Here is a 276,895-nt window from a genome sequence, read left to right as displayed (position 1 = left end):
TCTGGGGGAAAATAGACAATTTTTGTAACATGAATGTTTACTGATCAGCAAGTCAAAATGGTATAAACCAAAGGCAAAATTAAGGGGCTGTACAGAGAAGGCAATGGCACCCCACTCCAGTACTCTTGCCTGGAAAATCCCATGGACGGAGGAGCCTGGTGGGCTGCATTCCATGGGGTCGCCAAGAGTGGGACACAACTGAGCGACTTCACTTTCACTTTTCACTTTCATGCATTGGAGAAGGAAATGGCAACCCACTCCAGTTGTTCTTGCCTGGAGAATCCCAGGGACGGGGGAGCCTGGTGGGAGGCCGTCTCTGGGGTCGCACAGAGTCGGACACGACTGAAGTGACTTAGCAGCAGCAGCACAGGAAGGTTAGGGAGGCTAGGACCTCAGGGACATGAGGCCCCTGGCATCTGGGAGTCTGGCCAAGGCCCTTCAGAGGGTCTCTGGAATCCCTGGCCTCCTACCAGATGAGAACAGGGTCAGGTGTGTGAGTGAGCTGTGGCTCTGTGGGTGGGTCCAAGTCTGGGTGTCAGTTTCCTCATCTGTAAAACGGGTGACATTTCTTCCTACACTATAGGATTGCTATGAAGACTACAAGGGATAGTAGAAAAGTACGGGGGCTAGAGGAACAGCCTATGGAGCCAGGCCGCCTGGAGCCAGATCCCAGCACCTCCACGAGCTTTCGCAAGTGACTCTACCTCTGGGTCTCATGGAGACAAGGACGGACGGTATCCACCTCAGGATGCTGGTGTAGGAGTAAATGAAATAATCCACATAACAGCACTTAAAGTAGGGCCCTTGCTATGTGCCATATGAGTGTTTGCCTATTTTTTTTTAATATGTATTTATTTGGCTGCGCTGGTCCCAGTTGCGGCACATGAGATCTACTCTCTTAGTTGCAGCATACTGAATCCTGAGCTGCAGCTTGTGGGATCTAGTTCCCTGACCAGGGGCTGAACCTGGGCCCCCTGCTTTGGAAGTTCAGAGTCCTTAGCCTCTCGCCCACCAGGGAAGTCCTTGCCATATTCTTATTATGAAAGCCCTTAGCATGATGCCTGGCACACGACAAAGCTCAACAAACATACACCAGCACTCCACCACACTGACAACAATCTGCTGTTATCCACAGTCACTCGGCTAACCCTGCTCCCTCCTGTTCTCCTAGACACCGTCTTCTGCCTTGCCCGGGGTAGTGTAGGAGTTAAAAGCCAAAGGCTGGAAACACTAAGAACTAGGTTCAAATTTTGACTGTCACCTTACTGAATGACCTTGGGCAAGTGAACCCATCTCCCTGAATGTTTCCTCCTATCTTCCATAAGATAATACAAAATGATGATAGAAACAGAAAATGACAATAGATTTACTATATAAAGTAATTTATAGCCAATAAAATACTATTTAAAATATTAGGAGCAATTCACATAATTATTTATAAATATAATATATGTACCTAATTGTGATGGTGAATAAATACAATAGTATAAATATAAATATGTTGTTGTTTAGTCGATAAATTGGGTCTGACTCTTTTGTGACCCCATGGACTGTAGCCCACCAGGCTTCTCTGCCCATGGGATTTCCCAGGCAAGAATAGTGGAGTGGGTTGCCATTTCCTTCTCCAGGTATTTTCCCTACCCAGGATCAAACCCACATCTCCTGCATTGACAGGTGGATTCTTTACCACTGAGCCACCTGGGAAGCCCCAAATATAAATATATTTATAAATTACAGTATAAATATAATATAAAAAAGTACAAATATAAGTACAAAGTACAGTGCCTGGCACACGGTAAATGCACAATTAACAGAAGCTGTTAGGATTATTCTTACAATGATTCTGAGACCCTGTACCCTGGCCTGACCCGGCCCCAAATCAAACCTGCATCCTTCTCCCTCCTTTCCTCTCGTGACTACGAAATCTAATCTCCAGCTGCTAACTTCCCACACAGAGTCCCTACCCTCCCAGCTCTGCGAGGGTTGGACTTGGGGACAGACACAGTTACCTAGAGCCCCAGCCACCCAGGAGGGCCATGAACTTCAGACACAGAGAGCAACATGGGATGGTGAGGAGACCCTGACAGGGACAGGAACGCAGGACCCTCTGGGGCACAGCGGACAGCCAGAGGCAGAGAGAATCCATGGAGACCCAGGGCATGGGCACAGCATCCCCAATCCAGGGACACACACACGAGTTGAGGGAAGGTAGGGACACCCCTTCACGCATCAGTATCACTGATGGTCACTGATACTCACTGGTGAATCTAGGATTAAGTGTAGACATATGCTTGATACACAGTGCCAGAGAAACACGGCCTCGGACAATGACTTGCCGACAGAATCACACGCCCACAATCATTGACAAAGCCCCAGTTCTCAACTACTCCCACCCTATGCTCTATGAAATCTCAAAATCACAAAACTCCATGCAAACATCTAACATGCCCACGTGAGCACTCACTAGGCATCTTCCTCTGGAAACAATTTCCTTGCTGTTAGTAACATAAACTGGACAAATGGTAGAAAAATAAACATCTCTTTACTGCACGTTTTTTTTTTTTTTTCCTTCAAATGAAAGAATGTCCTGCCCTTGAGGAGCCCATGAGCCCTTGAGAAAGTTAGATGGTAAATCAATAATTCAAACACAATGAAAAGAGCTATTACAGGGGCGTTGCAAAGGACTCCGGGAATGCAGTGGGAAGAACAGTAGGGTTTTTTTTTTAAATCCACTGATATATTTTTATTTGAACAATGTGAAAAAAATTCCGTTTTTACATCTCATGTCTTGATTTGACATTTTTCATCAGACTATAAAAAATAGATGGGTATACATGTGAAAGTGCTAATAGAAGAAAAAAGAAAGTTTTGTCTCAATCTGGGTAGAATCTGAACATAAATAACATTATGAAAATGCTAAATCTGCTACATGAATACAGGAAAACATTCAAATCAGTACTTAAACTTGCACTGGATCACTGGAATGAATCATTTTTTTAATGACAGATCACAGACAGGGGTTCAGATCAGATCAGATCAGTCACTCAGTCGTGTCCGACTCTTTGCGACCCCATGAATCACAGCACGCCAGGCCTCCCTGTCCATCACCAACTCCCAGAGTTCACTCAGACTCACGTCCATCGAGTCAGTGATGCCATCCAGCCATCTCATCCTCTGTCCTCCCCTTCTCCTCCTGCCCCCAATCCCTCCCAGCATCAGAGTCTTTTCCAATGAGTCAACTCTTCGAATGAGGTGGCCAAAGTACTGGAGTTTCAGCTTTAGCATCATTCCTTCCAAAGAAATCCCAGGGCTGATCTCCTTCAGAATGGACTGGTTGGATCTCCTTGCAGTCCAAGGGACTCTCAAGAGTTTAAAAGCATCAATTCTTCGGCGCTCAGCCTTCTTCACAGTCCAACTCTCACATCCATACATGACCACAGGAAAAACCATAGCCTTGACTAGACGAACCTTTGTTGACAAAGTAATGTCTCTGCTTTTCAATATGCTATCTAGGTTGGTCATAACTTTCCTTCCAAGGAGTAAGCGTCTTTTAATTTCATGGCTGCAATCACCATCTGCAGTGATTTTGGATCCCAGAAAAATAAAGTCTGACACTGTTTCCACTGTTTCCCCATCTATTTCCCATAAAGTGATGGGACCAGATGCCATGATCTTCATTTTCTGAATGTTGAGCTTTAAGCCAACTTTTTCACTCTCCACTTTTACTTTCATCAAGAGGCTTTTTAGTTCCTCTTCACTTTCTGCCATAAGGGTGGTGTCATCTGCATATCTGAGGTTATTGATCTTTCTCCCAGCAATGTTGATTCCAGCTTGTGTTTCTTTCAGTCCAGCGTTTCTCATGATGTACTCTGCATATAAGTTAAATAAGCAGGGTGACAATATACAGCCTTGATGTACTCCTTTTCCTATTTGGAACCAGTCTATTGTTCCATGTCCAGTTCTAACTGTTGCTTCCTGACCTGCATACAGATTTTTCAAGAGGCAGGTCAGGTGGTCTGGTATTCCCATCTCTTGAAGAATTTTCCACAGTTTATTGTGATCCACACAGTCAAAGGCTTTGGCATAGTCAAGAAAGCAGAAATATATGTTTTTCTGGAACTCTCTTGCTTTTTCCATGATCCAGCGGATGTTGGCAATTTGATCTCTGGTTCCTCTGCCTTTTCTAAAACCAGCTTGGACGTCAGGAAGTTCACGGTTCATGTATTGCTGAAGCCTGACTTGGAGAATTTTGAGCATTACTTTACTAGCATTTGAGATGAGTGTAATTGTGCGGTAGTTTGAGCATTCTTTGGCATTGCCTTTCTTTGGGATTGGAATGAAAACTGACCTTTTCCAGTCCTGTGGCCACTGCTGAGTTTTCCAAATTTGCTGGTGTGTTTCTATATAATTCTCAAGGGCTGATATAACCCTCCAAACCAACCCTGACTGTTTGGTTTGGAAGCAGCAATTCTCAAAAAGTGATCTCTGGACCAACAGCATCCATCAGCATTCCCTGGAAACTAGTGAGAAATGTAGATTCTCAGCTCCGCCCCAGTTCTACGAATCAGAAACTCTAGGGATGGGGCCCAACAGTCTGAGCTTGTTTGTTTGTGGCTTTGTTTTGAGGGGGTGTTGTCCAGGCTGGCTTGAGGGATCTTAGTTCCCAACACACACCCTGGACTATAAAAGCACAGAGTCCTAACCACTAGACCCCCAGGAATTCCCAACACTCGGAGATTGTTTGTTTGTTTAAGATTTATTTATTCATTTATGACTCTGCTAGATCTTCACTGCTGCACTCCGGCTTTTCTGCAGTTGCAGTGAGCGGGGCTACTCTCTAGTTGTAGAGGCTTCCGTAGTAGCAGCTCCCAGGCTCTAGAGCACAGGCTCAGTGGTTGTAGCAAACAGGCTTAGTTGCTCTGAAGCATGTGGGATCTTCCCGGAGCAGGGATCAAACTTGTGTCCCTTGTGTTGGTAGGTGGATTCCCAACCACTGAACCACCAAGGATACCCTCCAACAATCTGAGTTTTAAAAGCCCTCCTGGTGACTTGATGCTGGAGTTTGAGAACACTGGGTCAGGGCTTTGGTCTTCGAAGACTTCACATGTCACTGTTTATTATATCTAGAATTTTCCATATTAATAGCTCAATTTGCTCAACTCCTAGAAAGTTTATTTCATATATTTTCCCAAACAAATTAAGCCAAATTCCAGTAGCAATAGAAAAGGGAACATCTCTTGGGCTCCATGATGGAGTCTCATTAGACCACACCTGGAAGCCAAATTTCTGGAATGTACTTGAACCTTCTCCATTGCAGACAAAAGGTCACTCATCATCTAACTTCAAGACACACAGGTGAAGACCATTTTCTCAGCTACGCCTGCTTCAGGTGAGGCACCTATCTGGAAGGCTCCCTGGGTCCCATGATCCCCTGGTGCTGTAGGCCAGGGCTACTCAAACTGCCTGATGTGTGCATCCCCAGTCACTTCAGTTGTGTCCAACTCTTTGTGGCCCTATGAACTGTAGCCCACCAGGCTCCTCTGTCCATTCTCCAGGCAAGAATCCTGGTGTGGGTTTCCGTGCCCTCATCCAGGGGATCTTCCTCTGCCAGGGATCGAACCTGCATCTCTTAGGTCTCTGGCATTGGCAGGTGGGTTCTTTACCACTAGGGCCACCTGGGACGCCTCACTCAGGCTTTACTGTGCCCCAGATTACCTGGGGGTGAGGTGGGTGGAGAGGGTCCTGTTAAGATACTGATCCGATTCGGCAGGTCTGGGGTAGGATTTCAGTTCCGTGTTTTCTACCAGCTCCCAGTGCTGGGGACCATTAAGCAAGCCTGACACTCCCATCTGAGATAGATAGAGCCAAGAATTTGGCTCCAGACAGGCAACTTGCCACCAGGAGGGTATGGAGGAATTCAGAGGCCATCAAGGCTGAGGAGGAGCAGTAGGAGGCCCGGGGGCACCATAGGGGAGTAGTTGAAACTGAGAGAGAAAATCTAATGAAATTTCAGGGCAACCTGTGGAGGAAGCAGAGTCTGAAACTCCCAAGGGCTGTAACACTTTTGACCTAGAGACCGCCCCCCCGACCCCAGTGAAAACCCTAAACCAAATCTGGGGAGGGGGTGGAGTTTCGCGGGCTGCGGGCAGGGCGTGGGAAGGCTGGGCGCACCCGCGAGGTGGCGCCGAAGCACGGAGATTCCTGGAGCCGGCTGGGGAGAGCTGGAGCCTTGGGTTCAAACCCCGGCTCTGCCATTTACGGGGAAATTTACGGCTCTGCCTGAACTTGGGAAGCCACTCAGCATCTGTGAGCTTCAGTTTCCTCTCGTGTGAAGTCGAGACAATACACACAAAAGCTAGTTCCCTCTTCTAGTTCTGAGACTTGTAAGGAGCCTTTCCTTTTGTTTTATTTTTTGTACAATTGTTAAAGGTTACACTCCATTTACAGCTGTCATAAAATACTGGCTATATTCCCCGTTCTGTATATCCTTGAGCCTATCTTACACCAGCGGTTTGTGTCTCTCCCTCCCCGACCCCTATGTTGCCTTTCCCGCTTCCCCACACTGGTGACCACTAGTTTCTTCTCTGTGTCTCCCTTTTTCTTTGACACCTCAGCTGTGAGATCTTCCTGACTACTGGCCGCCTAAGGAATTCCCTGTTTCTTTTTGTGTGTGTGTTATCCTCACTAGTTTGTTGTATTTTTTAGATTCCACATATAAGTAATACCGTACAGCAGTTGTCTTTCTCTTGTCTTATTTTGCTTAGCCTAAGATACCCTCTAGGTTCACCCTTGTGGCTGCAAACGGCAAAACTTCAGGTTTCCTTCTCTGTTGCTTATATTGGTCATCGGTACATTCTCTGTCTCTTTTCTTCTCATTTCTCGTTTTACTGAGATATAATTGACACGAAAGTGAAAGTGTTAACTGCTCAGTCCTGTCCGACTGTTTGTCGCCCCATGGGCTGTCGCTCCCCCACCCACATCCATGAGGCTCTTCTGTCCATGGGATTCTTCAGGCAAGAATACTAGAATGGGTAGCCATTCCCTTCTCCAGGGGATTTTCCCCACCCAGGGATCGAACCCAGGTCTCCTGCATTGCAGGCAGATTCTTTACCGTCTAAGCCACCAGGAAAGCCCATAATTGACATATAGTATTGTATATGTTTTTCATGGCTGCAGTCACCATCTGCAGTGATTTTGGAGCCCAGAAAAATAAAGTCTGACACTGTTTCCACTGTTTCCCCATCTATTTCCCATGGAGTGATGGGACCAGATGCCATGATCTTCGTTTTCTGAATGTTGAGTTTTAAGCCAACTTTTTCACTCTCCTCTTTCACCTTCATCAAGAGGCTTTTTAGTTCCTCTTCACTTTCTGCCATAAGGGTGGTGTCATCTGCATATCTGAGGTTATTGATCTTTCTCCTGGCAATCTTGATTCCAGCTTGTGCTTCTTCCAGCCCAGTGTTTCTCACGATGTACTCTGCATATAAGTTAAATAAGCAGGGTGACAATATACAGCCTTGACGTACTCCTTTTCCTATTTGGAACCAGTCTGTTGTTCCATGTCCAGTTCTAACTTTTGCTTCCTGACCTGCATAAAAAGCAGAGACATTACTTTGCCAACAAAGGTCCGTCTAGTCAAGGCTATGGTTTTTCCTGTGGTCATGTATGGATGTGAGAGTTGGACTGTGAAGACGGCTGAGCGCCAAAGAATTGATGCTTTTGAACTGTGATGTTGGAGAAAACTCTTGAGAGTCCCTTGGACTGCAAGGAGATCCAACCAGTCCATTCTGAAGGAGATCAGCCCTGGAATTTCTTTGGAAGGAATGATGCTAAAGCTGAAACTCCAGTACTTTGGCCACCTCCTGCGAAGAGTTGACTCATTGGAAAAGACTCTGATGCTGGGAGGGATTGGGGGCAGGAGGAGAAGGGGAGGACAGAGGATGAGATGGCTGGATGGCATCACTGACTCGATGGACGTGAGTCTGAGTGAACTCTGGGAGTTGGTGATGGACAGGGAGGCCTGGCGTGCTGCGATTCATGGGGTCGAGAAGAATCGGACACGACTGAGCAACTGAACTGAACTGAACTGATTGTATATGTTTAAGGTCTACAACTTAATGGTATATGTATATATTGTGAAATGATTACCACAGTAAGTTTAGTTAACATCCATACCCTCAAATAATTACATTTTTTCCCTTGTGGTCAGAACTGTTAAGATCTCCTCTCTTAACTTTTTATTTGTTTATTTATCTATTTTGGCTGTGCTGGGTCTTCGTTGCCCCAGCTTTTCTCTAGTTGTGTCAAGCAGGGGCTACTCTCTAGTTACTTCTCTTGCTTCGGAACGTAGGCTCTTTCCAGGGCACTCTGGTATCAGTTGTTGCACTTGCAGGCTCTAGATCACAGGCTCAATCACTGTGGCCCACGAGTATAGTTGCTCTGAGGCATGTGGGATCTTCTCGGATGAGGGATTGAACCTGTGTCTTGTGCATTGGCAGGTGGATTCTTTACCACTGAGCCACCAGGGAATCCAGCAACTTTTAAATATACAATACAGTATTGTTAACCATAGTCACCATGCTCTACGTTACATCCCTGCTGCTGCTGCTGCTAAGTCACTTCAGTCATGTCCAACTCTGTGCGACCCCATAGACGGCAGCCCACCAGGCTCCCCCATCCCTGGGATTCTCCAAGCAAGAACACTGGAGTGGGTTGCCATTTCCTTCTCCAATGCATAAAAGTAAAAAGTGAAACTGAAGTCGCTCAGTCATGTCCGACTCTTAGCGACCCCATGGACTGCAGCCTACCAGGCTCCTCCGTCCAAGGGATTTTCCAGGCAGGAGTACTGGAGTGGGGTGCCATTGCCTTCTCCTGTTACATCCCTAGGATTTACCTATTTTATAACTAGAACTGTGTCCCTTGTGACCACCTTCATTCATCCATCAATCTGTTCTTGGTTTCTGTATGAGTTCAGCTTTCTGTTTGTTTTTTAGATTCCACATAAAAGTGAGATCAGGCAGTCCAATGGTTAAAACTCTGCACTCCCAATACAGGGGAACTAGGATCCCACATGCCTCACAGTGCAGAAAAAAAAAGGTGAAATCACACAGTGTTTGTCTTTCTCTGTCTGACTTACTTCACTTAGCATAATGCCATCCATGCTATTTTGAATGGAAAGATTTCCTTCCTTTTTTATGGCTGAATTTTTTTCATTAGCTTTGAGATGTAATTGCAATTTTTTTTCAAATTACTAGTGATAACCAACACTTAGCTTTATAGATCCTCTGTATTGTATATTTGGGGTTTTTCTTTAATTTGATCTTACTTCATTAATAATAACACATAACATTTGTTTCTATTGTGCACTTGGTTTTTACTCTTTTTTTTTAAATGTATTGTGCTGTTCTTATCCTAACGTTTGAGATTGATGTTTAGCTTGCTAATTTTCAGCCTTTTTTTCTTTTCCCACATTTGTATTTAACGCTTCTTACTTCCTCTGTGAGATTGTTGCGAAGCTTACATAAGATAATGTGTTGTGTGCCAAGATTATATCAGGCATACAAAAATTCTGTTTGTTGACTATTAATGTTGATGCTGGTTTTGATTATCATTATTAATGAGATAATTATTATTTTCTCCCTTAAAAACAGAGAAAGATTCAGGAGAAGAAAACTGGATCAATTATGTGTTAGTTTTCTATTGATGCCAAAACAAATGATTACAAACTTAGTGGTTTAAAGCCATACAGGGACTTCCCTTGTGGTCTAGTGGCTAAAACTCTGCACTCCCAATGCAGGGGGCCTGGATTCGATTCCTGGTCAGGGAACTAGATCCTACATGCAGCAACTAAAGATCCCACATGCTGCAAGGAAGACCGAAGATCCCACGTGTAAGACCTGGTGCAACCGAAAATAAATAAATAAATACTTAAAAAAAAAAAAAGAAGCCATTTTCAAGAAGTAAACTTAATAGTTAAATAAAATACAGATTTATTATCTGACAGATATGGAGATCAGAAATCTAAAATGGATCTCCCTGTGCTAAAATCAATGGATCTCACTGGGCTAAAATCAAGCCTCCTTCTAGAGGTTCTAGAAAACAATCTGTTTCTTTGCATTTTCTAGTTTCTAGAGGCCACCTACATTCCTTAGCCTGTGGCCCCTTCCTTCTTCAAAACCAGCAACATAGCATCTTCAAACCTCTCCCTGACTTTGAAGGATCTTTGTGATCACATTGAACTCACCCAGATAATGCAGGATAATTTCATTATTTTAATGTCAGCTGATTAGCAGCTTTTATTCTATCTGCCACTATATCACCCCTGTTCCGTGTAATATAACATATCCACAGGGACTAGGGACTGGGAAAGGGCATCTTTGGCGGTGGTGTTATGCTGTCTATCACAAATTAGTATTAGATTTTCCTGAAAATAAGTTTTATTCTCTTTTACGTGAAGATAGGTGCTACTCAAGCTGTCCAGGGCTCCACAGTGCGAAGACCCAAGCTTCTTCTATCTTGTTGCTCCATCATCAATATGTGGCTTCCTCTTCATGGTCCAAGATGATTTCTTGAACTCCATCTTTGCATCCTTACTCCAGACAACAGATGAAGAATAAGAGGGAGGGAAGAAGAGAATGTTCCATTCTTTTTTTTTAATATAAATTTATTTATTTTAATTGGAGGCTAATTACTTTACAATATTGTATTGGTTTTGCCATACATCAACATGAATCCGCCACGGGTGTACACGTGTTCCCCATCCTGAACCCACCTCCCACCTGCCTCCCCATACCATCCCTCTGGGTCATCCCAGTGTACCAGCCCCGAGCATCCTGTATCCTGCATCGAACCTGGACTGGCGATTCGTATCACATATGATATTATACATGTTTCAATACCATTCTCCCAAATCATCCCACCCTCTCCCTCTCCCAGAGTCCAAAAGACTGTTCTATAGAATGCTCTATTCTTTAAGAGCTCTTTCTAGAGTGACACATGATACACCTATCTCCACCCTACCGTCAGAACTTAGTTATAGGTGAGCATATGATGCCATGAGAAGTTGAGTCGTGGACTTCCCTCGTGGTCCAATGTTGAAGAATCTGCCTGTCATTGCAGGGAACGCTGGTTTGATCACTGGTTTGGTCCAGGAAGGTTCCACGTGCTATGAAGCAATTAAGCCCACACACCACAACTACTGAGCCTGCGTGCCCTAGAACCCAAGCTCTGCAATGAGAGAAGCCACCGCCATGAGAAGCCTGTGCACTGAAGCTAGAGACTAACCCCCACTCACTGCAACCAGAGAAAGCCCATGTGTAGCTATGAAGACCCAACACAGCTTATTAATTAAAATTTTTAAAAAGATTAGCCATATGCCTGGTGGGAAGTCAAGTTTCCTGTTCCTGAAGAAAGATTAGATATTGATGTATTAGATACTGATTAGATATTGAGGTATTGTCACATTGCTTGGGTAAGAGGCAGGTTGAGGGATGAGAGACAGTCACACAGGACCCAAGTCTCCAGGGGGGAAAAGGGAATGCAGCCTTTACACCACCTGGGTATGGTAGGGAATTTTGACTGTGGTGGGCTGCTCAGTATCAGTATCAGTTCAGTCACTCAGTCTCGTCCGACTCTTTGTGACCCCATGAACTGCAGCACGCCAGGCTTCCCTGTCCATCACCAACTCCCGGAGTTTCCTCAAACTCATGTCCATTGAGTCGGTGATGCCATCGGACCATCTCATCCTCAGTCATCCCCTTTTCCTCCTGCCTTCAATCTTTCCCAGCATCAGGGTCCCACCTGTGTACAGCAGAGGGAATTCTGACTCTGGCAAGCTGATAATGGCCTCCAAGGATATCCAGGTCCTCATCCTGGAACCTGTGAGTATGACCTTTTTGTGGCAAAAAAAAAACTGTACATGTAATTGAATTAAGGATCTTGAGATGAGAAGATTGTCCTGGATTATCTGTATGCCTGCTAAGTCAGAGACTGGAGTGATGTTTTGAGGATAGGTAAGGGGCCACAAGCCCAGGAATATAGGTGGCCACTAGAAGTTGAAATAGGCAAGGAATCGAATTTTTCCCAGAATTCTCCCTAAGGAGTCAGCCCTATTGACACCTTGATTTTGGCCCTCTAAGACTCGTTTCAGGGACTTTCATGGTGGCCCAGTGGTTAAGGCGAATTCCCCTTGCAATGCAGGGGACGTGGATTCAATCCCTGGTCCAAGAACTAAGATACGACATGCTGTGGAGCAACTAAGCCCGCACACCACAATTACTGGGCCCCAGTGCTGCAACTAGAGAGTCCATGCACTTCAACAAAAGGTCCCACATGGTACAACGAAGATCTGCGTGCTGTAGCTAAGACCTGATGCAGCCAAATAAGTCAAACATCTTTAAAAGACTCATTTTTATGCAAATGACCAATAAGCACGTGTGAAGATGGCCACTAATCATTAGGGTAATGCAAATCCATTTGGTTTTTTTTTTAGATTGATTTTACTTCCGCATATATATCATTACTTGGTTTATTTATTCACTGGTCAATGAACACACTAAGTGAGATGGAAGAGTTTTCTGGGTAGGGGAGGGGCCTGACTTGACTCAGGTATTTACAGATCTCCTCTGGCTTCATGTGGGGATCAGACTAAGGGTCCACAGCAGGACTGGGGAGCACAGGGAAGAGGTTGCTGCCATGGTCCAGCTGAGAGAGGGTGGACAGGAGCAGGGTGGGGCCAGTGAGGGAGTAAGCAAGGGCCCAGTGCAGCATATTCTTACAAGTAGCATCAATTGGACTTACTAACTGGATGTGGGAGATGGGAGAAAGAGAGGAACCAATGATGATTCGAAGGTCTTTGGCTTGGGGATCTGGAAACATGGAGCTTCCATTTTCTAGGATAAGAAAGATTGCAGAAGAAACAGGTTTAGGGTAGGGAAGAGCAGGAGTTACATTTCTGGCATGATAAGTTTGAGAAGCCCATTAGATATCCAAATGAAATTGTTCAGTAGTGAGTTTGATGTATAAGCCTGGAGTTCAGGAGTGAGGTCTGGAAAGCTAAGTTTGGGAGGTGTATCAGTCAGTGTGTGCTGTGTAATAAACAACCAAAAAAATCTCAAAAACACAGTAACCATTGACTTAGCTCAGCTCTCTGCAGATGAGCTGGGGATGGCTCTGCTGACCTCTGGGGTTCGACGATTCCAATCAGGTTCAGTTGGGTGGCTCTGATTCAAGCTGAGGGTCTGGATGGCTCAGGTCTAAGGCCAGGCTAAAGGACAGCAGCAAGCCAGGAGAGCTCTTCTCATCATCAGAGCAAAACCCCAGGAAATAACAGGAAACCCATGAGGCTTCTTGAGGACTGGACTGAGAATAGGCACATTGTTGTACATCATTGCATATATATATATCACTGGCTTTAAAAAGTCACATGCTGGGTCCAAAATCAAGGGACAGAGAAGTAAACTCTGCCTTCAGTGAGGCCATGGGAAGGGTGTAAATGCAGGAAAGGGGAAGAATGTGTACCAAGAATTCAATCTGCCACAAGAGCCATGACTATAGAGATGGGATTGGGTTCTAAGCCATGAGAATAAATACATACATCACAGACAGATGAGAGATAAGCACTGTGATGAGCTCTGGATGTTCCAGGAGATGGAAAATCAGAAAAGGAACTGAGAAGGAACCACCAGAGAGAGAAGGAAAACCAGGAAAGTGGGAACCAGGGAAGAATGTGTTTCATAGATCAGAGAATGAGTGCCCATGTCAATTACTGCTGAAACATCAGGAAACATTGGTCTGAGTATCAACCATTGGGTTTGGGAATGGAAGGTGGATTCTTAACCACTGGACCACCAGGGAATTCCCTAGACAATTCTTTTGACAAACATTGCTGAAAACGGCATGTGATGGTCAGCTTTATATGTTAACTTGATTGTGCCATGGGGTCCCCAGACATTTGGCCAAATGTTGTTCAAGTTATGTCTGTGAGTGTGTTTCTGGATTAGATTACATTTGAACTGGTAGAGTAAGTCAAGTATATTGCCCTCCCTACGGTGGGTGGACCTCATCTAATTAATGGCAGACCTGAATAGAAGGGAAAGGTTGAGTAAGAGAGAACTCCATTTGCTTGACTGCACTGAGCTGAGATTGTGCTCTTTTCTGGCTTTCAGACTCTAGATGAACACTGGCTCTTCCTGAGTCGCGAGCATCCTGGTTTTGGGACTGAAACTTACGCTATAGGCTCTCCTGGTTCTCAGGGCTTTGGACTTAGCCTGGAACTACACATCAGCTCTCCTGGGTCTCCAGGCAGCCAATGGAAGACCCTGGGACTTAGCCTCCATAATGCATAAGCCAACTCCTTATAATAAATATATATGTATATATATATAGGGCTTCTCTGGTGGTTCAGCTGTAAAGAATCTGCCTGCCAATGCAGGGGACATGGGTTTAATTCCTGGGTCAGAAAGATCCCCTGGAGATGGAAATGGCAACCCACTCCATTATTTTTGCCTGGGAAATCCCATGGAAAGAGGAGCCTGGTGGACTACCATCCATGGGGTCACAAAAGAGTTGGACATGACTTAGTGCTGCAGCTGCTACTGCTGCTAAGTCTCTTCAGTCGTGTCTGACTCTGTGCGACCCCATAGATGGCAGCCCACCAGGCTCCCCCGTCCCTGGGATTCTCCAGGCAAGAATACTGAAGTGGGTTGCCATTTCCTTCTCCATGACTTAGTGACTAAACAACTATATATGTATAGTCTATATCTGTATCTGTATCCAGTCAGAGTTCTGTTTCTCTGAAGAATCCTGACTAATACAAGGAGGCAGAGAAGTGTGGTAGCTGGAGTGGGTATAGGATTGAGCTGGAATTTATTTTAATTTTTAAGATATTTATTTTAATTATTTGGCTGTGCATGGAGTCTTCAATCTTCATCTCAGCATGGGAGATCTTTAGCTGCAGCGTCTGAGATCTAGTTCCCTGACCAGGGATTGAACTTGAATCCCCTACACTGGGAGCATGGTGTTCCAGCCACTGGACCACCAGGGAAATCCCTATTTTTATTATTATTATTATTATTTTTGACCACATTATGGCAAGTGGAATTTTAGTTCCCCAACCAGGGATCGAACCCATGCCCCCTGAAGTGGAAGCTCAAAGTCTTAACCACTGGACTGCCAGGGAAGTTCCAGTAAGTAAGCACATTTATGATATGTTAGAAGGAGATATTTGCTGGGGGGAGAGGTGGAAAGTTGAGCACTGGGACATCAGGACCACTGGTGCTTCCCTGGTGGCTCAGGCAGTAAAGAATCTGCCTGCAATACAGGAGACCCTGATTTGATCCCTGAGTTGGGAAGATCCCCCCGGAGGGGGACATGGCAACCCACTCCAGTGTTCTTGCCTGGAGAATCCCCATGGACAGAGGAGCCTGGTGGGCTACAGGCCGTGGGGTCACAAAGAGTCAGACACAACTGAGAGACTAAGCACAGCATGGAAGATTGCAAATTTTAAAAAACATTTACATATTTGGCTATGTCAGGTCTTAGTTTTGGCCCACAGGATCTTTTGTTGCAGTGCATGAGCTCTCTATCTGTGACTCGAAAACTCAGCAGTGGCATCACACAAGGTCTGAGATATGTCGGATCTTAGTTCCCCAAACAGGGATTGAACCCACATCCCTTGCATTGCAAAACAGATTGTTAATCACTGAACCACCAGGGAAGTCCTGGGATTTGCTATTTTTAATGAATTGTTGGTGTGGGGTTAAAAGGAAGTCTGCTAGGGGGCTTCTGGGAAAGGTTTTCCTTAGTGATAAGCAGGACACATGGATATTCTTTCCTTTTTCTGCCCAAAGGATTTAATGTCTGGAACTGTGGTAGCCACCTTATGACCTGAGATGATCAAACCTGAGGGTGCAGCTGAAATGCAAGTCTGAAAGATGGGAAGAATTTGAATTATTAATAACATTAGTGTGATTTTCTGAATTAGCCAACTCCTGATCTATCTTACAAAGTCCTGATTGTTTAAGCAAGTTGAGTTGAAGTTTTCTGTTATTTAAGGGGGAAAAAAAATCCCTGTAAACATATTTACATTTCATACACAGTAGGATTCTTCCGTTTGTTCTCCAACCACAGGTGATGTGACAACATTCCATTTAAAAACTCTGTAAGTGCTGAAGAAGTTAACAGGCATTCACCAAGCTCCCGGCAATGGAAGAAACCACCCTCTTCTAGCTATCAGTGGTGTTCAGAACCATGGAGAGTGGACACTGATCCTGCCTTCTCAGCCCTGTGGGATTAGCTCTTCTTATGGGAGTTTTCACCAGTCAGTCCCTTTCTAAGGACCATTATTCAGAAGATGGCAAGGGAAATTTTAGGGACAGAGTCTTTGTTGCTATTGGCTTATCAGCTGGTCCAGTTTGGATCTGAACTTGAGCTGATTTCTATGCAAAATAATAACGCTAATTTATCCTATCTTTAAAGTCAGAGTTGGAGATGAGAACTTAAGGTGTTTTATATTGCCTTATCATTCAAAATATCTTCTTCCTGGGGACTTCCCTGGTGGTCCAATGGTTAAGAACTCACCTACCAATGCAGCAGATGCGGTTTTGATCTCTGGTCTGGGAACTAAGATCCCACATGCCTTGTGGCAAGTAAGCCTGCACTCTCCAAAAGAAGAGCCCCTGCACCACTAAGACCAGACACTGTCAAAAATAAAGAAATATATCTTCTCACCTTCCCAAGAGAGGAATCCATTTCTGTGGGAAATTATTAATCTCTACCCTATCGACCTCAGGCATGGCTGTGTCACTTGTTTGGGTCAATGAAATGGGGATGGAAGTGAAGTGATCTGTATCATTTCTGAGCAGAAGTTCTAAGAGCCAGTGATTAGTCCATCGTGTACTCTTGTCTCTCTACTCTCTCTAAGACCATCAAAGTCCAAGATAGAACTGCACCTTCATCTTGGATCCCAGTGACGAGCTGAGAGTCAACTTACTCAAGATGGTTGTGTTGCATGAGTAAGCAATAAACCTTTGTTGTTATAAGCCTCTGGTTTGAGGGTCATTTGTTACTGAAGCATAACCCAGCTTAAGCAGACTGATACAAAAGTAGTCAATGAGAATATAGTTGGTGAATCCATGGGGATTTGTGAGAAGACCCCAGAGAGAGTATAGGGAAGAGAAATGAGGATCTAGGACAGGCCCCTGAGACACTCCAGTATTCGAGAGATAGGAAGAAGAAAGAGAACCAGAAAATGTGACTGAGAAGAAGCAGGCAGACATGGAAGGAAGAGGAGAGGGTGGTATCCCAAAGGTCAAAGTAGAAGAGAGTTACAAGAAGGAGTTACTGAGGAATGGGTTAGATGCTGCTGAGAAGTCTTCTAGGGTGAGAACTGGAGAAGCAATGCAGGATTTAGCTGTAAGGAGATTGTTGTTGGGGAGTGCATATCTGGGAACAGAAGCCAACTGTAGGGGTTACAGAGACTTGGAGTCTAGAAGGAAGTGGAGCCAGTAAAGGGAAATGGAGAAATAGCTGCAGAAAAAAGGACAGATTAAGAAAGGGATTTAATAAAAGAGGAGACTACCGATGGGCAGGTACTTGTAGAAAGGAAGTTATAGAAAATGGAGGCTAAGAGAAGAATAATTTATGGAGGAAGGACATAAGAGGGACCAGGGTCAGGCACTGGTCCAAGTTAGGAAGAAATGTGGCTCACTGATCTTGATGGGGAAGCAAGAGGAGGGTGGGGACAGGTAGAGTGTGGTATAGATGATGTGGAATTTCTACCTGGTAGCTTCTGTGAGGAAGAGAGCAAAGTAACCTGTTTGGAGAGAGAGAAAAGACATGACAAAGTCACTGATAAGAGGAAGCAGAGAAGACTTGAAAGAGTTGGAGTGAAACTTTCAAGAAACAGAGGTTTGAAGGAAGAGTGATGTCATAGAGACTGGGGTAGGCAGGAGAGCCTGTTTACCTGGATTGTAGCTCCAGGTTATTCATCTTCCTGCCCCGCTTCCATGGATACTGATTATGAGGACTCTTTGTATCAATGACAGTCTTGGGTATGGTGGGGGCATAACAATCCCATGCAGCCAGAATTCATCAGCTCTGTGGGAAACCTGCCTTTCATTTCCGTGTGTATCATTAAGGATGCTTTTGGCTGCAAGTAACAGTAAGTTTTGGGCTTACCTGGTGGCTCAACAATAAAGAATTCTCCTGCAGTGCAGGAGACACAGGAGATGTGGGTTCAATCCCAGAGCTGGGAAGATCCCCTGGAGGAGGGCATGGCAACCTACTCCAGTATTCTTGACTGTAGAATCCTATGGACGGAGGAGCCTGGTGGGCTATAGTCCATAGGGTCGCAGAGTCAGACATGACTGAAGTGACAGCACAGCACAGCACAACAGTAAGTTTTGACTCGACTGGCTTAAAAAATAATTTGAATTTGTTATCTTGCATAAAGTAAAGTAATGCATATAGACACAAAAATCCTTAACAAAATGTTGGCACACAGAATTCAGCAGTACATCAAAAGAATTATACCCTACCACCTAAGGGATTCATTCTAAGCATATGAGATTGGTTCAACATTTGAAAACCAATCAATACAATTCACCAAGACAGGCTAAAGAAAAAAAAAAATCACATGATCATATCAATGAAGAAGAAACATTTACCAAACACAAGCATTCATTTATGATTTTTGAAAACTCTTAGAAAAAATAGGAATGAAAAGGAACTTCCTCAACTTGAAAGAAAGCATCTTGGGACTTCCCTGGTGGCCCAGTGGCTAAGACTCCATGCTCCCAATACTGGGGACCAGGGTTTGATCCCTGGTCAAGAAACTAGATCCCACATGCAGCAATTAAGACCTGGCACAGCCAAATCAATATATACATTTTAAAAAAAGAAAGAAAGAAAAGAAGCATCTACAAAAAAAAAAAAAAAAAAACCCCACAGCTGACATTTACACTTAATGGTGAAACTGAATGCTTTCCCCCTAAGATCAGGAGGAAGGCAAACATGTCCTCTCTCACCCTTCTTACTCAACATAGTAGTACTGCACTTCTATCCATTCCAATCAGGCAAGAAGGGAAATAAAAGACACATAGATCAGAAACAAAAATGATTTGTAGCCAACACAGTTGTCTACATAGAACGATGCTCACAGTGGAACTAAGTAGTTTTTGGTGATAACTTCCTCTGTGATATTTCTCCCAGCAAATCTCCAATCTGACAAGCCATCCCAGGTTCAGAACCACAGGCAGTTGGGGTGAATGGACCATAAACACAATTTTAACACATATGCTTAGACCTACTCACAGATACAGACTGTAGGTCCATGATAAAGACATTGTCCCACTGATCTGACCCAGACCCAGCCACCTCTAGACATCTTATTTCTTAATGTAATGACAGCTTGTGGTGCAATAAAATCTTCCCTTGTTGTGGTTGGAAAAATCCTTAGTGATTCTTTCACTCCTTGCTCATTCATTCTTTAATATTCTCTTTTTTAAAATTACCTACTTCTTTATTTTTGGCTGTGCTGGGCCTTTACTGCTGCATGCAGGATTTCTCTAGTTGCAGAAAACAGGGGCTACTCTTGTTTCAGCGCATGGGCCTTTCCTTGCAGTGGTCTGTCTGTTGCTAAGCACAGGCCCTGCCTGCGTGTACTTCAGTAGCTGCACCTCAAGGGCCTACAGCACGTGAGCTGTAGAGTGCTACCTCAGTAGCTGTGTCCCACAGGCTTCACTGCTCCGTGGCACGTGGAACTCTCCCCCACCAGGAACTGAACCACATTCCCTGCACTAGCAGGCAGGTTCTTTTCCACTGAGCCACCGGGCAAGTCCACATTCTTTCCTATTCTCTTCATTTCTCTCTTCCCATTCCCCCTGCCACATATGCAGTCACATATTCAGACACATATAAGCAAGGTCAATGTCATGAACAAATAGTTTATTTTCACACATTGTATAAAAAGTACAAGAATAAATATAATTTAGGGGCTTCGTAAAAAAATAGGAATCTAGAACCAATAATCCAGTGGAGGTAGTTGGTGCATAAACAATATCTAAAAAGGTGGGACAGGTTGCAGGCAGGTCTCCGGGGTCAGACACACTGGTCTCCGCTGGCAACACATTTCAGGTCCCGGGTGAGGAGGCGGAGGAGGTTGAACATCACAGAGGCTTCGAGGCAGTCCTGGGACTCCTGAGGGAAGAGGGGGATGGCTCAGTATCTCCCATGCCTGGGATCCCAGCTGCCCCGGACAACAGTTTGCCATCTCTGCTCACTCACCTTCCGGGCCTCCTGGAGGCGGTGCAGCCAGTGGTGGAGGCGGCCCCGGGGCCTGGAGCTTGCTGTGGGCTGAGCTGGGACCTGTGGGCAGAGGAGAGAGGGGTGAGGCTGTGAGGCAGAGCCGGGGACCGAGGGGGACGTCCAGGCAGTCAGAGCCCAGACCCAGCCTGGGGCCCCAACACTCACACAGGCCTGGAGCTTGGAGTGGATGTTCTGCAGCGTGAGAAGGGGCTGCTCCAGGCTGTGGCCCAGGGATGAGTTAGCCATGGCCTCCAGGACCGTCAGTGTCAGGGCCAGCTCTGCCTCCAGAGCCACAGGGCGCTCCCACACCTGAGGAAGAGACAGAAGACACGTGAGAGCTGCAAGTGAGAGGGACCAGGTGAGGGGGCAGGTGAGGGGGGCAGGTGAGGGGGGCAAGTGAAGGGACAGGTGAGGGGGGCAGGTGAGGGGGACAGGGGGAGGGACAGAGGGAGGGGAAGCAGGGTCAGGTGAGAGACACAGTCCACGTGGTTGGCTGAGCGGAAGCTGTGGGAGAGGACTGGGGAGGGCAGGGAGAGAAGGACACGTGAGAAGGAGGAGGTGAGGGGGCACCTGCGGAGCCAGAGCAGGTGGGGCTGACTCTCCCAACTCACCTGCAGGTGCTTCAGGTCCCGGGTCCTGGGGAAAAGGTGGGTGCTGCAGTCCCAGTCCTTTGGCAAGAACGAGTCTTCCTAGAGAGCAAGGGCAAGGTCGGATCACAGCTGGAGGGACGGAGGGGGGACCCCAGGGAGACCGGAGGATGGCCAGCAACAGAGGAGGGGAGGTTATCTTCCCAAAGGATGGTAGAGGCTCATCCAGTGCAGGACAGGAGATCGCCCACTGTGGGGAGTGGGGAGGTCAGCCCCATCGGGGTTGGGGGGGCAGACCTGCCTGCAGCCCAGGTAGTCTAGGAACCCACAGGAGGGGGCTGGGGGCTCACCCACTGCCGGAGGGGTGGGGAGACTCACAAAGGCATCCCTGGCCGTCTTGAAGGCCTGTAGCTCTTGAGGGGACAGAGACTTGAACTGGGCCATGTGGCAGCCCCTGGCAGGTGGGAGGGCCCTGGGGGCAGAGGGCACAGGAACTGCTCCTGTCCTGCTCAGCGCCACGGTCGTCAGCATCAGCACCAGCACCAGCGTGCAGCCCGGGGCCATGTCTGGTTAAGGAAGCATAGAAAGGTGAGGGGAGGGAGGGCGTCAGGGAGTGAGGGTGCAGGCTCTGGGGAGGCAAGGGTCCCAGACACTGGTGCGGGGGCTCACCCAGCTTCATTCCTGCTCTCTGGTCTCTGTCAGAATGGGGGATCAAGTGTCCACTCTGAGGCTGTTGCCTGGGATCTCAGTCTTGTCTGGCGTCTCTGACTTCAGTCTCCTCTTCTGGATCTCGGCTCGTTCGTTGCTCCGTTCGTGTCTCTGAACTTGCAGCTCTGTCTGGTCTGAGGTGTAACTGCTGCCTGAGCTCCATGGTGCAGCTTTTAGCCTGTGCAGCTGGGCAATCCCAGCTGATGTAGGAAAAGTGAAAACGCAGGTAAAGGCTGACAGTGGCCACCAGGGGAGGCCCGGGCTGGGAAAGCCCAGAGCAGGGCGGAGCCAGTGAGCCAGGTGAGCAACTGAGTGAAAGATAAAATGACATCAATTCATGCTTACCTCGAATGAGTAATGAAGTAATGAGTGAGTAATGAAGACAAAATCAGGATGGGGAGAGCTTCAGCCCCACAAGGGGTGTGGGGGGTTCTTCTGCAGGGACCAGGCTGATTTAAGACTGGGTGAGGAGGGGACAGAGGGATTTTCTCTTTTGCAGCTGCCCCAGTGCAGGAAGAGGAAGGAAAAGGCACCTGTAGGTGTTACCTTGAACAACCTGGACCTTCCAAGAGGGCGGCTGCTCAGAGGATGGAGAAGATCCAGGGGTGCTGTTGAGGGTGAGGAGAGGGGTCAGAAAGGCAGAAACACTCTGTAACTAAGAGAGACCAGCCCCTCCCCACCTGGTACTGATCGTGACAGAATGGGGGAGGGGCAGAGCCTGCACTAACCTGTACTCTGATTGTCAGGCACAGGAATAGGAGGATCTGCTATGAAATCAGGGTGTGACCAAGACTTCTGGGAAATCAACTGGGTTTGAGAAAAATGACTTCATTCATTCACTAAGTAATTACTCACCCCCTCCCTCACTTTGGGTCAGACCCTTTTAAGGTGCAAGGAAGAGATCACTAAAAAAAATAAAAGGCATAAAACAATCCTTCGTGAAGTTTTTTTTTTTTTTTTTTTTTTAACAAAAAAAAAGGTACCAGACAGTATGGGATGGGGGGATTAGGCATGTGGAATGTATTATGGTAGATAACATCAGATAATGAAAATGAAAGAAATGAACCAGGGTTGAGAGCAGAGTGGAAAAGAAAGTTTGCATTAAATGCGGTAATGAAATGACACTTGAGGGCAGCCCTAAAGGAAGTGAGGGAGGCAGTTCTGTGGAGATCTGAGAGGGAGCCTTCTAAGAAAAGGGAACAGTCAGTGCACAAGGAAAAGAGAGAGAACCTCCTCCTTTTGTGAGCCTGTCTATGTCTCTGCTGCAGTGTGGTCTTGAATCTTCACAATAGCACCAAGTCATCCATGCTTTAATCTACATTTCAAATACAGAAGACAGGGGGTGGGGGTGGGGGACCCAGAGAACTTAAGAAAGTTGTTCATGGTCACACAGCAAATAATCAGTGAAGGCAGGATGTGAACTGAATTTTGTCTGAAACCAGAAAATAGCCACTGCGCTCAGCAGCCCCAGTATGGTTAGCGCTCCTGGACTTGGATGGAGTTGGATTTTTCCAGTAGAAGGTGTGGAGTCCTTTTGACTATTCCTCCCACCCCCTCTTTCCTTCATTCGTAATTCCAGGGAGAGGGTGGACCAAAGTCTTCAGCTGGGAATATCTTTGAACACTAATGCATAACAATGTTTCCAAAGCAACAGCAGGGATGTGCCCAAGGCACCTACCAGTGTTCTGGTCAGTTCTGTCAATTGCAGGGACGTTATATCAGGGGACGGAGAAGGCAATGGCACCCACTCCAGTACTCTTGCCTGGAAAACCCCATGGACGGAGGAGCCTGGTAGGCTGCAGTCCATGGGGTCGCTAAGAGTCAGACACAACTGAGTGACTTAACTTTCACTTTTCACTTTCATGCATTGGAGAGGGAAATGGAAACCCAGTCCAGTGTTCTTGCCTGGAGAATCCCAGGGATGGGGAGCCTGGTGGGCTGCCGTCTATGGGGTTGCACAGAGTCAGACACGACTGAAGTGACTTAGCAGTAGCAGTATATCAGGGGAGGAGACATTGCTAAAAGGAATCCTGAAAATTGACAAAATACCTCAAAATTCTTAAACATCATAGTGCTTCTCTTACAAAAGAAGTTCAAGGCAGTGGTTAAGAGCTTGGGAAGAAAGTGAAAGTGTTACTGTAGTCACTTCGGACTCTTTTTGAACTCTTGAACTGTAGCCTGCCAGGCTCCTCTGTCCATGGGATTCTCCAGGCAACAATACTGGAGTGGGTTGCCATTTCCTCCTCCAGGGGATCTTCCTGATTTAGGGATTGAATCTGGGTTTCTTCCGTTGCAGGCAGATTCTTTACTCTCTGAGATACCAGGTAGGAGCTGGGAGCTGGAGTTAAAGATTCCGGGGTTCAAACCAGGCTCTGACCATCACTAGTTGTGTGACCTTGGGAAACAGGCCTTGTAGCTGTCCATAAAGATTGTTCATCCACAGATTCAGACTTTTTTTTTTGCCCCACAGTGGGACAAATAGGATCTTAATTCTCCAACCAGGGATCCATCTCAAGCCCCATGCACTGGAAGCCCAGCATCTTAACCACTGGAACACCAAGGAAGTCCGTTGACAAGTTTTTAAAGTCCAATTGTTTTGTATTTATATGTGTGATGATTTAATGGAGATCAATTATTACTGCCATTCCATGACTTCAGCTGGAAGTTTCAGAAACATTATTTCAATGTATATTACTCACTGCAAGAGAAGTGCAATAATGCCATGGCATGGATGAGAAAACTGAAGCTCAAAGAGAATTTGTCCAGAGACACGATTATGAAGTGGCAGGGACAGAATCGAAACTCAAGTCACCTGATTTCCCTGTCTCAGCATTCTGTGCTCAACAGCCCTCCTCACAAGGATTACAGGAGAAACAACCAATAAAAATGCAAAAAATATTTAATCATTGGCAATAAATTAACAACAGAAGACAGGATAGCAAATACACAGAAACTTCATCAATACAAAACACACAAGTTAGGGAATTAAAAAAAAAACCAAACTGCTTCTCAGAAGGACTTTTGGCCCTCCACTACCCAGTCCCTCAGGGAATGAGGCCTCTCCAGTGGGGAGCTACAAGAGTCACAGATTCATGGACTCTCAAGGTGACCACTGAGGGTTCAAAGCTGGGATCGGAACCTGTCATGGGACAGGGTTCCTGTAACTACAGAAGTAGAAACTGGTCCAAGAGTCACAGATTTATGGACTCTCAAGGCAACCACTGAAGGTTCAAAGCTGGGATTGGAACCTGTCATGGGACAGGGTTCCTGTAACTACAGAAGTAGAAACCGGTCCATGGTCTGTGGTGGTGGTCAGCGACCAAGGCAGACACGGACTCCAGTCTTTTCCTGGGAGGTTCTTAGGGCAACGCATCCCACGGGAATACCGCTGGTTCCCGGGGACTCTTCCTGGTCTTTGGGGAAAGAGCGCCTCAGGCACCAGCGCATACGGGTCGAGGCTGAGAGACCCCCTGGTTCAGTGAGACCACGGAGGAGGGCGGCGCCCGCAGCCCGGCGCTCTGAGCGCTCCGGGTCCAGACGGAGCGGCGGCGGCATCACAGACAAGGCCCCGCGTGCGCCACCAGCCGCAGGTCCCACGCGAGCAGGCGCAGGAGGTGGAAGATGACGGTGGCTTCGTGGCATCGAGGCGACTCCTGCAGCCCGGGAAGGAGGCAGGGCGGGGCTGAGTCAGGACTCTTCTTCCCATGAGACCCCCCCCCACTCCAGACCCTCAGGGCTGCAAGCCCGACCCCCGCCCCGTCTCCACCTCCCGCGGTCCTCCCTGCGGTCCAGCCGCGCTCGCGCCGGCTCCACTCACAGCTCGGCGAGTCTTGGGACGCCTCCCGGGCCGCCGCGGGGACCTCCTCCAGGAGCCTGGCCGGGCCAGCTCGAGCTGGAGCGGGGAAGGAGGTCAGCGAAGGCGGTGGAGACCCGAGCCTCCCGTCCCCTCCCCGGTGACTCGGACCCTCATCCTTCCGGCCGCAGAGCAAAGCCGGGAGGATGCCATTCGTGTCCGTGCCCGTTTCCGGGCTCAGTGGGACAGCTTCGCGGTGCGGGTCGTGGCCCTGAGACCAGGGGCGCAGAGCGAGCCGGGAGCGGCGCGGGGCCAGGCCGCCGAGCACTCACGCAGGCCGCCACGTCCCGCCCCGCGGCCGCCAGCAGCTCCAGGGTCTGCCCGACGCCGGGGAAGAGCTCGGGGCTCGGCAGGCTGCTCAGCACGGCCTGGGCGTCGGCGAGGTCGCGGGCCACCCGGCGGAGCATCGCACAGGACTGCGGGAACCGGGCTGGAGTTAGACGGGACGGCGCCCGAGTCGCCCCCCACCGCACACACAATCCCGCCGGCCTCGGGCCTCACCGACGGCCGGGGAGGGCTCCTCTTCGGGCGGATCGAGCAGTTTTGGGGCCCCCAGCTCAGCGTCTCTTCTTCCTGCGGGAAAAGCGCTGGGGTGACGCAGGGCATCTTGACCAGGGCCCCCGCAGCACTGGGCACGTCGAGGATTCCTGGACGTGGATCAGGACTGGTCGGGACGGTGGTGTTTTTCGTGTCCCAAACCAGGCTGCGCTCTGATGCGTGAGCTGAAATGCACCCGCACACTGTGTGCGGAGCCTGCGCCTTGATGTCGAGCCGAGTCCGCCTGGAGGGGGCCCCCCATCTGTGATGCGCCTCAAGTTCTTGTATGACCGACCACCAGAGCCTCAGGGAAGGGGTCGGGGTTGACAGTTCTCCATTCTGAGATCTGCCATGCACCTACTAGACTCTAGTTCGCCAGGGCCCCTTGGGACAAAGACTGGCATATCTGAGCCCGGGGGTGCGAGGGGCGGAGGGGTGGGGGCCTCTGAGCATCACTCACATAGTGGTCCCTCAGCGCCTTGACAGCCAGCAGCACCCGGGGGTCCAAGGAGCGATAGTGTGAGAGGAGGCAGCGCTGAGGCTCAGTCACGTTGGGGTTGGCAGCTACACCCACAGTCACCAAGACCCACAATCCCACGACCGCTGCGGCTGTGCCACTCTGCCCCATCTCTGCTCCTGCTGGAGGCGACAGATATCAGGGAGCCTAAAGAGAAGGCCCTGAGTCCAAGCCCCTGCCTCTGGTTAGACTGGCACAAGGACTGTCACTCACAGCGTGGATGCTGATCACACCCAGGGGAAGAGGCAGGAGGTGTCCTGACACCCCTCCTACCCTCAGCCTCTCTTCCCTCACTCCTCACCTGCACTGTGGCTTGGGTGCCTGGCACTGCAGCAGGGCCTGTCTTCCACTGGCCTCTGGGTGGTGTCCAGAGTGGTGCCCACTTGGGTCGGCGGTGCCTGCACCCTCCATGGTGGCTTTTAAGTGTTTCAACTGGGACCAGCGAGCAACCGGGCTTCCCCGGTGCAGGGTAAGCTTTCCCAACGTCAGTGCTGGCCATTGATCGGCCCAGAGGGTTGTAGGCAGGGATGTGAGGACTTTAACCCACAGTGAGGCAATGCCAGCAATGATGCCACCCCAGCTGACTGCCAACACTTCCAGGCCCTTTCTGTATCCTTTCACTTTCATCACCCTGGGTGTCGTTATCTCCTTTCTATAATGCCGATTAGCTCTTACACAGTTACTAGGCCCTGTTCCAAGGTATTGATATGTACTCATCTCATTTAACGGAGAAGGCAATGGCACCCCACTCCAGTACTCTTGCCTGGAAAATCCCATGGATGGAGGAGCCTGGTAGGCTGCAGTCCATGGGGTCGATAAGAGTTGGGCACGACTGAATGACTTCACTTTCACTTTCCACTTTCATGCATTGGAGAAGGAAATGGCAACCCACTCCTGTGTTCTTGCCTGGAGAATCCCAGGGACGGGGGAGCCTGGTGGGCTGCCGTCTGTGGGGTCGCACGGAGTCGGACACGACTGAAGCGACTTAGCAGCAGCAGCAGCATCTCATTTAATGTTCCAAAAATGACACTGCAAGAATAGTTCTATTATACCTCCAATTTGCAGATGGGAAAACCGTGGCACAGTAAGAGGAAGGAGCTTCTCCAAGATACGCAGCTTATAATCGGCAGAGGCAGAATTTGAGCCTGTACTCAAACCAGCTTCAAAGCTTGATCTCTAAGCCATAACTACCCCCCACGCCGTATCTGATTTAGTGCCACCTCTCTTTCCTCTTCTGTCCTCATTTCATTCTATTTCTCTTTCTTTCCTCTCTATTCGGCTCCCCTTTTGTCTCCACCTCTTTGGTCCTGTTTTTGTCTCTGTCAGTAACTTCGTTTGTTTCTTATTCCTTTTTCTCACTGAGAAATGGAGTATTTCCTGCCATATCAATAGACAAGGATGTCACAGCCATCAGTGATTCCAGCCCTCCAAAGGTGAATTTCTGAGCCCAGGAAGGAGAACCACATCCGGCAGCCGTCAAGCTGTAACCACTCCCTATGCTGAATGCTGGGGGACTCAGGATACTGGGCCCAGATAGCGGAGATGCATATGAAAGGAGTGATTTCAGTGAGTCCAGACTCTTCCATCTTTGCATACAAGGAAAAGAGCTAAATTCCTTAACTGTGGTATCTGATTTTCTTTAATTCACGACAATACTTCTGACGTTCAGACTACCTACCCCTTGATGCAAATTTCAATGTAACCTGACTCCCTCCCCCTCCCACCTCCTCTGAGTAGTTCTCCCAGGACCTCTTGAGATGCTGCCTCCTGGACTTAAGTCCTGAAAATTTCCACCAAATAAAATGTAACTCAACTTTTAGGCTGTGACTATTTTTTTAGTCAACATTGCAAACATTCAAGCGTCTCTGTCTCTGTGTGTCTCAGTCAGTCTCTGTTTTGGTTTAAAAATAAAATCTACTGGACTTCCCTGGTGGCTCAGTGGTAAAGAATCGCCTGCCAATGCAAGGGACATGGGTTCCATCCCTGGTCTGGAAAGATTCCATGTGCTGAGGGACAACAGAGCCCATGCACCGCAACTACTGAGCCAGTGCTCTAGGGCCCTTGCTCCCCAACAAAAGAAACTATTGCAATGAGAAGTCTGCACATCGTAACTAGAGAGTAGCCCTCACTCGCTGCAACTGAAGAAGGCCTGCAACAAAAACCCAACAGAGCCAAAATAAAAATAAATAAAAGGGACTTCCCTGGTAGTCCAGTGGCTAATACTCTGGGCTCCCAATGCAGGGGGCCTGGGTTCAATCCCTGGTCAGGGAACTAGGTCTCACATGCCACAGCTAAGACCCTGGTGCAGCCAAATAAATAAATAAAAATATTAAATAAATAAATAATAAAACCTACTACTTTTCCCGATAAAATTAGTAATGCAGGGCCATTGGATAATGCCTGAAAAATAGAGACATGCGTAAGGGAGAAAAAGAAAATCTGTCAATTCACCACCCACCTCACCCTGTCTCGCCTCACCCCAGCTCTGGAACAGTTTTTCCAATGTGTAGAAACGTACATAGACTGATTTGTGTGTATGTTTTCTGATTATTGAAGTAACACATTTGTTATAAAGATTCAGCCAATTAAAAAAACATACAACTTGGAGAGTTAAACAAGTCTTTAATCCCACTTCCTGGAGGTAATCTTTTTAGCAGTTAGTTGCTAATCCTCCTTTTTTTCTTTTTCCCTCTATGAACAATTTCTGCCAAGTTGGAGCTTGTCTGTATACAGTTTGGTAGCCTGATTTTTGTGTCTTACCATTATCTCTCCTTTGCATTCCTCCACATCTTTAATCATACTGTATCAGTGAGGTCCCCTGCAGGAAAGATGCCCTAATCAATTTAGGATAATTTGAAGTGGTTTAATACCAGGAGTGTTTACCAAGGGATTGGATGGTAAAGGGAGCAGAGGAGGAGTAGTTCAAGGTCTTGGGCCCAGCCGGTGTATATCTGTCATCCCTAAACCTGAAGAAAGCAGATAGGGGAGGGAGGGGTTCCCTGACCTGGGACGAAGAGAGTCATACACACAGGTGGAGGGAAAGAGAAGTAAATACACTGCCTGTATTCTACTTTCCCTCTCTCGGGGCCTATTACTAGGCTCCCCATTGGCTGCACTCAACAGAAGCCAAAGGCCAGCTTCTGGGGCCCAGAGGAGCCTAGAGAAGTGGGAAGAATGAACTTGGAGGGGCAGATGGAAGACAATTTGCATGTACCACTAGTAAGGCTTCCAATCTAATGGGATTATTGAATAACCAATTCCAAACTCCTATTGGTAGGCATTGATATTCTTTCCAGTCTTTTGTTAAAATCATGCTTTTTAAGACTAGGGGAGAGAAAGGGAGTAACTTTTTCATTCTTTTAATGGTGTCTGTCATCTGAAATTTTAAATTTTTCTAATTCATCAATTTTTTTTTCTTCCATGTTTTGTGCTTTCAGCGTATACAAAAAATCATCACCACAGTTCCCTAGATTTTCTCCTATACTACATTATAGGAGTTTTATAGTTCTGCACTTTACATTTAGGTCTATGATATATTTTAAGTTAATTTTTGTGAAAATGTGCAAAGTCTGCATCTAGGTTGATTTATTTATATTTATTTTTGGCCACACCCTAAGGCATGCAGGATTTAGTTCCCAGACCAGGGACTGAAACTTCGCCCCCTGTAGTGGGAGCTCGGAGTCTAAACCACTGGGCCACCAGGGAATTCCCTATCCAGTTGTTTCAATACCATTTTTGGGAAGACTATCCTTTCTTTACTGAACTGCCTTTGGTCCTTTCTCAAAAATCAATCAACTGCATTTGTGTGGGTCTATTCCTGGGCACTCTCTTCTGTTACATTGATTTATTTATCTTTTCACTAATAGCAGAGTCTTGATTATTGTAGTTTTATAGTAAGTCTTAACGTGAGAGTGTCAGTCCTTCAACATTGTTCTTCTCCTTTAATACTGTGAAAGCTACTCAGGGTCTTTTGAATTTCTGTTTAACTTTCACTTTGTCAATATCCACAAATTAACTTGCTGGAACTTTGGATTGCATTGATTCTATAGATTAAGTTAGGAAGAACTGACATCTTGACAATATCGACTCTTCTTATCCATATTCATAGAAGAGTTCTATTTTTAGATGTTCTTTTACTTCTCTCATCAGAGTTTCATAGTGTTTCTCACACAGATTTTGTTTATATTTTGTTAGATTTGTATTAATACTTAAGTATTTCATTTTTGGGGATGCTGAATGTAAATGGTATTTTTAATTTCAAATTCAAATTGTTCATTGAAAGCAATAGGCTTTTGTGTATTAACCTTTTATCCTGCCACCTTGCTGTAATCACTTATTGATTCAGAAATGTGTTTTTTTTTTTTCCAGAAACATGTTTTTAAAGACATAAAATTAAATACACAGGACTATTAAGAAAACTGATTGTATTGAAACAGTTACCAAAACATTAGAGTAACTTTGCAATAAGTGATACATATGCCTCTTTATAATCATAAGGGATTTGATTTAGGTCATACCTGAATGGTCTAGTGGTTTTCCCTACTTTCTTCAATTTAAGTCTGAATTTGGCAAGGAGTTCATGATCTGAGCCACAGTCAGCTCCTGGTCTTGTTTTTGTTGACTGTATAGAGCTTCTCCATCTTTGGCTGCAAAGAATATAATCAATCTGATTTCGGTGTTGACCATCTGGTGATGTCCATGTGTAGAGTCTTCTCTTGTGTTGTTGGAAGAGGGTGTTTGCTATGACCAGTGGGTTTTATTGACAAAACTCTATTAGTCTTTGCCCTGCTTCATTCCATATTCCAGGCCAAATTTGCCTGTTACTCCAGGTGTTTCTTAACTTCCTACTTTTGCATTCCAGTCCCCTATAATGAAAAGGACATCTTTTTTGGGTGTTAGTTCTAAACGGTCTTGTAGGTCTTCATAGAACCATTCAACTTCAGCTTCTTCAGCATTACTGGTTGGGGCATAGACTTGGATTACTGTGATATTGAATGGTTTGCCTTGGAAACGAACAGAGATCATTCTGTCATTTTTGAGATTGCATCCAAGTACTGCATTTCGAACTCTTTTGTTGACCATGATGGCTACTCCATTTCTTCTGAGGGATTCCTGCCCACAGTAGTAGATATAATGGTCATCTGAGTTAAAGTCACCCATTTCAGTCCATTTTAGTTTGCTGATTCCTAGAATGTTGACGTTCACTCTTGCCATTTCTTGTTTGACCGCTTCCAATTTGCCTTGATTCATGGACCTGACATTCCAGGTTCCTATGCAATATTACTCTTTACAGCATCGGACCTTGCTTCTATCACCAGTCACATCCACAGCTGGGTATTGTTTTTGCTTTGACTCCATCCCTTCCTTCTTTCTGGAGTTATTTCTCCACTGATCTCCAGTAGCATATTGGGCACCTACTGACCTGGGGAGTTCCTCTTTCAGTATCCTATCATTTTGCCTTTTCATACTGTTCATGGGGTTCTCAAGGCAAGAATACTGAAGTGGTTTGCCATTCCGTTCTCCAGTGGACCACATTCTGTCAGACCTCTCTATCATGAGCCACCCATCTTGGGTGGCCCCAAGGGCATGGCTTAGTTTCATTGAGTTAGACAAGGCTGTGGTCCTAGTGTGATTAGATTGACTAGTTTTCTGTGAGTATGGTTTCAGTGTGTCTGCCCTCTAATGCCCTCTTGCAACACCTGCCATCTTACTTGGGTTTCTTTTACCTTGGACGTGGGGTATCTCTTCACGGCTGCTCCAGCAAAGCGCAGCCACCGCTCCTTACCTTGGACGAGGGGTATCTCCTCACCACCGCCCCTTCTGACCTTGAATGTGGAATAGCTCCTCTAGGCCCTCCTGCGCCCGCGCAGTCACTGCTCCTTGGAGGTGGGGTTGCTCCTCCCAGCCGCCGCCCCTGGCCTCCGGCATGGGGTAGCTCCTCTCGGCTGCCACCCCTGACCTCGGACGCGGGGTAGCTCCTCTTGGCCGTTCCTGCGCCGTTGCAGCCTGGCACTCTCGACCGCTGCCCCTGACCTCAGACGTGGGGTAATTCCTCTTGGCCGCCTCCTCTCAGGCGTGGGGTCCTCCCGGCTTCTGCCTCTGACCTCGGACGTGGGGCAGCCGCCCGCGCTAAATGCGCCGGTCGCAGCCGCCCGCGCTAAATGCGCCGGTCGCAGCCGCCCGCGCTAAATGCGCCGGTCGCAGCCGCCCGCGCTAAATGCTATGGACTGAGGTTTGTGACATTGTACAGGAGACAGGGATCAAGACCATCCCCATGGAAAAGAAATGCAAAAAAGCAAAATGGCTGTCTGGGGAGGCCTTACAAATAGCTGTGAAAAGAAGAGAAGCGAAAAGCAAAGGAGAAAAGGAAAGATATAAACACCTGAATGCAGAGTTCCAAAGAATAGCAAGAAGAGATAAGAAAGCCTTCCTCAGCAATCAATGCAAAGAAATAGAGGAAAACAACAGAATGGGAAAGACTAGAGATCTCTTCAAGAAAATTAGAGATACCAAGGGAACATTTCAGCAAAAGATGGGCTCGATAAAGGACAGAAATGGTATGGACCTAACAGAAGCAGAAGATATTAAGAAGAGGTGGCAAGAATACACAGAAGAACTGTACAAAAAAGAGCTTCACGACCCAGATAATCATGATGGTGTGATTACTGACCTAGAGCCAGACATCCTGGAATGTGAAGTCAAGTGGGCCTTAGAAAGCATCACTACAAACAAAGCTAGTGGAGGTGATGGAATTCCAGTTGAGCTATTTCAAATCCTGAAAGACGATGCTGTGAAAGTACTACACTCGATAGCAGTGGCCACAGGACTGGAAAAGGTCAGTTTTCATTCCAATCCCAAAGAAAGGCAATGCCAAAGAATGCTCAAACTACTGCACAATTGCACTCATCTCACACGCTAGTAAAGTAATGCTCAAAATTCTCCAAGCCAGGCTTCAGCAATACGTGAAGCATGAACTTCCAATTGTTCAAGCTGGTTTTAGAAAAGGCAGAGGAACCAGAGACCAAATTGCCAACATCCGTTGGATCATCGAAAAAACAAGAGAGTTCCAGAAAAACATCTACTTCTGCTTTCTTGATTATGCCAAAGCCTTTGACTGTGTGGATCACAATAAACTGTGGAAAATTCTTCAAGAGATGGGAATACCAGACCACCTGATCTGCCTCTTGAGAAATTTGTATGCAGGTCAGGAAGCAACAGTTAGAACTGGACATGGAACAACAGACTGGTTCCAAATAGGAAAAGGAGTACGTCAAGGCTGTATATTGTCACCCTGTTTATTTAACTTCTATGCAGAGTACATCATGAGAAACGCTGGGCTGGAAGAAGCAAAAGCTAGAATCAAGATTGCTGGGAGAAAGATCAATAACCTCAGATATGCAGATGACACCACCCTTATGGCAGAAAGTGAAGAGGAACCAAAAAGCCTCTTAATGAAAGTAAAAGTGGAGAGTGAAAAAGTTGGCTTAAAGCTCAACATTCAGAAAACGAAGATCATGGCATCTGGTCCCATCACTTCATGGGAAATAGATGGGGAAACAGTGGAAACAGTGTCAGACTTTATTTTTGGGGCTCCAAATCACTGCAGATGGTGATTGCAGCCATGAAATTAAAAGACGCTTACTCCTGGGAAGAAAAGTTATGACCAACCTAGATAGCATATTGAAAAGCAGAGACATTACTTTGCCAAGAAAGGTTCGTCTAGTCAAGGCTATGGTTTTTCCTGTGGTCATGTATGGATGTGAGAGTTGGACTGTGAAGAAGGCTGAGTGCTGAAGAATTGATGCTTTTAAACTGTGGTGTTGGAGAAGACTCTTGAGAGTCCCTTGGACTGCAAGGAGATCCAACCAGTCCATTCTGAAGGAGATCAGCCCTGGGATTTCTTTGGAAGGAATGATGCTAAAGCTGAAACTCCAGTACTTTGGCCACCTCATTCGAGGAGTTGACTCATTGGAAAAGACTCTGATGCTGAGAGGGGCTGGGGGCAGGAGGAGAAGGGGACAACAGAGGATGAGATGGCTGGATGGCATCACTGACTCGATGGACGTGAGTCTGAGTGAACTCCGGGAGTTGGTGATGGATAGGGAGGCCTGGCATGCTGTGATTCATGGGGTCGCAAAGAGTCGGACACGACTGAGTGACTGAACTGAACTGATGCCTCTTTATTAATGATCTAAGTACAAGATAGAGCAGTAGGTTTAACTTTTGAGGTACTAATAGGAGTAAATGATATTGCAAGATATGTGCCATGTCTGTAATATGCTATGAAATATCTGTGTCTTCTTTTATGGCAAAGTCACAACTTCTGCTAATATTATTGTAGCTTGTTGCTTACATTCATAAGGGAAAGAAATGCTAAATTTCAGTTAGAGGTTAATGAAGAAGGAGATGTAACTTTCTCCCATGCAAGTTCACCCTCCCCTGAATCCTACTGTAGGGGTGGTTCATGAACCCCAGATTAAGCTGGACTTTAAATAGAATGAAGTAGATCTATATGTATTGACGTGGAAAAATCTTCAAGACATAGAGTGAAAAAAGGAAATTGTTGAGAACAATACACATGTTGTGACACTCCTTGTGTTTAGAAATACTCATACATGCAAAAGCAATTCACTGGAAAAAAAAAATAGCCCTTTCAAAAACAATACTGGGCTTCCTTAGTGGCTTAGTGGTGAAGAATCTGCCTGCCAATGCAGGAGACACCTGGTTCAATCCCTGGTCTGGGAAGATTCCACATGACCCGAGCCAACTAAGCCTGTGCACAATTATTGAGCCTGTGCTCTGGAGCCCAGGAACTGCAACTTTTGAAGCCCCCACTGAAGCACCCTAGAGCCCCTGCTCCGCAGCAAGAGAAGCCACCACTATAAGAAGCCCACGCACTGAGATGAAGAGTAGATCTCACTTGCTGCAACTAGAGAAAGTCCGTGAAGTAATGAAGACCAGACCCAGGTAAGAAGAAGTAAGTTAATTAACTAAAAAAACAATGCTGGAGTAATTGGACATCCATAGGCCAAACAATGAACGTTGACATAAAACTCACATGAAAATAAAAATTAACTCAATATGGATCACTGACTTAAATGTAAAACATAAAGCTATAGAAGCTAGAAAAATTTAGGAAGACCATCTTCAAGGTCTAGAGGTGGACAAAGGGATTAATCCATAAAAGGAAAATTGATCAACTGAACTTGATCAAAAATTTTTGCTCTGTGAAAGATCATGTTAAGAAGACAGGACTTCTCTCATGGTACAGTGGATAACAATCCACCTGCCAATCCAGGGGGCATGGGTTCGATCCTGGATCCAGGATGATCCCACATGCCTGGGAGCAACTAAGCCTGTGCTCCACAACTACTGAGCCCATGCTCTAGATCCAGTGAGCCACAACTACTGAGCCCAAGTCCTGCGACTACTAAAGCCCACGTGCCTAGAGCCTGTGCTCTACAACAAGCCACCACAATGAGAAGCCAGAGCACTGCAACCAGAGAGAGCCCTCGTGAAGCAATGAAGACCCAGCACAACCAGAAATAATTAATTAATTTAAAAAGAAGATAGAAAGATGAGCTAAAGACTGGAAGAAAATACTTGCAAACCACCCGTCTGATGAAGGACTAGTATCTTGAATAGATAAAGAACTCTCCAAACTCAACAGTAGGAAAATTAAACAATCCATTTGGGAAATGAACAAAAGACATTAAGAGACATTTCACCAAAGAGTGAAAGTTGGGACATAAGTATATGAAAAGATGTTGGACATTGTTAGCCACTAGAGAGATGCAAATTAAAACCACAATGAGATACCATTATACGACTATCAGAATGCCTAAAAAAAAATAGTGACAACATCAAACGCTAGTGAGGATACAGGAAATTGATCACTCATTGCTGGTGTAAATGCAAAATGGTACAGCCCCTCTGGAAAAACAGGGTTGGTCGTTTCTTAAAAAACTAAACATGCGGGGCTTCGCTGGTGGTTCAGTGGTAAAGAATCTGTCTCCCAGTTCAGGAGACATGGGTTCAATCCCTGGCCTGGGAAGATCCTACATACTGTGGAGCAACTAAGTCTGTTAGTTGGTAATTGGTAAAGGACTACATATTATTTAATAGAGTGTTATTAAATGATATTTATTCATTTACTAATTATAAAACTATTGTTCATTTGCTGTTGAAAATTGGAATTGCAGACATGTTTTTCTCAACCATTGTTAACAATAATTATAGCTGATACATGCTGAGCACTTCCTGAATGAAGAATCCCATGGACAGAGGAACCAGGCGGACTACAGTCAGTCAGATATGATTGAAACAACTTAACATGCACACACATGAAATAATACTCTAAGGAAGACAGAATTTTTCTAAGACCCAGATGAGGAAAAAAGCTGAAAAACAGAAGGGAGGGATGTTTGTGCAAGGAAAGAGAAAGAAAAAGACAGGGAGAGAAGACAGGATGTAATGACAAAAGAGCGTGATGGAAGAGCAAGCATTAGAAACCCTAGTATGAGCTCCTGGAGGGCAGGCACTTGTATTGGTACCTCTGCCAAGCTTGCCACTTCCAATTGAAGGCAGTGGTGTGTTTTCAGTTCATCACTAGAGAGCGAAAGAAAGATCAACGCACAGAAAATACAGAGTCCAGAAAGCAAACAGTAGCAATTGGCTCAGGAGCGAGGGTCAGGTAGAGTCATCGCTGGCACTGGCCCAAGGTGGGTAAAGTCCACACACGCTGGCCACTGGCCAGCACTGACGTTGGGAAAGCTTACCCTGCACCGGGAAGCCCGGTTGCTCACTGGTCCCGGTTGAAACACTTAGAAGCCACCTTGGAGGGTGCAGGCACTGCCGACCCAGGTGGGCACCACTCTGGACACCACTCAGAGGCCAGTGGAAGACAGGCCCTGCTGCAGTGCCAGGCACCCAAGCCACAGTGCAGGTGAGGAGTGAGGGAGGAGAGGCTGAGGGTAGGAGGGGTGTCAGGACCCCCCTTGTGTGATCAGCGTCCATTCTGTGAGTGACAGTCCTTGTGCCAGTCTAACCAGAGGCAGGGGCTTGGACTCAGGGCCTTCTCTTTGGGCCGCCTGACATCTGTCGCCTCCAGCAGGAGCAGAGATGGGGCGGAGTGGCACAGCCGCCGCGGCCATCGGGCTGTGGGTTTTGGTGAGCCCGGCACTGCCTCCTCTCACGTTATCGCTCCTTGGACCCCTTGGCGCTGCTGGCTGTCAAGGCGCTGAGGGACCACTATGTGAATGATGCTCAGAGGCCCTGGTCCCCCCCCTGCCCGACCCCCAGACCCTCCGGCCCTGGGCCCTCCAGGCTCAGAGACACTAGTCTTTGGCCCGAGGGGCGCTCATGTTCTAGCGTCCAGCAGGCACATCTCTGATTTCAGGGTCCACAACTGTGACTCTGACGTCTTCCTGGGTGTCCCGTGGTCGGCTCATATACGGCCTTGGTGAGGGTCACGGAGGGGCGCCCACTCCAGGCGGACTTAGCTCCACATCGAAGTGCCGGCTCCGCACCGGGAAGGCGGGAGCATTACAGCTCCGCACACTCATCAGAGCGCAGCCTGGTTCGGGACACGAAAAACACCACCGTCCCGACCAGTCCTGATCCACGTCCAGGAATCCTCGACGTGCCCAGTGCTCCAGGGGCCCTGGCCAGGAGGCCCTGCGTCACCCCAGCTCTTGTCCCGCAGGAAGAAGAGACGCTGAGCTGGGGGCCTCGCAAAGGCTCTATCCGCCCGAAGAGGAACCCTCCCCGGCCGTCGGTGAGGCCCGAGGCCGGCGGGATTGTGTGTGCGGTGGGGGGCGACTCGGGCGCCGTCCCGTCTAACTCCAGCCCGGTTCCCGCAGTCCTGTGCGATGCTCCGCCGGGTGGCCCGCGACCTCGCCGACGCCCAGGCCGTGCTGAGCAGCCTGCCGAGCCCCGAGCTCTTCCCCGGCGTCGGGCAGACCCTGGAGCTGCTGGCGGCCGCGGGGCGGGACGTGGCGGCCTGCGTGAGTGCTCGGCGGCCTGGCCCCGCGCCGCTCCCGGCTCGCTCTGCGCCCCTGGTCTCAGGGCCACGACCCGCACCGCGAAGCTGTCCCACTGAGCCCGGAAACGGGCACGGACACGAATGGCATCCTCCCGGCTTTGCTCTGCGGCCGGAAGGATGAGGGTCCGAGTCACCGGGGAGGGGACGGGAGGCTCGGGTCTCCACCGCCTTCGCTGACCTCCTTCCCCGCTCCAGCTCGAGCTGGCCCGGCCAGGCTCCTGGAGGAGGTCCCCGCGGCGGCCCGGGAGGCGTCCCAAGACTCGCCGAGCTGTGAGTGGAGCTGGCGCGAGCGCGGCTGGACCGCAGGGAGGACCGCGGGAGGTGGAGACGGGGCGGGGGTCGGGCTTGCAGCCCTGAGGGTCTGGAGTGGGGTGGGTCTCACGGGAAGGAGAGTCTCGACTCAACCCCGCCCTGCCTCCTTCCCGGGCTGCAGGAGTCGCCTCGATGCCACGAAGCCACCGTCATCTTCCACCTCCTGCGCCTGCTCGCGTGGGACCTGCGGCTGGTGGCGCACGCGGGGCCTTGTCTGTGATGCCGCCGCCGCTCCGTCTGGACCCGGAGCGCTCAGAGCGCCGGGCTGCGGGCGCCGCCCTCCTCCGTGGTCTCACTGAACCAGGGGGTCTCTCAGCCTCGACCCGTATGCGCTGGTGCCTGAGGCGCTCTTTCCCCAAAGACCAGGAAGAGTCCCCGGGAACCAGCGGTATTCCCGTGGGATGCGTTGCCCTAAGAACCTCCCAGGAAAAGACTGGAGTCCGTGTCTGCCTTGGTCGCTGACCACCACCACAGACCATGGACCGGTTTCTACTTCTGTAGTTACAGGAACCCTGTCCCATGACAGGTTCCGATCCCAGCTTTGAACCTTCAGTGGTTGCCTTGAGAGTCCATAAATCTGTGACTCTTGGACCAGTTTCTACTTCTGTAGTTACAGGAACCCCTGTCCCATGACAAATTCCAATCCCAGCTTTGAACCTTCAGTGGTCACCTTGAGAGTCCTTGAATCTGTGACTTTTGGAGCTCCCAGCTGGGGAGGCTTCATTCCCTGAGGGAATGGGTAGTGAAGGGACCAAAAGTCCTGAGAAGCAGTTGTTTTTTTTCTTTTAATTCCGTAACTTGTGTGCTTTGTATTAATGAAGTTTCTGTGTGTATTTGCTATTTTGTCTTCTGTTGTCAGTTTATTGCCAATTATTAAATATTTTTTTTTTTTTTTGCATTTCTGTTGGTTATTTCTCCTGTGATCATTGTGAGGGGGGCTGTTGATCACAAAATGCTGAGACAGGGAAATCAGGTGACCTGAGTTTCAGTTCTGTCGTTGCCACTTCATAGCTGTGTGTCTGGACAAATTGCTTCTCTTTGAGCTCCAGGTTTTCCATCTATGCCATGACATTATTACACGTCCACTGCAGTGAGTAATATATATTGAGATAGTGTTTCCGAAGCTTCCAGCTGAAGTCACAGAATGGCCTTAATAACTGGTCTCCGTTAAACCACCACGCACATAATACACAAGAACCCTACTTCCTCCATTTGTCCTGACCTGCGGATGGGCAACCATTGTCGTGTCCGACTCTTTGCGACCCCATGGACTGTAGCCCCACGGGCTCCTCCATCCATGGAATTTTCTAGGCAAGAGAACTAGAGTAGGGTGCCATTTCCTTCTCCAGGGCAACCATTGTAGCCAAGTGCAAAGATTGTTTCCCAGGGTCTCATAGGTAGTGATCAGAACTAGGTTTGAACCCAGAATATTTTCCTCCAGCTCCAATGCTCCTAACCACTCCCCTGAACTTCCTTTCTAAGAGAAACAGTATTTAGGAATTTTCAGATAAACAGTCAATTTTCATGATTCATTGTTGTAGGGATATCTTTTCCCCTGATATGCTGCTGCTGCTGCTCCTAAGTCGCTTCAGTCGTGTCCGACTCTGTGTGACCCCACAGACAGCAGCCCACCAGGCTCCCCTGTCCCTGGGATTCTCCAGGCAAGAGCACTGGAGTGGGTTGCCATTTCCTTCTCCAATGCATGAAAGTGAAAAGTGAAAGTGAAGTCGCTCAGTCGTGTCCGACTCTTCTCGAGTCCATGGACTGCAGCCTACCAGGCTCCTCCATCCATGGGATTTTCCAGGCAAGAGTACTGGAGTGGGGTGCCATTGCCTTCTCCAGGGGATCTTCCTGACCCAGGGATCGAACCCAGGTCTCCTGCATTGCAGGCAGACGCTTTACCCTCTGAGCCACCAGGGAAGCCCTAAAAGCAGAGGATGACCCTGATCTTTTCCCTTGATATAAGGTGCGTGCAATTGACAGAATCTGACCAGAACACTTGTAGATGCCCAAGGCACATTCCTGCGGTTGCTTTGGAAACATGATTATGCAATGGAGCTCATAGATATTCCCAGATGAGGACTGTGGGCCACCCTTTCCAGGCCTCCATACTTTCTGTTGGAGAAATCCATTCCCTCTAAGTCCAGATCTAGCCACACTGGGGCTGTTGAGTGCAGTAGTTACTTGTCTGCTGTCAGATAAAACTCAGTTCACATCCTGCCCTCACTAGTTATATGCTGTGTGGCCTTGAACAACTTTCTTAACCTCTCTGAGTCCCTGCAATATCTTCTGTGTTTGAAATGTAGGTAAGCATGGATGTCTTTGGTGCTATCATGAGTATTCAAGACCACACTGCAGCAGAGACATAGACAGGCTCACAAAAGGAGGAGGTTCTCTCTCTTTTCCTTGTGCACTGACTGTTCCCTTTTCTTAGAAGGCTCCCTCTCAGATCTCCACGGAGCTGCCTCCCTCACTTCCTTTAGGGCTGCCCTCAAGTGTCATTTCATTACCTTATTTAGTGCAACTTTCTCTTCCATTCTACTCTCAACCCTGGTTCATTTCTTTCATTTTCCATTATCTGATGTTATCTAACATAATACATCCCACATGCCTAACCCCCCCATCCCATACTCTCTGGTACCTTTTTCTTGTAAATGGCTCCATGAAGGATTATTTTATGTCTTTCATTTTCTTCCAATACTGTTTTCTTGGCACCTTAAAAAGAATCTGACCCAAAGTGGGGAGTAAATAATTACTTAGTGAATGAAGGCATTTTTCTCAAGCCCATCTGATTTCTCTGAAGTCTTAGTCACACCCCAGTTTCATAGCAGATCCTCCTATTCCTGGGTCCCTCTGTACCTGACAATCAGAGAACAGGTTAATGCAGACTCCACCCCTCCCCTATTCTGTCACTATCCATAGGTGGGGAGGGGCTGGTCTCCTCTCTTAATTCTAGAGTGTTTGTGCCTTTCTGACCCACTCTCCCCACCCTCAACAGCACCTCTGGATCTTCTCTCATCCTCTGAACAGCCTCCCTCTTGGAAGGTCCATGTTGTTCAAGGTAACACCTTCTACAAGTGCCTTTTCCTTCTATTCCCCGCACTGGGGCATCTGCAAAAAAGAAACTTCCTCTGTCCCCTCCCCACCCAGTCCTAAATCAGCCTGGTCTCTATAGGAGACCCGCCCTTGTGGGGCTGAAGCTACTCCAGTCCTGATTTTGTCTTCATTACTCACTTCCTCCGAGGTGAGCACCAATCAATGTCAGTTTCTCTTTCGCTCAGTTGCTCACCTGGCTCACTGGCTCCGCCCTGCTCTGGGCTTTCCAGTGTTAGCCTGTAGCTGTGTTTTCATTTTTCCTACATCAGCTGGGATTGCCCGGCTGCACAGGCTAAAAGCTGCACCATGGAGCTCAGGCAGCAGTTACACCTCAGACCAGACAGAGCTGCAAGTTCAGAGACACGAACGGAGCAACGAGCTGAGATCCAGAAGAGGAGGCTGAAGTCAGAGACGCCAGACAAGACTGAGATCCCAGGCAACAGCCTCAGAGTGGACACTTGATCCCCCATTCTGACAGAGACCAGAGAGCAGGAATGAAGCTGGGTGAGCCCCCGCACCAGTGTCTGGGACCCTTGCCTCCCCAGAGCCTGCACCCTCACTCCCTGACGCCCTCCCTCCCCTCACCTTCCTATGCTTCCTTAACCAGACATGGCCCCGGGCTGCACGCTGGTGCTGGTGCTGATGCTGACGACCGTGGCGCTGAGCAGGACAGGAGCAGTTCCTGTGCCCTCTGCCCCCAGGGCCCTCCCACCTGCCAGGGGCTGCCACATGGCCCAGTTCAAGTCTCTGTCCCCTCAAGAGCTGCAGGCCTTCAAGACGGCCAGGGATGCCTTTGTGAGTCTCCCCACCCCTCCGGCAGTGGGTGAGCCCCCAGCCCCCTCCTGTGGGTTCCTAGACTACCTGGGCTGCAGGCAGGTCTGCCCCCCCTCCACGGGGCTGACCTCCCCCCTCCCCACAGTGGGCGATCTCCTATCCTGCACTGGATGAGCCTCTACCATCTTTGGGAAGATAACCTCCCCTCCTCTGTTGCTGGCCATCCTCCAGTCTCCCTGGGGTCCCCCCTCCGTCCCTCCGGCTGTGATCCGACCTTGCCCTTGCTCTCTAGGAAGACTCGTTCTTGCCAAAGGACTGGGACTGCAGCACCCACCTTTTCCCCAGGACCCGGGACCTGAAGCACCTGCAGGTGAATTGGGAGAGTCAGCCCCACCTGCTCTGGCTCCGCAGGTGCCCCCTCACCTCCTCCTTCTCACGTGTCCTTCTCTCCCTGCCCTCCCCAGTCCTCTCCCACAGCTTCCGCTCAGCCAACCACGTGGACTGTGTCTCTCACCTGACCCTGCTTCCCCTCCCTCTGTCCCTCCCCTGTCCCCCACCTGCCCCCACCTGTCACCTGCCCCCCCACCTGCCCCCCTCACCTGGTCCCTCTCACTTGCAGCTCTCACGTGTCTTCTGTCTCTTCCTCAGGTGTGGGAGCGCCCTGTAGCTCTGGAGGCAGAGCTGGCCCTGACACTGACGGTCCTGGAGGCCATGGCTAACTCATCCCTGGGCCACAGCCTGGAGCAGCCCCTTCTCACGCTGCAGAACATCCACTCCAAGCTCCAGGCCTGTGTGAGTGTTGGGGCCCCAGGCTGGGTCTGGGCTCTGACTGCCTGGACGTCCCCCTCGGTCCCCGGCTCTGCCTCACAGCCTCACCCCTCTGTCCTCTGCCCACAGGTCCCAGCTCAGCCCACAGCAAGCTCCAGGCCCCGGGGCCGCCTCCACCACTGGCTGCACCGCCTCCAGGAGGCCTGGAAGAAGGTGAGTGAGTGGAGAAGAGAAACTGATGCCCGGGGCAGCTGGGATCCCAGGCATGGGAGATACTGAGCCATCCCCCTCTTCCCTCAGGAGTCCCAGGACTGCCTCGAAGCCTCTGTGATGTTCAACCTCCTCCGCCTTCTCACCCGGGACCTGAAATGTGTTGCCAGCGGAGACCAGTGTGTCTGACCCCAGAGACCTGCCTGCAACCTGTCCTACCTTTTTAGATATTTTTTTATGCATCAAAATCAGTTTTTTTTTTATTTATTGCCTCCAAATAATTATTTATTTATAGATGACATTTCTCAAACTCAGACCCAGTATGTTTATTTTTCTACTTTTTATAAAAAACGTACAAATAAACAATGAGAAAATGATACTTCCTTTGGTGTGGGTCTCTGTACTTATGTATGTGAATTTTGGGGGGAGGGTGCCACAACAAATTCTCACAAACTGAATGACTCCACAGAACACAAATTCATTATCTCACACTTACACAGGTCAGGAATCTGGGTGGGCTTGGGTAGTTTCTCTGCTGTGAGTCTTACAGGCTAAGTCAAAGTGTGGCTGGCTGGATAGTTTCAGAGGCTCAGGAAAGGATTCCCTTTCAAACTCATTTAAGTTGTCAGCAGGATTCTGTTCCTTATGGTTGTCAGACTAAGGTTCCATTTCCTTTGCCGTGATGGCCCATCCTTAGCTCTTGGTCCGTTAACGAGGACCCTAGATCTCAGAGTCAGCAATCATGAGTCAAATCCTTCTTACGCTTGCAGTCTCTCTCATTTCTCCCTTTGCCACATTTCTCTTCTACCTTCAGCCTGGGAAATTTCTCTGCTTTTAAGAACGTGTGAGGTACCATTTCACGCCAGTCAGAATGGCTGCTATCCAAAAGTCTACAAGCAATAAACACTGGAGAGGGTGTGGAGAAAAGGGAACTCTCTTACACTATTGGTGGGAATGCAAACTAGTACAGCCACTATGGAAAACAGTGTGGAGATTCCTTAAAAAACTGGAAATATGACCCAGCAATACCACTGCTGGGCATACACACTGAGGAAACCAGAATTGGAAGAGACACGTGTACCCCAATATTCATCGCAGCACTGTTTATAATAGCCAGGGCATGGAAGCAACCTAGATGTCCATCAGCAGACAAATGGATAAGAAAGCTGTGGTACATGTACACAATGGAGTGTTACTCACATTAAAAAGAATACATTTGAATCAGTTCTAATGAGGTGGGTGAAACTGGAGCCTATTATACAGAGTGAAGTAAGCCAGAAAGAAAAATACCAATACAGTATACTAATGCATATATATGGAATTTAGAAAGACGGTAACAATAACCCTGTATGCGAGACAGCAAAAGAGACACAGATGTATTAACAGTCTTTTGGACTCTGTGGGAGAGGGCGAGGGTGGGATGATTTGGGAGAATGGCATTGAAACATGTATAATATCATATGTGAAATGAATTGCCAGTCCAGGTTCGATGCATGATACAGGGTGCTCGGGGCTGGTACACTGTGATGACCCAGAGGGATGGGATAGGGAGGGAGGTGGGAGGGGGTTCAGGATGGGGAACACATGTACACCCATGGCAGATTCATGTCAATGTATGGCAAAACCAATACAATATTATAAAGTTAAATAAATAAATTTTTAAAAAATAAATTAAAAAAGAACGTGTGTACAGATTGAGCCTACTCAGGGAATCCAGGATAATCTCTCTATTTCAAAGTCCATAAATCTTAATTACATCTTCAGATCCTTTAATTACACCTGCATGTGTAATAGGATTTATTCATAGGTCAGGGATGGGGGGTTGGCGTCTTTGGGGGCCATTATTGATCCCCCCCGGAGAAGGCAATGGTACCCCATTCCAGTACTCTTGCCTGGAAAGTCCCATGGACGGAGGAGCCTGGTGGGCTGAAGTCCATGGGGTCGCTAAGAGTCGGACATGACTGAGCGACTTCACTTTCACTTTTCACTTTCATGCATTGGAGGAGGACATGGCAACCACTCCACTGTTCTTGCCTGGAGAATCCCAGGGACGGGGGAGCCTGGTGGGCTGCCGTCTATAGGGTCGCACAGAGTTGGACACGACTGAAGCGACTTAGCAGCAGCAGCAGCAGTAGCATTGATCCTCCCACAGTACCTATGTGATGGTGTGACAGTCTCACTAGAAAGCATTCTTTTTTAAACCCCTTCTTTTTAATTTATTTAAAAATTTTATCATTATTAGGTTTTGTTTTTTTTTTAGCCATGACTGGGCGTATGGGATCTTAGTTCCCTGACCAGGGATCAAACTCGCACCCTTTACATTGGATACACAGAGTCTTAACCACTGAACCACCAGGGAATTTCCTAGAATGCATTCTAAGTAAAGTAATATTAACTAAAAATGCCTTAATAATGAGAACATTGATTACTATATAGGATGAGAAATCTTGAACAGTGGGGTCCATTGAAGATGAGCTGTTCAGTATGGTCTCCAGATCCCATGTAGCTACCATGTACTTGAGAGGTAGCCAGTACAAGCAGAGCTGTGTTCTAAGTATAAGATATCATCCAGAATTCAACAACTCCTTGTTTTTCTTATTTCTGTTTTTTCAGATGGTGCCTGCCAAGTTTCTCTACTGTACAGTTACTATTTTTCTCTTTGGAGTAAATAAGGGTGTGGGGAGACTTTGATACCACGTAAATCCCTATTACTTCTCAAATTCTGCCCCATTTGTTTTAGCATCTATGAATGGAGTTTGCCTCACTGTTGCTGTGCTGATAAGTCGATTCAGTTGTGTCTGACTCTTTGCAACCCCATGGACTGTAGCCCGCCAGGCTCCTCTGTCCATGGGATTCTCCAGGCAACAACTCTGGAGTGGGTTGCCATGCCCTCCTCCAGGGGATCTTCCTGACCCAGTGATTGAACCCACATCTTTTAAATCTCCTGCATTGGCAGGTGGGTTCTTTACCACCAGTGCCACATGGAAAGCCCCAAATAAGTGCTAGTTACTCAGTTGTGTCCAACTCTTTGCGACCCCATGGTCTGTAGCCCGCCAGGCTCCTCTGTACTGGAATTTTCCAAGCAAGAATATTGGAGTGGGTAGAACACCAGCAGATGGCTTCTCTGCCACCATCGACTGAACCTTCACCCACTCACAGTGAGTGCAAGAGACACTAGTTCTTCCCCAAGACTAGAACACATTCCCTGGATGCATCCATTTCTGCGGGATGCACGGCCACAGACTATCATCTCGGGTGGTCAGTAGAAGACTTGATTCCTGGGTCACTTTGGTCACTGACCCCACATACCAGGAACCAGTCTTACTTACATAATTGCGTGGGTTCCTCTAACCATTACAGGGCTGGTCCTCTGATTTGAACCTTCAATGCCTTTGGGGGATTCTATGAATCTGTCACACTTGGCTCTCCCCCACCCAAGCAAGTCTCATTCCCTGAGGGATCTGGGGATCACAGATGTCAAAGTTCACAGTTATAATACTCTGGGTCCTGCTATTTATGTGTCCCCATGTTTGCAAATCCCATGTCCCTGGTGGTATTCTTTTCTTCTGGTGTCAGTTCATTTTCACTTATTAAGTGGTGTTACACTTACTAGTGAGAGCAATCATTCTGAGACAGAGTGGAGGAAGCCTGACTTTGAACTTGGACCTGAATTTGATACCCAGATGGGACATTTACAAGTCACTCTGCTGAGTGACTTGTCGTAATATATTTACCTTTCCTGGCCTTTAGATTTCTTCATCTGAAAATAACTTAAGGGGACTTCCTTGGTGGTCCAGTGACTAAGACTCCTTGCTCCCAATGCAGGGGGTCCAGGTTTGATCCCTGGTCAGGGAACTGGATCCCACATACTGCAACAAGAGTTCGAATGCCACATCTAAAGACCCTGTATGCCCCAACAAGGATAGAAGATCCGTGTGCTTCAACTAACACCCAGCACAATAAATAAATAAATAATAAAAATTGTTAAAAAAATTTTTTTTAAAAAACAACTTAGGAATTCCTCACTTTGAAAGTTTCATTTATTCATCCCTGCAGCCATTCACTCATTCTACACAGATAGTGTTTCCTAGTTGCCTGCTATTTGCCAGTATTGTGGGTACAGAGCCACAGGTCCCTATCCTCCCAGGAACTTCTGTCTGGGGAGGACTCTGGTCATTAAAGTTTGAGAAACAGAAAGAAGGCCAGTGTGCTGGAGTCCAGAACTCCTCAGAGGGATGGCTGGGAGTGAGGTTAGACAGGCAGATCGGGACCAGGGCCTTTGGTGTCTGTGAAATCTTTAAGCATTTGGATTTTTCAGTAAGATACACAGGGAGTCATTGCAGAGTTTTAATCAAAGATACAACTGCTCAGGTTTATGTTTCTAAAAGTTCAGGCCTCGGAAGAGGAGAGCTCCCTGTAGTACCTAAGAGTAGATGAGGGAGTTTGGGTGAGGTGATGGTGACATGTATTCAAGAAAAGAGGTTCTTCCATAGATTAGAAACAATATATGCCAAGAGATTAGCATCTCATCTGATGGGCAGAAGTATCTCAAATCTGAGAAAGGATGGTGGTCATGGTTGAAAATGTGAGCTCTGAGGTCAGAGAGATCTTGCAATCTCAACCAATGCTCACTTAGTTACTGCTCGACCTGGGGCATGTCAGTTAAGCTTTTAGTTTCCAATCAGTAAAATAAATTATAATATCCTGCCCACATTGGGAGGTAGTGGGAATTAAATGTGTTAAATCATGTCAAGTACCAAGACACAATCCCTGGCATAACATAAGGACTCGTTATTAAATCAATTTATCATCATTAAAAAATTTTTTTCTAACATGTGAACTGTTGAATAAGAGAGGAAGCTCTATCTTAAGGCCCTATCACTAAAATGGTTAAAGGAGACACGGTTGTGGGCAGCCCAGCAAAATTTCTCAGGTCATTCTTTTCAGCACAGCCCCTTCCCCAATTATTCTTTTCTTTAAAAATAATTTGTATATTTTTTGTTTTTGGCCGTGAAATGTAGCTTGCTGGGAACTGGATCAGGGATCAGGGATTGAACCTGTGACCCACACAATGGAAACACGGAGTCCTAACTACTGAACTGCCAGGGAATTCTTCTTCCCCCTCCCCTCCATCAGCGTCATTCTTGATTGACCTAAACCAGCTTGCACTGGTGCTCTTGCTGGGGACTATCGTAGGCTTGACCAGGTGACTGTATCAGCCACGATCCTCTCGATCCTCTGCTGCTGCTGCTGCTAAGTCGCTTCAGTCGTGTCCGACTCTGTGCGACCCCATAGATGGCAGCCCACTAGGCTCCCCCGTCCCTGGGATTCTCCAGGCAAGAACACTGGAGTGGGTTGCCATTTCCTTCTCCAATGCATGAAAGTGAAAAGTGAAAGTGAAGTCGCTCAGTCGTGTCCGACTCTTAGCGACCCCATGGGCTGCAGCCTACCAGGCTCCTCCACCCATGATATTTTCCAGGCAAGAGTACTGGAGTGGGGTGCCATTGCTGTCCCCACTCGATTCTCTAGGGAGACCAAATGATCAGATAGAGCAAGAAATTTATTGGAGCAACAACTGTACAAGATGCGGGTGCATAGCTAAGAGAAAACAACAGAGGGCAGCACCCCCGGCCCAGCCAACAGCCGGAGGCTACCACCATTCCTAAACCAGAAGGGACCTGGGAGGGAGTGATTCCCAGTCCCCGGACACAGATTCTTGCAACATCACTGCTGCCAACCCAGCCGGGAGCTAGTCAGGAGAGTCAATATGCACCTGCTCTCTTTTCCTCCCTCCTGTTTTCTAACACCTCCCATGGCTGAACCCAGCTGGAAGGCAGAAGGCAAGGGAGTCCCAACGGATGTAATTCCACACACTCCCACCTAGAGCAGAGCGGAGAGTGAATCTAGAGGGAAAAGAGAGGATGTGTTTTGGGACTTCGCTGGCGGTACAGTGGTTAGGAGTCTGCGTTTCCACTGCAGGAGGACGGAATTTGATCCCTGGTCGAGAAACTAAGATCCCATCATGCCATAAAGCGCGCCAAAAAAAAGAAGAAGAGAGACAGGAAACTTTTCACAGGGGTCGGATTCTGACCCATGCTGAAGGGAATTTGGCTTGAGAGGAGGTGACTGCTCTAAGAAAGATTTTATGATCTCTCTTGTGGTAGGCTGAAAAGCGACTGTCCCAGAGATATCCACAGCCCAACCCTGGGACCTATAAAAGTGACCTTACTTGTGGAAGGGGAAAAAAAGATTTTTTAAGGATGTGATGATTAAATTAAGTATTTTGAGATGAAATTATCTTGAATTATCAGGCTGAGATGGAAATGCTCAGGCAAGCATCATCATAAGAGAGATATAAAGGGAGAACCCCCAGGAGAGATGGTCCAATTGCTCTGGGACCCCAGAAGTCATCAAAAAATGTCCTCCCAAATAATTTTGTCCACTTAATAAATATCTGTTCTGTGCCAGGCCCTGAACTGGGTGATGAGGGGACATTGTGATGACAAAGAGAGCCCAGGTCCTGCCCTCACAGAGTTCGCAGTCCGGTTACTCTCAAACTCTCCAGCACTTGATTTTCGTTAGTTTCTTTATTTTGTTTTGTTTGTTTGTTTGTTTGGGGTTGTGTTGGGTCTTTGTCATGGTGTGCTGGCTTCCCTATTTCAGAGCATGCCTGGCATGTGAGATTTTAGTTCCCTAACCAGGAATCAAATCTACATCCACTGCATTGGAAGGTGGAGTCTTAACCACTGGACTGCTAGAGAAGTCTCAGCACTTGCTTCTTTATATCCTTCTGTTTAAAGTTATTCAGGTGGATGAATAATGGTGTCTTATTGTGATTTTGTTGTTGTTGTTTTCACTCACTAAGTCATGTCCAACTCTTTGTTACCCCATGGACTATAGCACCCTAGGCTCCTCTGTCCTCCACTATCTCCTGGAGTTTGCTCAAACTCATGTCCATCGAGTTGGTGATGCCATCCAACCATCTTATCCTCTGATGTCCCCTTCTCCTCCAGCCTTCAATCTTTCCCAGCATCTGGGTCTTTTCAAATAAGTCAGCTTTTCGCATCAGGCGGCCAAAGTTTTGGAGCTTCAGCTTCAGCATCAGCATCAGTCCTTCCAATGAATATTCTGGGTTAATTCCCTTTAGGATTGACTGGTTGGATCTCCTTGCAGTCCAAGGGACTCTCAAGAGTCTTCTCCAACACCACAGTGCGAAAGCACCAATTCTTCGATTTTAAATTACATTTCCCTAATGACTAACAACGATGAGCATGCTTTCCTATTGTTATCTGCAATCCATATATCTTCATTGGTGAAGTGTCTGTTCAAATGTTTTTTTCTCAGTTTTATTGGGTTCTTTGGCTTATTACTAAGTTGCAAGTTTTCAAAAACATATTCTGGATAAAACACCTTTATTCAAAAATAGTTTTGCAAGTATCTTCTCCCCCTCCATGGCTTGTCTTTTCATGTCTTCACCGTGTCTATTTTTTATGTATAGTTTATACGTATTCTTGAGATACAAATGACATATAGTAAATGGCACATATTTAAATTTACAACTTGATCACTTTTGATATATGAACTCATCTGTGGAACCACCACCACAATCAAGATAATAGCCATATCACTAACCTCTACAGTATTGTCCTGCTACTTTGTAATTCTTCCCTTCCTTGCTAATTTTTAAAAATAATTAATTGACTTTATTTTTGGTTGCACTGGGTCTTCATTGCTGCACATGGGCTTTCTCCAGATGCTGCGAGCAGGGCCACTCTGCGCTGAGATGCGTGGGCTTCTCATTGTGATTCATCTTGTTGTGGAGCACAGGCTCTAGGCGCACAGGCTTCAGTAGTTACGGCTTGTGGGTTCTAGGGTGCGGGCTCAGTAGTCGCGGCCCACAGGCTTAGTTGTTCTGCAGCATATGGAATCTCCCCAGCCAGGGATCAGACCCATGTCTCCCTGCATTGGCAGGTAGATTCTTATCCACTGTACCACCAGGGAAGGACCTGCGCCGCCTTGCTCATTAACCCACTTCTGAATAAGTCAGGAAAGTATCACAAACTGGGTGACTCATTTATATGATTAGGACTCGGGCCCCAGAAACCGCTCACACTGGGCCAAGCCTTCCTCTGCAGGCTGAGGCAGCGCACATGGACATCATTAGGCAGACAGACTGTTCATCTGGGGCTTTTTCTCTCTTATTTTATTTTTTTATGTTTTTGTGGCTTCCATGATACATTACCACACATCTAGCTATTTAAAACAACACATGTTTATTATTTTACTGTTTCTGTAGATGGGAATTTTGAGAGGGCTCCACTGGGTCCTCTGCTTAGGGTCTGTCACCAGGCCAAAATCAAGGTGTTACCAGGGCTGCCTTCCTTCCCGGAGGCTCAGGGGAAGAATCTGTTTCTAAGCTCAAACACGTTGCTGGCAGAATTGTCCCCACAACTGTAGGACTGAGGTCTTGCTTCCTCCCTAGGTGTCCAGCAGGAATCGGTCTTACTCTTAGAGGCTGCCTACATTCCTTCTGGTGGTTTCTATGTGGGCCTCTTCCAGCAACCCTAGCTGGAATCCTTCTCACACTTTGAACCTCTCTGATGTCTCCTTCAGGATTGATTCTCTGACCCCAGCCACAGAAAGTCCTCTGCTTTTATAGGGTTCATGGGATTAGACTGAGCCCACTCATATAAGCTCCCTGGTGGCTCAGACAGTAAAGAATCTGCCCGCAATGTGGCAGACCTGGGTTCGATCCCTAGGTTGGGAAAATTCCCTGGAGAAGGGAATGGCAACCCACTCCAGTATTCTTGCCTAGGAAATTCCATGGACAGAGGAGCCTGATGGGCTATAGTCCATGGGATCACAAAGAGTCAGACACAACTGAGTGATTAACACTTTCGCTCAGATAACCCAGAATAATCTCTCTATTTTATTGCCTGAAACATCAATTACATGTGCAAAGTCCTTTTTGCCATGTAACATACTGCTGTCGCTTTTTTTATATTTGGCCATGCCACTCGGCTTGCAGTTTCTTAGTTCCTCCACTAGGGATTAAACCCAGGCCCTCAGCGGTGAAAGCGTGAATTTCCCTGTCATTCACTTCTGTCTTATCCATCCAACAACTGTCTCAGGTCCTGTTATCTCTTCCAATCGACCTGGATTTGCTCAAACTACCCCAGCTTCTCAGTCTTCTAGATTCACCCCAATTCTTCACTCAACCCCTACAATCTGGCCCCCAGCCTCACCTGCCTACCATGACTGCCAGTGATAAAGTTTTGGGGCAGCCTTTTGTAGATGGGGCCAGAAGGGTTAACTGATCAAGAGGCATCCTTTCCAACCTCCCTCCACTGTGTCATCATGAAGCTGGAAACCAAAAAACCTTTCTCAGACCCCTTTCCAGTTAAGCTCTGGATGCAAGTTAGTTTTGGCCAATGAGGTGTAGTCTAAGAGATTCAAAAGGGAGGAGTGAGACATAGACCTTCTCCCACTGTCTTGATTTTGTTCTGCAGCAGGATCCCAGTTGGGCTTCCCAGGTGGCACTAGTGGTAAAGAATCTGCCTGTCAAAGCAGGAGACACAAAAGACTTGGGTTCCATCCCTGGGTTGGGAAAATCCCCTGGAGTAGGAAATGGACCCCACTCCCGAAATCTTGCCTGGGAGATCCCGTGGGCAGAGGAGCCTGGGGAGCTATAGTCCACGGGGCCACAAAGAGTCAAGTAAGACTGACCACACACATGCACACACACACACACACACACAGCATTCCAGTGAATTCCTACCCATTCACAAGTGTCAAGAATCAGTAGGACAGGACTTGCCTGGTGGTCCAGTGATTAAGACTCTGTGCTCCCAATTCAGGGGGTACGGGCTCAATCCCCAGTCAGGGTTAGATCTCAATGCCAAGTGGCTCGACCAAACAAGAAGTGGTAGAACAACCTCATAATTGCTGAGCCCAACACAGGATGTACTGGTAAAGTCGTCAGTTTCAATGATAACCTTGTGATCTTCCATCTCCACCTATTTGTGGCAGAGGGATCAGTCAGGGTCCAGTCGGGAAAATGGAACCACTCTAGGTTATTTTAGGCAAGAGGGTTTTAAATTCAGATATTTGTGCAACTGGAGACGATCACTTGACTACTAAGCGAGGTAAGTCTAAACATGAAAGACAAATACCATATCACTTACATGTGGAATCTAAAATGTGATACAAATGAACTTACCTGTGGAGCAGAATCGGGGCCATAGGGAGCAGACTGGTGCTTGCCAAGGGGAGAGGATGGGACTGGGAGTTTGGGATTGGCAGATGCAACCTTGTATATATAGAATGGATAAATAAGATCCTCGTATATGCACAGGGAACTATATTCAACATCCTGTGATAAACCATAATGGAAAAGAATATGAAAAAGACTATATATATGTGTGTGTGTGTTTTGTGTTCTTTTTTGTATTCTTGTATATGTATAGATATATACATGTATATATATATACATGCACGCTAAGTTGAACCTACATCATATATATAAATCCAACCAGTCCATTCTGAAGGAGATCAGCCCTGGGATTTCTTTGGAAGGAATGATGCTAAAACTGAAACTCCAGTACTTTGGCCACCTCATGCGAAGAGTTGACTCATTGGAAAAGACTCTGATGCTGGGAGGGATTGGGGGCAGGAGGAGAAGGGGATGACAGAGGATGAGATGGCTGGATGGCATCACTGACTCGATGGACGTGAGTCTGAGTGAACTCCGGGAGTTGGTGATGGACAGGGAGGCCTGGTGTGCTGCGATTCATGGGGTCGCAAAGAGTTGGACACGACTGAGCGACAGATCTGATCTGATATATTAATAACTAAGTCACTTTGCTGTACAGCAGTAATTAATATAACATTGTAATTCAACTATACTTCAATAAAAAATAAAACTTTAAATACATCAGTTCAGTTCAGTTCAGTTCAGTAGCTCAATCGTGTCCGACTCTTTGCAACCCCATGAACTGCAGCATGCCAGGCCTCCCTGTCCGTCACCAACTCCCAGAGTTTACCCAAACTCATATCCATTGAGTGGGTGGTGCCATTCAACCATCCCATCCTCTGTCGTCCCCTTCTCCTCCTGCCCTCAATCTTTCCCAGCATCTGGGTCTTTTCAAATGAGTCAGCTCTTCACAGCAGGTGGCCAAAGTATTGGAGTTTCAGCTTTAACATCAGTCCTTCCAATGAACACCCAGGACTGATCTCCTTTAGGATGGACTGGTTGGATCTCCTTGCAGTCCAAGGGACTCTCAAGAGTCTTCTCCAACACCACAGTTCAAAAGCATCGATTCTTCAGCGCTCAGCTTTCTTTATAGTCAGATTAATTGGTTGCATAGGTGTTAGAAGCCTGGAAGAGCAAAACAAAAGATGTCAGGGTAACCCAAAGATGGTAATGAAATAAACCCGCTATCACCTCTGGGTCTGAAGGAGCAAAGGAAGTCAGGTGGTACTCCCAGAATCCAGGGTCTTAGAGATGAGACCCCATTTGGTGGATTCCAAGATTACCAAGAGCTGGGGCTGGGATCTCCAAGGAGGCACCAAGGCAGTTCAGCTCCAGCCTCTGAAGGGAGCCCCTGCAATAGGTGCCCAAGCTCCAAAAGGAGAACTGTGAAGCTGGTTTTCTGATATTCGAACGCAGATTCCCTGCAGCTGGTTCTTTGATCATCCAGGGTGCCTGAGATATTATCCTGCTGGTATATTTGTAGGGGGAGGAAATGTACAAAGTAGCTAGGACTGGGAACACAGCAGTATTCCAGCTGAAACTAGAGCTATCCATTGTGTAGTAGATGCCATGATACACGATCCAAACTCCCATTCAGGAATGACGAACTTACTTCTCCAGGTGTTGGGAATGCTTAGCCGTCAGCTCTCTTTAGGAATTGCCTAGGCTGAATAAAACTGCTTTGCCTAAATTCACACCTCACTCCAGTGTAGCCAATGACTGATGAACAGGAGATGTAAAGACCCAGGAGTCCAACAGGAGTCCAACTCAATACAGGAGTGTGATTCAAGAGAATTTGAAGAGCCATCCAGAGCCCCTGGAAGGTCAGGAGAGGTCTTTATTGGGAATACATCACAGCTCAACTTCTCTGCCCAAGCCTCATTCAATGCCCTCACTTTCACAGGTGTTGATCTCAAGAACCCTCCCTAGTGTTCTCCTCAGGGACCCCAGCCATGATACACAGAGACTGAGAGGATGCGGAGCTGGAGGAAGTTCCTGCTTTCTTCTCTCATTGGCAGAAATTAATCATAAGATGGCAAAGGAGTCTAGGCAAATGTAGTTTGTAAGCTTTCAACCCTATAATCACAGAGCAGAGACAAACGAGCTTGAGGCTGAGACTACAGATGAATAAACAGTCTTCCCAATATGCTCTTGAATTCAACAGTCCTGCAATAGTCTCTTGAGTCCCATCTTCCATCTGTGGCAGAAATAGCAATTTCTGGTTCAGTTCTGCAGCATTGTTTGAGAATCATTTCTGGAGGCCAAGCCTACAGCTTTCTCCTCTGAGCCTTTAAATGACTTTATAAGTGTATTAAGGTTCTCCAGAAAGCAGAACCAATAAGAAATATAGATACAGATTTAGATATAGATACAGATTCAGAAAGAGGAAGAGATTTATTTTAGGGAATTGGCTCACGTGACTATGGAAGTTGGAAAGTCCAAAATCTGTAGGGTGCACTGAAAACCTGGATATCCTGGAAAGAGGGGATGTTGCAGTTCAAGTCCAAAGCCATTCTGCTGGCAGAACTTCCTCTTGCTCAGAGAAGGTCAGTTCTTTGTTCTATCAGGCCTTCAACTGATCGGATGAGGCCCACCCTCATGGCAGAGGACAATCTGCTTTACTCAAAGTCCACTGATTTAAATGTTAACTTCATCCAAAAACACCCTCACAGAAACATCCAGAATAATGTTTGACCAAATACCTGGGCATCATGGCCCATGCAAATATACACATAAAATTAACTACCTAATTTTTACTATTACACTCCTTTCTGTCTAGAACAGCTAGACTGGTTTATTCCTTCTAGAAGTGAACCCTGACTGATATCAGTATCCGTCTTTTCACAAGACACTTGTTAACTGCTTCAAAGTCTTTCTCTTTACAAAGTCTCTTTGTTAAGGGCTGAGGTGAGTCAGATGGATAATCTCAGGTGAGATCACTGGATTCAGGACCCAGATCTGCCACTGACTAGGTCTGTGCCTTTGATCAAATCATCTAACCTCTCTGTACCTTGCTTTCCTCTGAAATAAAGGCAAAAATAACACCTAACTCATAAGGTTGTTGAAAAAAATCTATGGTTATTTAACACATCTAAATCACAGAATAATTCTCCGCACATCATCTCTGCTCAATAAATGTTAGTTATCATGATCACGAGCATCATCACCTATCCGTGTTCCTGAAGCTTTATTGCCCGCTTGAGTTTAATGTTTTCTCCACAAACACTGGCATATAAGGACTCTTGGCCAGTCTTTCCAAGAAGTTCTGAATCAGAAGAGGGGAAAATTCAATAAGGACGGGAACAGGGACAGACAGATAAATAGATTCAGGCTAGGAGCAATCCAACTTCAAAAAGACTTCAAGAAAAAAGCAAGAGCAACTTGTTTCTGTGGAAAATCTGCACTGTTTAAGCTAGAACAAAGATGGATATTTCAAAATCTTCAAGGCAGTTTGTAACCACCAATGGAATAATTGATTCAGAAGAGGATCAGCAATGAACACTAAAACCTTTGGGTGAAAAGTTGTTGGATGGGAGTTCTCTGGTGGTCCAGTGATTAGGACTCTGACCTTTTACTGCAGGGAGCATGGGTTCAATCCCTGGTTGGGGAACTGAGATCCCACAAGCTGGGTGGTATGGCAAAAAAGTAAACTAAATAAAATATTTTTAAATTTATTTTTTAATTGGAGGAAAATTGGTTTACAATGTTGTATTCCTTTCTGCCATACAACAATGTGAATCAGTCAAGAGGGAGGGGAAGGAATCCCTCCCTCTCCTCCCTCCATCCCATCCCTCTGGGTCATAAAATATTTTTTAAAAAAGAAATAAAAATTGTTGGAGCACAGGATATTCACACAATCTCCAGTATAATCCCACAGATGACTCATTAACTAGAAGGAAGGGAAGAAGTCTTTGCAATGGAGAAATCTGGCAGACTCCACCTTAACCCAAGGACTTCCCAGGTGGCGCAGTGGTAAAGAATACACTTGCCAATACAGGAGACACAAGAGATGCAGGTTCAATCCTTGGGTCAGGAAGATCCCAGGGAGATCCCTCAGATCCCTGAGGAGGACATGGCAACCCATTCCAGTATTCTTGCCTGAAAATTCCATGGATAGAGGAGCCTGGCGGGTTGCAGTTCATGGGGTCACAAAGAGTCGGTTGAGATCGAGCACACACACACGCATGCACGCACGCACGCACGCACACACACACACACGCACACACACACACCTTAACCAAATCAGCAAAAAAGGAGATAAACTGACAGCATGTCCCTCGAGATGTGATACGCCGAGGACACAACATCACTTCTGAATTATTCTTGGCCAAAACGATTAACTTTAACTGAATCATGAATAAAGAATTAAACAAACCCAAGCCAAAATACCTTACACAACAACTAGCTTGGAGTCTTCAAAAATGTCAATGTCATAAAAGAAAAAAAAAAAAAAAGGCTTGTGGAACTGCTCCAGATCAAAGGATGGCAAGAGAGATGACATTCACATCAAAATGCAATGCACGGTCCTTGACTGGATAGGATCCTGAATTTGAAAAAATATGAAGAACAAAGCTATTGTTGATATAACTGGATACATTTTAACATGGAGTGCATATTAGGTAATACACAGTTGATCCTGTTACTCTAATGTTAAAATTGTGGAGTATTGTGAGTTAGGTAGGAGATGTCCTTGTTTCTAGGAGCTTCGAAGACAGTGTTTAGGTGGGAAGTACTGTAATGTCTGCAACTTCCTTTCAAGTGGAAGAGAGAAGTGAAATTAACAGTGGTGAATCAAGGTAAAGGGTATATGAGTGCTCATTGTACTACTCCTGTAACTTTTCTATAAGAGTGAAAGTTTTCAAAATAAAAAACTGGAGGCAAGTCATCAAGTATATTTTTTTAAAACTTCTTCCACATTCCAAATGATTTTAAGCTTTATTCCTGCTCCTTTGGAGTGTTAGCCAGAAGCACATTCATTCAATTCTTATTGAGAGCCTATTGTGTGCTTGGCATTATTCTAAGGCACTGGGGAAGCAGTGGTAAACAGAACACCTAAAAATCCTTGCTGTGGCAGTCTAGTGGGAAATGCTTCTCAAGCTGACATATCTGGCATTCTCCACACCAGCACATTCACCACCTGCCTACAGGTGTGTGGCAAAGACTGCTTCTGGCCTAGGCTATATCCAACCTCCACTTCTTTAATAACAGAACCCTGATTTAATGGCAGATGGCAATGGTCCAGGCTAAAAGATGTTTACCATCCTCCCTTGCAGCTAAGACAAAAAAAATCCCTCAAGTCAAGGTATTCCCTGGTGGTCCGGTGGTTAGGACTCTGAGCTTTCACTGCCAAGGGTGCCAGTTCAATCCTTGGTCCAGGAACTAAGATTCCACAAGCCTTGTGGTGCAGCAAAACAAACAAAAAACTCTCAGGTCATTGGATGGGGCTTCCAGGAAAATTTCTTAAAGGGAATAGGCAGCTGGCAGATACCCTTTATGTCCTTTATCCTTCCATGTAATATGTACTTTGAATATAGCTTGGGCTCCAGCAAATACAATGAATGAAGAAATTATTTTTTTAATATTTTTATATTTAGCTGCCTTGGGTCTTAATTGTGGCTTGCAGGCTCAGGGATCACTAATTGCAGTACATGGGCTTAGTTGCTTCTAGGCATGTGGGATCTTAGTTCCCCAACCAGGGATCAAACCCACATCCCCTGCATTGCAAGGCAGATGCTTTACCACTGGACTACCAGGGAAGTCCCAAGAAATGATCTTAAGATTGGAACACATTGCTGAGACTGGCAGAGCAGAAGGCTGAAAGGAGCCTGGATCCCTAATGTGGAGTTGAAATACTAGTCCTGCCTCCGGATTTGTTTTGCATGGGACAGAAATAAACTTCTATCTTGCATAAGTGACCTCTGTTCTAACAGTCAAATATAATTAATTCACAACTGACACAAGAGCCCTTAGGAACGCCTACAAACCAACCAGAGCTGAAGGGGAAAAGTGTTAATGATGACACTGTTTATTGAGTGCTATCTACATGCCAGGCATGGATTTAAGTATTTTGCACGCACTAATTTTTCTAATCTTCACATCAACCTACAAAATTGTTGTTCAGTCATTAAGTCATGTCCCACTCTTTGTGACCCCATGGACTGAAGCATGCCAGGCTCCCCTGTCCACCACCATCTCCTGGAGTTTGTTCATATTCACGTCCATTGAGTCGACAATGCTATCTAACCATCTCATCCTCTGCTGCCCCCTTCTCCTTTTGACTTCCATCTGTCCCAGCATCAGGGTATTTTCCAGTGAGCTGGCGGTTCATATCAGGTGGCCAAAGTATTGGAGCTTCAGTTTCAGCCTTCTTTATGGTCTCTCACCTCTGTACATGACTATCAGTTTAGTGCAGTTCAGTCATTCAGTCATGTCCGACTCTTTGCAACCCCATGGACTGCAGCACGCCAGGCTTCCCTGTCCATCACCAACTCCTGGAGCTTATTCAAACTCATGTCCATTGAGCTGGTGATGCCATCCAACCATCTCATTCTCTGTCATCCCCTTCTCCTCCTGCCTTCAATCTTTCCCAGCATCAGGGGCTTTTCAAATGAGTCAGTTCTTTGCATCAGGTGGCCAAAGTACTGGAGTTTCAGCTTCAGCATCAGTCCTTCCAATGAATATTCAGGACTGAGTTCCTTTAGGATGGACTAGTTATATCTCCTTACAGTCCAAGGAGCTTTGACTATATGGACCTTTGTCAGCAAAGTGATGTCTCTGCTTTTTAATACACTGTCTAACTTTGTCAGAGCTTTCCATCCAAGGAGCAAGCATCTTTTAATCTCATGGTTGCAATCACTGTACACAGTGATTTGGGAGTCCAAGAAAATAAAATCTGTCACGCTTCCACTTTTTCTCCATCTATTTGCCCTGAAGTGATGGTACAGGATGCCATGATCTTAGTTTTTTTTAATGTTGAAACAACGTTGAAACAAGCCAGCTTTTTCACTCTCCTCTTTCACATTTATCAAGAGGCTCTTTAGTTCCTCTTCATTTTCTGCCAAGTGGTATCATCTCCATATCTAAGGTTGTTGATATTTCTTCCAGAAATATTGATTCCACCTTGCGATTCATCCAGCCTGGCACTTTGCATGTTGTACTCTGCATGTAAGTTTAATAAGCAGGGTGACAATATACAATCTTGTTGTATTCCTTTCCCAATTTGGAACCAGTCATTTGCTCCATGTAAGGGTCTAACTATTGCTTCTTGACCCTCATACAGGTTTCTCAGGAGACAGGTAAGGTAGTCTGGTAATCCCATCTCTTTAATAACTTTCCATAGTTTCTTATGATCCACACAGTCAAAGGCTTTAGTATAGTCAATAAAGCAGAAGTAGATGTTTTTCTGGAAATCCTTTGATTTCTCTATGATCCAGCAAATGTTGGCAATTGATCCCTGGTTCCTCTGACTCTTCAAAACCCAGCTTGTACATTTGGAAGTTCTCTGATGCCTAACTTGAAGGATTTTGAGCATAACCTTGCTAGCATGTGAAATGAGCACAATTGTACAGTAGCTGAAACATTCTTTAGCATTGCCCTTCTTTGGGATTGGAATGAAAACTGACCTTTTCCAGTCCTGTGGCTACTGGTGAATTTTCCAAATTTGCTGTCATATTGAGTGCAACACTTTTACAGCATCATCTTTTAGGATTTGAAATAGCTCAGCTGGAATTCCATCACCTCTACTAACTTTGTTTGTAGTAATGCTTCCTAGGCCCACTTGACGTCATACTCCAAGATGTCTGGCTCTAGGTGAGTGATCATTCCATCATGGTTATCCGGGTCATTAAAATCTGTTTTGTATAGTTCTTCTGTGTATTCTTGCCACCTCTTCTTAATATCTTCTGATTCTCTTAGGTCCTTTCCTTTTCTGTCCTTTGTAATGCCCATGAAAAAACTTGTACATAAATGTTTATAGCAGCCTGATTCATAATAGCCAAAGAGTGGAAAACACCCCAGAGGTCCACCAACTGATAAATGAATAATAAATGAATGAATAATAAAAGATAATAAATAATAAATAAATAATAAATGAATGATAAATGAATAAACAAAACACGGTATATCCATACCATGGAATATTATCAGCCATAAATAGAAAAGAAGAACTGATCCATGCTACAATATGGATGACCCTTGAAAACATCATACTAAGTAAAAGAAGCCAGACACAAAAGATCATATGCTATATAATTCTATTTGTATGAAATGGCTAGAATAGGCAAATCCATAGAGACAGAAAGAGATTGAAAGTGTGTAGTCACTCAGTTGTGTTCATCTCTTCGCAACTCCATGGACTATAGTCCATCAGGCTCCTCTGTCTGTGGGATTCTCCAGGCAAGAATACTTGGGTTGGCTGCTGTTCCCTTCTCCGGGGATCTTCCAACCCAGGAATACAAATGGGATCTCCTGCATTGCAGGCAGATTCCTTACCATCTGAACCACCAGGGAAGCCCTAGAAAGTAGACCAGTGGTTGTCTAGGGCACAAAGAGTCAGAAACAACTTAGCAACTAAACCATCACCACCAGGGCTGTATGTGAGGGGAAGAGATTGAGAGGAAATGGAGAGTGACTGATAAAACATACAGGATTTCTTCTGAGGGTGTTGAAAAGGTTCCAAAATTGATTGTGGTGATGGCTTTGCAACTCTGTGAATCTATAAGAACCATTGAATTGTACTCTTGTTTTACATTGAAATATAGTTAATTTACAATGTTGTGTTAGTTTTGTTTTCTTTTTTAAGAATTTTTATTTTCCCAATTATACTGACAACAGCAAGATTGCTTTGGGGAGAGAGGAACAGCCTCCTGAGATGTTTCCACTGGCCAGGAAGACTAGGTTGAGGTGATGTAGTTGCTGTTTAAAGGGCCCTTTTATTATTTTTTTTATTTTCTTTTTTAATCTGACCAGGCTGCACAGCATATGTGATTGAACCTGAGCCCCCTACATAGGAAGCATGGAGTCTTAACCACTGGACTGCCAGGGAAATCCTAATGTTGTGTTAGTATTAAACTGTACACTTTAAATAGGTGAATTACATGGTGTGTGAATTATATCTTGATAAAGCTGTTACCAAAAATATATGTAATATAATGTTAGGTAGAGATACAGACTCCTTGCCACACCATCTGCCAGGCTCCTCTGTCCATGGAATTTTCCAGACAAGAATATTCTAGTGGGTGGGCATTTCCTGCTCCAGGGAATCTTCTCAAACCAGGGATCGACCTGTGTCTCCTGCATCTCCTACACTAGCAGGCAGATTCTTTGCCACCGAGAATCTCTAGTTTGAAGTACATAAGACAGACTTGAATATAAACTCTGAAGCCACGTAATAATTGCTGGAGTAGGTTGCTTCACCCTGCTGACCCTCAGTTTCCTCATCTATATAACTAGAATAATAATAATATGTACTTCATGTACTTGTTGTGAGAATTAAATGAAGAAGATAACAATATCTGGGAGATAAAATGTGTTCAATAAATCTTGGGTTTTGTTGTTTAAAAAAGGAGAGGGAGAGAGCTACAGTAGGTGGCCACAAAAATGGGAAGCAGTCATTCAGTGGCTTTTACAATAAAATGCCTCTGGGAAAAGAATCTATGGAACTTCCCTGGTGGTTCAATGGTTAAGACCCTGCACTTTCAATGCAGAAGGCATGGGTTCGATCCCTGATGAGGGAACTAAGATCCCACATGCTTCCTAGCATGGTCAAAGAAAAAAAAAAAAAAGACTAAAAAAGAGTGGATATATGTATATATGGGCTTCCCAGGTGGCGCTAGTAGTAAAGAATCTGCCTGCAATGCAGGAGACACAGGAGATGCAGTTTCAATCCCTGGGTCAGGAAGATCCCCTGGAGGAGGGCATGGCAACCCACTCCAGTAGTAAAGAATCTGCCTGCAATGCAGGAGACACAGGAGATGCAGTTTCAATCCCTGGGTCAGGAAGATCCCCTGGAGGAGGGCATGGCAACCCACTCCAGTATCCTTGCCTGGAGGACAGAGGAGCCTGGTGGTCTCCAGTCCATGGGATCACAAAGAGTCAGACACGACTAAGCGACTAAGCACAGCATAGCATACTTCAATAAAAATCTGTTTAAAGCCTCCGGTTCTTTCGGGGAGGTTGTGAAGGACGTTCATGGAGGCTAATCCTGTCCTTTAGCAATTCTAAGCAACAGGTATAGGGTTTTTCTCCCCAGAGAGGCCCTCATGGTGTGGTTGGAGATTAGTCCAGGCTTTTGGCTTCCCTGATAGCTCAGTTGGTAAAGAATTGAGACCCCGGTTGGATTCCTGGGTCTGGAAGATCCCCTGGAGAAGGGAAAGGGTACCCACTCCAGTATTCTAGTCTAGAGAATTCCATGGACTGTATAGTCCATGGGGTCGCAAAGACTCAGACACGACTGAGTGACTTTCACTTTCACTTTGGCTTCATAAGCTGCCACTCTACCCTCTATGATAATCTACAAGCTTCCCAAAGTCTTTACCTGAATGTCTCTACTGCTCTAGCCAGTGTGGATTCTGTTGTTTGCAACTAAGAGCCTTGACAGATCTAGACAGGAAGGGGTTTATTCAAGGGACAGTAGTAAGGACATTTGTAGAGGAGAGAGGGGCGATGAGGAAGATGAGGTTAGAAGACTGGAGGGCCAGCCCTCAAAGGGTTCTGTAAAACACGGTAGGGGCTTGGATTTGATTCTGAGTGAAATGGGAGTCATGAGAGGCTCCTGAATAGAAGGAGGACGCAATCTCTGTGTGTGGGAGACAGACCAGGGTGGGAGTGAGCACCAGGGAGGAGGCTGCTGTGATTCAGCAGGAGGTGAGCATATCACCACCAGGATGGGGGCTGTGGAGAGGATGAGAAATGGGTAAATTTGGAAGCACTTTGAAAGTACCAGCCAGCAGGATTTGCTGATAAATTGAAAACAGTATGGGCTAGGTGTGAGAAAGAGACAGACAGACAGAGGGAGAAAGAGGAAAATCAAGGATGACTTGATGGATACAAAGGAAAGCAACATTGCATACGTTCATCTCAGGGAATCTCTCTAATGATGAGCACTTTCATATACCACCATCATCATCATTTATTATGGGAGGTGTTTGAGACAACTCATCTAAACCCATCTTCTTTATTCTGGCAACCCCCTCAAACCCTACATATGTCCCCTGGGATTCCAATAAAGCCCTCTGCCATGCTCCAATTTATTCAAAAACATCTGCTCCCTTATTTGGTGCTCCTCACAAGGAAAATAGGGGAGACTCAGGGCAATGTCCTTCCCTCCCACCCATTCCATGGATTCTAAGGATTTGCCTGTCCAGGGTTCTCTTGGAAGGATCCCAGGATCCCTATTCTAGCCTCCTTTCCTTTTTATTTATTTATTTGGTTGCTCCAGGTCTTAGTTGCAACACAGGGGACCTTCAATCTTCCTTGCAGCATGCGGGATCTTTAGTTGCAACATGAGGAATCTAGTTCCCCAACCACAGATCGAACCCTTGTTCCCTGCACTGGAAGCATGGAGTCTTAGCCCCTGGTCCAACAGGGAAGTCCTTAGCCTCCCAAATTCAGTTTTTCTGATACTCTCCCAAATTCAGTATTTCATCTGTCATCTCCTGGCCGTGCCCACCGAGACCTCCCTAGGCCGGACCAAACCCTGACAGCAAATTCCAATTCAGCTAGCGTGTTTGTTTACTTACATAAACTAAGATTGTCCCTCCAGCCAATCTAGTGGTTCAGGGTCTTTGCTTGCTTTACAATCACTTGGGGAACTGTAAAGACACCAGTGTCTGGGCTGCAGTCCCAGAGATTTGATTGGTCTTAATTGTTACACTCGATCAGTGGTGCTCTCAAGCTTTAATGTGCATCAAAATCAGCTGGAGTTCTTGCTGAAGCCTAGGAGACTGGACTCCACGACCAGAATTTCTGATTCACTGTAGCTCAGAGAATTTGCATTTCTAAGAAGTTCCCAGTGGACTTCCCTGGTGGTTCAGTGGCTAAGAAGCCACCTGCCAATGCAGGGGATATGGGTTCAATCCTGGTCTGGGAAGATGCCACATGCCAAGGGCTAACTAAGTCTGTATGCCACAACTGCTGAGCCCACGTGCCCTAGAGCCCGTGCTCTGCAACAAGAGAAACCACCGCAATGAGAAGCCCACGCACCACAACTGGAGAGTAACCCCCGCTCGCCGCAACTAGAGAAAGACTTTGCAAAGCAATGAAGACCCAGCGCAGCCAAAAATAAATAAGTAAATAAAAAAATATTTTAATTAAAAAAAAAAGAAGAAGTTCCAGGTGAAGCTGATGCTGCTGGCGCAAGGACCACACTTTGAGAACCACTACACTATACCAGGGCTTCCCTGATAGCTTAGATGGTAAAGCATCTGCCTACAATGCAGGACACCCGGGTTCGATCCCTGGGTCGGGAAGATCCCCTGGAGAAGGAAATGGCAACCCACTCCAGTATTCTTGCCTGGAGATTCTCATGGATGGAGGAGCCTGGTGGGCTACAATCCGTGGGTTCGCAAAGAGTCAGACACGACTGAGCGACTTCACTTTAACTTTTAACTTCACTTTAATGCTATACCAAGAGGTGGTAACTTATAATAGTTAAAACTCTTGCTCCTCAAGTGTGATCCACAGACCATCAGCATCACCTTGGGAGAGTGTTAGAAATGCAGGATCTCAGGCCCAACCCCCCACCTACTGAATCAGAAATCTGCATTTTAACAATATCCCCAGGTGATTCATACATATGTTAAAATTAAGGGAGTACTAGGTTCAATCCCAGTGCCGCCTATTATTAACTATGAGATTAGGAAGTGGTTTCTTGAGGTCTCAGTTTCCTCACCTGTAAAATGAGAGTAATAATAATACCTACCTTATAAGGACATAACCAGGATTCAATGAGTTAATCTAACTATAGCAGTGCCTAGCATCAAATATGTACCCAGCAAACATTTGCTATATTTGCTATATTATCACCTTCCCAGATGTTTCTAATGTGCAGCTGAGGCTAAAAAACACAGAGCAAGGCTAAAAGCAGGGCCCTCCCCTGGGGGCCTCAGGAGCCATGAAGATATTGATAAAATATGAAAACAGGCTGAAATGGAGATGCACACACCCAGATAGAGGCCAGAGCCGGAAAACAGACAGCAGCAAAGAGCCAGAGTCTGAAACCCAAGTCAAAAGCTGAAGTGAGGGACTTCCCTGGTGGTCCAGTGGTTAAGAATCCACCTTCCAATGTAGGGTACACGGGGTTCGATCCCCAGTCTGATTGGGGAACTAAGATCCCACATGCTGAGGTGCAGCTAAGCCTGAGAGCCGCAATGAAGACCCAGTGCTGTGAAAAAAAAAAAAAAAAAAAGCTAAAGCCCAACCCAGGCTCACCCAAAGAGGGAGACAGAGATTCCAGGAGAAATACACCCATAGAGAAGAAGTACCAACCCTTTCCACACACAGAAGTTAAAGGCAAAGCTGGGTGAGGCCAACCTCCCTCCCCTGATCAACATCTGTCTGTCTATCCATCTATCCCTCTGCCCAGTCCATGGCCCAGCCATGACTCCCCTCTCCCTGCCGGGTCCTTATCCCTTCAGCCTGTCCATCCAGCAGGTACGGCCACAGGTCCAGCCATGATCCACGTGGCACATTTAGGGGCACACAGCTGGGAGATACGGCTGTGCTGCAAGGTTAGAGTCCCCAGGCGTTCAAGAGAACAGCTCAAGCTCACCATCTTTGTGAGCCTCCCCCATGAATGTTCCCAGGTGGCGCTAGTGGTAAAGAACCTGCCTGTCAATGCAGGAGACTTAAGAGACCAGTTTGATCCCTGGGTCAGAAGGAGAGCATGTTAACCCACTCCAGTATTCTTGCCTGGAGAATCCCATGGACAGAGGAGCCTGGCATGCTTCAGTCCATAAAGTCACATAGAGTCGGACACAACTGAAGTGATATAGCATGCATGCACCCATGAGTGTTAAGTGGTTCTCAAGTCAGGCACACCTAGAATTGAATCTGACTCCACCACTTATTAGCTGTGTGGCCTAGGGCAGATTGCTTGACTTCTCTGTGTCTTGATTTCCTCATCTGGGAAATAGAAATAATATGTCTGACTTAGGTCCTGAGGATTTAGGGGGATAACACAAGGGATGCATTTAGAACAGGGCCTAGTATAGGGTAAGCAGTCAAATGTCACCACCGGGGTTTATGACCTCCTTCTTGTCCTGCTGAAGGCTTACCTCCAGGGCTCCCACTCTCAGCATGCCGCTCTCAGGTCCTCTGTGGACTCAGGCTCTCCTTCACTGGGAGATAACAGAGAGAGCTCTTACTATTGAGGTCTATCCCCCTTACCCAGCCCTCATGTTGTGGGCGGAGACCCCCTCCCACTCTGCTGCTACTCTCAGACCCACTCCCCGCTGAGGGACTAAGGCAGTAGACAACTGATCATCTGGCCCACGGTACGGGCTCATTAGCATATGATGAGAGAGGGACTTCCCTGGCGGTCCAGTGATTAAGAATCCCCCTTACAGGGGAAGGGATGGTTAGGGACTTTGGGAAGGTCATATACACACTTCTATATTTAAAATGGATAAACAACAAAGACCTGTTATATAGCACATGGAACTCTACTCAATGTTATGTACCAGCCTGAATGGGAGGCGGACTTGGGGGAGAATGGATAACTGTATATGTATGGCTGAGTTCCTTCGCTGTTCACTGAAAGTATCACAACATTGTTAATTGGCTATACCCCAATACAAGGGGCTTCCCTGATAGCTCAGTTGGTAAAGAATCCACCTGCAATGTAGGAGATCCCGGTTCAATTCCTGGGTCGGGAAGATCCCCTGGAGAAGCGGTAGGCTACCCACTCCAGTATTCTTGGGCTTCCCTTGTGGCTCAGTTGGTAAAGAATCAGCCCGCAATGTGGGAGACCTGGGTTTGATCCCTGGGTTGGGAAGATCCCCTTGGAGAAGGGAATGGCTACCCACTCCAATATTCTGGCCTGGAGAATTTCATGGACTGTATAGTCCTTGGGGTCACAAAAAGTCGGACATGACTGAGCGACTTTCACTTTCACCCCAATACAAAATCTTTTTGATGTTAAAAATAAAGAATCCCCATTGCAAGGGGTGTAGGTTCAATCGTTGATCAGGGAACTATGATCCCACATACCATGGAGTAACTAAGCCTGAGCTCCACAACTAGAGAAGCCTGCACTCTGCAAGGGAAGAACGAGCACAGCCAAAATAAACAAACTATATCTACAGTGTCAGACTTTATTTTTCTAGGCTCCAAAATCACTGCAGATGGTGACTGCAGCCATGAAATTGAAAGATGCTTACTCCTTGGAAGGAAAGTTATGACCAACCTAGATAGCATGTTCAAAAGCAGAGACATTACTTTGCCAACAAAGGTTCGTCTAGTCAAGGCTATGGTTTTTCCTGTGGTCATGTATGGATGTGAGAGTTGGACTGTGAAGAAGGCTGAGCGCCAAAGAATTGATGCTTTTGAACTGTGGTGTTGGAGAAGACTCTTGAAGTCCCTTGGACTGCAAGGAGATCCAACCAGTCCATTCTGATCCAACCAGCCCTGGGATTTCTTTGGAAGGAATGATGCTAAAGCTGAAACTCCAGTACTTTGGCCACCTCATGCGAAGAGTTGACTCATTGGAAAAGACTCTGATGCTGGGAGGGATTGGGGGCAGGAGGAGAAGGGGAAGACAGAGGATGAGATGGCTGGATGGCATCACTGACTCGATGGACGTGAGTCTGAGTGAACTCCGGGAGTTGGTGAGGGACACGGAGGCCTGGCATGCTGCAATTCATGGGGTCTCGAAGAGTCGGACACGACTGAGCGACTGATCTGATCTGATCTGATATCTATCTATCTATATAATGAAAGACTCCTCAGGGAGTTGGTGGGCATAGCTCCTGCCCACCCCCCAATAGGATGGGAAAATTGAGGCCTGCCACAGCAAGCAAGGAGTTGGGGGAGCCTAAAGATGGGTATATGTGAGGGTCAAAGCTGAGCAGGACAGCGGGGTCAGGTTAAGGGGGACAGGAGACTGTCAAAGTCAGGTTGAAGACAGAGAGGTGAGGAGACACACTTGAGTGGCACAGGTGGCGGGTGCAGGTGGTGGGCACAAGCACGGAGCAAGTCAGAGAGGAGACCCCAATGCAGGTCCGAACTCTCCTGCCTATCCGTGGCCTCACCTGGCCCTCTCATCTGGCTCCTCTCCCCAGCCTCTCTTACCTGTCTCTCCTCACTTTTCTCCCTCCCCTAACTTCCCCTCAACTCTCTCACGGTCCCAGCCCTGCCCCTTTCACTCCGCCTTCTCACAGGTTCTTATCCAGTTGTGGCTCCCCTCCCCTGCCTTGTCCACCTGTCCCCTCTCAGTCACTCCTTACAGATTTACACTTAGCCTCTTCACCTTGATCCTTCCGCCTCCATCTTTTTCCTCTGTCCCCTTTCACTTGTTCTCCACTTGTCCCCTCTTCTGTATCCTTTTTGCTAACAGGGGCTTCCTGTTTCCCATACGGGGGTCCCCTCAACGCCCTCAGGGCTTCTGGGCACCCTGGGCAGGGCTGAGCAGGGGTGGGGACCTCTGGGCACAGAAGGGATGTGGGGTCAGCGGGTCTTCTCAGACCTGCGAGTGAGCGGTTGGCGAGAGGTGGGGAGGAGCGGCTGCCTAGGAAATGGGGGCCCCGGGGGCGGCGTGGGATCCGAGGTTCTTCAGGGCAAGTAGGTGGAGCCAGTCTACCTCCCTTACCCAAGCTGACCCGAAGTGCCCCTTCCTGCCATCTCCCAGTCTCTGCCCTTGGAAACGCTCCCCTGTATTTGCCTCTTGGGTCCCCCCGCCCCGCCTGCCCCGTCCAGCCTGCAGTGGGGCTCCTGAGAGACTCACCAGATTTCAAGGCGGCTCCGCGGGCACCGAGGGAGGGGTGGGCAGTGTGAGGTGAGCTGAGACCACAAGAAAGGTGCGCGGACTCAGCTCTTCCCACCCCCACCTGGAAAGCCGTGCCTTCCCCTTCCTGCTTCCCAACCCTGACCACCCAGGACAAAGTTGGCCAGTTTCAGGAGCACCGTGAAAGGAGAAAAGCAAACTGCAGAGAAATATGTGACCGATGCCACTTTTGTAAAATCAAAGGAGAATATGTGCGTGAGTCTGCATTTCATATAAGTATATAGAAAAAGCTGTGAGTTAATGGTTATCTAAGGCGGTTGGAGTGGGGCAGGGAGGGGCGGAAAGGGAAGTAAGGAAGAAAGGGGAAGCTGAACGGAAAAATACTTATGCAATCTCTTGTTCTCCTTTTAGTACATTTATTGCGTAAAAAAATTAAAATTTCTAAAATTTTACGATACTGTGGACTTACAAGAAGTTGCAAAAATACTATAGAGAAGCTCCTTGGATCCACTATTACATAATTGTAGCACTTTTCCAAAACTAGGAAACTGACATTGTCACAATGCAATTAACTAGACCACAGACCTTACTGGCACTTCCCCAGTTTTCCAATGCACATTTTTTTTTTAACTTGTATATAATTTGGTGACATTTATATCACATGTATAAGATGCGTAAGTACAACAATCAAGATACAGATTTATTCTGAATTTCCTGGCAATCCAGTGGTTAGGACATTGCACTCTTACTGCCAAGGGACCAGGTTGGATCCGTGGTGAGGAAACTAAGATCCCACAAGCCCCGAGACGTGGCCAAAAAAAAGATCATTATACAGTCACACCGTCCCTGCTCTTCTGTTACCCTTGACAACTACTAATCTTTTCTCTATCTCTATAATTTGTCATTTCAAGAATGTTATATAAATTGAATCCTATAGCATGTAACCTTTGGAAATTGGCTTTTTTCATTCGGCATAGCGCCCTTAAAATCCATTCAATTTGTGTATCACTAGTTCTTTTCTTTTTATTGCTGAGTACTGTTCCATTGAACGGATGTGCTGACAACGGACTCTTAACCATTCACCAGTTGAAGGACATAGGGATTGTTTCTAGTTTGGGGCTACTACAAACTAATACTATTAACTAGTTTAGCGAATATTAAAAGAGCATAATGAGCTTCCCTGGTGGCTAAATGGTAAAGAACCTTCTTGCCAATGCAAGAGAGGAGGATTTGAAAAGATCCCTTGGAGAAGGAAATGGGAACTTTCTCCAGTATTCTTGCCAGGAAAATCCCATGGACAGAGTATCCTGGTGGACTACAGTCCATGGGGTTACAAAAGAGTCAGACACGACTTAGCAACTAAACAACAACTGTTTAATGAGCTATTGAAGCTGCCATGAACATTCATATCAGATTTTTATGTGAACATGCACTTTCATTTCTCTAGGATAAATGCCCAGGATCGTGACTGCTGAGTAATGCAATGTAAGTGTATGCTTACTTTTTAAGAAATCTCCAACTGTTTTCGAGAGTGGCCGTACCATTTTACATTCCCATCAGCAATATATGAGTTATAGTTTCTTCTAATTCTCACCAGCATTTGGTTCTCTTATTGTTATTATTATGATTAGCCAGGCTAGTTAGGTGTGTACTGCATGATGGATCATCACTTTATCATGACTTTAATTTGTACAATTTTAATTTGCATCTTCCTAATGACAGAGCTTCCCAGGTGGCTCAGTGGGTAAAAAATCTGCTTGCAATGCAGGAGATGAGGATTTGATCCCTATGTCGGAAGATCTCCTGGAGGAGGGCATGGCAACCCACTCCAGTATTCTTGCCTGGGGAATCCCATGGACAGAGGAGCCTGGTGAGCTACAGTCCCTAGGGTTGCAAAGAGTCAGACACAACTGAAGGGACTGAGCATGCACAACAGCAAGTGATGCTGACATCTTTTCTATGTTCGTTTGTCAACTGAATACACCATTCAGTGAAATGTCAATGTTTTCTGCCCATTTTCTAATTGGATTTTTGTCTAATTGATAAGTTTTAAGGGTTCTACAATGTATTCTAGACCCTAGTCCTTGTCAGATATGTGGTTTGCAAATATTTTCTTTCAGTCGCTTATTTTCTCATCATTTTAACAGAGCCTTTCTCAGAGTAAAAGTTTTTAATTTTGATCCTTTTTAGTTTTTCAAGGATTGTGCTTTTGGTGTTCAGTCTAACCCCAGATCATGAAGATGGTCTTCTGTGTTCTCTTCTAAGTTTACAGTTTTACATTTTACATGAAGATCTATGACCTGTGCTTGTTTTTTAATGAGATGCCTTTTGATTTTTAAATTTTATTTATTTATTTTTGGCTGTGCTCAGTCTTCGCTGCGGCACAGGTTTCTCTCTAGTTGTGGTGCACAGGCTTCTCACTGCAGTGGTTTCTCTGTTTCCCGAGCACAGGCTCTAGGGCACACGGGCTCCAGTAGTTGTGGCACGTGGGCTCGGTAGTTGCAGCTCGAGGCTCTAGAGCACGGGCTCAATAGCTGTGATGTTTGGGCTTAGTTGCTTCATGGCATGCGGGATCTTCCCTGATCAGGGATTGAACACCTCCTGCACTGGCAGGCAAATTCTTTACCACTGAGCCACCTGGGAAGGCCTGACCTATTTTTTAAAATTAATTTTTATTGGAGTATGGTTGCTTTACAATGGTATGTCAGTTCTGCTGTACAGCAAAGTGGATCAGCTATAAATATATATATGTGCTGTGCTCGGCTGTGTCTGACTCTGTGTGACCCTATGGACCATAGCCTGCCAGGCTCCTCTGTCCATGGGATTCTCCAGGCAAGAATACTATACTGGGTTGCCATTTCCTCCTCCAGGACATCTTCCCAATGCAGGGATCAAATCCTCATTTCCTGCCTTGGCAAGCGGATTCTTTACCGCTGAGACACCAGGGCAGCCCTGTATATATGTATATGTGTATATGTGTATACAGCCATATGTGTATATAGATATATGTATACATACATACTGGAGAAGGAAATGGCAACCCACTCCAGTGTTCTTGCCTGGAGAATCCCAGGGACGGGGGAGCCTGGTGGGCTGCCATCTATGGGGTTGCACAGAGTCGGACACGACTGAAGCGACTTAGCAGCAGCAGCAGCATACATACATACATACGTACATATATATATATATACCCTCATTTTTGGATTATCTTCCCATTTAGGTCACAGAGCATTAAATGGGGCTTCCCAGGTGGTGCTAACATTGAACAGAGTTCCCGGTGCTATACAGCAGGTTCTCATTAGTTATCTATTTTATACATAGTCATGCATATGTGTCAATCCCATTCTTTCATTGCATTCCACCCTGCTTCCCCTCCTTGGTGTCCACACACCCATTCTCTATGATTTGTCTCTATTTCTGCTTTGCAGTATGACCTGTTTTGAGTTAACCTTTGTATGGGGTATGAAGTTTAGGTCCAGGTTCATGTATTTGCCTACTAATGTCCAGTTGTTCCAGCACCATTTGTTAAAAAGACTATCCTTCCTTTATTGGATTGTTTTTCAGTTTTTGTCAAAATTTCATTTGGGCATACTTATGTGGCCCCATTTTTGGGTTCTCTATTCTGTTGCATTGATTAATGTGTCTGTGCTTCCCCCAGGACCACGCTGTCTTGATTACTGTCACTGTCTAATAAGTCTTGAGATTAGGTAGGGTGAAGTCTCTAATACTTTTTCTTTTTTAATACTGTTTTAGTTGTTCTAGTTCTTTTTCTTTTCCATGTAAATTTAAACATAATAATCCATATAAATTTTAAGATAAGTATGTGTGTATATACCAAAAAAAAAATCTTGTTGGCATTTTGAGAGGAGTTACATTGAATTATAGATCACTCTGGGGAGAACTGACATCTCTACTACATTGAGTATTCCAGTTCATTAACACCATATGTCTCTACCTTTATTTATTTCTCCTTTGATATCTGTCTGTAAAAAAGAGAACAAGCTTGATTCCAATTGGATTTATTCCTTTAATGCTAACCCTTTGTATTATGTTGCCACCGCTTCCTGATTCTGGATCCGCACCTTTGTAAAAGAATGTTGCCTCTAGCCTGAAATGGAGATGACAGGCCATTCTCAAGCCTCTGACCATTAAAGATATAATCCTTTCCCTTTCATATAGAGATTAAACGTTGCAAAAACAGAAAAACATTTGTCTTGTTGGAGATTTACAGGATTGTTGTAATTAAACCTACAGTTAACAACTGCAAGAACAAAGGATTGCCATACCAAGAAGTTTATAACAACCAACCGTACTCAGCTCCTCTTTTTAGTATAAAAGGAGCTTGAATTCTAACTCAGGTTTGGGACAGTACTCCACCATCTTTATGGTCTGCTGGCTTTCCGATTAAAGTCACTATTCCTTGACCCAACAACTCATTTCTCAATCTGTCTGCCTATGGTGCAGCAAGCATCATGCACATCGTCAAATTCATGAGAATTTTGTAACTTTTAACATACAGATTCTATTCATATTTTATTGATTTATAGCTAAGTGGAGTTTTTTAAGCAATTATAAGGGGTGTTGTATTTTTAATTTTGGTTTTCAATTTTTTTTTTTAGGCATACTGTTCTATTAACATTTAAACCAATGTTATGATCACTGAAATAAAATAGGCAGAACTTTTAATGGAGCAACATATGGAACATGGCAGATTACATAGACAAAACCCTGGAATTGGAAGTAAAACCCACCATTGACTAAACAGAAGTCCTTGGTTGCTGACAGAATCTCCAACTTAAGATAAAGCTGAGGGAGTCAGTAATGAAGTCCAGGATCAGTAAACAGGAGCAGATATCACAGATTCCAACCCTTAGATGGGTTGCAAGTGGGGTTTCAAATGTTTTCAACTGTTTCATACAGCCATGAAATTAAAAGACACTTGCTCCTTGGAAGAAAGGCTATGACTAACCTAGCTGCTGCTGCTGCTGCTGCTGCGAAGTCGCTTCAGTCATGTCTGACTCTGTGCAACCCCATAGATGGCAGCCCACCAGACTCCCCTGCCCCTGGGATTCTCAAGGCAAGAACACTGCAGTGGGTTGCCATCTCCTTCTCCAATGCATGAAAGTGAAAAGTGAAAGTGAAGTCGCTCAGTCATGTCCGACTCTTAGCGACCCCATGGACTGCAGCCTACCAGGCTCCTCCACCCATGGGATTTTCCAGGCAAGAGTACTGGAGTAGGGTGCCATTGCCTTCTCACAGCATATTAAAAAGCAGAGATATTACTTTGCCAACAAAGGTCTATCTAGTCAAAGCTATGGTTTTTCCAGTAGTCATGTATGGATGTGAGAGTTGGACTATAAAGAAAGCTGGGCACCCAAGAATTGATGCTTCTGAACTGTGGTGTTGGAGAAGACTCTTGAGAGTCCCTTGGACTGCAAGGAGATCCAACCAGTCAATCTTAAAGGAAATCGGTCCTGAATATTCATTGGAAGGACTGATGTTGAAGCTGAAACTCCAATACTTTGGCCTCCTGATGGGAAGAACTGACTCATTGGAAAAGACCCTGATGCTGGGAAAGATTGAAGGCAGGAGGAGAAGGGGATGACAGGATGAGATGGTTGGATGGCATCACCGACTTGATGGACATGAATTTGAGTAAGCTCCAGGAGTTGGTGATGGACAGGGAAGCCTGCTGTGCTGCAGTCCATGGGGTCACAGAGTCAGACATGACTGAGTGACTGAACTGACTGATCGTTTTGAATTAGTGTTTTGGGCTTTTTTTGAATATATACCCAGGAATGGAATTGCCAGGTTATATGAATGATAATTTTATTTTTAATTTTTTGAGAAATCTCTTTACTGTTTTACACAGTGGCTGCACCAATTTATACTTCCACCAACAGTGTAGAAGTCCCTTTTCTCTACATCCTCTCCAGCATTTATTTGTGTCTTTTTGATGATAGTCATTCTGACAGGTTTGAGGCCATATCTTATTATGATTTTGATTTGCATTTCTCAAATGGTTAGCAATGTTGTGTATCTTATCATGTGCCTGTTGGTCATCTGCAGTTCCTCTTTGGACAGTGTCCATTCAGTTCTCCTGCCCATTTTAAAACTGGATTGTTTGTTTTCTGTGATGTTGAGTTATGAGCTATTTATATATGTTGGGTATTAATCCCTCATAGGTCACATCATTTGCAAATATTTTTTTCCCATTCAGTAGGTCATCTTTTGGTTTGTCAGTGCTTTCCTTTGCTGTGCAAAAGCTTTTATGACCACATAATTTTTTTTTCTTTAGTCTGTTAAAATGGTGTATTCCATTGATAGATTTTCAAATATTGAATCTGCATTCAGTTCTTCAGGAAACTGACTCATTGGAAAAGATCCTGATGCTGGGAAAGATTAAAGGCAGGAGGAGAAGGGGACTACAGAGGATGAGATGGTTGGATGGCATCACTAACTCGATGGACATGAGTTTGAGTAAGCTCTGGGAGTTGGTGATGGACAGGGAAGCCTGGCATGCTGCAGTCCATGGGGTCCCAAAGAGTCGGACATGACTGAATGACTGAACTGAACTGAACTGAACTGAACTTGCATTCATGGAATAAATCTCCACTTGGTCATTGTATATGTTTTTAAAAAAAAAATATAGAACATTGGAATTCCATTCTTCCAGTAAGGTTACCTTTTTAAACCTCATTAATTGTGGTAATATATATACACATAGTAAAATTTTCCAGTTTAAACCTTTTTTTGTCCGTACCTTGTGGCCTGTAGATCTTAGTTCCCTGACCAGAGATCAAGCCTAAGCCCACTGCAGTGGACATGTGAGGTCCTAACCACGGGACTGCCATGGAATTCCTAACATATAAACCATTTTTAACTGTATAATTCAGTGGCATTAAGTAAATTCACTGTATTGTAAATCATCACCACTGTTTCCAAAGCTTTTTCAACATACAAACAGAAACTCTCTACATATTAAGCAATAACCCCTTTTCCCATGCTCCCAGTCCTGGGTATCTGCTAAACTATTTTCTGTTTCTATAAACTGCCTATCCTAGATATTTTCTATAAGGAGAACCACACAATATTTGTCCTTTTGTTGTTGTTGTTGTTGTTTAGTTGCTAAGTCATGTCCAACTCTCTGCGATCCCATGGACTGTAGCCCACCAGGATCCTCTGTCCATGGAATTTTCCAGGCAAGAATACTAGAGCGGGTTGCCATTTCCTTTTCCAGGGGATCTTCCTGGCCCAGGGATCAAACCTGTGTCTCCTGCATTGTCAGGCAGGCTCTTTACCACTGAGACCAGGGAAGCCAAGTATAGGGCTTGCATGTCTGCAAGGTACAACCCAACAAAGGTCAACTCAGATTGAAGGAAGAAAGACAGACCCACTTCCCGGTGGGTAAAGGGTCAAAAATCTTGAAGACATGTTTCAAAACTACTACAATCTGCTTTCTGGCCATCAAATATTTACATCCCTTCCACATGCAAAATTCACTCATCTCTTTCCTCAACCTCAAAAGTCTCATCTATTTTGCATCAAGCTCATAGTCAAAGACTAGGACCTCATCATCTAAGTCAGAGCCAGGTGCTGGAGTCCACCCTCTTACAGGGATACAGGGTCTCTCAAGCATCTCTGAAGAGAATGAAGCAGGTGCAACTGTTTGGGAGAACAAGATGAGTATTTAGAACTGCACTGCCCATTATGGTAGCCACCAGGCACGTGTAGGAATTAGATTTAAATTAAAGAAAAATGAAAGAAACTGAAATTTCAGTTCCTCTGTTGCACTAGCCAAATTGTAAGCACTCAACAGCCACATGTGGCCAGTAACTACCATATTGGACAATGCAAATACAGGACACTTCCATCATTGCAAAAAACTCTATTGAATGGTGCTAAATAGACAATATAAGCACAGATGTGCCCTGTAGTGACTCAGAAATTCTGCTCCTGAATAGGGATCGGGATTTAGTTTGGGGTCTCCCAAGGGCATGCCCTGAACCAAGGGTACAGGTAATCTATCTGGGAGGTATCCCCAGGAAATTCAAGGGAGTGGGAAAATTGGGATTCAAGAGGAAAAAGCTATGAGTTCCCTAGTGGCCTAGTAGTTGATATTTGCTATTACTGCTGGGTTCAATCCATGGTCAAGGGGTGAAGGTCCCACAAGCTGTGTGGTGCAGCGAAAATATTTTTTTAATTTTTAAGAAAAGAAAGAAGAAAAAAAGGCAATAAATGGTACAGAGTGAGGCACTTTGGGTGACCCCTTAAATTTTGCATCCTGGCTATCTTGCTTCCTCACACTAGTCCCAACCCCAAAGGGTGACCACCATGAACACCTAGAGGTCATTCCTACCAGGGACCCTCTAAGGAGCTTAGGAATCATGTAGAGCACACCTCAGAACTGACTCACCAAAGAAAAGGAAACAGAAATACTTCATCCGAGGCTCCTGATCCTCATTGGTTGAAGACTGACCCTGGGGAATTAATCTTAGCACTTCCTGTCCTGCATGCAGACAGGAGAAAGACCTCAGATGGAGAAGCAGAAAGATACGGGGCACATGAAGTGGGAGATTGTCAATGTGTGTGGCAACCCACTGGATGTACAAGTGAGGGAGAAAATGAGCTGAAGGGATACAGTGGGGACACCAGGTCAGGGCTACCGTTGTTCCTATTCATTCTCTAAGTCATGTCCGACTCTTTGCAACCCCATGGACTGCAGCACATCAGGATTCCCTGTCCTTTACCATCTCCTGGAGCTTGTGCAAACTCATGTCTGTTGAGTCAGTGATGCCATCCAACCATCTCATCCTCTGTCATCCCCTTCTCCTCCTGCCCTCAATCTTTCCCAGCATCAGGGTCTTTTCCAATGAGTCAGCTCTTTGCATCGGGTGGCCAAAGTATTGGAGCTTCAGCATCAGCCCTTCCAATGAATATTCAGGGTTGATTTCCTTTAGGATTGACTGATTGGATCTCCTTTCAGTCCAAGGGACTCTCAGGAGTCTTCTCCAACACCACAGTTCAGAAGCATCAATTCTTCAGCACTCAGCTTTCTTTATAGTCCAACTCTCACATCCATACATGACTACCGGAAAAACCATAGCTTTGACTAGACTGTCCTTTCTCAGCAAAGTGATGTCTCTGCTTTTAATATGCTGTCTAGATTTGTCATAGCTTTCCTTCCAAGGAGCAAGCATCTTTTCATTTCATGGCTGCAGTCACCATCCGCAGTGATTTTGGAGCCCAAGAAAATAAAATCTACCACTGTTTCCATTGTTTCCCCATCTATTTGCCATGAAGTGATGGGACTGGATGCCATGATCTTAGTTTTTTGAATGTTGAGTTTTAAGCCAGCTTTTTCACTCTCTTCTTTCCCCCTCATCAAGAGGCTCTTTAGTTCCTTTTCACTTTCTGCCATTAGAATAACATCATCTACATATTTGAGGTTGTTGATATTTCTTCTGGCAATCTTGATTCCAGTTTGTGATTCATCCAGCCAAGCATGTACTCAGTACATCCTAGAAAATCTCCAATAGAGAGGATGTGTGTGAGCCTCATGGTGATGGATAGCTGAAGGCAACCTAAGCGTCCATCACTGGGGGGATAAATAAGCGACAGACTGCTTCGGGCACACCATGGAACACAATGCAGCAGTTAGAAGCAGAGAGCTTGAAGTACACCCCTATACGGAGAGATCTCAGAAACATACTGTTAAGCTAATAAACATAAAAAATAAAAGAGAGGGAAGAAACAGAAGATTTATAGCCCAATCCCATTTATGTAAATTGGAAACATATACACACACAAAATCACAAAGTATAAAGCTACATCCTTGCAGCTATATATCAAGGGCATTAAAATGGGTGTCTGTGAAGAGGGGGGAGGGTAGGGATTGGGCATGAGGCCAGGGGTAAAACCTAAGAGGGTCTTTCATGGACCAATGGCAATTCTATATTAGGATCTGAAGAGTATGGTTAATATCTTTCTGCACCTAAAGGCCAAGAAAAAAAAATAAGGGAATGAAAAATATGAAGTTCCTGTACATCAGAGCAATTCCCTCCTCGCTGCACAATGTTTATTACCGCAGGGGATGATGACAGCAGAGCAACCAGACTCTGCCTGTGTCCTGAAAGCCCTCCTTACTGCCTGCTTTCCAGGTAGCCCCAGCAAGTGCTCTTACCCCACAAACAAGGAGCCCCCTACCCTTTCATGCTACCCAGAGGGAGAGAAAGGAAAGTTAGGTATATTGAGCCCCAGAGGTTTCCATCTTATACTTTGGCTGTACACAGAGTAGGGAGTAAGTGCATGGAACTCCATTCAAACCCCTCTGCCGTTAAACACCTGTGGAACCTAAGGTTAAATCATCTTACCCTCCTGTGCCCTCGTTTCCTCACTGGTAAAATGGGAGTGATCATACAAATAACTACCCATGGGAATGTTCAGAGCATAAAATGAATGGGTTTGTGGAAAACACTTAAACCAATGGAGGAAGCTTCCTCTCTGCCACTCCAGCAGCCTCACCCACATGCACCCCACCCCAGCCCCTGCCCTGTTGTGACATCTTCCCACTTATCCTGCCTCAGCCTCCGTCAGGGGCTCCCCAACATCCCAGGGATTCATAGGAACATCTCCGGAGCTCTCCTGGGATTTCAGATTCTCTTTCCTTCTGGGCATAGGACTGAGCTCACCTTGCCCCACCGACACCCATCAACTCACCTGGTTCAGCCAGCTGGCCCTACCCACTCATGCCTTTCAAGTCAAAGCCATTTGCCTTTTCGCTTCACAAACCTCAGCCAGGATGGCTCATTTAGCTTGGCTAAAAAGCTGAGCTATGCAGCTGGGGAAGCAGTGGAAATTTGGCCATGGCTGCAACATGGACGCTGGTTCTGGTGGTCATGGGGCTGGGCTTGGCCAGAGCACGTGCTGTCCCCACCACAACCAGAAAAGGCTGTAACACTGGCATGTTCAAATCTCTGCTGCCAGGTGAGCTGGTGGCCTTCAAGAAAGAAAAGGATCGGAATTCCTTAGTGATCCAGTGGCTTCCCAGGTGATGCTAGTGGAGACTTGAGACGCAGTTTCGATCCCTGGGTCAGGAAGATCACCTGGAAAAGGGAATAGCAACCCACTGCAGTATTCTTGCCTGGGAAATCCCATGTACAAAGGAGCCTGGTGGGCTACAGTCCATGGGGTCGCAAAGAGTCAGACATGACTGAGCAACTAACACAACACAACCAATGGTTAGGACTTTGTGTTCTTACTACTAAGGGCCCAGATTTGATCCTTGGTTGGGGAGCTAAGATCCCACAAGGCATGTGGCACAACCCAACACAGATTGTGGCACAAGCAAACACACACACACACACACACACACAACCATTAAGTCCCTATTATCGTGGGCTAACCTCTACCCTTTCTGCAATAGCCAAGCTGCTGCCCTGCTACTGATGGCTTAACCTCTCTCCTCCTGCTACAGGCTGCGTCTAGCTTTTTGTCTACAACTAATCTCTAATCTCTTCAGTTCAGTTCAGTCACTCAGTCATGTCCAACTCTTTGTGACCCCATGGACTGTAGCACACCAGGCCTCCCTGTCCATCACCAACTCTTGGAGTTTACTCAAACTCATGTCCATTGAGTCAGAGATGCCATCCAACCATCCTATCCTCTGTCTCTAGCTATTCCAAAGAACACCAAGGAGAGATAAGAAGCCTTCCTCAGTGATCAATGCAAAGAAATAGAGGAAAACAATAGAATAGGAAAGACTAGAGATCTCTTCAAGAAAATTAGAGATACCAAGGGAACATTTCATGCAAAGATGGGCACAATAAAGGACAGAAATGGTATGGACTTAACAGAAGCAGAAGATATTAAGAAGAGGTGGCAAGAATACACAGGAAAACTGTACAAAAAAGATCTTCATGACCCAGATAACCATGATAGTGTGATCACTCACCTAGAGCGAGACATCCTGGAATGTGAAGTCAAGTGGGCCTTAGGAAGCATCACTACGAACAAAGCTAGTGGAGGTGATGGAATTCCAGGTGAGCTGTTCCAAATCCTAAAAGATGATGCTGTGAAAGTGCTGCACTCAATATGCCAGCAAATTTGGAAAACTCAGCAGTGGCCACAGGACTGGAAAAGGTCAGTTTTCATTCCAATCCCAAAGAAAGGCAATGCCAAAGAATATTCAAACTACCACACAATTGCACTCATCTCACACACTAGCAAAATAATGCTCAAAATTCTGCGTGCCAGGCTTCAACAGTACGTGAACCATGAACTTCCAGATGTTCAAGCTGGATTTAGAAAAGGCAAAGGAACCAGAAATCAAATTGCCAACATCTACTGGATCATTGACAAAGCAAGAGAGTTCCAGAAAAACATCTACTTCTGCTTTATTGACTATACCAAAGCCTTTGACTGTGTAGATCACAACAAACTGTGGAAAATTCTTCAAGAGATGGGAATACCAGACCACCTGACCTGCCTCCTGAGAAATATGTATGTAGGTCAAGAAGCAACAGGTAGAACCAGAAATGGAACAACAGACTGGTTCCAAATTGGGAAAGGAATAAGTCAATATGATATATTGTCACCCTGCTTATTTAACTTCTATGCAGAGTACATCATGTGAAATGCTGGACTGGATGAAGCACAAGCTGGAATCAAGATTTCTGGGAGAAATATCAATAACCTTAGATATGCAGATGACACCACCCTAATGGCAGAAAGTGAAGAGAACTAAAGAGCCTCTTGATGAAAGTGAAAGAGGAGAGTGAGAAAGTTGGCTTAAAACTCAACATTCAGAAAACTAAGATCATGGCATCCAGTCCCATCACTTCATGGCAAATAGATGGGGAAACAGTGGAAACAGTGACAGACTTTATTTTGGGGGTTCCAAAATCACTGCAGCCATGAAATTAAAAGATGCTTACTCCTTGGAAGAAAAGCTAAGAGCAACCTAGGCAGCATATTAAAAAGCAGAGACATTACTTTGCCAACGAAGGTCTATCTAGTCAAAGCTATGGTTTTTCCAGTAGTCATGTATGGATGTGAGAGTTGGACTATAAAGAAAGCTGAGCTCTGAAGAATTGATGCTTTTGAACTGTGGTGTTGGAGAAGACTCTTGAGAGTCCCTTGGACTGGAAGGAGAACCAACCAGTCCATACTAAAGGAAATCAGTCCTGAATACTCATTGGAAGGACTGATGCTGAAGCTGAAAGTCCAATACTTTGGCCACCTGATGGGAAGAACTGACTCACTGGTAAAGACCTTGATGCTGGGAAAGATGGAAGATGGGAGAAGAAGGGGATAACAGAGGATGAGATGGTTGGATGGCATCACCAACTCAATGGTCATGAGTTTGAGCAAGCTCCAGGAGTTGGTGATGGACAGGGAAGCCTGGCATGCTGCAGTCCATGGGGTCGCAAAGAGTCAGACACGACAGCAACTAAACCAAACTGATTGAATCTCTCGACTCCGGCTTTCCTGGTGGTAAAGAACCCACCTGCCAGTGCAGGAGACTTAAGAGACTCAGGTTCGATCCCTGGGTCAGGAAGATCCTCTGAAGAAGAGCATAGCAACCCACTCTAGTATTCTTGCCTGTAGAATCCCATGGACAGAGAAGCCTGGTGGGCTACAGTCCATGGGGTCACAGAGAGTCGGAAACGGCTGAAGCAACTTGGCACGGCACAACCCCTTTCCTCTCGTCTATGGGTTAAACTCAAGCCCTCCTGCTAGACCTTCATCCTTGCTGTTAGCCTCCAACCCTCCCGCTGTGATCCGACCTTGTCCTTGCTCTGTAGGAAGACTCGCTCTTGCAGAAGGACTGGGACTGCATCTCCCACCTGTTCCCCAGGACCCGGGATCTGAAGCACCTCCAGGTGAATTGGGAGAGTCAGGCCCACCTGCCCTCACCTGGCCCCGCCTTACCCTCTAGCTCTAGCTCTGCGGGTGGCCTCTCACCTCCTTTATCTCATCTGTACTTCCTCCCCTCCTCTGGTCTTTCCTCATCTGTCCTGCGCCCCTGTCCCTCTTCAAATGCTCCCCTGACCCTGTCCCTGTTCCTCCTAGGGGTCCACTTTCCTGTCTCCCTCACCTGTCCCTCTCACCTGCCCTCTTACCTATTTCCTTCTCATTTCTCCTTTCCTCTCCCAGCTCTGTGCCCAACCTGTGCCCCTTGCCCTGCACCCCCATCACCATCGACTCTCAACACTGACTCCCTCTTCCCCTCACCACTGACTCCCACCTCAGTCCCTCTCCATCCCCGCCTCTTCAGACCTCTGTGACCCCTCCCATGGGTCACTTTTCATTTGTCCCTATTTCAGTTTTTCACCTGTCTCTTCCCCTGTCTCTTCCCCTGTCGTTCTGCCTCACCTGTATCCCCTTCAACAGTCTCCTTCCATGTGTCCCCTCTACTCACTCCCGTGTAAGCTGTCCCATCACCTGTCCCCATCGTGTGTCTCATATCACCTGCCCTCCTCCCCTGGATTCCCTGTCTCCACTTCACTGAGCGTTCTTGCCTACCCTTCCTCACCATTCCACCTCAGCTGTTTTCTCTCACCTCTCAGGTGTGGGAGTGCCCCATACCTTAGGGGCAAGGCTGGTCCTGACCCTGAAGGGTCCTGGGGGCCGTGATTACCTCATCCCTGGACCACACCCTGGGGCAGCCCCTTCTGACGACACTCCAACCACTGCGAGCTCCAGGCCTGTGTGAGTGCTCGGGGCACCTGGGCTGGGTCTGTGGGTTCTGGGAAGATGGGACCTCATCCTCTGTCCCAAGTCCTGTCTCACACACCACCCTTTTCTGTGCTCGGGTCTGGGCTCAGCCCACAGCAGGCTGCAGGCCCCAGGGCCTCTTCCAGCACTGGCTGCCACAGCTCCAGGAGGCCCCAGAGAAGAGTGACCCTGGAAAAGGATGAATGTGTGGGCCCTGGGTAAGGTGGAGGCTTATGCCTGGGTAATGGGAAACTGGGCATCAGCGGGAAACTTCTCCTCTCTCCCACAGGAGTCTCAAGACAGCCTCAAGGCCTGCCCCATTCAACCTCTTCCACCTTCTCACTTGGGATGTGAATTGTGTCACCAGAAGAGACATGTGCATCTGAGAACCAGGACCTACTCTCAGCCCATCTGAGACCCCAGACCTTCTTTATGCATTAACCCCAGTCCTGCCTGAAGATATTTCTTCTCATCCCCTTTTTAAAAAATATGTATTTATTTGGCTGCACTGGTCTTAGCTTCAGCACATAGGATCTTCCATCTTCACTGCAGCATGCAGGGCCTTTAGTTATAGCATCCACACTCTCAGTTATGGCATTTGAACTCCTAGTTGTGGCATGTGGGATCTAGTTCCCTGACCAGGGATCGAACCTGGGCCCCCTGCATTGGGAGTGCAGAGGCTTAGCCACTAGAACACCAGGGAAGTCCCTCACCCCTTATTTATAGAGCTGCAGAAATAAACTGTAAGGAGTTGGAGCCTTCTGCAATAAGTGAATCCTTGAGTGTGTGTGTGTGTGTGTGTGTTACTGTGGGTGTGTGACTGAGTATGGATGTCTGTGTGGTGCAAGCAGAATTCATTACAGGGTGCATATACTTGTGTGTGCCTGCCTTCTGTGACTGTGTGTATATGCGTCCAAGCGAGTATCTGCCCAAACCGGAGTCTGAAGACGCATAACAGTGTATTCATGCCCACATGTGTGTAAGTGCATGTGTATTTGTGCACATGTTTATAAGTCTTTCCCTGTCTGTGTGAAATGTGTATCTCTGTTTTGCATGTGTACCTAGGACAAATAGAAATCTATATCAGGGTTCTTTATCCTATAATAGGTGTCAGAAACCCAACTCAAAAGGGTAGAACAGAAATGAATGTATTATCACACATAATAAAAAGTGAGTTGGCAGGGCAGTTCTAGGACTCATTCATTCATTCACTTAATAATGTCACTGGGAAACCAGATTCTTTCCATCTCTGTTGACCGACTCTTACTCTGGCTACCTCATGATCTCAAAATGGCAGCCATGGCTCCAGCTTTCATACAAACAATATCCTCCAAGTTATAACAAACACCCTAAACATAATAGAGTGAAATAACAAATATCTTATTATGCTCACAGATCCTGTGGACTATGAAATCAGAGAAGGTCCAGTGTGGACCACCTGCCTCTGCAGTGGAAGGGCCATGAAATAAACTAATTTATGTAAATAATTGAAAACAATTGGCAGAGGTTAAGCCCCATACCTGCATTTATTGCTGTTATTTTTTTAATTTTAGGATTTTTTCTTCCCCAGCAGAAAGAAATTTCTTCCATTTGTTCCTTTCCTTCCTGCTTAGTTCATTCATATGAGGATGAAAGACTTGAAGCTGTGGTGGCCATTTTGTGACCATAAGGCAGCAAGCCTAGATTGTGAAACTGTTCTTCTAAGGAAGTTGGAACAAAGGAGTAGGAAAATGGGTCATGAGATAAGAAAACGTCTTGAGTCATGTTAATTAGGTTTTGTTTCTTGCAGCCTAATGTATCCTCAAAAGTCCATCTCTGTATGCCCAGCCAAAACCCAGAAAAAGTGACCAATTATTATTTGACAATAAAAATTTGAATGATGTAAGACAAGTCTGAGTTCAGACATGAGTGGTATAATTGAAATAAGATTGCAAACCTCTGCTTGGAGATGCCAAGGCTTAAAAAAGAATTTTTGAACTGGATATATTTTGGTCTTGCCTGCCCAGAATCCCTGTCTCCTGGTAAAGCTTCTCAATTTTCCTTTGGGGCATGAGCCCCCTTCCTCACTCCCTCATTGGTTGGACACATGACTCAGGTTTGCCCAATCACAGCACTCCATCTCCAGAGTACAATGACAAGTCTCCACTTGTAACTCCCTTATGACAGCCTTTGCATAAGCTGTTCCATCTGCTTGGGACATGTCCCCCCTACTCTCCCATCACCATTATGTCTTCATCTAATTTCTACTCATTCCCTATGTCTCAATAATATCACTTCCTCCTCCAAAAATTCTTCTGAGTAGTACCCTGGGGTTTCTATTGCTTTTATATACCCAACAAGTTTCACCATCCTACTTTTCTGGTGACTATTTTGTTTCAATCCATGAAATTGCCAGTATTCTGCCATTTCTAACCTACAGGACTGGCAGTTTCATATGGTTCAACCTAATATTTTTAGCTCTCCCCTCTTTTCCCAGACCCACACATCTGAACATGTGACTGCGATCTGGCCAATCAAATTCCATTCCCAATTGCATTCCCTTGGATGGCCCAATCAATGCAAGGTTGGCATGTGACCCTAGTCAAACCAACCACAGCCCTTCCCTGGGATTCACTTTTATTTAGGACTGGAGGAGATTCTGCCATTTTACCTCTGGGCTATGGTGCTAGAAGGATTGAGTCTGTGTCTGTAAATAGCCATTTTCCCCACTACATGCAGTGGAAGGGGACACATCTGAGCTGAGACAAGTAGAGAAGAGAAATGAATGGGAAGAGTGTCCTGATGGAGTTGAGTCTCAGTTCCAGTCTCTAAGGTCAAATTCCTTATAGTTTTGCCCTTAATTGCCTTCTTCCTAGCTCTGCTGCTGCTGCTGCTGCTGCTGCTAAGTCCCTTCAGTCGTGTCCAATTCTGTGCGACCCCATAGACGGCAGCCCACCAGGCTCCCCCGTCCCTGGGATTCTTCAGGCAAGAACACTGGAGTGGGTTGCCATTTCCTTCTCCAATGCATGAACATGAAAAGTGAAAGGGAAATCGCTCAGTCGTATCCGACCCTTAGCGACCCCATGGACTGCAGCCTACCAGGCTTCTCCATCTATGGGATTTTCCAGGCAAGAGTACTGGAGTGGGGTGCCATTGCTTTCTCCACCCTCCTAGCTCTACGAGCCAACAAATGCACACTTTTTTTACACCTAATCAAGTTAAGCTGACTTCCTTTCACTTGTAGCCAAGACTCTGGCTAATACACTTCCCTGAACCTCTGGGCAGGGTCAGGCAACTCTTCTGTGCTCTGATAGGCTCTATGTTTCTCACATCACAGCCCTATTGCCATCTGTCTGTCTGAGCTTCAGGAGGGCAAGGACTGGAGCTGCCTGGGTCACTTTTGGATCTTCAGTGTTCAGCACAAGGCCAGGCACAGAGGAGATGCTCCAACACTCCCCTTGAATGATATGCACTGTCTCACCTAATGTACCTATTCCTTGGGTTTAAAGCTCTTAGTTTGGGCAGGGGGGTGGGGGGGGGGGTGTCACTGCCATTGATAAATACTTCTCTGTTAAATGAAAGGCCTGATATTACAGAGGAAGGTGGGGGGCTATCATTCAAAGGGCTGACCTAGGGACCATGTGGACCCCAAATATGTCAAAGGGTGCATGCCAAGTTCTGAGGTGGCAATTCCCAATTTTGCTGTGAAGACAGGCACACCTCAGTCAAAGCTGAGTTCTTCATAGACGTCAAGCCAAATACTGCCCCAGCTGAAACCCACAGCTGAGAATAAAATCTTGATTCTTGACCACAGCCCACAAGGCTCAGCAGAAGCTGCTCCCTGCTTGCCTCTTCCACTTGCTCTCCTCTCACTCTCCCCCTTACTCCAGTCCAGACACACTGCCTCCAGCACACTAAGCACACTCCTGCCTCAGGGCCTTTGCACATGCTATTCTCTTTGCCAGGAATGCTCTTCCCTGGCTCTTTCCACAGTGGATTTTTCTCAGCTCCCATATCACCTTCCTTGACCTTCCAGTCTAAAGTAAGTCTCTCACCCAGATGTGAAGAATGGACATGCGGACACGGGGGCTTGATTGTGGGGAGGGTGAATTGGGAGACTGGGATTGACACATAAGCACAACCATGTATAAAAGAGATAGCTAGTGGGCTCTTGCCATATAGTGCAGGGAGCTCAGCTTAGTGCTCTGTGGTGACCTAGATGGGTGGGATGGGGTGGTGGGAGGTCCAAGAGGAAGAGGATGTATGTGTACCTGTAGTTCATTCCCTTTGAAATGAGACTAACAGCAGAGACTAACACAATATTGTAAAGCAACTATAATAAAATAAACCTCTCAGTCATTCCATCCCATCACCCTGGTTTTTTTATTTTTCTGCTGCACCTGCAGCCTACAGGTTGATATCTTTGACAAGGGATCAAACCCTGGCCCCCTGCATTGGGAGTGGGGAAGTCTTAACCACTGGTCCATCAGGGAAGTCCCCCATCAAAATAAGAATGTTTTCATTCTCCATGTGACACTTATTCACTACCAGACACTCATAATTTACTCACTTGATTACTGTCTCCTGCCTCTAGAATATAAGCTGCATGGGGCAGGGGTCTCTTGTTTCATCTGTTTTGTTCACTGCGGTATCCCCTGCACAGAGCCAGGCACATAGCACATGCTCAGTAAAGCTTTATCAGGTGGAGCAAAGACAGTACAGTCAGACAGTTAGGTGTGCAGGATAAGAAGGCAGTAAATTCTCCAATCATGGCTCTGCCGTTTACACACTGCATCATCTTGGGCAAGCTGCTTACCTGTCTGAACTTGTTTCCTTGTCTAGAAAAGGGGGTGCAAAGGCCTCTCACCTTCTGAGATGGCCCACACTCTGTGGCGTGTGTTTCCCTCTAAATAAATCAACTCACCTAGTCTAAAATAAATAAGAGAGTGCACACACTGCACACATCTGTTTTGGAGTATAGATGTGATCACGCTTCCTCTCTGAGTAAGTCCATTTTGTGCTCTGTGCCAGGGGCTGAGCTGCACACTCTATTCATGCTTCAGGGAGGGTTTGTGAGCACCACGGCTGGTGTGTGGGAAGCCCCCGGTACCCAGGAGTCGTGATGACTGAGACAGACAAGTGCAGCTGGGCCACTGGGTGATGCCGGCCTGTGATTCTCTGGTGCTCTGTCCTTGCTGCCTCCCACCCTGTCTGCCCAGATCCATCCCCCTCCCTCCTGCTCCGTTTCTATTTCTGTCTTTCTCTCCTCCTCCCCAGGCCTCAGGAGGCTCCTGGCTGGCATGAAGCCTTCTTCCTTCTTCCCCAGGATCAGAAAAGTTTTCACTGCAGGACCCATCCACCACCCCCCCTAAAAAAACTTCCCTCCTTCCCCAGCCACAGCCCCCACCCTTGTCTGAGAAACTGCGCCCCCACCCCAAGCCAGCCTCTGTGCCCTCAAGTAGACCCTTCTCTACCTCCTAAGATCCCTCAGGTTCCAAACAGTGTGACCCGTGAGCCCTTTCCCATGTCCCCTCTCCCACCAGGCTGGCTTTTGATACCCAGGCTCAACTAATTAAGGTCCTTGGGGGACCATTCCCCAGCCTCCAGACACAGACATCAGAGGTTACATTTTGTAGTAGAGTGGAACAGATACTGAGGTCAAACTGCCAACTGTCCTATTTCTTCACCAGGGGAGTATTGGGCAAGTGACTTCACTTCTCCCTGGTGTAGATTCCTATCTGTAAAATGGGGCCAAGTGTATCGACCTCCAACAGCTGTCGGACCTCAGAGAGATGAGCTGTGCTTAGCACAATGCCTATGTGGAAAATGAACACTCCCTAGTTGCTGGGCACTAAAGACTCAGAAGGCTGCCTGCCGTTTTAAATCCCAATTTTGTTACCTTCTGGTTATGCGACCTGGAGCAAGTCGCTTTACTTCTGGACCCCAGTTTTCTCATCTATAAAATGGGGTCATGGTACTGATGTCCTAGAGTTGTGACGATTAAACGATTTAAGTGCTTGGCAATAGTAAGCACTCATTAAACCTTAGCTATTGTTTTTGTTTTTATATATTATTCCCCACCTCGAAGTCTCTCAAAGGGTAGGAAACTGCAGATCTCCCTGGTCGCAGTCAGCCGGCCTACCTTTAGTCTCACTTAATAGTCCTAGAGCTGTAATCTAGGCCACGCCCCCCCAACCTCCCAAGACACAGAAACACACACGGAGGTCAGCAGAGCGGCCTCAGACACAGAAAAAAAGTTTAATTCTCCTGCGGCGGAGGGTCCCGGCTCCGGTAGCGAGGGGGATTTGGTTTTGGATTTTGTTCCTGTGGGGATTCACTTGGGAGTAACAGGAAGGAGTCGGGGAGAGTCTGGTCCTTCCGGTGGGACCTGCCCGGGAGAATTGTGTACTGGGGGAGATATCTGGTGAGACAAGGAGGCTGGACGCCATACGGGAGGGCAGAGGGAGAACAGACGACGGGGCAGAGAAAAGAGAGACGAACAGGGAAGGACATAAGACAGAGATGACAGAGGGCGGGACAGAGACAAACGAGGGGAACAGAGAAAAGGGGACCCCAAGCCAGACCCGACGACGGGACCAGGGAATTGAATGGGGTTGCGGGGTGGGGGGGTGCTTTGGAGGCCGCCGCGGGACAGAATAGGATCTAGTCCAGCCAGATACATGAAATGGGCCCCTCGCCCCTGCCCCGGGTCCCGGGTGGGGGGAGGGGGCTCGTGTCTCAGTGCTGCAGTGTCGGGGGGGCCCTGCCCCTCCCCGCGCTTCGCTGTGTAAGGCACCGGCTCCAGCGAGGTCCGCGAGCGCGCGGGGGGAGGGGCAAGAGGGGGGCTTGGAGTCCACGGGGGAGGGGAGCCCGGCGGCCCGCCCTCAAACCCCCCTGAGCGCGGGGGCGTGGCCTCGAGCCACAGCCCAGGCAGCCCGCCCCCGTCCCCTCCAGGGAGAAGGGTGCTTCTCCCCTCCAGTCCGGCGACGTGTTGGCTCGGCGCTTTCACCCCCGAATCCTGCCCTAAACGTCAGGGCGGCTGGGCGTTTGTCCGCGGCACCCAGGCGTCTCGGCGCCCGCCCGCCCGCCGCTCACACGGTACTTTCCAGCATCCACTCGGTGCTGGTAAAGGCCAGGCGCGCCCTGGCGGAGCCCAGCCCCAGGTCTCCGTCCTCCCCGGCCGCGCCCCCTCCGGCCCCGTCCAGGTGCGGCGTGGACCGGTGGCGCTTTGTCCGCCGGGCGCGGCGCGGGTAACTGTGGCTCTGGAAGAGCGCCCCGTAGTCCCCGTCGAACGAATAACGCTGCTGAGGCCTCGGCCGGGCCGGGGCTCCCCCAGGAACCAGAGCTAAAGTAGGGGGCGGTGAAGCCGACGGTCCCAGAGCCCCGGAACGGCTCCTCCGAGGGCCCACCGCGGCCCGGGACTCCTCCCCGGAGGTTTCCTCGGATGGCAGTAGGCACAGCGAGGTGGCCGAGCCGCCCAGGGAACGTCCAAGGACCGCCTCCGTTTCCGCGGAAGCCACGTCGGCCGCCGCAGCCTTCGCCTCGACAGCCGCCGCCGCAGCCGCGGGAGCCGCCACCTCTCGCAGCGCCTCGTAGCGGTCGGGCGCCGGCGGGGGTGGGGCCTGCGTTGCGCCTGCGCCGTTGGTTTGCGAGCACACGTGGCTGACCCGCGGAGGCGACCTGGAGGTGCCCTTGACTCGGCGGCCATCCCCATCGCCGTAGACCTTGTAGCGGATCATGAGCAGAACGATGAAAACGAGGACGGAGGCGACAATGACACCCCCGATGGCGATGATCATGGTGCCGCCCAAGAAATGGGCCCTCAGCGGGCGGCAGGGTGCGGGATCCCCAGCGGTGGTAAACTGCACACAGCCCACCACTCGGGTGGCCGGCAGCGCCGTGGCCCCATCGTCGTAGACGGCCAGCACGCACAGGTCGTAGGCGCGGCCTGCTGCCAGATCATTCACCAGGAAGGTCTGGCTGGTGGATGGGATCATCCTGCAGGAGGGGGCGGGATCAGCGCGGGGTTAGCTCCACTCTGAACCAGGCTGCTTCACTTGCATGTCCCCACCACCCGTGCAGACCTATCCATGCCTCCCTACCAGTGTCTCACCCTCTCTGGGACAACAGCAGCCACTCAAGCAACAAATTCCCACCCTCTCAGGACCTTGGGTATAGGCCACGCCCCTTATCTGCATGCCCCACCGTCAGACCCACTCCCCACCCGTGTTTCACGGCAAATTTCAGCCATTCGTCTCCCCTCATCTATACATCCTGGCCCCCAGGGAGGAATGCTACAGCTTTTATGCCCTGCTCTCAAGGGGCTTGCTCCCTAGCAGTGTCTCATTCCTACTGGGACAAATGCCACTCAAGCGCTCACATATTCCCACCCTTTAAGGGGATGGATGCTACAGGCCATGCCCCGTTACCTGCAAACCTCACTCTCGCTGGGGTGGACTAGCAGGTTACCTCATACTCCCAGGCTTACTCCTACTGGGACAATGGATGCTCTTCTAGTTCCTCTCTTCCACATGTTCCTACCCCTCGAAGGAAACCATGATACAGACCACACCCCCTCATCTGCATATCCTACCCTTGAGTATACCTACACCTCTCCTAGCAACATCTATCTTATCCCCTCCACTACATATTCCCGCCCACCAAGGGGCCAGGGCTAAAGGCCACTTCCCTTCTGATTGACAAGTGCCTTCCAAGCCACACCCCACAATGGCTCAGGGCAGATGGTTCACCTACCCGGCCTAGGACCATGTCCACTCTTTGCATGTCATGCACTGTACCCAGATATCAGAGGCAACCACTTTATGTGCACACCCTGCCCTATACTACCTGAAGTCACTACACCATGCCCCCAGGTAAGTTTCATCCATAATTGGGGTAAATGTAGCCAAGAAAACATGCCCCTTTCTTGCCATGGACCCCTGCTCTCAAACAAGCGGCAGTGTAGAGAAGTGGTTAAGCTGACAAAGTCTGAGAGCCACGATCCCAAGAGTTTGAGTTTCTCTTCTGCTGCTTGCTAGCTCTGTGACCTCAGGCAAGTTTCTTAACCTCTCTGTGTCTCATTTCCCCCACTGAGGTTATTAAGAATTCCTACCCCATAGAGATGGTGTGAAGTATGATGAGTTAACATCCCCAAAGCCTGGCACTTAATAATTTCATTAACAATTGGCATCCCACACGATGCTGGCTTTGCTGTGGCTCACACTCTCCTACCAGTTGCTTTCCTCCCCATCTATAAGAATCATTCCCCCTGGGTCTTGCCACTCTTCTGTTGGGCACATCCCTTCCATGTTCAATGTTGGCTAAGCTGGGACTGCCACACCCACACAGATTTGCATGCACTCAATCTCACAGGCTCTCCTCTCCCACAAAGCTCTTAGTGGGTCATCAGAGACATGAACCACCTCTTCATCTGCGTGGGGGCCATGCTGCGGGAGCACCACCTCCTCTAAAGGCCATGCCCCCACCTCCTCAGGCCTCTTACCTCTCAGAAGCATCACCTTCCCTCCAGCCACACCACCTTCTGGTCCTGAAACCCACCTCAGTTCCTCCACCTCCAGAAGTTTCCACCATCACCAAGAGCCATCCTCCCCCCAAAAGACTACACGTCAGGGGCCCACCACCTCTCCGACTCTCTCCTTGCCTGCCATTTCCCAGACCACTGCCCCACCACCAACTCCATCCAACCTTGGGCCCCTGGCTGTAAGTCTTCCTCTTCCTCTCATCTTCCCTCTCAAAGAGTCTTGGGCTCCTTTTGCTCCTTCCCCTAAAATAACCAGTTGCTAGGGACTCCCCCCTTTTCAAGGACAGAGGCTGGCTCCTTAAGAAAGCTTGAGGCCATGTGTCTCTAATTGGCTATAAGGCTCAAGCAAGCTGCAGAGCAGGCTTCTGGTTGGTTGTCACCTCCTCCCATGGCAGCAGTGAGGGAGTTAACCCCTGCAGTGCTGTAGCACTGGTGCTTGCAATGAGGGACAGAGGACTGGGACTATGTAGCCCTGAGGGGAAGGGAAGAGTCCTAGGGTCTGTTGCCCCATTGGAGACAGAGGGCCATCAACATCTGCAGAAATGCTGGGTCTGGGGGCCCATGAACCTCCCTCTATCCCACCATGTAGTGACCATGGGTTAGAGAGAGGAGGAAAAAAGAGAGATGGAGAATCACAGAAACCAGGAGCTGTTTACACAAATCTATTATCCCTCTCCCCTAATCTCTGCCTGGCAAACAGCAGTCACCTGATAAACAAGTGTTCGATGTAAAAAGGGCAGAATTGGGAGTTAGAACAGTAAGAGCTGGAATCTTGGTTCTATCTCTTTCTGTGTGACCTTGAACAAGTGACTTCTCCCCCTGAGCCTCAGTTTTCCTGTCTATAAAATGGGAGGGGGAATCATAGCTGTCTCACAGTGAAGTTGGGAAGGTCAAATGGAGTAGTATCCTTTGGCAGTACCTTATAAAAGTTTTTGTTTGGTCCATTTGTTTGCCCTAACGTTTTTAAGACTGGGCCAGTGTCTTATCCATCTCAGTAGGCCCAGGGCCCAGCATGGAACTGGCACACAGTAGGCATTTATTCAGTGTTTGGTGACCAAATTCAAAATGAAAAGAAAATGAGCATGACAAAGACAAGAGAAAGGGAAGGCATCACCTCATTCAACCAATGACAGAAAAGTGCCTACTGTGTGCCAGGACCATGGCCAAGAGAACACTGGGTGAGGTGAAGATGGAAGCCAAGAGGCAGGCTTCTTGGTGTGGGTCTAAGCACCCACAGGATCAGGAGCTGCCCACAGGTGGGGAAATGGTTCCACCCCCTCTGGAGCATCCAAGGTATGTCATACAAAGGATGAAACATTCAGCAAGCACTCTGCAATGTGCCTAAGGGAGGCAGAGCCAGGACAAAGCAGAGATGTGCATAGAGCCCACAGCCACCGAGCAAACGCCCACTGTGTGCCAGGCCGATTGCTGTGAGCCACACTACCGAGATGGAGAGACAAGGCAAAGCCAAGACTGAAATTCATCATATACTCTCTGCCTCCTTCCTCTGGGCTGTGAGCTCCCTAGGGCAGGGCTTGGCTCTTGGTCTCCTTGTATCTCTCCTGCCCAGCTGAGGGTCTGGCACATAGTAGGCGCTTAGTTCCTCATGAGAGCAGGAGGGAGACAAGGTACAGACAGACAGAAGTGAGAGCAAGAGAAAATCAGAGATGATGGGGGGAAAGTACCTCTTTAACGTTGGTCTACACCACAGGGATCTGTCCACGCCAGGGCAACTTACAGACTTTTCTGTTTCTATATTGTACCCAATGTATTGATACAGTAGCCTTGTATGTGATTTCTAAATATAAATGCAACTGTAACTATATATGTGTGAGTATATTTTCTGCTCTAAGAATGTCTAACTGACAAGGTAGATGATCAAACACCTTTGGTGAGCAGTGATGTAGACCCTGGGCCCCATGAGAGCAGGGACCATGCTGGGTGCATTCATGGTGATAAATGGCTCATGTGGGTGCTCCAGGAGGATTTGCAAGATGTGTGAAAAACAAAGAAAAGAAATAGAAAGAGAAGGAAATAGGGCAAATGGGAGCCAGAGACCACTCTACAAGCCCATCTAGAACCCCAGCTGAGCAAGAAGGCCTAGGGAGGCGGAGGGAGGGCCCCTGAGGCAGGAGGAGGTCCAGGGACTCTAACACCCACCTGTAGACAAGGGAGTCGTCTGCGGAGCTGTTGTACTGCACCTGGTACATGCGGATGCCAGGCACGGGCCTCTGGGCCGGCCAGCGGATGAGCACAGAGCTGGAAGTGAGCTCTGCCGCCACAAGCCGGCGCTCAGCCACCGACTCATTGGCTCCAGGTCGGCCAGGCGTGGCGATGTCCGAGGAGCCAGGCTCCGTGAGAGGTGGCGGGGCAGCAGGTGGGGGCGCCATCAGAGGCAGAGGCACCACGCACACCTCCACGGGTGCGGTGGCTTCCCCGGCGGCGTTAGAGGCGATGCAAGTGAAGGTGCCGCTGTCCCGCAAGGTGGTGATGGTTACATCCAGGGTCCCATCCCCCCGGACCCGGGTCCGGCTCGAGTTCCCCAGCAGGCGCCCGTCGGGTGCCACCCAGTGCACCACGGGCTCAGGGTCCCCCACGGCGCGGCACCGCAGGCTGACCGCCTGGCCCTCCACCACCAGGGCCCGGCCGCCCGCCTGCCGCGTGATCAGCGGAGGCTCACACAGAAACTCCTCCTCGGGGATAGACCAGAAGTAGCGGTCGGTGAGGTGCTCCGGCGTGGCACACGTCTCCAGGTCGTCCTCCCTGGTCAGCCGCCGCAGCCACAGCAGCTCACAGTTGCAGTGCAGGGGGTTGCCGCCGAAGCTGACCGTGAGCGGCGTGGGCGGCTTGGGTCCCGGACCTTGGGACCTCAGGAAGAGCCCATCAGGGGGCAGTTTATGCAGGCGGTTGGAGGTCATGTCCAGGCGAACCAGTTTGTGAAGCTGCACAAAGGTCCCTTCGGCGATGTGATCGATGAGGTTGTGGTCCAGCGTGAGGGTGTTCAGGTTCACCATCTGGCCCACGGCCTCCCAGGGCAGGGCCTCCAGGTTGTTGTAGGACAGATCCAGGTCCTCCACGGTGGACAGGAAGGCGTCGAAAGCAGCCGACTCCACCCGACGGATCTGGTTGTTGCCCAGGATCAGGTGGCGGAGGTTGCCCAAACCCCGGAGCTGGTCGCCTCGGACCTCCGCCAGCCGGTTGCTATCGAGGTGCAGGGCGCGGAGGGCACGCAGGTCCGCAAAGGCGCCGGCCGCCACCTGGCCAATGGTGTTCCGGGAGAGGGTGAGGTGTACCAGGCTGGTCATGTTGGCGAAGTCTCGGCGGCGGATGGCCGCGATAAAGTTGTCGGTGAGCCGCAGCTCCACCACGCGCCGGTCGATAGCCGGCGGCACGAAGAGCAAGCCGGTCTTGGCGCACAGCATGGTCAGCGTGGGCGCCACGTTCTGGCAGATGCAACGGCCAGGGCAGGGCTGGCCCCGTGATGCCCCTGCCCAGAGGAGCAGCAGAAAGGGCAGGGCAGTAGGCGGCAGCGAGAGGAGCGCTGAGGAGAAGGGGCCCGGAGCCATGGTGCAGGGGGGAGGCAGGAGGAGCGGGAGGTGAGATCTGCAAGGAAGGAGAAGGGTCAGCCAGGCGTAGGGCTTGACCACCTGCCTGGCCACCCTGGGATGTCCCGCTCGGAGCCTGACCCACATCTGTCCCTTCCTGACAATGGGGTCCTCTAGGACAGTAACAGGACTGACCATCAACTGGCATGCCCTCATGAACAGATCACATCACTTCCATGCTGCTTGGTAAATTACCACTGCCCCACCTCTGAGTGTCTAACCCCCACTTCTGCCCCTCTTCCAGGAGCTCCCAGACCTCTCATGACCTCTCAACCAGAGGGATGACATCTGGCCTGGCCTGCACCTTCTAGTACCCACTAAATATTTTGAAAAATCACTGCTGACTAGGGTTTAAAGTCATGAATTTCAAAGCCATACTCCCTGGGTTCAAATCCCAGCTCTGATACTTACTAGCTGTGTGATCTCGGACAAGTGTCTGAACCTCTCTGAATCTCGGTTTCTTCATCTGTAAAATGGAGACAAAAACAGGCCTTACCTCTGTGAGGATGAACTGGATTAATGAGCATGGTATACTCAGAACAGTGGCTGGCACATAAAATGTGTTCAATACATGTTAGTGTATAACTATTATTATCATCATCATTGAGTGTCTTGTAGGTGCCATGCATATAAATGTGGGCTATTATTAAGAGCAAGGGCTTTGAAATCAAATAGACTCGGGTTCAAGTCCTGGCTCCCCTGACTTACTAACTCTGTGACCCCAAACCAATGATTTTCCCGAACTAGGCCATAATTTCCTGATTTGTAAAGTGGTCTGATAATTGTACTATCGCCATTGGATTGTTGCAAGAGTTCATAGAGCTCATTCATAGGGGTCACGGAGCATAGGGCCAGGCACACAGTACATATTCAATAAGTATTAAGGGTAACACCCCCCCCACACCTTTGGCAGTGGGGATGGGGGATTGTACTGAAGGTGGGAGGGGCTGAGAAAACAGCAGTCTCCCTGCTCAGTCTTGGGAAGTCCTTCTCTGAGCCCGGTTTCCTTCTGGCCTCTGCTGAGGGCCCAAGCAGGGGGCAGACTTTCATGCTCACATTAATAGGCACAACACAAGGTCCTATACATGCCTACACACACACACACACACACACACACACACACACACACACATACAGTCAGGCTGTGCCTCTGCTCCAGGCAAAACCTTCCGGCTGGGATTCCCCCTGCGGCAGCTGCAGCCCACGACATGCCAGCTCCCATCACAACACGGGGTGGGTGGGGGGTGAAGAGGAAAGGATGGGAAGGGGGTGTCCCTGACACTGTTTTCACCCCACCCCATGCCCCAGTCCCTGCTGGCCCACCTCCCAGGAATCTGCAGTTTGGGGGCTGTGGCCTCATGTGGCCCTGATCCTTCAGCCCACGGGCAAAGGGGGACTGTGGACACAGAGACAGATTCGGAGAGCAACAGAGAAAGAGAGAGACAAAGAGACAACAAGAGAAAGAATCTGAAAGACAGGTGAAGAGACAGGGAGCAAGTCGGAGGCAAAGAGAGAAAAATTGAGTGGAGGAGACCCACACAGAAAAGAGAGACTGAGACACTGAGATGGAGAGAGGGAGAGACAAGAAGAGGAAACAAGAGTGTTACACAGACGAAGACCAGAAGAAAGAGACTGAAGAAGACAGTGACGGGGCTGCAAAAAGAAAAAGAGGCAAAGTCAGAGCATCGCTTCATCTCTGAGCGACGCCCCCCCTCCCCCCGCCCCACTAATTGTTGTGCACTCCCTCTGGACACGGCTCTACCTCCAACAGAAAATCCTGGCCTGGGAGGTGGTGCTCCTGAAGTAGGAGACGCAGCTCTGCACCTGCGTGGCTGTAAGCTCTCTGGGGCTCAGAACCACTATCTATGAAACCAGAAGGCCCACAGCCAGGGTGGGACTCAAGTTGAAACAATGTAATACTAATAATGAAAACAGCTAACATTTATTGAGAGGCACCATGGCATTGAGGGACAGAATCTGGCCCACAACTGCCCAGGTTCACACCCAAATTCCTGCCATGTGACTTCCTTTCTTTGGGCCTCAGTGTGTTCATCTGTCAAATGGGGATGATAGCATAAGATTATTGTGAGGATTAAATGAGATAATCTGCCGTAACATGCTTAGAGTAGTTGCTGATGGAGTAAACACTATATAAATGTTAGCTGCTGTTAGCGTTAAATGATCATTTGCTCTGGCTCTCTCTCAGCCACCAGTAGGTCTGATTATCAGGAGATGTCCCCACATACATGCACATACACACACAAAATGGTAAACCATATCCATGCCACCATCCAAATGCAGGGTCATTTCATGTCAGGAAACTCTTGCCTCCTTTTCTGACCACTTTACTCAGCCTAAAAGGGGCTACCTCCAGGCCTGAGAGCCCACCTACCACACCATCGTTCTATGAAGCTCTTACCGAAACAAGACATTCCTGATCTTGTCACCAACCCCAGCCTGGAGGGCACCTGGCCCTCAGGACACTACCATACTTGCCACTAAAATTCATACAAGGCATCACTCCAAGCCTCTGGCTCTCTCAGAGTAAACCCAATCACTTCACATCTCTATCCCCAGCCGGAGGGACCCCACTCACCTCTCTTCAGGCAGTCAGGGCCTGGGCCAGTACCTGCAAAGGAACAAAAGCACACGGTTAGTATTCTTCTGGCTCCTCTCCCGAGACCCTCCTCAGAGACCACCTCAGCCCAGGAAGCCCCTGCCGTGATCACTCTCTCAGCCCTCCTGCTGTAGGTTCTACAGGGTCTCAGGTGGACCCAGGAAGTCACCTCTGGAAATCAAGGAGTCTGAGCCCCAGACTGTTCACCCTCCAAATCCCAAGAGTCTAGGACTTTAGTCCTTTGTCCTCTGGGGGCTCAAGAGACTGAGATCCCCACACTCCCCCTCCCTTAGACCCAACAGTCCAGGTCTCAGTTTCCTCCTTTCCCAAGATCCAAGAGTCTGGTCCCTCAGCTCTCTGTCTCCTTCAAACCCAGGATGCTAGGCTCCCAGCCTCCTCCTTCCAGAATCCACATCCCAGTCCCCCAACTTCAAAGACCTGGACAGTAGCAGGAGCTGGGGGAGGATCAGAAGTTCCCATCTTCGCCATCAGACCACGGTCACCCCAGCACATGTGGACATGCCAAAACCCACACGGGCCCACAACCCATGACTCTGTATCTGAATTCCCATGGACAGAGTAGCATGATCTATGTGCCCCCGCCCTCTGGAGGCTCTTGGTCCAGGATGTGGACACGCTTGTGTCCATGGATCCCAGCATACCACAGGTCTTGCCACATGGGCCCCCATCTCACTGGGCTCATAAGTGGGGTCAACCTATGTCAAGGACACAGGCACATGTACACATATCATCCTGCATGTACGTATTTGAACATACACAACCCCACTCTTCAGATACCAACACAAATGCACAAATGGACTCAGAGTACAGACACAGATCCTCGAGGTGGACACACCTGCACACAACCACACGTACAACATTGCCTTTTCCCTTGCACACTCACACACAGAGGCACACACACAACTGTGAAACCCATGTGTCCCCTGGTGCATGCATCTATAACAAAGCTACCCTTGCACACTCACCAACACACATGTAACAGATGCTCACTCACACAAAGATACACAGGTGCACACTCTTAAATACCCAACACACTCATGCAACTTCATGTACCCCCAGTATGCACGGTCACAAAGCTGGTACATTCCCACGCCAACAGATGCACAAATGCACACACTAGCCTGTACACACCTCACACACATGCACAGAACCATAACGGGAACAGACACTGACGAGGCTGATACACACTCAAACAAGCACATAGGTACAAAAAGATCCACCTTTGCACAGACACTCAGAGATGTTCACTCATAACAGGCACATGCTCACATAACTGCCCTATGAGGGATTTACACACTTAACAAATACACACAAAACATTGAACCCCACTGGCAGAGTCAACAGATAGGCAGAGAATCGCACTCACACACAGTCTGGACACACATCGCTCCCACCCCTGAGGCACCCCCGCCCCACCTACTTCCTAGGCCAGGGAAATCCTAACACCCCTCCCTCCCAGCGCACCCCCTTCCCCAGCCAGGTCAGAGTTCAGAGGGTTGGGGGCCTGAGCTGAAGAGCACCTGGTCAGAGGCAATCCTCCCAGCAAAGGTCCCCCAGCCTGGCCATCTGGATGTGGGCACCTCCGGCCTCATCTGCAGAGATCTGGCCGGCAGGGGACTGGGGTGGGATGGGTGGGAGAGGGCCGGGTCTGCGTCCCTCCCTCGGGCCCATCTGTCCACCCCTCGGCCTCTCATCCCTCCATCTGTCCACCTACCGGCTGCCCATCCCCCCCACCCAGCCACCAGGAAGGGGAAGACATGGCCGTCTCCCCCAAGGACCGCCGAGGACCACCCCCCCACAGTTGACATGGACCGAGGGAGCGGCAAACTCCCCTCCCCCAAACCCACACAGAAGCCCCACAAGGCGCTGAGCCCCAGGCCCCCCCCTCCTCCCGCCCGGAACCTGACATGGACGCACAGATACACACCCTTGGAGACATACAACCCGCAGACACACACACATACACACACACAAATGGACACCCGAGCGGGCACACCCGGCTACACAGACCCTGGGATGGACATCCAATCCGGACACAAACACCCAACGCAGCTAACCGCGCGAACACACTCACGCGGGGCGGGGGGAGGGGGGAGAACCCACACCTGGGCACACAACCCACGCACACACACCTGCACACAGCCCCTCCGTTGGGCGCGCGACAGCCCCCCAGACACACAGCCGAAGGGGCAGCCACCCGGGGGGACACACACGCACGGCCGGACACAGCACCTCGGCTCGACACCCGGCACACACCCGGATGGCCACACAAGCAGGGCGCCGCACACGCCGGCGCCGGGCACACACAGGGCCGCGCGAGCGCACGCCGGGCCCGCCGCAGCGCCGCGGACACACACTCACACGCTCGCACGCTCACACCCGCGCTCACACCGGCGCCCCCGCCCGCCGCCTCCCCGGCCGCTGCGGGCCGCGCTCACCCAGCCCGGGGGGGCCCCGGGCCCGGCCCCGCCGCCGCCGCCTCGCGCCGCGCCATGGTGGGGGGAGGGCCGGGGGAGGGGGCGCGGTGCCGCGGGGCCGCCTCCCTCCCGCCTCCCGCCCTCCCTCCCGAGCCGCCGCGAGCTCCGCCCTCCGCGCCGCCCGCCGCCGGAGCCCCGCCGCCGCCGCCGCCGCAAGGGGGGAGGGGGCGCAGACCCGAGGGGCCGGGCGCGGCGGCCGCAAGCCCCCGCCCCCCGCCCCGGGGTCCGCCGCAGACCCCTCTCCACTGCGGAGCCGCCGGCCCGCCCCCAACCCCTCCCCAGCCCCACCTCCAGCCCTGCCGGCTTCCCCAGAGACCACCAGACCACGCCCCGACTGGCATGGGGACACTTGCAGCCCCAGTGAAGACCTCGGATCTTGTCCCGATACCCAGGGGGACTCCAGATCACGTCTTACCGCATTTGAGAACCAAGACCATGTTTCTCAGCCACCCAGGACCACAAACCACGTCCTGCTCTCCTTGGCGACCTCAGACTGGGCCCCACACCCATCAGGGACCCTAGACCAGACCTCCCAATCTAGCGGGGCCCAGGACCGTATCTCAGCATCCAAGAGGGTCCACAGCACCCCTACCAGGGACCCTAAAAAGGTGGACCCCCAGACCACACCTCATCCCTCAGGGACCCCAGATCACCCCAACATCCACAGTGGATCCAGACCATATGTCAACATCTGGGGAGACCCCAGATCATGCCTCATTCCCTTGGGGGAGCCAAACCATGTTCTATAGCCACTCAGGACCACAGACCATATCCCACTCCTTCCTGAGGACCCTCTATGCCCCTCTACCCTCTTGACCTCAAACAATTCTCTGCCCCCTAGTAGAGCCTCTAGACCATGTCTAACTTCTAGGGGTGCCAAATATAACTCTTTTCCTCATGGGAGACTCTAGACTTTTCCAATTACCCTCATTAGATCCCAGAACGTCCTCCCCTCCAAGGCAGTCCTTGATTTCCAGAATGCCCAATTTGCCCCAAATTCTTGATCATCTTCCCCACCCATGCTGCCCTCCTGAGGACCCTGCCTCACCCCTGTTCTTATTCTCTCTCTTGAACCCTCCAGGCCCTTCCTCCACCCTGTGACTTCCGAGGAACTGAGAATTCCTGTTCCTTTCTTGTTCAGATCCCTTTGCCCAACTCCTATGGAACAGCTAACCCCCCAGAAGGGGACTACAGGGGATGAGATGGTTGGATGGCATCACCGACTCAATGGACATGAGTTTCAGCAAGCTCCGGGAGTTGGTGATGGACAGGGAAGCCTGGCAAGCTGCAGTCCGTGGGGTTGCAGAGAGTCGGACATGACTGAGCGACTGAACTGAGCCCCTCTCCCACTGGGTATCTCTCAGACCACTCTCCATCTCTTTTTGAGATATTCTGGCCTCTAAACCCAGCAAGCTCTCCCCTCAAAATCTGTCTTATTTCATGAGACTTCCCTGGTGGTCCAGTGGCTAAAACTCTAGGCTTCCAATGTAGGGGGCCAAGTTCGACCCCTGGTCAGGGAACTAGATCCCACATGCTGTAACATATGCGTGTAAGGATCCCACACGCCACAACTAAGACCCAGTGCACCCAAATAAAAATAAAGGGGAAAATCCTAACTTAAAAAAAAAAATCTGTCTTATTGCAATCCCCTAGGTCCCTGGTGGCCCAAATCCCTCCCATTTTGGATCCCATTTGGATTCCAAGGTCTTCCCCTAAACCCCTTCTCTAAATTCTTCCTACTCATATCATCACATGGAGCCTGCCCCACACCCCCCAGATCCAGCACATCTCTGCAGAGCTTCCCTCTGGGGAACCTCACTTTAGTGAACCACTCACAACCCTTAGATCGCCCTGAGGACACTCAAAGCCCCACTCCCCACTCCCGAGTCTCTAGATTTCACCCTCCCCACCACCATCACTGGCTTCCCTTGTGGCTCAGTGGTAAAGAATCCACCTGCCAGTGCAGGAGACTTGAGTTCCATCCCTGATCCAGGAAGATCCCCTGGAAAAGGAAATGGCAATCCACTCCAGTATTGTTGCCTGGAAAATCCCATGAACAGAGGAGCCTGGCGGGCTACAGTCCATACAGTCCATAGCATCGCAAGAAGTCAGACTTAGTGACTAAACAACACCACCACCACCATCACCACCACCACCCAGCCACCATTCCCACCTCTCACCCTGATACTGGGTGCTCGCTGCCAGGACATGGAGGACTAGGGCTGGAAGGACAGATGTGGGAGAACAATAACAATAATAGCAAAATTTGACACATGTCCAACCCTACTGTGTACCAGGATTGGATCTAGGGGCTTCACATATACAACTCCACTCACTTCTGGTTTTTGTTAAGTTGCACACTTTATTTTTTAAATAATTAATTTTTGGTTGCATTGGCTCTCCTTTGTTGTGCATGGACTTTCTTTAGATGCAGCGAGCAGTAGCTACTCTCTAGGTGTGGTGCACAGGCTTCTCAATGATGTGGCTTCTCTTGTTGCAAAGCACAGACTCAAAACACGCTGAGGGCTTCCATAGTTGTGGTGCACAGGCTTAGTCACCCTGAGCCATGTGGGATCTTCCCCGACCAGGGATCAAACCCATGTCCGTCGCCCCACCCCTCACATTAGCAGGCAGACTCCCAACTCCATTCACTCTTCACAGAAGCCAAATGAGGAGGTCAAATGACTATGCCCATTTTACAAATGAGGAAAATTGAGCTACAGAGAGGTTAGGTCACTTGCCTAAGATCACACAGATAGAAAGTGGCAGAACAAGGTGGAGGCAAAGAGGAAAGAGGATAGGGCAGGTCTGGGATGGATGGGTGTGGAAAAGGGGGGTGGGGTGAGAAGATAATAAAAACAGAGACAGGGACGTACCTGGTGGTCCAGTGGTTAAGAATCTGCCTTGCAATGCAGGGCACACTGGTTCAATCCCTGGTCTGGGAAGATCCCACATGCCACAGTGCAACTAAGCCCAAGCACCACAACTACTGAACCAGCACTCTAGAGCCGAGAGCCACGAACCGAAACTACTGAACCCCTAGAGCCTGTGCTCCACAACGAGAAGCCACCACAATGACAAGCCCACTCTCAGGAACTGAAGAAAGCCCTTGCACAGCAACCAAGACCCAGCACAGCCGAAAAAGAAGATGCCAAATGCCTCGAAGCAACTAAACCTCTGCGCCACAACTAGAAAACCCATGTGCTGCACAAAAGATCCCGCATGGTGCAACTAAGAACTGTTGTTGTTCAGTTGCTAAGTTGTGTCTGACTCTTTGCGACCCATGAACTGCAGCACGCCAGGCTTCCCTGTCCTTCATTATCTCCCTGAGTTTGCTCAAACTCATGTTCATTGAGTCAGTGATGCCATCCAATCATCTCATTCTCTGTTGCCCCCTTCTTGTCCTGCCCTCAATTTTTCCCAGCATCAGGGTCTTTTCCAATGAGTCAGCTCTTCGCATCAGGTGGCCAAAGTATTGGAGCTTCAGCTTCAGAATCAGTACTTTCAATGAATATTCAGGGTTGATTTCCTTTAGGATGGACTGGTTTGAGGAGTTGCTGTCCAAGGAACTCTCAAGAGTCTTCTCCAGCACCACCGTTCAAAAGTAGCAATTCTTTGGCACTCAGCCTTCATGGTCCAACTCCCACATCCGTATGTGACTACTGGAAAAACTGTAACTTTAACAATACAGACCTTTGTCGGCAAAATAATGTCTCTGCTTTTTAATAGGCTGTCTAGGTTTGCCATAGCTTTTCTTCCAAGGAGCAAATGAATATGATAATAATAATAGAGACAGAGATAGAGAAATAAAAAGCCTGAGCCCAGGCAGAGATAGCCTCACTCACAGAGTGTGTCTGGCCCTGTGATCTCTGGCTCCTGCCTACCTTTTGACCTCATCCTTGACCGCTGTTGTCTTCCAGCCTCAGTAATGAATTTTCTCTTTCTCCAACACATCATGTCATTCCAACCCCTGGGCCTTTGCACTCTTTTCCCCTTCCATGGCTGATTTCTTCTTTTCATTCTTTTTTTTTTTTTTTTACAGGAAATAGCATTTATTGGTGAGCATGATTAAGGAGGGGACAGTGCTGATCCTCACAAGTGTGGGGCCCGCCATTTGTCCAGGGGACTGCGATTTGTATCTGACCCTACAGCCGTCCGGGATGAGTTGCTTTTCTTCCGCCATGTTTTCAAATTCATCCACGTTGAACTTGGTAAATCCCCACTTCTTGGAGATGTGGATCTTCTGGCGGCCAGGGAACTTGAACTTGGCCCGGCGGAGGGCTTCAATCACATGCTCCTTGTTCTGCAGCTTGGTGCAGATGGACATTATGACCTGGCCAATGTGGACCCTGGCCACTGTGCCCTGGGGCTTTCCAAAGGCACTGTGCATACCTGTCTGGAGTCTATCAGCTCCAGTGCAAGACAACATCTTGTTGATGCGGATGACATGGAAGGGGTGGAGCCATACTCGGATGTGAAAACCATTTTTGCCACTGCTTTTCACCATGTATTTGTTGGCACAAATACAGGCAGCCTCCAGGGCTTCAGAGGAGAGCTGCTCATACTCATCTGACACTGTGTGGCCACAGAGTGGGAGCTCATCCACTTTGGCTTTCTTATGCCCCAAGTTGAAGATGCGGGTCTTAGCATCAGGGACACCTCGGCAGAAACGGGACTTTGGGTACCGCTTGCTCTTACAATACCGGTAACACTGGGCTGGGTGGTGGCACATGGCAACACCAGGATCTTCAGTGGCATGCCGAAGGGAAAGAGAGCTTCATTCAATTCTTAATTTAAATGTAATCTCTTAAGAGAGCCCTTCCTTTACCATGACCAATTTATATCCTCACTGCCACCAGTTATCCTGATGTCTTCAGATTACTTTGAAATACTTTCAAAGTAAAAATGGATTAATGAATGGAGGACTTCCCTAGTGGCTAAGACTCTGTGCTCCCAGTGCAGGGAGCCTGGGTCCAATCCCTGGTCAGGGAACTAGATCCCACATCCCGCTGCTAAGACCACGTGCAGCCAAAAAAATAAATAATTTTTAAATGAATTAATGGATGGATAGATGGATGGCTATGTGATAAAGCAAGTACAGTCAAAATGTTAATCTAGAATCTAGTTGGTAGGTATATGGGTGTTCACTGTAAAACTATTTTAGCTTTGCTATATGTTTGAAACTTTTCACAATAAATGTTGGCAGGAAGAAACTGGAGGACTCTTCTAGAGACTAAAGAAGCAACAACAACAAAAAACCCAAACAGGTCCCACCCTGTTTGGGATTTCTATCATCCCATCAAACTCATTTTTTTTTTCCTTTATAGCCTTTATCACTCTTGGTAACATTCTTGCTTGCTTGTTTGTTTACCTCTTTATTCATTTGTTGCTTATTGTCTCTTAACTGAAATGTAAGCCACCTGACATGTGGCATGCACACCAGTTTTCTCCAGTCCCCCACATTTCCCCAACAGTCTTGGTACTAGTTGTTTAGTAGCTAAGTCTGTAGCCCACCAGGCTCCTGTGTCCATGGGATTCCTCAGGCAAGAACACTGGAGTGGGTTGCCATTTCCTTCTCCAGGGGATCTTCCTGACCCAGGGATTGAAGCCATGTCTCCCACATTGGCAGGCGGATTCTTGACCATGGAACCACCTGGGAAGCCCGATAGGTGCTTAGTAAAAAATGTGTTCTTGAACTCCTCTTAGGAGAAGGCCTGGGAGATAGAGCTGCTGCAGACTCACTGTAGAGCCTACACTCAGGAATAAACATGATCTTCCAGCCTGGGGCCACTAGAAGAGGAAGGATATATACCCCAGAGGCAGGGGAATGCCCCATGAGATCACGGAATGTGAATTGGCCTGAAAAAGAAGGCGACAGATGAAAGCATATAGTGTGATTATTTCCCTCTGACCTTAATTTCTGATCCAGATCTCCTAATAGAGATCCAATCTAATGCTTCCACAATTTAGGCCCCACCCGGAAGCATAGGCTCCACCCCCTGTCTCTAAAGCCCCATCCCACAGCAAAATCCCTGCCCTATCTGACCTAAATAAGTAACACCCCTCAAGCCTAGGTCCCACTCTCACAGCCTGAGCCCCACCCCTTTACTTTAGACACCATCTTAAAATTTGTAATATTCATGTTTCTTCAGTCTGGGTCCTGCCACCACCCAAGCCCCATCCAAACACCTCCAGCTTAGACTCCACTCCAAAAGAGTCAAGATTTCAGCCTAGGCAAGGGCCCTTCAGGCCTAATTTGAGTACCTCGTTCTCCACTCTGACCTAAAGTCCAGTCTTCACCTATTCAACATAAAACCTGCTCACTTTCAAGGTTATCAGGGAGAAGCACCCCAGGGAAAACCTAGGCAGCCTGGATCTGTGGGAACCTAGAAGGGAGGTTTACTTTTTTGGGCTCCAAAATCACTGCAGATGGTGACTGCAGCCATGAAATTAAAAGATGCTTGCTCCTTGGAAGAAAAGCTATGACCAACCTAGACAGCATATTAAAAAGCAGAGACATTACTTTGCCAACAAAGGTCCATCTAGTCAAAGCTATGGTTTTTCCAGTAGTCATGTATGCATGTGAGAGTTGGACTATAAAGAAAGCTGAGCTCTGAAAAATTGATGCTTTTCAACTGTGGTGTTGGAGAAGACTCTTGAGAGTCCCTTGACTGCAAGGAGATCAAACCAGTCCATACTAAAGGAAATCAGTCCTGAATATTCACTGGAAGGACTGATGCTGAAGCTGAAACTCCAAAACTTTGGCCACCTGATGGGAAGAACTGACTCATTTGAAAAGACCCTGATGCTGGGAAAGATTGAAAACGGGAGAAGAAGGGGACAAGAGAGGATGAGATGGTTGGATGGCATCACCGACTCGATGGACATGAGTTTGAGCAAGCTCTGGGAGTTGGTGATGGACGGGGAAGCCTGGCGTGCTGCCGTCTGTGGGGTCGCAAAGAGTGGAACAGGGCTGAGCGACTGAACTGAACTGAATTGAGAAGGGAGGTTGGTGGAAAGAGAGGAAGAGGTTCCCAGTTTGTACCATCCCTCAAAGGTGTGGCCCCAAATGAAAAGCCACAGCCGCATTGTGCCCACTTTTCATTGTATAGTGGTATTCTGTTCTGACCTCTCTGATTGGTCCCTCCACAAGCCCTGTAGTCAAACCTCCTGTGCATTGGACTGCCCTTCAAAGTCACCCTCTCTGATTGATGCCTGCTTTCCAAACTCCCTGCTCCCGATTGGGCAAATTTTTGTACATGCCTGTCTCTGATTAGAGCATTTGTGAATGAACCTGGAGGCAGACAGATGTTCAACTATGGTGCGAGCAAGTAGTAGCAAGAAAAAGAAAAGATAGAGGAGGAAGAGGGGGTTCCCTGAATCTCTTTTCTATGAGAGGGAGTGGCCATGGACCACAGGATAGCCTTGGGTTAAAGTTCTAACCATACAGACCGCTAGTTGTGTGACTTTGGGCAACTTTTTGGTTTCTGTGCCTCACTTTCTTCATTTGTAAATCGGGGGTAATAATGATACCTTCTTCAAAAATAATTGTAAGAATTAAATTAGTTGTAAAATGCATATAGAAATACTAAGCACATAGAAAGCCCTCAGAGTATTAGCTCTTATTGCCCATTTCATTGTGTAAGTTCATGACCTTGGACAAGTCCTTTTGCCTCTTTGACCTTTGCAGACCAGGAGTTGCTTGACCTCTTCATTGAATGACCCCTCCTATTCCCTCACCTCTAGCCTTCAGGGACTGAGGCTGTGAACAGAGGGAGGAGGAGAGACAACCCGAGCAGAGAAATGGGGTGGGGGGCACCAGCATAGGTGAAAGAGAAGGGTTGAGCACCCAAGCCCACCCCCAGAAAATCGAGGACTATCAGGATCTCTCTATGGCCCAGTGTAGAGTAATTCTAACCTGAATCCCTCAGGCAAGGGGCGTGTCCTGACTGGGGACAAGGGGGCAAGGGATGGGACAGTGTGGGGCAATTGAAGGCATGGTGTGTTCAGGCTGGGAAGCAGGAGGAAGGGTTGGAGCTGGGCTTGTGGGCCCTCACCCAGGAACGACAGGACTGGGGGAGGGGCAGCCGGGGCCCAAGGTCACTCTGTCATTGTTACCATGGCAACAGCCACCTCTCAACTGGGAACCTGGAAAGGGGTGGGGAGAGGGAGTTCCCAGATCCCTGAATCTAGGGGTAGAGAGAGGAACACTCAGAGACCTGGAGGAAAAGCAGAGCGAGACAGTGATTCAACTCTTTGAAGACCTACCCATCTCAGAATCCGCAGAGCCTAGTACACTGTGGGTGCTCAATAAATGTCCCTCAGAAACAGAAAGCCTGAGAGCATCAAGTGACCAAAGATGACGAAAGAAAGACGAATCGCCACAAGGGGAGGGCAGTGTCCCTTTCCTGCCTCCTCAACTTTTCATACTCCTCAGGGGTCCTCTGAGAGTTCTGATCCCTCTAAATCTTTCCCAGACCTGGCCCACAGGCCCACCCAACCCCACAAATCACTCACCCCCCAGCAACTCCCCAGCCCCTGAAGCTATTACATTTGACATTTATAACAACTTCAACAACTTTTCTGGCTTCGAAATCTTCCTGCCTGGGGGATCACTGAGAAAATTAGCATAGGTGCAGACTACTGCCTTCAAGGGTGGGAAGGTGGGAGGTGGGGAGACAGGCCCTCGCCTCCTTTACTCTCAGGGACAAGGCCCCTCCACAGATTCAGATATTCCCCCAATTCCTCTAGGAGGCCCAGGCCTCCCTCATTTCTCCTTAGGAAACCCTACAGGCCCCTCCCTTTCTTTCAGAGGAACAGGTATGGAATCCTCCTTGTCCTCCCAGAACTCAGCAGGCGTCCACTGGCTCTGCCTGCCCTCTACTGGTCCAAAACTGGTACTGCAGGACTGCCACCTGGTGCCCACAATGAGGAACAGAAAACTAAGCCAGAGCTGAGGGTCTCTGAGTTGTTGCATTTTAATTTCTTTACGGTCTGGGATGTTCAGGCCCTAGGGGGTTTGAGTTCAGGTTCTCGGCCCAGAGGTCAACGAAAGAAAGACAACTTCTCTTTGAGCCAGGCCTCAGTGAGGTCATCAGTGGTGCGGATTTCAAACACCTGCACAGAGAGAGGGTTCAGTTTTATAATCCACTCAGGAACTGAAACAGTGAGGGCTCCTGCCCATCCCTCCCTCAGACCCAGAAACCCAGCTCCCTCCTCCCTCAGACCAGGAGTCCTGACCCCCCGTGGGGGACCTCCAGGGGTGGAGTCCCCCACCCTCCATCAGCCCTCGGATCCCAGACTCTCCTCCCTCACACTCAGGAGCTTCGGGCGGCCCCAGACCTTTGTGAGCTCTGCCGTCTGCACCAGCCTGTTTTTGCTCCCTGCGTACATCATCTGTTGTTCAGGCTTGCAGCCTGTGTGAAAAACAGAAGAGGAAAGCATAACTGGGGGATGCCAAGGTGTTCTCGAAGGCCCTGGTAGTGTCCTACCCTGGAAAAGGAAATGGTATCTCCCACTCCAGTATTCTTGCCTGGGAAATCCCATGGACAGGGGAGCCTGATGGGCTACAGTCCATGGGCCTGCAAAGAGTCAGACACCACTTGGTGACTGAACAATAACAGTGTCCTACAGGCCCTGGAGTTTTCTAAGAATCCCAGGAATTGTTCTAAGGAGGTCCCTGGAGGCTACAGTCAGAGTCATCAGAGTTGTTTGGGGCTGGAAGTTATTCTAGGGTCCCTGGAGATGGTTTAGGGGTCAGACAGGGGTTGCCAGTAAAAGGAAGAGATGAATGTGCTTACACACCTCAAAACTAATGAAGATGGGGGTTTGGGGCCCTCACCTCCACCCCATTGCTTTCTCAGCATTCACTCATCATACATCCCACACTCACACAGGCATCTATACACACGCACACAGTCACACACACAAAATCACCAATCACATGCACGTACACACACTTACACTCAAACACACACGTGTACACATCCCCACACAGAATCTAAGACCCCCTTCTCACCCACAGGGCTGGAGAAGATGAAACACAAGGGGTAGGACACTCGGCCATCGGCATGCACATACTTGTAGCTGTAAACCACGAACCTACAATAGTGAAAGGGAATTCAAACTCAGCCCTTGGCCTGGAGCTCAGGCCTGATGCTCATCCCCTGAGACCACAGCCTAGCAATCTTGCCTGAGTTTGAGAACCTAGGGTTAACAACTGAGACCGAGGGTACTGGTTTCAAACACAAGAAATGATTTAAAAAATATTAATGGGGGAAAAATACTACTAATAATAGGGGAATTCCTTGGTGGTCCAGTGGTTGGAAATCAGCCTGCCAATGCAGGGGTCATGGATTAGATCACTGATCTGGAAAGACCAGGGCCGCATGCCGCAGAGCAGCCAAGCCTTCGTGCGATGGCTATTGAGCCCATGCTGCAACCTGCTGAGGTGCACATGCCTAGAGTCTGTGCTCTGCAACAAGAGAAGCTACCATAATGAGAAGCCTGTGTACTGCAGCTAGAGAGCAGCCCTCACTCACTGCAGCTAGTGAAAGGCTGTGCATAGCAACGAAGAACCAGTGCAGCCATAAATAAGTTTTTAATTAAAAAAATAATACTAGTAAATGCTAAATAGAATTACCATCTGCTCCAGCAATTCCACTACTGGGTATTTATCAAAGAAAATGAAAACAATAATTCAAAAAGATATATGCACCCCCATATTTATTGCAGCATTATTTATAATAGCCAAGAAATGGAAAAAACCTAAATGTCCATTGACAAATGAATGGATAAAGAAGATGTGGCACACACACACACACACACACACACACACACATATGCACACAATGAAGTACTATTCAGCCATTAAAAAAGAATGAAATCTTGCCATTGCAACATGGATGGCTCTTGGAGGGCATTACGCTAAGTGAAATAAATCAGACAGAGAAAGACAAATGCCTTATGATCTCACTTATATGTGGAATTGAAAAAATAAAGAAACAAACCATCAAGTTCATAAAGAGAGAGAACAGATGAGTGGTTGACAAAGGTGGGAGTGGGTGAAATGGGTGAGGGGAGTCAAAAGGTACAAGCTTCCAGTTATTTATTTTAAATACGTCCTAGGGATGTGATATGCGTTAATAACGCTGTGTCGTATATTTGAAAGTTGCTAAAGGAGTAGATATGAAAAGTCCTCATCGTAAGAAAAAAAATGTTCTAGAAACTATGTGTGGTGACAGATGCTAACCAGATTATCATGGTGAACATTCTGTCATACGGTATATACAAGTATCAAATCATTATGCTTTACACCTGAAATTAATATATTATACGTCAAATAGAACTCAATAAAGAAAAAAATGCTTAAGAAAAAATGGTTTTGGAACTTCCCTGGAGGTGCAATAGTTAAGACTACAGAGGCAGGGGTTCGATCCCCAGTTAGGGAGCTTAGCTCCCTCATGCTGAGTGACGTGGCCAAAAAAAAAAAAGTAAGTGCTTATTTGATTATTCACAACAACACTATGATGTAGGTACTATTATTATCCCCATACTACATACGGGAAAATCGAAGCCCAGAGAGTGAAGCCATTTGCGCAAGGTTCTATGGGTAGATTTGAACCCAGGAACTTGGCTGGTAGAGTGTAAGTGCTCAACCGCTATGTTTTAGAGCCCAGCAGTCTAGAATCAGGGGCTGAGACCAGGGCCAGCTATATAATTTCCCAAACCCAGTGCAAAATGAAAATGCAGGGCCCCTTGTAAGAAACACAGGAGAAAGCCTGTTTTTCCGTTCTTCTGCAGTCTCTTTCCAGACTGCTCTTGGTCTTTTAAAATTTCCTGTTTCAAGTCATGTGCTGTCTTGGGCATGGGGACACTCACGGGGGGAGTGAAAATGCTCAAGGGCACACCCTGGAATTTATCTTTCAGGAGTGAGTGTCCCCCCACCTCCCCGATACTCCCGAGTCTGCAATTAGGCCTCCTGCCTGGGGCAGAGGGCATCAGCCATCATTGGGCAATGTGGGAGTGGGGAGCTGAGAACCCATCTAGGGCTGGACATGTGAGCTGAACGAGGCTCCAAGCCTCCAGCACAGGCTCCACTGTCCTGTCAGACTTCACACAAAACAGATTCAGAGATAAAACTATAAAGAATTTCAAGATAGCAGGGATCAAGCCCTGCCTTCAAGGCTCCCTTCTGGGTATGGGGCCCTGTGTGATTGCACTTGTCAGATGCCCAGGGTGCTGACTGAGATCTAGAGCCTGGGATTGAGGCTTAAAGTCCTAGGACACCCAAAACTCAGCCCAGTCGAGATGAAAAAATCTAAAGAGACCAGTTTTCATAGAAGTGTAAAAAAACTCCTCCACACACAAAAAGCACCAGGCTCCTCTGGCTTCACACAGGATTCTCCCCAATCATTAAAGGTCAAATAAATCCTTTCCTACTCAAAGTCTTCCCAAGCATTGAAAAATAAGGAAATTTTAACTTTTCTTTTTTTTTTTAATGAAGCAAGTGCAATGTTGAGACCAAACCCTGACAAAGTATGTACTAACATCACGTATGACTATTAGCGTAAAATTCTGCAATAAAATTTTGGTATACAAACCAAAAGTCCTGTGATAGGAACTCACAGACATAGTTTCAAAGTCCACAAATAAGACTGGACCCCAAGTAGCCCCCCAGTCTGTAACCCTCCTTGGCCTGATCTTCCCCTTCCTTGCCCCAGGATACCTGGGCTGTCTCTCAGGCAACTCCATTTTTAGTTCCTCTGGAGAAATATTCTGTGAGGGGTGAGGGGAGGAGAGAAAAATAAAAAGACTGCCATTAAACGAACATGTACTCTGTGCCAAGGCACTCATCCAAGAAACACCCATGGATTATTAGCCCATTGATCTCTCCCCAAACCCAAAGGGGTAGGTCCTGTTATTATCCCCATGTTACCGGTGAGCAAACCGAAGAGGTGCTAAGACACTTGCTTTTTTCTAAACAAACTACAAGGATTAAATCACTGAATTCACAGACAACTCTCGGAGGTAAGGACTGTTATCACCATTTCACAGATGAGGAAACAAGAGACCTATACAGGCAGAGTCTCTTGCCCAGGGTCACAGCTAAGCTGGAACTTGACTTCCGGGTTTTTCGGGCTCCCAACACCAGGCTCTCAGCATCAGTCACAGTCTTTTGGGTCTCCCAGTCCCATCCCCCAGCCCCTCACCTGAAATTCTTCCTCCAGCACCACCATCTGCCGGTCTTTGTCCACTTTCACTGAGGAGGGAGGGCATACGTGGGTCAGACGCCCCTGCCATCTGTCCCTATGCTCCCCCACACCCCCCATTCGTTCAGGAGGGAAGATGACACTCACTTACTATGGCTGCATTGTCCGTCTCTTTTCGGAAGCGGAATTTCCTCAGCTTTTCCTTTAGCTCTGGGTCTACCTCACACACCACCAGGGAGTCGGACTGCCAGAGGAGCCCAGTTAAGAGCTGAGTCCCCTGGCCTCAGCCCTGCCCCTTTCCCCAAACCTCAGTTTCCCCATCTACTAGTAACGAGGAGGGGCCCATAGCCCATAGATTGCCTTTGTGAACATTGGAGAAAGGTACCCTTTCCTCTGGGCTGGACTGGAGCCCTCTTGGCAGGTGCCCTTGGGCAACGCCCAGGGAGGTTTGGGGATCTGTTCACCTGGGGCTAAACCCGGAACCACCATCTCTCTTTCCCCAGCCTTGACCTCCCATCCACAGCCTGACCTTCACCCCGGCATCCTCCCAGCCCCAGTCCCACTCCAGCCCCTAGCCCTTCCCATACGACCCTGGCCCCCGACCATGACTTTACTGTCCAGGGGCCTCTTCTTTCCTTGGTTCCGCTGTCTTCTAGGGGTGGGGACCACAGCTCGAGGGGGCGGGGTGTGGGGTAGGGGAAAAGTTTCATCAACCACCACATCCTGTTTATGCCCATTCTGAGACAACTGTCACATATGGCTCCTCCCCCTCCTTCCTTCCCCTCATCTGTTGGGACCTCCCAGGCTTTGCAGTCACCCAGACTGGGATTCAGGTGCTGCCTGACTGTGTGGCTCTAGCTAAGTAACTTCAACCCTCTGATTCAGAATTGTTATGAGGATAAAATAACTTCACATGTCTCCCAGCATGATGGACAACACTCAATACACCATAGGTAGTGATGAGCTTTTTTTTTTTTTTAATTTTAATTGGAGTATAGTTGATTTACAATGTTGTGTTACTTTCAGGTGTACAGCGAAGTAAATCAATCAACTATACATATTTGCACTCTTTTTTAGATTATTTTCCCAAGTAGGTCATTACAGAATATTAGGTGGAGTTCACTGTGCTATATAGTAGGTTATTATTAGTTATCTAATTTATATACAGTAGTTGCTGCTGCTGCTGCTAGGTCACTTCAGTTGTGTCCGACTCTGTGTGACCCCATAGAGGGCAGCCCACCAGGCTCTCCCGTCCCTGGGATTCTCTAGGCAAGAACACTGGAGTGGGTTGCCATTTCCTTCTCCAGTGCATGAGAGTGAAAAGTGAAAGTGAAGTCGCTCAGTTGTGTCTGACTCCTCTCGACCCCATGGACTGCAACCCACCAGGCTCCTCCACCCATGGGATTTTCCAAGCAAGAGTACTGGAGTGGGTTGATTCAGTAGTACATACATGTCAATCCTGATTTCCCAATTTGTCACTCTCCCTCTTTCCTCCCTGGTAGCCATAAGTTTTTTACATTTGTGACTTTTTCTGTTTTGTAAATAAGTTTATTTGTAACATTTTTTTATATTTCACATATAGCAATATCATGTAATATTTCTTTCTTTGTCTGACTTCCTTTACTCAGTATAACAATCTCAGGGACGGTCCATCTGTGTCGTTGCAAATGGCACTTTTCATTCTTCTTTATGGCTGCATAATATTCCACTGTGTATACTGATATGTACCACATCTCTTTTGGAGTGTACCACAGTTCCTTTATCCACCCCTCTGTTGATGCACATTTAGGTTGCTTCCATGTTTTGGCTATTGTAAACAATGCTGCGTGTACCTTTTCAAATTATTGTTTTCTCCAGCTATATGCCTAAGAGTGGAATTGCCAGATCATGTGGTTGTTCTATATTTAGTTTTTTAAGGAACCTCCGTACTGTTTTCCATAGAGATTGTACCAATTTACATCCCATCAGCAGTGCAGAAGGGTTCCCCTTTCTCCACACCCTCTCTAGCATTTTTTTTTTGGTAGACTTTTTTGATGATGGAATGATAAGCTCTTTAAGTGTTCCTCCAGGAAGCCTTCCTGCATTTCACTACCCACTAATCTGGAATATTTTAATTCCAGAGCTAAAAGAGGGAACTTAGAAATGTTTGCTGATCAAACTGCCACTTATTAGGTTGATGGGGAAATGGAGGAGAAAGAGGAGACTCACCAGCACTCAGGTAATGGTATATTTTTTTTCTGCAGTTATTCAACCTCAGGGGCCTTATAATGGGCACTACAACACTGGTGTTTAATCCTATCAGACCAGTACCTCCTTTATGATGAAGAGCATTTTGTATTGTCCTCCCAATTCCCATCCTGGAATGAAATTCCTAGATAACGCAACCTATTTATACACATAAATTCTCCCTAAAATCAATATAATGTCCTAACTATCATATATAGTAGAAATAAAAGGGAAGTGATTTATGAGAACCCCCTCTGTATTTCTGTGAAAAAATACACACAAATAATAGAGTATGTTCACAATGTCTGGCCCACTGTGCTGAGTTCCCTCCCATAGCAGTAGGCAGATCCCACCCTCTCTAACCTCCTCAAGGGCATCCCTGCAGCTACCCTCCTTCTCCCTGTATCACCAATATCCTTATCTCTACTGGATCTTTCCCCTTGGCCTACACACCATGGTGTGTCTTAAAAACTAAAAACCCTGGAACTTTTCTGGTGGTCCAGTGGTTGAGAATCCACTGCAAAATCCCTGCTTCCATTGTAGGGGACACAGGTTTGATCCCTGGTCAGGGAACTAGAATCCTGCATTCCATATGTTTCAGCCAAAAATAAATAAATAAAATTTAAAACTAACCTATAAACTTTCTCTCTCCTGCCTATTCACTTCCTTCCCTTTTCAGCAAGACTTTTTGAAAGAATTGTCCACACTCGCTGCCTCCAATATCTCCTTCTAATTTGCTCCTCAACTCTCTCCCAGCAGACTCACTCCTGTCTCTCTCCAATGACAAGGACCACCAACGACCACCGTCAGAGGGCCGCCAAGGAGCTTTGTGGCGCTGGACCCAGTAGTCAATTCTTAATCTTCATCTGCCATGCCCTGTCAGCTGCATCTGATATCATCCATCACTCCTGTGCCCAAAACACTTTCTTCACTTGGCTTCCGGAACACCACCCCAGCTTGGATTTCCTCTGGCTTTTCTGGCTGCTCCTTCTCAGTTCCTTTCTTAAAATTTTATAGAAGCATAGTTGACTTACAATGTGTTCATTTCTACTGTAGAGTAAGGTGATTCAGCTAAACATATATATACAATGTTTTTCATTTTTTTGGCTGCACCATGAGGCTTGTGGGATAAAAGTGCCCAGACTAGGAATTGAACCTGTGGCCTTGGCAGTGAAAGTGCGAAGTCCTAACCACTGAACCACCAAGGAAGTCCCTCATATTCTTTACCATTACGGTTTATGACAGGATTTGAATGCAGGTCCCTGTGCTATACAGAGGACCTTGTTGTTTATCCATTTTCCATGTAACAGTTTGCATCAGCTAATCCCAAACTCCCCATCCATCCCTTTCCCACCCCCTCCTCCTTGGCAACCACAAATCTATTCTCTATGTCTGGGAATCTATTTGTTTCACAGATAAGTTCATTTGTATTGTGTTTTAGATTCTACACATAAGTGATACAGTATTTGTCTTTCTGACTTATTTCACTTAGTATGACCATCTCTAGGTGCACCCACGTTGCTGCAAATGGCATTATTCTATTATTTTTCATAGCTGAGTAGTACTCCATTGTATATATGTACCACATCTTTATTCACTCCTCTGTTGACGGACATTTAGGTTGCTTCTCTGTCTTAGCTATTGTAAATAGTGCTGCAAGGAACATTGGAATGTATCTTCTTGAATTATAGTTTTCTCTGAATATATGCCCAGGAGTGGGGTTGCAGGATCACAGATCAGCTTCCTTTTAAGAGTCATGAGTCCCTGGGCTCAGCCCTCAGTCTGCTTCTCTTTTCTATCCTCCTTCCCCTCTTCCTGAGAGCATCAGCCTCTTAGTATTCAAAGGGGGATACCCTAATTATTTCCCCAGCCTGGGCCTCTCTAGGCTCTTATGTCCAACTGCCAGCATGACTCCATCTGGATGTCTTGGAGTCGTCCTTGACCCATCTCTTTCCTCTGACAATGTACCTTAAAACCTGCCACCTCTGAACTTCCAAACATAACCAGAACTGGCTCACTCCTCCCCTTCCACAGCCTATATTCTGCCCCTGCCACCTTCAACTTCTGCCTGAACTCTCATAGTAGCTTCCTCACTGTTTTTCTGCTCCCACCCCTCTCCCCACACTCTATTCTTCATAGGACTGTCAAGAGAGATCCTGCTGCTGCTGCTGCTGCTAAGTCGCTTCAGTCGTGTCCAACTCTGTGCGACCCTATAGACAGCAGCCCACCAGGCACCCCCATCCCTGGGATTCTCCAGGCAAGAACACTGGAGTGGGTTGCCATTTCCTTCTCCAATGCATGAAAGTGAAAAGTGAAAGTGAAGTTGCTCAGTCGTGTCAGAGAGATCCTAATAAAACCCAAACCAAGCCAGGAACTCCCTGGTGGTCCAGGGGTTAAGATAGGCTACAGTCCATGGGGTCTGCAAAGAGTTGGACTGAGCGACTTCACTTTCACTTTCACTTTCCAGGGGTTAAGACTCCAGGCTTCAACTGCAGGGGGATATGGGTTCAATCCCTGGTCAGCGTGAACTTCACACATTGTGCAGTGAAGCCAAAAAACAAAAACAAAAACAAAAACCCAAACCAACTGACATACCTGTTCACTCAATACTCTCATGTCTCCCATATTATCTGGGTAAAAGCAAAAGTCCTTATAGCGGCTTTAAAAGCTCTTAATTATCTGCCACCATCCCTCCTCTGTTACCTCCTGGATCTTGTCTTTCAGTACTCTCCTCTTTGCTCACTCCTCTCTAGCCACACTAGCCTCTTTCTGGTTCTGTGAGTGATCCTGACATCAGGCCTTTTCACGTGCTGGCTCCTTTTTCTTGAACCCTCCTTCCTTCATGGTTCACCCCTTCACTCCTTCAGATTTCTGTTCAAATGTCACCTGATCAAAGAAGCCTTTCCCTTATCTAAAACAGTGCTGATCCCACCTCTCCAGCCGTTAGCTTGCTTTAATTTTCTCCATAGAACTTATCACCAAGTTACATTGAAATATACCAAATAAACATTGAAAGTATCATTTGTTTCTGCCCCTCAACTAGAATGTAAGCTTCATGCCTGCCTCATTTGTTGTTGAATTTTTTGTATCTTAAGCAGTGCTTGGCACATATTAGATACTCAAGAAATATTATTGAATAAATAAATGAATCAGTGTCCTTGGAGCCCAACCATTCTATATGGCGTTGAAAGTTGTTGCTTAAACGGAGGTGGCAATACTTGCGGTTAGTGATGTACCCCTGCCATCTTTTAAAATGGCCTATCCTCACAGTGCCAGAGATGCCCCGTTTTCCTGGTTTACCTCCTCGCTGTCTCTGGCTGCTGTTTCTCAATCTTTGTTAAAAGTGTCGATTTCTTTGCTCAAACTTTATGTGTCTCCTCTTCTCAAGGTTCTATCTGGTGTTTGTTTCCATTCACCCTTCATACCCCAGGCTAGGTCACTAACTCCCACAGCTTTACTTACTATCTTTGATCATCCTCAAATATAGGCTTCTGGCCCCAATAACTCTTTTAAGCCCCAGACCCAGGGGTTGTGGCGCCTCCTAAATCCTGATGCTGGGTAGCCAACACTAGACTCAGCGACTTCCTAACCTGCTTCACCTCTGGGTCTCCTCCTCAGGGAAGCCTCCAACCCCTCCCCCTCAACCTTTTAGCCAGAGGACCTTGGCTTGAATTTCTCCCTCCCTCACCATCTGTGGCCTTGGAGTCCCAGAGTAGGTTCTCCGAAGGTCCTGGGCATCAGTCCCTGGCACCTACTCCTCCTCCTCTTCCCTCTTCCCCTGATGCAAACGCCCCTCTCCCACCCCAGCTGGCTCCCCAAACACCCAGCTCTAGTTCTATTCCCTCCTATCCATCCTCTATACAGAAACCAGGGACAGCTTTCCAACCTCCCTCTCCCCCCAACCCCCTGACTCTCCTTGGGGCGAAGACCTTCCATGGCTCCTCAGCGCCCTTGGGACAAGTCCAAACTCTTTCAAGTGGCCAAATTTCTGGCCATGGCTTATTTCCCACCAGTCCCTGCCTTAAACTCTACATTCCTCTCCGACTCCCTTTCTTTGGGTTCCTCTAACCCCAGTACTTTGGCCACCTCATGCGAAGAGTTGACTCATTGGAAAAGACTCTGATGCTGGGAGGGATTGGGGGCAGGAGGAAAAGGGGACGACAGAGGATGAGATGGCTGGATGGCATCACCGACTCAATGGACGTGAGTTTGAGTGAACTCCGGGAGTTGGTGATGGACAGGGAGGCCTGGCGCGCTGCGATTTACGTGGTCGCAAAGAGTCCGACACGACTGAGAGACTGAACTGAACAACCACGCCTCTGTCACCTGGGAGCCTTCAGTTAGTGCCCCCGCTATGCTTAGTTCACGCTGCTCCAGGGCAGTGTGTGAAATGAATAGGTTACTACTGGCAGAGCAATGACTCCCATTTATTGACCGCCTGCTTTGTGCCCAGCGCTTTGTATGCATCGTTTCTTTCAGTCCTATTCCCAATTGAGAGAAGCAATAGACTCAGACGGGGAAGGCAATGGCATCCCACTCCAGTACTCTTTGCCTGGAAAATCCCATGGATGGAGGAGCCTGGTAGGTTGCAGCCCATGGGGTCGCTAAGAGTCGGACACGACTGAGCGACTTCACTTTCACTTTTCACTTTCATGCATTGGAGAAGGAAATGGCAACCCACTCCAGTGTTCTTGCCTAGAGAATCCCAGGGACAGGGGAGCCTGGTGGGCTGCCGTCTATGGGGTCGCAGAGAGTCGGACACGACTGAAGCGACTTAGCAGCAGCAGCAATAGACTAAGAGAGGGTTGCGATGGAGAATCTGAGACTCCAGCTGCCCTAGGGTCTACCCGCAACCTGGATGATAAGGGCGTGGCGGGGCCCAGGCCTAGAGCCCGGCTTGCGGGCCAGGCGGACCACCGGGCCTTGAACGCCAGAATCAGGAATTGTGACTTAGTTGCAAAGCTGCGGTAGACACGCGCGAGACTGCCCCCTGCGGGCCGGGAGGCCCAATCCCGGGCGCCGCCGGGCCCGTTGCCCATGGCAACGCCGCGCGCGCCCCGCCTCTTCCCCCACCCCACCCCGCAGGGCCGACTGCCCGTCAGCTGAGCAGCCGACCAATCCGACGGGGCTAGGGGTGGGCCTCGTGGGCCTTGTTCAACCCCCGCGGCCCCCCTCTCCGCCGGGACCCAGCCTTTCTCCGCGCACACCTCCCGCCCTTCGGGCTGCCCTCGCCGCCCGTTGGCGAGCGCGCGGTTCGTCACCGCGGCGTCAACTAATGCTGGCGCGCGGCGGTCCCGTCGGGGAGGGGCCAGGGGCGGTGACGCACGGCGCGGTGACGCAGCGCGACGGCGGCGGTGGCGGCGGCGGTGGTCGGTGCGGGAGGAGGGAGGGGAGCTCTCGGGCCGGAGAGGGGGCGACGGTGGTGGCGGTGGCCTGAGGAGGCCCGGGCGGCGGCGGCGGCAGCCGAGGCGGTGAGTGGCGAGCAGAGCCAGGCGGACGCGGGGCGGCGGCGGGTCGGGGCTCTCGGGGCTCACCTCAGGGCGCCCCAGGCCGCGCGGGCGGCCCCGCCCCCTCAGGGACCCCGGGCGGCGGCGGGCGCGGAGCGCGGGCCTCAGGGGTCCCGACCCTCGAGAGGATCTCTCACACCCGTACCCGGAATCGCCCTCACAGGCCGCTTCTCGAGCTTCTCCCCGAATTCCTCGCCCCTCGGGGTGGCTCGGGAGCCCGGCCAGCGGCCCATCTCGTGACCCCCTCCCCAGGTCTACCTCAGACAGCTCCCTAGAGGGCACGCCCACAGACCCCCCCCCCCCCCGAGTCCACTCGAAGCCCTCAGTCCCCTCCCGCCGTGCGCAAGGCTTGTCGAGAGACCACCCCTGATATTTCCACGTCTGCTCCAGACCCTGTCCTACGCCTCAGAAATCTTCCTCAGAGAACCCTGCTCTGGCCCCAGATCCCCCATCCTCCTCCTCAGTCTAGAAATATTCCCCCGGGGCCACTCCTCGTATTCCAACAATATGTGTCAGATATCTTCTCCAGGAGCTTCCCTCATAAGCCCTAAAAATCTTCAGATCACAGACTCCCCGAAATCCCCTCCAGACCCCGTGCATTCCAGAAATCTCCCCCGGCGACCTACTTCGCACATCCCAACAATATCGCCAGACTTCCTTCTCACACATCCCAAGAATTTTCCCTCCCATCTACTCCCATTCCAGCAATCGCCTTGGAGATTTTCCATTCATGGCCCCCAAATCTCAGAGCCCCTTCCCCTGGACTGCTCCAGAATGCTCCTGATGTACCCTGGAAAATCTTCCGAAGAGACCCTCTGAAATGGCCTCGGATCCTCAAAACTCATCTGGAGCCCCACCCCTCCCCCCAATTCATCTCACATATACACTCCTTCTCCATATACACATCCCAGAAGTCATCTCTTTGGGCCCTTCCACAGGTCCCAAAAGTCCCAAAGATCTCTTCATGTTCCTCAAATTTCCCCACCCTGAAATGCTCCATAGAGCACCCTCACATACCCCAAAAATCTTCCCCTGAGACCCTCCTCATTTATGCCAAAAATCTTCTCCAGAGATTCCCTGAATCTACAGAAAACTCTTTTTCCACATTCCACGAGCCTCTTTCAAAACCGTTTTTATATATCCCAAATCTTTTCCAGTAACCCACACAAAATGTTTCAAAAATTGCTTCCTAGGATTCCAAAAGGTTTCCCATAGTTTCTCTCTGATATTTTCATCAACCCCCCTTAGAATCCTCCTTTCAAGGTCCCTCCTTATAGACCTGCTTTCTGATGAACTTTCCTCCTCACAACTCTTATAAACCCTAAGACCCTTTCTTAACCCCTCTGAGATGCAGTTTTTCAAGACCTCCTCATACCTTCTCAGAGACCCCAGCAACCCCCTCGAGCCCTCTGAGATATGACCTTGAAATCTCTCCTAGATACCCTTCCAGTAACCCTTGAATCACTACTTACAGACCTCCTGCCTTACTGAGAGTGGAGAAGGAAATGGCAACCCACTCCAGTATTATTGTCTGGAGAATTCCATGGACAGAGGAGCCTGGGGCGCTACAGTCGATGGAGTCACAAAGAGTCGGACACAACTAACTGACTAACACCACCACTACTACTACTTACTTACTAAAAGACTTTACTAGATAATTCCCTCCCTGAACTCACCCTCATAGCTTCCCTCACATCCTCTAGAACCCTCTGTGGAAGACACCCAACACCATGCAGTCTTCCCTCAAAATAACTCTGAGCTCATTTTCTTAGAAAGTCCCAGAATTCTTTCTGAAAAACCCTTTACTATGACATTCCCACATTTTCTCTCAGAAGAACCACCTTCCCCATATACCTTATTGAAGGCTTTACTCAGAGATTTCTCATCTGAGCTGTTTGAGAATTTTTCCTAAAAAGACACCTGTCATCCTGCTCCAGTAAATCTAAGATCTCTCACAGAAGACCACACATCCACAGACTCCTTTTAGAGAATTTTCTCCAAAATTGCTGTGCATCAACAACCCCACCACTATGTGAGACTTCCTCAGAACGCACTCTCAGATTCTCCCTCTGACATCTCCAAGAAACCTTATTCAAGGCCTTATTACGTATCCCTTTTAGAACCTCCACTTATACCCTTTCATCTCCTCCATTCTCTCTCCTGTGAAATCAACTTAGAGATCCTTCTCAGATCTGAGCTTCTTTCCCCCATTATCCCACCATAGGCCCCCAGCACCCTACAGACTTCCCCTATCAGGAGCCTCTGTGTCCCTTCTTATTAAAAGATCCTCAAGAGATACCCTTACCCCTTGAAGTTCCAGCCCTCAGAGCTCTTTCTCTCAGGACATTTTTCTTTGGTTCTATCTTCATAGGCCCCTCCTCCCTTCAGAGATAGTCAGACCCTTCCTTAGACTTTTCTTGAGGACTCCTTCAATTTTCCTCTCAGAAGTTTTCTCCTTCCTTTTCCACATTGAGTGCTTCCTCACAAAAGAATCCCTCCCCCTATAGTAGTTGTTCTCCAAGTGTTGTTCCTGGACCAGCGCACAAGCATCACCTGATAACTTGTTAGAAATGCAAATTCTTGGGTCCCAACCTGGACCTACTGAATCAGAAAACCTGGCAGTAGCTATCTGTTTTTAGGAACCTTCCTGGTGATTCTGATGCATGCTCAAATTTGAGAACCACTGCCCTCTAAGAGGATTTCCCTTTCTCCACATAAAAGCACCTTGAAAGATGCCTCAGGGTATGCCCTTGTGCCCTTCTGCTCACCCCCACTTTCCTGGGAGCCCCCTTTGTGAAGTCCCCACTTTCCAGAAGATTCCTTACCTTCCTTGAAAGGTTTCTGGCTTGTTCACAAGGTTACCCCACCCTCTGAGAATTACTTCAGATTCTGCCTTTGAATGGTTCCCTTTCAGATATTCCTCAGCATTTTCTCCTTCTGGCTTCCCCTCTACTGCTCCATACCATCCCATATCCTTCAGTGTTTCTGCTTCAAGTTGCTCCTTCCTTGAACACACATGTCCATCTCTTCTCACCTATTCCTCATCTGTCCTTCTCCACATAAACACTCTTCCCTTAAGACACTTTCCAATCTTCATTCTCTTACTACCCAGAGCCTTCCATTGTACTTCATAGAGCGCCACTTATCTTCTCCCTTGTAGTTTTTCATGTACTTGTCCACTCATGCTGACCAGACTGGGAGTTTGGAAAGTACTGGGATATAACTTGTTCTCTGAATTCCACAAAGTGGGCTCTTGCCTCTGTAAGTTGTAGGGAATCATTGGCTAACCAGCAGCTAAGTTTGAGAAGAATAAACAGATCACAAGGATAACACTGAAGTCTGCCTTCAGGGAGCTCACAGACCAGTAGAGAGGTTGGTCAGGTACATGGGACAGAATGTGAGGTAAAAACTATATACTGTGGGAATTTGGCAGTGAGAAAAGGAACCCTCTATCTGGAAAGACTTCATAGAAGAGGTGGTAAGACTGGGTGCTGTTCCACAAGAGTTGGGACAAGGATGATTGGCCTTCCAGGCAGAGGAAGCAGGTTATGCAGTTGGTCAAAAGCAAAAAAGACTCTTCACCTCTAACCCATGGCATTTCTTCTCTTCACCTGAAGGACACAGATGAAAGAAAACAGATCTCCTCCATCTGCACTGTATTTGCCAGGTGCACTTTAGTGACCCAAAGAGTAATAATGATCATTGTTTATTGAGTAATTATTATCTACCAGTCACTGTTTAAGTGCTTCATGTGTATTGTCTCATCTCATATTCACAGGAATACTGTGAGGTAGGTAAACTATGATTATCCTCATTTTACAAAGGATGAAATTGAGGACAAGTGGCTCAAATAGGTTTCTGGCTTTGTCCATCCCAGGATGATAGTGTCTGAAGTCAGAGTTGGATTTTCTCTTCAAGTAGACAGGATTTGCATCCCACTCATTGCTTACCCATTTTGTGACCTAAAACAAATTACTGAATTTCTCTAGTCCTTCGTTTCCAGAGTTAAAAAATGAAGGTAGTAACGATACCTTACTTCATAGAATTGTTATAAGGCTTAAATAGTTAATATGTATATAGTACTTAGAACAAGGGCTTCCCTGGTGGCTCAGATGGTAAAGAATCTGTCCACAATGCAGGAGACCAGGGTTGATCCCTGGGTTGGGAAGATCCCCTGGAGGAGGAAATGGCAGCCCACTCCAGTATTCTTACCTGGAGAATTTCGTGGACAGAGGAGCATGGCAGCCTACAGTCCATGGTATCACAAAGAGTCGGACACAACTGAGTGACTGACACACAAAACACACACTTAGAACAATGCCCTGTATATGAAAGTGCTCAGTTTCAGCAAAAAAAAAAAGCTCTCAGCAGCCAAGACTCTAAAGATGTAAGTGGCATTACCTTAGCTCAAGTTGGCTTAAAAAAAAGAATTAATTGCCTCATGTTACTGAAAAGTCCAGAACTAGAATGGTTCCTAGATAGACCTAGCTGCATCCAGAAGTTCAAGCAGTCTTCCTAGTAATCGCCCCATTTCTCCACTGACTTAATTTCATCCTCAGCTGATTTCTGCTTTGTGACAACAAAATGGCCCTTAGCAACCCCAGACTTGAACTCTGCATCCTTAGCAGTCTCAGTGGAAAGAGAACTCTTGACTGAGAGCCCCAGTTTGAAAACAGTTTCTTCTCTGAGCTAAGTGTGAGACCGTGACCGAAGATCCTCAGACATGTTTAGGTGAGCAGTGCTCTTAGAGATTCTCTTGCTTGCTGAACCAGATAGAACTGTGATTCCATCCTTTGACCTTTGAGTGTTGATGGTGGTCCCCTCCTCACTGTTGCCCAGCCCCAGTCATTCTGTTCTGTATGATTGTTTGGATCCAGAGATTGTTTTTGGCTAGTCTGACCCCACCAGACTTGACTTTGGGATCTCGCTGGTAGAAACAGAGCTTCCCTGGTAACTCAGCTGAAAAAGAGTCCACCTGCAATGCGGGAGGACACAACTGAAGCAACTTAGCAGCAGCAGCAGCAGTAATGCAAGAGACCTGGGTTTGATCCCTGGGTTGGGAAGATCCCCTGGAGAAGGGAATGGCCTCCCACTCCAGTATTCTGGCCTGGAGAATTCCATGGACTGTATAGTCCATGGGGTCACAAAGAGTCAGACATGACTGAGTGATTTTCACTTGGGAAAAACAGGAATGAGATGACTGACTTGGTTTGGTTGTAGTCTTGAGGTAGTAGAATCCAGGAGTACTGCTTTTCAGTTCCCTACCTCAGCTTTGGGTTTCCAGTACTCAGAGCTTTAGAGAGGGTTAAATAGGTTACTGTGAGTAAGTTTTGTTTTGTTTGTTTTAGGGTGAATTTGTTGAATAGAGTCTGCTTGAGGGCAACAGAACAACATTATTATATAGAGTATGCATATCTCAAATGTCCCCAACAATCAAACAGTTTATGAAGGCACTTTTTAGGTACTGGAGATACAGCAGTGAATGAAATAATCAAGGTCTTAGAGCTCTTGGATCTTATATTCTGATGGAGGGAAGATACATGAATAAGTCTGATAGTGATATGTGCTATGAAGGAATTAAAACAAATTGAACGGGGTAGGGGATTGTCCACTGTACACAGGGTGGTCAGAATTGGCCTTTTTGAAGAAGTGACAGTTGAGCTGATAACCTGAAAGATAAGAAGGCACCAGTTGCGGGAGGATCTGAGATTTCGGCATTCTAATTTAACCATTGTTACATGTGAAGAAAAGACTGCTGCAAGGTGGAGAAATTTTTCACAGATATTTATTAACAGTCTGTTATGTTTCAGGCACTGTGGTAGAAATTGAATATATAACAGTGAATAATATAGCCACAGTCTTTTTTCCCTCACGGATCTTCCAGTCTAGGTGTTTCCAGAAGAGCTATAGCCTTAGAAGAAACACTTTTGGACAATGATATCAGACCAAAGACTCCTACTGGGGAGATGAGGAAGATTGGGGCACACATGAACCCAGATCTGATTGATGGAAAGGAACCAGCCATATGATGACCTGGGGAAGGACATTTCAGGTAGAGGAATCAGCCAGCACAAAACCCCTGAGATGTGTAAGGAGATCAGTGTGGCTGAAGCATAAGTGAGGCAGAAGGGGCAGGGGCTTGGAGTGGTTCACAGAGGCCAGATTATCTGGGGTCTTGTGGGCCATGGTAAGGAATTTACATTTTCACTTACAAGCATTTGGAAGCTCTTACAGGATTTCTAAAGCAAGACAGTAACATGATCTATTTGTTTTTAAAGAAAATTTGGTTTCTGCAAGGAAAATGGGCAAGAATGGAAACAGGAGGCAATACATTCATCCAGATGAGAAAGGATGATGACTTGAATATGGTGGTAGTAGTAAAAATGGAGATACAGATACATGTTTGGTGTTGAGCAAACGGGAGTTGATGGTGGGATTAGAGAGAGGAATCCAGGATGATGATACTAGCTAACATCTCTGTGAGGGTATTTATGCCCCACAACTCTGTGAGAGTAGGTGCTATTATTAAACCCATGTTACAGATGAGAAAACAAGCACAACAAGGTAAAATCACTTACTCCAAATTATGCAAGTTTCCCATAGCTCCCCAGGCTGTGTTATCTTCCAGGAGGCCCTTCCTAGTTTTTCCCCTCCTCTCCTTCCCTTCTCCAGGACCATTCATACAAAAGGCACAGTCTTGGTTGAGGCAATAATATATATATTTTGTATACATATTTTAGGAGTTTCTGAAAATAATGGTTAGTTTTCACAAGACAGAAGCTGGGCTACCTTGGCTTCTCACATTCTCCTATTCTCAAGTTGAGATAGTGAATTAACCATAGGTAACTAGCCTATTATCTTATTCATGAAATGAGCAAGTTCCTCCAGGGCCTACATGGATGTTCTACGAGGGCTAGGGATAGGTGGGAAGGCTAATAGGACGCCCTCATTTGTCCAGAGATGTTGGCATTAAAGGGTATACACTTTGGTTGAACTTTAGGCAGTAGAAGGGAACATACAGGAGGCTGTAGCATTAAACACAGGAACAAGCAAGAACTCTAAAACCAGAGTGTTTGGCCTTAAAAATCTCAGCTCAGCTGTGTAATCTTGGATAGGTGACTTAACCTTCTCTGTGTGCCCGTGTCTTCATCTGTAAAATAAGGATATGTATATGTGTGTTTATAGTTTTTGAGATCATACAAGCTCATCGGTGGAAAGCTATTAGCATAAGGCCTGGCAGATAATACAATATGTGATATGTGAAGACATGTGAAACATCATTCTAGGTATCTTATGTACATTGTTTCATTTCATTCTTAAGCTTCACTGAGGAAGAAACTGAGTTGCTTGTGGAAGATCAGCATGGCAAGTTAGTGTCAGTAGGAGAGCTCTGGTTCAGCCCTGTCTGACTGACTCTGCAGCGCTACTTCTGAGAGAGGATAGCTGACCTCCAGAGACGCTTCCTGTATGTGGGCTGCTTTTCACTGTTCGGAGAAAGAGCCAATGACTGGTTTTTCCTGGAACATCTTAGCCAGTTTTTGACTCCATTTCCCACCTTCCAGGGTTGGAAGATGCTTCTCAAGAAGGTTCCTTGGTCTCTTAAAGACCAAATATGGTAGCCATATTGTTGGATTATTTGAGGACTTAACCAGAGGGATTCCCTCTAGTGTCTTTTCTCAAAGACAGGGAGTCATTTTTGGTCACCTAAGGATAAAGAGACCAGAGCAGTGGTGAATTCTTTTGTATGGGAACAGTCAAGGCTTAAAGTTGAAGTGTTAAGTGGTAAAAATCCAAATCAGACTGGCCTCAGCCCAAAAGGAATTTGTTGGTTCATGTAACTGAAAAGTCTGGGATGGGGAGGTGGGGTGAAAGGCTTCAAGCCAGCTAGAGACAGGTCTTCTAACGATATGAACAAGTCTCTCTTTTCCCTCAACTTTTGACTTTGCTTTCATCTCTATTGGCTTCATTCTGAGATGGGTGCTCACTGTGAGGTAGCAGCAGTAGCAACCAGGAATATCAGAAAATAGTGTATAATCTGAGCACCCCTAACCAAGAACTTATTTTCCCTAGTATTTACAGCAAAGTCCAGGGAGGGCTTTCCGTGGCCAAGTTTTACTTTATGTCTACTCTTGGATCCAAGAAGGGCAGTTAATTCTTCAAAGGGAATTTAGGGGCCTGGTACCAGAAGATGGGTGTGGATGTTTGGCAGGCAAATCCACTGAATCCATCATAGTAATTTGCTACCACAGTAAGATGCCTTCAAATAGTCTGTGCTGATGCTTTTTTCCTGGCTAATCTCACCAAGCCAAGTCATCCTTTCTCACTGTTGCCAAGTGCCCAGGAGAGAAGCTGGAGGCCTTTTGGCCCTTTGGTGGAAGAAAGCCATCCAGTCCTCATCTCCAGTCACCATCCAGACCAAACACCCAGCATTCTTCTTCTGTCTAAAACATAGGAACACTTCCTTTAGGGGTTATTTTTAATTTTGCATTTATTTTTATTGAAGTATAGTTGATTTGCAGTGTTGTGTTAATTTCTCATGTACAGCAAAGTGAATCAGCTATGTATGTGTAGTCTTTTTCATATTCTTTTCCATTATTGTTTATTACAAGATATCGAATATAGTTCCCTGTGCTATACAGTAGGACCTTATTGTTTTATCTGTTTTATATGCAGTAGATTGTATCTGCTAATTCCAAACTCCTTATTTGTCCTTCCCCTAATAGTGACCGTTTGTTTCCTAAAGCCCCAGGGTTTCATGCAGAGTCTCCAAGCCTTCCTTGGACACTAGGTCCTCTCTCCTCATCACATTTCCTGAGCAGTGGAGTGGCTTGAAGATGTAGAACCTTCTCTAGGCCCTTGATAAGTGTTAGTTGCTCAGTGGTGTCCAACTCTTTGCAACCCCATGGATTGTAGCCTCCCAGGCTCTTCTGTCCATGAGATTTCCCAAGCAAGAATACTAGACTGGGTTACCATTTCCTTCTCCAGGGATCTTCCAGACCCAGAGATCAAACCCTGGTCTCCCACACCGCAGGCAGATTCTTTGCTGTCTGAGCCACCAGAGAGGCCCTTGAGAGGGATATATATCAGACTTTTGATCTTTTTGCAGTTTGTGTCTATCTGGCCTAAGCCACAGGCTTTGTTTGTTCTATATAGGGTTCATTGTTGCTGTTTTAATATGAATTAGTTTCTAACATTTAAAAATAGGGGAATTTTAATTTAAAAAGCTAGATTTCTGGCTCCTCTTTTTAAAAAAAGAAAATCTAACAATACTGGACCCAAATTCCTACATGGCAGCAGTTGATTAGAGCTCAATAGTAAATTCTCCCTTTAGACAGTGTTTGTGCTTTTCAGCTCACCATAGCCCTCACCGGCCTGCTGCATTCAAAATCTGGCCTTGTAAGCATCATGTTTGAGATCCTACTGTGTCCCAAGGCTTTGCTTCTAGCATTTGGCTTGGGGAAGAAGCTGGATTAATGTTCAGTCAGTAGTTTTATTTCAGGGGCACAGTGCTGTTGCTTAGGGAAAGTAGCCACCCAGTAAAAGTGTTTATAGGCAAGAGTGCACAGCTTAGGTCTGTTTGTGGATTTGGTCATCTTTTTGCCGTAAACACTGTTGGCATAGCAAACATCCCATCACAAATGTTCCCTCTGAAATAGTAACATGTCCTTCTATCTTATGCGTTGCCACCCAGCGAAGGAATCCCTCCCACTCCCAAGGGATGTTCATCCAGCCTCTGCTTGACCACTTCCAGCGGCCAGGGAGCTTATTACCTCCTCACATGGCAGCCAGTTCCATTCTTGGACAGATACATTATTTTAAAATTCTTCCTTATGTTGAGGCAGCTGCTGTCTCCTTAGGACTGAAAGCCACAAAATACTGGAGCCGGGAAGGGAAACTGACTTTTTCAGGCACATGAAGTACCACTCATCTGTCCGGTATCCAGGGCAAACATTGATAATCAATCACAGCACTCTCTCACTGAGCCAGAAAGTAGAATGCTGCCTTAGATTTCTTTAAAATTAAATTTATCTTGAAAAATTACAAAAGTAATTTGTGTTCATGTGGAACTAGTAAAATAGCACAAAGTTATATGAAAAGAGTATAACTAATTCCTCCTTCTCCCCAAGGTAACCAATGTGAATGGCACAGGGTGTATCATTCTACACATTTCTCTATATACATAGGTGCATAGGCATTCATATATGTAAGGGGTTTATATACGGCTTTTTTTTTTTTTTTTCACTTTACAAAAATGACTGAACACAGTACTGTGTACTTACGGACTAACCGTAACACTCTACGTTGTAAAGATCAAACACTACACATAGCTAGAAGCACATAGTTTGTATTCGGCTGTCAGAACCAAGCACATTTTTAATTACTACATAATATCACCTTGTATGAGGTATTCTCCAATTCATTAATCATTCTCCACTGATGGATATTCCTATTGCTTCATTTCTTTAGGATCCTTCTCACCACAGTGTTCCAGGCAGCCACTACCAATTGATTGGAGTTAGCCTGTGAGGTAAAACCCACTTGTCATGTCTGACCAGTCTAGCTCCTTATCTCACACATCCTAGACAAGAGAAACAGACTAGCTTAAAGATTAAAGTGACACAGTGGCTGGGGCAAGACTAGAACTGAATTTTCTTGACTTTCAACATTTCTCATGTCTCAGGTTGCCTCTCACTTAGAGCCATCTATCCTGATTCTCCTCTGGAGTAAATAAACAACTCTGATTCTTCTGTGTGCTACCCCTTCAGGTATTTCAAGTCAGTTATGCCATTCCTCCTGAGTCTTCTCTTCGGGGGAAATTTCCCCAGTGCCTTCAAATTTTTCTCTTAGGGCAAGGTTTCCAAATCACTTTACCATCCTTTTGATCATTCCTTCTGTCATCTTTGCCCCAAGGGCTGTAGAAGTCCCAAGTGTGGCTTCCATGCTCACCTTCATTCATCCATTCATTCAATAAATACGTATTGAACACCCTCTAAGTGTTAGTCACTGTTCTGGGCCCTGGGCAACTGTGTAGCTTGCAATTGTTGGGAAGAGAGAAACAACAAACAAATAAGATACTGAGGGTGCCATACTATATAGAATAAATTCAGTAGAGTGACAGAAATTTCTTAGGTTTGGATGATCAGGGAAGATCTCTCTGAGGAAGTGACACTGAGCTGAGACCTGAGTGACAAATAAAAGCAAGCCATAGATAGGTTGGGGGAAGCTGTGCTTAAGTCCAAGTGAACAAGAACTCGGTACACAGTGAGGTTAGAACAGCCACCAGAGTCTTACAGGGAGCCCTCTAGGCATTTTATTTAAATGCAGTAAAAAGTCATTGGAGGACTTTAAGCCAGGGAGGCAATATTTGATTTGTCATTGGGTTATTTGTTTTTTGTTTTTATGTATTTATTTTTCTTTTTGGCTGTGCTGGATCTACATTGCTGCTCAGGCTTTTGTCTAGTTGCAGGGAGCAAGGACTACTCTCTAGTTGCGATGCTTGGGCTTCTCATTGCAATGGCTTCTCGTTGCAGAGCACAGGCTTTAGGGCCCGCGGGCTTCAGTAGTTTTGGCACGTAGGCTCAGTAGTTGCAGCTCATGGGCTCTAGAGCACAGACTCAGTAGTTATGGCACCCAGGCTTTGTTGCTCTGTGGTGTATGGGATTTTCCTGGACCAGGGATCAAACCCGTGTCACCTGCATTGACAGGCAGATTCTTTACCACTGAGCCACTGGGGAAGCTCCTGATAGGTCGTTTAGAAAGATTTCTGGGAGGGTTGTTTAATTGGGAATAAGGTTTCATTTCCCCCCACATTTTCTCTTGTTTCTTGTATCCAAAGGGATCGACAGCCAGGCCAGTTTGCTCTGTTCAGGTGGCCCATGAGGGTCTGTGTGGTGAGGCTCCGCCATTGTCAGGTGTGCCTCACAGCTCCTCAGCAGGAGCTTGGACATCCAGGGAGATGGCAGTAGCTCCCTGAGACCTAGCCCAGCAGGTTCAATGAGTCTTTGTATGAAGTTGTCAGTCCTCTTGGCAGCCAGAGGGAGATGAAGCCAAATGTGGTTTGGGGATGGAGCCAAGGGCACTGGTTTCAGGAGAGACAGAGGAAATGTGAGTGGAGACCTGGATCAGGAGCCACTTAAAGAAAGGCTTCAGAGTAGTGTCCAGAAACCAGTCAACTGAAGAATAAATCTGTTGTCTGCCCAGTTGACACAGCTTCTGTGTGGTTCCTGCCTAAGGAATTTGGATACTTTCTTGCTTTGGAGTTTTTAACATTTGATGTATCCCCTTCTCAGGTTAGTATCCTCTTGGCTTTTAGGAAAATGGATGACAAGCTGGCATCTCTGAGAGCCAAGGGGGCATCCCAATCCAGAGGACTTGAGTCAGGAGCATCCTTAAGGGAATGAGGAAGAAGGCTGGGAGAGATTCACCTCAGAGCAAGGGTAGATGGGATCTTAGAGATCAGAGTGGGAGAGCTGGGTTGGAGGGGATGAGATCCTTCCCGCCCCACCAGCATGTTAGAGATCTTTGAAAAGACCTCCTACCATTAGGCACCCAGTTGCTGATCATATAGCTATCCATGTACCTGAGATCTCCACTGGGGTCACCACTCACCCATATTCCAGCTTTGTGGGTCTTAGTTTGAAATAATACACAGACTCCTTAGGTTCCTTTTAGCAGGCAAGCAGTGACTCTGCCCAGCCCCCTAGAGGAGGTGACCAGAGATTAGCAAGGTCAGGACATGTGCTCAGCATCACATGTCTGCTTAGTCATGTCACCTGGGGCCAGGTCTCCATTAATTCACATCTTTTGCCGTAGTGTGCATTGTCTCCTGTTTGCATCTAGAAAATCTTACCAACTTACTCTGCTTTAAATCCACTTCCTTTGGCCCTGTGACAGCCAGATGTGAGGGGCAGCATCTTCTCCTTTGTCTGAGTCTCTGAGTCCCAATCAAGCTTTTTCTCTGGCTCTGAAGATTGGAGGGAAAGTTGGCTTAGTATCTGGTGTTGGCTTTGTCTTTCTCCCAGGAGCTCAGCAGAGTTGAGCTAAAGGGGAAGACATGAGGCCTCCTTAACCCCTGAACTCACCAGACCAGTTCTACCCTCTTCTTTCTGACCCCCTTGCTTCCTTTTCCAGGAGCCTGGAGAGGCGTGGCTGGACCAAGACCTCCCCCGATGTGAGCAGGTGTCCTCTTCCCCTCATCACCCATTGCCACTACGCCAGGGAACGTCCTCAAGCCCTGGCCCTCAGGGGAGAGGAAACAGGAGCCCAGAGCCGAGACCATGTGACGGCGCTGGCCCTCGCCACCGCCGTCCCCCCACCCTGGCCCCAGGCCTGGCACCATGATGTTCCGAGACCAGGTGGGCATCCTCGCTGGCTGGTTCAAGGGCTGGAATGAGTGTGAACAGACAGTGGCCCTGCTATCACTTCTGAAGCGAGTCACGCGCACCCAGGCTCGCTTCCTGCAGCTCTGCCTGGAGCACTCACTGGCAGACTGCAATGACATTCACCTGCTGGAGTCGGAGGCCAACAGTGCTGGTGAGTCTCCACCCCCAGAGATGGGAGCAAAGTGGGAGGGAGACCTGGGATGGGAACAGATGTCAGGTGACTGAGGAGGCCTACCCAGCAATGGTGCTAAGAAATGTGGGTTCTAGGCTTGTTGGTAGGTGAAGAGTCCCTGACCTCTGAAGTCATCATCATGTCTCTTCTGGGGCTTTCTGCCAGAAATCCTCAGACGTGGAATGGGACACTCCTGGGGCGGGGGGGGGGGTGCAGTGGAGACTAGAAACTACCCACAGCAGAGGAAGGATCACTTAGGGCAGCTGACAAGAACAGACTGAAGCCATTACCGATGAAAGGGGGATGGAAGGTGAGCATTCATTCATTTCTCAAGCTCCAGGACATCAGAGCTAGGAGGGAATTTTAGAACTCTTCCAAAAGTTACAAGTCGTATTATTCTTTACCCCCTCAAAGGTAGGTTGCACCTAAGGCATAAACAGTTTCAAGAGAGTTTTGAATTTACATGTAGTCCATGTCAGTTTCCTGAACACTCAGTAAAGAAGTACTCTTTGTCTCATGAGGGTGACACTGGTGTGGGTGAGCAAGGCTTCTCTAGAACCTCTCCCTCAGACCCCAAGTGTAGATAGAAGTCAGTCCAGAGAACCATCTCACAGGGCACTGCTGAAGCCATTCAGGCCTTCTGGGGCTTCCCAAGGCTGGATGGAGAGGTGTTGACCTTGGTGACAGGTGGGAGAGATGGAAACCAAAGTGAAGTGAAAGTCCCTCAATCGTGTCCGACTCTTTGCGACCCCATGGACTATACAGTCCATAGAATTCTCCAGGCCAGAATACTGGAGTGGGTTGCCTTTCCCTTCTCCAGGGTATCTTCCCAACCCAGGGATTGAACCCAGGTCTCCCTCATTGCAGGCGGATTCTTTACCAGCTGAGCCACAAGGGAAGGCCATGGAAACCAAAGAGAGGGAGTATATGCACCTGAAAGCTAGCTGGATGGGGCTGGTACCCAGGGACCCATGTAGAGTGTGCCCTAATGTTTCCACCTTCTTCCTCATGATAGCAGTTCACACTGAGTCCCTACAACAAGCCAGGTACTAACTTTACTTATATAGTAACTTTGAAAAGTGTTCTTCGTGACTCTAAAATCAGACTATCTAGGTTTAAATCCCAGTTCTGTCACTTGCTATATAATCAAGTAACTTCACCTTTCTAAGCCCTGGTTTCCTCACCTTTAAAATCAAGATAACTGTGCTTACCTTATAGGTTAGTTGTGGGCCCTGAGAACAATGTCTGGCATGCAGTAAACACTCAATAATGTTAATTGTTGTTTTTATTGTCAGTAATTTGTTTTGCCCATATAACAACCCCTTGAGATAGGTAATGTTGCTCTCCCCTTTTTATAGGTGAGAAAAATCATCATGGGATGCTAGGATTGGGATTTGGGGACCCCCAGACCTGCTTCCACCTCTTCTGAGGCCTGCCCATCTTAGCAGTCACCTTTACTTTGAGTTTTTTTTTGTACAAATCACAGAAGTGCCATGGTTTTAGGGGAAGTCAGTTCCTCAGGCCAGGAGTCACCAGCTTATGTTCCTGTCTCAGACAGTGAGCAGCAGGAACCCAGCTTGGCTGCAGCCGGCTCAGACCTCAGCTGTTTCACAGTTCTCCCATCCTCCCCACCAGGGAGGGTTCTTCTCTGCTCTAGCACCAGGGCAGGGGATCTGTGGTTGTGGTATGGCTGTACCCCCAGCATAGGAGCTCCTTTGAGGCAGACCAATGTCTTAAGTGGCTTGGTCATGCATCCCCACCATACCGTTCTGAGCAGAGAGTTGGATGAGCACTGGGTGCCAATCCTGGCCATCTATCAAAATCACTGGTTGCTTACTGCTGTTTATTTACTAGAGCATTTTTAGTTTTTGCTTTTGTTTTCAAAATTTGCAGTAAAATCAAACCATATGAAAGATGAAAAGTGAGGTCTCCCAGACTTCCACATTCCCAATTTGTGTATGTTTTATAAGAGAGTCTGTGCACATTAAAGCACATTCTCCACTTGAGTACATTCATGTTCTCCCTCCAACTTTTTCATTATTTTGATGGTTTTAGCACAAAGAACAGAGCATCACACATATTAATTTATTTTTTTTCCACTGAAAAATGGAACCTTAAGATCATTCCTTATTCACCATGTACACATATACCTCATTGTTGTTAATGGCGGCTTAATAGTAAGAATAGTAAAGTAACAGAGAGCCTGACCTGTGTATCAAGCAGTGCTTTACTTATATTATTCATAATCCTCACAACAGCTCTGTAAGGAAGATCTTATAACTCCCCCATTTACAAATGAGACAGGTCTGCGACTTGCCCTGGATTGTACAACTGGTCAGAGGTGGAGGTGGAATTTGACTCTAAAGGTCTTGCTCTTAAAAGGAGTGCTGTATTGAGTACGCTTTAAACATCTCTAGGATAAATTCCTAGAATTCTGTGGGACTGCTAGTTTGAAGTTATATACATTTAAAATATCTGTTGTTACCACATTGCCCTTGAAAGACATGACATACCTTATACCAAGAACCTGAGACCCATCTCAGACAGTTGGCCTTAAGATGTTGTGGTTAATGCCTGTCCTTGAGAACTGCCTTGCAATGACTTGACTGGTGAATGAATATATGAATCAAGGTCTTTATCCCCAGCCCCATGTCAGGTGGTAAGAATAAAACAAGTTGGTACGTAGGTGGATGGAGAGTTAGGGAAAACTTAGAGTGAGGGAAGAGAGGACAGGCCATGGTGTGTTCCAGAGTCAGCAGGAAGCCTGCCAGGATTAGAGCAAAAACATGACTGGAGAGAGAGGTGATCACAGAGATCAGTCCTTTGGACCTTGAATGCCTCTTCCTAATAGGCATGGGGGCTCCAAGCCTGTGTTTCCTGTCTCACTCCCAACCTCACTGGTGAAGGAAGGAGCTGCGCACTGGACTTGGAGACCTGCCTTGTAGGAGGAGCTCTGCATTCTCTTGTCCATTATGGCTTTCCCATCCTGTTGTGTTTCCCAAATTTGCATCATCATAAGAACCACCTGATGGGGGAGAATGTGACCTAAAATCAGATTCCTGGGCCCCTGTCCCAGACCCACTGAATCAGAATCCTTAGAGGATAGGCCTGTTAACGGGCACCCTGGTTCTTCTGCTGACTAGGCAGTTTGAGAGATGATTCTGTACTGATGATTCATTTGTCATGGGACATGAGAACAGGAATTAGGACACCCAAGAGTTCTAGATCAAGCTCTGCCACTAACACCTCTTGTGACCTGGGCCAGCCCCATCCCTCTTGGGCCTGAGGATTCTCATCTAGACAAGGAAGGGATTGTTCCATATACTCTCCAAGTACAGCAGTGGTTCCTAGTATTTTATGGAATGGGCACCTCAGAGAACCTGTCCCTCCTTCCCACCAAGATGCACACTTACCCTGCAAACCAAATCTTTGAGTTCAGTTGGTCTACCTTTTCTTGGATAAGGATTACCTATTATAGGGTCTGATGCTCTTTTTCAGTCCCTTTGGGCCAGGAGAGCAGAACAGTGAGGCAGATTCTCTGCCTTTTTCGGGGGGTTTGTACTTCATTTCTCATCTACCCAACCCTGCTACTTCTTTCAGTTCTCCCAGGGAGATCCTGGGTTCAAGTTTGGGTCTGGGTCAGAGCTGCTTACCCTCCCATAGCCTCCTCAGAATGGGCCAGAGAGTACAGAGAGCTGAATTTTGGTAAGTGGGTCCCCATGGTGGCTTCATGTCAGAATCACTTTATGAAAAGAACCTGAGGCCTAGGTCCTATCTCCAGAGATTTTGGTGTTTTTTAAGCTTGCTGTTTGGTGCTTGTGTGCATTCAGTGGAGAACTGCTGGTTTTGCTGACACTGACTCTGGGTGGGCCCATTAAGGTGCTGAGGGTACTGTCACATGACCTACTGGAAGTGGAGAGTTGGGAGGCATGGAAGAGGCACTGGTCTGGGCTGTCCCTTCCTCTCAAGCAGCCAGAAGGGTAGAAGGAAGCCCCTCAGCCCACGCGGCCACTATTGGTTTCATGGGAGCAGAGTCTGAGATAAAACCTAGAAACAGAAAAGCAACACCCCAAGGGTCTCTGGAACCAGGGAAGGAGAAGCCCCAGGTTTCCCCTTGTCATTATCCCTGTTCCTTGTCTCAGTGCTGTCTGCCCTGCCTACTTGCAGCTACAACAGTAATCCTATCACCCGCCTCCCCCCTTCCCATGATGACTTGGAGCCCAAGGGTGGGGCCCGGGAAGCTGAAGTCTCCTCTCCCTGGTCCTCTGGCCTCCTGGGCCACATTTCCTGCATTTCTTCTCTCCTCCTGTTCTCTGAGTCAGAGTCCCTGTATCCATCAGGTTTAAGCCCTTCCCTCCTTGGCTCATTGAATCTGGGTGGGGAAACTGAGGTCAAGAGGGGGCTGTGGCTGAGTGAGTCACCCAAGCTCAACTCTGATGCCTCCACCCTCCCCTTATAAGCTCTACTAACACAGTTCATCAAACAAAAATGTGAGCCCCTTTGCCCTCCCCTACATTTGTGTGAGATGGGGTGAAGCATTGAAGGGCATGTTGGAGCCAAAACCCAGCCACAGGCTGCCACGATTGTTGCAACAGCCCAGCATGTAAAAATGAGTTTCTTCTTATGGCAGTTTCCCAGATACATTTGGCTCCTGTGATTTGCAGCACCTAGGGTCATGACCTACTTAGCTCTGGTCACCTGGCCAAGGAGAGCACTTTTACACAGTCTCCCTTATCCTCTCTGGAGTCCAGGTTTGCAGCTTGGTGAGCTGCAGTCATTGACGTCATGGCATTCCCCAGTCCCCTCCCCCATCCGCCCACCTCCAGAATTTCATCACTGCTTATTGTGCCTCTAGCTCAGAGGAACCAGAAACGTGTCTGTTTTTGGTAAATAACTGCATGAAATTCCCCACCCTTGTCGGGAATCTTAAGGGGGAGACCCAGATGTGCTCTCCTATGTGAATTGCTTCCTCCAGCCCCAAAATAGCTTGAGCTCTAGATCTTCAACCAGCAGCCAACAACAATAATAGTTGAAGTGCATGGAGTAGTTAACACAGATCAGATGCTTTGCACGATTATCTCATTGAATCTTTAAAACAACCCTGTGTTTTAAGGGCTTTAAATACCCTCATTATACAGAAGAGGAAACCAAGGCTCAGAGAGGTTACAGGACTGGCCCACAGTTATATTGACTTGTGTCTTAGAGGCAAAGCTAGATTTTGAATCCAGGCAATTTTGCCTCTTGAACTTATACTCTTTACACCATATAATCTGCTAGGACATGAGACAGAGTGACCTGAGGACAGAGTGATCCTAGACAGGGTATATTATACACACACAGACAATACTGCCTTCCAGGGAACCATCTGGGTTCAGCTGTGTAGGTATTCATTGGGGCTCTGCTGTGCCTCTCAGCTCTGGGCCAGACTCTTCTGATCTGGGCAGCAACCTAGAAGTTTCATCCCCACCCATCATCTGCAGCCTCCGCTGGGCTCACCCCAAGGGCCCTGAGGCTGCCCAGATTCCTTGGACCAGCTCCAGTGTTCACTGACGCTTTCCAGTCTTGAGAGGCCCACCCTTTTCAGCACATTGCCGCACAGATACATGAACACACATTTCCCTAGGGTCAGCCTCCATTCATCTAAAACCACTTTCCCCTTTGACTGCAGTAGAACAAGGTCCTTCATTGAGCCCAACCCTTGGGGCTCTTCTCTCATGTCCCCTGGCAGTACCAGAGGAGAAACTGTGTCCCTTAGCCCTGGAGTCCTGGCAGTACTCTGGGGTGGGGGAGGGACTGGACAAGGCTTTTCTCTGTCCCAGATGCCTCCACCTACCCTGTAAGGCCTAAACAACAGCAACTGAGAGCATCAGGGTAGGGCTAAAGGGGTAGGCCAACTGTGCTGGAGGAGAAGGGAGAAATTCACCTATCACTGAGTCACATGTACTGAGTGTTTACTATGGGCACACTCTGTCAGGTGCTTTATGTGGATTGTCTTCCCTAAATTCTCTTAGCAGCCCTGTGACCCCTCTTTTACAGAGGAGGAAGCACGTTGTCCCAGCACCTGTACCACAGCTGGGGTGCAAGCCCTTGACTTTCTGTCCCTCATCTTCAATCACTGTATTTCTTCTTCCTTCTTATCAGGAACTGAAAACTTAGGGACTTAGTCAAGGAGATAGAGTGCCAGGGAGTTCCTTTCCCTGTGATCCAATGCCATATGGAGGTGGGAGAACTCAAACAGTGAAGGCTCCCTGAAGTCAGGAAGACTTGTCCCACCTTGAAAAGATCTTTTGATATGGAGATGACCTAAGAGAATGCTTCATGGTCATGGGGAGCTAGTTCAGGAGATTAAAGATGGAGGGGATGAGGTTTCTTGGCCTTGTGTGCCAGGTCCTGAAAGGGATCTGGAAAGCCACGAACAAGGGGAAGAAGAAGAAAGTGGCATTGGAGAGATATAGTAGAGGGTTGTGGGATTATGCATTAGTACTGTTATTGTGTAGTTAGTTCTGTTTTGGCCAGTACTGTGGATAAGCATGAACTGATGACTCTGAATAAATGGATGAACCCTTGAGCACTTTAACAGCTTAGGGTAGAGAGGCCAGGCAAGAAAAGGTGCACTGATATGGCCAAGAGTTTGGACTTGTATGTGTTTTGTTTTCTTAGAGCTACAAATATGAATTCCCAAGCCACAGATTTCCAGACACATCATTAAGAAAAAGAAATGTGTATAAAAAAGGTATTTCTCAGGTTTTTATGCCATGTTCCCAATGGCTAGGTGTCCAGCCTGTAGTGTGGGCAGAGGTGACCAGAAGTGCTCAGAGTATTAAGCCTTAAGGATACTGAGTTGAGACACCATTGGAGGCAGAAGGATCCAGATCAGGGCTCACTTGAAATCCAGATGCCTGAAATTCTGAGGCTCTCCTGTATATGCCCATTTCTAGCCTCTCTGTTTCCTGATCTGGGAGTTAGCTTATGCTTTGAGAATCTCTGTGGGTATTCAAAAAGAAGCCCGTGTAAGGTATAACCACCATGGTGTTAGGAATGACAGTTGATGTTTACTGAGGACTTACTTCACGTCCTGCTTTGTGCTGTGGTCTAGATTCATAGCAACCATGCCAGGTAGGAATGATCCTAAGTCTCTCTTTAAGATAGAGAAAGTAGAGCTCTCTGCAGTGATCACGTTTCTATCAGTAAGTAGGAGAGGAGGGACATGGGCCACATCACTACCTGTTCTTTTTCATCACCCACCCCTCTGGGGTCCTAGCTCCATTCAATTCCTTTGTGCCTTTCTGAGACCTTACCTTTAGCCCAGTAACTCACCTCTCAGAACTCCCTTGTTTATTGTTGGAAGATTGTCACTGTGGATGCAGGTATGAGCTCAGTTGCTCAAGAGTGAGAACACAGTTGATCCTGATCATTGTCTTTTTTTCTCAAGTGTTGGTATTCTTTGTCCTTTTCCCTTTCCCCGTCAGCATTACCTGCCATCCTCCACTCCATTGAACTAGTCATGGAAGTGGTAACAAGGTTTTCAAGGAGGGATAGTCAGTCCTGTAACAGTTCCTTCCCAAGGCCACCTTTGTGGGGCTAGCTTGGGGCCTTATTCTCTGGGAGCTCACTTCTGGGTAGAACAAGGAAGCCTCACTCATCTTCACAGGACGGATGGGCCCTCAGACTATGGGTTGGGATAGAAAGGAGACATCACCAGATCCCCAAGGTGTGGAGTAGCCAGGAAAGACGTCCTGAAGAAGGACAGGTTTAGGCAATCCATAAAAGACTTATAATTTGGATAGGAGGAAGGAAGACTGTTGCAGACTAAAACCTTGATTCTCAGCCTGAGTGTGGAAGTTTGGATGAATATGGCATTTAGAGAGCCCCAGGGAAGATGGGGTATCCTAAACTAAGTCTTTATCTGGAAGAATGCCCTAGAAATGAAGGTGATGTTGGGTTAGGAGCTCTTGAACTTGAGTCTGTTGGTGCTGGTTGCCATTATAAGCTTCAGGTCAGGAACATGATATCCTGGTGTGCTTTAGGAAGATAAATCCATCTGGTATATGGAATGAACTGGAAAGGTAGAATCTAGAGGCTGATTGCAGTTTTAAAAGCAGCCATCAGCATTTATTAGATATGTTCTATATGCCAGGCCACATTCCATTTTTTATTAACTCATTGAATCTCAGAGTAACATTGTGAATTGGGTACTAAATTTTTCAGGTGAGGAAATCAGTGCTCTGTGAAGTTTAAGTGACTTTTCTAAGGTCAAGCTAGTAAGTTGGGGGAGTCCAGACCGTCTGATTCTAAAGCCCAAGCTTTTTTTTTTTTTTTTGGCTGTACTACACACCATGTGCTTGCCTGGAAAATACCAGGGACCAGGGAGCCTGGTGGGCTGCTGTCTATGGGGTCACACAGAGTCAGACACGACTGAAGTGACTTAGCAGCAGCAGCACACAACATGTGAGATTTTGTGTTCCCCAACCAGGGGCTGAACCCTGCCCTCTGCACTGGACTGCCAGGGAAGTCCTGAGCCCAAGCTTTTAACCAATATATTCTGTTGTCCTCCAAGTCAGGATGAAGGCTGTTTTGATAGGGGAAAGAGAGTAGAGACCATGAAGGTAAGGAGTAGGGATAAAGCAAGAAGAGCCGGCCTGGGGACAGCAGGAGGGACTCAGGTTCCAGAGTGGCACGTTTGGCTGATAGGAGCCATAGCAGGTTTCTGAGAGTAGGAGTGATGAAACCGGAAAAAAAAATTACCATGGAAGCAGGCAGAGTATGTTAGATATCACCTATATGAGGGATAAGATTGGAGTCATGAAAGGAGAAGGGAAGTGAAATTGGAGCTGAGGGAATGGCCTGTAGACACCTTTCCTGGTTTTATGGGGGGTCCCCCACCCTGGTTCCCCTGACATTCCCTCTTGTCCCCTCTGTAGCCATCGTCAGCCAGTGGCAGCAGGAGTCCAAAGAGAAGGTGGTATCCCTCCTGCTGTCCCACCTACCCCTGCTTCAGCCAGGCAACACGGAGGCCAAGTCGGAGTACATGAGGCTGCTGCAGAAAGTGCTGGCCTACTCGATCGAGAGCAATGCCTTCATCGAGGAGAGCCGCCAGCTGCTTTCCTATGCCCTCATCCACCCAGCCACCACACTGGAGGACCGCAATGCACTGGCCCTCTGGCTCAGCCACTTGGAAGACCGGCTAGCTAGCGGCTTTCGCACCCGACCTGAGCCCACCTACCACTCTCGCCAGGGCTCAGATGAGTGGGGTGGCCCTGCAGAGCTGGGCCCTGGGGATGCAGGGCCAGCCTGGCAGGACAAGCCACCCCGGGAAAATGGACATGTGCCCTTCCACCCACCCAGCTCAGTGCCGCCAGCTATCAACAGTATTGGGAGCAACGCAAATGCAGGTGAGGAGGTGGGAGTTCCTGGGAGGCCATGCCTACTTGAAAAGGGTCAGACTGGGCTCTCTCTTCCCTCACTCTGTCCCTGGGCAAGTCACATAACCAATCTCTCTGGGCCTCAGCTTTATGAGGCAGTGTAGAGGCTGTGAACTGGCATTCCCAGAGCCATTTCTGACATGCCAACATGCTTTATTGAGCCCAAACTCAATAAAACTTTGGTTTTATTTTGTTACATTTTAAAATAAATCAGCAATGTAAGGAATTTTCCCCTAAAAATCCAGATTTCAGCTTTTCTTAAAAAATCAAACGATCTGGCAAATCAAGGCCTGTGGTCTCCTGGCAGTCATAAGATGAAGTTAAATATTGGTTACCACCTTTAGACCCTACACGTGTCCCAATAGGCCCCTGCTGCAACCATCCAACTTTGGGCACGTGTGATAACTGCCTGACCTCTGAAAGCATTGAGTTAGTAACCATAATTTGAAGTTCTTTCTAGCTCAGACATTCTGGATTTTTGTATCTGGCTCCAGCTTACCAGACTCATTTCTGAGGAGTGTATGTTTGTAAGCCTGTTCATATACGATGTAACTCATACTGCAAGGCTTTAGTAATAGTAGGCAACATTGTTTAGCATTGACTGTGCTAGGTCCTCCATTTTTAAAAGCATTTTGCAGGCATGGTCTCCTTTAATCTTCATCACAACAGTATCAGTAGCCCCATTCTGCAGATGAAGGCACTGAGACGCAAAGAGATGAAGTCTTGTATTCAAGGCCACAAAGCAAGTAGTGAAACTGGCCAAGGTTTAGACCAGGCAGCCTGATAACAGTGCTTGCCTCTGACACTATGCTATCCTCCAACTAAGCGGTCTCAAAATGACTCTCCTAGTTAGTACCTCCAGAGGCTGGGGTGAGCAGGAGGGGCTGGTATTCTAGTCAGGTTTTTGTTTTTTGTTTTTTTAATTTTTATTAGAGTATAGTTGCTTTCCGGTTTTTAAAATGTTAGTTGAAATGAACAGGATAAAAGAGATTGACATTTCCAAGGATTGATGAGGTGATGGTCACGTGACCTGACTCAAGGCAAGCAGTTGCCAAGATTTAACCTCAAGATGCCGGCTGCCTTTTGCAAGCCCTGGTTAAAGCAGGCCAGCTGAGGGTGACAATGAAAATGTTACCTGTGCCAGGGGCAGGGTGAACCTTGGGTCTTTGGTACCGAGTTGTATGGCACCTGGTACACATCAGTTACCCCTGAGCCTCTTTCTTCCCCAGTTGAATATGGATATCCTGGTCACCTGCTTCCCTCCCAAGAGTTGGCAAGAATCAGGGAAGATAGAGGGATAGAGGGGCATTTCCAGGAGCTCTAGCAACAACCCAAGGTGTCTTGGACTTTTTTTTCCAGTCTCAGAGCATGACAGTTTCTGTGTCCAAGTTGGGAGGGTATATTAATAATGATAATTCTAGCTAAAATATATTCAACATTTAGTCTTTGCCAGGAGCTGTTCTGAGAACTTTATACTAAAAAATTCATTGGCTGAGTCACAGAAAAGTCACTTGCCCAAGGTGGTGTAGCCAGAGTTTAAATCCAAGCAGTCTGGCTCCACAGCTCATATTCTTAATTACTGTGCTACACTGCCCCCACCTAAAAGTGACCCTCCCGAAGATGCTCATCAAGAGGAGGGGTCATCCATGCAGGGTGCCCGTACTTGCAGCAACTTTAAAAGACCAGGCTGGAACAATGTTGGATATGGGATTTGAACCAGAAGAGAAATTGGACATTCCAAGTAGAGGGCATAGCATGGATTGAAGGTATAGGGATGTCAAATTGGAGGGAATGGTATGTAGACGGGTCTGGCAAGGATGGAGAGGTGCAGGGATTTAAATGAGTAATAGCCATAGCAAATACTCATGTTTACCATGGGCCTGCCCCTGAACCAAAAACTTCACATGAAAGTGGAAACAGAGGAGGAAATGAAGTGACTCGTGAAGTTAATAGGTGGCTGAGCCAGAATTTGAACTCAGGTCTGTCTTGACTCTCAGATCTTAGTATGTTAGGGTCACATTTGGGGGCAAGGGCAGAGGGGCTTGAAGGATAAGATGAAGCTTTTCAATTTAAGGCAATTGCAGGAAACAGGAAGTCATTAAAATATTTTTGAGTGGGGAGCAAGGATCGGCCTGTAAGGGCAGGCAGGGTGGGTTTGGGGTTCTGCCAAGGACAGACCAGGGTTTCTTGGAGAGTGCGAGGCCCTGGATATCTGGCCAGCATTCCTGTTTTTATAGTTCTCATGCTGTGGCCAGCCTCCACCCTAGTGCGGGGCCAAGCAGGGCTTCTCAGGAACTGCACAATCGTTCCAATCAGGATAATTTCCTGTCCTCTCAGCCTCGCCTGCCCCCTTCTTGGCTGAGAGGAGAGAAACGAGGAAGCCAGGGGCACTAGGACAAGCCAAAAAAAAAAAAGGCCTGTGTTAAGGGTTCTCCAGCCCCCCGTGCCCAGAGGGTGACATCTGTTACAAGTCCAGAGGCTTTGCAGGAGCCCCATGCGGAGGATCCCAGAGGTCATAGATAGTGGGTGGAGGGTAGCCTTCATGGATGGGGTCAGTGCACTGCCCTCTCCCTCAGGTGACTTCCTGGCTAGGAGCATAGATAACTGTCACAAATGAGGGAAGGTGCTTTGGGGGCCCATACAGGCTGGGTGTCCTGAATCTGGGTGTCAGTGAGGCACTCACAGGAAACCCAGCCATTCCATCAGAAATGAGGCTAGGGTTCTTCTGTCTCTGCCTCCTAACTCTTTGTGGGAACTGGCGTGAAGGACTTCTGTTCTCTAGGCCTTGATGGTCTCACCTATGCAGCATGAGGCATTTTGGCTTTGTTTTCTTTTCCTTTTTGACTTGGGGTACTTCTAGATTTCCTGCGTCAAGCTCAGAGGCCCCCTTAGCACTCTTAGGATGATGGGTGCCCTCCTTTTGGAGTCAGTGAATTTTCAGGCATTCCTGTGTCTTGGCCTGTCTTGGGGATGCAGAAATGGTTGGGCAGGCTTGCCACCATCCTACACAAGCCCAGATTCCAGTGGGAGGCAGCCTAGGGAAGGAACAGGAGGGCTGGACTTGAGATAGCAGCACAGGGGCCCAGGGCACACAGAGGAGACAGTCGCAGAAGAGGGGGACACTTGAGCTAGGAATGAAGGCCAAAGTGGCTGGCAGTTAAGGGTGGGTGACTGGTGAGCTAGGGGAATGGAGTAGCATGTGTAAAGGTCTGGAAGCTCGTGGGAACCTGCCTTGTCCTTAGAATGGTTAAAAATCAAATTGGATCCCTTTTCTTATCCCAGGAATGGGATGGATGGAGGATATGAAACATCTGGTGAATGAGGGCCTGGATTCACCTTTGTTTGGGCTCAGAACAAGAAAACATCTTTTGGGAGGCATTGAAGCCCAATAATAGATGTTGAGGAAGCAGTTTATGTGTACCTCATTCACTTACTTTACACATAATTGTGTAGAACCTCCTCTTGTAGAAAACCCCCCTGTAATTACTGAGTTTAATTAATAATGTTTAAGACAGGATGGGGCCCTGTTCTCACAGGTCTTGAAGTAGGGGGGTACAGTTATAAACAAGTGAACAGATAATTAGATAAGGTCATTTCAAGTTGTGATCGGTGCTGTAAGAAAGACAGGACATAGTAATATGATTGGAGGTTGGTGAGGAGAAGCTACTTCTGACTGAGGGTTCAGGGAAAGCCTCCAAAGGAGTGATGCTTTTTTGAGAGGAGACCTGGAGGAGCCAGCTGCCAAGATCAGGAGAACAAGGAGGAGGAGCAAGCTCAGAAGTCCTGAGGCTGGAACAAGCTCCACTGTTCCAGGAACAAATTGGGGGCAGAGGTGTGGCAAAGGCTAGAAAAGCTTGAACCAGAGGGATGAGCTATGAGAGATGAGACCTCAGAGATGAGCAGGGCCAAGGTCCTGTAAGGCCTTATAGGTATTGGGAGGAGGGTTTGAATTTTATTCTTCTTGTAAAGGGAAGCTACAGGTAGGATTTAATCAGGGACTAAGTGGGTCAGATTTGCATTTAAAGGAAGATCAGTGTGGCTGTTGTGAGTTGAATAGACCATAGCGGGTGAAGATGAAGGCAAGAAATTTTGTGAGGAGGCTGCGATGGCAATTCCAGCTAAGGACTCCAGTGACTTAGCCCAGGGTGCTAGCAGAGGAAGTGGAGCAGTTCAGAGAAGTGGCCGACAGCTTGCTAATGGGTTGGGTAGGTAGGGGAATGCGGGAACTTACAGTAGCTGGTAGGTAGTTCCCCTCAGACCCCAGGGTCCTTTCCCTTTGTTGGGTTCCGAGGCTGAGCTGCCATCCATGGCACTGACCAGGGGAACATGGTCTCCTGTGGTCAGATTCCCAGTCCTGACCTCTTGTCTCTCTCCCACTCCGGCCAGGTCTCCCCTGCCAAATCCACCCCAGCCCGCTGAAGCGCTCCATGTCGCTCATCCCCACAAGTCCCCAGGCCCCTGGTGAGTGGCCGAGTCCAGAGGAGCTTGGGGCCCGGGCTGTTTTCACCACGCCCGACCACGCACCCCTCTCACCGCAGAGCAGCGTGGCCTCCTCTGGCAGTGAGCAGACGGAGGAGCAGGGCTCCAGCCGGAACACTTTCCAGGAGGACGGCAGTGGCATGAAAGGTACAGGTGGGGAGACTAGCACTAGGACCTCCTCAAGAGGCTTGTGCAGAGCTTAAAAGGACAGAAGAGAGCTTGGAGCTGCCACCCCTCCCCACCCAATTCTTTCTCTTCCCCCCAACCCCGCCCCCCGAGAAGGGGATACAGGTCTGAGGAATGTGGACAGTCCCTGCTCTAAGGGCTCAAGACTGAGCAGAGAGACCCCCACAAGTCCCAGTCTGATTAGGGAAAAGCCCCTGCACTCAGGCAGCCCAGTCTAAGAAAGCTAGGACCTAGAGGTAACTGATGGAACAGAGGTTCCAAAAATACTTTTAAGGACATCAGAGGTTATCCTAGGACACGTCCAACGCAGCAACTCAGAAGGATAGGGTGTCCTGAGCAGGGAAGGCCACCTGGAAGGGTCTGGCTGGGCATATGGATCCTGGGCTTCTCCCTGCCTCCTTCCAGTGTCCTACAGCTTTTAAGGCTGCCTATGATTGATGCCTGGTCCCTCCCCACAACTGTCACCAGGGCCAGATTCCTCACCTTATGCCCTCCCTTCTTTTCCACAGACGTGCCCTCGTGGCTCAAGAGCCTCCGCTTGCACAAGTATGCAGCCCTCTTCTCACAGATGAGCTATGAGGAGATGATGACGCTGACTGAACAGCACTTGGAGTCGCAGGTGAAGCTGAGGGGACCCTCAGGGCAAGGTTGAGGGCGGTACCATTTTGACGTGACCCTTGCAGTCCAAGCCTCTTCTCCTGGGGCCTTGTTGGGGCACCTTGAGTACCTTAACCTCCCATTTCCAGCTTCCTGTCCCCTTGTGCCCCTTCCACAGAATGTCACCAAAGGTGCCCGCCACAAGATAGCCCTGAGCATCCAGAAGCTGCGCGAGAGGCAGAGCGTCCTCAAATCCCTGGAGAAGGTGAGGACCTGGTATCCCCATCTCCAAGGTCAGGTGACTGCCCAGTGGTGCTAATGCTGAGGGCTCTGGGTCCACTTTGCTGCCGATGTCGCCCCCCACCTCGGGATCTCCCCAACCCTAGGGACCCAGGCTCTGGGAACCAAGTGCAAGTCAGATCACAGGGCTCACTTGCTTGTGAGTGAGCTGAGAGGCTGAGAGGCTCTCCTCCCTGTCTGTCCTGGTCTGTGTCTCTGGAATCATATCTGTTGACTCAACCCCTTCTCTTCCATTTCACTTTTCCATTTCTAACAACTCTTTCTGATAGAGCAGTGTCTCCCTGTGCACACGATCTCTTTCCAGTTGGTTATTTCTTATCTGCGCCCTATCCTTACATATCTGCCTTGATTTGCATCCCTTTTCCTCTTTCCCTGCCACTTGCCTTCTGGTTTTTGCTCCCTTCAGTGTCTTAGTCCAAATCTGTGGGTTTGAATCTGGTTCCATCCTCAGTGGGACCCTGAGACCCCAGCATTAGCCCACCTTCTCCAGATCTCCATGGCACTCCACCTTGAAGTGGGGAAGAGGGAATATGTATGTACAAATGTGTATGTATGTGTGTGTGCACACTCCGGCAGCTCCTTTACCTGCCTTCTCTGTGTGGTGGAACCCAGGGTCCCGCCAGCTGTTTGCAAGGGCTGTTTGACCCTATATGCGTAGTCATTCTGCAGAGCTGTAGGGATTGGCATGTGACCCAGGCTGTGTCTTCCCCACTCAGGATGTGCTGGAAGGCGGAAATCTGCGAAACGCTCTGCAGGAGCTGCAGCAGATCATCATCACCCCCATCAAGGCCTACAGTGTCCTCCAGGCCACCGTGGCCGCCACCGCTGCCACCACCTCTACTGCCAAGGATGGGGGCCGGGGGGAGCCACCGCTGCCAGGTGCTGAGCCTCCCCTGGCTCTCCCTGGCACAGACAAGGGCAGTGAGACCAATGACCCTCCAGCTGCAGAGAGCTACCCCCCTCCACCAGCTCCAGCTCCCACTGATGGCAGTGAGCCAGCCCCTGCTCCTGTCGCTGATGGAGACATCCCCAGCCAGTTTACACGGGTGATGGGCAAAGGTGAGACCACCCAGGGCCCAGCAGGAAGTTCTGGGCCAGGGTACCAAGTGAACCCAGGCATCAGGGGTCAAATCCAGTTTAAATTATGGGAGCAGAATTTTTCAAAGCACCCTGGGGACTAGAGCACTAAAGAAAGGGACTAAGACTAAGGATGACAAGGCCCCTTCCCTCTGGCATGTCCAGGCTGATGATGAGAGACAGCCCTTACCCTCAAAGCATCTCCAACCTGAGCAGAAGACGGGACATTATGTCAGTGGAAACTGCATACAGCCAAGAGTAAACAGATAAGGCGAATCCATTGGTTCTTTCAGAGGCAACTGAAGTCCACAGGATGGATATCCTGATGCTCTTAATGAGCTCACCTTTTCCTAAGGCAGCACAGCATAGGCAAGTTTACATCTGGGTCTGAATCCTTTAGCTGTGTGACCTGAGGCAAATAACTCAACCTCTCTGAACCTCAGACTCGTCAGGCTAAAAATCCCTCCATTGATGACACTATCCCAAGACTTGAGAAAAAGTCATTGACTTCATATCTGCCATATGCCAGGCAGTACGGTGGGCCCTGTATATATCCTCATAATAAGCCAGGTGCAATGCTTAGCAGATAGCTAGTACTCATCCGGCATGAGTTTCTTGACCCACCTTCTCATGGGCCAGGGGAGCTGGAACATGGCAGAGGGCATTCTGGGGGCTGACCTCCCGCCTTTTTCCATGTCCCCAAGTGTGCACCCAGCTGCTGGTGTCCCGACCAGACGAGGAGAACATCACCAGTTACCTCCAGCTCATCGAAAAGTGCCTGTCTCATGAGGTGAGGCCTTCCCTAGGGCTCTCAGGAATGGAAAGGCTGCCCCCATCCTCTCAGACCAGCACTCCTTATGTGTCCAACAAGGCCCCGCCTAACTGACTCCTGCCCATCTCTCCAGCCCTCATCCTTCCAGTGTTGGGTTCCGTGGATGCCCTGAGCTCCCATTCTCAGAGCCTTAGTACATAATTCTTCTCTGGGGAGTAAGTCCCCCTCCTGCCTGCTGATCCCTCAGCTCTCAGTAAAACAGGATGCCTTCACCAGCCCCTCATAACATCAGGTTTCTTGTGCCTCTTGTGTTGCTTCCTCACAGCATTTATCACAGTTACAATTTCTTATGTATCATCTCCCCAGCTAAATTGTAAGCTGTGTGAGCACAGATCACTTCTGTGTCCCATTGTTGCCCAGCACAGGACAGGCAGTTGATAAATACTTGAGCGAATGGATAGAAGGCAGATCTGAAAGAAGCACACACACCTCTTTTACCCCCCCTAATTCTAGGCTTTCACGGAGACACAGAAGAAACGACTGCTGTCCTGGAAACAGCAAGTGCTGAAGCTCCTCCGGACTTTCCCGCGCAAAGCTGCACTAGAGATGCAGAACTACAGGCAGCAGAAGGGGTAGGTGGGCAGCCAGGGCACAGGGACCTTTCTTTCGTAAGCCCTTGTTGTTTGACAGATAGTGCTTAGAGGGGTGATTGCGTCCTGGGCTGGGAGTCCAATTGTCCTCATTCAGTAACTGAGTGGCCTTATATAAGTCACCCAGTGAGGACTTTCCCATTAGAAAATCAGGTGATGCCTGATTTTCCATTAGAATAGAGTAATATTCCATACTAATATTAGTATATTCCATATACTAATATACTAATATTCCATTAGTATAGCAGAATCAGTACCCATCTCCATAGCTGGCCCCTTGCTTGTCCCTTGTTCTCCTCACCTGTGTGCAGAGGGCTCTGAAGTCGCTTCTCACCCCAAACAAACAATAGAAATATCACACTTGAGAATTGAAGTTAGAACTGCTTTGAGTGGACTTGAGGAAACCTTTGGACTCTCTCATCTCCATCTTAGGAGTCCCTTTTGGGCAGAAGGAGACAGAATGACAGTGCAAGGACTTGGACAGGGAATCCCTGCTCATGCAGGTCTATGTTCTGTCCTACCACAGGGGTGGTGGGGAGTAAGAAAAAGAGTTAAACAGATGGGCCCATACACCTGAACTGACACCCTGCCTTCTGCTCTCTCACAGCTGGGCGTTTGGCTCGAACTCACTCCCCATAGCTGGTTCTGTGGGGATGGGGGTGGCCCGGCGGACCCAGCGGCAGTTCCCAATGCCTCCCCGGGCCCTTCCGCCTGGCAGGATGGGCCTTCTGAGCCCTTCGGGCATTGGGGGCATCTCCCCTCGACATGCCCTCACCAGCCCCAGCCTTGGGGGCCAGGGCCGACAGGTGAGCCAGCTGGAAGCAAAGAGCCTGGCACTTCTGGGTTGGGGTGGTGGTGCCTGTGATGTGTGTGTCCATATGTTTGTGTCCAGGTGGGCCCAGCTTAGTGGGGAGGTGACTCCTGCCAACTCTGCCACTCCTGGGTCTGGGCCTTTGCCCTACCCACCCACTGCTTTCTCTCTTCCCATGCCCCATGCAGAACCTGTGGTTCGCCAACCCTGGAGGCAGCAACAGTATGCCCAGCCAGAGCCGCAGCTCTGTGCAGCGCACCCACTCGCTCCCAGTCCACTCGTCACCCCAGGCCATTCTCATGTTCCCTCCAGGTAAGGTGCCCACCCTTAGGACTCTGCCTCAACACTACCCTTAGCTGGCCTTTCTTTTCTCTTCTGGGTCTTATACACACTATCCCTTGCATATATTTGTTCTCTGTCTCTCCCCCTCTCCCCATCTTCTCTCACTCCTTATCCCCACCCACCCCCCATCTTTATCTCTCTCCCTCCCTGTGTCATAATCTCAGTGCTCATACTGGTGTCTGTCTGCGTCTTTTTCGAGGATTGTTAAATACTCAGTTTGAAAGGAGTGGAGGGGAGGAGACAGAGCGGCCAGGTTTCTGTAGAAGGAGTCCTGCCTATCAGTCCACTAGTGTCCTTTCAGAGGCCAGGTGACCAAGCAGGGACCTGTAGACTTCGGCTCTTTGAACAGGTTCTACCCTAAGGGCTGTCTTCCCTCTGCTTACAGATCAGCCTAGAGATGGGAGATCAGAAGGAGGGCAAAGCAGGCAAAAGGGAGGTTAGAGATACGCTAGCCTATGGGGTCGCACAGAGTCGGACACAACTGAAGTGACTTAGCAGCAGCAGCAGCCCTGCCTTGCTCAGCAAGTCAAGGGTGACTACCCTGTGCCAGCCCCTGTGCTGCTAGGCACTGAGGCTGTAGAAGCAGAGAAGGCTGGTCTGGAAAGGGCTGCCTCTAGAGAGAGCTTAGATTGCTTGTGACCCCAAACTCTTTATGTCACAAAGGATTCTTTTATGAGATTATGTGACAGGCAGGAGACCCCATTTGTCCTGTTCATCCTAGCACAGGGCTTGGCACATGGTAGGCATCTGTAAACACTATTAAATGACTGAATGGCTGAACTGCAGGAGTGAAAAATGAGACCAGTTCTTTTCACCAGTATGCTGTGTGTCAGACAGCTTTCCTGCACTGTTCAGTCAAATCCCCAGCTGCACATGTGAAGGCACTGATATTCCCATCTTATTAGTCATGAATCTGAGTCTCAGAGGGGTCAACTTTTTTTTTTATTATTATTATTAAGGAGAGACAATTAGATGATCCAACATGGCTTGTGGATTTATAGGTGACATCATGAGAGGTGAGGCTGGAAGGTGAAAGAGCAGGGTCTTGTGAACCCGGGTAAAAAGCTCAGAGTTCCTCTAGAAGCAGTGAGGAGCCCAGAAAAGCTTTTAAGCAGTGAGTGGTGTTAGGTCTGCCCAGTACCAAGTGTGTGTATGTCTTACAGGCTTTGTGTCTCTGTTTCTTGCCTCTCCTTTCCTTCTCGTCCCCGTCAGCCTCTCCTTCACGCCAGCCTCTGTCTTCGTGACTCTACCCTTCACCCCAGTCCAATCCTTACTGCTTCTGTTCTCCTCTCTCCCACCCAGACTGCCCGGTCCCTGGGCCTGACCTGGAGATCAATCCCACTCTGGAGTCTCTGTGTCTGAGCATGACAGAACACGCCTTGGGTGGTGAGCATTTCCTCTTTCCCTGACCCAGCTCCCACCTACCCAGCAGCGTCTCCACCTCTGAACTGAGCAACTCAGAGTCATCCTGAGGGGTCCCTAGGGGAGGCCGGACTCCAGGGAGGGCCTGACTGGGATGACAGGCTACCTGAGCACCTTTTCTTGGGCCTCCCGCCAGCTCCTGATCTTCCTCCCTTCCTCCCTTTCTTACCACAGATGGGACAGACAAAACCTCCACCATCTGACGGGACCCACAGCCCAGCGCACCCATAGGCTCCCCGGGCGGCGGGCGGGGGCCAACCCCCAACGGGCTTCTCCGCGACAGCGAGAGGGTGGGCTGGCTCAGCTATACATTCTAATATTTTTCTACTCTCTCACCCTTTTAACTTTTGTTTAACATTGGCACACGCCTTGCTCACTCCCAGGCCCGTCGAGGGATCTCTGCTGAGGCCCAGGGAGGTAGGGGGCAGCCAGGATAAAGGGGGCAGGGACTGGCCAGCCTGTCTGCCCCCTCCTTCCCTCCTTCACCCCCTACCTGGCCCTGTCCCACCCCTGCCTCCTCTAGACTGCTGGCCACCTGCCCCTCCCAAGGAAAAAGTCTCCCCCAGACTCACTGACCCACTCTCTTGTGGGGCCTGCTCAGAAGCATCTGACATTTGGGGAGAGATGAGTGGGGTAGATAATCTGCTCTCCTGAATGTTGAGAGGAGCTGAGGAGATAAAGGCGGGTGAGGAGAGGAGCGTGTCTGTCTGCCTGTCTCTCTCTCCCTCTCTCCCGCACCTCCTTACACCTTCTTCTTCCCCATTCCCATCATTCCCCAAGGACAGGAGCTACCCTCCTCTCACTCACTTCCTTTTGCCCTGTTTATCAGAGATTCTCTGCAATTAATTTCTTAGGTCTATTTAAGATACATATTTATATAGTTCTTAACGGTTTTTCTCTCTGATCATTCCCTCTCATTTTTAGAATCCTCAGGCCTCTCTCTGAGCCAAGAAAGTGGCAGGGGGAGCCTGAATTTTACAAGGGGAGAGGGCAGAGCCCCCTCCTCCACACCCCCTAGCCCTTCCCCACCCCACCCCTAGCCCTGGCTCCGCAGATGCAGAGGTCGAAGGCTGGGAGCCAGGGCAGCCAGTGAGGTCAGGAAGTCTGTTGCCTTAACGTCTCCCACCCCCACCAACACAAATTCTTCTCCACTCCCAAGTCTAGCTGCTGAAAGACTTGGGGGTAAAGAATAAGGGAAAGGGGATGGTTTTTGGTTTCCTTCCCCACCCCTATCCCCTTTTCTTTTACCCTTCCCCCACCCCACCCCCTCATTGTCATGACCTCACTTAAGTGGAACACTATATATCATAACCCAGAGGTTCGTCCCAGCCCCAGAATCATACCAATCTCTGTTCCTACTGAGGGGGTGTGCTGGGGCCCAGTTGGAGGGAGGGGATTTGGGGGTTCAGGCTATGGGGAAGCCAGGGTCCCCTCTTCCAACCCCATCCCCTCAACCCGCCCCCCCCTCACTGGGACATTCTCAAGCTTTTCACACCGAAAAGGAAAAAATGTTATTTTTAGATACATTTTATGAATAACTTTTGTTATGAATATGGCTGGTAACCATTGTGTATGTTATTAAAGATACAAAATGTTGGGAAAAAACAAAAAACCAAAAAAAAAAATTTTAAACCACCACCCTCCCTGCACTCACCCATTCCCCAGACCTTCTTGCCTCTGCCCTCCTGGTCTGGACCTCCCTCAACTCTGACCCAGGGTGGGGGAGGAAGCCAGGGGTGGGGTGGCCCTGGGGACCTGCTCTAGGTCCCTCCCTCCTCTCCCAGTGCCGGGCTGGGTGGGGTGTCAGGTTTATTTATGTACCTCTTGCACACTCATCAACCTATGCAAGTCCCCCATCCCGGCCCCTCCATGTTTCTGTGCCTTTGCTCATTCCCCTCCAACTCCCAGGGCTTCTCCAATCCTCCTCCTAGCCCGGGGAAGTGGGATGGACAGGGGCCACCTCGTTTTTTGGAATCAGCAGGGTGTCCCTCTTAAGAGACCCTCACCTCCTCCCAGCCAGTCCTGTCTTGTTCACTACCCATCAGGGTGAGCTGGGTCTGCCTGGCACTGGGAGGTGGTGAGGGACACCCCCCACATAATGGGAGGCAAGAGCTGCCCCCTTCCCCCCACCTGTCAGCAGAGTGTGCAGGACGCAGGCGGCCCCACTCTGATGGGCAGGATCCTGACCCACTCCTGCCCCTCCCCAGCCCCCGCCCCTCCACCATGATTTCACCCTCCCTTCTATTCCCAGCCCCACTGGCAGAATCAGCTTTGAGTAACTGTACAGTTTTTCTCGCTGTTGGAGAAGACTTATTTGATGGAGTTTCACTTGTTTAATGGTCTGGGCTTATTTTGGAAAAAAAAAAAGAACAAACAAACGAAAAGGATTCTGATCTTTGTTATGCTACATTGCCTGAAAAACCTAATGACCCTGCCTTTGTGGCCTTTGCTTTTGTGCCTTAAGCACCTGGGGTGGTTCAGGGGGGTTCTGCATGGGGCAGGCAGAATGAGACCATGGTGCCTGGGAGGGGAAGTAAAGAGAAGCTGGCTTTATTAACAGCAAAGGTTTGGAGGAGAGGAAAACAAAGCAATAGGCTCACAAAGAGACCACTCGAAAAGTGCCTTCCTGCACAAAATAACTATCTGCGCCAGGGCTGAAGGCTCTGGGACTCAGTCACTGTCACTGTCAGCTTCACTGGAATCAGAAGCTGCAGCTTCACTGCCATCCTCCTGAGCAGAATGCTCGCTGCCACTGGGGAAGGGACTGGCGCTCCGGCTCCGGCTGTGGCTCCGGCTCCGCTGGCCACCCCCATCACTGCCACTGTCTGAGTCATTATCACTGCCACGAGCCCGTCCTCTGTCCTCATCATCAGAGTCAGCGTCATCCTCCGAATCAGCATCACTGCCGAAGATCTCCTCTTTGTCTCTGGCGGCCCGGGCCTCATCCTCACTGCTTTCATCCTCGCCGCTGCCACTCTTGTCACTCGCCTCATCCCTGTCACCCTCCTCCCGTTCACTCTCACTGCCAGAGCGCTCATCCTCGCTGCCTTCCTTCTCACTGCTGCTGCCCTTCTCTCGTTCCTCATCTGCAAGAGAGCAAGAAGTGAGACCCAAGTTCCCCACCCACCCACCCACCCACCCAGAGTCAGAGTTCAGTCTGTCCAGCTTTACCTGAGGCCCCAGCTTCTTTCTCTTCTGTCTCCATTTCCTCCTCTTCTTCCTCCTCGGGTTCATGGTTCTCCAGCTGAGCCTTCCGTGCCTCCTGGAAGCAGGACAATTGAGGGGAAGGAGAAGGTTCAATCTGGTTCCTGTGCCACTCCACCAACTACCACCCTCCCCATGGGAGACCGGGGTCAGTGGTGCTTGTTACCTGGGCTTCTAATTCCTTCTCATTCATGTCCCGGTGTTTGACCACAAGCAGGGCATTGGTACCCGACTGAACCCCGGCCTTGGCTCGGCGCTTACTCAGGCGAACCCTGCAGTGGTAGAATTGGGGAGAAGTACATGAGATTCAGTTAAAGACCCCTGTGGGGAATCTGGTCTAACTTGGTTCTTACTCATCTTTACTCATTTATGCCTAGCCCAGAAAAGACCAGAATAAATACAGACTGAATAAGGGAAACTAAATTTGGGGTAGGGGACAGGCAAGAAAAAAAGGAGCCCCTGGTGGCTCAGATGGTAAAGGGTCTGCCTGCAGTGCGGGAGACCCGGGGTTCGATCCCTGTGTCGGGAAGATCCCCTCGAGAAGGAAATGACAACCCACTCCAGTATTCTGGCCTGGAGAATCCCATGGATGCAGGAGCCTAGCAGGCTACAGTCCATGGGGTAGTAAAGAGTCAGACATGACTGAGCAACTTCACTTTCACAGGCAAGAAAATAGCTCCAAAGGTTATCAGTTTGAGGGCCCTGGAATTATATATATGTATACCCTTTACATAAACACATAAATGTATAAAGAAGTAGATTTTAATGTGAATTAGATACGAACCCTTAAAAAGAGAATCTGGATTTCAGAAAATAAGATTCTGACTCCACTGGGCCTCTGATTCCCACCCCACCCCCACCCCCAACATAGCAGTGGGTTGGACCCTTTGCTGTGCTGGGTCACAGTGCCTCTTGAAGGTTGCCAAGGGCTCCAGGTCACCTAGACCCCTACAGCCTACTGTACATTTTACATTTTTTGCCTGGCTTAATGGGACCAGAATTTGTGATCTCTGCTTTAAACAGAAACTCAAGGTCACACTTTCCCAACCTTTACATCATGGGTCCCAGCACAGCAGTAAACTTGTAACCATCAGGGAAGTTTGCTGCTGCTGCTAAGTCGCTTCAGTCGTGTCCGACTCTGTGCGACCCCATAGATGGCAGCCCACAAGGCTCCCCTGTCCCTGGGATTCTCAAGGCAAGAACACTGGAGTGGGTTGCCATTTCCTTCTCCAGTGCGTGAAAGTGAACAGTGAAAGTGAAGTCGCTCAGCCGTGTCCAACTCTTAGCGACCCCATGGACTGTAGCCCAACAGGCTCCTCCATCCATGGGATTTTTCCAGGCAAGAGTACCGGAGTGGGGTGCCACTTCCTTCTCCGTCAGGGAAGTTTAGGGATCATGTTTTTTGAACTTGGGTATCTAGCATCTCATTTATTTAAAACATTAATTTTAATTTTACATATTACTCCATATTCTGGCTATGTTTACAACTTAGCAGTCCTACCCTGCATGAAAGCTCCAAATATCTCCAGTGTTAGGTAAAGATTTTTCTTCTGGGTTCTTGTGTTAGAACCAGCTCCAGCTTTATAGGCTTCCACTCTTAAAAATGCACGTGGCAAATCCCTAGATACAAATGACCTCCAAGGTAGCTCTTCTTGTACACCCCAAGATCCTGACTCTGAAGTACAAGCCCAAGCTAATATGAGTGAGGTAGGATTGTGCTGAGTACCTGGTCTCCAATTCATTGTAGTAAACACCATCACCCTCTCGGAAGATAAAGAAGTAGTTTTCCTCATAGCCCTTGCTAGCCTTGTTCTTCACATTCCAGTTGTACTCTCGAGCAATCTTGTAGTCATACCTGAGGATGAAGGGGACAGGGTCAGCCCCATTTCTTCCCTATGAAGGAGAAAAGGACACACTTCTCAATACCTAAAACCTAACCCCAACCCACGTACACATCATCTGGTGCATAATCCATCTCCTCTTCCTGGTCCCGTTTTCGTTTCTTCAGTGTTTCCTCCACAGGCAGAAAGTAAGCCACAAACTGGTTCCCTTCCTCATCCATCATGCCCCTGTTTGAGGGGGAAAGAGGAGCAGTAAAGACTGAGTGAGGACAAAAACAATAAAAAGCAGGCCAAGGTGGACAGCAGGGCCACTCACCTGATCATGGCCTGAGACATCATCTCCAATGCAGCTGCACCACTTGTGTCCTTGGGGGCGGGGTCTGAGTCAAAGATTACCTGAGCGCAAGGGTTGATCCACATCTGGGGGATGGAGGGCAGTGGGGTTAGACTAGGACAGGCAGAGATGGCAGGCTGTCCCTCTCTGCCCCCTGCCCTGGATCTGACCTTAAAATCTGGAAAGACAGGCATGACTTCCACTGGTGTCACTCGGGGCTTGCTATAATGCTGGGAGATCTGGCAGAGGCAAAAAAAAACAGGGTAAGAAAAAGTACAAAGTGCTCTGGAGTCTCACCTTTATCCCCCCTTCCCCTATCCCAGTCCTTCAATTACAGATTTCTGGGCATCCTCAAAAGTCTTCTCAATAGCTGTGATCTGGCTATCCCTGTCTTTGTATATTTCCTCCTCAGTGAATTGCTGCTTCACAGAAACCCCAATCCTGGGGAGAAAGAGAAAAACATTTAGAGGTAACTGGACATACCTGAAATCTCCATCTTCCCTCCCTACCCACCATAACTTACTTGACCTCAGGCTTCTCATTGGAAATGCCATAACGGTTGAATTCCGTGGAGATGTACTCTGTCTTCCGCATCCATGGCACCACCTTTGCGTGCTGCTGGGATCTGGAGTGGGAGAATCAGGCACCTCAGGACCCCACTGCCTTCCCATCAGCACCAGTCCTAAGTCCCCACTCAGCACCCCCTCACCTCTTGGAACTGGTGGGGGCCTGAATCTCCTCTTCCAGAAGCTTCTCATCAGCTGGGTCTAGGAGTACTAGAAGAAAGCAAGGTGAGAGGAGGACTCTGAGGGAGGTCCAGAGCTGGCCCTCACTAGCCTAGAGCAGGCCCTCCCTGTCTCCCAACACACCATTGGGGTCGATGCGGTAGGTATCAGGGTTGATGAGGTCAATGGTAACTCCCAGGTCTGGCTCAGTCAAGAGATCATGTTTGTGCTGTTTTTCCAGGGAAGTTGCTTTGTACTGAACAAACCTGGGTAGGGAAAACATGCCCATTATGGTTTCCTGATTCCAGCCTTACCCCTCACAGCCCAGCTTCCTAGAGGCTAAGGTACTCCAGGGAGGAATTCAGAATGAAATAACCTCCACATTGGAATCAGAAGGCTAGCAGCTCTTAAGTGTAAAGAGACTTGGATACTGCTTGCTTCTTAACAGATACCTATTGTGCACCTACTATTACAGGTTAACTACCATTCTCTGCCCTGAACCGTCAGAAAAAGCAGCCCTTACCCTCAAGGAACTCATATTCTAAGGTGTTTCCCAAAGCCCCACTCTTAGTCTCACCTGTTCTGGTCGAAGGGATAGGTGATGAACTTCGGGTCGAAGGGGATGTCAGGGAGGCTGTTGCAGTACTTGACTCGGCAGACCACTCCAGACCTGGGAACACAGTGGCTCAAAACCTGGCTCCTGCTGCCCTACCTCTGCGCCCAGCCCCACTTGGCCCACCCGTCCTGGGGAAACACGATGGAGCTCACCTCTCAGGCAAAGTCCGGTGAGAATTGGGCCTGGTGGGTAAAAGAGAGACAATGACAAAAGATGGAAAGAAAAGGATTGACAGGAGAGCGTAGGGGGCTTTTCCAAGCTAAAGGGTGACAAATGATAATTCCTCTTGGTAGAGGTACCTCAAGTGCTATAACGGAGGGAGTCAAGTATGCCTCTTAGAGACAGTGTCCCTAAATGTTAAATCTCTTTGAAGGACACGTCTTCAAATACTTTAATAATAGAGTCACATAATTGTTTTTGGGGGAAAGGGGTCTCCAAACGCTTGACTGGAAGAATAAAAACTCAATCCTCAACAGCTTAATTCCAGAACATGGCAGGGAAGGTGTGGGGGGGAGCTGGGGAACACCACGTCCGGGACCCGCCCCCCTAAACGGGTGTGCGCTCCGTGACGACACGGGCAGACCTGGGGGGCTGGCAAGGTTGAAGACTGACAAAACCACCTGACCCTCTCATCTCGCTGACGCCCACCCAGACCTAGAGAAAAGCGGTACAGTCAGGTAGCGGAGTGCCTACCTGTGGCCATCCTCGCGCTGGGCCTGGGTCTGGATAGTGGGCGCCATGGCGATGAGGCGAGGGCAATCCTGACAAGAGCCTCACAGAGCCACGGCAAACGGCGTGCCGACTTCGGCGGGCGCCCAATCCCAGGCAGGGCTCGGGTTGGCACCGCTCTGCTCACAGATAGGGCCGGAGTGAGGTGGGCTGGCGAGAAGAGTTCCCGGAACACTGGAGTACTACGTAGTACTCAGGTAAACGCGCAAACAACGCCAAGGACTGCCCCGCAGGTCCGTCTCCACCAACTGCCGCCAAGACTCTGAGGACCGCAGGTCGCCTCAGCCCGCTAGGTCTTCTGGGAAATAGAGTCTGATTGGATCCACACCCGGATTGGCCAGCGACTGTGCAAAGGCTGGGGCGAGGCGGAAAGAGCCTCTTGTGATTGGTTTATCGATGTCTCATTGTACCCGTCGGATTTGAGAGTCACGAGTTGGAGGGTGGGTTCTTTCCTCTCATTGATTGTATTGTTTGGGAGGCGGAGCTAATCAGCAAACAGGGCTCAGAGACGAAGACGCTAAAAAGAAACCGGGAAGACGCACTTGTGACGCACTTCCTGTGCGCGAGGCGAAGAAGATGGCTGCATCCCAACAGCAGGCTTCAGCGACTACTTCTACCGCCAGTGTGTCGGGTCCAGGTTCAGCTGGTGGGTCGGGCCCCCAGCAGCAGCCACAACCACCAGCACAACTTGTGGGACCTGCCCAGAGCGGGCTTTTGCAGCAACAGCAACAGGACTTCGATCCTGTGCAGCGCTATAAGATGCTCATCCCGCAGCTGAAGGAGAGTCTACAGGTGATGGGTTGGGAGATTTGGCTCTCTGCCATCCGGGGGGTGGGCGGAGGGATTGTTTAGTCCGGGAGAGAGCAAAAGAAGCGTTAAGAAGGAAAGAGGAATGAGACTGTCTTCGTGATGCCAAAGCGAAGTTCTGTGGATTGACAGTGTAAGGTGGGATCAGAGAGAATCTTGAGTTTGAGACTGACCGGAATTCGAGTTGGAGGGAATTTAAAGAAAAAACCTAGCTCTAGACGTTAAAGCCTGAGGAAAGGACTGGCCTTGACTGACTGTGACTGGTGGGTGAGGGAGGACCCTAAGGTATGTCTGGGAAATTACTGGCAAGAGAAAGGGGGCCTCTGGAAAAATATAGCAATTGCTGTAAAGGAATGGAAGTTGGAATTACTCTGCAGTGATAGGAGGAGAAGTAACAACTGAAGAGGAGGCCTGAGATTGGCTGTATCTTAAGGAAGAGTGAAGATCTACCAAAAGTGTCCTCTTGTGTTTCTTCATCTCCCACACCTTTTTTCCCCCCCTTTTTCCTCTTTAGACCTTGATGAAGGTTGCAGCCCAGAACCTGATTCAGAACACTAACATTGACAATGGGCAGTGAGTACTCCCCTTTCTCCAGGATGTCAGTATCTCCATCCTAGTCTCAAAAACATCCCCCTTGTACCCCACCCATCCCTCTTTTCTCTTTATTTTGAAGCCTACTCCCTACCCCCTGGCCTTGCCCTTTTTGCCCCTTCTACTATTAACTGTCCCCTAGGTCTTGCTTCGGAGAAGGCAGTGGCACCCCACTCCAGTGCTTTTGCCTGGAAAATCCCGTGGACGGAGGAGCCTGGTAGGCTGTAGTCCATGGAGTCACTAAGAGTCGGACACGACCGAGCAACTTCCCTTTCACTTTTCACTTTCATGCATTGGAGAAGGAAATGGCAACCCACTCTAGTGTTCTTGCCTGGAGAATCCCAGGAATGGGGGAGCCTGGTGGGCTGCCATCTATGGGGTTGCACAGAGTCAGACACGACTGAAGCGACTTAGCAGCAGCAAGTCTTGCTTTGGGTCTCCTGGGCCTATACATGGTTTTCTGTTGGATACTTGGTTGGGTAGTCACTTAGTCCCAGAGACTGGAAATCCATCTCCCACCTTCTTCTCCTGGACTGTAGAAAGAGCAGCGATGGACCCATTCAGCGCTTTGACAAGTGTCTGGAAGAGTTCTATGCACTTTGTGACCAGCTAGAGCTCTGCCTGGTAAGGGGCCTCCTAGCCACCAGGTGACCACAACTGCCTCAGTTCCTGGGCTTCAGGAACCTTCATTCAGTCAGTTGACAAATGCTCACTGAGCACCTCCTGTGGCCCAGACCTGTGTGGATACTGCACCTGATACTGGGGACAGAAAGTTGCCCAGTCCTTGCCTTCACGGAGCTTCCAGTTCAGTGGGTGACAAATATATCCTCCAGCAGTGATAGCTCAGAGTCAGGGCTCTGACAGGAGAAGCTCAAGACATGGAAGACCATGAAGGGGGAAGCTTGGGCAGAAGGCTCAGGGCTGGGTTGTGGGGGTGAGGGGCAGGCAGAGGGGGCAGGGTTAAAATAAGAGGGCTATAGACGTCCAGAGATGGCACCTGACCTCACCTAGGGTGGGTCTAAGGAGGAGGTGGCTCAGGATAGACTACTAGTAGAGAGCACATCTGAGCCAAGGCTGGAACAAAAAGGGAAGAAGGGTGGGAGTTGAGAGGAGGCAGATGGCTCAGAGCGCAGCCTTTGAAGTCAGAGGGACCACCAATCTCTACCTCTGAACCTTGGATTCCTCCTTTGGAAAATGGATTTTGGAGAAGGACTCGGCAAGATCTTGCATGTAAAACATTTAACATGGTACTAGACAAGTGGCAAATGTTTTATCTTATAGCGTCATCATCATTTTGAACTGGATTTTGAAGGAAAACGCAGTTTGAGGAGCTTCGTAGTGGTAGAAAGATGTTCCAACCAAGAGGAACAGCTTCTGCTTTAAGTTCCCTTTAAAAATGTCATGAAATTCAGTCTGGCTAAGGTATGGTAGGCACTGGGGCTTGTTGGATTTTGAATATAGCCCCGAGGTTGCTAGGGAGCCATGGAGGGTTTCAAGCAAGGAAAAACATCGACCCATTTGTTTTTTTAGGGGTATGCTTCTGGTCACCAAATGAGGGATCGGTTCGGGGGGCTTAGAGTGGAGGCTGGGGGCCCATGGCAGCATTCAAGAGCCATCAGGTTTCACCAGGGTGGAGTCCTGAGGAAGTGGGGAAGGGCAGGTGGAAGAGATACTCAGAAGGCTTTGTGCCTGGGCAGTGGGACTGATGGGCTGTGGGAGGAGTCTCCAAGATGAGGCCCAGGGGTCTGGTTTGGATGGTAGAACCGTCCCTGAGACAGGGACCCAGGAAGGGGAGTGGTTTGAGGGGTAGAGTATAGGAGCTCTGGAATATTAGGGGAGGTGGGCACATCAGTGCAGAGTTCAGAGCAGAGTGGTATGTATGTGGGTGAGACACCTCCTAGAGGGCATGAGAATGAGAGGAGGAGACAGGATTCGGGAATTGCCGCACTTAAGGCTTAGGTAGTTTAAGAAACATCTAGAAGAACTAGCCAGAGAAGTAGAAGGAAAACTAGGAGGGGCAGGTGCCACCAGAGAAGCCAGTGTCAATGCCAAGCCTACGGTTAGGAGAGTCACAATAATAGTAGTTGACATCCATCAACTAGCACTTAAATAACTTGCCAGGACCTGTGCTTGTGTCTCACACACTGCGCTCACCATTCTCATTTTATGAGGTAGCAGAAGTACTTATCAAACCCATTTTTCCAGCGGAGTTAACAGGCCCAGAGAGGAGAAGCCACATGCCTGAGGTTACCCAGCAAGTGAGTGGCAGGGCCAAGTTTTGACCCCAAGACCCCAGGATTCCAGATGCCGAAAAGCCTACACCAGGCTGGCGCTAGGGGTGGGATTGGCAGTACCTGGAGTGAGGCTAATGCTGCACTTTGCTTGCTGTCCACAGCGCCTGGCACATGAGTGTCTGTCACAGAGCTGTGACAGTGCCAAGCACTCTCCAACATTGGTGCCCACAGCCACCAAACCTGATGCCGTCCAGCCTGACAGCCTGCCCTACCCACAGTACCTGGCAGTCATCAAAGCCCAGATTGCCTGTGCCAAGGACATTCACACTGCCCTGCTGGACTGCGCCAACAAGGTCACAGGCAAGACGCCTGCACCACCTACGGGCCCTGGAGGCACCCTGTGAGCTAGCAGGGCTGGGAGTGGGGGAAGGGACAGGGAGGGAATGAAGAGTGGCTTCAAAGCATCTTTGTCTCTGGCTTTTCTTCCTGCCTGAACACTGCGGCCGGCGCCAGCAGGGGGCAGCAGAGGCCAGCAAGGCGCGCGCAGGGCGGGGCCTTGCCTCTGCCGGCTGTCTTCTCATCCTTGGCTGAGGGTGGACTTTGGATTGTGCTCCTTGGTGATCTCTTCCAGGGGGTCTCCCCCTACCTAGCCTAGTTGTGGAGCCCTGAATGGGCCCCTCTCCCTCAGTCCATTCTGATTCTGTCCCATTTCGGGGGGGTGGTCTCTGTGTCTGCTCCTTTTCCTAGCTGTTTCTCTTGGTGTCTTCTGTCATTTGATCTTTTGTTCCCATCTCCCTGTCTCTGACCATCTCTTGCCCAGTGCCCCTTTGCTAATTGGGACTGTCCCCAGCTCCTAACTGGGATTCTCTGTCTATGCACAGTTCCCGAAAGGAAGCCAGAACACCAAGGTCACCTGGGGCTAGAAGGAGCTTCGTTTCCAGGGGCCATAGCCACACCCAGCAATCCCCAGCACCTCTCATGTCAGCTCAACCCCCCAGTCTGCTTGACCCAAAAAAGGGAAGTGAAAGGTCTGGGCCCTGACAGCATGCCCAGTCCCAGTCGGGGAGCAACCCAGCGCGGCACCCCCCCCATACCCAGGGCCTGCGTCAGCAGCACTCAAACAAGGGGTGTTATGCAATCCGCGGTGAAGCCAGCCCAGCTGAATGCCTGGGTCCCTGTATTTTTAGCCCCAAAGGAGAAGTGAAAAGGCCCCAGCAGGGATGAATCATCAGTCCTGGGGAAGAACCCAGGCACCTTGGCCTCAGCTCCGGGAAGCAGACCTTGAGGAGGAGGCTTCAGGAAGAGTGTACCCCACCGGGCTCCCCACTTCCCTGAGAGGCAGCTTCAGGGAGCTCAGCCATGGCCGTCAGGCCTGGGCAAGTGTAGGGCGGAGCTACCAGCTCAGGCCCAGCTGGTGGGGTGTGAAAGGTCCAAGTGACTCAGCCTGGTTGGGGGACGGATGGCCCCACCCAGAACCTTCTGTACCCTGGTTCCCATGGCACCGCCTAGAGGTCTGCTGTCCTGGACCCCACATCAGTGCAGAACATCCAGAACCACGGAGCCTTGCAAATCACCCAGAGCCCAAGTCCCCACACTGGAGTTCTGGGAAATGGCCAGCTCTTGTGTGTGTGTGTACATCCCAGCAGTTCCTTCCCTTTCTCCCTGACCTTCCTTGAAGTGCCAGGCACAGAGGGCAAGCTCCAGGCAGGGCAGCAGACCTCTCGGGCACAAGCTGAAGCTGCTGTCCACAGGGAGAATTTCTTCTGAGAGGAAGCCACAGCTCTGCCCATTTATCTGACTAGATCAGTCCCCCACCCATGTGACTCCCCACATCTTCTAGGATAATCTGCTTAAAGTCACCTGATTATAGACTTGAATCACATCCACAAAATTCCTTCACAGCCTCATCTAGATTAAATAACTGGGAGCTGTAGCCTGGCCAAGTTGACAAATAAAACTGACCATCATAACCTTGTCAGTTTGGCACCCCTACACATCTCCTTAACCACACTTAATCTCCAAATCAACACAAAAACAAAGTCCCAGTTCCACCCAACATGATAACAATTATCTGCCTACAACACTCTTTCCCCGTGAGAGCCTGTTGGCTTCCAGCCTGGGGGCACACAGCACACAGTGGTAGAGATGTGTCAGTCCACAGGCCCACACACTCAGTGAGGCACCGCTGGCCCTGTGAGGTGGCATCAACACAGCATCACGCACACATGGGGGCAGGACATCCCAGCAGCCCTGACCCCGGACCCAGCAGTGCCGAAAACCACATGCCAGCATACAGACGGGAGACACCTGGTGGGCAGCGGGGTGATAGATGCACAGTTGAGCAGCACACAGGGTGGGAACTGTGCACCAGGAAGCTGAGTTCATGCAACACGCATTCGCTATGCATCTGTTTGGGGCCAGGCCCTGTATAGTGTGAACCAAAGAGCCCTGCCTTGCTGGAGCTGATACTTCAGTGACAGTTAAGTGTGATAAAGTAAAACACAGTGTGTCAGGCACTGAGAAGTTCCAAGAAAGAAAATAAACCAGAGAGGTGAGACCAGAAGTAGAATGGGGGTGGGGGGGGGAGGGGGAGTATTTAGGAATAGATCTAAAGGTGTAAGGTTTGCACATGGAGAATTATGTTACTTTATTGGAAAACATGAAAGTTTGAGAGTTTAGGTTGGGGGGGTAAATGGATTGTACACGTATTTTGTTGATTCAGTTGCTCAGTTGTGTCCAACTCTTTGTGACCCCATGGATGTATTTATTATTTGTTAAATAGATAACAAGGTTATTTTTAAACCTTTTCTAATCCTTGACCCAGGTCATGAAGGCCTCCCTGAGAAAGCAGTACTGGAGTGAACTTAAAGGAAAGGGAGTAAGTCCTGGACATTCCAGAGGAACAAGTGCAGAGGCCCTGCCTGAGGCAGAGCTGTGCTGGTGCATTGATGCAATAACGTGGATGCCAGGACCACAGTGAAGAGCCAGGGTAGAAGAGGACCTTAGTGAAGGTTCTTACTGGATTAGCAGGCCCAGAGGAAGATTGTACAGCCTGGTGCACAACCACCCACTCCAGGGAAGGGTGTACATGAGATGCACAGCTGCACAGGGCAAACCAGACCAGGGAGAAACAGGCACACACAACCCCTCTTCTCTAGTAGACAACAGCGTGACCCGCCATCCTGCAATCATGGTGTCTCAGTCCCAGGGACAGTCCCACAAACAGACTCAAGGAACAATCCAACCATGCGAATACACAAACAACCGTCTAACTACTACTTAAGCCGCTATCTCCTACCCCATCTCAGACTTTGCCCATCACCAGCTGACTCAGCCCTGCCCTCAGCTAAACGTTATCAAAAGCAGTGAGGCTGGCTTTAGATAAGGCCTCTCAGGTTCAAGTGTGCCTGCCTTTTTGCCCCTGCTCTGCCCACGGAGGCCACCGAGAGGAGCAGGAGTGCGCCAGCCACCCTCCCATCATGCGCTGCAGACGTCAAGGACCAAAGTTCACCAGTTTCACTGCCTTGTGATCTGGCCACAAAGGAACTGCTTCCAGACACTAGCCTCCTGGGTGTTTTCAGCTACACCCCAAGGACACAAACACAGGAACAGTATTCACACATCTGATAACCACACAGTTCCAGAGGTCTTGAACACAGCCAAGCCACCTAGAGCCACACAGGCTCTCACACACACCCTCAGCTCCCAAGCTGTGTGCTCACAGCTCCTCATCACCCCCAAGGACACACAGTCACCCTCAGCGGCCTCCCTCAAGGAGTTCCCAGCTCTTAGTCACTCCAGATCCCATGGTGGTTCAGAGCTCCACACATGTGCAGGTAGGTATGGAAGTCACAAGTTCTCACGGGATGCCACTTCAAAGGCAGTTACGTTTGAGTACACACTCCCTCACCCAGCGATGGTGAGAGTAAGCACAGAGCGGTGTCAGAGGGTTGTAAGGACACGGCCTTAACATAGGACAGTGGGCTCATTTGTGTCCCACACCTACTTGCCCCACCACACACCCAGTCGCTCCAGGGCAGCCCCCCTTCGCACATGCGGCGCTCACGCGGTCCACACGCACCGCACGGCACACCAGCCGCTGGGCCCGCGCAGCTGCGCACACGGCTCCCGCCAGTCAATCACGCCAGGAGCACACGGGACCAGGTCACACGTGCAGCGCGTACACAGTCCCCAGCTCGCCCGCGCACTCGCGCCGGCTCTCACACCCCCGCGTTTCCCGTCCCCGCTTGTTTTTCTGGAAACTCTGCTCTCCATTCCCCTCCCCCTAGGCCGGAAGCGCTCGCTGTATTTTTAGCCTCTCTGGTTTCCGCCCCTTTCCCCCCCCCCGGCCAGCCCGCCCGGGACCTGCCCCCCTGCACCCCGCGGGGGACCCCGGCCATCCCCTTCCCCACCGTCATTCCAGAGGGGATTCCCGGCTTTCGCCGAGGCCACGGATTTTCCCGCTGGCTACGTGGGGAGCTGGGCGGAGTCCTGCCCTGAACTTCCTCCTGAGCTGGGACTCCTGAGGCCTGGACGGGGTGGAGGGGGGGATGGGAGCCTGGCTCCTCAATCGGAGAGAGGGGTTGGGGGCGGGGCGGGGCGGGGGGGCTCAGACTCCTGCGTTTGAGAGACAGGGTGGCTGGGAACCAGGACTCCTGAGTCTGGTGAAGCCACGGCCTGGGAGCCGGGTCTCCTGGGTCTGAGCGAGGAGGCGGCTTGGAAACCCGAACCCCTTGATCTAAGCAAGGAGGGGCAGAGGTCGGGGCTCTTAGTACCCCCGCCCCTGTTAGTGTTTAGACGGGTGCTCAGTCCTTCGGCGCGCAAAGCCCCTTCCAGTCTCTTTTGAGAATCTCCCAAGCCGAAGCGCCCTGGCCCTCGAGCCCATGACTCAGCATATGGAAGAGGGGAGGGGATCAGCCTGAGTCAGGGATGGGAACTGCTCCCCGTCTCCAGGGAATCGAAACTGGTATTCCCTCCTCCAGGATAGCGGCCAGAGCCGAGCCGGCCCCTAGGAACCCCAGAATGCCTCCCATCTCTCGTTCTCCCACCCCTTAGTCCGACTACGAGCACAGGGATTTGGAGCCCAACTGGGCGGCGGGTGCCGGGCATCTCCCTTTTCCCTCCTTTTCCCGTAGTCCTCAAGCCTCTGTTTACAGGCGACCAAAACCCTGGTTACAGAGAGGAACCCGGGCGTCCGGGTCGAGCCTCCTCGTCACGGCTTCCAGGAAGCCCCCCTCCCCCGCCCCTTGTGAGTGAGTCACTGGCGAGAGGGAGGCTGCAACCGTGCCAGAGCCGCCCGCAGCCGCCCAGCTCACGGGACCGGCCGGGAAGGCCCCTCAGCCCGAGAAAGCGCCGCACCAGGGATTCCCCCGTGCTCTGTCGGACGGGCAGATCAGCGAGCCTAGCAGAATCTCCTCACCTCAATACAAGCCCGCAGTCCGCGGTCACAACCTGCAAGAATGAACTTTCCACCATAATAACTGCACTCCGTGGCAATGATTTATTTCTACCACCGTTTTTTCAGTCAGGGCAGCCAGCTCTGGAGACCCCCTTTAAAAATTAGTGTTTTCACCGTATCTTAAGAGAGCATCACTCAGGGCAACTCCTTGACAATAAAAGACTTGTCAATGAGGGGAGTCATTTCTGCAAACGCAGAGTTCTTTCAAGGCACATCCCTTTATGAGAGACCCATCCGACCATCAGTTGGGGATGATCCGTTCCTTCCATTTGAGACAGCTTTCCAGCAAAGAAACCCTCCACCATAATAAAAGATTTCCCCTTTTCCAATCTTGAGTTTTCGAGTGCAAACTTTTTAAAATATGATTTAAGGTCCTGGTATTAGGCTAATGCCATTCACTAACAGGAGAATAACTTGGCCTCTTCTGGCCTGGGTTTCCCTGTGTGTAAAATGGGCATAATACCTCCTTGAGTTAATGTATGTGTGTAAGACACTTTCTGCAATTGTGCCTAGCCCAGAGGAAGCCACCAGAAGCGCCAGTATTTGTGTGAGGGTGAGAGGACGCAGCGGTCCTGTATTTGGGAAATGAGGCCCCTTTCCAACCTCACCAGGTGTGTGGGACCCCACCTCACCCCCAATCCTCGTGAGTGGGGGCGAAGAGGGCGGTCCAGGTCTCAGGATCTGGGCAGTTCGGGAGCAAGACCGTCCAGGATTGGGGGGGGGGGGCGTCTTCTCTCACTGTTTTGCTCCTGCGGATTTCTGTCTGTGGATGTTTGTTTCTTCCAGTTTTCGCCCCTTCTGTTTCTGTGACTCTCCCTCCCTCCCGCTTCTCGCTCTGAATTTGTCTCTTTGGGGACTGTCTACGTCTCGTCTTTTCAAGTTCTGCCTTCCCACCTCCCCTCCTCTTCTCACCCTGTCTCTCCTCCTCTGTGCATGTCTCCCTGTGTGCGTAGCTCCCCCCGTGTGTGTGTGTCCCCATGTTTTTCTCTTTGCGTCCCTCCATTTCTCTCTTGCTCTCGGTTCGCCTCTCCCCTCCCCTGTCGGTCAGTGTCGCGCGCGCACGCCCTCTCCGCCTCTGCCCTTGTCAATTCCCCCGGGAGCCCTGCCCCCACCTCCGTCCCAGTTCCCTTCTCCGCGCCTCAGTCTCCAGCCTTGAAAACTGGGCCGACACCCCCACCCCCACCCCCACGCACTCCCCGCGAGGTCGCGACCGCCCGCGGGCCCCGCTCAGGCGAATTCGGGCCGGGGTCCAGGCGGAAGGGCTCCGAACCCGGGCCGGCCCTGCTGCGCTAGGGGCACGCGTCCGGGAAGCGCCCCTCCTGGCCCCGCCCTCCCGGGCCAACTCCCCTTGGCCCCGCCCCCTCCCTGGTCAAATAAAAGTGGCGGCTCTTCCACTCCGCCGCAGCGTGACTTCAGCGCTCCCACTTTCTGCCGGCTCCACATCCTTCGGCCATCTGCGCCGCCATGGATCTCGCCGCCATCTACAAGGTGAGCCCCCCAACTGATCGGCACCCCGACGTCCGCAACACCTGACTCCCTTCTCAAACCAGGGCTTTCTAAGGCCGCAAACAAATTCCCGCCCCGGACCCGCCCCCCCCCCTCCCCACCCCCGCCACCGGTTTCCCTTCTCAAACTGGAACTCTGTAGCGCTTCATACCGGCCCGGGGTTCCTGCCTCCCGTATCAGATCAGTGTGATCCTCTGGGGATGAAAATGGAGCCTGTGGCTTTCTGGTCTCGGCCCCAACACGAGTGGGGTGGCCCTCGGAGATGGAAAGCTGGAGAACTTTTCTCAGACCGGGGCTGTCTGGAGGCGGAAATGGCCCCCACACCTGGCTTACCCGAGTAGTTGCTGAGGGCGCGGTTTTGCGCGGAGGCGTTTCTTGGGCTGGAGTCTCCGGGTGAGCGGGATCCGACTTCTGTCTCTTCGCTCCCTGCCCCAGAGGATCTTGGAACTCTAAACCCGAAGAGATCCGGACTCCTGGCTTAATTTTGCCCCCTGTTCCACTTGTGAAATTGGAGAAACCGATGAGCGGGGTCAGATCCCGAGAGGCCCAGAGGCTTAAAAAATTGGAGGACAGCGGTCTGTCCTGACTTTAGGGCCCCTCTGATCCAGCCGGGAGAGCCGAGATTCCTGAGTCCCTCGGGATAAACTTAAGTCGCGAATAAACCTCCAAATCGGGATCCTTGAGATCCGGAACCCGAGTTGTTGTTTTTTTTCCTTAGGGCGGGTGGGGCTGAGGCCGGGAGCCCACAAACCGGACTGGCAAGCCCTTAGTTGCCCTGCAGCTGGGGCGGGGCGTCACCCTGTATTTTCGGTGTCTTAACCGATCGTTGTTTCCACAGAGCCTCCTGTCGCTGAGCCCTGAACTGCCATCCGACCTCGGAGAGACTGAGTCCAGCACCAGCTGGGCTTCCTCGGGACCCTGGAGCCTCAGCTCATCCGACTCCAGCCTGCCTGAGGTCGCTGCCCGCCTGCCTGGCCGCTCCACCAGCCTGGTGGAGGGTCGCAGCTGCGGCTGGGTGCCCCCACCCCCAGGCTTTGCGCCCCTGGCTCCTCGACCCAGTTCGGAGCTGTCACCCTCACCCACCTCGCCTACCGCCACTCCCACCACCTCATCCCGCTACAAGACTGAGCTATGTCGGACCTTCTCAGAAAGCGGGCGCTGCCGCTATGGGGCCAAGTGCCAGTTTGCTCATGGCCTGGGTGAGCTGCGCCAGGCCAGTCGCCACCCCAAGTATAAGACGGAGCTCTGCCACAAGTTCTACCTCCAGGGTCGCTGCCCCTACGGCTCGCGCTGCCACTTCATCCACAACCCCAGCGAGGACCTGGCTGCCCCCGGCCATCCCCATGTGCTGCGCCAGAGCATCAGCTTCTCAGGGCTGCCCTCCGGCCGCCGAACCTCGCCACCACCAGCAAGCCTAGCAGGCCCTTCCGTGTCCTCATGGTCCTTCTCGCCCTCCAGCTCCCCACCACCACCACCCGGGGACCTTCTACTTTCACCCTCTGCTTTCTCTGCTGCCCCAGGGACACCTGTGTCCCGAAGGGACCCCACCCCAGCCTGTTGCCCTTCCTGCCGAAGGGCCACCCCCAACAGCGTCTGGGGGCCTGTGGGTGGCCTAGCTCGGAGCCCTTCTGCACACTCCCTGGGATCTGATCCCGACGAATATGCCAGCAGCGGCAGCAGCCTGGGGGGATCCGACTCACCTGTCTTTGAGGCTGGGGTTTTTGGGCCACCTCAGCCACCTGCCGCCCCCCGGCGACTTCCCATCTTCAATCGTATCTCCGTTTCGGAGTGACAAATGCCTGCCTAGTACAGATCAGCTGGATCTTAAGGGGGGCCATTTCTCGTGCGTGGGTTCCACAAGGGGTCCCGGGGCTGTAGGGGACTGAGGGACTCGTAATCATGTATTTCTCCCCACCTTCCAAAGTGCATTAACTCACTCCCCTGACCCCCGCGCTGGGGCAGGTCCTCAGCGTGCAGGCTGTTCGGGAAGGAGTGTTTTATGGGGTCTTTAAAAAAAATGTAGCAAGTTTGAGGGAGGTAGTAAGCCTCTTCTCAAACTTCACCCCTGCCCAATGCTGTGAATATTAAGCCCCCAATGCCCCCTTCCAGTTCTTCCTAGATCCTGAGGCTCCAGTGTCTGGTGATTGGAGCCTCACCTGAAAGGGAATCCTGGTGCTCAAACTTCCCTCCAAAAGCAAGTAGCCAAAGCCATTGCCAACGCCCGGCTCTCCCACCCCCGCCTTTGGGCCCCTTATTTATGACGACTTTATTTATTCTAATAGATTTTATAGTATTTATATATATTGGGTCGTCTGCTTCCCTTGTATTTTTCTTCCTCTTTTTGTAATATTGGAAACGACGGAATAATTATTGTTATAAGTATACACTATAATATATTAAGTAATATATATTGTTAAAAATTTATTTTTGTGGTTTTTTGGAATTTTTAAATAAAAGAAATCTGTGTGTAAATTGGAATCCCGGCTGTTGTGCGGTCTTGAGGCAGTGAGATTGGAGGGGTGGACGGTGTGGACTTTTTTAGAAACGGTGTGGAATCAGCCTCGGGTAGCTCCTCCAAATCTACCCAAAGACAAGGCGCTTGCGGCACTTACCTGGCAGGAAGTGACGTCACCGGGCCCAGCAGTTCACCTGAGAGGGCGGGGCCAGGTGAGATCACTCGAGAGGAGCCGGGAGAGCCAGTTCCCGGGGCGTGGGGTGCGCTGAAACTCCTGTCCTGCCGGACTCCTCGACCCAGCTCTCGGCAGGGCGCGGGCGGGGACGAGATGTTTCCGTCCCCACGGGGCCGAGGGGGGAGGGCGGGGCGGAGTGGGGAGGACGGAATGTGCTGGGGCTTGAGCCCAGGGCGGGCGAAGGCAGGCGGCCGGCGCGGCGGGTGGGGGAGGGGTCGCCCCGGAAGCCGGGGCGTCCTGGGGTCCCACCGCCGGGCCTTCCAGGACCGAAAAGTGTTGGGATACGCAGGTTTTCGGAATCTTGGGGGAGGCATCTTGAAAGCCTCAGGATTCTAGAATCTCAACACTGTGGAATCTCAGACTTGGTCTTCGGGAGACCTAACACTAGAACGTTTAAGAATCGCAGAACTGTAGATTCTGGGTTTCCGGGCCCCTTGAATCTCGAATACCAAAATCTTGGCCTGTCGGGATTCGAGAGGCTCGGGATTGCGGAATCTCGGCTTCTGAGCGGTGGAAACTCGCGGTCTCTCGCCCCAGGCGGGGTGGGAGTCGGCGATCGCGAGGCCAGGGAGGGTGGGTTTCGGTCGGGGCGGGGCTCCCGGGAGGGCCGCGTCCTCGGACCATACAAGGCCAAGAGGCGGCGGGAACCACCCTGGGGCGGAGGAGCCCGGCGCACCGAGCCCGGAAGCTGCCTAGCGTCAGCGCCTGCGCCCCGCCCCTTTCCGCCGCGGCCTCCTCCCGCTTCGACCCCTGTTTCCCTCCTTGCCCCTGCTTTTCCTCTACCCCATCTTCCCTCTCCTCTCCCCAACTCACCCCTCCTCCTCCCTTTCAGTTCCTCGTCGCCAGACCCTCCTGCGCCACCCTTCCCCTCCCCTACTTCCCCACCCTCTCCAGTTCTTCCCCTCCCCCCAGCACTTCTCGCCCTTTCCTCTTTTTACTTTCCTTTCCTTCTTTCCCCCCATCCTCCGTCCTCTGTCCCCTGTTCTCTTCACTTCCAGTTCCCTCCCCTTTCTCGCTCCCTTTCCTTTCCACTCTGCTCTCCCTGCCCACACTCTTCTTCCCCTTGGTTCCATCTTCTCCTCGCCCCATTTCTGCCCGACCCCATTCCCTCTTAGAGTGCTCATCTCTTCCCCTCCCATCCTCATGCCTCCTTGACCTCTCACTCCTTGGCCCTCTCCCTTAGCCCACTGGTGGGCCCTAACCTTTCATCTCCTCTCCCACGAAGCCCTCCCGTCCCCGGGCTCCGTTTTGGGAAAGGGCTGGGGAAAGAGAGAGACAGAAACCCAGAAATGTTGGAGAGGAACCGCAAGCTACGCAGATACATGCAGACACTAAAAGAACAAGAAGTAACACAAAGGGTTCTTCCCTTTGCAAAAAAACAGATACTCTGCCACTTGGAAACAAATAAACCCTTATTTGAGAAAACAGCACCTGCCACCAGCTACCAGTGCAGAGAGCCGGTCCTCTTGACTTTTTCCCCCTCAAACCCACAATCCAAACCAACAGCAACCCTGTCTGATTCACTTTCTAAAGAGATGTTACAGCCCACCCTCCTGACTCCTCTCTGGCCCCACCTGCCCTTACCTTCAGTCTCTTCCCCACTCCCCCACTAAACAACCAAAGGGAAACTATCATGACACCTCAGTCAGAACACATTAATGCCAAAGTCCTAAGTCCTCAACGCCTACACAGCCTGGCTCTCATCTTCGGTCACTCTTGCTCTAGTCATTATGGCTTTTGTCGGTGCACCTCAGCCACAGGGCCTTTGCACTGGCTGTTTCTGTTGTACTCCCCGAAGTATCCCAACAGCTTGCTCCCCTTCTTCAGGTCTCTGCTCAAATGTTTTCTCAGAGATGGTCCCTGACTACTATTATTGCAACCCCCTTCCTACCTTGCTCTACTTTTCCCATGATGTTTATTATCACCACCTAACATATAAAATTACTTAAATCTTATAGCAATCAGCCGCCCCCCCAACCCTTCACATTTGAGTGTCAAATCCTCAGAGGCAGGGACTTTGTCTTGGTCACCGCTGTATCACTCACATCTAAACCCCAAACAGGAACCAGTCACATAGTGGTCACAAGCTTCAGAACTTGTTGAAAAAAATAATCGATTCAGAAACGAGGAGAGAGAACTCCAACACACACACACACACACACACGCGATAGTAACTATGAGGTAATTGATGTTAAACATTGTAATTATTTCACAATTTACATGTATCTAAAATTATTTTGTTCACCTTGAACTAACAGCGATTATATATATCGCAATAAAACTGGAAGAAGAAAATCCAAGATAGAAAAAGATGGACAAAGAGACAGTGTCATTTACATAGTTTGCTGAGGACCTGACACTGCCTGACACATCTACAAAATTCTTAAACTGAGATTTAGACCGACTCAAATTTCCAGACATCTAAGAGGCAACACCACCCCCTGGTGACGAAGAGGAAAACTGTACCTCCCCACAATAGAAAACACTCCCTAACCGATCGTAGCCAGAGTCCCAGGATTCTTTTCAGCCTAAAAATTCCGACGATCGAAATGTTTATTCTTTTAAGTGACGTATATGTTTCGGTTGATTAATAAGAACAAATTTATAACCCGGTAAGAGAAAATTAAAAACTGCTCCAGGTGAGGATCGAACTCACAACCTCGGCATCGCTCCGCTCGCACTGCCCTATAAGTACCGCGCGCTAACCGATTGCGCCACTGGAGCTTCGGCCGCACCCCTGTGCCGTGAAGTCCTTCAGTCATTCCTGACCACGTGACCTTGGAGGCTAGCCCCGCCTCTACTTTGCATATACAAATAGGAATCTTTGGATTGGCCGATAGAAGAAAGTGTGTTACCAGTTCCGGCTTCTCACGCCTGGAGGGCTCTTGCTGTAAAAGGGAAAAGTCTGCGAAGCTTTTGCTATGTGGGGGTGTAGCCTGTCCGGGACCGCCTTCTCATCAATATTCAGAATCCAGAGAGGAGAGGTCTTAACCCTTTGCGGGCTGGCCGGCCGGAAGGCGGCCCCTCCCCCCTGCGGGCGGGAACAGGATATGAGCCCGGGGGGGGGAGGAGGGGAAGCCCCAGGCGACCGCCCCCCACCCCACCGTTGGGACCGGACTCTCCAGCCACAGATGTGGCGCCGCCGCCGCCGCCAGATCCTGGTGCCATCCATCCCGAAGCCTGAGGGGTCCACAGTTGCAGACTCCAGCCGTCCGAAATTCTGCACCGCGTCCTGAGAGACCCCGAAGCCCAGGCCCCAGCGTCCAGGCAGGCTAGAGGGCCCCAGATATCCAGGTGCCCAGCGCCCCCTCCTGGAGGAGGAGCCAGGAGTCCGGGACATCAGCCCCGCGCGACCCTGGAGGCCGAGCTTCCTGCAACCGGTTTCGAAGAACTTAGGATCTCAGACCGGAGAGTCCCTCCAGAGTTTTTCCCAGAAAGCTGAGCCCAAGACTCCCGGGACTGGAGGAACTTGGGATACGGACTCCTAGAGCCCCATCCAGCCCGTTGGGGGCTGAAGCGCCCACTAAAAGAGGACCCTGGAATTTGGGACTCTTCTGCGCTCCCGTCTGGAAGTAGTTTAACCCCTGCTCTTAGAGTTAGGGAACTCAGGAATCCAGCCCTCCCCCCACCCCACGACCCCGTCTAGAAGACTCAGGAATTTGGGTTCCCAGTACCCCCATCTGAGACTCGAGCATCGAGGCTCCCAGCATCTTCCGTTTAGAGGACGAAAGAAATCTGGACCACTGCGCCCGGTTTTCCGAGAGACCCCGGATTCTGGTTCCTGGAGCCGGAGAGCCCGAAGTTCACACCCCTGACTTGCAGAGACCCGAGAGTGCCGGCTCTGCGCCTCCCCGGGGACCGTGCTAGGGTCAAATAGGAACCGGGCTGCCTCGGTTCGGGGCTGGAGACTCCCGGGGAGGTGAGGGTAGGCGAGGGGCCCCGTAGGGCTGGGGGAGGGGGCGGCGCCGCAGCCGCTGAACAATGAGGGGGCGTGCCGGCGGGGGGCGAGCTGAGGCGCCGGCGGGGAGTTGGGGGCTAGAAGGCTGTGGGGAGGCGCTGCGGTGGTGGGGACAGTGAGCGGATCTCGGAGGGACTTGACTGAAAGGGGTCGAGGACTCAGGGCCAGCGCCCCGACTCGCAGCCCTCCGTGGGGGAGGAAGCCGTCTGCAGGACCCTGGCATCCGGTCCCCCAGCCTCCTCCGCCCTCCCCTGGGACCCCGCGGCCTCCCGCCCACGGCTTTTTCCCAGCCCTGCCCCTCGCCCTCGGCTCCAACCGGAGCCCAAACGTTCCCAGGATCCCTGAGCCTCCGGCCCCAGACACACCAGACTCACAGCTTGGGCGATTCTTGTTCGCTTTACTCTTCTTTGTTTCAGCCTTTCCGTTTTTTTCTGTGTTATCTCTCCTTACTCCCCTCTTTCGATCACTTTGCGACTGTCTCCCGCATTAGTTACTCCCAGGGCCCCTCCCTGGATTCAGACCATCCTCCTAATTCTCAGCCCCCAGTCTGTGAGTCGGGGGTGGGGGCGGTGTGGCGGCAGGAAAGTCTATGGGGTCCTGGTATCCCAGAAGGGGGTCTTTCTGCAGAAGCCGCTGAGCCACTCAGCCATGCCCGAGGGAGCCCGTGGACTGGGCCTGTCCAAACCCAGCCCTAGCCTCGGCCACAGAGGTGAAGTGTGTGACTGTGCGGCTGTGTGTGACACTCGGACAGGTGAGCGGGCGAGGGAGGGGTGGAGACTGCTGGGCATTCATTCTTTCATTCAAGACCCTGCAGCCTCCCAGGCTGACCCAGTGCAGGCAACACAGGCTGACCAAGACAACCCCGGCCCTCCTGCCCAGAGCTCCAGGTCCGGTAGGGAGAGGGACTCATCCTGAGGCCCTGAGGGAAGCCCAGCACACAGTGGTCAGGGCTGGCTGGGATGGGGAAAGCTCAGAGGGCCATGGGGACCCTGTCTGGGAGATCAAGGGAGGCTTCCTGAAGGAGGGGGATATCTAACTGAGAATTGAAAGATGAGGCGGGGTGAACTGAGAGAGGCCAGGAAGAGTATTCTGCGCAGAGGCACAGAGGTGAGAAGAGACTGCTTATTTGAGTAACCCAGAGAAGCTGAGTGTGCCTGGAGCCTGAAGGGTAAGAAGTGGTGTGTCTTGGGAAAAGAACACACTGGAAAGGTCTCTGATGGCCACCTTGCGGAGGGCCCTTTGGATCTCAGGAGTTTGGACTTTACCCTGAGGGCAGGAATGGGATTATCCTTGTGAGAGTAAAAGAGTCAGGCTAAATAATAAAGTTCTCCCAGGATGACACATGGAGGTGGATTCAAGGAATGGGGGCCAGCAGTTCAGAGAGGACCCTGCCTGGAGAGGACAGGGCTGATTAGAGGAGAGGGGAGCACTGGGAGAGATGTTGATCAGGGGTGGGTGAGTGTGGGGGCTGAGCACACTTACTCAGTTGGGGAGCCCCTCTGATGGCTTGTTCCACAACCCCAGCAGCCCCTGCCACCCCCGCCATGACCTCCCCCCGAGGTTCTGGGAGCTCCACATCCTTGAGCACTGTGGGCTCTGAGGGAGACCCGGCTCCGGGCCCCACCCCAGCCTGCTCAGCCTCGAGGCCAGAGCCCCTTCCAGGGCCCCCCATCCGCCTGCATCTGTCGCCCGTGGGGACCCCGGGTTCTGCGAAACCCTCGAGGCTGGAGCGTGTGGCCCGTGAGATCGTGGAGACAGAGCGGGCCTACGTCCGGGACCTCCGAAGCATCGTGGAGGTGAGGCGGGTGGGCACCCCAGTGCCGTGGGAACCTGGGCCAGCCCCTCCACCCTCATAACCCCAGTCATCCCCACAGGACTATCTGGGCCCTCTGCTGGATGGTGGGGTCCTGGGGCTGAGTGCGGAGCAGGTGGGCACGCTGTTTGCCAACATTGAGGACATCTACGAGTTCAGCAGGTCAGGGACGGGTTGGGTGGGCGGGGGGGGGAGGGTGGGCTAGGGAGCTCAGGGAGACAGGCTGTGTTCTAACCCAAACCTTTGCGCCCAACAGTGCCCTGTCCAGACTGGAACACAGGGTCTTATGATATTGGGTAGGGATCACCATGGGGAATGAGGACCCAGATGAGGTCCAAATATCAGGATGGATCCAGACAATGAGATGGGGCTAGCGCCATGTCAGGTCATGGATCGCAGTGAATCAGACTCCTCTGGGGCTTGAGGATCATGACAGTGTGAGCATTTGTGTGACTTGTCCTGGGAAACCCCGCAGTCCAGACAAACCGGGATGGTTGGCCCCCCCAGTGAGGAGGGTGCTAGAGTTCAAGGAGAGCGTGACACCTACGTGTCTTGATGACACTTTTGTTGTTGTTCAGTCGCTCCATCGTGTCCGACTATTTGCAGCCCCACGAACTGCAGCACACCAGGCTTTCCTGTGCTTCACCGTCTCCAGGAGCTTACTCAAGCTCATATCCACCGAGTCGGTGATGCCATCCAGCCGTCTCATCCTCTGATGACGCTTAATTACACTTTTTTTTTTGGCCTCACCGCTTGGATTTCGGGATCTTAGTTCTCCAACCAGGGACTAAACCTGGACCCAGCAGTGAAGGCACCTAGTTCTAACCACTGGACCACCAGGGAATTCCCTAATTACACATAAAGTTCTTGGGGAGGTTTGTGAGTCACAACAAGTTGTCAGGGTCACAACAGGATCTTAAGATTATCACAGCTCTAAGGGTCCTGACACCCCTCTCCCGGGCTGTGCCCCATGAAGTCCCCAAGGCTCATGCTGCCTGTGACAAGATCTCAGGCTGAGGAACGTGATGCTGCCCAAGGACAGCGTCTGAGCAGGGTGCGACCTCCCACGTCGTGATCAGAGGACCCTTCCTGTGGACGTGACATCCCATCCTGGCAGCTCACCAAGGCCCAGCCTCCTGGTGTCCTCACAGGGTGGCGGTGTGGGGGCAGGGTGGTCCTTCACCCTTTCTCTCTGCCCCTCCCCAGGGAGCTCCTGGAAGACCTGGAGGGCAGCAGCAGCGCCGGGGGCATCGCCGAGTGCTTCGTGCAGAGGGTGAGGCGAGGGCCTGGGTAAGGGGGTTGGGGTGGGAGGGGAGCAGGCCTGGGCTAGGCTTGGAGGGAGGGGTCCTGAGGAGTCAGGCACTGACGTCTCCCTGACCCCCTTGTTGCCCACAGAGTGAGGATTTTGACATCTACACGTTGTACTGCATGAACTACCCGAGGTGAGGGCTGAGAAGCACCTGCTGGGCCCAGGCTGGGCCCCACAAGTTGATGTGCGCTAGCTGAGCTCCCCCTATCCCAACCCAGTCAGGTCCCAACCCGGCCAGACCACGACCATGTCCGCCTTCTCCCTAACCCCAACCAGCCCCTGAGAGTTCCCAAACCCTGGTCACTCCCTGACCCCTCCCAGCCTGGCCCGCTGTAGCTGCCCATCCCCCTGACCTGTGCTGTGTCCCCAGCTCCCTGGCCCTACTCCGGGAGCTGTCACTGTCCCCGCCAGCAGCCATGTGGCTGCAAGAGCGCCAGGCCCAGCTCCATCACTCGCTGCCCCTGCAGAGCTTCCTGCTGAAGCCTGTCCAGCGCATCCTCAAGTACCATCTGCTGCTGCAGGTCAGCTGTGGGCCCCCGGGGGGCTGCCTGGGGAGGGACGAGGTCCTGTCCATTGGCCACCTGGTGGTGCATCTGGAGTGCGGACCCTGGAAAAGCTGGGCCAGCCAGGACCGGGGAGGCCTCTGGTCCCTAGAAACTGGGCCAGCGCTGGGGCAGTGTCTTGTTAGCAGTAGGGGCTGGCTCCAGCTGACTTCAGTTCCTGTCTTTGCTTGCTTGTCTCTCTCCGTCTCTGGCTCTCCATCTCTGCCCCTGCCTTTCTCTCTCTCTCTCACCCTTCCTCTGTTCGTCTTCCTCTCCCTGGGCACCTGCCTTCCAGGAGCTGGGCAAGCACTGGGCGGAGGGCCCGGATGCCGGGGGCCGCGAGATGGTGGAGGAGGCTATTGTGTCCATGACAGCGGTCGCCTGGTATATCAATGACATGAAACGCAAACAGGAGCATGCTGCGCGCCTCCAGGTGACCCTGGGGGAGGGCTGGGACCCACCATGGGTGGGGGGCATTGTGGACATGAGGGCCTCCGGTCGGGGGTTGGTCAGAGCCTTGGAGGGTGGACTGGGACAGCACGGTCTGCTTGCTAACCACCCTGTCTTGATTTGCGTGCATCGCCCGCCGGTGTGTTCCTGGGGTCCCGGCAGGAGGTGCAGCGGCGGCTGGGCGGCTGGACCGGTCCGGACCTCAGCGCTTTTGGGGAGCTAGTGCTGGAGGGCGCATTCCGAGGTGGTGGAGGGAGCGGCCCCCGACTTCGAGGGGGTGAACGGCTGCTCTTTCTGTTCTCACGGATGCTGCTCGTGGCCAAGCGCCGGGGACCGGAATACACCTACAAGGGCCACATCTTTGTGAGTTCAGGGATGGGGGCAGGGCCAGAATATTACCTGCCAGATGTATCCTATACAGAGCTGTAGAGCCAAAGACGTGGCTAGGGGCAGGGTATACATGGGTGGGCAACTTGCTTAAAAGGACCACGTTTCCTTGAGTCGAGGAGCGGGGTAGGGGGTCAGAGGTATGCAGAGGTGATGTGGACCTAGAAGGGGAGGACCTGGATTTGCCCCCCAGGCAAGCATCTACACTACTCTGCAGTCGCGTCTTCTTGATCCAGATGAGAGTGGGAGGACTGGTGAGGGAGAGCTGAGCCCAGCCTGGTGGGGAGGGTTGATGGGGGGAGGGGACGTCTTTTATTTACTTATGGACGCGCTGGGTCTTGATTACTGTGAGAGCTTTTGTCTAGTCGCGGCGTGGTGGCTTTTCTTGTTGTGGAGCACAGGCTCTGGGGTACAGGGGCTTCAGTAGTTGCAGCTTGCAGGCTCTAGAGCCCAGGCTTAATAGTGGTGGTGCCGGGGCTATTCCGTGGCATGTGGGATCTTCCCTGATTAGGGATCAAACCCAGGTCTCCTGCACTGGCCTGAAGATTCTTTACACTGAGCCACCAGGGAAGCTGGAAAGGGGACACCTTTTAGGAGGAGGGGGCTCAGATACACTTGAGGGGTACATGGATGAGTCTGAGGCCTCTCTCTGCCCCTCACCCAGTGCTGCAACCTGAGTGTCAGCGAGAACCCTCGAGACCCTCTAGGGTTCAAGGTGTCCGATCTGACCATTCCCAAGCACAGGCACCTGCTCCAGGTGAGCACAGGGTGGGTCTGGGGAGGCAGGGATTTCCTGCCCCCAAGTCCCTAGACCTCACAACTGGCTCCCAATTCCACCCCCACCCCACCCCCACCCTCAGGCCAGGAACCAAGAAGAGAAGAGGCTGTGGATTCACTGTCTCCAGCGCCTCTTCTTTGAGAACCACCCCGCCTCCATCCCTGCCAAGGTACAGCTCCTGCCACCACTGGGGGGTCCTCAGGGTGCTGGGGACCCATGCATGCACGCTCAGTCATGTCCAAGTCTTTGTGACTGCCCTGAACTATAGCCCACCAGGCTCCTCTGTCCATGGGATTTCCCAATCAGGAATACTGGAGTGGGCTGCCATCTCTAAGGGATCTTCCCGACCCAGAGGTTGAACCTGCGTCTCTTTGCATCTCCTGCATGGGCAGGAAGATTCTTTTACCACGGCGCCACTTGGGAAGGCCCCCCAACTCAATAGCATTGAAAGACCCTGAGTGCCAGGGACGAGGGTGGGGGCGCTGTCTTAGAGTATGATAGTTTCATTCAAAGTTGGGTTATCTGGGTTTCAATCCCAGCTCCACAATATCCCTGCTGTGTGATTCTGGACAAGTAACTTAACCTCTCTGGCTTCAGCTTCCTCACGTGGAGGAATAATAGTGCCAACTTCACAGGGCTGTGGGGAGGATTCGTCAGTATCAGTCATGTAAGGCGCCTGACAGGTAGCAGCACCGGTTAATCAGGCCAAGCCTGGTTCTCAGGGCCCAGCCCCCTCAACCCGTGTGCTTATTTTTTTCAGGCAAAACAAGTCCTCCTTGAAAACAGCCTGCACTGTGAGTCGGGACCTTGGGTTGGGAGGATGTGACGGTAGAGGAATCGCTTCAAAGAAAAAGTAGATTATTAACCCCAAATCTCTTCCTGTAGGTGCTCCTAAAAGCAAGCCTATCCCAGAGCCCCTTACACCCCCAGTTGGGTCTCCCCGACCTCGAGATGCTAGAAGTTTCACTCCTGGACGAAGGAACACAGGTAAAAGAGATGGAACCCTGAGGTTCCCCCTCATCCCTCCCCCAGGAACCTGGAGTGGGGGGTCCTAACAGGGTTCCGATCTACCTCTCCCCACAGCTCCATCACCAGGACCCACCGTTACCCGTCGCGGCCGCAGACAGTCTGGTGAGTACCCTCCCCTAAAAGTGAACTTTGCGTCAGGTTGGGGAGCGGGCCCCTGATATCACTGTGTCTTCCCCTTAGAGCCTCTGAAGGACCTTTACGTCATGTTTCCACACAATGGTGAGTGACTGCCCAGCCCAGCCTGGTGCGCCCCTGTCTGTTCCCTGGGACTCCCGGGCGTCGTGAAGGAGGGGTGATGGGGCCACTCATCAATAATGAGGAATAACACTTGTTCCTACATCTCACTCTTTCCTCTTCCTCATTTCTTCCTCTCCAGCTAAGCCTAGACTCAAGGTGAGAGACATTCCGGGACCTGGACTCCTGGGTCTACTGAGGGAGGGAACTTGAGTTCCCAAGACCCGGGTCTGAAGAAGGTGATGGGGCCTGGATTCCCTGTCCTCTGAGGGAGGGGATTGGGGCCCCCAGACTCCCGCCCTCCTTCCTTGCCTTCCTCACAGCACACTGGCAGTGCGGGGGAGCTCTACCCGCCCCTGGAGCCTCAGCCACCAGGTCCCACTTCTGGACCCCCTGAGGACCTGGAGGACACAGGACCCCCCACGCTGGACCCTTCTGGGCCCTCAATCACTGAAGAAATCCTGGAGCTCCTGAACCAAAGAGGCCTCCGGGATCCAGGGGTGAGCCAGGCGTCCCCTCCCAGTGTCCTTGGGGCTCCGGGCCTGGGTGGGCACAGCCTGGGATTCAGGGGGCCAACCCACCCTGACACCTTTTGGCTTCCTCAGGGCCCACTACAGCCACCCCCCCATGATGTTCCCAAGTTCCCCGGAGACTCCCAAGTGCCAGGCGACAGTGACACCCTCACATTCCAAGGCCTGCCCAGCCGAGACTCTTCAGAAGAGGAGGAGGAAGAAGAACTGGACATGGATGAACGGGAGCCTTCCCCACTCCACGTCCTGGAGGGGCTCGAAGGTTCCAGTGCAGCTGAAATTGCTGACATTCCCAGCCTTTCCAAAAGCCCCGACAGACCCAGCCTCCCTGAAATGCCCAGCCTTTCTGAAATTCCCCAGATGCCCTGCCTCCCCAGCCTCTCTGACATTTCCAGTGTTTTTGAAATGCCCTGCCTTCCAGCCATTCCTAGCGTCCCCGACATTCCTAGTCTTCCCAGCGCTGCCCCCCAGCTCCCCTGTGACTCCTGGCTCCAGGGACCCCCACAGGAGCTGGATGAGACTCTAGCCACCCGGAGAGAACTTTTCCCTGGAAGCACTTCTGGAAAACTGGGCGAGCCCTCCTCAGAAGACAGGGCAGGGCGAGAGGAGGATGAAGGAGGATCATTTCCAGAATTCCAGCCCCCAGATGTCACCCAGGATCAGGGATTCTCACATGAGCTGGAGTTCCGCTCTTGCTCTGAAATCCGGAGCGCCTGGCAGGCCCTGGAGCAGGGGCAGCTGGCCCGGCCGGGTTTTCCTGAGCCACTGCTGATCCTGGAAGACTCGGACCTGAGTGGGGGCGGTGGCAGTGGAGGAGGGAAGGCGGGAGTCCCGACTTCGGAGAGGTCAGCATCCCGAGTGCGAGAGTTGGCCCGGCTTTACAGTGAACGGATCCAGCACATGCAGCGGGCGGAGACCCGGGCATCGGCCAACGCACCCCGCCGCAGGCCTCGGGCTCTGGCCCAGCCGCAGCTGTTACCTGGCCTGTCCCAGGAGCAGGCCGAGCCAGGTGAGGTCCAGGTATGTGGGTCAGCAGGGGTGGCCCCACCTGGGGGATCTGTCCTAACTCGACCCATCTGTCTTTGCATGCAGGACCCCTGCCTGCCTTTGGACACGTGCTGGTGTGTGAGCTGGCCTTTCCTCTAACCTGTGCCCAGGAATCTGTCCCCCTTAGCCCTGCTGCCCGGGTTCAAGCTGCCACACCTTTGACTAAGCAGGGAGGCTGCCAGGACAGCCAGGGTCTACATGTTTCAGGTTTGCCTGAGCAAGACCATCTGAGCCTCCAGGTTCCAGCTGCTACCCCGCTGCCTGAGCAAGGAAGCCTCTGGAATACCCAGATTCCAGCCACCACACCTTTGCTGGAGCAGGAAGACCCCCCAGACAGCCAGGCTACAGCTGTTACAATTTCACCAGATCAAGGCCACTTGGAAATCCAAGCTCCAGCTGCCACTCCTTTGCAGGAGCATAGAGACCACGTGGATACTCAGGTTCCTTCTAGCACCTCAACTCTTGAGCAAGGAGGCCACGTGGACGTCCAGCTTCCCACCAACCCAGCTTCAGCCAAGCGGGGAAGTTCCTCTGATGTCATGGTTTCAGCCACCAGTCCTGCGCCCAAGCAAGAAGGCTGCTGGGACAGCCAGAGCCCAACCAACACCCCTGTAACTAAGCCGGGAGGCTCCAGGGATGTTCAGTCCCCAGCCACTGCCTGTGGGCCAGCCGTTGATCCTTTGCTTATACACAGAAGCAGCCTGGATCCTCAGATGCCAGCTGATACCCCACTGCCCTTGCAGCGTGACCTCCCAGACATTCAGGTTCCGGGTACCTCACCTTCGCCTGTACACGGAGGCCACTTGGACCGTCAGATCCCAGCCAATGCCCCGCTGTCCTTGCCCCAGGACCCCCCAGATTTTCAGGTTCCAGCTGCCAAACCTTTGCCCCAGACCGCAGGCCTCACGGACGCGGACACCCAGGTCCAAGCTCTCCCGCCTTTGCCCCAGCAGGGAGGCCTCCGAGACACCCAGGGTCGTGCCGCTGCACCTTGGCTTCAGGAACAAAGCCTCACAGACCTCCAGGTTCAGAAGCTGACACCTTTGTTGGAACAGAAGGGCCTCATGAATGACCAGGTTCCAGCTGCCATGCCTTTGCCCGAGCAAGGAGGCCCTACGGACACTCAGGACCCGTTACCTACCCCAGTCCAGACCACCGTGCTTTTGGCCAAACAAGGAGGCCCCTCAGTCTCTCACGCTGCCAGATCAGAGTCTTCAGACTTGACTCCACCCCACAGTCCCCCACCCCCGACACGGAAGCTCCTGGGCCCCAATGCGGCTGCCCTTTCAAGATACCTGGCAGCTTCATACATCAGCCAGAGCCTGGCTCGGCGACAGGGGCCTGGAGGAGAGGGTCCCCGAGCCTCCTGGGGCCCTTGGTCCTCCTCTGCCCCCACATCACGGGCACCTTCACCGCCACCCCAGCCCCAACCCCCACCACCCCCAGCCCGGAGGCTCAGCTATGCCACCACGGTCAACATCCATGTCGGAGGTGGTGGGCGGCTACGGCCAGCCAAGGCCCAGGTCAGGTTGAACCATCCTGCTCTCTTGGCAACCCCCCAAGAATCTGTGAGTCTCCGCAGAGCCCAGGGGGGCCCCGATGCCCCTTTCCACATGTGAGTCAGGATGTCAGTGTGAGTCAGGACATTGGGCTCCTTGAAAAGCAAAGACTTCAACCAGATGCCAGAGACCCTCAGAATTCACCCGGAAGTCCAGACACTGAACACAAGTCTAAAAATTGCCGCAGCTTTCTGACACCTGGAATCTTTGGCGAATGGTTCTTGTTACTTACCTGGATTAACCCAGCAGGGATGGGGAAGGGGGTGTCATTAATATTTTGTTAACTCATATGGAATTGTGTATCTTTTCCCCTTCTGGAGGCAGTGGGGATGACAGAAGGCAGCAATGAATAGGAAGGCCTGATACTGCACAAATCAGTTGTTCTGAAAATTTGGGGAATCTCAGACTCCTCTGAGAATCACTGAAAACTGGATCCATTACAGTTGGGTGTATGAGTTCAGAAGGTTTATAAACTGCTTGATGCCTACCCAGCAAAGCCAAGCTAAGAAGTCCCCCCCATCCCACCCCCAAAAAAGGTTTTCCCAAGCAAATCCCTTGAAATCCTTTCCTTTAGCAGTTTATTCAATTTATGTGTCCCACCGTCATCCAGTCATCTCATCTTCATAGCCAGTTCTACCCACCCAGCTGTCTCCATCATCTCCCTCTCTGTCCATCTGTCTTCAAATCCATATCCTACCCATAGACTTGCCTTATTCAGCTATCTCCACCCTTTTCATCCATCATCTTACCCCAGTCCCCATCTAGCACCCATTCCTCCATAAATCTACCATCCATTACCCCACCTGTCTGCCTTCTCCAGCCAACTCTATTCATCCATTCGTCCCTCCATATTCCCATTGCTGTCCATTCATTCATACATTTCATCATTCAGTCATCTCCTAATCCATCAAGCCAACCAGCCATTTAACCATCTCTACCACCAGCCAGCCAGCCGTTTTAATCTCTTTCAATCCATCCTTCCTTACCTGGATTCTTCTGGGTCTTGGTACTACAAAACTTCAGAGACAGTTCCATGCTAACACTAGAATGGATTGGGTTTGGGATTCTGGGAAAAGTGTCCCACATCTGCCTGATTTCTCTTGGCAACCACTCTCCACCCTCCTAAGTATTCCATTTCGATACCCATCCATCCAGTTCTTGTATTGATCCTTTTACCTGGCCTCTCTCTAGTTGGGGGACCTCTACAGTGCCTCAGTGAACCCCCACCTCCAAAAGTCATTCAGGTCTTAAGAGACAAAGGCTTTTATTCTAAGATCGTTCTGTCCCCCTCACAGCAGTGGAAGGCCCAGTAAGCAGCACAATTTGTTTCTTTGGTAATATTAGCTTCTTTCATTGAGCACTTAACGTCTTGTGTTCTAGATCTTACTGTCTTCCCTGGAATTCTCTGAGACACCACAGCATCATGGCTGAGCTGAAGCCCCAGCTTTTCTAGTACTTCATGTGGAACCCCCCCCTCCCCCGCAGCCTGGTTGCCTCATCTGTATGATGAAGACAACAGTATCCGCCTTTATAGGATCATCCACAAAGATTCAGTGAGCATATCCTTACTTCCCAAACGTGCTTAAGCCTGATTCTTTACCAACTGAGCTATGAAGGAAGCCCCCTGACTTAACTAAGGCCGTGATCACATCAGATGCCCCAGGATCCAGTCCCAACCCATGAAATCAGAACCCCCAAGGCAGGAGCCCAAGAATCTGGTTTTAACAATCAGTTAACAGCAAAAAATGCTGTTACTGAGTTCTAAACTACATACCACAGGCATTAGTCACTATTTCAGCTCATTCCCTTTGAGTCCTCAATATCCCTAACAGGCAAGTGAGGATCTGTAATCCCCACTTTAGAGATGAGGAAACTCAGGCAGAGAGGATACTTGCCCAGTCACGTGAGTGGGAAGGCGCAGAGATGGGATTCAGCCACACAGCCAAGCCTGAGTCAGCACTCGAGTGTCTTTGTCAGGCACTATTCTTGCCACTGGGAATACAACAGGGAACATCTCCTTGCCCACAAGAGGCTTGAAGCCTGGTACTCCAAAGGCCCTAGGTAATTACTGATCATTAGCTAGATAAAGTGAACAAGGCCTGGCTCGGTAAATGTTAGCTGCTGGCTTCCACTCAGTTATTTATTGAGTGGGTACCATGCCATACACCAGGGCATGGGCTGAGTCGGGCTCCTTGGCCTGGACCTGCTCCACTGCAGCCTCCCAAAGGTCAGGACTGAGGCTGGCCCTCCCCGCTTCCGCCCCCAGCTGTACATTCCCAGCTTAAGGAAAGTTCCCAGCCTGGCCCAGGCTCCCAGCGGCGCCGGAATTCTCGGTATTTGAGGAGGCGGCAGCAGGGAGGGTGAAGGGGGCCGTCTACGCCAAGGCCTGGAGCGAGGAAGGAGGCGAGCCCCCTTGGCCACTTCCAGATGTGTCCCAGCTGTGCCTCTGGGAGGGAGCCAGGAGCCTCAAATTAAGAGGGTCTCTGGGCCCTGTGGGAAAACCCTGGGCACTCGGCCTGCCTTGCCCCCTCCTGGTCCCTGCCCCCAAATCCCATCCCTCCTGCCTGCCCAACTCCTACCTCTGCCTCACGGCCCCAGCTCCAACGCCTCCTCATGAATACTTTTCTTGCCAGTCTACTACAGCCTGCCTTTTGTAAGCTGTAATTAAGACAGGCTTGAAGAGGGAAAGTAAGGTCGGCTGTCTGCGGCATGCCTTGGGACAGTGCTGCCCTCCTGGGGATGTTTAAGTTAATGCCAGTCAAACCCAGTTAGGCAGTTATTAGTAACTCCAGCTTCAATGCAAAACTTGGTGAGGTGGTTATTTTGCCACTACACTTTCTCAGCAGCTAAGGTGAAGATACCTGCCTGCCACCCACCTCAGAGACGGTGTGAAGACAATCCAACAACACGTAGCCTGGCACCTAGTGGAGCTCCACCAACCCCACCTCCGTGTGTAGTATCTATTTTCTATACCCGAGTACCATCCCACAGGACTGTCCTGTCAGTAAACAACATTCTCATCAGTGCAGCCCAGCTTCACAGCCACACGTGGCTACTGTTTCATCAGTAGGGCAAACACACAGAAAGGGCAGCAAGTCAGTAAATCCCAAGTTCCTTCCCCGGTTTTTACTTTTGACAGTGCTGGGTCTTCGTTGCTGCACAGGCTTTCTCCAGTTGCAGAGCAGGGGCTCTCTAGTTGTAGTGCAGGGCTCAGTAGTTGCAGCACACAGGCTCCAGAGCACAGGCTCCACAGTCGTAGCACACAACTTAGCTGCTCCACCCCATGTGAGATCTTGAGGGCAATAAAACCTGTGTCTCCTGCATCGGCAGGTGGATTCTTTACCAGAGCCACCAGGGAAGCCCTCCCAAGTTCCTTTTATAAAGAAAATTTGTGAAACTACTCCTTGATCAAGTGTGTAATGTTCTTAAGTTTGCTCAGCAGGAAGTAGTGAGGAAGCCCACTTGGGGGCAGATCGCTGGCTGCAAAGGCTGTTATAGGACAGATGCCCTTCCCACCCCAATGATGCTCACTAGCTTCCTTTAAATATGGGGAAAGAAACTGAGAGCAACTTAATTCACAAACAACACTTTACTTCCCTATACATATACCAGCACCATCCCACAGAACTTTCTTCCGTGACAGAAGTGCTCTAACATCTCTCTAGCCCAGGGGCAGCAATGAGTTCACCTACATCAGCTCTTATCACATGGCAGACACAAGAGATGAACATGTCCTCAGACCTATGTATTCCCGGGCCCATAAGGTCATACTGAGCATAACTGGGACTTGCTTTAAGGAGGCCATAGGGAGTGGGGGTTACAGTCGACATCCTGAAGGATGAAACCAGTCAGGGGAAATCACGCACCCACCCACAACGGGGATTACAGACCCCTGCCCAACCTCAATACTACCTACACTACAGGCTGGCATTAAAAAATTTCCTTTCCCAACACATGCATGGATGGCCCTTAGCTGCTGACTTAAGACCTCTCCTCACTTGTATTAAAGATTACTGATCTTACACATTTCCCTTGCTCTTCTCTGATATGCCATTAAAACAGCAAAAGGACTGAAAGAGATAAAACCCACAAGCACACTCACTCACACAACCAATGACCAGGCACCAAGCCCACCTGAGCTGTGTTCACACACTGGACTCCAGTACTGGAGTTCAGAGAAACTTAAGACCAGGTCTGGTCCCACCCATCTCTCCTACGTACGTCCTAATCAGAGTGGTAGCTTCTAGAAAGGCTTCTGGAGGTGTTTCTTGCATTCCTTTTAGAGAAAGACCCACCACGGAAGACCACAGCATCATTCCTGAAACCTTAAATCCCACAACATTTATTATAAAGGTGCTGTAAAGGGAAACGCCGGGCTTCATGACGGGCTTATCGGTAGGATTTCTGGTAGCGGGCACGGGCACCAGGACCTCCAAACTTCTTGGATTCGCAGCGACGGGGATCGGCTACCAGCAGGGTCCGGTCATACTGGATGAGGATGTCTTTGATCTCCTTCTTGGAAGCCTCATCCACATCTGGGGGTGAAAGGACGGGACAAAATTTAGACACCAGCAAACGTCTTCCCACTCTGTGGCTACAAGTGAGCCCCTGACATGCCCCCACCCACCTGCTGGGAAGGACCCACCCTCACTCACATTTCTGGTAATAGGCCACCAAGGCTTTGGAGATGGACTGGCGGATGGCTGTGAGGAAGACACAGACAAAAGGTACATCAGCTTTATGAACACCCAGGGATGGGACCCTGCCCTCAGACCCACCTATGTGCCCAGTGTCCGGGACTCACCGTAAATCTGGGCGACGTGACCACCACCCTTCACTCGGACGCGGATGTCCACACCAGCAAATCGCTCCTTGCCCAGGAGCAGAACAGGTTCCAGTAGCTAGGGTAACAGGAGACATTACAGGATTTTAGATCACAACCTGCCACTGAGCCACCTCACGGAACATTCCTCCACAGCTCTCTACAAGCAGCTCTTGCCACCGCTGGCCTCAGTATTAGTGGAAGAGTGTCGGGCTGTTACTCAAAGCCCCCTATACACAGCCAGCAGAGCAGGCAGATTTCTAAGACAGAAGAGTTTGTTGAAGTCAAATTGAATCCTGCCTGAGCAGTTCCTCCTCCTGTGTTTCTCTCTGGACATCAGATCACCTGTTTTTTAAACCTGATTCTTAGAATGTGGACACCTTAGCCCAACAGTAAGGAAAATCTTTGCAGCCGCTAAGCCTGCCCCAGATGGTGAAAAAACCACTCCTGGGCTATGTCAGGTGCTCTCCCCACCTGAGCTCTCTGCCCTCCCTTTGCACCGCACAGATTTCCAGAAAAATTACGATGCTATAACCCTACTTTGATTTACCTACTTTAGGCCTCAGCTCACAAGTTCCCCCCCACCCCTGATCTGACCCTTCCACCCGAGTTTGAGTCAGAAACCCTCTCTGGGAACCTCTACCCCAGTTCTGACTGTTTGGGAGCACTGTTTGGTATTGGGTCCAGTCTGTGTCCTCCACTGGATTCGAAGCTCTAGGAGGGCAGGCCCTGGAACCATCCAGGTCACTGCTTTGTTGCCAGCACTCAATACAGGATGCACACACAAAGCCTTTGAGTAAACTGTCAGTGACAATAAGCCACAATACTCATTTACCTGCTCTTCGAAGTTCTAACTAACCCTGCAATGTAAACAGTTCTTCACCTTCTCACACACACCAACAACCTCACACAGAGAATCCAATTTACCCTCACGACAGCCCTTCAAGGATCAACCTATTTCCACTTTACAGAGAAGGGAAGTTACTGCCCCAAATAACACAGCTAGAAGAGGCAGAAATCAAACTCCGACATATTTCCGGTCTGAGCCAAAGAAACTGAGGTCAATAAAACTTTATTCAGGAAAAAAAAAGAAACTGAGGCTTAAACAGGGAGGGGAGAGGAACTCCTTTCACAGCCAAGCACTACAAACCCAACTTCTGTTCTTGTAATGCTTATTGAGTACCTACAATATTCAAAACCTTATTTTGGTCACAATGTTTTGAGAGACAATACATTGATTCCTGTCCTCAGAGTGCGCAGACCACTATAAAACGTCCCCCATTAACTTACTGCAAGTCATCAGGCCCCATAAATTTTGGGAGCTCCCATGCCACCTCGTCCCAAATGAGTGACTTTCCAAACAACCCAGTTAAGCACCTGCTTAATCTTCAACATCCACGTTTCCACTCTCAATTCAAACTTTCATAATATCGCCTGAACCCCCAACACCCAGCTCCATCGTCAAATATCCCATTTTTCTATTCCCTACTCAGCCTCTAAACGTCCCACTGTTGATACCAGACCTTTCCGTTTCCAAGATCGACGAACTCCAGGAACCCATTTATTTCAACATATCCGTCTACAGAGCCCTCCACTCAACCCAAACGCCCGTCTTCAATCCCAGCACCTTGTATTGCAGCGTGCGCGGTTCGATCATCTCCAGGGGTCGTCCGTTCACCTTGATGAGGCCGTTACCTCGTTTGCAGTGCGCCACGGCTGTGGCCGTCTTCTGTGGAAAGCGAGGGGGAGACAGCGGAGCCACGTGAGCTCTGGGCCTCGGCTTCCAAGTAGACCCAGATTCCTGCCCACAGACTTCTCTCCGACACGGGCCTCCCCTCGTCCCTACCATCGGGCGCCCGTCTCACCTTACGTCCGAAGACTTGCACCGACTGCAGAGGGCCCTTGGACGGCATGGCTGAAGGCGCAGAGACGAGATCCTCACTGCGCGGCGCCCCAACCGGAAAAGGAAAACGCGGGGCCAACCTGGCCGCTTTTCAGGGTCTGCGCAGGCGCGCTGTGCTCAGCGTTGCGACGGCAGAGAGCTTTACGGCTTGTGGGCGGGACTTTGGATTGGCGGCAGGAAGGTGGGCCGGGGGAGCGGAGAGGACGGGACCTGGGAATGGAAGGGACTGACTTCCCTGAACGGTGTCGGGGGCCGGCCCGAGAGGGCGAGTTGTTCAGTCACTCAGTCGTGTCCGACTCTTTGGGACTCCGTGGACTGCAGCCCCCCAGGCTTCCATGTCTTTCACTATCTCCCGGAGTTTGCTTAAACTCATGTTCATTGAGGCAGTGATCCCATCCAACCATCTCATCCTCTGTCGCACCCTTCTCCTGCCTTCAATCTTTCCCAGTATCGGGGTCTTCTCTAATGACCTGGCTCTTCGCATCAGGTGGCCAAAGTATTGGACCTTCAGCTACAGCATCAGTCTTTCCAATGAATCTTCAGGCTTGATTTCCTTTAGGATTGACTGGTTTGATCTTGCTGTTCAAGGGACTCTCAAGAGTCTTCTCCAGTACCACAGTTCCAACGGATCAATTCTTCAATGCTCAGCCTTCTTTATAGTTGAACTCTCACATCCCTACATGACCAGTGGAAAAACTAGCTTTGACTATACGGACCTTTGTCGTCAAAGTGATGTCTCTGCTTCTTAATACGCTGTCTAGGCTTGTCATCGGAGAAGGCAATGGCACCCCACTCCAGTACTCCTGCCTGGAAAATCCCATGGGGTCGCTAAGGGTCGGATAGGACTGAGCGACTTCACTTTCACTTTCATGCATTGGAGAAGGAAATGGCAACCCACTCCAGTGTTCTTGCCTGGAGAATCCCAGGGACGGGGGGAGCCTGGTGGGCTGCACAGAGTCACATAGAGTCGGACATGACTGAAGTGACTTAGCAGCAGCAGCAGCAGCAGCAGGCTTGTCATAGGTTTTCTTCCAAGGAGAAAGGAGGGTGAAGACAGGCCATAATTCACATCCTCAGTTCTCATTGGCCACCTCCAGCTCTCATTTGCTTTTGGACTCTTCATTTATCTCTCTTTAGTCCCATCCTCAATAGATTCTCATACATACACACTCACCCCTCCCCCCGCACCCCCCTGCTTTCCCACCACCAGGAGATTGCTTCAGAGTTGGCAGTCTTCCCGTCTTCTAGAATTTCTCCTCAAGAATCCTGGTAGGATTCAGAATCCCCCTCCTCCTAGAACCCATCTCCTTAAAGCATCCTCCCCAGAATCCTTTTCCTCTTAGAGCCCTTTCCCCAGAACCTTTCACCAAAACTCCTTTCATTTTAGGACTTCCCTGGTGGTCCAGTGGCCAAGACTCTGAGCTCCCAATGCAGGGGCCCAGTTTCTATCCCTGATCAAGGAACTAGATCCCATTTGCCCCAATTAAGACCTGGTGCAGTCAAATAAGTAAATAAAAAAATATTAAAGGACTTTCTTCCTTTCAGAGTCTCCTCCCAAAATTCTCTCAGAGCCCTCATCTTAGATTCCCTTTTTGCCTAAATCTCCCTCCACTCAGGGTACCCTTACCCCTCTTTCCCCCCAGAATCTTCCTTTCCTCAGAATCCACAGTGCCTAGAATCCCCCTCCTTCAGAAGCTTTCTCTCCCATAATCCACTTTTCCCTGAACTGCTGCCCCCTCCGAACCTGTTTTCACAAAATCTTCATCCCGGGACTTCCCTGGTGGCTAAGACTCCTTGCTCCCCATGCAGGGGGCCCAGGTTCCATCCCTGGTCTTGAAACTAGAACTCACATACTGCAATTCATGCACAAAGAAGATCAAAGATCTCCATGTAACTAAGACCTGGCACAGCCAAATAAATTATTTTAAAACAAAAAACCAAACTCTTCATCCTTCTCAGAGCCCTCTCTCAAAATCTACCTTTCCCAAGAATCCCCAGTCCTCTCACCCCCATCTGAGGAACCTCAAGATAGGGTAGCCCCTTGCTCCCCACTGCTCATGATGCTTGCTCCCTTCCCAGCCAGGAGTTTCCTTTCAGGTGCAGGCGGTAGTCGGCTGCCTCAGTTTCTCTGGCAGCACTGGGTCTGGGATCCAAGGTTCAAAGGGGTGTGGTGGCTCATGGATGCCTGGAGGGCAGAACCAGAGTGAAGATTGGTGGGCGGGTCTGGGGCCAAAGGGAGGAACCTGCAGCTCAGAGTCCAGCTCCTAAAGGGTGACAGAGGGAGAGGGCGAGGGGCCGGGGAGACAGGCAGCAAGGACCCAGAGGCTGACCTGGAGGGACCCACAGACCTACAGGCACACAGCACCAGAGAGAGAGGTGCACATGGAGGAAAAGGCAAAGACTGGGCCAACGGAGGAGAGAAAAACGAAGAGAGATATGGGGTCAATCAGAGATGGAGACAGAAGTCACAAGTGACAGAGGCAGAGGCCAACGCTCAGAGAAAGAAGTCAGCAGGTACAGGCAGGCGTGAAGATTCCAAGACACTTGTGGCAGAAATAGGAGAAAGGACAGCAAAGACTCCCAAATAAGCACCTGCAGGATTCAAGCTAACTGGTGTTTTCCAGTGGGCAGACAAACAGGCCACAGAATGCACAGGCTGGACACACTCTAGACTGCCTCATGGGGCTGTTTGGGGGACAGGGGACGCTTCTGAACTCTCCGGTCTCTCCAGGATGATCCTAATAACCTTGCTGAATCTGGTATCTTGATTGGGGGAAAGGAAGGGAAGAGAGTTCTCTGAACCACAACCTCCCTACTCTAGGGTCACCATCTCCCCCAGCCTCTGGGAGTACACTTCCAGGTATCTATGGATTGAGTAGAGATGGAAAGGCAGGGACGGGGCATTTCCTCTCCCCCATTCCTGTTTTCCAACTTGCTCCCTCTCTCTGTACTTCTTGTTTCCAGGAACCCAGGCTGGAACCTGAGAAAGTATGGGGGTTGGCAGGGTGTCCATGTGGCTTCTCTGGACCACCCTCCTGCTGGTGCTGCCCTTGGGAGGCCTAGGACCACCCCTCTGCCCAAGGGAGCCTTTCTACTTCCTCATTGCCATCACGAAGATGCTGGTGAGGAGGGAGGGAAGAGCCAGCAGACAGGGGCAGGCTAGTTAAGGAGTGGGGTGGGTGACATGTTTGCGGAAGGGTCAGTCTCTTCCTCTCCAAGATCTGATTTTCCTCCCTACCCCACAATTACAGGAAAACAAAAATGATGGCAGTCTGTACACCCCAGATAATCTATTGGTGAGTATCATGTTCCCTCTTTACTGGGGTTGGACATTTAGGGAGAATCCACTAGCTCAGGACACACTGGAGGCCAGGAGGCAGGCAGGCTGGTATTCTGGCTGTCCAAGTCTTGACAAATGTATTTTGTTCACAGCTGTCTGTAACACCTAGTACAGTGATTGGCATATAATAACAACAAAGGATAATAATGACTACAGCTATTATTTTAAATAAATATATATTTATTTGTTTGGCTGCATTGGGTCTTAGTTATGGCACCTGGAATCTTTCTTTGTGGCACATGGGCTCAGTAGTTGCTTCTCAGCGTGTGGGATCTTATTTCTCAGACCAGGGATCAAAGCCCCATCCTCTACACAGGAAGGTGGGTACTTAACCACTGGACGGCCAGTGAAGTCCCAATAACAGCTATTCTTACATAATTTCTTACTTGGTGACGGGTGCTGGCCTAAATGCTTTAAGTGTATTGGCCTTTTTGGAGGGGGCACGATCTTAGTTCCCTGACCAGTGATTGAACCCTGGGCCCCCAGCAGTGAAAGTGCAAGCGCGGAGTCCTAACCCCTGGACCACCAGGGAAGTCCTAAGCACATTAGCTTAATTACCTTCACACTGACCCTCCAAGGTAAACAGGGCTGAGACGTACGGATGTGAAGGTTGTACACTGCACAAGGGTCCCACACCTACAAGGACAGCATTCTCATTCTGGATGTTTGTCAGTTTCCAGCACATGGCAGTAAAGTATCTTGTTCTAACAAAATCAGACCGTGGAAGCATTAAGGAAGGAAGATCTTTTTCTAACTTGCACTTCTAGTAAAGGTAGGGATTATTCAGAACTCCATTTACAGATGAGGAAACTGAGGCTTAGATTGGTGAAGGGGCTTGTTCCAGGCTACAAGTCAGAAACTGTGGGGGTGAGGACTTGGGATCAGCCCTTGCCCAGAGACACCAGATCACTCTGTCTCCACAGGTGTGTCCTGCTGAGACTCTCCGATGCTTCCGGCTGGAGTTGTCTGTGATCGGGTTTGAGGAGGGCCCATCCGTGGGGATCGTTGTGTTCCGCCTACAGCGCCTACTGGATGCCCTGGGGTCCCGGCTGTGGGTGATTGATCAGGGCCCTTGTCCACCCTGCGAAGGACACCCTCAGAGACCAGTCCCTCTTTTTCTGGCCAAACTCTTGGAGTTATTACAGGGGACTTGTGCTCGGGACCTGCCCTCAGCATAAACTTCAGAGGAAGTCTCCCTGGTACTCCCAAAGAGGCCAGGTGGGGAAGGAGAGGAAACTTGATCTCCAGCCCCAGTTCCTAAACCCTAAGCCTTCTCCTTCTAGGCCAGAAGACCTTACCTGCAGCCCCAAGAGCGAGGGGAAGAGGTAAGAAGGAAGAAAATAAGGCGAGATGTGAAGCCTGAAATCTCTGACCTACTGGGGCAGGAAGTTGGATAAATTACCCCACCTTACCCCATTGTTCTCCCTCTCTTTCAGATACTTCCTCCTCTCTCTGCTTCCAGGAAGGGACAATGCACGCTTGTCCTCTAACCTCATCCCCATCCCCTGAGGAGAGGAAGTCTTGTGGCTCATATCCCTGGCTACAAATAATCACTGCTTGGAGAACTTTTAAATACTGCTGGTGGCTAGGTCCTAGTCTGGAGAACTTGACAACTGGTCTCTAGTGAATCCTGAACATCTGTATTTTAAAAGTCAACTTTGTTGAGGAATAATTTACATACAGTAAAAGGAGAAGGAAAGGCAGAGAGAAGGAAATGGCAGCCCACTCCAGTACTCTTGCCTGGAAAAATCCCATAAATGGAGGAGCCTGGTAGGCTACCGTCTCTGGGGCCACAAAGAGTCGGACACGACTGAGTGAGTTCACTTTCATTTTCTTTCACTTTCAAAAGGTACCCGTTTTTTAAAAATTATTTATTTCATTGCGCTGTGTCTTAGTTGTGGCACGTGGGATCTAGTTCCCTGACCAGGAACCCTTGCTCCCTGCGTTTGGAGCATGGAGTCTCAGCCACTGGACTACTGGACTACCAGGGAAACCCCAAAGGTACCCATTTTAAGTGTACGTTTCAAAGGGTTCTGACATATATATAGAGAGAGAGAGAGAGAGAGAGAGAGAGAGAGCGCGCACCACATTTCAATGACCCCAAAGCAATTCTTTTATGCCTCTTCCCTATCAGTCTCCACCTCTAGTCCTAGAGACTGACTAATCTGATTTATTTGTATAGATTGGTTTTACCTGCTCTAGAATCTCCTATGAATGGAATAATACTGTACATACCCTAGTATCTGGCTTTTTTCACTCAGTGGGTGTTTTTGATATTCATTCATGTGCGTTATCAGCGGATTGTTATCATTCCAGTGCATGTATGTGCTGCGACTTGTTCATTCCTTCTCCTCATGATAGACATTGGGTTGTTTCCTGTTTGGGGCTACTATGCATATCTCTTATCTTCTCAACTGTTCTCATGTGCTGCCGGATGGAGAGTTGAGAACGACTGATACACCAAGAAAAAGTTTTCCACAGGGAGAAAATGATGGTTCCCTGTCCTGGAGTAAATGTCTTCCTGCAGAAGTGTCAATAGGCATTTTTATGTGGAATCCCATTCTAAAGAACTGCTGTTTAAAGGAACCAAGCTTAGGGACTTCGACGGTGGTCCAGTGGCTAAGACTCAGCGTTCCTAGTGCAGGGGGCCTGGGCTCCCTCCCTGGTGAGGGAACTAGGTCCCACAAGCCTCAGCTAAGAGTTCACAGGCCAGGACTAAATATCCCACATGCTACAACAAAGATTAAGACCCCAAGTGCAGCAACTAAGAACCCCGAGGCCAAATAAGTAAATAAATACATATTTAAAGAAAAACAAAAAAACAAAAAAATCGGAAGCAAGCTTATAGAAAAAGAAACTTTTTTGTGTGTGCCACTGTCAGCCCATCAGTAACTCATTCCCCTGTAACTAAATAGGTATATATTAAATTTCTGTAAATTGAATCCAGATTTCTCATCGCTTATGTGGGAATTTTAGCAATGTGTTCTAAAAAGCTCCCGATTTTTTTTTTCCCCTCCATCAGGTTAATTTTTATCTCTCCCTGATGCCTGTTCTCTTTGCCATCTCTCTGACAAATAATTCAGTTCAGTTCACTCAGTCGTGTCCAACTCTTTGCGACCCCATGGACTTCAGCACGCCAGGCCTCCCTGTCCATCACTAACTCCTGGAGTTTACTCAGACTCATGGTCCATTGAGTCGGTGGTGCCATCCAACCATCTCATCCTCTGTCGTCCCCTTCTCCTCCTGCCTTCAATCTTTCCCAGCATCAGGGTCCTTTCAAATGAGTCAGTTCTTCGCATCAGGTGGCCCATCCAGTTACATAGCTAATTTTTCTGAGCTTAGGTTACCTCGCCTGAGAAATAGGGGTACCTACCTCCCAGGAATGTTTCAGAGGCTGTGAGATAGAATCTGACTTATTTGCAAATTTGTTGCTGCTGCTGCTGCTGCTGCTGCAATGTCGCTTCAGTCGTGTCCGACTCTGTGCGACTAATTCCCTGCCTCCTCACGGCTTAGCACACTGCGTTAGACATCTGGACTAAATTACTTCTGGCTGATGCTGAGGCTGAAATTCCAATTCTTTGGCCATCTCATGCGAAGAGTTGACTCATTGGAAAAGACCCTGATGCTGGGAGGAATTGGGGGCGGGAGGAGAAGGAGACGACAGAGGATGAGATGGCTGGACGGCATCACCGACTCGATGCACATGAGTTTGGGTGAACTCCGGGAGTTGGTGATGGACAGGGAGGCCTGGCGTGCTGCGATTCATGGGGTCGCAAACAGTCGGATACGACTGAGCGACTGAACTGAACTGAGAAAAGGCCGATCAGACGGGAGTTAAAACACGCCCATTTGACCCTCCGAAAATGTCGGCTCCACGCCCTACTTTAAGAAATCTCTGCCACTCTCAATATGGCGTCCTGAAGTACGTCATCGGGGACGAGCCTCGGGAGTCTCGCGTTAGGTGGGCCGGGCCAAGAGGTAGGTTCTCGCGAGAGAGCACGTCAATCCCAGTTAGGCGTCGTGTGAACAGCAGCTGGTAGCGAAGGCTAAAGAGTCGCAAGAGCGGTGAGCCGGTGGGTTGGTGGCCGGGGTTGCAGGCCAGGCGGTTGCTGGAGGCCAGGGAGGCGTAGAGATTGTATTAAGAGCTCGGGAGGTATGGCAGGTGGCGTGGGGGAGAGGGTTCTCCTTCGAGTTCACGGTTACCAGAACAAGGCTGCCGGAAGTGCGCTTAGGGGTTTTTCCTCTCCCTGGAACCCTGGGGGAAACTGAGGCTCGGGGTGGGATTCCGAACTGGGGGTTGCGCTGAGGCCGCTGTCTTTCCCTGCGAGCAGAAGATGTCGGACAGCGAGGACAGCAACTTCTCCGAGGAGGAGGACAGCGAGCGCAGCAGTGACGGCGAGGAGGCCGAGGTCTGTGGCCGGGACGCTGGGGGAGACATGGGGCCTGGGGACAGGACCAGGGCAGAACGGCTCCTCTGGGAGCTTAGAGAGGATCAGGACGAGCTCTGGTCTCTGGGAACTTACAGGTTGTCGGGAGGGAGAGAGAGAGAAATAGGCAAGCCCAAGTCAAGCAGAAGCACAGGTGCTGGAGGCCTTGGATAGTCCAGGTACAATGAGATAGCAAGTGATGTTTTTGAAGGACTTGACATATAGTAAGAAACATTAGTTTTTATTTTTAGGTATGCTCAGTCATTGGCGAAATATACTTTTAGTGTTTACTACATGCTAGACACAATTCTTAATCCTTGGGCTAAACCAGTAAACAAAGCAGGTTTTTAAAAAAAATCTTTCTTTGCTCTGGTGAAGGTAAACAAACATAGCTGATCAGTAAGTCATTTATTAAGCTAGAAGACACTGGAGAACCGTAGAGAAGAGAAGGGGACTAGGGAGTCCTGGTTGAACTTTCAGTAGGACCATGGTGCATCTGGGAGGGTGACGTTTGGCGGTGATGGAGTGAGTCACGTCATGTGCAGGAAGAGCGTTCCCATAAGGGGGAAGAGCAAGTGCAAAGTGGGGAGCATGTCTGTGGTGGCCAGAAATTAATGAGTCCAGTTTGCCTGTGTCAGAGAGCAGCATAGCACTAACAGGAGCCAGATCATGTCAGATCTTAAAGGCTGTGGTGAGGAATTTATCCTTAACTGAGTGAGGTGAAGCTATGAGAAGTTTTTGAGCAAAGGAGGCGTATGATCTAATATTTTGAAAAGATCACTGTGGCTTTGGGTCTGTTGAATGTCAGTGTTTAGGAACCAAATACAGACATTTCCTGGGACATATCTGATTGTAGACATTCTTTTATTCTGCTATTAGCCTCTTATTTATTTTTGATTTATTCATTTGTTGAACAAATGAATATTTGAGCACCTTCTGCTCTGTTCCAGAGACTTCCTAGGTGTTAGGGAGAGTGGAGCAAGGCAAATTTCTGCTTTCACAGAGTTTGCATTTAGTAGGCAATGATTACAGACTAACAAAGAGATGACACTGTGATTACAGAAATGCTAGTTTATTGTTAAAGTTAGTTGCAACACTTGTAAAAAATTTTATGTAAAAACAGGTGAGGCCTACAGCAGTTCTTTGCTCAAAAAGTGGCACCACCCCATCTTTTTTTTCACTGTACATGGCATATAGGATCTTAGTTCCCTGCCCACAGATCAAACCCATGCCCCCTGCAGTGGAAGCTCGAAGTCTTAACCACTGGACCATAAGGGAAATCCTGACACCCACCTTTAAAACTGGGAATTTCTCTACTTCCCAGAGTATATTAATTGCCATTTGTCATCATGCAGATTTAAGAAAAGGAAAATTTCATAACCTGGGTTCTGGAAAACATCAGATAGATGGAGAGTGCCATAGGCTTCCCTTGAACTGCCTCATTTACTTATGTTTCCTGTTTGCCCACTTGCAGGCATTTGATTGTCAATCCTTGTCATGCTCTTTGAGGAGTCCTTAGCTTGCCAGAATAGGAATGGGGCAAATGGGAAGATGACAAGAAAGGCCTTTCCTTCAAGCTTGGTCCTTGGTCCTCTGACTCATGGCTTCAAGACACTGAGCTTGTGGTTAAAGCCAGGTGGTAATGAGACCAGGATCCCCAGTTCCTTTGCCTGGCTGAGGTAGTGGGGTTTGTACTGTGCTAGTCTCACTTCCCTAACACCACATCGGGCTTTTTTTCCCCTCCACATTGGTCTTTTAAGTCACCTGCAGGCTCACCTGCTCTCACCAGGAAAGGCAGGAGGGCAGTGTGAGGGCTTTCCTCACCTCCAGAGGTGGGTCTGACTGGGCTTTATATTTTCATCTTAGTTGTGCTGGGTTTTCGTTGTGGCACAGGCTTTCTCTAGTTGTGGCTCGCGGGGGCTTCTCTTGTTGCAGAGCATGGACTCTAGTTGTGGCACATAGGGTCCGTTGCATGCAGGCTCGGGAGTTGCCGCACTTGGGCTCATTTGCTCCCTGGCATGTGGCATTTCGGTTCCCTGACCAGGATCAAACCTGCATGCCCTGCTTTGTGAGGCTGATTCTTTTTTTTTTTTTTTTTTTTGAGGCTGATTCTTAACCACTGGACCACCAGGGAAGTTCCCTGGCTGGGCTTTTTAGACAGCCAGGTGTTGGCCTGGTCCTTAAAGGACTGGCTCCTGTGAATACACAGGTGTGTGTGTATGCTGAGTCTCTTCAGTCATGTCCGACTCAGCGACCCCATGGACTCTGTGTAGCCCACCAGGCTCCTCTGTCCTTCTCTAGGCGAGAATCCTGGAGAGGGTTGCCATGCCTTTCTCTAGGCAAGAACCCTGGAGAGGGTTGCCATGCCCTCCTCCAAGGAATCTTCCCGACCCAGGGGTCAAACCCAGGTCTCCTGCATTGCAGGCAGATTCTATACTATCTGAGCCACCAGGGAAGCCCTAGATAGACAGCTAGAGATGGCAAATAATGAGCCACCGTTGAGGCAGTTATCTGGTTTATTATTCAGCTTAATTCCATCACCAGGGATTAAACCAGTACCCCTTGCAGTGGAAGCACAGAGTCTTAACCAGGGAAGTCCCTGAGTGACCTTCTTATTCATCCATTCAGCAAGTGTTCTTTGAGTTCCTGTTATGTTAGGATCACAGTCTCCCTCATGAGCCCTGTGTTGAGGTAGTTTATCAGCCAATGGTTACTCCAGGGCATGCTGAGGATAGACTGTGTCAGAGCATGTTCAAGCCCTGAGGTAACAGAGATAATAGTGAGAACTGTCTCCTCAGAGAATGGGAGCCAGGTTTGGAAAGAAGACTGCTGGAACTGCCCCAGGGCGATGATGCAGAGTTCCTGGAAATCAGGCTGTGGTCCTGATTTGAGTTGAAATAAGGGATACTATGGGCTAGTCAGAATTCTGTTTTGAACAAATACAATTGACCCTTGAACACAATGGTTTTGGATTGCTTGGGTCCAATTATATGTGGACTTTTTTTTCAATAGTATATTATACCCCAGGTCCAAAATGGGCTAAATCGCGAGATTTATAATGGTGCATACTGAGAAACCCTGTATTTGGAGGGTTGCCAATAAGTTGTGTGTATATTTTTGACTGCATAGAGGGTCAGAGTCCCAACCCCCATGTTATCTGAGGGTCAGCTGTATTTTTAAAGTTGTCTTCTGTTCCCAGCCCTGGGCTGGGTGGTGTTGAGGACCTAGGAGTGTTTGAGCTATCTTGGGCCTTTCACTCAGGGACCTAGCTCACGTGGTCAGGGCTGTGATGGTGGAAGCCCAGAGGGTTGTGAGCCTAGAGAATGTGCCTGACTCTCCCTGGTGGGGAGAGGGCAAGCATCACTTCCTGAAAGAGTATTTTGATAGAAGTATGAGTGAGAGGCAGAGGAAGATGGCTTTTGTGCTGAGGACGGATGGTGGACTGTGCTAGGAGAGCATGCTGTAAGAGGCTCAGTGGGTTTGGACCTGGTGTTTAGGGGGGCAGCCTGGGGAGGTGGCATAGAGGGAGGGGCAGTGGGCACAATGTCCACTTACACACCAGGCAGCTGGGGAGCTGGGTCTTCACCTGAGGGCAGTGGGGAGCCCTGGCTATTTTAAGCAAGGGACTAAATGATCAGATTCATGTTTTAGATCATAGTTTCCCAAGACCGTAGATGCTTTCCAGGTGGGGAGTAATGAGAAGTGCTTTTAGGTGGAATAAAAATAAGACGTGAACCCACATTGAATCATTTAGTAAGACAGTTGTTTCCTTTTATTTGCACATCTTATCTTTTAATTGGGCCATGGAGAAAGTTTCATTTGAGTGCTACTGTGTCTTGAGCACCTTTCTGAAACTTGCTAGTCTCTGTGTTTGACAGGGGGAACAGGCTTTAGGCTTAGCCTGCAGGAGGCAGTAGGCAAGTTCCAATCATGTTGGAACTTTCCTTTTAATTTTATGGTTACTTTCTACTTATAACAAGTAAAGTGAAAGTTGCTCAGTCCTGTCTACTCTTTGCAACCCCATGGATAGTTCATGGAGTTCTCTAGGCTAGAATACTGGACTGGGTAGCCATTTCCTTTCTCCCAGGGATCTTCCCTACCCAGGGGTCGAACCCAGGTCTCCCATGTTACAGGTGGATTCTTTACCAGCTAAGCCACAAGGGAAGCCCTATTTATAACAAGCTAACCTTTAGAGTTTTAACTTCTGAAATGTTTAAAAGCAAAAGAAGTGCCCCTTCAGTAAAATTTCCAGTGAATTTAAAGAAAAATACCAAATCGGTTGTTCTGATGTGGAGATGGTGAGAAGTCATGAAGTTAATGAGGGAAAGGTTAATGTTTGAGGACACTGTTTGGTATGAATCATTTCCTTTTGTGATTTGTATGAAAAGAGGGATTGGAGGTCAAGAGACAGGGAAGGAGGCTGGGGCAAAGGTTCAACTTTAGAGGGCAGTGTTCTGGCCCAGGCTAGGGGGCTCTGGGGAGGGAGAAGGGATAGATCGAAAAGATAATGTTCAGAAAGTAGAAAGATCAAGAGTTTGGTGCCTAGTGGGAGCTAGAGGAGGCTAGCACGGGTCTAGGGAAAGACCCTGAGGCCAGTTCGTGACATGGTGGATGTGAAGGGCTCAGACGACATCAGGGGAAGGTATCCAGGAGGCTGGTGGCACATGAAGGTGTCTAGTTCTGGGGGAAAGTTGGGGACTGGAGACAGATGGGGTTGTCATCTACAGAGACAGGCAGTGAGATCGTGGAAGATAAAAGGGCCAGAGAGAGAGTGCATAGAGGGAGAAACAAAGTGGGCCTTTGGCTGAACCCTGATGATTGACACCAGCATTTGAGGGGTGAGCCCAGTAAGGGGAGCCTGCAGAGGAGCAGGTGGAGAGGTTAGAGAAAAACCAGGAGTGATGTGGCAGATACCAAGGATAGAGCATTTCCCTAGGCAGAGAGAAGTCAGTGGGGTGAGAAGTCTTATGGGTAAGGACCAGAGACTGTCCACAGAAGTAGCTGTGGAAGGTGATCAATGACCTTGGCAAGCAGTGTAGACTGGAAATAGCTCTGGGAGTCATCGTCACAATGACACAGCCAAGGGAGTGGATGAGATGGCCTGGGGGAGTCGTAGTATAGAGAGAGACAGGAACCAAGGATCAAGCCTAAAGGAGAGAGAGTGTTCAGAGGCTCGGCAGAGGCTAGCAAGGAGGTCTAGGGGAGGGGAGCCCGGGTCGGCTCCCAGATACCGGTTGGGTGGATGGTGATGCCGTCACTGAGGTAGGATGGCTACTAGGGAGGCCCGGCCAGGGTGGAAGGGTGTGTTCACAGAGAGCGGGTGGTGATCAGCCAGGCAGGGCTGAGGCCAAATTTAGGGATGGAGAGCATGGTGTCTGGATTTGAGGGGTTCAGAAAACTGGTTCCCCAACCCCCCCCGACCCTGCAGGTAGAGGAGGAGCGGCGGAGTGCGGCGGGCAGTGAGAAGGAGGAAGAGCCCGAGGAGGAAGAGGAGGAGGAAGAGGAGGAAGAGTATGATGAGGAAGAGGAGGAGGAAGATGACGACCGGCCCCCCAAGAAACCCCGCCACGGCGGCTTCATTCTGGATGAGGCTGGTATGTGACAGGGCCGGCGAGTGCTGAGTGGACGCTGGACTCCGCCTTCGGTTCTGTTTGTCCAGTGCATTATACTTGTTTGGTAAATGTCAGACACCCAACAGTAGGGTAGTCTGCGGTGCCCTGTGTGCCAGCCGTAGTGAACAGCTCAACGCTGCGCTTGTTTTGTGTATTCCTCCTCACTCACACCCACTACCAGAAGACGTTGAAGCAAATCTCAAATACATAATTTTACCCCCAAATATTCCTCTGAATAACCTGTAAAATAGATCCTTTTAAAACACAGAATTAAAATACCATTGTCATGTTTTTAAAAACTAACGATATGTCGTGCTAGTCCTGAAAAGCACAGGTGACGTAGAAGTAGGCAGCTGGACAGGACGGCGGAGGCGGACAGATCCTGGCCTGGCTCTGCTCTTTTCCCCAGGGGCCCTGGGCAAGTGGCTGCCTGTCTCTCTCAGCCTCTTTGCTGTTCTGTACAAGGCAGCAGGCAGGTCTGCCTACTTCAGCAGGAATATTTTCAGGGATTTGGGGGATCAAGTGTGTAAAGCACATCAAGTTGATGGCAACCCAAAATGTAATGGCCAGCTTGCAGTAAGCCCTTAGAAAACAGGGCTGTTATTTATTCACGTTATGTGGGCCCACATCATATCTACTCTTCCGTAACTGCTTTTCTGCTCGACGATTGTGGAGGTGTATATGATGTAGCTAGCTTAGGTTAAATGAGTTAAATGTAAGGAAAGTTTTCTGAACATTTGGCAGGTCCTCAATAAATTTTAACTGTTAGCATCATCATCATAGAAATATGTTTTTTCTGATGGCTGCTTAGTGTTCCATTCTAAAATACGCTTTATAGAACCAGTCTCTTGGTGGATGTTGAAATTGTATGTACATTTCAGCAGTGTAAGCAGCATTACCATGAATATTTTCATATATATTTAAACACATATATGTAAGTTATTACCTTGGCTAGGGGTTCTTAATCTTTTTTTGTGCTGTGGCCCCTTTTAGAGTCTGCTGAAGCCTATGGAAGTGTGAGTCCCCGACCCTTCTCAGAATCATGTTGTGAAATGCATTAAAAAAAAAAAGTACATAGGATTCCAAAGAAAACAAGTATGGTGAAATACGGTATCTAAATATTAAAAGAACATTGTAATGTAGATTTCTTTGGTGGGCTAATGGTTAAGAGTCTGCACTTCCACTGCAGGGAGTGTAGGTTCAATCCCTAATTGGGGAAGTTCTATATGCTGTGCAATGCGGCCAAAAAAAAAAAAAAACACTGTGATGTATGTGCTGCTTTTTTTAGCATATTGAAAAAGCAAGGTTTAATGGAGGATTTGTTAAGAATCTAATTTTGAAGTAGCAATGACTATGAGTAATATTTTGAGGTATCTGTAGTTGTACTATGCTATGAAAGTACCAGACTTCACTGCTTAACACTGCTGTGGTTTGTTGCCATTGTTCATGATTGATGTAAATACTTAGAGATTAGTGAAAATGAAGATGCAGTTTTTTCATCTAACATAGACCGTGCAGATTTTCTACATGGTAAATCCCTAAGTCAAACTGCTGGACAAAGGGGATACATATATTTTTAAAGCTTTTTGATACCTTTGGCCAAATATAAGCTCCCCGAAAGGTCACACTACTTGATACTCCCACCGTCTGTACAAGCGATGCTTGTCCCTGTGCTTGTTGCCTATGCCCAGGCAAAGGGGAGTAGAACGCCACCCCTCATTTTCTTGGGACCCTCTTACCGGAGAGGAAACCAGGGAACAGAAGGGCAGGAGATGCCCTGGGTATTCCTGGTTCTCAGAGAGCTTCAGGCCTTTTCTCAAAGGCTGAGGGGGAGGGAGTCCTTGCTTAGAGAAAAGGTCTTAGCAGATGGACTCAGATCAAGAGAGTGGATAACTTGCCATCTGACACAGATAGTGGTCACTAGGGACACCCACTTGGTGGTGGCGGGAGTGTCACTGGGTACTGCCTGTGGGAAGCTATGTGGCAGTGCCCACTAACATTCACCATGCAGGGACCCTTAGAACCAGCAATTCCCTCTGAGGAATTCACCCCCAGGTGCCAAAAGATACGAGAACAGATGCTTGCTGCAGTCTGGTGTGCAGTTGCAAATGTTTGGTGACTTCAGTGTGCACTGTTGATTAGGGCCTGGTATAATGAACTCTGGGCTTCCCTGGTGGTTCAGCAGTAAAGAATCTGCCTGCAATGCAGGAGCCGCGAGTTCGATCCCTGGGTCAGGAAGATCCGCTGGAGAAGGAAAGGGCAGTCCACTCCAGTATTCTTGCCTGGGAAATCCCATGGACAGAGGAGCATGGCGGGATACAGTTTATGGGGTTGCAAAAGAATCGGACCTGACTTACCAGCTAAACAACGACAGCATAATGAACTATAGGGCCGATAATCAGGTAGCACGTGAGGCATGTGCTGCTGTGGAAGAGCTCCAAGCTAGTCTTATTGCTTAAAGAAAGAGTGGCTTAAAAAACTGTGCGGTGGGAAAATAGCAGTGAGGGGTTTATAGGCATTTCTTAGGTGCGGCCAGATTATCTCTAGAACAGAAGCTGGTCGCACAGTTGCATCTGGGAAAGGGGACTGAAAGGGCTTAGAAGTGGGAGGGAGACTCACTTAACACTTACCTCTTCCGTACACTTTGGAATTTTTTGCCATGGTAAGTCTTTAGTGTGGTATTTAATACATACAAAAGAATATATGTAATGTAACGGGGAGGTTAGGTGCACGGATCCTGGAGCCAGATTGCTTCTCAGGTACCAGTTGAGAGCCTTTGGACAAGTTAGATGACCTCTGTGTGTCTCTCTTACTGTGAAATTAGAAGGATGGTGGTACCTCCCTTAGGGTGGCCAGGAAGATTCAGTGAGGAATCTGGCAAGTACTCAGAGGAGGGGCAGGGCACCTGGGACCCTCACATTAAGTGTTGGCCGTTAGAAATGTAAGAGAATAATAATAAAACCACCAACCATGAATCCTGTCTTTAAAAAAAAAAAAACTATGTACCAGTCTTCCCTTAATAGTTAGGAGGGAACTTTTTTGCTTGCCTATTTGGATCTTGTTTTTAAAATGGATCTGTGGGTGGTGGGAGGGAGGGATGATTTTCAGAATCAGGTGGATCCACACGTGAGACTGTCCCTGGGGCCTAAGGCAGCTCTGAGGCCTTGGGCGGGAGCCTCGCCTGTCCGAGTCTCAGGGTCCTGATCTGGAAGCTGGGGGTCCGTAGTAGCCACTGCCCGGAGGAGATACCTTCTGGGAGCTGGTGTGATGAGGTCACCTTTGCCCTGGCTGTTCCGCTGACCACTCGGCGTTTCCGTTTCAGATGTGGACGATGAGTACGAGGATGAGGACCAGTGGGAGGATGGAGCAGAGGACATCCTGGAGAAAGGTGAGGGGGGCCCACCTCCGGGAGGCCGCCGGGGGTGTGGCCGAGAGGGTCTTAAGAGCCCACCCACCCCCCGCACTGTCCTGCCCCTCACCTCCTCACCTTGCTTCTTTCTGTCGTTGCCAGAGAGACCAGCTCTGCACCCTTTTCCTTTTAGGCCCATGAGCTGGGGGGTTGGGGGCTGTGGGGAGAGGACTCTGGGATCCCAGGGCCCCAGAGAATCCCTTCTGGGGGTTGGGGGGGGGCAGGCTGTATCCCAAGATACCCCCCACTTCTTGGGCCAGTGCCACCCCTTCCCTGTTATTTTCCGTTCTGTGCGCCTCATACATTTCGGCTTCTCCCCCAACCACCTGGTGCCTGGCCTTTACTTTTGATTTTCAACCTTCTTGTGTCCCTCCCTTCCCCTGTCCCCAACCCATTGGTTGATTTCGCTGCTATAATTTGGCTCATACTTTGTCTGCCCTCGCCCACCACCACCACCACCACCACCACCACCACCACCACCACCACCTCTTCCTCCAAGTAGAAGAGATTGAAGGTAAGAGCTTGAAAGTGTGATTCCCCACCCTCCTCCCATGTCCTGACATCTCTCCTTCCTGCCCGTGGCACCCTCCCTCACCCCTGACCCCTGTCCAGCCCTGGGGGCTCTGACTCATGCAGGGCCCACAGGCAGGGGGTTCTGGGGCCAGATCTGGCCTGGGAAAGTATGTGTGTGTTCATGTGTGAGTGTTGTGGGGTGCAGGGGTGAGGGGGTGGGTGAGTGGCGTGGGACGGAGTTCAGGGTGTGCTTAGACAGTGGTTGTGAGTGGCTATGAACAACTGGGTGTCCCCAGCTCCTGGCCCCGCCCCCGCCCCCCCCCCCCCCCAAGGAGGACACTGGGAGCAGGATGCTGAGCAGGCCAGACCAGGGGCTGAGGGTTGGGGGTTTCCTCAGTGAGGTGTCTCCTGCCCCAGGACCCAACTCTGACCCCCAAACCCCCACCGCTTTCTCCAGGCCCCCGCTCTTCATCTCCCATTACTCACCCTGTCTGCCCATTTCTTTGCAGCTTCCAACATCGACAATGTTGTCCTGGATGAAGACCGGTCTGGGGCTCGCCGCCTGCAAAACCTCTGGAGGTGAGCTGAGATGGGAAAGGGTGAAACCGGCTTCGATGGGGAGATCTGGGGGCAGGTCAGCCCACCCTCCTCTCCTCAACCTTCCATTCTCGTTCACTTTCTCTCACATACCCCAGGGACCAGCGAGAAGAAGAACTGGGCGAGTATTACATGAAGAAATACGCCAAGTCATCTGTGGGAGAGACGTAAGGGCGTGTGCTGGGCCGGGTTGGGGCTGGGAGCATGTGGTCCCTTAGAAGGGTTGGGGTCTGACAGACCCCCTTCCTGCCTGACTGCCCCTCTCTCTCCAGGGTGTATGGAGGGTCTGATGAGCTCTCGGATGACATCACCCAGCAGCAGCTGCTCCCAGGAGTCAAGTAAGAGGATGGGACAGGAGGGCTTAGGTAGGAATTTTTATGGGGTGATGTGCCCACATGGCTTACTCCCTGAAGTGAATCACATCACAGAGTTGCACAGACGGAGTGGTGGCTGATGGGGAAAGAAGGGAATGGCAAGTTGGTGCTTTTCTCTCTCCTTCCCCTGCCTGCGGATGGCAGGATGGAGAAGGGAGAGAGTGTGGAGGGAGAGGAAGAGCGGTGGGTGTGGTGATTTGTGTGTTTCCCATGAGGAGATAGATTTACTAAAGGGCTTCTTTTTCCTCTCCTGTCAGGGATCCCAATCTGTGGACTGTCAAATGTAAGGTGTGTGCCCTGGCCTCCTGGCCTGAGGGAGGCAGAGGAACAGAGAAGCCGCCTTGTCAGGGGAACTCGCCCTCTGTCGTCCCCGGGTCTCCTTGACCTTTCAGTCTCTTGGTCCTTCTTCCTCTGCCTCTGCATTCTTCTCTCTCCTTGCCCCGCCCTCTTCACCCCTCCCCTCTCCCTCCCTCAGTGTCTCTCCCAGGTTTTCTTGCTGTCTGTGCCTGTTGCTCTCTAACCCCTCCATCTCTCTTGTTCTTCTCTCTCCTGTTTTATTTACTTTTCTCTTTTTTTGACTGCACTGTGTAGTATGTGCAGTCTTCGTTCAACCAGGGATCGAACCTGGGCCCCTGGCAGAGAGAGCACTGAGTCCTTTCTAACCACTGGACAGCCAGGAAAATTCCTGCTGTCTTACTTTATCTTTTGCACAATGACACTGTCTTTATTTTTTTAATTGAGGTGTAATTGACTTACAATATTATGTAAATTTCAGGTGTACAACATAGTGATTTGCAATTTTTAAAGATACTGCGTTCATAGTTATTACAAAATATTGGCTATGTCCCTTGTCCTGTGCAGTGTATCCTTATAGCTTTAATTTATTTTATACATAGTAGTTTGTAGCTCTTAATCCCATACCCTATCCTGCCCTCCCCGTCTCTGTCTTCCTTGCTGCTCTCTCCTGCCCACTTTTCTATGGCCTGTTCTCCGTCTTGTCATCTCTCATAAGCCTGCCTTTATTCTTCCAGATTGGGGAGGAACGGGCCACAGCCATTTCCTTGATGCGCAAGTTCATTGCCTACCAGTTCACAGACACGGTAAGTTGGATAGGCAGGCAGCCTCGGGGTGAGAGACGGGTAAAGCCCAGAGTGAGACACGGAACAAGTTCAGAGGTACCAGGTACCCCAACTGAGCAGCACTGTCTGTTAAGTGAGCTGCTTCAGCTAGAAAATGACCCCTTTCTGGGTTGAAGGGTTCTTTTGTGCCTGTCGAGATACTGTCTTCATTCTCTCTGCATTTCTGGCAGGGTTCCCCAGCCCCTGCACCCCTCTGAAAGTCAGCCATCTCTCTTCCTGAGCCTTTTCTGCCTGAGAGTGAGTTCTTCCTGTTTACCAACCGTGGTGGGCAGCTGTCACCCTCTTACTGTTTGGCTGGGAGTCCTAGCATAGGGCAGTGTGGCTAAGTGCATCACAGAACAGGCCTGTCAGGAGAATTCCTTCCTTCTCTTTTTCAGTGTTATCAGAGTCCATTGAGCCCCTCCTCTGGGCTGCTCCCAGCATTCAGAGATGCTGAGGGTACAGCAGTGACCATGCCAGAGCTGGTCCCTGCCCCGTCAGGGCTCGCTTACGTGCAGCACACAAACATGAAGTAATGCTGACTGCGTGCAGGGCAGCAGGTGCTGCAGGAAGGGCACAGATCTATCTTTAGACTGTTGAGCTTTGAATCCTGCCCCTGCGGCTTCCTCACTGTATGACCTTGATCGAGCCACTTCCCCTCTCTGTGCCCCTTGCTTTCACCTCAGCATCTTTAGAATTAAGTTATCTTTGAACATGTCCAACTCTAAGTCAGGGCTTGTTCTACAGCATGTGTTCAGTACATGTCATTGTTTTCAGAGGCGTAATTGTTAGTTTTGGAACCAAGGCGTGCTGACTGGTAACTTTCTCACTGAATGTAATTTGTATTAGACCAAGTGCATTGCTTTTACCTGCCGGAGCAGTGAATGTGTGTCAGTGGGACCAGTGGACAGTTGCAAGATGTGCAGATCGTGATTTTAAATGTGCTCAGACTTCTGCTTTGTGCCCTGGGGAAGATTCTAGTAACCTCATTTGAGATAGGACTGAAATGGTACATGTATATCATAAAAGCCAAAATCTCTCCATACCCGAGTCCCATTTTCCAGAAGTAATGATTGTTGGTTTGTGTGCCTTGGCTTCATAGGTGGCTCAGTGGTAAAGAACCCACTTGCCAGTGCAGGAGCCACAGGAGATGTGGGTTTGATCTCTGGGTTGGGAAGATCCCCTGGAGGAGGAAATGGAACCCACTCCAGTATTCTTGAGGGGAAAATCCCATGGACAGAGGAGCCTAGCGGGCCACAGTCCATGGGGTTGCAGAGTCAGACATGACTGAGGGACTGAGCACGCAATCTTGTGTGTCTTTCCAGACCATCTTCCCTGCATATTGAAAAATGTGCCATTTGTTAAGTCGCTTCAGTTGTGTGACTCTTTGCGACCCCATGGACTGTGGCCCGCCAGGCTCTTCTGTCCATGGGATTCTCTAGGCAAGAATACTGGAGTGGGTTGCCATGCCCTCCTCCAGGGGATCTTCCTGACCCAGGGATTGAACCCAAGTCTTTTACGTCTCCTATATTGGCAGGTGTATTCTTTACCACTAGCACCACCTGGGAAGCCCCATTTTGGGTATGTGTATTGTCAAAACCAGGAAAACATGGAATAAAAACTTGAATTTCTATGTTTAAATGATTATTAAAATATCTAATACCTAATAGGTATTTTAAAAGATAAAAGGGTATTATGTACATACCATTCTGCAGAGAGCGTTTTCTCAGCACCATGATCATCTTTCCATGCCCAGGAACTATAAAGTTGTTTCCATTTTTCGCTATTAGGAACAATACTCAAACAATCTAGTTGCTTTTTAAAAAATTGAAATGTAATTCACATATGATATAAAAATATTTTGCTGGATTTGATGTTCTGTTTCATTAAACGTTTTTGCATCTATGTTTGTAAGGGATTTAGTCTGTAGTTTTCTTATGTCGTCTCTGTTAGGTTTTGGTATCAGGGTAATAATGGATTCATAGGACTGATTGGGAATGTCCCCCTTCTATTTTTTGGAAGCTTTTGTGAAGGAGTGGTGTTAATTTTTAGGTGTTTGGTAAATTTCACCAGTGAAGCCATCTAATGCTGGGCTTTGGGTGAGTGGGTGGGTGTGCATGTGTGTTTTTTGATTATTAGTTCAAAACTGTTACCTTGTACAGGGCTATTAAGATTTTCTGTTTCTTTTTGAGTCAGTTGTAGTAGTTTATGTCTTTCTACAAAAAAGAAATATTCATTTCATTTAGGTTAATTTATTGGTGTGCCTTAAAATTCTCTACGTTTGGTTGGTAGTAGTATCCTTTCTTTCATTCCTGATTTTGGTAATTTGAGTTTTTTTCTCTTTTTTTCTTTGCCTTGGTCAGTCTGGCTAAAGATTGGTCAAATTTGTTGATCTTTTCAAGCAACCACCTTCAGTGGTCTTCCCTATTGTTTTTCTAACCTCTGTTTCACTTATTTTCCATTCTGATCTTTATTGTTTCTTCCTTCTGCTTGCTTTGGGGTTAATTTCCTTTCTTTTCTGTTTTCTTAAGGTGGAAATTTAGGTTATTGATTTGAACAAATTTTTAAGTTGGTGTTTGCAGGTGTAAATTAACCTCTAAGCATGTTTTTTTCCTATGATAATAACTGCAGTGCACATCCTTGTGATAGGGTCGTTGCACAACATGTTTCTGTGGGAAAATCCCTAGAAGAGAGCTTGCTGAGGTGGCAGTCATTCCTGGTACTGGCAGTCATGTCTCACTGTCTCTGCCCACTGGCTTGGCCCTCCAGCCCCTGCAGATCAAATCGGTAGTGGCACCGGAACACGTGAAGGGTTACATCTACGTGGAAGCCTACAAGCAGACCCATGTGAAGCAGGCCATCGAGGGTGTGGGCAACCTGCGGCTTGGCTACTGGAACCAGCAGATGGTGCCTATCAAGGAGATGACGGATGTGCTTAAAGTGGTGAAGGAGGTGGCCAACCTGAAACCCAAATCCTGGGTCCGCCTCAAGCGGGGCATCTACAAGGATGACATCGCTCAGGTGCCTGGGGCTGGGCTGGGTAGCTGAGGAGGCCAGGGCTCTCTGTTCTGTCCTCCCTTCTCTATGCTTTACCCTTTCCAGCCCTCTAATTAGTCAGAGAGCAGAACCCACTCAGGTCAGGTGAAGCAGAGTCTGGACTTCATTGCGAATACAGGAAATGGAGGACCATCTTCTGTTGGTGTTGGATGAATGTTAGGTAATGATCTGAAGATGGTGAGGAAGTGAGCCATGTGAAGTTCTCGGGGAAGAGGTGTGGCAGAAAGCAGCATGTGAGCCAGGATGGGTGAAGCAGAGTGAGCGAGGGTGAGAGTGGCAGGAGAGGAGCTCAGGGAGGCAATGGGGGCCTGTAGCCCATCCAACAACTTTGCCTTTTACTGGAGTAAGATGGGAGGCTCCAAGGGAAGCTTGGAGTTTAATAGGATTACTCTGCTGACTACATGGAGATCAGACCACTGATTGTCAAGCAGGGACCCCCAGGGAACTTTTCACATAGAATGGAGACATTTCTGGTGGTTTTAACTGGGAAATGAGTTGATTTTAACATTCAGTGTCTGACAAGGCCTGGGACAGCCCCTCACAACAAAGGATCACCTGGCTAAGGAAACCCTGCAATAGACAGGATGGGGCCACAGGAGCAGGGAAATCAGTGAGGAGACTGCTGTCTGGGTTGCAGGTGCCGGTGGACAAGACCGAGGTTGCAGTAGTAGAGGGGGAGAAGAGGTCAGAATTGTTGGAGGCAGCGCTGCCAGGTTTGCTTCCAGGTTGGATGTGGGTGTAAAAGAAAGAGAGGAGTGAAGAACACCTCCCACGCTGTGTGCCTGAGCAAGAGGAAGAATGGAGGGGACCTGTGGGGAGAGGAGCAGGTTTGGAGGCAGTCAGGAGATTAGCTGCGGTTATGCTGGGTTTAATGGACCTTTTAGACATCCAGGTGGAGTTGTCACGTCGTCAGTGGGTACTTAATTTCAGGCTGGAGGGAAGACAGGCTGGAGAATGAATCTGGAGGAGTTATCAGCAGTTTCATTTCCTCTCATCATGCTCTGTCCCTGGCCCTTCCTGGCATCTCCTCGCCTTCCCTGAGTCTGGAGTTGGGGAGGGAAGGCTGGGGCCCTGCTGACCTCCCAACCGAACTTCTCAGGTGGATTACGTGGAGCCCAGTCAAAACACCATTTCCCTGAAGATGATCCCACGCATCGACTACGACCGCATCAAGGCCCGCATGAGCTTGGTACTGTGGGGATGTGCTGCTGGGACTGGGGAGGGAGTGCTTGATCCCTGCTGGTGGCCAAGCCCTCGTCTCTCACCCTTCCCATCCATGCCTCTTTTCCTACACAGAAAGACTGGTTTGCCAAAAGGAAGAAGTTTAAGCGGCCCCCACAGAGGCTGTTTGATGCAGAAAAGATCAGGTGAGCGTCCTGGGGCTGGGCTGGGTGGCCAGATCTGTGGTGTAGGATGTCCCTTTGCAGATTCTCCTGTAGAGCTGGGCTCCCAGAGCCATCGAGGGTTTAGTTTATGAGTGGTTAACTTGGCAGTATAGCCTTAGCCAAGTTATTTAACATACCTGTGCCTCAGAGTTTGCTCTGCTGCAAAGATCAGTAAGAGTAACCCCCGCTTCCTAGGATGGCACTGAGAGTCAAAAGACTTAATATGTGTGCGTGCCCAAAATAGCACTTGGTACCTAGTCAGTGTGATGAACGGTGTCACGTATTGAAATGAGATTTATCGACGCATCAGGCCTTATAGTCTCTTTCCTGATTGCCTAATGCCTGGACACCTCAGATGGGGGTACAGAACCCCTTCTGCTCAGGACGTCTCTGTCCCCCTCCCCCTCCCCAGCTGAGTGGACCTCTGGAGCACCCCAGGGTTTCCATCGCCCAGGGCTTCTGGGGGCTCCAGTGGGAAGGGTAGGCGAGGAGGATGAAGAAACAAAAGCAGCCAGTGACACTTGCCCTCTGGTCCTGCTCTGGAACACATCGTAAATGTGAACAGCCAGTTTTTTCATTCTGATAAAGGCTGGATTGTAGAATGAGCCTTTTGATCTACTAGGCTGGGCTAATGCCCCCAGGCCAGGCCAGGTTAGTACTTCACATGCCTGAACTGGACTCATTTACAACACTGGTCTCCCCCCAGCTGGAAATGCCCTTCTTGAAAACAAACCAGAGCGACCCTTCCCCGCCCCGCAGCCGTCGGCCTGACGCAGTGCCCAGACCTGCCCAGCTGAGCACACTCGAACCCCTCTCCCTAGGTGCACCGTGTGCATGAGAAGATGGTCGGCAGGTGGAACCCAACCTGCTCCGCACGCTCCCCTTTTTGAGAAGTGGACAGGCTTTCCCTCCCCACCCTAGCAGCATGGGGCAGGGTCTGCAGGCCAGTAGAGTTAAAGCACAGGCTTGGGAGTCCTAACCCCTGCATTTGAACCTTGACTCTTAGACTCATAGGCTTGGCTACCTTGGCCATATCATGCACCCTCCCTGAGCCTTACTCTCTCACTTGCCTGAGAAATGAGGGTCATATTACTGATGTCACGGGCTTTGGAGAGGAGTCAGTGAGGTCACGTGTGTGTGAGTGTTAATCGTTAGCATGGTCTGATACTTTGTCTAGCTCCTACTCACCGAGTGAGTGCCTGCCGTGTGCCAGGCACTATTGTAGGGTAAATAGTGAATAAAAGATGCTAGGTCCCTGCCCTTCTGGAGCTGCCATTCTAGGGAGATGTATCAAACAGGAGCTCATCAGAGGGTGTTAATGAGCTCTCATTAAAAATAAAGCAGGGAAGGGGGCAGCAAAGTGCAGAGGGGCAGGAGCAGTGTACCCTTCCATCGAGGCAGGGCCTTCGGGCTTTGTGAGAGGTCACTCCCACCCAGAGGGGGTGTTTGGGATGGGATGGCTCAGGCATCCCGTGTCCACTTCCCCCTTTGCCAGCAGAGGAGACTGAGGCCCAGCAAGCCTCTTAACACCCTCTTCTCTCCCCTACAAAATCCCAGATCCCTGGGGGGTGACGTTGCCTCCGACGGTGACTTCCTCATCTTCGAGGGGAACCGTTACAGCCGGAAGGGCTTTCTGTTCAAGAGCTTTGCCATGTCTGCTGTGGTAAGGGTCCCAGAGGGAGTTGTGCTAAGGGTAGTAGGGAGCGGGGAGGCCCAGCTTTCTCCCTCCTGCAGTCCAGGCCCCAGAGCAGTGGGTTATCTGGGTTTGTCCCAGGTAAATCTCAAAGGAGTTTCCCCAGGAGAATAACCTCACCATCTTTCCAGCCCATTAAGCTGGGCTGTGCCACTGACCTTCATCTTCTTCCTTCTCTTCCTCTGGTTTTGGGGCTCAGATCACAGAGGGTGTGAAGCCCACACTGTCTGAGCTGGAGAAGTTTGAGGACCAGCCAGAGGGCATCGACCTGGAGGTGGTGACTGAAAGCACAGGTATGAGGTCACGGTCGGTAACCCAGCCCAAGGAGAGGGCGGCCCATGGTACGCAGCCCCCAGGTTAGCCTGTGTCTGCCCCGCAGGGAAGGAGCGGGAGCACAACTTCCAGCCCGGGGACAATGTGGAGGTGTGTGAGGGCGAGCTCATCAACCTGCAGGGCAAGATCCTCAGCGTGGACGGCAACAAGATCACCATCATGCCCAAGCACGAGGACCTCAAGGTAGGGGCCGCACCGCCTGTGTGTGCGTGCTGGGTTGCGAGCATGATGAAAGCATGGAGCATTCCTGAGCTCACTGGTTTTAGTTTGCTTGGGGTGGGTGCGTCTGACACTTGTCCAGGCCCAGTGGTGTGTGTCTGGGGTGAGGCTGTCTCCAGGTGGGTCTGAGGAGGTCTCTGTAGTCTGGTGTCATATGTCTTGGGGATGGCCCATCTCTATGCAGGGTTAAGGCTTGTCCAGGCTGGGGCAGGCTGAGGGTGGTCCCAGTGGCCTGAGGTGGTCTCCAGTTGGGGGCGTGAGCCTGGCGTGGGTTGTGGCCCGGACATTCTGGGAATACGAGTGGAATCTGAAGGCGGGTGGGCACATGGTCTGTGGTGACTTCCTTAACCTGCTCGCTGACCTCATCCCCATCCCCAGGACATGCTGGAGTTCCCGGCCCAGGAACTTCGCAAGTACTTCAAGATGGGGGACCACGTGAAGGTGATCGCTGGTCGGTTTGAGGGCGACACAGGCCTCATCGTGCGGGTGGAGGAGAACTTCGTCATCCTCTTCTCTGACCTCACCATGCACGAGGTAGCTGGTGGGGGGCTGGGAGCGGGGTGGATGTACATGGAGCCATGTGGACCCTGCTTCACCCACTCCCATCTCCTACAGCTGAAGGTGCTCCCCCGGGACCTGCAGCTCTGCTCGGAGACGGCATCAGGTGTGGATGTTGGGGGCCAGCACGAATGGGGGGAGCTGGTGCAGCTGGACCCCCAGACCGTGGGCGTCATCGTGCGACTGGAGCGGGAGACCTTCCAGGTGTGTGTGCTGCACGCAGGGGCCTCCTCTCCCTCCAGCTCTTCATCCTGGGAGGTGGCGGAGCAAGGTGGCCGAGAACCCAGACTGCTCCGGGTGCAGACCTGGCTCTATCATGCGGAGCTCACTGTGTGACATCGGTCGGGCAAGTGCATGTCAGTTAGCCTCTCTGTGCCTCAGTATCACACCTAGTGAAAAGGAAGTAGCAGCGGCATATGCTTCATTAGCTGTGACCGAATCCCTGAAGTCAGATATGTACCTGGGCACTGGGTGCTGGGCTTAAGGGCTGGGTACAGCTGGTGTCTTCCTCCCCTTCACTGAGGATGTGGCGGCCAAAGAGTATAAATGCTTAGGACCCTGGACTCTGGATTCACATCTCAGCTCTTTTACGTTCTGCCGTGTGACTCTGAGCTAGTAACTTGCCCTCTCTGGGCCTGAGATTTTCCCTCTGAAATGGGAGCTGTAACAGCACCCACCTCAGAGGGAAATTTTGAGGCCTCAGTGGAATCTTGTGTGAAGAGTTTAGCACCCGTCTGGCACAGAGTGATGGATAGACGTTAACTGTTATGTTAACGTTTGTTCCTCTGCTCATCTCAGGTCCCTGATGCTCAGTCAGAATGGAGTCTCCTTCTAGAGGGTGTTCTGGAATGATGGGGACATTTTTGGTTGACCTGGTGCCCAGGGGGTGGTTCCTAACATCACCTGCCCCAGAGTCAGGGAGTCTAGACGTCCTGCAGAGCTTGGGACAGTCTCCCATAGGAAGAACCATCCCACTGCAGGGAAGCCCTGCCCCACATGACGCCTTTCCACTCTCAGCCACTCGGTATCCCCTCCCGTCCCTCCGTAGGTGCTGAACATGTATGGGAAGGTGGTGACTGTCAGGCACCAGGCTGTGACCCGGAAGAAAGACAACCGCTTTGCCGTGGCCCTGGACTCAGAACAGAATAATATCCACGTGAAAGACATCGTCAAGGTTATTGACGGCCCCCACTCGGTGAGTATAAGCTTTGTCCCATCTGTTACAGCTGAGAGATTTGGGATGGAGCGTGGCCACGAGCTGACTGTCCTTCCCCCATCCAGGGCCGGGAAGGCGAGATTCGCCATCTCTTCCGCAGCTTCGCCTTCCTGCACTGCAAGAAACTGGTGGAGAACGGCGGCATGTTTGTCTGCAAGACCCGCCACCTGGTGCTGGCAGGGGGCTCGAAGGTGAGGCGGGCATGGTGGCACCCTGGCTGCTGGCCACCTGGCTCAGTTCTCTGGTCTTCCCTGGCCTCAGGAGTGACACAGATGGGCTTGGTGTCCATTTGGACAGATGGGCAGATGTCAGTGTCTGTCTACTGGCTATCTGGCTCGGTTCTCTGGTCTTCCCTGGCCTCAGGAGTGACACAAATGGGCTTGATGTCTACAGGAGGGCAGATATCAGTGTCGGGTCCTTGGCAAATTGTGAAAAAAAAGGGCTTTGAGATTCTGATCTATTTACCAAATTATTTATTCATTTAGTTTTGTTGAGCACCTGTTAGGTGTTTGACACTGGAGTTGCGGCAGTGAACAATACAAAAAAAACCCTGTCCTGGTGCTGCTGCTCTGGAGATGAACAGATAAATAAATGCATGCGTAGTACAACTTGGGCTGATGATGAAGGATAAACCAAGATAAGGAGATAGAGAGTATGGGGGTTGCTGCTTTAGAGAGGACGTTAAGGACAGACTCAGCTCCTTGAGGAGGTGGCATTTAAGCCAGAGACTTGAAGGAAGGGTCGGGGCGCCCCATGCATGTCTCGGGATAGCACAGTTCCTGAGGTGGGATTTGTAGGAAATTGTGCAGAACCAGGTATCCGAAAGGAAATCAGACGTGGGATCTGGGGAGCTGGGATCAGGAGATGGTCTCCTCAGGGCCCTGCAGATGGAATGCGGAATCCCCATGGCTTGCAGTTTGTGTATCACCAGGGGTTTAAATTCCTGACCACCACGTGGTAGTCCCACTCCTTGCCTCTTGATTGACAGGCCCACAGTGGCATAGGGGTGGCAGTTTTCCTAAAGGGAAATGGAGCCATTGTGACCAGAAGGAGGGAGGGATGGCTGCTGGGCAGGTTCACACAGCAGACGTGGGATGTCTGGGGCCTGGGAACCTGTCACTCAGGCCCTGGCTACCAGTTCACTTCTTGTCCCTCCCCCTAGCCTCGTGATGTGACCAACTTCACAGTAGGAGGCTTCGCCCCTATGAGCCCCCGGATCAGCAGCCCTATGCACCCCAGTGCTGGAGGTGAGGGGGATCTGGGGTGTGGATGTGTCTGGGGGGTGGAGGAGGGATGTTGTTCAGCCTGCACTCACTATCTGCTTTGAGCCGGCCTGCACATGGTAAGACTCACAGCCCAGGGGAGACCCGACCCCCAACCCCCTGCCAACAGTGACAGTCGAGGGTGGTCAGGGCTGTGAAGGGAAGGCCCAGGGCTCTGGTGGGGGGCCCCCAGAGGAGGCTCCTAACCCAGAGGTTGGGGGGAGTCAGGCAAAGGGGGCTGGAAGGGACCTTGGCTATGGGCACAGCATGTCGGGGGGTGGACCAGCGACTGGTGACATTCTTCCTTCCCAGGTCAGCGCGGTGGCTTTGGCAGCCCAGGTGGCGGTGGTGGTGGCATGAGCAGAGGCCGAGGGCGGAGAGACAACGAGCTCATCGGCCAGACTGTGCGCATCTCCCAGGGGCCCTACAAAGGTGACCTGCGAGGCCGTGTGGAGGCCCGGGGAGGGGCGTGGGGAGGAGAGCCCGCCCGCTGACCTCCTGCCTCCCCACCAGGCTACATTGGTGTGGTGAAGGACGCCACGGAGTCCACTGCCCGAGTGGAGCTGCACTCCACCTGCCAGACCATCTCAGTGGACCGCCAGCGCCTCACCACTGTGTACGGGCCAGGGCAGGGCTGGGAAGAAGGCTGTTGGGCGGCTCGAGGGCCCTGCTCACCCCACTTGTTCTCTGTGGCTACAGGGGCTCACGGCGCCCAGGCGGCATGGCCTCAACCTACGGGCGGACACCCATGTATGGCTCCCAGACGCCCATGTACGGCTCTGGCTCCCGCACACCCATGTACGGCTCTCAGACGCCCCTCCAGGATGGTGAGCATTCCCAGCAGATAGAGATGGGGGTGATGTGGAGGGGTCTGGAGACAGGACAGAACTGATGGACACCTCTCTCTCCCGTTACAGGCAGCCGCACCCCGCATTATGGCTCTCAGACGCCCCTGCATGATGGCAGCCGCACTCCTGCCCAGAGTGGGGCCTGGGACCCAAACAACCCCAATACACCGTCACGGTGAGCTGGGGCTGGGGCAGGGTTCCCTGAGTGTGTTCCCGTGTGCGTGCCCGTGTGCATGAATGGTTCCACTGTGTGTCCGTGGAATGGTCAGGTCTGTGTGACCTACCCTGAGTCCTCTGCTCCCAGCCCCAGGCTGGTTATGTGAAGGAGGGTAGGCCTTGCTGGGGCTGGAGGCAGTCATTTCCCCAGCTCCCATCAGAGTAGCGATCTGGGATTAAGACGTGGGCCTGGAGACAGAGTGTGTGACCACCCTCATGTGGCTGGTTGTATGACCTTGGATGGACAATCTCATCTCTGTTTCCCAATTCTGGCCACCTGTGAAAAAGAGGCCTCTGGATGGGGCTGTTTGTGAGGATGAAGTTGCCTTGTCTTGCCTGGTGTTCTGTGCTGTCCTAGAGGCGTTTGCTACCTTGTTGTGATCACCATAGTCATTCTCAACAGACCTCTCTCCCCAACAGGGCTGAGGAAGAATATGAGTATGCCTTTGATGATGAGCCTACCCCATCCCCACAGGCCTACGGGGGCACCCCCAACCCCCAAACACCTGGCTACCCAGACCCCTCGTCCCCGCAGGTCAACCCACAGTACAACCCACAGACTCCAGGGACACCAGCCATGTGAGTCCATTGGGGCTAGCCCTTATCAGCTGCTGCCAAAACCTTCTCGCTGCCAAAACCTTATTGCTGCCAAAGCCTCCTCACTGCCATCACCTCCTTCTCTCGTTCTAATATTTATTTATTTGGTGCATTGGGTCTGCGTTGCCTCATGCGGGATCTTTCATTGCAGCATGTGAACTAGTTGTCGCCTGTGGGATCTAGTTCCCTGACCAGGGATCGAACCCAGGCCCCCTGCATTGCAAGGCGGATTCTTAACCACTGGACCACCAGGGAAGTCTCTTCTTTCCTCTTCTAATGCCCCCAACTAATACCTGCTTCACTCCTTGTCTCTACAGGTACAACACAGACCAGTTCTCCCCCTATGCAGCCCCCTCCCCGCAAGGCTCCTACCAGCCCAGCCCCAGCCCTCAGAGCTACCACCAGGTGGCGCCAAGTCCAGCAGGCTACCAGAATACCCACTCCCCAGCCAGCTACCACCCCACACCCTCGCCAATGGCATATCAGGTACTGGTCAACTTACACGCCCTTGAGTGTGCTGGGCTAAGATGGGCCTTGGGCCTGTAGGGACACCCAGGCCAAATGACCTGTTCCCAGCAACCGCATCCCCTTTTCCCTACAGGCCAGCCCCAGCCCAAGCCCTGTTGGCTACAGTCCGATGACACCTGGAGCTCCTTCCCCAGGTGGCTACAACCCGCACACGCCGGGCTCAGGCATTGAACAGAACTCCAGCGACTGGGTGACCACTGACATCCAGGTGAAGGTGCGGGACACCTACCTGGATACACAGGTGGTGGGGCAGACGGGTGTCATCCGCAGTGTCACGGTAAGTAAGGCCCCAGCTGGCGGGTGGGCAGGCATCCTCTCCTTTGGGGCCCCCAGTCTCTGTGGTTACTGGTTTGTCCTGGTTTTCATTGTTGTTGTTTGTTTTTCTTATTGTCTATCCACATCTTCCAGTAGCTGTTTATAGCTTGAGTCGTAGATATGGAAAGGTTTGGCGTGCAAAATTTCACAAGGCAGGGAGTTCTGCCTTTTATGCTCATGGCCCCCATCAGCCTGGGAGATCTGGTGACTGGCACCCAGGAGTATGGTTACTTTTTGACAGTTCAGTAACAAGAACTGAGTGCTCCTCTGTGCCAGGCTTTGGCTTAGCACCAGACCCCCATGCCCCATGGGCACCCATGGCTTCAGCTTTGCCGACCCTTCATTCTTCCTAGTCACTGAATTCTCTTCAGCCTCAGGGCCTTTGCTCGTTACTTTCCTTTTTCTAGAACTCTCTTCTCTCCATTCTTTGTCTAGTTAACTCCTACTCATCCTTCAAAGCAACACCTGGGCTGTCCCAGGTCTGTCTCTTGTGGGTTCATGTAATTCCTTTTCATGTTACCTACCTGCTGCCTAAAAGCTTAAAGTTTACCCGTATGGGATTCTTTGATTACCAGATCTGTATTTTCTTTCTAAGTAGCCTCAGTTTCTCTATGCGGGACTGACACTTTGTTGGCCTTTCAGTAAATATTAATTGAATTAATTAAACAAACACTGGAGGTGAAGACAGCTCCAGCCCTACCCTCACAGATCTCACATTCCTGTGGGGGAGACAGACGTGTCCCCAGACAGCCTGAATGACCAGAGCTGGGATATGGGAAGCACAGAGGGAAAGGGGAGCTATGTGAACCCTGGGGAGGCACCTCACCCAACTTTATAAGTGTTCAAGGAGGGCTTCTGGGAGAAGGTTAATGTCTGCGTTGAGACCTGAAGAATGAACAGGAGAAAGCCGAGGGAAATGGTGGGGAGGGGGCTGAGGGTACTCTAGCTAAAGGGCATGTGCAGAAGCCTGCGGGGGAGGGAAAACCTGGCATATGTGGGCAGTTGAAGTCTATTCATTGTGGCTGGAACTTAAAGAGTCAAGGGGGAAGGTGAGTTGTGAGGCCAGAGGAGAGGCTAGAGCAGGTTACATGCCAGCCTGGAGAACTTGGATTGTGTCCTGAGGACACTGGTGGGTGGGCATCTCAGCAGGGATGGGATCAGATGTGTGGTTGGGAATTAACTCACTTGTTGCTGTGTCATAGGCGGATCAGGTGTGGTGAGAGGGGATCAGGGGCTGGAAGCCCAGGGGGAGGTCAGGTTGCACTACTGGGCTGTGGGAAGGAGGGAGGAGCCTACATGCACAGGCCGGGGACCCTGGGGCCATCCTTGAGACGGGGCCCAGGAGGAGGAGCAAGTGTCCGGTGAAGCTGAGGCCAGTGTGGGACACGAGTGAGGGGCCTGAGCAGCAGTCTCCCTTCTGCCCTAAGTTAGCTTCATGCAGATGCTTCTCTTGCTGGTCTGATCACCCTGCCCCGCCATCCCCTCTACACCACAGACCTCAGGCCTTGGAACCAGGCCCAGCCTTCCCCTTTCCTGCCCCTGTGTCACCTTGGGAAAGTGACTTCTTAGAATGAGTCCTGATCTTGTGTCCGTTGAGGGCAGGGGATTATCAGTCCTGTGTTGGGAGCTGGCCAGGCTGACCAGGCTGTCCCCACCCCCAGGGAGGCATGTGCTCTGTGTACCTGAAGGACAGTGAGAAGGTTGTCAGCATCTCTAGTGAACACCTGGAGCCCATCACCCCCACCAAGAACAACAAGGTAAGGGAGGGCAAGGGGACGTGGGTGCGTGGGGCTGCTGCCGTGGCCCCTGACCCCATGTGTTGTCCCCCTGCAGGTGAAGGTGATCCTGGGTGAGGATCGGGAAGCCACAGGTGTCCTGCTGAGCATCGATGGTGAGGATGGCATTGTCCGCATGGACCTTGACGAACAGCTCAAGATCCTCAACCTCCGCTTCCTGGGGAAGCTCCTGGAGGCATAAGGCAGGCAGAGTGGACTTTGGCAAATAATCTGACAGATGGAGAACATCCCTCTTTCCTTCCCTGGCCCTTGGCTCTGACTTGGGATCCAGGGCCAGGAGTAGGGCTAGCCTGGTGGTTCAGAATTTCTTTTATTTTCCTTTCTGCGTTCCTATCTCCCTCCCTGATATTCATGGGAATCAGAGTAGAGTCTGGGGGAGGGTCCCCACCTTCTTATTCCCCACCTTCCCCAGCTTGCTTTTGTGTTACGATCTTTCAATAAAAAACTGTTTGGTCAAAGTCCTGTCTGTTTGTGTTCTGGTTTGTAAGTGGGGTCACTTGCAGACCCCATTTAATACCTTGCTGTGGGGTCTTCAGCAGATAATGGTCCTACTTAAGCCTCATGTTACTCAATGGACATGAGTTTGAGTAAACTCCGGGAGTTGGTGATGGACAGGGAGGCCTGACGTGCTGCAGTCCATGGGGTCGCAAAGAGTCGAACACGACTGAGTGACTGAACTCAACTCAGCTCGACTCAAAGCCTCATCTAGAAAATGATACTCCCCACCCCAGAGACTATTGAATGTATGAGAAGACACTGGACAGAAATTTTAGAACAGAGACTGCCATGTGATTGACAGTGTTACATCTAACTCATGCTTGAGTTAAGTGAAAATTAGTATTCCTCTGCAAGGAGATCAAACCAGTCAATTGTAAAGGAAATCAACCCTAAATATTCATTGGAAGAACAGATGCTGAAACAAGCTCCAATACTTTTGCCACCTGATGCGAAGAGCCGACTCAGTAGAAAAGACCCTGATGCTGGCAAAGATTGAGAAGGGGGCGACAGGACAAGATGATTGGATGCCATCACTGACACAGTGGACATGAGTTTGAGCAAGCTCCGAGAGATGGTGAAGGACAGGGAAGCCTGGCATGCTGCAGTTCATGGAATCACAAAGAGTTGGACCACGACTAAGTGGTGGAACAACAAACCTGCCACAAATCTAAATAGGACCTGTGGTTGCAGGCTCCAGCATCTGATGGTCCTTTCCCTCGAGTCCACCTAGTAGTAACCTCAGAATCGCTGTAGCTCATCTGAGGGCTTGGGTGTGGGGCTGGGGAGCAGTGTAGAGAATGGGGCTTAGTACCTTAACCATCTTCACTTTTCTCATTTGATGTTCACGTCTTCTTACAAATATAATATAACATATTAAAATAGTTCAAATGTTTTAAAAGATATGTCAGGAGCACCCATGTCTCCACCACCCAATTTAGGAGCCATCTGTGTACCAGATAAGAAGGACCAGTCCATTCCCCTCCAGAAGTAACACAACCGTAAAATTCTGTGTCTTTCGCCTAACTTCGTATGTTTACTACCTTAGTTGTTGCTGTTGTTTAGTCGCTCAGTCCTGTCTGACTCTTGTGACCAATGACCCCATGGACTGTAGCCCAGGTTCCTCTGACCATGGGATTTTCCAGGCAAGAATACTGGAGTGGGTTGTCATTTCCTTCTCCAGGGGATCTTCCCCACCCAGGGATGGAACCTGCGTCTCCTGCTTGTCAGGCGGATTCTTTACCACTGAACCACCTGGGAAGTCCTTATTATCTTAGTATTTATCCCTAAATGCTGTGGTGATTTACATGTGGAAGATTAATCATGGCTCCCGTAGCCTCTAATTCACGGGTTTCCTCTGAATACCCTGAGCCCGCAGCGGTTCGTTTGGCTGAGCCTCCATGAAACTGGCTGACTTTCCAGACCCGGTTAAAGAAACTCACGCAAGAAAGGGCTGGGAGAAGGGGAGGGAAGGCGGATGAGGGCTCTCGGCCGCTCGTGAGGAAGGTGTGTGAAGCTGGCTTTTAGTTTTTAGGACAAATCCAGCAGCAATTGGTTCCCTTCCTTGTGGCCTCCGCTTGACCTCGGAGAGTGGGTGTCCCGCCCCGTCCTGTGGCGTGGGCGTTCCTGAGCAGGACGCGGCGGCGGGAGACTCCCAGCCCTAGCTGGAGCGCCCGCGGCAGTGCACCCGCGGCCCTTTGTCTCTCTCGGGCTCCCGTCCACCCGCCCCGCCCCTGCATTACCATTGGCCGCGGCCCCGGCCCGGGGCGGGGGGGAGAGAGTGAGGAGGCGGGGCCGCGTGGCGTCAGCGCAAGATGGCGGCCTCGGCAGCGGTGTTCCTGCGATTGCGGAGCGGGCTCCGGCAAGGCGCGCGGGGGCTGTGTGCGAGGCTCGCGACGCCGCCCCCTCGGGCCCCGGACCAGGTGAGCCGGATGGGGTTGGCCCCGGGGTGCTGGGGCTCCTTCCTGTGGTTCCAGGCGGACCGGGGCCGCCCGGGGCTTCTGGAACGCAGCACCTCAGGGTGCTGAATGGAACGCCACCCGCGTTTTGAGTCTCTCCCCCGCTTCCCGGGGTTAGCAGCGCTTGCTTCCCCGGGATAGATGCTTGGGGACTCAAGTGTGTCCTCTGAACCTTCCTTACCTCCTCTGGATCCCACCTCTTCTGGACCCCACCTTCTCGACCCCACGTGGGCGCGGGGGAAGGAGGGGTCACCTGCTCTCCTGTCTCTGTGACTGTTCAGGTAATACTTGAGGGGGAGGGGCCCGGGACACTGGAGTCCCAGCCTGGCCTCCCGGGTATTTTCCCCGCCATGGTGGTGGTGGTGTTGCTCGGGCTTCTGATTCGACCTGCCTCCATCTTGACAAGAGACCCTGTCCTTCTGACCTCCGGGTGCATTACTTCTGTGCCCTGCTCCCCAAGTCTCAGCAAGCGATTGCCCCTCCCATCCGTCCCCCTCGATACACCGCTACTGTGAGCTCCAGACGTCGGGAGGACGTCCAGACTCCCCGTCCTATCCTCTTGCGTGGCCTTCAGTGGCTTGCTCCAGGAATCTTAGTGTTCAGTCAGGGTCCCTGATCGTATCTCCCTGCCCTGCTTCCCCACCCCCGCCCCGGGCCTGTAGGATCCTGGGCACCGGGCTTGTCATCTCTTGAACCCCTGGGATCCTAGCGCCAGACTATTAAGTTCTTGACCTTTCTGAGAGACCCAGTCTCCTACCTGCCCCTGCAGGGCCACAACACCTGGAGGCCATATGGGTGTCCTCTTCCTGGCTCTCAACCTTGATTTTTCTTGGACCAGGGTGCTGGAACCACCCCGACCTTGTTTCCTCTCTTGGCCAACCTACCCCCTCTCAATTGCAGGCTGCAGAGATTGGGAGCCGAGCAGGCACTAAGGCCCAGACCCAGGGACCACAGCAGCAGAGAAGCTCGGAGGGTCCCAGCTATGCCAAAAAAGTTGCACTCTGGCTCGCTGGGCTGCTCGGGGCTGGTGGGACCGTGAGCGTCATCTATATCTTCGGTGAGGAACATATTCCTGTCCCCCAGTTATGTTCTGTTGCCTTTCTATTCTGCTGGGGGGACTGCCCCCTCTTTCCCCTAAGGACTTCACCCATCTTCTTTCCCTGGCTCCTCCCGCAGGGCAGCCAACTGGAACTTGGAAATGAGGGAAATCCCCCTACTCCTCCTCTGCTCAAGGTTCTATTTCTTCTAGTTGGTTCCTGTACTAAGCTATAGGGAGTCAGTTTAAAGGGGGGAAGGAGAGGTCTAGACTAGCCCCCTAAGCTACCTCTTCCCTCAGCACCCAAAATTCCAGTCGTCCCTCTAGTCCCTTTATTCCTCAGAGACCCAGGAGACCCTGCCCCAGCCCTCCTTGTCTCAGAGGCCCAGGTATTCTGGCTACCAGCTCCTTCCTCTCTCTCAGGAGACCATATCTCTAGCCCCCTTCCCTCAGACCCAGGAGGCAAGGCTCTCTTCCCTCTTCCTCCCATAAGTCCCAGGAGACCAGGCCTCAAGTTTCTCATTCATCACTATCTCCCTTGCAGGAAACAACGCTGTGGATGAAAATGGTGCCAAGGTGAGTGGGAGAGAGACCCAGAGGCCTTACCAGGGGTTGCATCCTGTGGGTCTCCTCCCGTCTGGTCTGTTCAGGCTCCTTTCTGTTCTGGAGTGAACCCTCCCTCCCAGGGACCTTTGCCTGCTCCTCCCAGGGCCCCAGAGATTCCTTGTCTGGGTTTTGCCTCTGCCGTCCCAAACCCTTCTTTTTTCTCTCTACCTCCCAGATTCCCGATGAATTCGACAATGGTGAGTATACAATCGTAAACTCTGGGGTCCCCTGATCCTCTCTATTGTGCCCTCCCCATTTGGTGCCCCCCCACTTCCACTGGGAGGTGGGGGAGTCAGCAGCTGTATGGCTTGGGGGAAGAGGAGCATACAGAACTCCAGTCCCCTTCCCTGGCCCCTCAGCCCAGGAGCAGATGGTCAGGGACAGTGGGGGAGGGGAATCCTGGGTAGGTGGGATTGCCTGGGGGAGAACTGGGCTTTCTCTGCCAGACACATGGCTTCCTGTGCCTTAGATCTGAGCATCTGCAGCCCCTCACCCCCTTCTTTATGACAGCCTCTCTTTCCCACCAGGCCGCACCCCATCCAGCTCCTCGTTTCCAAAACAATGTTTCCTTCCTCCCTCCCCGCCTTCTGATTAGCCAGCTTTTAGGGAGTTTCTGACAAATTGGATAGTAGAGGGGAGCTGCCAATTCTATCACACCTGGTCCTTCCCAAGAGAAATATAAAACGGGTAGGTCCAGAAAGCCACTTGTTTGTGCTGGGGATGTTTGCAAGCCGGCATGTTATCATGTTGGGGTTTTAAACTCGGCAGGTAGCTAAGTATGTGTTAACTGGGCAGATGTAGAGTCATACTATTTTAAACAAGTCAACATACTGATTTAAGGTGAACAGGCAAACCTGTAGGTTTAAAGTGTGTGTGTTCACAGCTTAAGTGGTGTTTCAGTTTCAAAAAGACAGGTCTAGAGATAGTAGTTTAACTACACTAAAAATACTGTATTGAAATAGGGAATCATGTAAGATTCTGTTTAAACTGGACTTGGTGTATTCCTTTAAACCAGGATTTGCTAACCTCAGCCATGTTGATAGCTTGGGTCATATAGTTCTTTGTCGTAGGGGGTGTCCTGTGCATTGTAGGATGCTTAGCAGTGTCTTGGGTGTCTGTCCACTAGATGCCAGTATTGTGACAACCAAAAATGTCTCCAGACATTGTGAAGCTTCCTGGGAAGCAAGGAACAAAATTGCTTTTTAGTTGAGAACCAACTAGTTTAAAGTATATAGATGGTGTGCTAAGTTGCTTCAGTCATGTCCAACTCTGCGACCCCATGGACTATAGCCTGCCAGGCTCCTCTGTCCTGGGATTCTCCAGGCAATAATGCTGGTGAGTCTCTTATGTCTCCTGCATCAGAGGTGGGTTCTTTACCACTAGTGCCACCTGGGAAGCCCATACAGAGGTGTGTGTATATTTATCATGGCTTACCTAGATTCCACATACTTGCTTAAAGTGGGCACACCTGGAGACCTAGAGATTCAGAGTTGACAAAATATACTGCCATAATGTTAGCAGATTCATTTATACATATGTGGGATTTAGGTGGGCAGATACAGCATTCTGTTTTATACCTGGGGTGATGTGCGGATATAAGTACTCAGATTAAAACTTGACAGGTGAATAAAAACATTTGTTCCTACCTGGCAGTAGGTTATGTCATTCCCTTTTGCCTTGGTTCTTGGAAATGAGCTATTTCAAACCAGGTGGGTGTTTTAGGCCTCTTTGTATCTGGTAGATAAATAAACCCCTAGTTTGTCCAGGGGGTTGAGCAGCAGCTTATCCTGGAATCCCTTTTTGCCCTGGTGTTCTCCTAGATCCAATTCTGGTACAGCAGTTGCGCCGGACATACAAATATTTCAAAGATTACAGACAGGTGAGTAGGAGCCCTGGGCCGCAGCCCACCCACCCCCACCAGCCTCCCATCCCTGTTGTCTGAGTGCCCAGACCTGGTCTCTTTTTCCACAGATGATCATCGAGCCCACCAGCCCCTGCCTTCTGCCAGACCCTCTGCGGGAGCCGTACTACCAACCCCCATACACACTGGTCTTGGAGCTCACTGGCGTCCTCTTGCACCCTGAGTGGTCGGTGTGTCTTGGGGAAAGCAGCGGGTTGGGGACACCACATAGGCCCGGGTGGCTGGCTTGTGACATGGTCGAGAGCACAGATGCTGGAGCCAGGCTGGGGTTCAGCCCCATTCTGCTCTGTGGTCTTGGGGAAGAGGGGTCACCCCTCCTTGCCTTGCGTTCCTCACCTGTGCTGCTTCCCAGCCGTAGGTTATTGCATCTGTACCCTGGCACACAGTCAGTGCTGGAGGGGAGTCAGCTGTTACTGTGGGACCCGATCCTGCAGACTCTTAGACCCTCAGTTGCAGCCCTGTACCTGTGAATCCCTTCACGAACCACAGAGACAGGAGAGAATACTCTAGTCTCAGTGCGTCACTGTTCTCACTGCATTTCCAGCTAGCCACTGGCTGGAGGTTTAAGAAGCGTCCAGGCATCGAGACCTTATTCCAGCAGCTCGCCCCTTTGTATGAAATCGTCATCTTTACGTCGGAGACTGGCATGGTGAGGGCCCGGGGCTGGGCTGGGGTGGTTGACGTGATAAGACGTGAGGGAGAGCTGCAGGGCCAGGGCTCAGCCTGACCTTGTTCTCCCCCACGCCCCACCCCCAGACTGCCTTTCCACTCATCGACAGCGTGGACCCCCATGGCTTCATCTCCTACCGCCTGTTCCGGGATGCCACGAGATACATGGATGGGCACCATGTTAAGGTGCCACGTGGGGCTGTGGTGGCCTCTGGGGTTTGGGGCAGGGCTGGCACTTGTTTGCCTTGGGATCTGTTGCTGTGACTGGTGATAGGGGTCCAGGGGTCTGTGGGGCTGTGAATTGGGTCTCTTTATGGGTTGTTGTCCAAATACCCATGCGTCTTGATGTCTATTGGGTTTCTGACTGTCTTGGTGGGTCTGAGGGTCTATGGAGTTTTTCAAGGTTCAGAGGGACATGGGTTGTCATGGAGGCTTTTGAAGGCTCTGTCTTGGTGCCTGTCTTTGTGTGACTCCATGTTTGTTGCTGTTGACCAGTTTGCACCTCTACCTGTGAGAGGTTCACAAACTTGCAGCCTGTCACAAACACCAGAGGCCCGTGGTTAAATGCACAAGTGCCCGCCTCCCTCCCCAGGGAACCTCTGAATCAACCTGTCTGTGTGCCGGGGCTCAGGTCCAGGAGTCTGTGTGACTTGCTCCCCACTCCCTGGAAGGTTGAGGGTCATCATCCCAGCCTGGTCTTCAAGAGGCTCTTTCGTGGTGCTCTCAGTGTGTGCTACCAAGTGTGTGTGTGGTCCGTCTGTCTGTCTGCCTCTCTCCCCCTCTTTGGTTTCCTGCCTGGAAGAGAAGGAGCACAGGCCTTGACCTGACCTTTCACCCACTTTCAGGACATTTCGTGTCTGAATCGGGACCCAGCCCGAGTAGTAGTTGTGGACTGCAAGAAGGAAGCCTTCCGCCTACAGCCCTACAACGGCGTTGCCCTGCGGCCTTGGGATGGCAACTCCGATGACCGGGTCTTATTGGACCTGTCTGCCTTCCTCAAGAGTGAGGCTGACCCCTGACCTCCTGACCTCTGACCCTGAAGCCCTTGACCCCCAAGAGGAATGACTGATGCTTGATCCTGGCTTGTTTTTTTATGGAAAACTGGGGATTTAAGATGCAGGAGATCCATAAGCATCTTGCAGTCTTTAGAAACTTCCTAGAATGTTGGGGATGCTCTTCTGGAGTGGTTAGAGGATGCCCAGGAATGTTCAGGGGGAGCCCTTTTAGGCAACTGAGAAGGGTGCAAGTAACTCCAACCACCCCCCCAAGTCTGACCTTTACCCTTGTGGGCCCCACCTCCTTCTGGCCTTCAGCCTGGCTGACTCCCACCTGCTGTGTTCACAGCCATTGCTTTGAATGGTGTGGAGGATGTCCGAACCGTGCTGGAGCACTACGCCCTGGAGGAAGACCCACTGGAGGCTTTCAAACAGCGGCAAAGCCGGCTAGAGCAGGTGGGTGCTCAGATCCCCAGTGTGGGTGGGGGATGTCCCATCAGATCCCCAGGCTCTTGATGGAGGAGCTCTAAGCAACCTGTCTCCACTCTGGCTGTGTGACCTCATTTCAAGGGCCTGCTCTTCCACACCACCCATCCCAGAAGGCCCTTGTAATGAGGAGTGAATAGATCCTACAGGCTGCTCTGAGGACAGGAGGCAGGAAACGCCAGGCATTTGAGATAGGTCCAGAGACCTTGAGGGTTTCCCGGGTGGCTCAGATGGTAAAGACTCTGCCTGCAATGCAGGAGACCCAGTTTGATCTCTGGGTCAGGAAGATCCCCCTGGAGGAGGGAATGGCAACCCCCTCCATTATTCTTGCCTGGAGAATTCCATGGACAGAGAAGCCTGGCGGGCTCCAGTCCACAGGGTAACAGAGTTGGATACGACTGAGCAGCTAACACTTCTGTCTCTTTTTTCAGAGACCTTGATGTTCTGGGGGCCCTGGTATTTTGTGGGGTGGGGGTTTGGATCAGGTCTGGGAAGAGGGATCCTTGGACACTTGGCCCAAGGTTTGGGCAAGTTCTGATGACCTTGGTGTGATCCTCATCATTTGTAGATGGGGCTAAGAATATAGATTGAGAAAGAGATTCCCAGGCGTCTAGGCTCAGGTTGACCGGGTTTGGGGTTGTGTTCCTGGCTGGTGCTCCTGAGGGCACAAAGGAAGGATCCCTGGAGATTTGGGCCTGGCATCCCTCAGCATCCAGACAGGGGTCTTAGGGCTCAGGACTGGGCACCAGGGGCTCAGGGAGCAAGATGATGTCATCTGGGGAGGGCCTGGGCTAGGTCCCCAGGGTTCAGGGGACAGGGGTCATGAGAGTACCTGGGATTTGAGTCTGGGCTTCTGTGGCTCACAGCTGGCTTTTTACAATGTCTGCCCACAGTCTTTGCAGTCTGGTCTCATCCTGTGTCTGGGCTGGTGTTCTGAGATTGTGGGTAAAGGAGTCTTGGGCTGGGCAGAGGTTTAAGGAAGGAGGTGGCTCTCAGGCTGACTCTGCTCTCTGTCTGCCCCCAACTCCAGGAGGAACAGCAGCGCCTGGCCGAGCTCTCCAAATCCAGCAAGCAGAACCTCTTCTTCAGCTCTCTCACCAGCCGCTTGTGGCCTCGCTCTAAACAGCCCTGACCTCTGGGCCTCCGCAAACTCAGTGCCTGGGTTCCAGGCCCGAGGCCCAGCACTCCCAGACCATGGCTTGGGCAACCACGTGTCCAATAAAGTTAATCCCAGACGGCACACTCCAGTGTCCAGAGGGTCTCCAGATGGGCGCGTCAGGGTGCAGTGCGGGACACTGGGGGACCCCGTCCCACAGTGGCTGATCAGCTGCCGAACACAGAGTGGGTTGGTCTTTGACCCTGGCCTGGGAATCTGAAACCCTGGGCAGGACCCTGCCCTGCCCGCGTTTTCCTGTGTGCCTGCGTGTGGTCTGCGCAAGTGTGTCTCCCTCTTTGGCCCCAGATTCCCTTCGGAAAAAGAAGAGAGGATGGCGCTGTGGGATTGGAAGACAGGGAGCCACCAGGCTGCTATGTAAATGTATCAAGTGTTGGCTTGTGGGGCACCGTGGACCAGAGATGCCTCATGTCAAGGGGGCAGCTGCTGCGCGGCTCTGCCGGCCGGGGCCCTAAGGTGGGCCTGGAGTTGCTTGATCTGATTTTTCAGTGGAAGGCAGGAACAGGGATGTTTATGTTAAATCTCTCAGTTTTAAAATGTTGGCTACTAACTCTGCAGACTGTAGCAGACCTCTGCAGCGGAACTTCCCACCATGTTCACCCCGTGTACTGGCCAGTGCAGCTGCCAGTGGCCATGGGGCCATGACGAACTTGAGATGCGGCGAGGGTAACTGAAGGATGAGATTCTTAATTTTGTTTCTTTTTAATTAATTTTAAATAGCCACCTGCGGCTCCTGGCTCCTGCATTGGACAGCACATTTGGGTATCATTTAAGAGTGTGAATTCCACCCTTTGTTTTTGGAGGCACAGAGTCTCAACCACTGGACAGTCGGGGAAGTCCCTCCAGACTCTTAAATAATACCCAAATCCAAGTTCAGATCCAAGCCCTACCACTCCCTGACTTGTGTGGTCACAAGCAAATGAGCGAGTTAACTTCTGTGCTCCGTGCCTCAATTGCCACATCTGTGAAATACTAGTACCCACCTCACAGGCTAGGCTTGAGGGTGGACTCAGACCCTCCACAGACACTCAAGATGGCAGCTGCGGGGGACTCAGAAGCACCTTTCTGCCTCCCTTTCCTCAGCTCTAACATGGGGGTGATGATAACACCTGTCTTGGAGTGGTCGTGAGGAGTAAGTGGGACAGCTCATGCTTAGGCTGTATGTATGTTCAATGGCGCTCATTGTTGCCAGGCCATATTGGTTCTTCACAGGCTGAACTGTCCTGTCCCATCTTGTCGGGGCTCCCCCACCAACCTGCTGGCTGTCCTAGCCTCCTGCTCCAGCCAGTGTTCAGTGCTAATACTGGTTAAATACTTTTAGAAAGCTCTTCCCTGGTATTTGTTAAAATAATTAAAATGTATTTGAAACTGTGCAGGCCAGATTGAACTTCTGAACTCTGGTAGATTTTTTTTTTTTTTTTTGGTAGATTTTTTTTAAAGCTCACAGATGTCTATAAAGAATTAAAAATTGCAGTTCCCCATCCCCACCTGGAAGTGTTGCCATAAGATATACCATTTGTAATCCAAGAGAGAGTTTCCCAAAATCCAGGACACCCTAGCTTGAGGGCATCTGCAAGACTGAGGGAGGGCCTGTGTTTTTGCACATAGCTTTGAGAGTTGGAAACTCCTAACAATGCAACATATTTGGGGCTCGTGATGCTGGGGAGAGTGGATTGTGGACGGAGGGAGCTGTTGCAAGTGAATGTTCACCTACCATAGGAGGTGACACACGGAACCTTCTGAACTAAGACTCGGATCTGTCCACCCACGGGGCATGAAAGGAGGAAGTACCTCGGTTCATTGGCCTGTAGCCCCTGGGAATTAGGGCTAGCACTCGGCAGTGCTTCAGTCCACTGGGTTCCCACAGGCGTTTTCCCCACCGCTGTGCTGGTTTGGGGATGGTGTAGTCAGGTCACAGCTGCTCAAAGCTGGAGGGGAGGAGAGGGCATTTGACTTGTGCCAGGTGGTCTCTCAGACACTGCTTATGTGACATGGCCTTGGGTGTTTATATTAAATGCTCGGGCTGTATCAGGGCATCCTTCAGTTGGCGGGACTGGGCCAACATTAAGGCATAATTCCCAGGGTGCACACCACTCACAAGTCACGTGACCCTGGGCAAAGTCTCAGCTTGCTCATTCATAAGAGGTTAATAATAGGACTTCTCTCAGCAAATATAAGTACCAACTACCAGGCCTCATTTTAGGCACGAGGGTGCATCAGTGAACAAACTAGAGAAAAAGCTCTGCTCTCAAGGTGATGTTTTCGTGTAGGAGACAGAAAATGGTCTGATTGCTTGGGGTAAAATAAATGCATAAAGAAAAGTATGATAAGGAGATAGAGTGGTTTGGGGACTGAAGTACTGTTTTAGATTGAATGCAACAGTCAGGGAAGGCCTGGAAGGATGTGTTTGAGCAGAGATCAGAATGAAATGAGGCAAACCATGGAGAGATCGGTGCCAGGCGTGGTCATCCCAGGGCCTTTGCACTTGCTATTTCCTTTTCCTGAACTTTTTTTGAGATCCATAGGGCTCACTCCTTTAGGTCTTTGCTCAGATGTCACCTCAGCATGGCCTTCTGTGGGCTCTAAGGTGGGCACATAAGGGAGAGTCCTAAATAGCCAAGAAGATGTTTGGAAAGCCCTTAAAGTACACATGTAGACCTGAGAGAATTCACAGGAAACATGCCTGGCACAAACCCTCAATAAAGGCTGGCGGTTTTTACAATCTTTAAAATTTTTGAGCTGTATCAGACCTGGAATCTGTTACCTTTTCCAGTTACAATTCAGGGTAGGAATTTGCCTTCTCCAACAACTAACGGTTGTCCAAACTCCATGTAAATATCTCCTATGATGGGATGCTCAGTGCTCCACCTATCCCAGAAGAGGGCCTGATTTGCCTCCCAGTAACTGTAACTATCTACAAGGTTCTATGGCTTCGGAGCCACAGAATTTGTTGAGTATGGGGAACGTGTCAGTCAGTCATGTCCAACTCTTTGCAGTCCCATGGACTGCCAGGCTCCTGTGTCCATGGGACTCTCCACGCAAGATCCTGGAGTGAGTAGCCATTCCCTCGAACCCACGTCTTCTGCATTGCAGGCAGATTCTTTACATTCTGAGCCATCAGAGGGATCTCAGAAGTCCAAAGGCACTGGGGAGCCAGGGAAGAGTCTATGTAGGAGAGGGCCCTGGTCAGATGTGTGCTTAGAAAGACCTTACGAGCCACAGTGGTCAGGGCTGGTATAGAGGAGACATTGGGGGAGTGGGGCTGTGGGAACACAGAAGAGGTGCCTGACGCCCTTGGGGATTGTTTGGGAAGGCCTCCTATAGGAGGAGAAGTCTGAATGGTAAGAACAGAATTAAAGAAGGAAGTGGAAAGCATATACAAGTAGAAGGAAAAATCTGTGCAAAGAAAGCTGAGATGTTCTGCACAATTGACCACGGCCCGCCCCTGCCCAAATCCTCCCTTGACTCCCATCCCCAGGATGAGGAACAAACTGTTTAGATTGAGTTCTTTCATTCATTAAAAATGACAGAGCCCTCACTGTATGCCTGGCTCTACTGAGCTGTGCTGGATTGAGCACCTTTTCCAAAAGAAAAATATGTACGTATATAACTGAACTTGTATTTTTCTTTTTAATTATTAGCCTCAAAGTAGGATTTTTTTTTTTTTTTTAAATTCTGGGGCGGGGGGAGGGGGGGTGAAGTTTACTACATCTAAAGGGCTTTGCTCAGCACCTGGCACGGAGTAAAATGATTATGGCCAGAGGGCTGGAACATCTGCTCTAACTGGCTGGCCTTGAGGACTCCTGGAATACTAAGGGGCTTCTGGAGGGCGCGGGGGTGGCCCCCTCTTCCATTCATCCTAGAGTGGAGGGAGCGGGCCCCTGATCCGTGAGGACAGAATTTCCTGCCCATTTGCTGCTCACACCTTCCGGAGGCCAAACGGGCAGCCCAGCTGCGGCCCCAAGGGGGAGGGGCGCGGCCGCCCGGCAGATGGCGGCATTTACATACAGCTGGGAGTCCCCTCTGAGGCGGGGCGTCTGGTGCGTCTGTGATGGGGCGGGGGTTGGGGCGGGGGAGGTTGGGAGGATGGCTTTGTTTTGGGGAGGGGAACATACTTGAGCAAGCAGGCATACACACGCACACACGGGTCCACAAAGAACACTGGATCTTCATCCTAGCCACACAGGGGTACACCCCTGGACCTTCCACACCCAGGCTCCACACACAAATCCTCAGTCATTTACAGCCTCCCGAAGACCTTACCATGTACACAAGCCCAGCCACCTAGAGGCACCTGCACAGACCGCAAAGTCACAGGTTCCTACAGCTACACAGGAGCTCACATTCACGCACTCAACTGCACGGAGAGACACCTACACAGCCACGGCAATCTCAGAAAGTCACACAACCGTGAAATCATGTCCATCGTCATTCTCCCACGCAGGTGTGTGCATGCGACCGCCCCACCCCCACCCCTCCCGCCACCGCACACCGCACACACAATCTGAGAATTATTTACGACTCACAAAGAGGTTTAACCATACAGTTTCAGGCACACATGGAGCTACACAATCTCACCTAGACACACAATCACAGTCACGTGTACCCTCTCCTTCCTGTAGCTCTTACTCTCACCACACACATACTTACTGAGTCTTAAAATCATATCCAACCTGACACACGAGCTTAACCCCATCCCCACCCTGTCCTCAGTCACACAAGGTTGTGCCCACAACGGCATGTAAGATCACACACTCACTACATTGCCTGTGTCCAGGACAGGATCTCACTGTCGCTCCAGCGCGCTGCTCTCCTTCCCCTGCGACCTCCTCCCCTGGGGTCCCCCGAAGCCCGCGGCTGCCCGAGGGGGCGGAGCCGTCCTCTCAGATATAAGGCTCCGGAGCCCGCAGCTGCGGCTCCCAAGGCCCCCCAAAAGGCCATGGTCGCCCCGCAGATGCCCCAGCTCCTCTCCTCGACGGTGATCCTGGCGCTCTTTTTCCTTCCCCAGGTCAGAGCCGAAGTGGAAAGGGGGGATGGGAGGGACGGAGACCCGGGGGTCTTCAGGACAGGGCGCGGGGCGGATGAGACGCGTGGTTCCCCCCGGTCCCCCTCACGCGGTTCCCCTCTCCGCCCCAGGCACAGCCGGCCGGCGTCTTCGAGCTGCAGATCCACTCTTTCGGGCCAGGACCAGGTCCGGGCACGCCGCGGTCCCCCTGCAAGGCCGGGGGCTCCTGCCGTCTCTTCTTCAGGGTCTGCCTGAAGCCAGGGCTCTCCGAGGAGACCGCCGAGGCTCCTTGCACCCTGGGCGCGGCGCTGAGTGCGCGCGGACCGGTCTACACTGCGCAACCTGGAGCGCTAGCGCCGGAACTGCGGCTGCCGGACGGCCTCCTGCGCGTGCCTTTCCGGGACGCGTGGCCGGTGAGACCCAGCCCCGGGGCATTCCCGTGTGGAGGCCTCACCAGAATCTCGGCTGCCATCTGCGCTCCAACTTCCAACACTCTGCCCTCCTGGGACTCCAAATTCCCAGTACCGCTATCTCGAATTCCACATTCTCACACGCAGAAACCCTACCCATGCGTGCATGCTCAGTAGCTAAGTTTTGTCCGACTCTTTGCGACCCAATTTTCTGACTCCAACTTGCCCTCTAGGGATCCCCAATCCACCCTCCCCCCACCCACATCTGGAAACCCGAATTCCCAGAACCCCATGCTCACCTTCTGGAAATTCTCAATTCACAGAACCCTCCTCACTGGGGATCCCTAAACACTGGGATCCTAATTTTATCCCAAAATTTCCTTGCACCTGGGGACCCTTCTACACTCTGTCTTGGGTACCCCCAATATCTTCTCACCTTATCTCACACCTTTCAGTTGGGGCCTTTATCCATGACTTTTTCACCTCCAAAATCCTATTTCCCATCCCACAACCCCCAAAGCATAGGGGCGAACACAGGTTTTTTAAAATTCTAGACACTTGTCCTTTTAGGAAAGTGACTTTCTCTTTTCCAGCCTCAGCTCCCTCATCTGTAAAACAAACAGGGGACCATCATGGTACATCACAGCGGTCCCTTTTGAGGGATTCAACTAGGTATCTTAAGTTCCCACATAGTGAGTGCTCAATTGTTATTGTTCATTCACTCAGTCGTGTCCGCCTCTTTGTGACCCCATGGACTGCAGCACACCAACTTCCCTGTCCTTCACCATCTCCCAGAGTTTGCTCAAATTCATGTCTATTGAGTTGATGCCATCCAATCATCTCATCCTCAGTCATCCCCTTCTCTTGCCTTCAATCTTTCCCAGCATCAGGGTCTTTTCCAATGAGTCAGCTCTTCACATCAGGTGGTCAAAGTACTGGAAATTCAGCATCAGTCCTTCCAATGCTCAATAAAGACAGCCGAAACAGTCATTCCTTCCCTGGGCCAGTCCCTGTGGGAATTGTCCTGTCCGTGTTTAGCATCCAGCACGGTCATCACTCTTTACCCCTAAAGTCTGGCCTTGACCGGTACCTGTCCTGACCACTGTCTTTCTTCTTTTCTCGCACCTTCCTCCACCCAACCAGGGCACCTTCTCTCTCATCATCGAAACCTGGAGAGAGGAGTTAGGTGGACAGATTGGAGGTGAGTGTTTTCAGTTCTGGCTCTTTGCTGCGGAGTGTGGGGGCTCCAGGGAGTTGGGGCATGATGTGAGGTCAAGGAGAGTGACGATGGGCTGTCCATAGGGTGGGGTGTTCACAGAATTGCTGCCCCCATGGTGTCGTCACAGTTCTAGAGTGTGGTGCGGGGCGTTGACAGCCCCAGGACTCTTGGTGTGTCGATGCGGAAATGTCCTGACATCTAAGTGGGTTGGGGGCCAGGAGAAGCTCTCTTACTCTCTTGGAATTGAGTCAGTGGGCCAGGATATAATATTTAACAGTCACCATCTGATTTTGAGAACCCAGGGTCCAATATGAGTTACTTTCTTGTTCTTGTATGCTGAGCTCTGTCACCTTGCCTACATAGAGGGCCCCAGGAGCCCTTTGGGACGCTGCAGTTTCACCAGAGAGGTTTCAGGGAGGGACAATGGAAGATCTTAACCTTAATTGGAGGGGAACTTTGGTGCTATATAAGACCCACAGTGGGGGGGGGGGGTCTGTCACCATTTTCATATAAGAAGATCCTGAGGCACAATTTGGAGGTGTTTTGACCTCACTTCAAAGACCGTCATTGTCCCTTGGCCATAAAGGGGTATCATATGTCCCAGGGTGGTTAAGAGGTCTCTTCACTACTTTAATATACAAAGATCCTAGGGCAAAATACAGGGGCATTTAAGCTTTGGGAGAACCGTTATGATGATAACGGTCATCGGGATCGCGTCATCAAAGATCCCCAGGGCGCACTGGCGGTGTTTGCAGCCTTGCTAAGTAACTGTCATCCTCAGCACTCAAAAGGCGTCTTTTGACCTCCTTGAGATGGGCAGGGAGAGTGCGAGCCTACTCCCTCCGTCGTCTCCAACCCGAGACTGAGCCGGGCCGCATCCCAGCACATCTCCCTTCTCCCCGCAGGTGCCGCCTGGAGCCTGCTGGCGCGCGTGGCCGGCCGGCGTCTTCTGGCAGCTGGGGGCCCGTGGACCCGGGACGTGCAACGCGCAGGCGCCTGGGAGCTGCGCTTCTCCTACCGTGCGCGCTGCGAGCCGCCGGCCGTCGGGGCTGCGTGCGCGCGCCTCTGCCGCTCGCGTGGCGCCCCCTTGCGATGTGACTCGGAACTGCGTCCTTGCGCGCCCGTTGAGGAAGAGTGCGAGGCACCGCGTGAGTCCGGCATTCAACCTCACCCCATCCCGTCACGGCCCCCAGGCCCCTTTCACAACCTGGTTACCCGCTTCAGGGAACTGGGGACCCGAGAACCCCTCCCCAGTTCCACTCAGGGTCTTCAGCCCGCTCCCAGGATCCAGCTACCACCTTCAGGGAAAGCCCTACCTGGACACTCCAGCCCCGTTCCCTCTTCCCAGCACTGTCTCCCCCAGTTGGAATCCCACACCCATTTCCCATCTTGTATCCCCAGTTCCTCCCCTAATCCATACTCACACCCCTTTCCCGGTGCTCGGACCCCAAAGCTTTTCTAATTCTGGGGCTTTCCTACTCCTATTCAGGAACTTGGGAATCTCCTCTCATTCCCCACCGCCCTGCCCCACCAATCCCCGCTCCCTGCGATTGCACTCCAGACCCCACTGTGTTCTGAAGCTTGGGATCCCCACCTACCTGGATACCCCAGTGTCTGAGCCCCTAGAGCTCCCAGGCTTACCATATCCTCCCAGACCCGCCCTAATCCAAGGCCCTCCCATTTCCCCTGAGAGGCCGGGGTCCCTCCTCAATCCTCAGTCTTCTTTCTTCCTTCTCCTCTCTCCAGGCTCAGACCTGGGAGCCCCCACTCCATTCTCCTTCCAAAAGCACAGACTCTGGAACTCATTGGTCTGGGTTTTAAATCCTCTCTCTACTGCTTCCTTGCTGGGTGAATCACCCCGCCTCTAGGGGCCCCAGTTTCCCTGTCTGTAAACTGGGGGTCTCAATACCAGGTAGCCCAGTGGGTTGTCAGTCACAAAGATCAGAGGAGGGATGCAGGGAAAGTGCTCAGAATCGTCTCTGATTTCCTATCCTCCTGACTCTGCCCTTCAATATTCCTCTTCCCCTCTGCCTCTCCTTCCCCCCACAGCGGTGTGTCGAGCAGGCTGCAGCCCAGAGCACGGCTTCTGTGAGCAGCCTGATGAGTGTCGATGCCTGGAGGGCTGGACTGGGCCCCTCTGCACAATCCCTGTCTCCAGCAGCAGCTGCCTCAGCTCCAGGGGCCCATCGTCTGCCACCACTGGATGCCTCGTACCTGGGCCTGGGCCCTGTGATGGGAACCCGTGTGCCAATGGGGGCAGCTGTAGTGTCAGTATCAACCCTCCTGCCTCATCCTGGACCATACTTTACTCGGGAGTCCCCTGTCTGGGGCTCCATGACACAGCAGCCTCAGGGAGGCTAGCTATCAGGGAGGGCTTCCTGGAGGTCTCCAGCCTGCATCTGGGGCCCTGAAGTAGGATGAGGTGATGGGGGTTGGAGAGAGCAGACCCAGTGGGTGGCAGCTAAAGTTGTGGCTGTGGGAATGCTGAGGGATCCTGTGGGGCAGGGAACAACTCAGGGCTCAGGTAAGTGTGGTGGGACCAGGTGGGTTGAGGATTCGGGATGGGTGACCATCAGAGACTTCCTGGAGATGGGCCGGGGCTGGGCTTCTGAAGTCCAGTTTGGTGGATGGGGGGTGATTGGAGAAGCTAGACCAGATGAGTGGCCTAGGCAAAGCAAACGTGGTGGTGGGGGTGAGCCTGGGATGAAGCAGAGCTCAGTGAGGGGGACAGTGACAAACACTCAGTATTCAAGTTAGAGGGAGGGTGTGAGAAAGGGAGACCCAGGGAAGGCTTCATGGAGGAGGCGGGCTTAGAGCTAGGATCTGGGATTAGGCCTGGGCCATGCAGGCAGCACCAGGGAGGGCAGACAGGGCGGGCAGCATTTGATCGGCAAAGGTATAGAGGCTCTCTCTGGGCCTCCAGAGCCTCCCCTCTGTGGGGCTGGGTGGGCAGACCCAGAAACACAGAACAGAGGGGTTGTCTTGGCCCAGGGACTTCCCCAGGAGGCCTCTGTGACCTGGGAGGTGGGACTGGACAGGGAGCAGCCCCCCAGTGACCCAGAGTGAGGAGCAGGATAGAGTTTCACTCCAAGGGAATGCTGATCCCAAGTCTTCTTGCCTGTGCCCAGGAAACCCTGGGGTCCTTCGAATGCACCTGTCCCCGAGGGTTCTACGGGTTGCGGTGTGAGGTGAGCGGGGTGACATGTGCGGATGGACCTTGTTTCAATGGTGGCTTGTGTGTGGGGGGCGCAGACCCCGACTCTGCCTACATCTGCCACTGCCCGCCCGGTTTCCAAGGCTCCAACTGTGAGAAGCGGGTGGACCGGTGCAGCCTGCAGCCATGCCGGAATGGTGAGGTGGAGAGAACAGAGTGATGAGGGATGAAGGTGGGGGACCCTGCATGGTCAGTGGGCAAGAAAAGGGCTTGGCTTACACAGTCCTGGGCGGGGGAGGGGGATCCTAACTTTGCCCTGAGGCCTGAGGAAGTGATCCCCCCCTCCCACCTTCCCAGCCTCAGTTTGTTCTGTGAACTGGGTGAGATGATAGTCCTATCTCAGAAATCTTTGTTGACCATCCACTGTGTGGCAGGCCCAGTTCTGGGAATGCAGTAGGAAATGAGATGAAAACCCCTACCCTCATAGAGGAACTTCCCAGGTGGCACTAGTGGTAAAGAACCCACCTGTCAATGCAGGTAGACATAAGAGACGCAGGTTTGATCCCTGGGTCGGGAAGAGAGCATGTTATCAGTCCAGAGGGGAAGACAGAGTCGTCCTCAGAGCCAACAGTGGCTAAGGGAGTGCAGGGCTGGGATGGAGGAAGAATCAGGAATGGCTTCCTGGAGGAGGGGGCGCCTGAGTACATCTGAGAAGAGAGCAGGGGAAAAGAATGGGAGAAAAGGAGGAACAGAAAGGGGGGGAGGAGGAAGCATGGGCAAAGGCAAGGTGGTTCAGACCCGTCGTTCTGGAACTGTTAACTGTTTCAGTACAGTTAAAGCCGAGACAAAAAGAGACAAGAAACAGAACCAAAGAGGTATGAGGCTTAGTCAATCCAAGACCACTCGGGGGGAAAGGAGGCAGGCTGGCTTTCCAGGCAAACTCCCAGAGCCCTTGAATTAAACGAGATAGAGGAGGCCCAGAGAAGAGGTGAGGGCGGGGATTTCCGAGCTGAGAAAAAGAAGCGCGGGCGGGTTGGGGGAGCCGCTACCCTGACGCTCCCTTCCCCACAGGCGGACTCTGCTTGGATCTGGGTCACGCCCTCCGCTGCCGCTGCCGCGCCGGCTTCGCGGGGCCGCGCTGCGAGCACGACCTGGAAGACTGCACGGGCCACACCTGCGCCAACGGCGGCACTTGCCTGGAGGGAGGCGGCGCGCGCCGCTGCTCCTGCGCGCTGGGCTTCGGCGGCCGCGACTGTAGGGAGCGCGCCGACCCGTGTGCCGCGCGCCCCTGCGCCCACGGCGGCCGCTGCTACGCGCACTTCTCCGGCCTCGTCTGCGCCTGCGCGCCGGGCTACATGGGCGCGCGGTGCGAGTTCCCGGTTCACCCCGACGGCGCGGGCGCATTGCCCGCGGCCCAGCCCGGCCTGAGACAGGGGGACCCACAGCGCTTCCTTTTGCCGCCGGCTTTGGGACTGCTGGTGGCCGCGGGCTTGGCCGGCGCTGCGCTCTTGCTGGTCCACGTGCGACGCCGTGGCCCTAGCCGGGATACTGGGCCTCGCTTGTTGGCGGGGACCCCGGAGCCATCGGTCCACGCTCTCCCTGATGCACTCAACAACATGAGGACGCAGGAAGGTCCCGGGGACGGCCCGAGGTGAGGGGCTCGATCGCAGACGTAAGCCTTGTGCTCCTTGGCTGCTTTCATCAATCTCTGTGGTGCAATTGGCCTGAGTCCTTGATGGACCTTCCTGATTGGTCCGTTTCTCTCCAGCCTTTTTCTGGTTGGGTCGTTTCACAAGTCCCTTAGTTGGCTTTGGGTTCCTCTCTGTGGCGGGTGGGAAAACAGGATGTGAGAATTTAAAGGGTCTAGATCTTACTTTTCTCCCCCGTAGCCCGTCCTCTGACTGGAATCACCGTGAAGATGGAGACGCTCGTTCGATTTACGTCATATCTGCTCCTTCCGTCTATGCTCGGGAGGTAGTTAACCCACCTCTCCCCACTCTGCGCACTTTAGGCACAATGGACAGAGGCAGCCCCTGCTTTAGCTGTAGATCCCCTTTCTCTATAAAATGGGTGTGGGGTGGGGGTGGGTAGAGTCTCTGGAAGATTCTAAAGGCCACTTCTCAGTTTTGACTTGATTTAGTTCTGTTTGCATCCCTTTTACTGTCCTTTTGAGCTCCTTGGCATCTTCTGTTTAGATGACGTTTGGGCCTCAAGAGGTGGGGAGCTTCGAGCTAGAGCTTCGCCACTGATTTCCACTCACTGGAGAGAGGGAGGAGAGGCAGAAGGGCAGTCTCCCTCCCCCTTATTTTGGCCCTACCCATTGGCTTGGGGGATCTTAGTTCCCGTTCAGGGATGGAACCCAGGTCTCCGGCATTGAAAGCCTGGATTCTTAACCACTGGACCGCCAGGGAAGTCCCAGAGGCAACACTTTCTAATGCTTCCTACTTATTCTGTTTCTAGGCTTGACCTGGCCCTTCTCCATCAGCACATGGAGACAGAAGCTGAATGTTTTTGTTTTCTCTGCTTCAGACACTTTGGAGTTCAAGCTGGAAGGGGTGACGGGGAGAATTTTGCCATTGGACGTTTTACATAGTGGTTATTTATATCCTGTGTCTCTTTCTCTCCCCGTCCCTCCAGAGACATCTATAAAAGCTCTTAGTCTGATCAGCTTTGACTCATCAAGTTGAGTGCTTTGTGTGTGGTGTTGGGGCTGAGGGAAGAGATTTTTGTCTCCTGAGAAGAATAATAGGACTCTGTTGCAGAGGGTCGGAAATAACTCAAAGTTGTTTAAATAAACAAGAGAACTTATTAGTTCATAAAATTGAAAATCCCGTGGCAGGTGTCGCTTCAGCAGGACTGAGTTCAGAGGCTCAATGTTTTTCTCCAGTTGTCTCTGGGAGGACTTCGTATGTCGGATGGATGGGCCTTCACTGCCCCTGGCTTGTCACGTGGCCTTACTTGAACTAGTGGCCAGACAAGTATGACTTATTTTGATTGGCCAGGCTTGGCCATTTGTCTGGTGTGTGGCGAGGATTAAGGTTAGCCTGTTCAAATCACATGGAATATGTGGGCAAAAGAGTGTCCCTTTCTCTACCAAAAGTCAGGGTTTGTTATTAATACTAGATGTAAGTACTGTACGTGGCAGGCAAACAAACAGAACCAGTTGGTGAGAACAGAAAGAACCTATTCTACAGAGGAATGGGAGGCTCAGAGAGTAGGGTACTTGTTGCAGCTCCTTCCTAATGAGATGGAGCAAATCTAAGATCTAGTAGAGAGGGGGATATCTTCCTAAATTTGAGGACTGTCCTAAAACAGTGCATCATACATCTAATACTACTTCGACCACTGAAGCTATAAAACGTCTGCATCAGGACTTCTCTGGCTGTCCAGTAGTTCAGACTCCACACTTCTCTGTGTGGGATGGTGCAGCCAAATAAATAAATAAATGAATTTTTTAAAAAGTCTACATCAGCCAATTTCTGCCAGTCTTCCTCCCCCATATTTTCTAATGGCTGGGATAGTGCCCAAACACCTTTGGAAATGAGCAAAAGCATGGGGGTGAAAGATGAGAGAACAGTGAGAAAAGTAACAACAAATGAAGGCGTCCTACTATGAAGGACATCAACCAAGGGATCCACATATTCTTTTTAAATTTTTTTTATTGAAGTATAGTTGATTTACATATATTCTTTTAATTTAGTCGACAGATACCATGTTGAATACATACCGATATGTACAAACTCCTCTTTCATGTTTCACCATATTGAATTTCTGTGTTATGAGCATAATCTGTACCATTAAGGAATATGGACATTGAGGACTTCCCTGGTGATCCAGTATTTAAGACTCCATGTATCCAATGCATGAAGCTCAGGTTTGATTCCTGGTGGGGAGCTAGGATCCCACATTTCACATGGAACAGCCAAAAAGTAAAAATTAAAGAAAAAAAAGGGGGGGAATATGGACATGGAAGCAAAAGCCTATCATCAAATAAAATTTAAATTGAGATTAAAGACAGACATCAACACCAGCCCCATTATTCCTTCAAAGACAAGTTGCTTTTCAGAGCCCAAGTCTTTGCTGCCTTGAACAAATTATGCCATCTGCCCAGAGTGCAGAACTCAGTTTAAAAGCAAAGATGGAAAAGATAACGTTACCCTCATCATGTGTTTTTGATCAACGACTGCGTAAAATCTGAAAAGCGGGCACTGAATCCCACGGGCTCCCTCTTTGCTGTAGTTCCTCGTGTTAAGGATGCCTTACCTGTCTCAGAATCTTGGCGCCGTTGCTGTACACATCTCTGAGTCATCACAGGAACATTACTGGCTGGATTATCAAAGCGCGATGGCCAGAGTTCTGATTCACCACCTTAAGGGAAGAGTCCCACACCCAAGTCAGCAGGCCCTTTAAAACACAGGCTTTGTTCCATGGCTTTTCCTCACAGGCTGCTGTAGGCTTAGCCTAAGCTAGCAGCTTCTGGGGCAGAGAAGACCATCTTGGATGATCAGTGCTTGCAGGGAAGATGAAGTTCAGTTCAGTTCAGTTCAGTTGCTCAGCCGTGTCCGACTCTTTGCGACCCCCATGAATCGCAGCACGCCAGGCCTCCCTGTCCATAAAGTTATTCTGGTCCAAATCCTTCACTTTAAAGGTGAAAGGAGGGAGAGCCCCAGAGGACTAAGGTGTAAGGTATTCCACACCAAGGAGGAACTGGTCCTTTTTTTCTCTTTTGGCAGAGCTTTAAATCTCAGGTGTACACTTACTGCATTTAGCACAATGACAATAGTAAATAAAGTAACCTAAATGACCACTCCACGAAAAAAGCAAAAACAAAGACAATTCCCCACCACCTCACCTAGCCAGAGACTTCCCTGGTGGTCCAGTGGTTAAGAATCTGCCTTGCAATACAGGAGTTCGATCCCTAGTGGGAACTAAGATCCAGTATTCCTCAGGGCAACTAAAGCCTGTGCACTGCAAGCTTACCAGCCTGTGTGCCACAGCTGGAGTTCATAGAGTTCAGACTTCATAGAGTTCATAGGCTACAAGTAAAGATCCAGCATGCCACAACTAAGATCCGATGCAGCCAAAACAAACAAAACCCAAAGCTTGCAAACACACAGAAATCCGACTGCTTTGGTTCAGATCTTGGTTCTGCCACTTATTCAAACAAGTCACTTTACCTCTCTCTTCTGTAAAATGAGACTAGTAATAGAATCTGCTTCAGAAGTTTGTGAGTAGTGAGTTAATAACTACAAGCATTTTATAACAGGCTGGCATATGATAGCTGCTCAGTAAATGTTAGTTCTCAATATGCTATAAAAGGAAAGCCTATTTCAAGTTCATTTCACAGAGGAGCAAACTAGAGCCCAAAGATGTGGTAGAGGCTTACCCAGCATCACACAGAAAGTTCAGTCTTTCTTGATCCTCCTGGTTTTGGGAACCCAGGCCCAAAATTTAGCACAGGAAGGACTCTCAGAGGTTGAGAAGCACTGTAGGCTTCTGCCTGAAACCCTTCCATGAATCTGAATAAGGTCTGTACCTGACCTAATAGTATTGGAATAGTTGGTTTTGATAACGTACTGTGGTTACTTAAGATGTTGTTATTGAGGAAAGCTGAGTGAAAGTTACATTGGGATTCTCTGTACTGTTTTCCCAACTTCTGGTAAGTGTTACAACTGTTGCAGGGGCTTCCCTGGTGGCTCAGTGGTAAAGAATCCACCACTTGCCAATGCAGGAGACACGGGTTCGATCCCTGGTCTGGGAAGATCCTACATGCCATGGAGCAACTAAACCCATGTGCCACAACTTCTGAGCCCATGCTCTAGAGCCAGGGAACCGCAATTGCTGAAGCCTCTGCACATCCCAGAGCCCATGCTCCTTAACAAGAGAAGTCACTGCCGTGAGAAGCCTGAGCACCACAATTAGAGAATAGTCCCCGTTCACTGCAACTAGAGAAAAGCCTGAGCAACAGCAGAGACCCAGCACAGTCAAAAATAAATAAAATTATATTTTAAAAGCTGTTTCAAAATAAAAAGACATTTGTTGAGTGCCTACTGTGTGCCAGGCCTTATTGTAGGAGCTGGGGATTCAGCAGTGAGCCAGACAAGTTCCTACCATGGAGGAGCTCACAGTGTGATAGAGCCCTGTACCCAGGATTCTGTGTCCAGACCCTGGAGTCTGATAGCTGTGGTTTGAATCCTGGTTCTGCCACGTACCAGCTATGGGCATATGTATAGCATTCAGTGCTAGGTGAATGTAAGATCTGTTATTCTTCTCTAGGTCACCCTCATTCTGACCTCACTGGAATGTCACTGTTTGGTAAGGGGTATATCTTCCCCTGTGCTTTGCAGGTGGCTCAGTGGTAAAGAATCCACCTGCCAGTGCAAGAGACACAGGCTCCATTCCTGGGTCAGGAAGAACCCCTGGAAGAGGAAATGGCAACTCACTCCAGTATTCTTGCCTGGAGAATCCTATGGACAGAGGAGCCTGGTGGGCTACAGTCCCTGGGATCCCAGAGTCTGACACATGCATATCTCCCCTACTGGACAGGGAGCCTGATCTCCGGACCTGGTCTCCTGACTGCTGTGTCCGAAGAGTCACCCAGCTCAGGAGGGCGCACATTGCAGGCACTGGACAAACATACAGTGAATGCCTGAACATTAAGGATATTGGCAACTGGAGGTAGGGATTCAGGGGATGGGATCCAGAGGTCCCTGCCCCATCCCCGGCTCTGGTGCTGCTGCTGCTGCTGCTAAGTCGCTTCAGTCGTGTCTGACTCTGTGTGACCGACCCCATAGACGGCAGCCCACCAGGCTCCGCCTTCCCTGGGATTCTCCAGGCAAGAACACTGGAGTCGGTTGCCATTTCCTTCTCCGATCCCCGGCTCGGCGGTAGAATCCGCGCACCCAATGGAACCCCGCGCAACAGCGCCCCATTGTGGTCGCTAGAATCCGGTGCGGATGAGGCTCTTCCCGCCCCAAGGCAGGAGGGTCGGGAGGGATCGCCACCCCGGCTACCCGGGGTGCGCCCCGGGACCCCATGAACAACCAGCCGCGGACCCCAGCCCCTACTCCGGCCCGGGCCTCGACTCCGGTCCGGGGTTCGACCTTGCACAGGACCTCCATTCAGGTTCGGACTCCGACACCTGGCCCGGACTCGGGCCCGACCCGGATCACGACTCTGCTCCGGACGCCGGCTCTCATCCGGACCCTGACCCCCATCCGGACCCCAACTCCGGTCCGGACCCCAACTCCGGTCCCCCCCTCAACTCCGGTCCGGTCCCCAATTCCGGTCCGGACCCCAACTCCAGTCCCGCCCTCAACGCCGGTCCGGACCCCAACTCCGGTCCCGCTCTCGACTCCGGTCCGGCCCCCGACTCCCGTCCGCCCTCCGACTCCCGTCCGGCCCCCGACTCCTGTCCGGCCCCCGACACCGATCGGGACCCCGACACTGATCCGGTCCCCGACTCCGGTCCAGATCCCAATTCCGGACCCGATCCCAACCCCGATCCCATCTCGGGTCCTGATTCCTCCCTTGGAATCCCTCCCCGACTCGGCTCTGCCTTCGGGCCCGCCCCTGGAACTTGAACCCACCCTCACTGTGTCACCTGCCAAGAATCTTGAGCCAAGCCCGAGGGTGAAGCAAGTTTCATCAGCCGCCAATGGATTTCCTCCCATCCAAGAGCCCCTTCCTGCTCTTACTCCATTGGCCACCGATTTACGGTCCCCATCCCTCGGGTCCCCTCTGAGGACAGACACATCGACCACCAAGTTGATAGCTTCTTCTTCTGGACATGTCCCAGGGACGCCCATCCTAGGGGCCATCCAGGCCATCTTACCGGTTCCTGCCACCGCATTAGCCTCCATCAGTGGGAACCTCAAAGAGGAAAACAAGATCATGATTCGAGTGGTTTACTGGTAAGGAGATGTCCCTGCCCACACCTGCTTCCGCCTCTGGGCCTGCCATTCTCTTTGGGACCAGAAAGCTCTAGGTTCATTCATTCACTCTCCTGCTGCTGCGGGGCCAGGCCTTCAGGAGACAGAGGGCTGAGCCAAGCCATGTTTTCCTGGGGTTGGGGCGGGAGATGGGGGCAGGAAGAGGGAAGAGGAGGAATGGGAGAACTTCAGAGGCTGAGGGCTTAGAAACAGCCTTTCTTGGGAGGTGGGTCTTAGGCTGCAACTTCTCACTGATGAGGCTACCAAGTGGGGTGGGGAGGGTCTGATAGAAGTAGGGGGATCTGGATAGCAAGGGAAAGGGGGCCCACCCCATACAAAGGCCAGAGGGGTCCACATTTGTGATCCCAAAGCGGAATCTTTGTGTCAATGACAAGAGTAAACAGCAGTGACCTTCCTTGACTTCCTTGAGACCCAGGACTGAATGTGGCCGGGGGTGAGGCTTTGTCTTCCCCTCCAGTCCCCCAACCCCTCCCGCCCCCGCCCCCATGCGGTGGTCTCTCTCTAGCTCTCTCTCCAGCTCACTGCCTCTTTCCCTTTCCCCTTGTGATGTGTAGCTTTCTCCTTCTATCTCTCTTTCCCCCTCTCCCCCACCTCTCTTTCTCTGCCCATCTCCTCCTTCTTCTTCTTCCTTTTTTTGGTCAAACTTGTGCTGCATGCAAAGCTTCCCTGACCAAGGATCAAAGATCAAACCCACACACTCATCAGTGGAAGTGTGTAATTTTAACCACTGGACCACCAGGGAATTCCCCATCTTCTTTCTCTTTCTCTGACTCCATGGATTCATTCATTATTTTATTCACTGAACAACCATTTATTCAGCACCTGCCATGTGCTGACCCTATTCTCAGCATCAGAGACACAGCAGTGAATAAGACAAAGATGCCTGTGGCACTGACATTCTGATGTGGAGGGGCAGAAATGGGCAATAAACACAGCACATGGCAAGTTATCTAGTATCTTAGAAGGTGACCAGTGCTATGGACAAAAGGCATCTTGTGGGGGGTGGGTGTCACAGGTTAGCTGGAGTATCCTCAAGGAGGCAATACTCGACCAAAGATCTGAAAGAGGGGCGAGAAGGAGCCTTTGAGCTACCAGGTAAAGAGTATTCTGCAGAGAGACCAGAAAGTACAAAGATCCTGAGGCAAGGCACCCCTGGAGTTTTGGAAGAAGGGCTAGGAGGTCCCTGTGGCTGGAGCCAGAGGGACAGAGGGAAGAGATGGAGCAGAGAGGTGATGGGGGTGGATCCTGTCGGGACTTGTGGACCACGGGGAGGACTGTTATTTTTGTGTTCAGATGCTTCTGAGCAGGGGAGGGACGAGATCTGACTTAGCTCTTCACAGTGTCTCTCTGGACTTCAGGGGATTCTAATGATGTATCTTCCTTCCTCCTCTCTCTGCCTCCCTCCTCTCTGTCCTCGGCCTCCAGTGGCCTCTGAAGCTACAGCTTGCGGGTAAGTAGTTTTGGCTTTGGAGGTTGGGGGAGTTTGGGCCACGATGTCTGGAAGGGGTTCCTGTTTTCCCTCCTCTCAAGACCTATGAACCTGTGATCCCATGACCACATATCCCATCTCCTCCCCACAGTACATCCTATTGAGAAAGAGTCTGGAGCAGCAATTTCCAAACTCTCTAATCTTCGTGAGTGTGCTGGTGGCTTGGGAGAGTGGGGGGCAATCGGGGCTCCAAGACCCCCCAAGGGACTTGGAGGGGCGTTCTTTGCCTCTGCTAACCTCCACCATTCCCTCCCCAGGAGGAGGAAATATCTGCCCAGGCTACAGGGGAGTTTGAAGTGTTTGTGGATGGGAAACTGATACATTCAAAGAAGGTGATTCTGAGCAAGGTTCTGGACAGGGAGGGAGGCTGGAGCTCCCAGGGGGTGAGAGACCTACATGTCTGTGCTCTTTCCCTTCTGTGCCCAGAATGGTGATGGCTTTGTGGATGAGGTCAAGCTACAGACAATTGTCAACCTGCTCAATGAGGAGTTCAAGAAAAAGGTAGCAGGCAACTAGTGGGCTGGAGGTGAGATGAGGGCAGTGAGGTGGGAGGGGTGGAGGTTGGACCATGGGTGGGCGGGCAGGCAGAAGGCAGGGTCCTGCCTTGGAGTCAAAGACACCTTAGCCCCAGTTCTAGCTCAACCAGTCCTCACTGTTATAATCAGGTTAAGTTATCTATATCCTTTTCTGAGCCTCAGTTTCCTCATCTGTAAAATGGGGTTGTTAATTCCATAAAATGCTTCTTATAAGGTAATAAATAGTGCACAGCTTAGCGTATGTCAGAGTATGCTCAGCATGTGTCAACTATACAGTTTTTTTTTTAATAACTTTTTTTAAACTTTTAGTTGTAAAGCTGTGCTGTGGCAGTATGTGACAATAACAGCATGTGTCTTTTCACCTTAATGGAGTTAATGAAATTAATACATTAAAAATTCAGTTATTAGTCCCACTAATAACTAGTCCCATTTCAGATGTTCACAGCCACACGTGGCAGCTGTATTGGACAGTGCAGATACAGAGCATGGAATCAATAATTGCATAAAGTCCTATTGCTAATGTTGTCTTAATGTTTTAAAGCATAGACACAACCATTTATTTTCCACCAATACTGGATTTTTAAAACCACTCACTACGTAGATATTTGTAAGCTGCTACTGATTTAATACTTTGTCTATTGTGTATCTACTTTACAATTATTTCCAACTTTATTGAAGTGTAAGTGATGCATGAGAAACAGTACATGTTTAAAGCACACAAGCTGTTGAGTTTTGATATACTCGTCATAAGTATACCATAAATCCCAGCAAGGATTCCCATTGGCATGGATTAAGTTACAAGTCCATCTCTGAATGAATCACTCAGGGCCAAGGGAATGTCACTACACTGCTATCATTGGCAGTGCTATCATTGGCCCGTCTTGAGTCACGTGTCTTTAACCTCACTGGATTTCATTTTAGTCAAGTATTTCCTGAGTACCTACGAGGTGTGATTCTAGGTCCTGGGGATGATACAGTGGTGAACCAAATAGACACAAACCCTTGGCCTGGTGGAGCTGACAGTTGATGGAAGACAGTGAACAAGACCTTAGGTGAAGAGAAGGCATTTCATTGCTTTTTATTTCTTTTTTTGGCCGCACCATTCAGCATGTGCAGTCTGTTCCTCTGTGCTGTCCTGTGCTGAGTTGCTCAGTCATGTCCGACTCTTTGCCACCCCCGTGGACTATAGCCCCTCAGGCTCCTCTGTTTATGGGGATTCTCCAGGCAAGAATACTGGAGTGAGTTTCCATGCCCTCCTCTCTTAGTTCCTCTACCAGGGATCAAACCTGTGCCCTCTGCAGTGGGAGCGAGGAGTCTTAACCACTGGACTTCTAGGGAAGTCCCTAGAAGGTACTTTAGGAGATAAGTGATGAGAAGAAAAATAAAGTAGGGAAAGGGCTTTGGAGGCTGCTGGGGACTTTTTGCAACTCTAAGTTGAGTGGTCAGAGACAATCTCATTGGGAAGGTGATATTGAAACACTTGAAGGATGTAAGGGACTGAAGCATGTGGATATCTAGGGGAAAGTATTCTGGGCAGAAGGGACAGAATGTGCATGGGCCCTGCGGTAGGAGTGTGTCTGGTGTGTTTCAGAAATGTCAAGGAGACTCTGGCAGGCATTATAAGCCATGGAAATGGAAAATCTTAGAGGTCCTGAACATAGTAAGCCCTACAAATGCTATCTTTTTTTTTTAGAGTTATTATTTTTTTTCTTTCTTGTTTCCCCATTTCAGGAGCCTCAGCAGGATGGTGAGAAGGGCTGAAATGATGTCAAGTCAGGTCCTTTTCTGATGGCAGCTGGGACAGGGTCAGGGAGAAGTGAAGAGGGAAATACAGAGTCTGCCTCCCTGTGTTCTCGTCTGATTGCCACTGTCCCCGCACTCACTTCTGCCGTCTGGGGAAGTTGCCTGCTACGGTGCTCCCAGCATCTCCTGGACCGGGTGGGCGGGGGCAGGGAGGCCAGCTTGGAACAGAAGGCTACTCCTGTTGCTCCCCACCTGGTGTAGCCTCAACGTTCTCACACTGTCAAAGTCAATTTCTTTCTTTTATGGGATCTTTATTTCCTGTGGCCTGGTTTGGAATTTGACTGGCATTTCATTGATTGGCATTCCCATTCCATTGGCATTTGTTGGGGTTGAGACAGAAATAGGAATGGTGAGAAGCCTCAAAAGACATTCCAAACTTCCATACATGTCAGTGTTCACTTTCTAAACCCACAGATCTTAGAATGTCAGTGCTGGGAGGGGTCTCAACTATCTGGGAGAAGACCATTCGTGCATTCAGTAGGCATTGATGAGCCCCCTGCTCACCATCTGGCTCCGTGGGGGTCAATAGGCATGTGCCAGAAGGTCCAGTGCAAGGCGTGGGAGTCAGACCTTTATCATGGAGCTGCTGTGTGACTTCCAACAGGGGACACTACCTCTCCAATTCTCAATTTCTCCTGCAAAATGACCGTCATACTGCTTAATTGTGAAATTTCCAAAGTTTTATACAGGATACATAGGTTTCAGTTAGAAGTAGATTTTTGAGGACTTTCCTGGTAGCTCAGCTGGTAAAGAATCCACCTGCCATGCAGGAGACCCCAGTTCGATCGCTGGGTCGGAAAGATCCCCTATAAAAGGGATAGGCTACCCACTCCACTATTCTTGGGCTTCCCTTGTGGCTCAGAGGGTAAAGAATTCACCTGCAATGCAGGAGACCTAGGTTCAATCCCTGGGTTGGAAAGATCTCCTGGAGGAGGGTGTGGCCACCCACTCCAGTATTGTTGCCTGGAGAATCCCCATGGACAGAGGAGCCTGGGGGGGACTACAGTCCATGGGGTCGCAAAGAGTCCAAAACGACTGAGCGACTAAGTACAGCGCTGGTGGTCCAGTGTTTAAGAATCTGCCTACCAATGCAGGGGACCTGGGTTTGATCCCTGGTCTGGGAACTAAGATTCCACTTGCTGAGGGGCAACTAAGCCCATGAGCCACAACTACTGAAGCCTGCGTGCCCGAGAGCCCTTGCTCTGCAACAAGAGAAGCCACTGCAGTGACCGCACACCACAACTAGAGAAAGCCCACGTGCAGCAACAAAGACCCAGGGCAGCCAAAAGTAAGTAAAATTTTAAAAGTAGACATTGGTTAGGATGGCTCTTGCCTTCGAGTAACAGCAAGCTGGACTGTCAGTGGCTCACAAAATATATGCTCAGTCGCTTCAGTCGTGTCTGACTCTGCAACACTATGGACTGTAGCCCACCAGGTTCCTCTGGGATTCTTCAGGCAAGAACCCTTGAGTGGGTTGCTGTTTCCTACTTCAGGGGAATCTTCCTGACCCAGGGATTGAACTCGTGTCTCTTATGCCTCCTGCATTAGCAAGCAGGTTCTTTACCACTAGCGCCACCTCAGACAATAGAAACAGCAAATGATTTTGATTCCAAACTGATAGGAGAGGGCTGAGTTCAGCCAGCTATCCAGCTCTGTCACGGGGAGCCCAGAGTTTTTCTCCACTTCTTTCCTGCCATCATCAATGTGTGATGATGTGTTGGCTTTGGAGCTCATGCATGTGGTTTCACTGTTGCATCCCTACCGGTTATGTCTGTTTTCCAGGCAGAAGAGAGTAGAAGGCAAGGACATGCCCGCTGGATCACTTTATTAGGAGAGTAAAACTTTCCCAGAAGCCCCGCTCAGTCTTCTTTTGTGACTCCAAGACAATGCCCCACCCCCTGCCCACCCATCCACCCACAGCCCAGCCTGCACCCCTCCCCACTCCCCTCCCGCAGCGCACCTCCAGTTCACCAGTTGCCTTCTACCTTTTCCTGATCTCATTAGTAATGCGTACAGATTTTCTGCAGCCTGGCCTCATCCACAAAGCTGTCTGGATCATGAGAACAGGGAGTGATTCAACAGAGATTGAGTAGGGATAGGAAGCAACAGCTGGGGGCGCCATGAAGCCCCCATCCTGATATACACACTAGCGTTGGGAGCATGTGAGTGAGAGAGCAGTGGGTGAATCAAAGGGTTTGACTCTAGAGTTCTTAATATGTCATAAAGTGAAAGTGAAGTCGCTCAGTCGTGTCCGACTCTTTGCGAGCCCATGGACTGTAGCCCACCATGTTCCTCCATCCACTGAGTTTTCTAGGCAAGATTACTGGAGTGGGTTGCCATTTCCTTCTCCATGGGATCTTCCTGACCCAGATTTTTTTTTTTATTTTTTTAAGTTTGAGAAAGTTTATGATTATCAGGATTTGTATACATGATCACAATCAAAACAAAGAGATAAACCAAAGAATAAGACTTTTTTAACCCTCCTGAAAACATAATAAATTACAATTTCTGGTCAAATGTTATTCCCATGCTATATTCATTTTGATCTCATTTTCCATTTTATACTCTGGCATTTCTTTTCTTTTTTTTTTGTTTCAATTAGCATTTATGACAAAATTGAAAGGTAAGTTTTAGGAGTTTTGTCGACCTGGTGTTTCTATCATCTGTAAGAATAAGAATCATGTACCATTGTGACTGAGATTAATTACGATTGAGATTGAATACATATTAGGATTTGTAGTTACTTGCAGAAAAGTTATTCATATTTTGGACCAAATTTCTTTTACACAATTCCAAATTATGTTTTCAAAAGCAAATTACAAAACAAAATGCACTTCTTTAGTTCAAAATCATCTTGTAAAAGGATTCTTTCATGAATAAGGATATATCAATTCAATTTATTGGTGGTGTTTCTTTTTTTTTTAATTTTATTTTATTTTTAAACTTTACAATATTGTATTGGTTTTGCCATATATCGAAATGAATCCGCCACAGGCATACATGTGTTCCCCATCCTGAACCCTCCTCCCTCCTCCCTCCCCATACCATCCCTCTGGGTCATCCCAGTGCACCAGCCCCAAGCATCCAGTATCATGCATCGAATCTGGACTGGTGACTTGTTTCATATACGATATTATACATATTTCAATGGCATTTATTTTCTGAATATAGTTACATATAATATTTTGTGTTAACTCCCTAGTCTTAATACCACAAAGTCACCTGTTTTACTGGGTGTATTTTTATCATTTAGAGTAGGATATGCTTGTTAATAAGCCAGTTATACTTTAGTAACTTTGTGAATACAAAGACACTGAGAAGTAAGAACAAATAATGGAGTTATTATTTCACAGATCCTCATTCAAGTTCAGGAAAATTACTTTCAGAAAGCTGCAATTCTGCCAAATATAGTCTATGTTTAAATGGAAACTGAAAGAAAAGTGAAATTACTGGAAGCCTTTGACGGTTCACTAGACATTGTGTGCTTTCAATAGTTCAACACTGTTATGCTTGATAATCAAGAGTAAATTAATAGGCCAACATTTTTAAATGTACAGTTTAATTAAGGTATAAGGTATATAAACAATCAGGTAAGCTTATAGAGAAGCTGACCAAGATACATAAATCAGGAGATATGTGTCCATCTAAATTTTCTATTCATCTTTTTTTTTTTCTTTTTACAGAATATTTATTAAAGTTGTTTAATATACAATTTATCATTTGTCATTCTGGAAGTCCTTTTTTAGAAAGATTCTTCTTTGATGACAAACAGCAGCCACATTGTCAGTGATTATTCTGGTCCTCCACTTTGGATAAATTCAATTTCTTTTTGAGACACGAGTTTCCTTCTGTATTTCTGAGGTAAAGTTTTTATTATCTCTGCGGTGTCTAGCGGAGAAGGCAATGGCACCCCACTCCAGTACTCTTGCCTGGAAAATCCTGTGGATGGAGGAGCCTGGTAGGCTACAGTCCATGGGGTCGCTGAAAGTCGGACACGACTGAGCGACTTCACTTTCACTTTTCACTTTCATGCATTGGAGAAGGAAATGGCAACCCGCTCCAGTGTTCTTGCCTGGAGAATCCCAGGGACGGTGGAGCCTGATGGGCTGCCGTCTATGGGGTCGCACAGAGTCGGACACGACTGAAGCGACTTAGCAGCAGCAGCAGCAGCGGTGTCTGGTGGACCCTGATGCATCAGCCAGTCTGGCGATTTACTTCCCTTAGAATGCTGTGAAATTAAAGAAGTATGAGATGGTAGTCCCGCTGATCTTAGAACTTCTGATACATTTGGTTTAGGAAGTCTCTTCTGTCAGAGAACCTTATTAATGGAGTCTACCTGAACGAACCTGCTGGCAGACGCCATCTTGCTGCCCACCATGACCCCCGAGAAAGCGCAGCTTCCGGGGCGCTGGCGAGCGGCGGTTATAACAGGAGTCCTGGGCGGCTGGGGCCCCTGACCCAGGGATTGAACCCGGGTCTCCGGCATTGCAGGCAGACGCTTTTACCGTCTGAGCCAACAGGGAAGCCCAATATGTCATATGATAAATATAAGGAACCATAAGGTAGTATTTTAATAAAGGTTTTTATTGTAAGCAGAGTTCTAAGGTGACCCTCACCTTCGAATAACCCCCATCCCTTTTTTGCAAACATGTTTGTTTATTTGGCTGTACCTAGTCTTAGTTGCAGCACAAAAGATCTTCATTGCTGCCTGCGGCATCTTTAGTTGCAGTAGCATCTGGAATCTTTTTCTTTTTTTTTAATTGCGGCTTGTGGGATCTAATTCCCTGAACAGGGATTGAACCCAGGCCCCCTGCACTGGGAGTTGAGCCTCTTAACCACCGGACCACTGGGGAAGTCCTGGGTTCAGTTACTGTTCCTTCATTCCTGGTGGTTCTTTATATTTTCTAGCTCTTTTGTTAAAAAAAAAAGTCTGATTTCTCACTCTGTATACCTGTTCTCCTAAGTTCTTTATCACCTTTGTGATAATTACCCTGAAAACTTTCTCAGGTAGATTGCCTATCTCCACCTAGTTCTGGGGTTTTATCTTGTCCCGCCATCTGGGACATAGTCCTCTACCATCTCACCTTGTGTAAGTTGCTGTTTGTCTTTTTATGTATGTGACAGGTCAGTTAACATTTCTTTTTCTTTTCTTTATTTTTTTAGTTTTTTTGAACGTTGAGTTATTTTTCTTTTTTTTAAATTTTATTTATTTTTAATTAATTTATTTTAATTGGAGGGTAATTACTTTACTATTGTGGTGGGTTTTGCCATACATCGACCTGAATCAGCCATGGGTGCACATGTGTCCCCCCATCTCACCCCCCTCCTGCCTCCCTCGGCACCCCATCCCTCTGGGTTGTCCCAGAGCGCCATAGTTACATTTCTTGACCCTGGAGCAGTGACCCTCTGTAGGAGGCAGCCTGTGTGTCCTAGCAGAGCACTCCCCTCTCATAAACTAAGATATATGCTCTAGGGGTTCCCCCTAAGTGGGCTCTGTGGGTCTTTCTCTGTGTGGGTAATCTGATAGGCTTGGTTGGCCCCTACTCTGGTTGGTTGCCAGGCCCTGACTTGTGTGAGTGCTGCTGGCTGTTGTTTGGCGGGAGCGGGGTCTGCTCGTGAGGTGGCTGGTTGCAGATTACTAGGCGCCCCAGGGCCAGCGCTGGCTCACTGGTGGATGGAGTCAGAGTCCTGAGGACTCTGGGGCTGTTGCCCACCCACTGGCAGGTGACGCTAAGTCCTGGGGTTAGTGCCAGACTACTGGCAGGTACAGCTGGCTCCTGGCGTCTGGTTGCAGTGCTCAGGGATCCCAGAGCTCATTTCAGATCATTGATGGTGGAGTAGGGGTGGGGGGTGGTTCCTGACACCGTTTAATATGAGGTCTGGGGTGTCCCAAAGGTTCATTGGCCTGCTAGTGGCTTCTGGGGCCAGAGCAGGGTTCTGGCCTGCACTAGGAGATCATAGCTTTCTCTCTCTCTCTCTTTTTTTTGGCTGCACTGGATCTTCATTGTTGCGTGCAGGCTTTCTCTAGCTGTGGAGGGCAGGGGCTGCTCTCCAGTTGCGGTGTGTGGGCTTCTCATTGCGGTGGCTTCTCTTGTGGAGCACAGGCTCTAGGGTGCACCGGCTTCAGTAGTTGCAGCTTACCGGCTCAGTAGTTGCTGTTGGTGCTGCCCGTGCGAGGCTTTGCACCAAGGCCACAGAAGCAGAGCCCAGAACCAAGGTCACCTCTGGAACTGACTGATCACCCCTTTGTAACCTTTCCAAAAGCCCCCTGATCATCACTAACAAGCTGCCTGACTCCCAATTAGGCAAAGATGCCCACTCCAGTAAACACCCTATGGTGCACCACCCAACCACCTAACACAACCTTCCAGCAGGAATTTTCTTTGTCTGGAGGCTATGAAAGTTGGCTAGTAGCCCACGAAAGGCTTAGGCTCTCCCTTGAGCTAAGCCTGCCATTTTAACAGCATCTCCTGTTCTAATAAACTCTCCTCTCATTCTGCTTTGTGTCTGGAAATTCTTTTCCAACCCGAGTTCCGACCAAGACAGTTGGGACCATGCGCCTGCCGGAGTTGCCTGGCCGGAGGCATCCAGAACCCACGCCCCACAGGCGGCTGGGCGGGGCCAGGTTCTAGCACCAAGGAGCCAACTTGGCAGCTGCCACGCTCTCTTGGCCAAATGCTTGTCAACGTGTCTGCTACTAATGTCCGTGTTTCCACCAGGAGCTACAGTCACCCCCACCTCCGCAGGAGACTCTCCAAGACCAGCAGGTAGGTCTGGCCCAGGCTCCCACCAAATCACCGCTTTTGCCTGGGTCCAGTGCAAAGTGCCTTTTTAAAGGGACGTCTCCACCTCCCCAAGTCCTGTGGGGCTCCTGGAATCCCGCACTGAAGTGAAGTGTTAGTTGCTCCATCCTGTCTGACTCTTTGTGACCCCATGAACTATAACCCACCAGGTTCCTCTGTCCTTGGGATTCTCCAGGCAAGAATACTGGAGTGAATTGCCATTCCCTTCTCCAAGGAATCTTCCCGACCCAGGGATTGAACCTAGGTCTCCTCCATTGCAGGCAGATGCTTAACCGTTTGAGCCACCAGGGAAGCCCTGCTAAACTTTAAAGCCAAATGCTCTGGGGGCTCCTCTTCCTGGTGGCGGTGTCAGGGGTTGGGGACCCTGATGTGGTGCTCAGAACTCTCACTCATGAGGGAGAGCCTCCACAGTACATCTGTTCTCCAGCTTGTGGGTTGCCCACCCTGCGGTATGGGATTTGATGGTATCATGAGTCTGCCCTCCCACCTGCCTCACCATGGTTCCCTCCCTAAGTCTTTTTAAAAGTATGTGATTTTTTCTACTTACTTGGCTGCACCAGGTCTTAGTTGAGGCAGGTAGGCTCTTTAGTTGATGCATGTGGGATCTAGTTCCCCGATCAGGGATTGAACCTGGGCCCTGGCGTCTTAGCCACTGGACCACCAAGGAAGTTCCCCTCCCTAGGTCTTTTTTTTTTTTTGGCCCCACCGTGAGACATGCTGGATCTTAGTTCCCTCACCAGGGATTGAACCCGTGCCTTATGCAATGGAAGCACGGATTCTTAACCACTGGACCACTAGGGAAGATCCCATTTGGTAGGCTCCACCTCCTTTTCATTGATGGCTGTTCTGCAGATAGCCGTGACCCCAGCGTGCGGGTGAGAGGAGGTGAGCCCAGGGCCTCTCCACTCTGCTGCCTTGGCTGCTCTTCTATTCTTCCTTTTTCTTTCTTTTTATGAGTTGGAGTAGACCCAGGGTTATAATGGTGCCCCCTCCCAAACCCATTTTTGTTATTTTGGTTTTGATGCTCTGTTCTACTTGACAGAACAATTTCCAAACCACATGATGGGGTCACGGCCCATCAGGGTCATAAGGCTAAAGAGGCTTCATGTAGCACCTTGGCAGCTGTGTTGGTGGCCTGATGTTCAGGCCTCCTCCAGAAGCCTGTCCTTTCTCCTCCTGGATGAGCCAGGGCTGGCTTTTCTTTTTCTCCACACTGCTTGGCTTGTGAGATCTTAGCTCCCCAACCAAGGATCGAACCCCGGCCCTTGGCAATGAGAGCACAAGAGTCCTAATCACTGAACTTCCAGGGAATTCCCTCCTATTATTTCTTTTTTTTTAATATAAATTTATTTATTTTAATTGGAGGCTAATTACTTACCATATTGTAGGGGTTTTGCCATACATTGACATGAATCCGCCATGGGTGTTCCCCATCCTGAACCCCCCTCCCACCGTATTATTTCTTTAAATAAATTCTCTGCCCTCTTCTGTCTTCTCCTGAGATACCCACTCCCCTAATGTTGCTGTTGCTAAAACAGATAGCCCTCCTAGAATTTCCTCATTTAAAAAATCTGATTGCTATTTTCTCTTCTACTTGTATTACTTATAGATTTCTATCTTCAAGCTTGCTATTGTCTTTTTCAAACATTGTGTGCTCTATGTCCAATGCTTTCTGGTGTATTCTTCATCTCATTGACTGAGTTCTCCCGCTCCAGAATTTCTAATTTCTCTTTAGAGTTTCAATTTCTTTGGTAAAGTATTTCGTCTGTTCATTAATTTTAATCCCGAGTTCACTAAACTACCTTTCTGAATGTTCTTGTAGCTCTTTGATTTTCTTCATAAACCTATTTTGAATTCTTTACCAGTGAGATCTCAATACTCTTTGCGACTTTAAGTTTAGTTTCTGGAGGATTGTCATTTTCTTTTGCGTTACAGTGTTTCCGTGGTTCTTCATGGTTCTTGACGCGTTGCTCCTCTGCCGTTGTATCTGAAGTAGGGGACCCTTTTCTTCTTGATGCTAACGATTTAACAGGTTAGAAATTGAGGCGTTTCAGGGAGTTCCCTGGCGGTCCAGTGGTTAGGACTCTGAGTTCTCATTGTCAAGGGCCATTGTTCAAACTCTGGTTGGGGAACTAAAGTACCGCGAGCGAGGGGAAACCGGCAAGAAAAAAATTGAGGCGTTTCTCCCGTTTTCCAGTAGGTGGTGCTATAGCACAAGGTTTGGATTTCTTTTCGGCGCTGCCTCTGGTTACACTGGCTTTTTCCACCTTCGATTGCTTTTACGGTTGCTCCAAACCCTCCTTATTGCTCCTTGTGCCTCTGGGGTCACTGATGCCTTGTTTCTGCCAGTATTGCTGGTATCGCCGCCTGGGGCTCGGAGACTGTGGGCTCTTCCCTTGGTTTCGGGATCCACGCTCCTTGCAGACTCCGCCCCTGAGGGGAGGGCGAGGGTGGCGGGGAGCTGGGTTGCACCTGGCTCCTCTGCCGTGTCCAGGGTTGTAAGGTTTGTCCCTGTATAACCCCTTCTACGTCTACAGATGTGTGGAATTCTCTGGACACCTGGTTTGATGGACCGAGGTGTCTTTATTGTGAATGTTTTAGTGGTTGTAGATTGAAGAGGAGAGAGAGTTTTTCATCTGCCAAGTTGCTGATGTCATTCTTCTGAAACAGTTATTTTTCGTGCCTGCTTCAGTCGTTTCGGTTGTATCCAACGCTTTGCGACCCTATGGACGGACTATAGCCCGTCAGGCTCCTCTGTTCATGGGATTCTCCAGGCAAGAATATTAGAGTGGGTTGCCATTTCTCCTCCAGGGGATCTTCCTGACCCAGGGATCCAGCCTGAGTCTCCTGCATTCTTTACTTACTGAGACACCTGGGAAGCCCAGCTATTTTTCATTAAATAGTTAACATGTAATTTTATTTATTTATGGTGGCTGTGCTGCCTGGCTTGTGGGATCTTAGTTCCCTGACCAGGGATTGAACCTGGGCCCTTGGCAGTGAACTCGAAGTGCCCTAACTACGGGTTGTTGTTTAGTTGCTAAGTCAGGTCTGACTTTTTTGCAACCTGGTGGACTGTAGCCCGCTAGACTCTGTCATGGGATTTCCCAGGCAAGAATACTGGAGTGGGTTGCCATTTCCTTCTCCAGGGCTTCTTCCCAACCCAGGGATGGAAACTGCATCTCCTGCATGGATGGGTGAGTGGATGGCAGGTGGATTCTTGACCACTGAGCCACCAGGGAATTCCCTAATGATTTTAAAAAGATTTTAAAAATGAAGCAAATACATATTTTAGAAACCTTAGGCTTAATTTCTGATACAGTAAATATTGATGGACATAATGCACATAAACAAGAGCTCTTTGGTGTTGTCAATAATTTTTATGAGTCTAAAGAGGTTTATAACCTCAGATATGCAGATGACACCACTCTTATGGCAGAAAGTGAAGAGGAACTAAAAAGCCTCTTGATGAAAGTGGAAGAGGAGAGGGAAAAACTTGGCTTAAAGCTCAACATTCAGAAAATGAAGATCATGGCATCTGGTCCCATCACTTCATGGCAAATAGTGGGAAACAGTGGAAACAGTGTCAGACTTTATCTTTTTGGGCTCCAAAATCACTGCAGATGGTGACTGCAGCCATGAAATTAAAAGACGCTTACTCCTTGGAAGAAAAGTTATGACCAACCTAGATAGCATATTGAAAAGCAGAGACATTACTTTGCCAACAAAGTTTCGTCTAGTCAAGGCTATGGTTTTTCCTGTGGTCATGTATGGATGTGAGAGTTGGACTGTGAAGAAAGCTGAGCGCCGAAGAATTGATGCTTTTAAACTCTTGAGAGTCCGTTGGACTGCAAGGAGATCCAACCAGTCCATTCGAAAGGAGATCAGCCCTGGGATTTCTTTGGAAGGAATGATGCTAAAGCTGAAACTCCAGTACTTTGGCCACCTCATTCGAAGAGTTGACTCATTGGAAAAGACTCTGATGCTGGGAGGGATTGGGGCAGGAGGAGAAGGGGGACGACAGAGGATGAGATGGCTGGATGGCATCACTGACTCGATGGATGTGAGTCTGAGTGAACTCCGGGAGTTGGTGATGGACAGGGAGGCCTGGCGTGCTGCGATTCATGGGGTCGCAAAGAGTCGGACACGCGCATATACACAAACATAAATGACAGAAATTTTTCCTATTGGTGCTATTTCTCAGGAGAACCCTGATTGAGACAGCTAGTAAGCCTCAATTTTCTTATCTATAAAATGCATATGCTAATGCTAATAGTCTTTACAATTGTGAAAATTCCACGAGATGCCATATATAAAGCACTCTTAATGAATGACCATGTTGGGTATATCATCAATGTGACTGGTTTCCAAAGATGGCCCCTCGTGAACCACAGCGCTCAGTATTCACCTCCTTTGGTATGGCCTCCCCTCCCCCGAAATGAGCTGGGACTTTATAGCCCATAGAATGAGGCAGAAATGTGCTAGCTTGTGGCCTGAGCTATCGGAGGGCCTGGCAGCTTCCTACTTTTGCACTTTTGGAAGCCCTGAGGCAGCCACATAAGAAATCTGGCAGGACTTGCCTGGTGGTGCAGTGGATAAGAATCTGCCTGCCAATGTAGGGGACACGGGTTCGATCCCTGGTCCAGGAAGATCCCACATGCTGTGGGGCAACTAACTAAGCCTGTGTGCCCCAACTGCTGAGCCCACATGCTGCAGCTACTAAATCCCGTGTGCCTAGAGCCTGTGCTCTGCAACAAGAGAAGCCAATGCAATGGAAGTTGGGGCACCTAAATGGAGAGTAGCCACTGCTCATCACAACTAGAGAAAGCCCAACAGTAGTGATGAAGACCCACTGCAACGAAGAAGAAAGAATGAAAGAAATAAATTTGGCTACAGTGTTGGAGAGGAAGAGGGTTTGGAACGCCATTAAGGGAGAGGCCCAGCCTTCCAGCCTGCCCTTACCAGGGTGGCAGACACGTGAATGACAAGTCCTGGACATTCCAGCCTAACTGAGCTTCTGGCCAACATCACAAGAGCAGAACTGCTAAACTGAGTCCATCAACCTACAGAAGAGTGAACAGTGAAAAAATAGTTGTTGCCTAAAGCCACTAAATTTTAGGGTGCTTTGTTTTTAGGGAGAGAGAACTGAAACATCAATCTTGGGGGCAGAGACTCTTTTCCCCCAGAATTCATAAAGAGAGGCCAGTATTAGTTTGGAAGAACTATCATGCTAATTTGCCTGGACTTTGTCCCTGGTTCCCAGAAGGTGTCATGTAAGTCTTTGGAATTTCCAGTGACAGCATTTCCGAATGCAAGTCCAACGCACAGTGAGGTCAAATAACACCAAGACGTTGGAGTTCGGAACAGAGAAATGTTTATTACAGGGCCGCTCAAGGAGATGTGACTCATGCCTTAAAAATCCCAAACTCGAAAGCTTTCAGCAAAGCCCTTTTACAGGCAAGGTGAGGGAGAGGCATGGTTGGTTGGTGTAAGTTTCCTGGTGTCAGATCCTTTGTTCTTGAAGTTAGGTCAAAGGTCAGGTAATGATGTTCCTGTAAATCTCCAAACTGTTACTCTGTTCTGTCAAGAAAGGGCAAGGTCCCAAGGCACAACTTTCACCCTCTTGAAAGGTTTTGTTGAATCACGCGAATACACCGGGATTCTTGGCCCCCGGAGGAGAAGAATTCAATCTGGGGCCAGAGACGAGGCTTGATCGCTCAGAGCTTTTGTGTAATAAAGTTTTATTAAAGTATAAAGGAGATAGAGAAAGCTCCTGACATAGGCATCAGAAGGGGGCAGAAAGAGTACCCCCCTGCTAGTCTTCAGCTGGATGTTATATAGCCACTAGCAGTCTGTTAACGAAAGAAAGGAATGTCTTAAAATTCAGAATGGCACCAGGCCCCTCACCCATAAGATGCATTTTGGGATAATCTTGGCACCAAATGGCTTATCCTGGGCCATAAAATGATTAACTTGAATCTTGAAGAAGGGCAGACCACCATACAAATAGTTTCATTTACATAGATTAGGGGAACAATATCTGAGTATAACATACTGGTTTGTCAAGTAGGTTCTGGGCCAAGAGGCGGAACTGACTTGGAGACAGAGTTTGGGGTAAGGCATAGCACATTAGCATAGCTTAAGACAAACATTTCCATACGAAAAAGGCATTGGTTATCTCTAGGCTCGAGAATAGCTAACTTCAGGCGAAACCAGGTGTCATTATGGCAACACAGTATTTTAAGAGAAACCTCCCTTTAAATT

The 276,895-nt window shown here is 49.9% G+C and overlaps 16 protein-coding genes, 1 long non-coding RNA gene, 2 other non-coding genes and 2 pseudogenes across 29 annotated transcripts; 11 read left to right on the top strand and 10 right to left on the bottom strand.

Moving 5' to 3' along the window:
* Window positions 1-20,097: 20,097 nt before the first annotated feature.
* Window positions 20,098-21,455, bottom strand: LOC138991649 (interferon lambda-3-like). The gene is made up of 5 exons (XM_070386738.1): window positions 21,270-21,455; window positions 20,916-20,993; window positions 20,470-20,613; window positions 20,284-20,364; window positions 20,098-20,196 (listed from the first exon to the last, which is right to left on the bottom strand). The coding sequence occupies exons 1-5, from the start codon at window positions 21,453-21,455 to the stop codon at window positions 20,098-20,100; spliced, it is 588 nt and encodes a 195-aa protein (XP_070242839.1).
* A 3,698-nt stretch (window positions 21,456-25,153) lies between these two features.
* Window positions 25,154-26,617, bottom strand: LOC138991648 (interferon lambda-4-like). The gene is made up of 5 exons (XM_070386736.1): window positions 26,450-26,617; window positions 25,954-26,025; window positions 25,725-25,868; window positions 25,417-25,491; window positions 25,154-25,252 (listed from the first exon to the last, which is right to left on the bottom strand). Exons 1-5 carry the CDS (start codon window positions 26,615-26,617, stop codon window positions 25,154-25,156), a joined length of 558 nt encoding a protein of 185 aa, XP_070242837.1.
* Window positions 26,618-28,921: 2,304 nt separating this feature from the next.
* On the top strand, window positions 28,922-39,081 carry LOC138991647 (interferon lambda-4-like). The gene is made up of 6 exons (XM_070386735.1): window positions 28,922-28,925; window positions 37,681-37,760; window positions 38,211-38,282; window positions 38,368-38,511; window positions 38,745-38,819; window positions 38,983-39,081. Exons 1-6 carry the CDS (start codon window positions 28,922-28,924, stop codon window positions 39,079-39,081), a joined length of 474 nt encoding a protein of 157 aa, XP_070242836.1.
* LOC138991646 (interferon lambda-3-like) lies at window positions 39,081-43,898 on the top strand. The gene is made up of 6 exons (XM_070386734.1): window positions 39,081-39,249; window positions 42,565-42,752; window positions 43,024-43,101; window positions 43,380-43,523; window positions 43,629-43,712; window positions 43,800-43,898. Exons 1-6 carry the CDS (start codon window positions 39,081-39,083, stop codon window positions 43,896-43,898), a joined length of 762 nt encoding a protein of 253 aa, XP_070242835.1.
* A 14,468-nt stretch (window positions 43,899-58,366) lies between these two features.
* Window positions 58,367-71,140, bottom strand: LOC138991673 (uncharacterized). Its single transcript, XR_011467542.1, has 3 exons — window positions 70,901-71,140; window positions 68,235-68,297; window positions 58,367-58,504 (listed from the first exon to the last, which is right to left on the bottom strand). It is a non-coding gene; the product is annotated as an uncharacterized lncRNA (long non-coding RNA).
* A 13,565-nt stretch (window positions 71,141-84,705) lies between these two features.
* Window positions 84,706-86,235, top strand: LOC102271031 (uncharacterized). Its single transcript, XR_011467544.1, has 3 exons — window positions 84,706-84,783; window positions 85,471-85,612; window positions 85,908-86,235. It is a non-coding gene; the product is annotated as an uncharacterized protein (transcript).
* A 5,587-nt stretch (window positions 86,236-91,822) lies between these two features.
* Window positions 91,823-103,943, bottom strand: LRFN1 (leucine rich repeat and fibronectin type III domain containing 1). Of its 3 annotated transcripts, none has more exons than XM_070387724.1 (5): window positions 103,820-103,943; window positions 101,340-101,372; window positions 99,155-99,209; window positions 97,299-98,741; window positions 91,823-93,595 (listed from the first exon to the last, which is right to left on the bottom strand). In XM_070387724.1, the coding sequence occupies exons 4-5, from the start codon at window positions 98,702-98,704 to the stop codon at window positions 92,689-92,691; spliced, it is 2,313 nt and encodes a 770-aa protein (XP_070243825.1). In that variant the 5' UTR covers window positions 98,705-98,741; window positions 99,155-99,209; window positions 101,340-101,372; window positions 103,820-103,943; the 3' UTR covers window positions 91,823-92,688. The 3 variants fall into 3 exon arrangements, with proteins under 3 accessions (XP_070243825.1, XP_070243826.1, XP_070243827.1); XM_070387725.1 differs by lacking the exon at window positions 103,820-103,943 and adding an exon at window positions 101,799-102,730; XM_070387726.1 differs by lacking the exon at window positions 99,155-99,209.
* A 3,992-nt stretch (window positions 103,944-107,935) lies between these two features.
* On the bottom strand, window positions 107,936-108,590 carry LOC102271598 (large ribosomal subunit protein uL16-like; annotated as a pseudogene).
* Window positions 108,591-112,811: 4,221 nt separating this feature from the next.
* Window positions 112,812-117,797, bottom strand: GMFG (glia maturation factor gamma). 3 transcript variants are annotated; one of them, XM_014476623.2, is made up of 7 exons: window positions 117,684-117,797; window positions 117,217-117,313; window positions 117,070-117,119; window positions 116,586-116,635; window positions 113,877-113,959; window positions 113,201-113,274; window positions 112,812-112,975 (listed from the first exon to the last, which is right to left on the bottom strand). In XM_014476623.2, exons 1-7 carry the CDS (start codon window positions 117,789-117,791, stop codon window positions 112,904-112,906), a joined length of 534 nt encoding a protein of 177 aa, XP_014332109.2. In that variant the 5' UTR covers window positions 117,792-117,797; the 3' UTR covers window positions 112,812-112,903. The 3 variants fall into 3 exon arrangements, with proteins under 3 accessions (XP_014332109.2, XP_005890609.1, XP_014332110.1); XM_005890547.3 differs by having other exon boundaries at window positions 117,673-117,772; XM_014476624.2 differs by having other exon boundaries at window positions 117,221-117,313; window positions 117,673-117,699.
* A 6,815-nt stretch (window positions 117,798-124,612) lies between these two features.
* SAMD4B (sterile alpha motif domain containing 4B) lies at window positions 124,613-160,801 on the top strand. Of its 2 annotated transcripts, XM_070387719.1 has the most exons (14): window positions 124,675-124,766; window positions 135,270-135,330; window positions 137,934-138,335; window positions 147,278-147,748; window positions 152,165-152,404; window positions 152,953-153,062; window positions 153,219-153,305; window positions 154,057-154,399; window positions 155,122-155,207; window positions 155,703-155,821; window positions 156,447-156,645; window positions 156,839-156,962; window positions 158,295-158,378; window positions 158,589-160,801. In XM_070387719.1, the coding sequence occupies exons 3-14, from the start codon at window positions 138,140-138,142 to the stop codon at window positions 158,615-158,617; spliced, it is 2,088 nt and encodes a 695-aa protein (XP_070243820.1). In that variant the 5' UTR covers window positions 124,675-124,766; window positions 135,270-135,330; window positions 137,934-138,139; the 3' UTR covers window positions 158,618-160,801. The 2 variants fall into 2 exon arrangements, with proteins under 2 accessions (XP_070243819.1, XP_070243820.1); XM_070387718.1 differs by lacking the exon at window positions 135,270-135,330 and having other exon boundaries at window positions 124,613-124,766.
* Window positions 160,802-160,942: 141 nt separating this feature from the next.
* On the bottom strand, window positions 160,943-174,007 carry PAF1 (PAF1 homolog, Paf1/RNA polymerase II complex component). The gene is made up of 15 exons (XM_070387720.1): window positions 173,908-174,007; window positions 165,828-166,380; window positions 165,287-165,316; window positions 165,096-165,188; window positions 164,663-164,784; window positions 164,503-164,569; window positions 164,317-164,418; window positions 164,129-164,234; window positions 163,964-164,032; window positions 163,776-163,879; window positions 163,571-163,687; window positions 163,345-163,473; window positions 161,785-161,890; window positions 161,586-161,676; window positions 160,943-161,500 (listed from the first exon to the last, which is right to left on the bottom strand). The coding sequence occupies exons 2-15, from the start codon at window positions 165,872-165,874 to the stop codon at window positions 161,085-161,087; spliced, it is 1,599 nt and encodes a 532-aa protein (XP_070243821.1). The 5' UTR covers window positions 165,875-166,380; window positions 173,908-174,007; the 3' UTR covers window positions 160,943-161,084.
* On the top strand, window positions 166,392-169,959 carry MED29 (mediator complex subunit 29). 2 transcript variants are annotated; one of them, XM_070387723.1, is made up of 4 exons: window positions 166,392-166,655; window positions 167,185-167,243; window positions 167,801-167,885; window positions 169,727-169,959. In XM_070387723.1, the coding sequence occupies exons 1-4, from the start codon at window positions 166,440-166,442 to the stop codon at window positions 169,940-169,942; spliced, it is 576 nt and encodes a 191-aa protein (XP_070243824.1). In that variant the 5' UTR covers window positions 166,392-166,439; the 3' UTR covers window positions 169,943-169,959. The 2 variants fall into 2 exon arrangements, with proteins under 2 accessions (XP_070243824.1, XP_005890612.1); XM_005890550.2 differs by having other exon boundaries at window positions 166,405-166,655; window positions 169,657-169,959.
* A 2,278-nt stretch (window positions 174,008-176,285) lies between the features above and the next one.
* ZFP36 (ZFP36 ring finger protein) lies at window positions 176,286-178,937 on the top strand. The gene is made up of 2 exons (XM_070387721.1): window positions 176,286-176,441; window positions 177,298-178,937. Exons 1-2 carry the CDS (start codon window positions 176,418-176,420, stop codon window positions 178,249-178,251), a joined length of 978 nt encoding a protein of 325 aa, XP_070243822.1. The 5' UTR covers window positions 176,286-176,417; the 3' UTR covers window positions 178,252-178,937.
* A 2,843-nt stretch (window positions 178,938-181,780) lies between these two features.
* On the bottom strand, window positions 181,781-181,873 carry TRNAI-UAU (transfer RNA isoleucine (anticodon UAU)). The gene is given in 2 exon segments: window positions 181,781-181,816; window positions 181,836-181,873. It is a non-coding gene; the product is annotated as a tRNA-Ile (tRNA).
* A 179-nt stretch (window positions 181,874-182,052) lies between these two features.
* PLEKHG2 (pleckstrin homology and RhoGEF domain containing G2) lies at window positions 182,053-193,073 on the top strand. 4 transcript variants are annotated; one of them, XM_070387716.1, is made up of 19 exons: window positions 182,053-183,068; window positions 183,735-183,858; window positions 184,635-184,903; window positions 184,982-185,082; window positions 186,127-186,193; window positions 186,316-186,362; window positions 186,600-186,750; window positions 187,067-187,204; window positions 187,384-187,584; window positions 188,273-188,365; window positions 188,469-188,555; window positions 189,147-189,180; window positions 189,272-189,373; window positions 189,470-189,517; window positions 189,596-189,634; window positions 189,792-189,808; window positions 189,973-190,149; window positions 190,255-191,188; window positions 191,272-193,073. In XM_070387716.1, exons 2-19 carry the CDS (start codon window positions 183,756-183,758, stop codon window positions 192,843-192,845), a joined length of 4,182 nt encoding a protein of 1,393 aa, XP_070243817.1. In that variant the 5' UTR covers window positions 182,053-183,068; window positions 183,735-183,755; the 3' UTR covers window positions 192,846-193,073. The 4 variants fall into 4 exon arrangements, with proteins under 4 accessions (XP_070243817.1, XP_070243815.1, XP_070243816.1 ...); XM_070387714.1 differs by having other exon boundaries at window positions 182,054-183,068; window positions 184,632-184,903; XM_070387715.1 differs by having other exon boundaries at window positions 182,054-183,074; window positions 184,632-184,903.
* A 4,027-nt stretch (window positions 193,074-197,100) lies between these two features.
* Window positions 197,101-199,613, bottom strand: RPS16 (ribosomal protein S16). Its single transcript, XM_005890552.3, has 5 exons — window positions 199,473-199,613; window positions 199,235-199,336; window positions 197,590-197,686; window positions 197,441-197,488; window positions 197,101-197,320 (listed from the first exon to the last, which is right to left on the bottom strand). Exons 1-5 carry the CDS (start codon window positions 199,518-199,520, stop codon window positions 197,175-197,177), a joined length of 441 nt encoding a protein of 146 aa, XP_005890614.1. The 5' UTR covers window positions 199,521-199,613; the 3' UTR covers window positions 197,101-197,174.
* Window positions 199,614-206,839: 7,226 nt separating this feature from the next.
* SUPT5H (SPT5 homolog, DSIF elongation factor subunit) lies at window positions 206,840-233,376 on the top strand. Of its 2 annotated transcripts, none has more exons than XM_070387712.1 (30): window positions 206,840-206,915; window positions 207,182-207,259; window positions 212,706-212,871; window positions 216,212-216,277; window positions 216,801-216,812; window positions 217,321-217,390; window positions 217,507-217,575; window positions 217,681-217,746; window positions 218,040-218,070; window positions 218,814-218,882; window positions 221,670-221,921; window positions 223,057-223,146; window positions 223,254-223,324; window positions 224,900-225,005; window positions 225,235-225,328; window positions 225,415-225,551; window positions 225,966-226,121; window positions 226,203-226,349; window positions 227,194-227,340; window positions 227,427-227,552; window positions 228,524-228,608; window positions 228,936-229,055; window positions 229,137-229,239; window positions 229,323-229,450; window positions 229,541-229,646; window positions 230,108-230,266; window positions 230,602-230,770; window positions 230,886-231,089; window positions 232,789-232,884; window positions 232,961-233,376. In XM_070387712.1, exons 2-30 carry the CDS (start codon window positions 207,185-207,187, stop codon window positions 233,102-233,104), a joined length of 3,264 nt encoding a protein of 1,087 aa, XP_070243813.1. In that variant the 5' UTR covers window positions 206,840-206,915; window positions 207,182-207,184; the 3' UTR covers window positions 233,105-233,376. The 2 variants fall into 2 exon arrangements, with proteins under 2 accessions (XP_070243813.1, XP_070243814.1); XM_070387713.1 differs by having other exon boundaries at window positions 206,857-206,923.
* Window positions 233,377-235,195: 1,819 nt separating this feature from the next.
* Window positions 235,196-242,329, top strand: TIMM50 (translocase of inner mitochondrial membrane 50). The gene is made up of 11 exons (XM_070387710.1): window positions 235,196-235,340; window positions 236,277-236,433; window positions 236,957-236,988; window positions 237,194-237,215; window positions 238,839-238,897; window positions 238,990-239,109; window positions 239,484-239,588; window positions 239,696-239,794; window positions 240,454-240,610; window positions 240,953-241,059; window positions 242,120-242,329. Exons 1-11 carry the CDS (start codon window positions 235,233-235,235, stop codon window positions 242,219-242,221), a joined length of 1,068 nt encoding a protein of 355 aa, XP_070243811.1. The 5' UTR covers window positions 235,196-235,232; the 3' UTR covers window positions 242,222-242,329.
* A 4,873-nt stretch (window positions 242,330-247,202) lies between these two features.
* DLL3 (delta like canonical Notch ligand 3) lies at window positions 247,203-254,684 on the top strand. The gene is made up of 9 exons (XM_070386830.1): window positions 247,203-247,271; window positions 247,400-247,681; window positions 248,822-248,879; window positions 249,803-250,045; window positions 250,947-251,164; window positions 252,026-252,248; window positions 253,123-253,702; window positions 253,941-254,025; window positions 254,512-254,684. The coding sequence occupies exons 1-9, from the start codon at window positions 247,203-247,205 to the stop codon at window positions 254,515-254,517; spliced, it is 1,764 nt and encodes a 587-aa protein (XP_070242931.1). The 3' UTR covers window positions 254,518-254,684.
* Window positions 254,685-259,086: 4,402 nt separating this feature from the next.
* On the top strand, window positions 259,087-266,103 carry SELENOV (selenoprotein V). Its single transcript, XM_005890557.3, has 6 exons — window positions 259,087-259,964; window positions 261,429-261,453; window positions 261,584-261,637; window positions 261,750-261,824; window positions 261,919-262,018; window positions 263,760-266,103. The coding sequence occupies exons 1-5, from the start codon at window positions 259,087-259,089 to the stop codon at window positions 262,006-262,008; spliced, it is 1,122 nt and encodes a 373-aa protein (XP_005890619.2). The 3' UTR covers window positions 262,009-262,018; window positions 263,760-266,103.
* A 789-nt stretch (window positions 266,104-266,892) lies between these two features.
* On the bottom strand, window positions 266,893-268,209 carry LOC102265296 (alpha-ketoglutarate dehydrogenase component 4-like; annotated as a pseudogene).
* Between the last annotated feature and the right edge of the window lie 8,686 nt (window positions 268,210-276,895).

The sequence above is a fragment of the Bos mutus genome, chromosome 18 (assembly GCF_027580195.1).
Source record: "Bos mutus isolate GX-2022 chromosome 18, NWIPB_WYAK_1.1, whole genome shotgun sequence".
In the NCBI taxonomy this organism is placed as follows: Eukaryota; Metazoa; Chordata; class Mammalia; order Artiodactyla; family Bovidae; genus Bos; species Bos mutus.
The sequence above is the reverse complement of the archived record's forward strand: the minus strand, read 5'-3'. Positions and strand labels throughout refer to the sequence as shown.

Bases quoted from the DNA above. Each gene is read 5' to 3' on its own strand.
- LOC138991649 (XM_070386738.1), bottom strand. From the start codon at position 21,455: ATGGCCCCGGGCTGCACGCTGGTGCTGGTGCTGATGCTGACGACCGTG. The intron at 20,994-21,269 runs GTGAGTCTCCCC...CTTGCTCTCTAG, and splicing joins AGACGGCCAGGGATGCCTTT to GAAGACTCGTTCTTGCCAAA. The intron at 20,197-20,283 runs GTGAGTGAGCAG...CTCTTCCCTCAG, and splicing joins GCCTCCAGGAGGCCCGGAAG to GAGTCCCAGGACTGCCTCGA.
- LOC138991648 (XM_070386736.1), bottom strand. From the start codon at position 26,617: ATGGGGCAGAGTGGCACAGCCGCAGCGGTCGTGGGATTGTGGGTCTTG. The intron at 25,869-25,953 runs GTGAGGCCCGAG...CGGTTCCCGCAG, and splicing joins GGAGCCCTCCCCGGCCGTCG to TCCTGTGCGATGCTCCGCCG. The intron at 25,253-25,416 runs GTGAGTGGAGCC...CCCGGGCTGCAG, and splicing joins GTCCCAAGACTCGCCGAGCT to GAGTCGCCTCGATGCCACGA.
- LOC138991647 (XM_070386735.1), top strand. The intron at 38,512-38,744 runs GTGAGTGCTCGG...TCCCCGCTCCAG, and splicing joins GGCGGGACGTGGCGGCCTGC to CTCGAGCTGGCCCGGCCAGG. The intron at 38,820-38,982 runs GTGAGTGGAGCT...CCCGGGCTGCAG, and splicing joins GTCCCAAGACTCGCCGAGCT to GAGTCGCCTCGATGCCACGA.
- LOC138991646 (XM_070386734.1), top strand. From the start codon at position 39,081: ATGCCGCCGCCGCTCCGTCTGGACCCGGAGCGCTCAGAGCGCCGGGCT. The intron at 43,102-43,379 runs GTGAATTGGGAG...TCTCTTCCTCAG, and splicing joins GGGACCTGAAGCACCTGCAG to GTGTGGGAGCGCCCTGTAGC. The intron at 43,713-43,799 runs GTGAGTGAGTGG...CTCTTCCCTCAG, and splicing joins TCCAGGAGGCCTGGAAGAAG to GAGTCCCAGGACTGCCTCGA.
- LRFN1 (XM_070387724.1), bottom strand. From the start codon at position 98,704: ATGGCTCCGGGCCCCTTCTCCTCAGCGCTCCTCTCGCTGCCGCCTACT. The intron at 93,596-97,298 runs GTGGGTGTTAGA...CCCCTCCTGCAG, and splicing joins GACGACTCCCTTGTCTACAG to GATGATCCCATCCACCAGCC.
- GMFG (XM_014476623.2), bottom strand. From the start codon at position 117,791: ATGTGGTGGTTGATGAAACTTTTCCCCTACCCCACACCCCGCCCCCTC. The intron at 113,960-116,585 runs GTATCCTGGGGC...TCACTATTGTAG, and splicing joins TTGCCTGAGAGACAGCCCAG to GTTCGTGGTTTACAGCTACA. The intron at 112,976-113,200 runs GTCTGGGGCCGC...CTCTCTGTGCAG, and splicing joins AGACGGCAGAGCTCACAAAG to GTGTTTGAAATCCGCACCAC.
- SAMD4B (XM_070387718.1), top strand. From the start codon at position 138,140: ATGATGTTCCGAGACCAGGTGGGCATCCTCGCTGGCTGGTTCAAGGGC. The intron at 153,063-153,218 runs GTGAAGCTGAGG...CCCCTTCCACAG, and splicing joins AACAGCACTTGGAGTCGCAG to AATGTCACCAAAGGTGCCCG. The intron at 155,208-155,702 runs GTGAGGCCTTCC...CCCTAATTCTAG, and splicing joins AAAAGTGCCTGTCTCATGAG to GCTTTCACGGAGACACAGAA.
- PAF1 (XM_070387720.1), bottom strand. From the start codon at position 165,874: ATGGCGCCCACTATCCAGACCCAGGCCCAGCGCGAGGATGGCCACAG. The intron at 164,785-165,095 runs GTGAGACTAAGA...TTCCCTACCCAG, and splicing joins TATCCCTTCGACCAGAACAG to GTTTGTTCAGTACAAAGCAA. The intron at 161,677-161,784 runs GTAACAAGCACC...TCCTGCTTCCAG, and splicing joins AGAAGGAATTAGAAGCCCAG to GAGGCACGGAAGGCTCAGCT.
- MED29 (XM_005890550.2), top strand. From the start codon at position 166,440: ATGGCTGCATCCCAACAGCAGGCTTCAGCGACTACTTCTACCGCCAGT. The intron at 166,656-167,184 runs GTGATGGGTTGG...TTTCCTCTTTAG, and splicing joins AGCTGAAGGAGAGTCTACAG to ACCTTGATGAAGGTTGCAGC. The intron at 167,244-167,800 runs GTGAGTACTCCC...CCTGGACTGTAG, and splicing joins ACTAACATTGACAATGGGCA to AAAGAGCAGCGATGGACCCA.
- ZFP36 (XM_070387721.1), top strand. From the start codon at position 176,418: ATGGATCTCGCCGCCATCTACAAG. The intron at 176,442-177,297 runs GTGAGCCCCCCA...TTGTTTCCACAG, and splicing joins ATCTCGCCGCCATCTACAAG to AGCCTCCTGTCGCTGAGCCC.
- PLEKHG2 (XM_070387714.1), top strand. From the start codon at position 183,756: ATGCCCGAGGGAGCCCGTGGACTGGGCCTGTCCAAACCCAGCCCTAGC. The intron at 187,205-187,383 runs GTGACCCTGGGG...GGGTCCCGGCAG, and splicing joins AGCATGCTGCGCGCCTCCAG to GAGGTGCAGCGGCGGCTGGG. The intron at 187,585-188,272 runs GTGAGTTCAGGG...CCCCTCACCCAG, and splicing joins CCTACAAGGGCCACATCTTT to TGCTGCAACCTGAGTGTCAG.
- RPS16 (XM_005890552.3), bottom strand. From the start codon at position 199,520: ATGCCGTCCAAGGGCCCTCTGCAGTCGGTGCAAGTCTTCGGACGTAAG. The intron at 197,489-197,589 runs GTGAGTCCCGGA...TCTTCCTCACAG, and splicing joins TCACGTCGCCCAGATTTACG to CCATCCGCCAGTCCATCTCC. The intron at 197,321-197,440 runs GTGAGTGAGGGT...TTTCACCCCCAG, and splicing joins GGTGGCCTATTACCAGAAAT to ATGTGGATGAGGCTTCCAAG.
- SUPT5H (XM_070387712.1), top strand. From the start codon at position 207,185: ATGTCGGACAGCGAGGACAGCAACTTCTCCGAGGAGGAGGACAGCGAG. The intron at 217,747-218,039 runs GTAAGAGGATGG...CTCTCCTGTCAG, and splicing joins CAGCTGCTCCCAGGAGTCAA to GGATCCCAATCTGTGGACTG. The intron at 229,451-229,540 runs GTGAGCATTCCC...CTCCCGTTACAG, and splicing joins TCAGACGCCCCTCCAGGATG to GCAGCCGCACCCCGCATTAT.
- TIMM50 (XM_070387710.1), top strand. From the start codon at position 235,233: ATGGCGGCCTCGGCAGCGGTGTTCCTGCGATTGCGGAGCGGGCTCCGG. The intron at 235,341-236,276 runs GTGAGCCGGATG...TCTCAATTGCAG, and splicing joins CCCCTCGGGCCCCGGACCAG to GCTGCAGAGATTGGGAGCCG. The intron at 240,611-240,952 runs GTGAGGCTGACC...CTGTGTTCACAG, and splicing joins CCTGTCTGCCTTCCTCAAGA to CCATTGCTTTGAATGGTGTG.
- DLL3 (XM_070386830.1), top strand. From the start codon at position 247,203: ATGGTCGCCCCGCAGATGCCCCAGCTCCTCTCCTCGACGGTGATCCTG. The intron at 250,046-250,946 runs GTGAGTCCGGCA...TTCCCCCCACAG, and splicing joins GGAAGAGTGCGAGGCACCGC to CGGTGTGTCGAGCAGGCTGC. The intron at 253,703-253,940 runs GTGAGGGGCTCG...TCTCCCCCGTAG, and splicing joins GGTCCCGGGGACGGCCCGAG to CCCGTCCTCTGACTGGAATC.